Source organism: Pleuronectes platessa, chromosome 8, assembly GCF_947347685.1.
Source record: "Pleuronectes platessa chromosome 8, fPlePla1.1, whole genome shotgun sequence".
Lineage (NCBI taxonomy): Eukaryota > Metazoa > Chordata > Actinopteri > Pleuronectiformes > Pleuronectidae > Pleuronectes > Pleuronectes platessa.
The window spans coordinates 12,078,736-12,366,489 of record NC_070633.1 but is presented as its reverse complement, the minus strand read 5'-3'; the positions used below and the strand labels follow the sequence as shown (position 1 = coordinate 12,366,489).

Below are 287,754 nucleotides of genomic sequence, written 5' to 3'. Positions count from 1 at the left end.
CATTTTGTTTGAATAATGCAGCTCGCCTTCAGGAGAGGTGGAAAAGTCTGTATCCGACCTGTGGGGTGTACAAGGCCAGATGTGCAGCAGGGAGGACGGGGCTGCAGCTGTACGAGCAGCCCAGTCCGTAGAGCGCTGCTGAACCGGCCTGCATGTTAACACTGAGGGGGAAGGTTAAAGACGAGAAGCCTGGGTGCAGCACAGTCTTGTGTCCAACACCAGCTGCCATTTTGAGTTTCTCCACCTCGGCCTCCTGAAGCCTCTTGGCCTTCGCTCGTCGGTTCTGGAACCAGATCTTGACCTGGGTCTCAGACAACGATAGTGAGGAGGAAAACTCGGCCCGCTCTGCGATGGACAGGTACTGCTTCTGACGAAACTTCCTCTCCAGTGCCAGGAGCTGCGTGGTGGTGAAGGGAGTGCGAGGCTTGCGGTTGGTTTTGTGCTTCCTCAAGGAGCAAACTGGTGGACTGAGCTGCCCTGAAGGACATGAGAAAACAGTGAGGCCATAACTTGGTTGGACGAATAGAAAAGTTGATGGGTTTAATATCCAAGTAGCTGAATAAGGCCTGCACCGATTAGTTAATTATTAGGTTATTCATTACTAACCCCAAAAATGAACTATCAACACATTTGTTGTTAGTATTGATTGATTTATCGGGAAAAAAAATCTTAGTTTGCTGCTTCACAAAATGTTTGTCTGCTACTGTTTTCCAATATATAGTGGAGCAAATTGATGGTATATGGGTTAGGGACAGTTAATGGAAAGATGGAATGATATTTTCATTTAAAATAATCTGGTTTAAAAATATGTCTAGTTACAATTTCCAAATACTATTGGCACAGCCACAAACAGAAGAAAACGAAAAAGTAGTGAAGGCATTTTAAAGTGTATTTAAATTATACTATATTATTATTTGTTCTGCATGTCTTATGTGTGTCCTTTTCCTTGACTAAAACATTAGCTGAGCATCGATACATTTGACCTATATGGATATCTCCTTAATTTATTTATCAGTTATAATCTCAGAACCAGCTGTGAACAGATTCCTTGCGTTCTTTGCTATTACCTTGATATCTCAAACGTGAAGTATAGCCCCCAAAGAAATAACCATAATAAAACCCATTATTTAATAGCAAATCCATTCTGATGAATAATTCAAGACAAACACTTACGGGGTGGCGAGGACATCTTCATGGAGCTGGAAATCCAAGACGCACCGTCCCCTGCCTCCGAGGGTTCGCTTTTGACAGATACTAGGTGCTGGCGGAACTCAGGCCCGATCTCCTGATGTTCACTCAAAGCGTCATGTCTCTTGGCTCTGTCCGACGGCTTCCTGTCCGACATGAGCGCCTCCACGCTGAAGGGCAGACGCGACACCTGCGCCCCGCACCTCCTCAGTCGCGGTGGCTGTTCAGCCTCGACTGTGGGAAACCCGTCTCTCCAGTCCTCCGGCGAAGACATGGCTTTTCTTCTTTTCACAAAAACGATATCCGATCCCAATCCAGGAAACACAGGCGGCGCTCACACGGAGAGAAACCCGGCCGTTACTTATCCCTAGTTGTCACAAAGTTGACAAAAGTTGGAGCTGGGAAAACTTTGGGAGGTACTAGAGACTTCGAGCCAGTGATGCGTCCTGATCCAGGGGTTTTGGGGGGGCGGACTCGTGATAGGACGCCGTGTTTGGGACGCTCTCAACGGGATTCCTGTGGGGCCACACCCCCAGGCAGACAGCAGGTCAGCCAGACATCACATCCATTTAGTGACAATTAGGAAACACAGTGAGACTGGTTCGTGAAGAAGGCTCACGAGGCTTTGTCATAATTACAGACGTCCACAGACTGAATGCAAACAAAATGTTTCACACTAAAAGCACAGGAAAACAGATTTGAAGTTGTGGATTAATGCATGAGAAAAGTTGACAAGACTCAGGCCTTGTATAGTGGGGGGGAAAGAATCCACTTATATATGCTTAACTCTTTCCCATCCTTCAATTAGGCTGGTGGATGAAAGGCATCAGTGGGACATCTGAACAGCTGTGGTTCCACTTAACAAAAGCTGACAGAGCTCCTGATTCAAGCCCCGACTCGCTCGACCTGACACACCAATTGTGGGAGAATCACAATGGTGATCAATGAGCATTACGGTGCTCTTAAAATTCAGACCTCACCGTACGGCAAGCACACACTGAAATGTGAGAGTCAGTCGGGAGATGGATTATGGTTTGGGGCAGGCCTTAAAATGACTGTCATTACATTGTTATTATTAACACCTTGTAATTAGGTCTGCGGAATCCGGTTCTTTTAAGCAGGATTTAACGGTGATGAAGGAAAATTGCTACCTTCCTGAGGTGTGTGGCGCCCGCTGCGATTAGTCCTAGTCTCTGCTCTGCCGGTGGAGACAGAGGCGTCTCGTGCCTGTTTGAAGCTCATACCTGTAGGGCTCGAGAGAATTAGTACACATCATGAGAAGTGGAAAAAGCAGCTCTGCCCTTCCTAAACACTGCCTCCAACCACACACTGATGGGATTCATCACTGGAGCTAATGGCATGTCCTACACACCAGAGAAAAAAGGTGCATGCATGTCAAAGCTCACGTTAAAAGATGAACAGTGAAAGATGTAATGTCGTCCTGAGTCAGAGTTCATTCAGGCAAAGAGAGACATGCACAGCTGCTGATGCAAACTTAAAGTGCTTATTGCATGCTATGTCCTATAGTCCAAGTTGGCTTCATAAGCTACACTCTCCTGTCTGCTTCCTTTACTATGTGTGTGTCACATTTAACAACAGATGCCCACACACACAAAGGCCACCTGTGAATTGACTGTCCAGAGCTCTGTGATCAGCCCCCGAGAGACTGTGTGCTCTCTGTAATCAGAAGGATTACACTGGCATCATGGGCTCAACTCCCCAGTGCCTCAACATCGTTTGTCTTCACAAAGAAACCAAAGTGTGTTCACGCACACGCACACACGCAAATTAAGGCTCCAATTTTTTTACTGCACTGTGATACAGCATGCACAGTTACATGGGTTTTACTTTTACAAGATAAACTTCTTGGCAACGTCAAGCAGATGAAAATGACTAAATATCTGTAGAGTTACTAGACAATTACCTAGAACATATAGGAGGCTGTGAGTGCATGATGGTGGTAGCTGGAGGTTACCATATAGACGACGGATGGACGATGAATCTCCACTTCCTCCCATTGTACAAAAATTAGCCAAAATATCTGCTATCAGATATTTTAGCATTTTCTGAAGCCAGAGACTGCACAGTAGAGGTCGTGGTGTGAGCCAGAGTATCTACAGTTATTTGATGTTTTAGTTATCAAATAACAAAAAAAAGTAGCCGAAAATAAAGACTTGATCATACATCAGTGTGATAAGAACTCCCTAAAATGACAGAAACCATCAAGGTATTTATTTGATGTGTACTTTTACTTTAATTTGGTTCATGTCCTATCCACTGACATGGAGGAGATGGGCTTTATACTGTAGCCAGCCACTACAGGGCGATCGGGATGTGTACATTACACTTTTGGGGAGCTGTCATGTCCACTTTCTATATTTACAGTCTTAGTAATTTACTTTATAAATCACATTTATTAAAAATAACAACGGTACGCATTTCACTCACTTCTAAGTAGGATTCAAGACCATATCATCATGCATGCGTGCATATACTGTTCTAATTATACATGCTTTGCTCAGTAACTAGAAAATAGGTATTAAATTATGAATCTAAAGTAGAACATACGCTGTCAAGCTTTTTGGGATAGGATATGAGAAATACTATAAAAACTATATGTTCTGAAAAACATTGCTTTGCTTAAATTTGAATGTTATTCAAACTAGGTTACAGCAGTCTTTAATCATTATTGTAGAATAATATTCTTATTAAAATATAGAATAAAAGTATTGACAAGTTTGAGCATTAGCTATTTTAATAACCCAAAATAGTCAGATTTGGGGTTATTTTATGGGAATAACGCTGTGCAAAGTCAGCCCCCTATAATCTGCCACCAATGTAACATGTCTTTGTAATCAACTGCGTAACTGGTCCAACTAGCTCCCTGCTGTCCACCATCATGAGCTCTGAGACCGTGTCTGCTTGGTCTCTGGAGGAAGACCCACAGGGAAAGTTAAATACAGAGCTGGTGCAAACTGACCATCCCATCAAAGGTTAGACATAACGTCCTCAGCTCACACTGATTGCCCCAAACACCAATTAGCACTCCTCTCTCTTCTGCTTCACTTCACCTGCATGTATTAACTACATAATATGATATAATGTCTAGTTTTACTTTTGTTTACACTAATATGGAGGAGGTGGGATTCATGACCGATACTGCAGCCAGCCACCGGGTCGGAATTGAGATGCCTTGCCTGAGCTTTCATGTCATTCATCTTTATATACAGTCTGGGGTGTCTTATACCCCAAGTGAGTGAGGTTTGCATCTTTGACATGCAGCAACATGTTCAAGCCAGAGTCAAACACACAACTACACACATCGCCCCACAAACGCACTGTAGCCATCACAGGGCAATCAAGACTGAATCAATTCTTCATCTGGAGACAGTCAAAATAAACTACTCGTTTAAAAAATAAAACTATTGTTTAATGTCATTGTAAGTACAGGGTAGGATGGATTACAGCAAAAAGTCAAATGAGCTCTTAAGATGTTAGTCCCAATACGGAGGGGAGCTTGTTTGGGGTTAATCCTGGCCTTGATGCCTTCAAATGAGTCCTATGTTGTAAAGCTGACACCCACCACTCCCAAAACTGCTTATTTACTGAATCACTGTTTTTAGAGTGAGCTTTCTTATACAGCAGTCCTGCTGTTTTACGTTGTATTAACATATACCATACCTGTCGACTCCAAGGCACAAAAGAAATGCCATGATGTATCTTTGAGTTAATTCAATGTCACAGTTGGATCTCTGTCAGGGATTCACTTTGGGAACTGATGACGCTTAATGTGAATATAGTTTTCATATAAATGAAAATTGAGAAGTAAGGTTTTAGCACAATTAAGATTAAAATGTGGCACACAAAAAAATGCATAAGTACCCTAATTACATAGATATGTATTTTAGTTTAATAAAAAAGAATAAGTTATTCAGCAAAACATGGTAATTACAACAGTAATGAATACAAATTACATTTTGTATTGTGCCTTGTGATAACAAGAGTGGATAATTATTTTCTGGGATGCTATAATCAGATATGTTTTCTTATTACTGCTACTTCAGGTCCTTTCGTCAAAGCAATTATTGCGTCATGGTTCGTTGAGGGATCTTCCAGCACCTTTGTCCACTGTTGTTGTAGCGAGTGACAATAACAAAAAATGCCAAAAGAAATTGTATTAAATCACTAACTGATGAAAGCACAGCATTAACATCCCAATGTTACTAAAACAAATCAATGATGCTAATGTACATGTGCTGCAGATTGTCTGGTGGCAAGTTAAACTTTTTAACTTTGACCCACATTTGCTCTGCAAACAAACCATAAAATATAATATTCTCTTACAAGCGTATCATTAAACAATCCACCTCAAAATGAGCTGCGGTCTCATAAAGTCCCACAGTGCATCTTTAGACCACATGAACAATTGTGAAATATTAGTCAGCACCATCTACAGGGAGTGGGATTGACGTGTTTGTGGTCTCCTCCAGGCAGAGTGATTACACTGTTCATCCACAGGTAAAACATCACCTTCACAAAATTATACTGCCACTCTTATCATGGCCTCTGAAGATGATTTGATGAATTGCAGAGGTCATTCAAAGCTAGAAAATGTTCAAATATCAATCGAAAAATAACTAAAATTACAACTATATGTGCCCCAGTCAGTAAAAGATTTGTTGGAGGTTTCCAGTCAATTTAATTATAGGTTGTTTATGTAAAGGTACATGCTGCTACACAACAATAAACATGTTGATTCATAAGAGAGACCTTTATGGCAAGGACAGATTACAGATTAGCGAGATCAAGAGTCTACAGTCGTGTTTTCGGCTCTGGGCGATTTAGGCACAACGGCTTTGAGCTTAAGTCTAACATAACCATGCTATAATATCCTCACATAAATAATGAAAGGTAAATCCAGGTGTAGCTTGTTTATGATTTGTTCTGTGTGTTTTGCTCTGTGGTTAGACTCGTGTAGAGATTGTTGTTCTGAAAATTTGTACAAAAAATTAAACAGGATTTTAAGTCCTGGATCATCAGTGTATCTGTGAACCAGGACCTAAAATTTAGCTGAGGTTAGAGTAAAAAACCTCGAAAGTTATCAATATCTTAGCTTATTTTGATCTCAGCTGAAAGTTGTTGAGCATTCTACCAAAAATCCTTCCAGAGTGCATTGTCAGCTCGGAAATCTTCTGACATTACCGAGTCAGGAAGTGGTAAAGTAGGTGTTAAAATATAAAAACGAAAGACAAACGCACAAGCACCACCAAACGCTTGTCAAGGATGCCAACATTTTACTAAACCAAACATGCATCTAACCTGAGAAAGCTGCTCAGCGTCCACACAGAGGATTTGCATTATTGAGTTGCAACAACATCCCTGACATTATGTAAACATGAATTCGAAAAGCTCAGCCCAAACAATATTTAATCTGCAACTTATATTTGCCTCAATCTCATTTTAAAGCTTAACCTCTTTTATTCATTTCTCCAACACGTCTACCATTTCTGCTGACTGTGCTACTCCCTGAAGTGGTTCAGAACAAAAAAACAGCTGTTTTTAAACTGCCTAACATCCCGAGGCCTCCTCCGCCACGTAAACAATGCAGCAAACCGCCGCTCTAAAGGCTCAGCAGTCTGGAGGTACAGTCACCACAGTCTCCCTTCAGACCACAGCTCTGATTAAAAGACCTGTTTAACTGCTAATCACCACGACAACAGTCATTTATCCTCAACGCTATAAAAACACTCACAATAAATCGCCTGTTTACATGTTCAAAACAACCAGATCTATTTGCTGCAGAGTAAATCAACCCATGAACTTGATGATTTGATTCTGATGCAGAGTTAAAGCGTTTCTGAAACGCTGAATATAATTACATTACTCAGTACATCCAAGCCGCTAGTTATATTACTCAAAGGGAACTGATGATGACCAAATCACTTTTTAAACGATGTTGTTTAAATCAGCAAGTTTTTTGCTGCAGACACTTTCAGAAAGTAATTCATTTGAGTGTAACTCAAAAAGATAGGCCCCAGTTGATAATGAAACGACGGCGGCTTAAGGTCAAGAGAAAGCTACTCACATTAGTGACCACATGTACCCAAGGATTACACCAACTCAAATTTAGACATACATCTGACAATCCCTATCAAAAAAGCTACAAGAAGCATCTTTTTAATGTAATAAAATACTTGCAGCTGTGGTACATATGGGTGGCACTCTATCTAACGGCATCTGTATTATAGCACATACTGTACTTCAAGAGGAAACCCATGAACTGTAATGAGAACTCTGTTAACGCTGCCATGTTGTGTTCAGGGTAGAAAAAGGGCTAAAACAACTGGCCTCTAAACACAGAGGCAATGAGGCTCATCAATCAAAACATTGAGAAACTGCAGAACAATTTCAAGTTAATTGTCCATGGTTTAACAACAATCATTTTACAGTTTAAATAATCACAGCCATATGCTGCTCTCAAGTGGATTTACTGATATAAATCCTGATAACAAGCAGGAACCTGAAACCTCGTGTGGCAGATTCACCACTGAAACCTTCGCTAAACGAGGTCAGGTCAGTGCCGTTACTCAAAGTTGTTAACCACTTTTTTATTCATGCTATAAATATCAATAACCATGACATAAACACTTTATCATGAATGTATCCTGCATTATAGGATAATATTATATTATATGTTTATAAATGATAGACGCAAATCTACAGGCCGCTATTTGAACTGTGACATTTTTCATTTCTGCAACAGATATTTGTTACCTGATGCTAAAATAGCTTGGTGCCCTTTCTGTTGGAAGGTAGTAAAATGACTTCACTCTAAGAGGATATTGTGTAGTGTTTTGTGACCAGGAACTGAAAGTACAGCAGCCATTGATGCAAGAGTAAGTGGTGCCCTCTGGTGGATAAGAAAGAGAGTTTTACCTGAGATAATGTAGTAGTAAATACTGTATTGTGGATGGACTCAATATCATATTTTATTGAACTTTCTACTTTTGATGAAGTTGTTTGTAGAGTAAATTATATTTTGCTCACTTGTTATTGTTCTGAGGGGAAAACATTTAAGTATTCATAGTAACGTGAATTAAAACCAAAAGATTTGAAAAAATAACCTTTTAATAAATACAACACTGTCCATTGAACCTTAGTGTAAAATATTCTTGCTCCTATTGTTGATGGTCTCACAGCAAAATACTAGTAAGCACTTAAACCACCAAACTCTGCCTCTTTGTAACACTGGCTTTCAACAAAATATGTTTAAGGAAGTAAATGCATCCGAACAGGGGAGAAAAACCCAGACATCTTTTAGATAGAGTAATGGTGTCCAGCTATTTCAGCACAGCATCTGTGTGAGCCTTGGTGAGGGCGGCGAGTCTCTGCCTGATAAGCTTGTTCTCCTCCATCATCCTGGCGGTGGTTTTAAGAACTGCTAGCTTGGCCTATCCAGGACAGGAGTCACATCGCCAGCAGGAGAGAGAGGAAGGAATAAAAAGTTTAGTTCCTGGGTCCAGTGAACACATTGTACATGAGTGGTTGTGTGGTTTTGAGAAGAAGATCACACTGGTTCTGGTATTAAAGACCAAATTCAATGAATATTTACTGAAACATTCTCTGCACAAAAATGTAACAAGCAACAAGTAAGCAAACAGTTGGCTTTAGATAATATTTGACTGTTGCTTGACGTGGAAATGATTGTGGCCCGTTAGTAACTGTTTACATCCAAGATGCTACAAGATAACTAAAAGCCAAACAGGGAGTGGCCACAGTCACAATCATGTTTTTTCCTGAGCAGTGTGACTCAAAGTCCACCCTTCTGCTTTTTGTTACCAATGCAGTTACTATACCCACTGCGATAGAGGATTGGGGGGAGACTAGTCATATTCAAATGTTATGAAAATGTCAATTATGTATACAGTGATATACATTTCTGGATATGTTTGGTTCAGTGGTTTCTGCCTACCTCTTTCTTTTTATTTGTGGCTTTGTTAGTGGATCTTTTGGAGAAGAAAACACCTCCAACGTCAGAGTCAGCATCTGTGATTAAAATTGTTTGAATATGAGGTTTCTTCTGCTAACATTGCAGTCTACCTTTACAGAGAGCAGATTTAGAGCTCATTCATGCTTTGCCATCTTTCTATAAAGCAGATCCATGTTAACTTCGAGGGTGGACACCATCACAATCTTGTCCACAACAAAACAAAAAAAAATGAAGAGCCTCTCAGGTTACTCAAAATGTATTTAAAAAAAAGAGTTGAATATCGGTATGGTAATTAACTGTAGTTAGCTGCAGCAATTTTGAACAGGATTTCTTTATGACAGTGGTTCACAGCATGTTTAGCTTGTGACCCCACACAACCTTTTAATAACATAGCAATTTATGTACAGTTCAAACACAGAGACATGTTTCCTTCTCAGGTAGTTTTCTGTTGGTGGCCCAAAGAGTTGCATAGTCAGTATTACACTAAAAAACAAAGAAATCACATAAATATAAAGTTTGATATTTACTTATTTTTAGGGACAGTGACAGTGAATCGAAGATTACCATATTTTAAATTTAACATTAATAACCTTTTTCTGCACCCCCACGATAAACAGTCTTAAACTATAAATTGTTATTCTTGTCCTAAAACAGGAGCTACACAACTAGCACCAGCTAAAATGACAAGATAACTTCTTAGAAAACATTAGCAGCTAAGAACGTAGCTAGCAACAGCTATCAGCACTAGCTACCTTCCTAGCCATCATTAGCAGCTAAGGAGCTAGCTAGCAACAGCAAACGGGTCTAGCTACTTTCTTAACTAACATTAGCAGCTAAGGAGCTAGCTAGCAACAGCTAACGGGACTAGCTACCATTTAGCTATCATTAGCAGCCACATTACCCTGGCTCCCTCTTGTGGTCACAGAGGTCCTGTTCTCGGCGGGCTTCGACGTCCATCCTCCAGGTGTTTCGTCCTCCTGTGTTACCTTCTTCTTGGATAACCTGTTACTGCTGAATTCTGGTAATTTGACTTTTAAAATAAACCGAGGTTTTCCACCTCTCTCCCTCTTGTTCCTGCACTTGTCCACCTTATGGCCGGACTTGGGCGGGCCCATGGTGGTGTCAAGCTGTGGTTCTTCTGTTTGACTGGGGCCCGGCTGAGAACCAAACCTGGGGACATACGCAGTCTTAGCTTGAGACATCTCTTCCTGCCGGGTCCAGAGACTGTTTCAGTTTGAGAGAGACACACAGACTGGCTGGTTTTAGAGAGACAGAATGAGATACTGAGCAGGAAATATTTCACCTTTGCAACTGTCTAAGTCAAGACATCAGTTATTCCTTTGATCTATGACAACTGACAATCAATCGGCTCCCATTGACGAAAGTTTTAGAAAAGTCGCACGTTCTGAAATATTTTTTGTGCATGTGCAGTATATGTGCATGCATTGCATTACTGCACACATAATTATGTACAGCATATAATACAATAACAATACAGTTACAAAGTATTCTAAAAAATTATATTAAATGAACAGAAATTAAATAAATCAAAGATAAAATCAAAGAGACTTCCTGGTCTGTGTAAAAACAGTAATTGAAAAATACCTCAAGAAAGGCCCGCTGGTAGAAGTACATTTTTAGGCATTTCTATCAGTGCCTGTGTAGATAAAATAATTTAAAAAAAGCAAATCATTCAGACCACGTTGATTTAAAACATGGTACAACCGCAGCCAGCATCTCTAGACCTTCAAATTGTGTTTATGTTTGGCAGCATTAGTGAGAAGATCAATACATGATTGGACAAGCTTTGTGACATGTTGCTCAGGAAAAACAAATGGCTATCAAACAGAACTTTAAGCTTCAGTTGGTGTGACAGACAAGCACGTGTGGCAGTATTTCTGTAGCAATAGGCAGAGTAATAGTCCAAAAATAAGTTTTACAATAATGGAAATGTATTTCACACATTCAGCTTTTTAAAATCAGAAAGGCAGTCGTGTAATGAATCCAGCATGATAAGAGCCATGTGCATGACAGTGAAAGGAGATACCAGGTCTACGGAGGACCTCACCAGTTTTCTGTACAATATGATCCAATGTGCAGCTTGCATTTGAGAGATTCTGTTATACAGTAATTAAAATTATGTTTTTAAGTGTAATCTATAAGCCCATCTAATGAGCCTCGGGTAAATGTATGCCCTGACAAACCATTGCGATGCATTCATATTCAAGGAGCATCTTGGAGATCATTATAGTTGTTGGACAATGAGACAATTTAAATCAGTTGTACTGCCACTAATCGAGAACAATGAATCACATTCTATAGGCCCATCGTTGTTTTTTCTTGACGTCAAATCTTAATTTGTAGCATAATTAGCAACTATAGATACAAATTCTACCTGTAGATTGAGTGGAAATGTTTCTCTGCAATTATTTCAGTATTAGGTGGAAATATTGCAGTACAGCTTCCAAAATGTAGTTAAGTATATATTTCTTGAGTAGATATATATTCCATCAATGTTAAGAACTAATTCAAATCACGACTGGACAAAAATAAATAACCTCATTCACAACATTTTGTTGCATGCATTCATTCATTCATTTCACTTGATACAGGCTTTTATTAGACAAGGCAATGGTTTGCTGAGACACAGGAGAGCAGGTTTAGGTAAGCGGAACAGCACCCACTAAGGCCTGAAATAAGCCTCAGCCTATAAATACCTCTGACCTGATTTAACTTAGCTCACCAGATGTGCATAAAGCGTGCTCTCACACAACAATGGCATCCCAGCAACCCTCTGTTTTACGCAAAAACCTTTAGGGGGTTAACAGATCAACATAAGGCCTCTAAATAACTGCAGTGAATCAACATTAGGCAAAGAACTCTTCCTCACAGCTGTTTTATTCATTCAACATCTCACATTACAAATACTTCAAATGTATGCATACAGTTACAAACAGTTGGCAGCAAATTAATATATGACATTAGATCTTTGTTTTACTTCAATACTACAAACCAACTATAAAAACTGACGTCTGTATTGTAGCGTAAATTAATCAGGAAGAAAATATAAAAATTGGAACTTACGTATAAATGTCAAATGACTGAATAAAAATCCAAATATCAGGTAAAAAAAAAGTTAATAAATATAACCTTCCCAGCATACAATTAAAAACTTGAAATTTTGAAATCAAGTAATACTAACAGACATAATATTCTTTTCATCTGAAAATGTGGAGCACAATACAGCAATTAGAAAAACTAGACACACGAGTTTTAACACATCACCCCAAAAAATATAACAAAAATCTGATCAAAATGATAGTTAAACATTTCAATTGAAAATATAGCAAATACTAAATACATTATCGACCTAGTATATACAATGTTTTCAATCACAGTAGCATGGTTGTAGCAAAATAAGTAAATAAGCACAAAACTAATGTTTAAAAATAAATTCATGTATAAATTACTTTTTTTTTTTATCTTGCAGACATCAGCATGAACAATAGGAAACAAATGATGTGTAAATGACTGCATGGTCTATATGGATTAAATGACTTGCACTGCAGAGACTTGTTTCTGGAAAGAATAAGTATTGCACATAATGGCTCAAAGTTAACTTGCAACATTAAATCACATTCAGGTTATGTCCCAAAGCATGCCACATCACAAGGGGGGAGGGGAGGGGGGGGGGCGGCAAGTGATCAACTCTCCTCACCTATGTCCTACTGAGTGTCCTCTACATTACAAAACGCATCCAAAGTGTTGTCACTGTGTAGATTGCATAAACATCACGTCTGTGTAAGGAAGGCAGACTCCACCATGTAAAGAGAGGCTACAAGAGAGGTGATCTCAAAGAGAGAAGGAAAAGAAAGTCAAAAAGAGATCTAGTGCATTACATTAGGTCCTGCATTAACACTAGCCATTGTATTTCTGTATTACATTATGCATGCCAAGAATAAGTAGAACTTACAGGCAGTTCCAGAAAGAGGATCTAAATATTCAAACAGCTGATATCCACTCCGGTGATAGAAGGGAAGAGATCACGTTGACCAAAGCCAAAACATTTACCCTAGTGATAATCTTACTGAGTGCACCTAAGAGCGAAATATCAGAATATATTTTCAAGACTATCAAAATCCGTTTAGAAAGGTCTTGTCATGCCTTAGGATCCTGTTATGTTTATTTAGGACAGAGGAGAATCCATATATGAATAGCTAATGATAGCCTTGTTTTTTTTCTTTTTTATCTACAGAATCACACCAATGCACCAGACAATTTTCAGATTTACCAGCACTTAAATATATAAAAGCTAATTGAAAATTATATTAATATCATTCATTTTCTTTTTAAATTAAGTTTACCATAAATGCAGATCTCTTAGTAACAAAGGTACAAAATTATTTTTCACCAAGTGAAAAAAATGAGGTATTGCAAAAGGAGTTCTCCCATCTGTGAAAAATGTGCCTAAAATGACTATTGAAAAAAATATTTAGAAAAGTAGTGCATAATAAATGTTTATATGTTCATGACAAAATAATCAGCTATAAAACACTGTACAAAAATCAGCAGGCCATGTATAAAATAATATCTTTATCTCTGTGACAGCAAATTCTAGCTACTACCATATCCAACCACAACACTTGTGATAGAGGCTCCAGTCATGGTAGAGCGTGCAGTGGTACACCATGAGGACAGCTCAGGGAGACTGGACTGTGCATTCCCATTAGTTAGTACTACATTAGCATGTTAGCTTCCAGTGCTAATATCCCTGACAATATAAAGTGAGCAAATACTACTGCCAATACCTGAGCCCTGAGGGCTGTGTCTTTATTCGCTGAAACCCAGAAACCAAAACTCCACACAACTCCAGCCTCTCCCATGTCACACGACGAGAGGGCACAACATTATCCTGAAAACCCTCAGATCAATGTTTGCTCTCGATGATGTGTTTTAGGCCAATCTTTGGTTTGCCCTTTCTGGTTACAAAGTGTCAACTTTTAAACCAAGACCTAAAAACCCATGCCAGCAACCTAAAGAGATTTTCTTGTTTTATTTTTTTTCCGAAGTGGCCAGATGCTATACAATGAGCTGCTTGAAAAACACAAGTCGTCCAACCGTTTGAAACGGTGTCATTCCTCGGTTCAACCCAACGTTTTGCACTCAACCTTTGGTAAATGGTACAGTTGTTTTCTAATCCTGTAAGCGCAAAGTAAGAAAATGCACCCTTCTTCAACTCAACTTCCAGTTAGTATACTGATTTAGGTATGATGAACCTCACTTAAATTTTATGTTACTCTTGACAACAAATGTAAGCAGCTTTGCCAGCTAACACGAAAAGAAAGTACAGTCAAGTCAGAAAACGTCTAAATCCAAATCTAATGCATCCATATGCTCATGCACACGTTAAGTCAAAACATAAATGGGATTTCACTCTCTTCTTAGCATTTACTTCTGTTAGAGGGCCCAATTAAAAAAATAAAAAAAATAAATTATGTTTTGTTTTTTTTAACTTAAAAGAAAAGTGCATTTATTTTTCATATCATAGCCCGTACCCCTTACCCAGCTTCCCCTTTCTCAGTCCCTCCCCGAACCTCTGTTTTCACCCTCCCTTGCCCTCTCGCCTCAGTTCCAGCGGAAAGAGATGTGTCGTGGCCGATCCCCTCCCTCCTTCACCAGCGGCTTGTGGAACTCGCGGCCGGCCCGGGAGTGGATGGCTGCCCAGCAGTACTCACAGTAGTACTGCAGACAGGTCACGTTGGCGCAGAAGAAAGGAGCAAACTTCCCCCCACAGCGGGTGCCCTGGCACTCGTCACACAGCTGGTCATCCAGGACATATGGCTTCACTTCCACCTGAGAGGCAGAGGGTGGATAAAAGGAAAACTGTTAAAATGGAGGGTGAGGAAAATCTGACTGCGTGGACAGCAGCGTGTTAGATTGACGGGAATATTTGATCAACATTGACTTTTCATTTACACCTGAAAGGAAGCTGCCAACCTCATACGGACTTACCCGTTTATCAATCTCCCCGTGCTGCAGTTGAACAAATCGGGCACTAATGGCTGCAATGTAGCTTTGCTGATTGGAGAAGGCCACTCTTCCCGCCCCTTTTGGATACTTGAGTTCAGGGTCTGTGTCGATACCAGCGTAACACACTCCCCCATACAGACGGTCCATAATCATGGCAAGCTCCACTGAAACAGCAACACAGAATGTAAGTTAATGAAATCTAAATCAGTAATGGGAATGAAACACAGTTAGGGGTCTTCACACATGTACCTGCACGAAGGGGACGAGGGACACCTCCTACAAAGATGGTCTTCCTCGGGTCCAATGGCTGAGAGCCATCCATTACAAAATCACTGTCATTTAGGTTCCAGGGTCGGATCTGGACCTGCAACAATCAATGTGACAAAAAATTATTTCTGCGATTTACTGATATTGCGAAATGTTGTTGGTGGTGGTGGCTGTGGCCTTTAACATCAAACTCTTGAGATCACATTCAAATGGTTTAGATGCACTAATTGTCATCATCAACTCTGCCAAAATGGTCAAGTTTTTGCCAATGTCTGTTTGATTGTCCAGAAGAATACACAAAAACTACTAGGACATGGGCCAAGAAAGAACTCATTACACTTTGGTGCGGATCCAGGAGTTTTTCACTTTAAGCGTGAGATGTTTGTTTTGTTTTTTTACATTTTGACAGATTTCTCAGGGAATAATTAATGTATCTCTAAATTCTCAATTTGGTATCACTGCAAAGCCCCAATTGTACTCAAAGCACACCTGTACTGAAGTTTTTTGGCATACGAGGATCAGAAAATAAAGCAACGGCAATTTGTCTTATGTAAACATATAATTTAGTTTTGTACTTGTTGGACAAGATTGAGCAGTTTAAGAGACTCACAGGCTTGTCTTTGATGGTGGGGCTAGAGACACACAGGTACAGTTTACTATCCTCCTGAATGCAGGCATCAATCAGAGCCTGAACAGAGCTCTCGTCTTGGAACAGCAAAAATGCATATCCTGAAAAAGCAATGAGAGCGCACACACACACACACAAAATGAGAAAAATACTCGTGCTGTTAACTCAAAACACTTAAACCAATTTACTGTTTAACAGGTTTGACTCACCTTTTGGTGGGAAATAGGACTTGCTCTCTGCCTTGTGAGGCCAGTCTACAAACAAATGACCAAACCGACGGAAACTTGCAGTGATCTCATCTAAAAAAAAAAAAAGGAAAAAAAAAAATCAGCAATAATATTATCACCATCAAAACTTACTTAAGTAACACTTATTACATGCCATACAATCTAATGAATATACATTAATTCATTATGGCCACCAAAGTGAATTCATCAATATTATTCAATTGTTTTAGCCTATGATCTACAGCAATGTAAATGATAAAAAAACCATGAGCTTAGTGACACACCCATTATGGCCGTAACAAAACTTTACCTTCATCTATGTCTGGGGGCAGACCTCCTACAAACACCTTGCGAGAATATCGTTCCACACGTTCACCATTGAGGTGGGGGAAACAGTGAGCTGAGCCAAGGCCAGGAAGCCCCTGGTCACCTGACTCGTCCTCTCCAAAAGAGCGCTCATCCTCCATGGGGAACAGAGAGGAATGACCTAGTGGAGAGAATGACCGGGATTACACATATGGCCTCAGCACTGGTTAAGCTGAACCAATGTTCAAATGTAATATTGCAATGAGCAGAGAGTTTGATTGGTGGTAAACGCATACATACAAAAGCAGCCATGATTACCATTTTGTAAAGACAAAGTAAAAGCATGAGCATTATCATTACTAGTTGTTGCCCGGGGAATCCTGCACGATTTTTACTCCCAACATAAAAAAGGGGCTTTGACACCGACAACAATCAAGACAAAATAATCAATAACAACAACAAGATCAAGCAGACAAACACAGAAGCTACACAGAGAAACTCAGGGATCATTACAGCTTGACAATGGACAAATTAAGACAGTCACAAACTTTACCTCGTCTTCTTCCATAACTTCTTGCTGCATGTAAAACAACACAAAACACCATTTGAAATGGCTTTTTTGGAAAAAGGCCCATCATAAAAAGATGTATAACAGACTGACTGGAAATGAATTTGTTGATCACCAGACAAAATGGCTGCCGTAACAGCCATTCTGAGTTACCATTGGCCAAAATTGTCTTAATAAAAATGCCAGGTTATCCATTTAAAGGCTCCAACAGATATAGCGCTGGTATACATTTTGACAGTATAAACTAGACTGTAATGTAATCATTCAATATAATATAGCTCTCATAACACCAATGGAAAATTGAAATACACCAATTGGTGAAGGGATTTTAATAACGCTACAAATAAATTGAATTCAAGTCTTTGCTTTTCATCTTATTTTTTCTCTTTACTATCTCTGTGCAACATTATTTTTCTATTTGACCTCCCTTTTGTCAGCTTATTCCTATGCCTACCACAGCAGTTCAAATAGCAATAAAACAAATCATGTGACAAATAATTTTATGTTTTTACAACTTGTTATTCAGAACATCTCAGCGTGGTTATGATATACATAAGCTAAACATTTTATTTTATGAGCTCACCAAAAGAAAATCCCTATGACCTACTTTTAAAGAGATCAGCTAAGTATTGACTTGCAATAAAATGGCTAGCATTACTTTTGACATGCATTGATTTCAAGCGCTGGCCTCTGCTACAGCACTGCATATATGCATGCATGTCATTTACGTACCATTCATAGGTAGAGGCCCGTCTCCACCCTGGTGAGAGAAGTTGTAACGTCCTAAGTGACAAAAACAGAAGAGACCACAGAATGCTGTCATGAATCTTTCATATAAATAGCTTCTGAAACAAAGGAATATGTTGACACACATTTCAGGACAGTATGAAGTTTAGTAGACAGGAAAAATCTCAAATATAGTTCAGGTTATTCTCCCATTTTAGAGTGATATCACATTCGATGAGAATACTGAAATAAGTAAAGATATAAACCATCACTAGATTATTGAGGAAGCAGTGTATAGTGTATGAATGATCAAAGAGAAGTTTCGGAGTATCATCCGGCGAAAATGAGTGTCAGTAGCGTTCGCAGCCGTGATGGGAAAAGGCTTCTTTTACATTAGACGGCAACAAAACTGAAGTGCAATGATTTATTAATGAGAGCATTAGCGGACATTATAGAGTCTACACTGCAAAAATGCTGCAGGTGATGGTTGTCATGAGGATGAGACTGAGACGTCATGTAATACTGAGCTCCTCTGAATTTTCTCCGGAGACGGTTGAATGTGTGAACACAAAAGTCAGAGTGAGAGGCTTAGGGTTATCTGCGGACTTTCTCCGCCTGGCCCCCCTAGTATAAAGTCTGTCGAAAGTCAGGAGAATCTGATGTGGGGACACAACGGGGAATCCCCCCCACTGCATGTTCAGCCTAAACTGCTGCTTTCACCACTATCAGTTGCCAGCATTTTTGAATAAAAACCAAAATTCTCCTTGCTCATCATTGTTTAGTTTTGGAACCAACCTTTCAAGGAATCCTGCTCAGCCCTCATAATGTCAATCAGCGAATTCTCCAGAGAGTGCATACTGAAACCATCAAAAGACCGTGTTCTCTCCTGCTGAAAGAGAGGAAGACAACAATTAGCCAACTCACTTCCCCAATCACATCTAAAGCATCACAAGATGTAAGAGCCCCGGCATAGTTTGCTACATTACTAATAAAAATCAACTGTAGAGAATATCCCATTCTAGGCCTTGTGAGGAAAGCACTGTAAACATAAAATGGAACCCAGAGCATGACACAAAAATTATCACCTGCTTATTTCTGCTATGAAATTCATATATTATGTTATATTATAAAAATGTAACGAATACAGCCTAAGGTGAAAAGATAAATTGGCATTTTAAACGAATCCAGGAACAAAAGAGCCATGATGAGTCATTCATAACGCATTGTATCTAAATGGGCTTGGAGCATGCAAAGCTGCAGTCGAGCACAAGACTTCTCAAATCAGGACAGGAGGAAGACCATGTGATCCGAGCAGATGATAAGAGAGCTCTCCTTCACCCATATGACCTAGATAAGTGCTCATACACAAGCAAACACAATAAGTTTCTATTCATCCATTTGATCATGTTTTTCTCAATGGCTCATTTGTTGGAATTTGATACAGATGAGCATGTTAAACGGGTTAATATCATTGGCCTGTGGTGGGCAGATAAACATATTCACATATCGCGGCCATGTAAGGCCACAGTCCAAGTCCACTTTTGTGTGATATACTTACTTGGAAAGGGTAGATGCTGTCATTGCGGCCCATGCTATCCTCCACCCAGCCCTTGTGATTGAAGCCAGAACTATTTCTGGGGAACTTCTGAGAGGGAACCTGTGTGGACAGATAGATGAGTTTCCTACTAGTTACCAAACCAAATGTATTGCATGGGATCATATACTGTACTAAATCAGAGATTAAGATGAGTTGTGACAATCTCATCTACCTGGTTGTTAGGGAAGGACTTCTTCAGCGGGGAGATGGAGTTAAGGCCCGACATGCCTCCACCTACCCCCCGGCGATACTCTCGCACCCCCTGTGTGCCTCCCCAGCTACCATACCCACCAGGGCTCCAGGAGGTGGATGTGGGAGTGGAGGGAGTCTGGTAGCTTCCCCAAGGAGAGGGGGGTTTATTCTGGGCAGTAGTGAGGTGGGGGAGCTGGGTGAAGGGTCCGGTGCGGTGGGGGTGCGGAGGGAAAGACTGCTGCGGTGGATGAGGGCTAGCTGGGGAGCGCCTGTGCTGCTGTGGGACCCCCTGACCGTGGGGGTGGTAGTGTTGGGGGTGAGGTGTGGGTGCGTGGTGCTGAGAGACTGGCCCGATCTGTGGGGAGAAACTCCCCCCCCCACCAAAGCCAGGACCTGCGTGGTGGGAGAAGTTCTGGAACAGCATGGGAGGTCCGTTGGCGTTGGAGCCAGCCGGGCCAAAGAACCCTCCTACATCTTCTCCGACCACTGGAGACTGGGTGGATGGGACAGCAGGGGACCAGTTGTTAAAGCTGGTCAGCGAAGATGAGGAGGTGGACTGTGCAATGCTCGTACCCATTCCCAGGCTGTCCTGGTAGTCAAACCCACTAAGCACTGGGGACTCCATCCTCAGCTTCTCTTTGCCACTGCTGCTCTCCAAAGAACCCTTCTCCAGCGAACCGTCGTCAGGGAGTGAACCCTCAAGCTCTCCTAGGCCTCCCCCGACCTCCTGCTGGCCAGGAGATAAGGCCTGGGGCTGGGACTGGACCTGAGACTTCTCCTGCATGTCCTGGAGGTCCAAGGCCTTGGACTTGTCTGACTCCAGAATCTCATCTTGCATGTTACTGTGCGGGGCTACGGCGGGGAACAGCCAAGCGCTGCCCCCATTGGTGGAGCAGGTGTTGTTTATGAAGGAGGGGGGGCTGGGGGGGTTGGAGGGGTGGTGTGGGTGCTGGGGTTGGAGGTGAGGAGGGATCCGCAAGGGGAAGGCAGATTTGTTACCACTGCTGTTCTTCACCAGAACTCCAAACCCGTAGTCCCCCATTTAGGACACCCAGTGATCTTCAGTTGACTTTTGGCTTTCACCGTCTTTTTTTTTATCCTAAAATGTAGATGAAGGGAGGACAAGAAAGGAAAGGGAGGGAGGACAAAAAAGCATGAGACAGTTAATCATTAAGTTGATAAGCTCTCTTCAAAAATAAAAGACAAGCCTGACCAAACGCAGTGAACGTGCCTGGGCTGCACCCTGCCTTGTCTTGTGATGCAATCAATGAGATTAAGTCATTGACTCGCCTAGCCATTGAAGGCCTACATGAAATATAACACTCGGATATAGCACAGGCAGCCTGGAAACCAGCGCAGGCAGCTAACAGGCTGACGTCTCCAAAGGTCGTTCAGGCAGCTAGCAGCAAAGCTAACAGCTGCTCCGCCACCTTCCATGTGCCCTATTAATCATGCAGGTCGCAGCAGTCATTTTTAAAGTGCGTCTTTGCATCGCAGCGGAGCCATGAACGCTCGGCCGCCGCGGTGCCTCACACCTACCGAGTGATCGTCGTTCGTTTCCAGCGATGACCTCCTCGTACGCGACCATTTAAATACAGGGAAATGTTGATGACGTCTGCTCTGGATCTGGGGTAGCTCCCTGCACCGAGCCGCTAGGCTAAGATAATAGCTTGGTAACCGCAGCAGCGACCGTGTAGCATATTTCTTGCTTCGTGCCGGGGTGAAAGACAAACGCACCCGGCAGCTACCACATCCCCCGAAATGTCGCTAACGTTCACGGCCGCGTCAACTCACGACAGCACGACGGATCAAATTCACAGGACGTGACAAGTTGTTCACGGTGCGTGGCTCTTTAAACGACCTCGTCTGTTTCGTGTCCTGTATGTTCAATGTCACACAGCCTACCGATCCCTGTCATCGGTTTTTAGACAGAATGCTGCAGCGCGGCCTCCTTCCATCGATCGGCGTGCGTGTTTAGTGACACGTCGGGCATAGCTACCTTCAGTTCGGCGACATGACCTTATCGTTTTGATGATGCCATATTTTAGCGTTTTTCCTTTTTCAGCATTTCCTATGCGGCCGGTGTAAATGGTCTCCTCTCTTCTGGATGACAGCTGGGCCAGTCCGGAGACACTTCCGTCTACAAGCCCCGCCCCCGCCCTCAGCCAGCAGCCATTGGGCGACAGGATTTCCCGCAGAAGCCCTGCCTTCGGTAGCTAAAATCTAACAGCTGATTGGATGGTTGAGACGAGATCACGCCCACAGCACGCCTCCTCAATGAATGGCACATGCACGCGAGACGTTCTCCTCCCAAATAAGGATGCCTTCAAATCAGGGGGAGGAGCTAGTGCAGGGAGAAGAAAATACAAATTTAAAAGGAAATTTAATCAAAACCTTCCCCCTATATATACTCTATATATAGTGTACATATATATAAGATATACATATATCCTATATATATATATATATATACGTCAGTGAAAAAAAGGGGCTAAATCTAAGGTGCAGCCCTGGCAACCATTTCCTTCAAATGTAAATAAGTAAATTTGTTTAAACAAATGTGTTTTCTCCTCACCTCAGAAAATTGGTGGCAGAGAGAGCTCAACATACTTAAGAAATTAAGAAAACACAAATGCGAAGTTCCATCACCACTGACGAGTAGCAGACTTCACTATTTTTGACCTACGGCGTTGACCTACAGTCAGGAACTACATTTCCGCGGTTGTAGGCTCTATTTTCAACGCATTTTTATATTTGACTGGTTGTGAGTTTGGGAGCCAATCACAAGCCTGCATGTTGAGCCTTATCCACTGCTGTCACCACAATAAGTTGCCAGCATTATGAAATAATAACCACATTTTTGCATCGCATGTGTTGTCAAATTAATGGAAAGAAGATAGACAGACAGACAGACAGACAGATAGACAGATAGATAGATAGATAGATAGATAGATAGATAGATAGATAGATGCAACACACACCTTCAAAAACAATACCTCATAGCAATCTCATTAAAATAAGCTGCTGCTATAATTTCACTTTAGTCAGATCTGTGCTGTGCAATAATCACACCATCATATCACATCTTCATTGAATAGACTACAGATAGTAATATTCAAATGGTAATGTGGTCTCCCTCATCAGATGGCTAGTTGCAGGCCAGAGCCTCACGTAGGTGTGCATTTCTCTTAACTGAAGCTGACTCATTAAAACTGTAATGATCATTCAGCAAGAGGGGAAAGAGTATCCTGTTCAGATGAAGTACTCCTGCCAGGCCGGCAGTATACATTTACACAAGTGGGAGTAAGATTACTTGTGCTAATGCAGCTGAAGCAAAAGTAATATATAAACGATGCTAGCAACAATCCCTCTGTTTGTGGTCACTATATAAGGGCGTTATTTATTAGGTAATCTGACTAGTTCTGTGTTGATATCAATACTCCAACAACTAGAATGTCACTCAGAACAAATACCTCTGCTGAGGCTTAACAGTCCCCTTATAAAACCTAATTTAAATCCATTTACAAACAAACAAACCAACCTGCAACAATAGGACAGGGGTGAAAATAACCTCCCTGTCAGAGGTAACAGATTCCTGTGCAGTTCTGCAAGGCTGATGTGACCATTAGGTCATTTCGTCTCAGAAAAGGTAAACTAAAATATAATACATTCTTTAATGGTTTTGTTTGGTTCTATAAGGAAGTAGAGTCCAACTCTCAAATTAACTTATCTTTACTGGTTTAAGAATATACTACAAAAAGCAAAAGTATCTGAGAATACAAGTTCATTTAGTGACTTTCTCCCTCACTCTTTTTAAAGTATAAGTCATGGCCTGCTTGTTGAGTTGGTCTTGTTATACAGTTCTACTTCCCCAAGGCAGACCCAACCTTTGTTTGTATTCTGTAGTAGCTGCACATACATAACCCCACCCGCTCCCATGTGCTGCAGGGCCTGTTGGGGTGGTTTAACAGCACAGCACTGTTTGGCTTGAGCTTCTGGTTTCTTTTTAGAGAAAGTAGAACACTGCTGGTCCAGGTGTTACTGGTTTGAATTGTCAAGTCAGTATTCATCATCTGAGTGAGGCAACTTTGGCACGGGCATGTTTGAACCCCCGTCTCCTGTATGCTTCTGTCTACTACAGGCCTTTTGAGGCTGGCACTCATTCAAGCACAGTGAGTTGTGTCAGCATTTTCCTCCCTGAGTGCAACATGCTCTGTATTCCCCAGTGAAACTGAGCTGTGCTGCAGAGGTTCCACTAATTTTTATTTCATTTTTATTCAGGGCGGTGTGAATTAAATACTTCATCTACCAACTTAAGCCTCATCCATCACTCTGAGACCAACAGGAGACAGAAGTGGGGTGCACCCGTCAACCCCTGCTTAAATGATTCAGCAATGGAACTCAGGCACCCAGTCATTAATTCATTAGTTCACACTGGAGCACAGGACACGTTCACAAAGCACCCAGGGCCGACAGTCTCAGGTTTCTCTGCTCGCAAGCATAGTGTCTCTGTGCTGCTCAGCTTCCTCTCAGATGTGAGCTCTGCTGCCTCGGTATTGATAGAGCTGCAGCGTTGCCATACCAACCGCACAAGCTGGGAGATTTCTGGTTCGGCCAGTGGCCCTATTGTTTGCCCAGGAGGTCAGCCATTCTCAGACTCCATGTTCAGGATGAGTGTGACGCAGCATAATTTCCCCCAACACTATGTCGTCTCAGAGAATGCACCACCCCAGGCTCTGTGGCCTTGCTCCTGACTGTAGCGTGACACCAACAGTGTGGAGGTCACAGTGTTCACACTGCCCTTTTTAACTGTGCACAGAGAAAATATAACCAATATATTCATTTGGAAATAATTGGTCACTCTACACTGCAAAGGCTGATTTATTACAGTAATTTAAATGGGTCTCATCTGTCTAAACAAGCAAGTCTCTACACATTATTAAGGGAATCAAATGACCCTCCAGCAATTCAGAACGCATTTTAGTAACTAGAATGATACCTCCGCCCAAGGCCTAACAGTTCTATTGAATTAAATCAAGCTGTCAGTCCACTAAATATCCCTCATTTATTTTTTTATTCAGAACATGAATTATTCCATGGGATATTAGTGAAAAAAGGAGAAAAAAACTAGCATAGTAAACTAATTCAAATCAATTTTGGATCCAGCCAAAACTGTAATGAGTTCTTCCATGGCCCAAATCCATCCACAAGGTTTAAATGAAATCGGTTGAGTTGTTTTTGCATAATCCATCTAACAAACAGACAGCAGTGAAAACATAATGTCTTTGGCGGAGGTCAATATAAGGCGGTCCCAAAAGACACAAAACCTTCAAAACTGAAGAAGCAAAGTACGAGACATCCTAATGCACTTTGAATGAACTCCCATTATGCAATGTGACAGCGCCTTTCTTGACAGCACACACCCAGTTTGCAGCACAGGCTCGAGTCTCAAACCCAAACTGAGATAACCCTGATCACACCATGAGGGTATTTTACTCCCCCCACAACCACATGCCCCTTTATAAGCCTGTATATTGTTTAATTTCTTTGTCAGTGAGTTAGATTGAACATAAACTACTGGATGGCTTATCAGGAAACTTGCCCAATGGCTTAAGGAAGATCTCATCAGATTTTTGTGCAGATAGGATATTTTATTATTCACATTGTTAATGATTTACCAGGAAGTAATCCATGGATCGTGATGAAACAAATCAGGAACATTAAGGGGACTGATATCTATGATTGTATGTAATTTTGTGCAGCTTGATTGAATTGAAGGAGACTATTTGGTCTTGGTGGAAGTATCCGCTCAACTGAATGAATTCTAATTCCCTATCACCTTGTTCAGAGATGAAGTGTTCTTGCATGATTGCCGTAATCAATGAGTAGCGATCCATACAATAGGAAGTTAATACACATTAGATTGTCGTCTCAAATGAGAATATGAGACAACTGATGCTGTACCTAACTCTTAATTGTGAAGCTTCATTTGGTAACTGAAACTATCTCTCTTTTACTCTAATTTTCTCCTGGGTTTTCAGTGTCTTTAAGTTGGTTTTATTCGTATCATAGCATATCATTTAATTTTATTCATTTTATAAAATGTTATCCTCATCTTTCATTTTATTATTTTCTTGCATTTCACAGTGTCTTAATGACACAACTGTAGTAATTGCTTGAAAATATCTTATATCAATAAACTTGATTTGACCTAATACTTTCAGCTTCAATGAAGTAATTGAACCTTAGACTGGAGTTGAAATCATCTCTTTTATAAACCAATGAGATGTCTCCATCTAGTGGTCACTTAGCATCACTACACACGCTGAGATGATTTGCTCACTGATGATTTGTGGGGCAACGTGTAGAGTTGTGCGTGTGTGTGTGTGTGTGTGTGTGTGTGTGTGTGTGTGTGTGTGCGTGTGTGTGTGTGTGTGTCATGATTACCTCGGCCACGGAGGTTATGTTTTCATGGGTGTTTGCTTATTAAGACAGACGAGATTCAGCTATCTCGCACCCCGTTGCATCTCTCAGTAGTTTTCCATCTTCCCTAACAGAATGCCATGTGCAGCGCCTACAAATGTGCATCAGTCCACTTAACATGGCTCTATAACTTGAAGCACCAACAACACAACACCCCATACATTTCATACGATCCAGAGGCTCTGACGTAAATGTTTAGGCCTTTAAATAGGGAGGATATTTCCAGTACTTGAAACTTTAAACATGGCCTGTATTTCACTGTCAGAAAGGAGGTGGAGAGAATAGGGTGTCTGTTAACCTGTGGGAACCTGAGACACTTCTCTGCGTGAATGTTTCACATCGGAAACTTTTGTCTGTACCATAAGACTTTCTATATACCTTCAGGATTTAGATAAAAGTACATTGAAAGAAACAAGATGTACAAAATACAGACAAAAATAGTTTAATGATAACAAGATACAGCTGATTTCATGAGTCCAAAGATATTTATCGGATCATATGCCCGTTGTGTTACAGGTGAGTTACAAACTTCTAGACCATGTTCTGTATTTTCAACAGTGAAAGCAGAGTCCCTGTGCTTGACAGAGGGAAACACGTGATGTGGCGACTGAGCTCTAACAATACAGGAAACGTAGTTAGTTTTATTTTCCTCTGAACACATGAAGAACAGCCATTCAAGCTACTACATCATTTTAAAAAAGCCATATCAAACCTAATGACAAAAGAGCTAAACAGATTGTCACTTTACACACATACAGTACATTCTCAATAGGATTAGCTTATGTCTCGTGCTGGGATGTCACAGGAATCCCAACTTCCACAACAGAAAAAAATAAAAAAGCCTGAAAGTCTCACTGATGATTCAAATCCTCTGAGCTGAAAGGATTGGGGGTAAAAACATTACCTTACTGTACTTACATCAGGGTGCGTTTGTGTGTGTGTGGGGGGGGGGGCACCTTAACTGAGCCACAAAATCTCTTTTACTGTATTTTTTGCACCAAGCACTCCCCAAGATGTGGTGTCATGTGCTCACAAACAACACCTCCACAGCTACAGCACTCGACTGGCCTTAAATAGGGAAGTTTTAGTTAAGATGGTGTCACCTCTCGCATAAAAAAAGTTTGTCTCTGTCCTTCTCGCTCCACTCCTCTCTGCCTCGCTGTTGCTGGCTCTTGGCTGTGGCCCAGAGGAATTCTCTGGTGGCCTTGGTAAATATAACATTTAGAATAACAGCACCAGAGCCTCCTCCTGTGGACTTAACCCAGTTCCTTGGTCCTCACTGCGTTGCCGGCAGCTTGAACGGGTAGAATAACAGGCCTTCATGTCTCTCCTGACCTAGGTAACGGACCAGAGAGGAATAAGGGCTAATTTAGAGGAGCCGGAGAGCCGGAGATCCGGAGGGTTTTTGTCAAGCCTCTTTCCTGGCCACGGCGACAAAGTGGAAGCATGGCTCTTTTAAAGAATGGGGCTCAATCTGAACCTAAGGAGCATGTGGGGGATACAGGGCTCGGTGCTGTAAGTTGATGAGAAAGACCAGGATTACTCAAGCACAACTTCCCTGGTCTAATTTCTCAACCTGCAGGAGTCCAACACACACCGACAATCATCCAAAGTGCAATATCCAAGACTTTTGTGGCTCAACATCATTGTAAAATACAGCTCCATTCACTTAGCACTTATCATCCATTCACTTAAATCACAGAGAAGCGGTCACTGTGGACAATAACAAGTTTAGGCACCTTGATGTGTGTGATTTCTACATTTAAAATGTGATCTGACATCCTCTCTTTGCTGCGGTTGATAGCTGAACAGAAAACCAAAGAGAATGTAGAACGTGAGAACAGTTCAGTTGTTATTCGTGAACAGGAACAACGATGTCCTGAAGCTACACTAGTCTGTAACGTCACAGAGACACCAGTTCTCAAACTCCATCAACAGTGAATGGGACACGTTTCGCACTTTCTGCAGCAATACTGAAACAGAGAAACTCCCATTCATTGCCGCCCACACAGCCATGCATGAAGTCATCAGAGATCAGTCCTGGCTCTCATTGACTCAATAGCTTTATGATCAATAAGTACAAAGGGTGAAATAACTGTCCATATTCATAGTATTACACTTGCATCCTCTTTAGAGTGGATTTTCACTTTAACAATGCACACGTTTGTTGGCTTCGTGGCCATCATGCACTACAATTCATATGTGCCAGAACTGGACTTTGAAACCTGTACAATTTGTATTTAATCATCAAGTATCTATAATTATAATACAAATTCCCAGTTTGAAACAAGTAAAAGGTGTATGTTACATATCTACAGACCAACGTGTGATGGGTGCAATACTGCGGAGAGGACAACAGACAGCACACCATATACTATGTCATCTATAGTAGATCAGTATTGCATATTGTAACTATATTTATACATGTTTATATAAATATAGATAAGTATATTTCTATGTACATTTTGATATTCCAACATTGCATAAAGAATAAAATAAATAATACAAATATATTCAAATCTTACCGGCAGTAGGATTTGAGAAAATGCTATATTAGAGCCAAAATAGACCTAACAGTTGAAATCATCATGATAATAACAATTATTGTTGAAATTAAAATTAAAGAACAAATTGTTGCCTACAGTCTGGCATAACATTACAAGCTTCACCACAATTACCCTGCAAGTTTAACACGTGGGACTGCTGGAATGACTGGAGAGAGCGGAATAAGGACAGGGAAGGTCGGGGCTTGTTTCCCTTTGCTCAGTCTGTCTGGGAATTTGTGTGTGTGCATGTGTGTGTGAGTGAGAGAGAGAGAGAGAGAGAGAGAGAGAGAGAGAGAGAGAGAGAGAGAGAGAGAGAGAGAGACTTTGACTGTGTGTGTGTGTATGTGTGAAAAAGAGAGAGTGTGTGTGCATTTGTGTGGGGGGCAGGGGGGGGGGTGCATAAGTCTGCAAGTTTGTATTTTTAAATGGTCTAGGGGGTCAAAGTCGGGACAGCCCCCCTGCACTTTCACCTCCGGATGTCGGTGGCCTCGGGGTCTTGCTGGTCAGCCATCACTCCAGCTTCTGGACTCTGGCGGCGTGGTCCCTGACTGCGATTGCGCGGGTGAGCGTTGAAGCCCGCCTTGCCGGCTTTGTCTTTGTCGCCTTGCCTCGGGGGCCGAGGGTGCTCTGGCTCTGGGTGGGAGGGCAGAGGGCGGCGGTGGTGGTGCTCCACGGGGGAGGTAGCGGGAGACGGCGCGAGGGAGGAGCACAGGCTCAGGCTGTCGCACAGAGCCCCCCAGTTCTGCTCGCACTGTAGCCGGACGCTCCGTGTCAGTGCCTCCTTCACCTCCTCGCCGCAGCTCAGGAGAATATTCACCAGCTCCACATATGGACTGGGCAGAGAGAGGCAGATTACTCACATGACGGCTGGGATTTAATGTTTGCTAGCACGATACATCATGGTCGGGCAAATAACAGGAATAAATAGGGTTGTGCTCTTACTATATATGGAAGAAGAGACGAGTTCAGGGGAGGTAAACAAACCGAGATGAAGCTCGAGAGAAAATCTAGTCCACCATGCAGCCCAATTCCGAACCGGCCACTCACCCTTTAGGGAAGAGATCTTGGAAGTGGATCATCTCCACCATGACGGCCACATTCTCCTTGGCGGCAGAGCACAGGTTGTGTTTGATGTAGCATTCTCTCTGGAGCTGGAACACCATCTCCTTAATGGACACACACTTCCTGCTGATACAGCTGAACTTGTGCCGTAGACCGTGGGCCATACACTTCAGAGCATCCTTGATGAAGGACTTCCCCTGCTCACAGACACACACACAGACACACACCTGTTGATTGAAGGCTCAAGACAAAGACCCTTGCGGATGCTGTTCAATCTTAAGTTCTACATTATAGCTTTGTTAGGTGTCGTGCACCTGCTCCAGCAGTGTTGGAGTGTATGTGTGGCCATGTTGGAGGGAACTTTCTATGATTGTGCAGCTATAGAATCCACACTTTGAATGCAGGGAAGAACTCTGCATGAATGACAATACAAATCTCTGTGTCACTGCTGAGATATCCTGGTATTTTCTGCCAAAGATGTAAGTTCCTATTCAGTGACCCTATAGACACATTAAGACCCCAGTCAGGCTTGGCAGGGCTTCAGCCTCTGCTATGTATGAAAAGGGAGCTAACTGGGCATATAGCCAGCTGGCTCGTGACCCATGGTTCTGACTGTACATGTGTCAGACCACTGAGAGTGAAGTGAGCTTTCCAAGAGATTATACACTCCTTGAAATACTGACATGTTGTGAGGTAAAGGTGTGATGAAAAAAATGCTGTTCTGTTCAAATCTGTTCATGGACGAAGAGTGTGAAGCAGCGAACCAGTGAGAAGGCAAAAAGGAATGTTGCCTCAGGTTATACAATTTTTTTTTTTTTGCAGACACACAGAGAGACTGGTTTAGTACCTGAGAGTCAAATTTGCCAGCGTTGTGCAGGAACGTCATGCAGATTTCCTGTAGCCCTCGTATCTCGCAGGAGTTATTCTCAAAGCACTCAAACACACCACAGCCGACATCCCCTGCACTCACCAGGCAGTGCTGGATCTCAGCTGGAAAGAAGAGAACAGGTTAGCGGGAGGGACCTTATCATCCGTTCACAGCAGACAGAGTGGCAGATTGTTGCAGGTGTGCCGGCAATGAAAACCATGTGGCACGAAGGCACAACTCCACTCTGAGTGCCGAACCAATCACAAAGCTGATGGGGTGTGTAACCATATCCATGGCCAAGAGTCTGTTTCAGATACGCTTTGCCTCAGAGAGATGAAGGGCAGGGGCAGTGGGGGAGGGAAGTCTGTCCCACACATGGGGGTCTTCCTGCGGAGGAACACTTGGTGACAGAGATATTACTGTGTCATTCTGCACCAGCATCCGTCTGCACTGCTCATGGCATTGAGATGGGATGGTGCATTGCAGATACAGCCTTGACTGCTTATGGAGGAAGCAGAACCGCAGTGATTTCTATTTGGGTGTTGACCAAATGTGCATCAACAAGTCTCTCATGAATGCCTCCATGGATAGATTAAGATTAGAGGTTGCATCACTTGTCACCAAGAGGGGGCACAACAACAGCAATACAGGAGAAAAAAAACTTTACATATATGGATGTACAAGTAATAACAGCTCCTACACAGTACTGGCTGACCCTCAAAGCCGTTTCTCCTCACTATAGGCATTAAAGACAGGAGTAAAACAGAGGATTGAAGGAAAGAAAGTTATGCTCTTTTATTTTAACCCTAAGAGTGCATGCATTGTGACATGATGTTTTACCATCAGCAGGGAATCTTTCACACAAACTACCCCTCAGCTCAATGTGACATTATCTGGAGTGTTTTACGTTTGTCAACTTGCAGAGTATCTGGATGGAGTTAAAACAATTCACTCGGGCCATGAAAACCCCGACACTGGTGAGTACAAACACAATTACACGCATGGTTTATCTTGGAGCTGATAAAGGAGCGTGAGAAATTATGTCTTCGGTGGCGCCTTCTGCTTTTGCGCACTGCCTGCGCGCAAAAGAAAGGCGCCTCTTGCATCTCGGGCGCAGCCAATACAAAGCATTTAAAGTAAACTTTTTTTTATTAGAAATCAACGCTTGACAACAAAAGAGCCTCTGTTATTTATTTATTTTGGGGGGTGGTAGTAGGCAGGCACTGAGTTGAACTTTAGTGCGCTTGCAGGAAAAGTGAGCCGCTGACAGCAGCAGCTTGTTTTGGCATCACGGGAATGTGCTTGGATCGTACGAGCTTCGGCCGCAGCGTGCATTGAATTACACAGTGGTGTAAGCAGGTCTCTCCCTGTGTGTGTGTGTATGTGTGTGTGTGTTTGTTGTGTGTGTGTGTGTGGGGGGGGGGGGGGGACCATTTGTCGGGAGTTGTTAACCCCAAAAATGATACCGTGGTAGCAAGAGAACATTACGCACCAATATTCGGACACTTACGCGTGGTGTGTTAAGTCGGTACATGGTACATGGTACAAAAGGTGAACTAACAGAGAATGGGAAGTTTTATGGTGTTAGTACTTCTTATTAATATACAATCAAATGAGTGTATACATGGCAGTATTCCCCTCGATAGAAAACAGTTACCTATGACGCGCGCACACACGCAAGCAGCACCAGCGCGCACGCACGTACACCTAGATGCGCCGCCGTATACATTACCTATTACCTTGTGCCTTCTATTAATAGTTTACTAACATATTGGGTTTCTGTCTGAGAGTATTTACAGGATCTCGTCTTTCTGCGTAATCGAAAAAAAGGGTCAATCGTGCAGCAGCAGAGCGCCGGGATTTAAGTTATAATAATAATCATAATAATCATAATAAACAGCAGTTTGATTTATGCAGCCGATTGCGTCACCTGCGTGGTTTAATCTGCAGCCACGGGAAACACGTGTCCGGACAAACCCCGCACGAAGGATGAGTGGAGCAGTTGCGCCAAACCGAGAAATCACACACATTCTTTATTTCCCCACACTGGCACCTCTTTTTCTTACCTGTGTTCTGCAGGGAGAGTCGTCCTTTCTGGCTCACAGGCTTCTCCGGGAGACTGTCGTGTATATCAGTATTATCCAATCCCACCACTTGCTCCAACACTGACAGAACCAGCAGAGCCACGGCCAGTTTCACCAACATCGTGTCTCCCGGCGGTGCGCTTCGATTCCCCCAGCAGCAATGATCCGGCAGCTTGTGTCTGTGTGTGTGTGTGTGTTTGTGTGTCTGCGTGTGAGTGTGAGGGGTTCACCTTGGATCAGCTCGGCGCAGCAGCGAGTCGGTGCGTTTTGGGGCAGCTGTGGGAACTGAATGCATGGAAGGGATGCTGCTGCCTATATTTCTCAGAGCCCCGGGTGTCAATTTGGATGAAGGAGTTAAGCAGGTGTTGTCGGTCGGGGCTCCACGACCAATCAGAGGCGCAGACATCAACGTCCAAGGTTTTAGGGGAGTGTCCTGTGAAAGTCCCCTTTTTTGCCATAAAACTGACGCTGGAAAGCAAATATTCACGAGTGAGCCGTCACAGCACCTACAATGTGTCCACAACTCATATCTGCAAAAGCAAATCATTTCATATCCAATACGACACACTTGAGCTTTATCATAATTTCTCTCCAACAGGTCAGATTTTCAGATTTGCATGTAAAATCACAAATGACAAATCAGCAGATGACAAATCAACAGATAAGGGTTTGTGTGTGTGTGCGTGTGTGTGTGTGTGTGTGTGTGTGTGTGTGTGTGTGTGTGTGTGTGTGTGTGTGCGTGTGTGTGTGTGTGTGTGTGCGTGTGCGTGCGTGTGTGTATGTGTGTGTGTGCGTGTGCGTGTGTCTGTGCGTGTGCGTGTGTGTGTGTCTGTGTGTGTGTTTGTTGCCATAAAAAAGTGGAGCACTTATTTGGGCTGCGAGGCAATAATGTATGAGGGCAGTGGGAGGAACGAGAAACACCAGGTGCTGCCAACAGGCTGGAGAAAATTGAGGCATATGATGTCCAAGTACTCTACATAAACTGGGCTTAGCTTGTGGGTCTAAGTCATTAATGCAGGGTAGTAATTAAATTAACTGCAGCTTCCAAGATGTCTGCGCGCCTTTCTCTCACAGAAAATAGGTGAAAAGTTATAGAAACGGTCAATGAAATGTATACAGTGTAATCCTAAAATGAGTGTTTTACTAGAGATGATGCAAAAAACCATGCAGGATAAGAGCTTCATTGTGTTTAAATTGATATTCTTGTGCCATAATAAGTGGGCTACAATTGAGATTTCCTATGAATAGAATTGCATTCAAACTTCTATGGGGGAGTGAGTATAAAGATGTTGGTTACACAATGCCCAGTGTAGTCTGTGACAATGAGGTCTGCTAACCACTACTACAGGGAGTGCCCTAAGACCAGAGGGCCAGCGTTGGCAGGGCGGCACATTTGGAGACGCTGCTGGGAGGAATATTTTTCAGAGAGCAAAACTTGAGGATGCCATGTGAAATAACTGCAAGCAGACATGCGCTCGCATGGAGGAACATAAAGTCAAAATGTTTCCAGTGACCTAATTCCATTGCCACGCTCAGGTTAAGGTCTCTGTAGGAGCTGCACGTCGCCCATGCCAGTCTTAACATGGAGAGGGGCTGCAGGTGGAGAGGAGATGGTGAGGTGATGGCAGGAAATTACTCTCAAGATGCAGGCTGGGCGACTGCACTTGTTCCCCAAGCCTCTAGGGGGCCCACTGATACTAATTGTTTCTTCATTTTCTTAATTGCAACCACAGCAACAGAGCAACCTCATCACAATAAACCCAGAATTACAAGCGTCTCAACCTCCAGACAGTCGTAGACCTAACACACACACACACGGACAAATACGTGCACATTCTACAACTACAGGCATTTTGTATTTACCTCTTCACTTAACCTACGTGCCTGAGGATTTGTGGGAGCACCTGGAGGAAACCCAGCGTGGAACAGAGATGACAGCTAAAACTGCCCCTGAACCACAACCAGCAGCTTTCCTTCTTATCGCCGGCGGTTTGCTGTTAAAATGCTCAGGTTGGGTGGCAGATTAATGAGGAACAAGGAGGTGGTCCGGTGTCTGCGTGTGATCAGGCGGGGGGGGGGGGGGGGGTAAAAGGGCCCAGCGAAAACCCGGAGCCCGAGACAAATACATTACGCCACTGCTCAGGCGCCCCATAAACGAACATGGGGAAACGATTGGCGGTTGTGTGTGCACGCGCATGTGTGTGTGTGTGTGTGTGTTTCTGTGTGTGTGTGTGTGAAAGACAGACAGAGGAAGAGACAGACAAACAGGCATCTGATTGTGGCCGGCTGCATTTCACAGAGCTGTGACTTTGAAATCTTTTCATAAAATCCTTTTTTTTTTTCAGGAAAGAAACTCTGGCTCTTTCTTCTGGAAAAAAAAACTTTACTTTAAAACCCAGGCTATATTTAGACCATCAGTGAAATTAGCCCAGAGCAGGAATTGGAATCACGCTCTAACCAAAATGACAATCACTTACAGCTAAATATAGATAATTATTATCTTCAGACTGCAGTATCTATCGTTTTAATTGAGGTTTACAGGCAGTGGAATGAATTTTGGAGAAGTCACCACAGCTGAGAAATGGGAGGTATTTTGACCAGGAGATGGTGCAGCGTAGAAAACCTCGGTATTCCAATATTCCCATTATATTCTCATGGTGGATGTGGTGGACTTTTCTTCTGCCATGAATTTATGATGATCTTAACAACCTTTTGTCTTTTGTGCCTATCTCATGACTTTAATGCAACATCTATATTCAATATTAGTCTGGTATGATCTAAATTTAACAAGCCATCACTACAGACCTTGTTCTCCTCATTTATATAAAACTTCTTCCAGTCAGTGGGCCACAAATTGGCTCACGAGCACAGAGCGGAAACTGCTATGCAGCAGTATTCTCAAAGTGCTCTGGGAGGCATGTCTAGCTGCGTGCACGATGTGGCACGCGCCTGGAGCCGTGCTCACTGTGTTTCCAGTTGTACCTATACCACAAACTGGAATCTCCTGCTCAATTCATGTCTGTTTAGAACTACCCATGCTGTGAACACACCCTCGATTTGGCCCAATCAGTGTGCGGCAGTGGTCCGCAGGCTTGTAATAGTATGTGTGTCACTGCTGTCGACTGGTGCTGCATTCAAAGTCATATGGGAAAAACCTGCAGGGAGCCTTCATACCAAGACCAACAATTGAGAAGTGTTCAAATACTGGGGTTATTTTGAGTATGTGAACACACTCATCATACATTGAGCATTTGTAGTATACAGGTTTGTGTGATTTAAAACCCAGAAATGGATGAAGACTGGGTATACAACTCGTTACTCACTATTTTGACGATAAAGGCTTTACTTAAAATTTATCTGCAGCTTTTAAGCGCATTTCTTCCAAGTGAAGCCTCATTAACATATCCAGGCGAACATGTCTATTTACATGACAATAAAGCAATCTCCATCCACCAAAGAAGACCTATATCCATTACGACGACCTTGAGATAAAGGGACCAAAAATGAAAATGTACTCATTATCTACTCACCACTATGCCGATGGAGGGTAAGGTAAAGTGTTTGAGTCCACAAACACTTTTGGAGTGTCAGGGGTAAACAGTGTTGCAGCCACATCCAATACAATTGAAGTAAACGGGGACAGATTTGTCCGTTTTGTGGACTCAAACACTTCAACCATCCCTCCATCGGCAAAGTGATGGGCAGATAATGAGTACATTTTCGTTTTTGGGTGAACCATCCCTTTAATGTCTTCTTTTTGTCAAAGAACTGTCTCCGTGATCAAGAATGACCAGTCCTGCTCTACAATCAGTGTATTTCACTTTTGTTTACAACATTTGATATTCAGCCGAGGTCTGGGGAAGAGTGGCTGCAATCCCAAACTATAAACCCCCTGTTAGGTTTTAGGAGCAGGTTAATGGTGCTTTTAAACCCATTTACCAAGAAGAGAGATGTAAATTACCCGAAAGGTGAAGAAAAGTGGTACTCTGAAGTGCCGCGAGAATTAACTACTTCACTTGAACCCCACACAAAATACCAAGAATTGGCACATACAACAAGAACATTCAGCGGTTTGACTGACGGTCAAATTGTTTGACCAAGTGAATAAAAGTCAAAATTCAAACCTTCATTTATGAGGTTAGAATAATCTATGAATTTACAATTTCCAGAGAAGCTTTTGATGGAGGAGCAGGGAGCAGCCAATTATTGCATATTTGAATACATACGAAATATAATTTAAATTTGACCAAACTTTGATCTAAACCTCCATTAAGGGGCTATTCTTGACCTTTTGATCATATCCCATGACTGCAGATGTTCACATTTTCCGTTTCTCATTGTTTGTACGATTAAGGAAACTCTCAAAGAGTCTTGTTCAACAGTTGTGTTTGAATAGTGTGTTTTGTATAGACGTGACAGGGATGTTGCCTCCACTCATTCACCACTTGTCTGTGTCTGTTTACAGTCATTTGATTGTTTGAACATGGTGCAGAGCGGTCACTGCCTGCTATGCCAAACACGTTGTAGCTCAAGTGGGAGGATTGTTGCAGTTATGGCTGCTGCAGTTAGGCTGCTACAGTTTGCTGCGTTATATCTTTTATGTTTAAATATATATCATTTGTAGTGTTTCAGCGGGATTTAAGAATCTATTTCAGCTCTGCGTTGTGTAACAGCATTGTCTCCTTTTGGTGACACTGTCCAGAAAATAGACAAGGACGCTTTGACAGCAATAACATTCATTCACTTTGAATGCTGTACTATAAACATACAGAAAGCAGACATGTGTTCTGAGTTGGGACCCCTGGGGCCCTGGCAAGTGATCGACCCATTAAACCATAACAGGGAGGCCCGGCTGGGGTGTGAGTGTGTGTGTGTGTGAGTGTGGGGGGTGGGGGCTGCTCTGCTGGGAGGGTGGCTTCTGTAACAGCAATTAATGTTCAGTTTACAGACTTCTTATAGTAGTTCATTTGAAGCACGTGGATGTAATTCAGCTATAAATTGAGACTGTGGTGGACAACATTCCATTTTTCTTTTTATCCATATAGCCCTGGTCCCTTTCCTTTAATATGTCACTGAAATCCCACATATGTGGTCTGTGCCGATTTATTATCTGTAATCCAATACATATTTCTTTAAGTGTTAACATGACAAGAGTCTGTATAGTCATGTGAGCATTCCTGCAGGGAGCGAAATTTCCAATTTCTACCCAATCAATGAAAGAAATTGAGTCCTACATTTTTTAGAAGCTGGCTGCTTTAGCTTCATATTTATCGTAGAGAAAAGACTGTTTAATCAACTTGAATCTGATGAACACAAAACTGTCGAGCTTGGTTTTACCTTGAGCCAAGACTGTGTTATTTTGCTATGAACATATCTACAAGCAACTGGAGCTGTGTGTTGACACATCGTCTCGAACCTGTCAGGAGTTTATCTTTTACAACAGTATTGCTATTTGGAATTAAAAGATCCGATTGGTTTTGGATCTGGCAGCAAAAATATAATGTGTAACGGTCTATCTGCAAAAGAGAAAATCTGAGCAGTAAATCAGAGCCGAGTACGAAGTCTCGCAGTGCAAACATTACTGACACAACCCCATGGAGGAGCAGGGAGCAGGAAAAGAGAGCAGCGTTGGGCTGTATGAAGAAGAGGCCATAGAATATCGAATACCAAAAGTCTTCGAGGAACTTGAAGATGATATCCCAGTTACTAAATTTGTCTCAGTTAATGTGTGTGCATTTCTGCGTATGTGATGGTGTCAGGCGATGAGATTGTATCTCCTGAGTGTTGACTTGGGAACAGGATTTAAGGAAAACATTTTTGTTTTAGCAGAGTGACAGTGCATTTTTGGGCTGATCCAGGAGAGTCCCTGGTGCTGACAAATTCCATGCCAGTAAGGAGGACTAGTGCAGTGCCTGGTCAGACATGCCTATTTGCGTGACCTGGGTTGATGCTGGTTGCAGCTTTCCTTCTTACTGTAAAAGTGACCTGCAGTAGTGGACATGTGGCAAGTGAAAAGTAACTGCAGGACTCAGTCCACGGAACCCTAACGCTTCCCAAAGAGCTGTTCACCTGTTTATTCTGTGACATTTGACTCTGTGCCATTGTGGTGAATGCGCCTTTTGTCATAAACACCCGTTGTTTTAAACGCGCTGTTGATGTGATCCACAACGTCACTTACGTTAATGAGTCCCAGCCGCCGCTGCCACGGAGCGCTGATCCTCTGTTTATTGAAATGTTCTTATTATTCAATGTATCTCGATTCCAAATGCTTCCACATTCGCCACTGCCCTTCCTTGGGCCCTTAACAGTGCGTGAGGGAAATAAGATGAACGGTTCTCGATATGTGGGACACACACAGTCGCAGTCAGTCAGAGGTTTCTGGCATTCGTGGATAGATGTAAGCTTCACTGTGTGCGTTGATACAAAAAAAAATAAAAAAGATACCATTTCTTTTGAAAGGGAGCTGCAAAGCATTTCTCTGTCTTCCCCAGTTCAGCACTCTTTGGTGTGTTAACTCACCTGACTCGTGAAAAGAGAGGTTTTACTGGCCCAGCGCAGCAGGCCAGCTCTGGGCTCTGATTCCAACCAGTGTGAGAGCACCACATTTCAAACCCTCATTTTAACTCCCCTCAAACAATGTGCTATTATAGAGTTTTTCTCTGTATGGTTTATATTTCTACAGCGCTGGCGGATGACAAAGTGCTCCGTCTCATTACTGTCCATATAAGCCCACAGGCCTCGCAGCACAAAGGAGTGATTGAGTGATAAGGGGAAAAGAGATGGGCCGTAGCTGCCTATGAGAGCCCTCCTCACCTTGGCCGCTACAGCCCCGATGAGGGCAGAGGTGATGTCATCATGGCTAGAGACACAGGGGTCGACCCCTCTGATAGGTGGGCATGCTCGTACAAAAGAGAGCAGCTGGGACACAAAGGCCCCATTTAATGAGGGTGAGACATGAGGCCAGCGCACACTACGTGGGTGGCACATGGTGTCATAGCTGCTGAAAAGACCGGTGAGCAATTAATCATCCGCTTCAAGCACTGGGCAAAGGGCTCATTATGTAAGGTCAGTTTGGACACCATCATTGAGGCAAATGGAGCCTTTCTGGGTTACACTTCCATTTCATCACACTGATCCCCCAAATTTGCCCCAATCCCATATTATTGGATCCAGGGATGCTATATTTATCCTGATGGACAGGTCCAACATTTGCGCAACATAGTATGACACACTTACCCCTCATTAGAGATGAAGGGTCCTTTGTAGCAGCCTGATAATCATTAAAACTTCTCCCCTGGCTTGGCTTGTTTACTCTCTGGTAATTACCAGGTGATTGTGTGGCCTGTGACCCACATTCAGAGTCATGTCAGCCAAGACATAGGGGATAATTGACAATATTCAGAGAAGTGCACGTAGAGGGAGAGTGTTAAGAGTGGATGGCCATTTGTTCCTGCCTCATTAGACTCTGTTAGAAGAGGAGCTGGCTCACAGTATTCTTGCTGCAGAACAATACATTGTTTCAGGGTAAGACCAAATGTTTGCTATGGCGTGTAACTTTGTTTGAGAATGCATATGGAAAACGTCATCCGTCTGTTTTCGCTACTCTTTATTCATTTGATCGCTGGTAGTATGGAAAACATACTAATAAATACGTCAACAAGGTGAGCTCATTGCGACCGAGTGTAGTTTGCGAAGCATTTTTGGACCTGTTAGCTCCTCAACTCCACCTGTTTCACCTGTTTCACCTTGTCAAAGTGAGTACACCACTGCTCCTGGCAGTGCTCCTCCCATGAAACCAGTGGCTCACTGCATCCCACACACACAAACGCGCAACCTTCACCATACATTGCGGTTGGCATGTGACGTCATCTTTCCAAAAGCTACCCCACAGCTCCTAGGGAGGGGTCTCCATTTAACGAGTTTATGAATATGGTGTTGCATTAATGCTGAAAATTGTATTATGCAATTCAGTGTATTTATTATGTGATTACCTCCACAGAGCAACACTGGCCTACATGTAGCAAATAAAAGCCAACGTGTGAAAGCGTAATGGGTTGCATGCCTCCAGCATCACTAAGGTTGGCACACCAAAATGAATTTGGCAGTTCTGTGAAATTTCTGTCGCCCACTTCACTGTGAGGTCTACGCTACTGGGTGTTAATCCTAGTCTGTTTGCTTAAAGGCGTCCACACAGCAGGAAGGTAGAACTTGTGAGGTAGGAACAGACAAAACTCTTTATTCCAACAACAGGAGGGAGCTTAAAGCTCTGGGCACATAGGACTTAATGTCATAAAATGCAACCACTTTGGGACACATTTTGACCAATTGCAGGTGAGAGCCTGTAGTGGTGAGACACGTTTGAGGGATCACAGCCAAATTTAACTCATGTTATGTTTGCAGGACTGAACTTTGTCCACTCTAGAGCTTTCTTCAACTTTGAGATAATGCCGTACTAGCATATCACAGTTGGAGATTTTCTAAATTCCTTCATCCATTATCTATACTCTATTATTTATTACCTATACATTCAGCTGACATTAGAAACTGACCCATTATGGTTCTTATATAAGTTAGAAGTAATAATGTTTACACAAAGAAACCCATTTGTATTCAGTTCCGAACTCCAAATTTCACAAATGTATGTGTGATGGACCGTGTCACATCAGAATGAAGGAAGAAATTGAGTTCAACTTGTGTTAACCACACGCATAATTTCCGGCTTTTAACCAAAGCCCCATTTTAATTTGCAGGGCAGATGCTAAAAATGGCAACAAAAAAAAAAGCTGACCCGTGGGTGGGGCTTAGTGCCAAAACCTAAAGTAACAATATTTAATTTTTTTCATTTCACCAACTTGTCAACTTGGTTTCATTTGGTTGTTAAGAGTTATTATTATTTAAGCAGTCAGATTGTGAAGGAGAAAAGTCCACAATTGTATTTTATTTGTGTCTGTATTTCTAGCCAGGGCTCCTTGGACCCTGCAGGCCTATGCATTGGTGAGCAACAATACCTCTGTTGGGTTGCTCATTAGAAAAGTGTTGTTTGACATGGCTTGATTGGAGTTGTTCTATACTGGCGCCTGTGATTACAGAAAACAGCATTGATCTTTTATGGTAATAACAGAAGAGCTTTATATAGGACTACCTGTCTGTAAAGAATAAAGCATTTTACTGCACTGTTGAAGAGTGCCACATGCATTTAACATTTTCTTGTTCGGAAGAAATGCCAAGGAAGAAATGATTTTAGGTTAATTAGCCAGCTCATGAATTAGTGGTCGGGTCCAGATCAAACCAACATGTCACAGATGCTTGTGAACCTCAGTGCAATGAGGTTAGAATTATAGGATGTTTTGGGATATTTGTTGTTAACGATGTGTGTTGTACAGTTAGCTGTAATTGATTGCTGTGATGGTGTGTGTTGGAACATGTTGTATTTTTCCGTAAGGCTGGGCCGCTGCAGCAGATGAAAAGCCCTCTAGGATCGTCCAACCTTCCCTGGAATTCTCAGAATTCCAGATCCTAATTATGACATCTGCGGAGCAGAGGCCCAACATTACACCCCCCCCCCCCCCTCCATCACCCCAACACCCATTACAAACACACACTTGCGTAAACACAAGCATGCACACGACACACGCACACATTCCAATTACCGCTCTACCAGCATCATCCCAGACCAGAGACTCAAAATGATGGAGAAATGGACGGAGATCATGCAGAGCCTCAGAGCAGAGAGAGGGGCATGAGGGTTATGGGTAAGAATGACAAATAGGTGGTAATCTGTGTGCCAAAGAATTACTTAAAGTCCGTAGTTCAGTCATTGTTATTTCCCTTTTTGTCTTTGCAGGCAATTTGAACGTATGGTGAGCTCGGCCCTGTCACAGAGGTCTCGAGGATCAAGTAACAGGTCTTATCAAAAGTAAGGCAATAGAAAATCATTGAACATGTTAGTTTTGCAGCTTCTGCCTTATGATGCAAATATTTTAGAAATTATATGAGGGTTGGGAGTGTTTTAAAAGGGCATAATCTGGTGTTTGAAACCGAAAATAAAATATACTACAACAAGCACTGACCTGATTGTATGTACTCCCTACCCAAGTAGAGCTACTAACTGTTTTAAATTGAGCTAAACTAGGCTTTTTCTTACATGGGTAAAACCTGCTACATTTCAGTTTTTTGACCATAGAATCAAGCTCCGAAAAACAACACTGAAATGTCATCTCTTCTTAACTTGGTATATTAAACAAACAGTTGCCTTTCTTGAGTGCTACTCTTGCTAAGTATTTCTATCTGAACCCGACTCTTGTCTGAGAGGGTAGTAACAGAGCCTGACCCCTTGCAGTCAGTCTGTATTCATGACCCAACCTAGCTCAAGCCCTTCACAGTTAATGTAAGCTGTTCGCAAAGAGTTTCCGTTAGCCTGTCGTACAGTCGTAACTGTGGTCACAGCTTGCTCATTGCCCTGATAATTTATGGTCAATAGGCATGTTTTTATATAAGCGATTGTCAGATTGTTTAAACACAGATTATGCAGTGTCATCTTCAGTTCGTCACACATCTGTAGGCAAATCAAACATCATAAACTATATGGTCAGATTGAAAAAAAAACGTAAAAACTAAAGACTAGAGAAATTGCTGGAACACTGGACCCAAGGTAGAAACTGTCACTGAGGAAAGGGAACACACACAGCAGTTGGAGGAAAAGTATCACATTCACTTCTTTTCCAACTATCAAGCCTCATGCTTCCACATTTCCCATTCAGATCAAACCGTTTAAAGCTGGTTAGCTCTGTTGTCAGTCTGGCTTTATGTACAGCCTATTCATTTAATGTCCTATAAATGTTTTGGGACAAACATTCCGTTGTGCGAGTCGTGGGAGGCATGGACCGAGCATGGATGTTTCTGTTTGCTCTTTGTTCCCCCGGGGGAAATCATACTGATTAAGTGCTACTATTTTGACGATATGTCAACTTACAGGGAGTGAAGATTAATTTACGTGCATGGCAGCTCTGTAAACAGCATTGCTGACCAACATGTTCCCAACCTCATCCCAGTGCTGTCTGAAAAATGTTAAACGTAAAGGGGGTCAAAAGCCGGCCTATCTTAGTGTCGCTGTCAGGCTGTAAAACTGCTATGAATGATTTGAATCAAAACCCAATTACTGAACCCTCTTTTTTTTTCTCTTTTAAATTCATCTTCTGAATAAATCTTTGGTCCAGCATCCGTCAGTGTGTATGATTTTCCTGAGGCCATAATATACCAATACCTAAAATGCATATGTGTGTTTATTTTTAGGATCGAGCCACTGGCCAGACCACTTTGTGGGAATACAAGAGGGCTTTATTAGAGATGGCACAAAGGGGACCTTCATAAGTCACCTAATAATGTCTGACATAAGCATTTGTGAGTGTAGTTACCAGTGCTTGTGGTTCCATCACTAACGCTGCGTGGCTGATAGAGACCAGTCTTATGGGGTTGGAATGCTCACTCTTATTCACTTTGTCTCCCTCTCCACTGCCCTCTATCCAAGAGAAAGAAAAAGGGAGAAAGAAACAGACAGGAGGAAGGGGTAAGGCAAAACTTAGTGATGCTGGACCAAATATACACAGAAGCAGTTCCACAAACATTAAACTTATTATGAAAGCTCAGAGGGAGTGTTGGTAAAACAAGAAGCTGCTATTGCTAGCCAATATTATATGAGACTGAATCAGAGGTGTTGACCGACTTTATGACTTTTTACATAAAACAACTCTCAGATAGTTCATATCGGTCGGATGGTCCTCAATCCTTTTTGATAGGATGGAATTAGTCAGTTCTTGAGACCATTGCAAAAATCAATCGTATCATGTTTGTTTTCTGACCTGACACCTGTATTGTCAAGATTGTAATAGGCTATCGTATTTTGCTTAAATGTTTGCTGTGTTCCACTCGTAAACGCGGCCCCAGAGGAGGAAATCAACAGACATTTAGGCAAATAACTTGGTGTAAATTACCTCGTGTTGAGTCAAATTTGAATGTTGGGCCGTGTCTTTACTTCCTCCCACTATCCAGAAATGAAACAAAAATACCGGGGATAAAAACACTGCCATCTTGCACATTTGGAGCCAGGCTCTCTGCAGAAGGGAACCTGAGGACAAACCCAACCTTACAGAATTGTAAATTTGTAGTAAGGAATAATAAACACTTGAACAAACATCAGTTTCAGAACTTAGAAGCCTAAAGTGACAGGAACCATCTTTGAGTAAATTTGATTCGACATTTGACTTTTTGAAGTAGACATGCATTAACATAGAAGAGGTGGGATTTGTGACCTGTACTGCAGCCAGCCACCAGGTGGCGATCGAGACACTTTGGCTTCACTTTGGGGGAATAGTCATGTCACCCATTATTATACACAGTCTATGTGGAAAACCAGAAATTTGAAACTAACTGAAACATCGACAAAAATGCCTGGAGATCACTCGAGTCACTAGGATTCATTCGATGGGAGCCATGAATGTATGAACCAAATTTTGCTCCAGGCCCTCAAACATATGTAGATATAAATTATCCTGAACATGACTGACTAAATGGCTGACATTTCCATCGTTAAAGCCCGGGCACTAACATGGTGGAATAATGGAGGTTAAAGACAAAAAAATGTGGTTTGCATTTAAAAACACAACTGGGGTTAATTTGAGGGGGAGATTATGGCGGTTAAAAAGAACAAAGTTAACAGCTGTGAATAAATAGGATGTAAACAGCCGGCGCTGGTATCAGTGCTACACAAACATCCACTGAGACCAATTCCCTTGGATGTTTTACAGTACTTTAACAACATCACACTGCTTCCACCTTTGGTTTCTGACAAACAACAGTTATAATTCACACATCCACACGAGATCCCTCTCTATAACCTCCAACATAGGTCATTTAAGGCATTTGAACAAAAAAAGCAGCGCTGTGACTTTTCTGGCATGCACCGGTCTCCAAATTTAGCCAATGTCTTCCAGGTCAGGAATGTGAGATAACCTGCTACCAGTTTTCAGGGCAGGCCTAAGTGTTTGTGTTTGTAACCGTATGTGTGAACATTCCTTGCATGACCAAGCATCGGAGCTGAGTGCACAGAGGGCAGTGGAGTGCTTGGAGATCAACTCAGTGAACTCTGGTAGGCCGCTCATTACCTTGTGCTGAAAGATTGCAGTAAGAAAGATGGAGCAGACAACCTTCAGTCGTTTGTGCACACACAGAACACGCTTTTATCCAGCGCACAATCCCTTATCTATCCCTCAAACCCTCACCTATCCATTGCCTATGAGCACCTTTTATTGACTCATGTAATAAATCTGTTCTTTGTTCGGCTGGTTGGATTTCAAGACAAGTTGTCTCTCCACCTCTCTGACCTGGTTTTCAGCTCCTCACATTGTGTATGTTATGACGGTTTTCAAGTGCTTAAAATGAATCACATTGGCATTTTGATGGATTTAATGTTGCCTTTTTCATCTGAATATATCCAACGTTCATGTATCAGTTTAACAAATCTCCTGTGACCCTGTTTGTGGTGCTATTAAGCAACCACAAATAGCATCTCAACCCCAAGGTTGAAAATTCTGGAGTAAACATTTGAAGCTCTGCTCCGCTTGTGCAACCAGTTGAAATAAACTGAACCTGGAAGTACTTGATGCAATGTTGATGTCTTCCTCCAGTGCAAACCTCTTGTTGGCTATGAACTCTCCATCGGGGTGGGGGGGGGGGCAGCGTATGGCAGAGCGAGACAGTTTCACGGTCCGAGGGGCTCCAGCACAGCGAGGTGCAGCTTAATTTTCATGACATTGCGATGGTGGGCGCCACTCATCTTCATGGCTGCAGATTCCAACCCCCAATCTGATGATTACGCTGTCTCGGCCATTCCAGCATGCGTGGTCATACCTGTGGGTTGGATGGGAGCTGCAGACAGCTAGTGAATTGAAGTTGAGTGTTTATGGTGTGAGAAGCAGCCCTGGGGTCTAAACGTTGGTCTTAGTGGAGTCGGTCACGGTAGGTTTGGTGAGGGAGGCAGACAATGGCTCCTCCGGTGCCTCTGTGGTTTCAGGCTTCTGTGGTAGGAACTGATCCCAGCTGCGGTATCACATGATTTGAGTTAGCTTAAACCTATACGTCTGTGGGTTAATGCTTATGGTTAACAGCTAGACAGTCTGTGTGTAGTGTGTGTGTGCGTGTGTGTGTGTGTGTGTGTGTGTGTGTGTGTTTGTGTGTGTGTGTGTGTGTGTGTGTGTGTTTGAGATTTAGCTGCTAATCCAAAACCAGGCTTGTGAGACCTAAGCTGTGTGGGCTCTTCGCTGGTTGAATGTGCGCCGTTGGTTTGGGTTAGAGGGAGTTGGCCTGAGTAGCTGAGGATGTAGCAGACATGCACAGTGGTGGGAAGTATGTGGTAATTATTGTGTTCAGGACTGCCATCTGTCAACTCTCCCCTTCTAGATATTTACTGGACCCGCATTCCTCCTGGGTTAGTGAATGGGATGCACTTTGTGCTGTGTATGTGGATGTCTATGTGTATGTGTGTGTGTGCGTGTGTGTGTGTGTGTTTGGTAAATGCATGCATATACAAAGTGTTGCATATGGTGTGTACACCAAATTCAATGCCCTGGGCCATCTTCCATTAAATAACTTATTCTGTCTCACGCTCTCTCGCTATTGCTGTTTTATTTTCTCATGGATTATATCCACTCAACAGATTCAGTTTGTCTTTTTGTGTTATTTACATTTTTCAGAGATGCAGTTATTCATTGAATATACAAATATAACTCAGTCTGTTTATGTGCTGTGTGTATGTTAGATTCCAAACATTCTCCCTGTAATACTGTGCAAAGCAGTGGGTGCATTAGCTAATCTTGTCTGCGGACAGAGGGTGGGTGAATCTTTTTTATTGGAAAACAAGAATTCTGCTAGGTTTGGTTTGTCCTCACATTTTTTTTTTGTGTACCTGCAATGGTATGACCACCACCACAGATACCAGATGACCAGAGCTTGGCTTTGCTGATGGAATTCTATCAAGAGATTATACAGTGCTCGTGGAATTGAGTTTTCTGGTTGTGCTCAGTGTCAGGAAGAAATCAATTAAAAGTTTGTCTTCGAACTGATTTGACTATGTAGGGAGTGATGAATTAATGAATGCAGATAAATAAAGACATGTGCTCTGCCTTTCCCCGCTGAATGAACAGCAGTCCTGATCTCAGGAGGGAGTAGCTTTAGTGGCATCGCCTGTGGAGCCAGAGCTGATTTGGGGGATTATTATAATCCAGTCAGCTCCCAAAGATATTCCTTTTATCAAAGAAGTCTGTAACACTGTGGCATTGCCAAAGAACACAATGCACAAGAGAGACACGTGGGACAGAAAGAAAGACAAACAGGGACAGGCTGATGGTTTTGAAAGACAGACAAATATCTGGCAAGTTTCAAAAAAACTTCTCTCCCTGGATGTTCTGCAACTCTAGAGACTGAAGATGATCATGCATGTGGAGCAGCTCTGGTCTGATGAGGGTCTCTTATAGCTTCACCTTCTACTCACAGACACACAGACTGACAGGGACGTGTGGTGATGTCAGACGAACAACTTAGGCTTGAGCGCTGCTCTTGGCAAACAGCCAGACAGGTTGGTCTGTAAACATGGCACAGGTCCCCTGTAGCGTGTTTGATGTTTGAAGTATGTGCAGCAGGCAGGGCCTGAGGAATAGTCTTGGCTGTCTTAGTGGGACCCTCGAAAGAGTCTGTGTTGTTATAGGAAGGGTCCCAAGCCACGGCATCAGCTCTTATTCCCCACAGCCACTCATGACAAACCAGCAGGCCTCAGATGTGGCTTTTCCACATACACAAGAGCTGAGTGGTTCAGACTAATATTTTATAGACCTGTAAAAACAGCACCATAAACAGAGGCTTCACTGAGTAGCACGTGGGGGTCTTGTCCTGTAAACCAACAACTCAATGAGGCAATGATTTTTGTATGTGTGTGCATGTGTTCGCAGACATCGTGAAGCTGAGTGTTTTATATTCCCATCTGTAAAGATATGTGTGGGATTCTATGTTTGTGAACCCAGCAGTTTATAAGACCTGCAGTAGGTGTTGCATATCCATAGCGTTCTGTGTGGCCACAGTCTCTTTAGCACCGTTTCAGCCGTGAGTTTACTGACATCTCAGAGTCTCCCCGACAGGGTCTGTTTCTCATGGCCATAAACTTTATTTGTTGGCTGGATCTCCCACTAGCTTGACTTGCAAAATCACACTTTCCTAAATCATAAATGAAGTGAAATATAGTTGTCTGACAAACTGTATGGTGGATTTTTCCCGGAATATGTTGTTCCTAGAAAACTGGGTGCTAAGTTTCAGGAATGCAACTGAAACCCAAACGTAGGCCAAATGGTTTCTAGGAAAGCCAAACTTGTAAACAGAGTCACCACCACTTTTTTGGCCTATCAATTGACAGCATTATGGTGGGAGATGGGATTGAGTGATGCACCGGGGATGGAGGAGTGGGGTATCTTTTAACGTTCACACTGCTCATAATTTGGAGTCGTAAAATGACTGATCCACTGAGCGAGCAGTCTTCCTCTGCAGACTGAATGGACTAGATGGTGGGCACTGAAGCCTGCATACTTTTCTGAGTCCCACACACATGCACGCACACACACACACACACACACACACACACTGCAGCACAAGGCAAAGCATGAGTGCCACCACATATGAATGGAGATAAATGCAGTGAGTGTCTGAGGTTTCCAACGTAGCTCTGTTATATGAGTAAATGATTAATCCGCATACTTGGACCCTGTCTCCTGTCCGCAGCAGCAGACTCCAAGGCCACACAGCTGGTACCAATTTGCGTGCCCCCGCCAGATCGTGATCCAACTGCATGTGTAGGAGTCATGGCTTATCGCAGCAGTAATTCACTCCTTCCTCTCATGCTGAGGCTATTCTTGGCTTTTCTGCCCCTTTATTTTTAGTCACGGCTGCTTGTCTGGTTCATTGATGTGCTTTTGATGTGGTGTGTCAGCTCAAAGCAAAGGACCGTGCCTGGGTACTCAACTGTCATGAATCACCTTCGGGATGCATGCTTTACTCACAAACACGACCTCTCCAACCAGCACAACACAACTGCTTTGCGTTTCTTTGTTCCCTCTTAAAAGCTGCAGATGTTACCAGTCACCTGGATGTGGTGGAGGCAAAAATGCCCCTGTGTTTTTTGACTGTTAATGTGTCAGTGTACGTCTACACATAAGAGTATGTTCGTGCTTGTCTGTGCCCCTCGGTGCATCAGGTTTAAATGGTATCTTGCACAAAATGATCTGGCCCCCATTAAGGCCTTGGCAAATGAAAACCCAACTAATAATAGAGCGGACAGTCTCTGATAATCTCCATGTGAGCGTGTCTTCTTTAAAGACATCAAAGTGGCCACTCACAGGACATGTGTTGCATTTCCAGACTGCGACAGACACTGAGGTGACCTCACAGGAGAGCGGAAGGCCCCCAGGCTCATCATGTGATGTCCTCATTCGCTGTTCGGCGGGAAATGAACTCGTCTCACAGTCCTCTGTGTCTTGGCTCGTCTCCGGGTTCAGGGGTAGACTGAAAGCCACAGGGAACATGGAGTACATCCCAGATTAACATAATGGAGTTAATTGATCAACTAAAGTTCAGTTGGGGGACAGTCCTTGAGTACACTCACTACTTTTCTGTGTGTTACACACTGAGCTCAGATTCATATCTGAATCTGAGCTCTCAGGCCACAGTGATAGTAATGACAGCTCCCTTTGTCTCTTTCTGTTGGCTTTTCTTTGTTCAGCTCTCTTATTTCTGTTGGGCTCAATTCGGACACAGAGAGCAGATGGACCGTTGGCTCCCGCTCTGGAGATGGAACTTTTCCATGGATAATGAGAGAAAATAGGTTGATACTTTGAGCCATACTCTTAATTTGCTTTTGTGCTTTTGTACTTTCAAGCTACAATTAGCAAACAGTTAGCAATGACTGAATATAAAGATGGTTGACGTGTCTACACTTCATCCCACTGAACAAAACTGAAGCCAAAATATCCCAACCATGGGTTCTTGCGCTAATGACATCATTTGGAAACAAAGTAGGTGCAGGGATGATTGCATGGCATACTTGTGTTGTTGGATTCCTGGCCATATACCCTTCTGCCGTCATAAGCCAATCTTGAGGGGGATGGGATTCATGGCCTATACTACAGCCAGCCACTAGAGGGGTATTGAGTTTTGGTTTCATTTTGGGAAGGTCTCCTGTTGCCCATCTTAATATATAGCTGTTGATGGTTAGCCTTGCTAAAAACCCCTTATTGTTGGTAGTTTTACATTTAAATCATGTTTTTTGAACTATTAAACAAGTTTTTATTCATGGTCAGTTAATGAGCCCCACTGTGGGCATAGCCAATGACACAATATGTGTCGTACATCCTTATATATGAACTATGTATATCGATGATATATGTATAGTTGGATTATAGTAACTGTAATTTTTTATTTGTTTCATAGTAGTGAAATAGTAGTAATAGTAAATTGACAGAAGTTATAAACTTATCTAGTCTTACCAACCCTCCAAAGTACACTACAGGCATATTCAACCATTCACACACATTTATTCAACGCTGCCGCATACAGCACTTTTTTAATCACATATCATTCATACGCTTACAGCCATCAGGGGCAATTTGTGGGTTCAGTAACTTGTCCAAGGACACAGCTGCCCCAAAAGATGTGGCCTAACTGACATATGGTCATGACAAGTTCTGAAAACTGATTTGAAACAAAGTTTCTCCTGTTTAAACATCTGTATTATTTCTCCATAATCACTTTCATTCAGTGATGAACAGAGATTGTATTGGGTTCACAAAAGAAAAGTCTAGCTTCTTCTCTGTGGAACTGTCCTGAGGTGTACTCTATTTTAACATCTTCTAACTCAAAACTACAGGAGCACTATTTAAAACGTAATGTCCAGTCAAAAGCCTTCTGTGTTCGAGCTTGGAATGGACTCTGTTCATCCTGGGAGCTGAAATCGTGTTTAAAAACCTCAAGTGACAACAGACAGTCAGAGAAACCAAAGTCTTGCTGATTCTTCATGTCTGCTGTCAGAACACTTTTGTTGCAAGATCTCCCCTCTGCGAACACACACACACACACACACACACACACACACACACACACACACACACACAAACACACACACACACACACACACACACACACACACACACACACTAACACAAATGGATATATGCATATTCACACACACAGACACACATGTTCCACCATGATACAATATATCAAACATCACTACAAACTTTAGCACCAGGGGAGTGAATCGCTTCAAAGAGACTGTGACTGTGATGCTGCTGTAAAGTTGGTGGTGAAAATTAGGTTACACTCTGGCCAGTCACAAACCATTAGCGGTAAGACTGATGTTGATGCTTGAGCTGACTCCAGAACTGTCATTGGGCTTGTTTTATATGGTCTGACGAAGTGCCCACAGGGGGTATTTAGCCAGCTGCCTCTCACGTGGATGAGCCAAGATGCTGTTCAACCTTAATTTTGTCTTTCTCCATCATCGATGCCGCTCTGACAGATGAAAGGTGGAACACAGGTTGAGGACAGAGATGAAAAGTGAGGGGAGGGATGGCGGACCAACAGCCAAAATCATGACTAGTTTTGACAGTGCAGCCAAAACGCTTTGACAAAGATTGAGGGAGAGAAAGAGAGTTACACGGCAGAAAAAGTGTGTGGGATGAACTGAGGTAATGTCTAATGCCCTCCTGCTTACTGGCTTATGTAGATCAGTGTTCCCTCATTAAAATATCTCCACAGGATGAACCTCGTCCTCAGCTGGGGGGAGCAGCTACAATCTCTTTAAAGGCTTGATACCGGCTTCAAATTAGCCTTATAATGTGTGTGCATGCATGCACGAGTGTGTGTTTGTGCAGCTGCGGGATATATGTTGTGAAAATGTGCGGGAGACAAGCTGAGAGAAGGTTACCTGAGGTAGCTCCTGTTGTGGCAGATAAGCTGCCACCGGCTATTCAGGATTTGCCAAGATGCCAATTGTATTATCACAGGTACTGTTAATTACTCCTGAGGAGAAAAATATTGGAATGTTAGATTAGGAAGGTTGATGCAGGTGACATGCTGACGGACATTTTATGAATGTGCAACCACTTATGAAGGAATATAGTTATAGTTATAAATAATGGCTTCGAAATTTATAAATAATATCTAAGTATAGATCAGTAATAAGCCATCCGTAAAAATCCATTTTGACAGATCCACCTTCAGCATGGTACGTACTAAACTGAATAAGACTATGTCAACTATTTTTTATTAAGCAATAACAAACTTTAAACATTGATACTTTCAGACAGTTGATGATTGTGATGGACTTTATTAGTAACTTATTACCAGCAGACTTTGATAAGTGACTCATTAAAACAGTTCATGAGTTTCTCATATTATGATAAGCAATCATAAGCTGCTTTCAGACATGCACATCTCCAGATGTTGTAAGTGTAAACGCAAATGTCCATGTAAGAGCGTTCAGAGTTTCTGCGAACTATCTCCACCTAGTCCCCTGGTATAAAGTCTGCAGAATTGCCGGAATTACCACAAGCATTATTATTATTATTATTATCATTATTATTATTATTGTTATTGACAACAACCATAATAATATTTAAATGAGAATGATTTAGTTTTTTAATGCCTAGAACCATGTTGTGACAACATAGCAATTTTTCACTAAGTAAGCCTTATTAGAAAGCAAAACCATGGAGGCTTTAAGTGTAAGAATGTGTGTGTGTGTGTCTGTGTGTGTCTGTGTGTGTCTGTGTGTGTGTTTTTGAACCAGCCTGGACGACCGCATCAGTCAGCAAATCATCCTTAAACAAGCTAAAACTGACAGAAGCCAAATTCAAACCTAATTTTGGTCTTAAATCATTGTACCTGAGGGTTATAGATTTGGGGCCCCTTAGGGCATTGTGAGCGCAAGTGTCTGCGTGTCGTGTGTGTGTGTGTGTGAGTGCATGTGTCTGAGTGTGTGTTTGAAGGTTGATGCCAACACCTCAGTTCTTCTAATGTCAGGCCAAGTACAACACTGGCATGATAGCAAAATGGCTGGGGCATCCATTGGGAGAAAGCCAAGCTGAGGCAGCAAGAATCAAGTCTATGCAGAAAAAGGTCACACCCTCACCTCTGCCCTACAAGCCAGGTTGCCACGACACAGGTCTAACTGACAGTTTGGCAACTCAGTGTATGTAGCCATTAACAAACCTCGATAGCAACTACTTATATCTAATGGCAATGCAGTTCATGCCCGTATTATCCAATATAGTCTAATTCTTCATAAGAAACCATATGCAGTGGTGGGACCATCTGCTAAAGGCAGTGAAATATAAATCAGGAGAAGCAGAGGTCTCAGACTGCTCGCTTTGACCTCTTGCTGAGCTATGGCACAGATATCGAATCATATTGCAGACTTTTAACATTATTCAAACAGAAGCACTCAAATCCTTCCTGTATGTTATAGAGACATTTATACATTTCTTCGGGTAACGATTTAACTGTTTTCTGGGAAAGAGCACTGACAGATATTATTTGTCAAATCCCGTTTTTCCACCATTCATCACATGGGTAGGGGTAATGGTGTAGTGTACGGCATATGGAACATTCGCTAGAGGCTGGAGCGACTGGTGCGGATGGATTCAGCATCTCTCCAGTACCAGGCCGGACTGGGCCATCGAACTGTCCTCCATTAAGGCATGTGTTCTGATGAGGGATTCAGTGTGTCTATATTGGGCAGGAACTCGAAACAGTGACATGAAAACGCTGTTGGCAGCAGCATCACAAATCCCACATCAGGCCCAGGGAAACCATAATCACCACTTTCATTTTTCAGCCTTGTTTATTTCAGAGGCTGGGGTTACAATTAAGACCATTTTCCTTGCAATTACTGTGTTAAAAATAATAAAACAATTTCAGCCTACCTAAAATACCTGCATTGGGTGTAATGATTCAGGGCGTGCAAATTGAAATTGCAATGTGTGGACATTGTCAGGGAGCTGTGCAAAGCTTCCAGAGTGATAGAACTATGTTTGTCTGGATGTTTGTCTGCTGCTGGATTGCTAGCACTTTGTCTGAACACAGCCAAACCCTGGTCACATTTCTGCCTGACCTTCACAGGATAATTTTAGCTGTGTGGATATATAATGTCATGATTTACTGCGAGGATTAGTTTTTCAACAGCCACAACGTAACTGAGGAACGTCTCCCGAGGGCCAGTAAGTAAATTATCCTGTCATTGACCCCTCCCCCTCCGCCCACATACTCCCCACCACAACACTTACCCTAATTTTCCCAATAAAGCCACGCAGCTCAGTCAATCTCTGCCCTCAGGCCAGCATCGAGCCAGCAACGTACACAAACACTCAGAGCGGCAGCGGCACGGTTAAAAAACGGACCCAAAAATGGACCCAAACACACACACACACACACACACAGACACACACCTCATTGTGCCGCCACCACTCCTCATCCTGCAGTGGGTTCACTTTTACATGAATATTGTCTAAAAAATCATTGACTTCTCGCAAAGTGCTGCTGGAGGACGACGTACTGCCACTTTTTTGCAGTTCATATAATCTGGTTGATATTCATACACAATGGGGCTTAGCGGATGTCCCATGAATGGAGGCTTGAGTCCTCCTGCAGCAGCACTTTGCTGCATGTCATCCCTCGCCAAGTCTTTCTCCTTCAGATAGTTTCTCTAATTCTCATCAAAGAAAATGCTGTCTGCAAGTAATCATTTTTCAGGTAAATTTGGTTTTAATTCATTATTATTAGATGTCATCAATTCGGGATGAAACATCATGATTGACAGCTGCAACCAACTTGTTTGAGCACATGTATCAGTAGAACCTCTCTACCATGTGTTGATCCCTCAATCACTACGTGGCAGACTCTGGCTCCAAGAGCTCAAGATGGCAGCATTTGTATCCAGGATAGTATGTCTTAATTTCTGGATAGTGGGAGGAAGTGGAGAATCTTCGTCCATCTTTACATACAGTCTTTCATGTCAGCAGACAAGGCGCCTCAACATTTTGGGAGCCTTGTACTTAAAAATAAATAAATTAATGAATGAATTATCATGAAACAGCTGTTAACACAACATTGCAATGTCAACCTGTTTTTTTTTTTATAGTTAACGAAGTGATGTGAGTTTGTTTAGAGACAGTTTGTGTCCACCTGATGGCCATAGACTCATTTTCCTTTTAACTCTGTTTTGGTCCTCATCTCATTTAGCTGTTCAAAACATCACTTTGTTCTTCAACAAGTTGCTGACATTGCAAAACTTTGGTTGCGGTTCTGGCCAGGTAATGACTTTATCAGAGCTGTAGTGCTGAAAACATCTGCCTGCTGCCTCTTCTCACGACATCACGACAGTGGTGTGCGAGTAAACCAAAACTTTAAAGTCATGGATCATAAAACAAAAATGTATAACAACAATATTACAACAGAGAACTGCAAGATGCTAAATAGATGGGTCATAGTTTCCAGGACCTTTGGCCATATGAGCAGTGCATCCAACTTCCCAGCGCACAGTCATGTTATCCATTACTGATGTAGAAATATTGATTTGTGCAACTTTCAAGATTCTCTTATAGTTCTAAAAAGCAAACTGGTCAAATAACTGTTGTTTAATTGAAAGCACCTTAACTTCTGATAAAACCGTCTTTATCATGGAGAACTCCTCTTGTCTTCTCTAACCCAAAGAAAGACGTCTATCACCTTTCTTCTCATTAGAAACCTTTTGTAATTTCCCTTCTGCAAGCTCATCATTTTATCACCACACATGCCCTTGAACTATACCCTCAGGCCTCTTGCCATGTTGCGTGATATGAACTTTCCTCTGCATCTTTCCTCCCCTCCAGCCCTGTGTTATCTTTTAAGGCTTAAATCCAAACCCTCTTGTCGGAGTTGTGAGACATTTGGCACTGGTGAGCATCTCGCCGTGTGTGCGGGGGCGATATGGATGTCTGTGTTTCCGATGTTTTTCGATCCAGTTGCTGTGGAATCTTATTCAGACTGTGACACATGTGCTGCTAAGATGAGAAACTGCGAGAACATAAAAGTTGTGCGTCACATCCCACGCAATGAAATGCCGTATACGCATTCAGGTCTGGCTGTGCCGTGCCGGGGACAGCTCACTATGCACGAGAAGCTCATGTCTTACACCGAGCTCTGCGCTGCAGGCCCACGTACACTAATTAGACCTGATATACAGTCTGATGTGTGCTGATTGAAAGCAGGCTCATGTAACTCAGGACAGGGTCCTGTTGCACTGATGTGGGACGCCGGAGGGTGTCATTTTGTTTCCAGGCACTGGCCTAAGGTCAGTTTCATGGTCTCCAAACAAACACCTTTGATCGTGATTTAGAGAGGGTAAACTGATGCAGATCTGTGGGCATTACGCACAGGCTCATTGACGGTGTGAAAGGATGTGGTGGTTTGCACTCTCGCAGGCCTCCGGAGCTCGCGAACCAGCTGTCTATGTGGCGACAGCCTCAGCTTCACACAGAAATGAGTGGCATTCACCAGGAAGCACAAACCACGGCACCGTGCCAACCATGCCAGGCACTCCCTCTGTGCCTCTTGCAGCATGTGCCCTGGGTTAGATGACTTTAGTGCCTGGTCTGAGAAAGATTAACAGAGAAACAATGAGTTTCAAACCCTGTTTTCCATCTTCATCTTTTCGTCTCATTCCCGAATTTGTCTGTCCGGGTCGGATCTGATCGAGACATTCTTTGACGAAGACAGACCAATTTACCCGATTATTTTTCCAGGCAACACTCTTCTCCTCTCCGCCTCCCTCTTGTGAAATGTATCAGTGGGGGGGGTAATAAGATGGCAGGACGATTAGTGTACTCAAGAGTTGTTTTCACTGGAACTGCAATCAAGCATCTGGAACACTCTGACATCCATAATCAGGCTTTTAGCTTAAGCTTTACTGTTTTCTAATAGGACAGTTTATGCATTCATTGTTCATTGTTTAGATGTGGACTGCAATGGGAGTGTTGGATGCACAGACTTGTTTATTTTCAATGTAGCAGAAATTCTTAACTAATGGATTTGCCTAGAGAAGGCTCTGAGTGGGTTTAACTTGACTTTTATTTATAAGAAGAAACCACTTTGACAGTTTTGCAGCTCTAACCAACAGCATGTAAAGAACAGCTTGTGATTTGACAGCTGGTTTGCAATTGCAGAGTAATTGTAGTTTAAGAAAACACGACTTGTGTCAATGAAATAATGGCAGCCCATTGATAAACATGCCTTTAGTAGCTGGTGAAAGGCTAATTGTTTAAAAACACTTTTCCAACATTTGTGTTAGTAATTAACTAGACTCTCTCTTTGGGACAGGGACGTTCCATTTGTACGAAGCTTAGTCAAAATATCACATTTCAGATTCTTCCATAAGGACTGTTTGTATAATCACAGAGTGTCCAGCAGAACTGTTGACTTGATTAATGGTGATCACAGCTTAATGACTGTGGTTTTAGTTTCTGCTAACACTGGCACAACTGATTTTCCAACACCACTGTATTAACACCGTGTGGTTACAGGTGGGATGGACGATCGCCATTACAAGGACAGACCTAAGAGCAATTGCTTGTCTTTTCTGGAAATGAACTTCTTGTTCTTGACGAGAGTTCGATAAATACATCAATATCATCATCATACATAATTAAAATGTAGCTGGAGTCAGCAGCTAGTTATCTTAGCTTAGCATAAAGACTGGAAACTGAGGCATGACTAGGCTTTGTCTGACTACCAGCACCTCTAAAGGCTTATTTATATTCGAAGTTAGCCACATGTATGTAAAACAGACGGAGCCTTCTGTTCATAATCTGCATTTATTTTGTCCGTATTTGATCACGTCTCTTGAAAGCTCACGGATACAGACTAAAGGAGGAGCAGTACCACCTGAAATCATGGGAGGCAGTGTGGCCACTAGTCCAAGTAAGAAAACTATGGGACACAAGGAAGAAATTTCAACAATCGCAGAACTCTTTGAGGAGTGACTTTGTGAGTTGGTGATAAACTAAAGGCATCTACAGCCTCACAGATCATCACCCTTATTTCTTTCATCAGGTCCATTATCACAACTTCCTTCACCGTCACCATGTCTGCTGTTATCTTACGCTCTTGACTCTGCACTGCCCACTAGTGGATAAAGTGCTCAACAACTATTGCCAATGTAAAAAGACGCATGGAAGTTATGTTCAACCTGAGATTTCCCTTTTTGTATGTAAAGGCAGCATAAATGAGCCTTAATGCCCACTGGTTATTAAATTATATCCAGTTAGATTAATTATTATGAATATATAAATTTAAAAACTATACGCTCTGGGAACAGGCTCTGGGAACTATATCTTGACTTGCTGCAGTGTACTCACTCGTGGTTAAGTAGTTCTATGTTTTGTGTGGATTAATGACATTCAAAGTTTCAGTGTGAAGGCGGATCCATCAGCAGAAATGGAATATGACATGATATTTTCACTAGTGTAAAATGACCTGGAAATACTAATTGCTGTGTGGTTGTTATATTAGATTGAGCCCCATTATATTCACTTAGGTCGCTGACCCTCTTTCATGGAGTCCGCCATGTTGCACCACTATGACTCTAAAGAGGGCATTTAGCATTTTTATGTTAACTGTAAAGGCCACGATAAGTTCTCCAGCAATGTTTGAAAGAGGCAGGTAATGGCAAGGGGTCTTCAGTTGGCCGCAATTTGCAAACTCACCACTAGATGCCACTAGAGTAAGGATGGCGAGAAACTATGAAGAAAAAAATGGCAAGCCAAAATCTAGGTGCCACACAATCCTACACACTGATCCTTTAGGGGTTCAGTGGGTATGATTTTATTACATCACATCATCTCCCCATCCAATCATGAAAGAACCTGTGGCAGCCTTCAGTTGTCATTCAAACTGTTTAGTTTGTCCAGTTTGGGCTACTGTAAAAAACATGTCTGCCGCCATAGAGAGGACTCGCTCCTGATGTAAATGTAAACTAATTCAATATAAAAGGCCCATTCTAAGGTCAAGAAAACACAATAGTGAAAACATTACAACGATTATTTTGCATTCAATTTCTGCCACTAGATCCTTTTCACCTAAATCTTACACAATAAATCTTTAAAGGGTTACAGAGCATCAAAGATGCTGGTGGGCAGCTTCTATAACTGCTAGTCACAGCCAGGCTAGCTGTTTTCTACCTTTATGCTAAGTAAAGCTAATTGGCTACCAGCTGTAGATTCATTTTTAAGAAACAGGCATGCGAGTCAGGTCTTTTTAGCAAACTCTTAACAAAGAAGTGACTTCCCCCAAATGTTGTATTAACTACCAAGTCCAGTCTTTTTAACAAAACGTTCACGTGAACTATGCAATTGAGGTGAGTGTGCACTGTTTGTGTGGTTGGTGGTGAGTACACAAAGAATTTGGAAAGATAGTTGGAAAAATATGTCTGGAATGATTTTTTATTTGAAGGTTTTTTTCTGAGTCCTGGTTTCAGTTTTGCAATTCATTGTGGGACTGTCTATCCACGCTGAGTGTAACGACTTCATTTATCCAGTTATGTTTGCAGTGTGAATGCACCACATGGTCACACAGAAAAACGGTATAGAAAAACGCCCCAGCCGCGTCTCATATATCACATGGAGACTGATAGCATGAACGACCCCACCACAAATTCAGTTTTCATGTCATTACCGCTGCCATTCAAATTGAAAAAGCTCTTTCTCTTTTCAAATACCAGACATCTTACAGAATGACATGCCAGGGAGCCAACTCAGAGACACAAGTCTGGCGTGAGAATATGCTGATTCAGCTCTAAGACTTTTACTGTTTTTGAAAAAGAGCAGGCTCTGTCACTGACGGGGGGATGAATGCAGGAGAGATGCATGATGGGAGACACTGGCTTGTCTTGCGATTCAGCACCCGGTTGGAACGTCTCACAGCGACACTGTTCCACTTATACAAGTCATTTATGTAGCACCGGCTGAGGGCTACCATAATGATGCCTTGCAGCTTGCCAACCACATGGTGGACACCAGCTCGCCAGCAGCCTCCTCAGACTGTCTGAGCAGAGCTACACCTTTCTGTTGGAGGGGTTGGCAAGAGAAGAGCGTGCCAGAAAATAGAGGGAAAAGTACCCAGTCGTTTTCATCCCCTAATCCTTGCATGGATATTGTCCATATGGCATATAGGAAGAGATGTGTTCAGACATGTGAAGAGTTACAATTTGTTACAGGTGATACGGTTTAAAAACTTGTTGGTCAATTGTTTTACTTTTTCTCAGTTCTCCTAATCCAAATCTCTTCTTCCCCCTCCTCCTCCATCGCTCCTCTGTCTCCCGATTGAAGCTGCTTCTCCTCTCTGTTGACAGCTTTGCTCAGCTGAAAAAAAAAGAAGTAGAATTACTGAGTAAAAGGGAAAAAGAGAGCAAATAACAGCTCTTAGAATGTTTGGATTTTGAAACCAGAACATTAGTACAAACCATAATAGCTGGCCGGAGAGCCCAGCGCCTCTCCAAAACTTCACTCTCACAGGCAATGATGTAACCCCAGCCATTTCACATGAAGCATTCGCTTGTTGCACTCCTTAAAGTCTATTTATACCTTCTTGGTCCACTCAAAATAAAGCGGCCTATGTTCGACTGATGCTCTTTAAATAGCTTGAGATAGTTTGTTCAAGCTGAGGGAATTCAAACACAACTTCACGTCTGGTGCTTAGAATAATTAAGGAAAACTTTAAATTGCTTAATGCCTGCAGAGTAGAGAGAGACGTGAGCTTTCTCACAGAAACGTGGTCCAAAGAAGAACTCTTTAAAGTCAGTAAATGTTGCCTGTTTCTGATGATGTCCTGCTCTCAGATATCCATAAATGACTAAATTAATGGACATAAAACTCAAGTGACTCATTCAACTGGCAGGTACAACCTGCTGCGCTTTCCAGGATAGATACTTTTACTACTACAAAGCAGAGAGTGTGTGTGTGTGTGTGTGTATGTAGATGTGGGTGGTGATGGTAGAGGGGGGGGGGGGGGACACACACGTGTGTTTGTGGTGCCAACCAGGCCTCAGTGTATACTACGCAGCAGAATAAACAAGTCTGTCTGTGTTCACAGTCTGTAATTAAAGCCGTATAAAATTGCACACGCATGCAGTAACAGCACACGTCATGGCCCTGAATGGCTCCATTTCCCTCAGCCCTCAGCATGGGCTTGACAACAGCTGACCTAAGCCACCTATGGCTAGCTTCTCTGCACAGACGCATATGAAACATAAAAACGTAGCATTAAAAAAAGAACTGCACAGGCGTGGGCGTTGTCTCGCTGCAGCGTACAGTAAATGCCGCGTAATGACATGTGGTCGTTCGCAACAACCGCCCTTCGCCGGCCCTGCTCCGTCAGACCTGGACGCACGGAGCAGCTCCACGCGCCGGCCATCACAGGGAGCCTCGGCTGCGTTGACTTGTTACGAAGGGTAATCTCACCTCCCAACGGCTCCACCGCCACCACCACCACCTCAGCCATAAAAATAACATGAGAAACAGCCGCATCATGCTGAATCCTGCCAGAGTTTTTGGCTCGAACCAAAACACACTCCAGCGGCTCATAATTAAGCATAAGGAGTCAGCGTGAAGACCTCACAGCTCACAGAGGGCAGCTACCTGAATGGTCAGTTCAGGGGCCAGTTCCTCACTGTTTAGCTGATATTTGATTAAACTCAGATGAGGCTTTAAGGGCCAATCATTGCAATTCAGTTGAGGGAGGTTATTCTGTGCTCAGTCAGCCTGCTATACACCCCGATCTATATGCTCTACAGAATGTGAAATATAAACTGTTCACGCTGTGAGCTGTATATACCACATGTTACCACGGGTGAAAGAATTTGAATGCTAACATAGTGGGGCCTTCGTGTGCCGAATAGTGGGGTGCAGGCACATGATTGTGTGTGTTTGTGTGCATGTGTGTCCGTGTGTCTGTGTGTACATGCACGTGAGCTTGAGAGGCCTTCCATTATAGTTTCTGACCAGATTTTGCCCTCTGCTGGTGCAATTTAGGCAGCACTGTTTTTTGCATCACCTCCTGGACAAGTGAAAAGCATCACAGAGAGAAATGCGGATGACAATCGAGATGCACAACAAATTGAAACCTTAATTTGAGCTCATGTTTGCAGATTTCACAGAAACATTTAGCAGGAAGTGCAGGTGAGTAGCTCAGATGGCGTGCTGCAGCCATAGGGCAAAGCCAAAGGGAAGGAATGGCTGTGTGTGCCCGTGCATATATGTACGTCTGTTCGTGCGTGTCAGTCACCAAACAGATCCCCTTGGAGCCGTGATGGTCCAGAGGTCCCACGCATTTCCCATGCTCACTCACACCAAGCAGCGAGCTCCACCACACTCCTCTCTCCTCTCCCTCTCATTTTCACCCTGCCATGTCCTCTCCTCCTCTCGCCCTCTCCGCTGCCATTATCATCCCACTTTGTTTTCAACTGATTTTCAGCCTGACCTCATCTCTGGAGGAGGATAATTGCTAAATGAGGACACTGTGTTTTAACAGTGAATTCGAGGTCAACAGCTCGCTCACGTTTGCCGGTCTTTTTTGTTCTCAGCTGTGAAACTTGCCAATGCCCCCCCCCCCCCCCCCCCCCCCCGACCCTCCAATCATCACCCTCTTTTCCTGACCCCCCGTGCATACATCGGTCCATAGTGAGATTGCTTTAGGAGTAATCACTGTAATCTCTCACTGTCGGAGGAGTTGGCAGGGCACCCCTCTGCGCATTGCGTCTTGGAACATTGTGTCCGCACAGTGCTAGATGTTAAAGAGTGGTGATTTCGGAGAATGTGGCATGGTTTTGCAGAATGCCAGCCTATTAAGTTCAGCCATGCCAAAGCTATATTTGTGTTCCAAATGCTCCGCTGCATCGCAAAGTGGAATGTACTGTACATTTCCTAAATGTGAAATCACAAGAAAACTCGATGACTTTCACAGAAAAAGAGTTTATTTAAAAAACTGGCTATATTTGCCCTCGTAATCTTGTGTGTTTTTATTTTGTGTGTGTGTGTGTGTACTGTCTGGGTGGCTGCTAAGTGGCCACATGCAGGTTTCATTAGTGTGACCTGGTTATGGGACTGCGTTGGAGCAGGTGGTCGGTGGTAGATAGGGCAGAGGAACGGGGACCCTGAGCAAGATGAGCATGGGGCCATCAGGAGCTGCGCTGGCATTCCACTCACCTTCAGCATGTAAAACACTATCCCTGTGGAAGCAGCATGAGGCTGGGGGAAGGGGTCGAGCTTTTCCTCCCCGCCTCGACACGGATCAGCATGGGACTGAGCCGGCCTCAGCTGCGGAGGGAACCTGCGAGAAACATTCAGGACAGTGTCAACTCGATGATGCAAGGGACTGAGACAAGGGCAAAGAAGTCACTGGACAAGTTCTGTGGCCTGACAGAGTTTGCCAAATCAGGATGATCCTCACAGCTACCATCCCATTTAAATTAAATCAGACACATGCCCTAATCCACACCCGTCACTAGACTATTCATTCCCCCGTAGCATCCATCACTGCCCCTTCGTGTCAGTTTTGAAGGAGCAGCATTCAGGGAATGTAACTCATGTTGTACGTGCCTCGAGGTTGCCACAGAAATTAAGCACATAGGTGTAAAGAAATGCCAGTCAGCCTCTCCATGGCTCCTTCAGTGCAGCTTCTGGCAGGGCACTGGCGAGGCCCGGGGCCCAGGAATGCTGTGCCCATCTGTCAACACAGAGCTGCCTTCCCTGGCAGATGCCACAGAGAGGATTTTTGTAACCTGGCCCTGGGTGGATTTCATAACCTGGCCTGGCAGTTCAGCAGAGGGCCTGAGGGCTGCAGGAAGATTATGTGCTCGGATAAAATGGAGCTGCATACCTGTGTGTGTGTGTGTGTGTGTATGTGCATGTGTGTGCTCTGAACAAAAGTGGGTCGATTAAGACACCAGAACGTCCTGTGGAATTTAATAAAATGTCACCTTGCAAATATCTAACATGTACCTGTGCTGCACTCCTCCACCTTCGCTCTCCGCTCATCTCTCTGTCCTGCCCCCTCCTCCTCCTCCTTCACCCCCTCCTCCCTCTGGAGTATCTCTTCCCACCGCTAGCACTCCACTCCTGTAGCTCTGATATTTATAATGAATGGTGTTCTCTATGTGGGGCCTGAATTTGTGTGGTGGAGCCAAGGGAACGCCACCTGAGTGATGATTCTGTCTGCCCAGGTCTCTGCACTCTCTCACTTACACGCACACACATGCGCACGCACGGACACACACAGACACACACACACGCCTGACCTGCTGGGAACACAGGGTCTTGCTGTATCAGGCCTCTGTGGCAGGGGCAATTAGAAAGGTCCAGACAGAGCACAAGCTCTCTTCTCATACCGTCCCCATTAGAGAGGGAGAGACAGGCCGTGAGGGAAGACAGGAAGAGGGCACACATTAACATACTGTCTCTCTCTCTCTCACACACACACACACACACACACACACACACACACACACACACACACACACAGAGTCCATGACTTCATAGGACATTACATTTATGTTTTTTCACATTGACTTTTTTGCTTAACCTAAACCTAACCCTTATCCTACCTTTTAAACTAAACCTAAAGTTAACCTGACCTTGACCTACACCTAATCCTTTGCCTAACTTTAACCTAAAACTTCAACCTACCTTTGAACTAAACCCAAACTTAACCTAACCTAAACCTAACCCTTACCCTAACTTACACGTGAACTTATACTTAACCTTAACATAAATTAAAACTCAATGGTTTACATTATGGGGACTTGATGTTTGTCCCAATAGGAAATACAAATCCCCATAATGTGACTATGGAAACATATATACGTCCCCACAACATGAGTAATACCTGGACCACACACACTGGCCATGCAGTGTACAGTATGCAGCCTTGTGTATGTCTCAGTGACTTGGGGGCGCAGGTCAGCGCAGAGAGAAGCACTTATAGAGCAGTTATGTTTTCACCTGCTCAACAGGCTTGGGTGTCCGAGACATCGGTCAAGCCATCATTCATGCTTATCTCCGCAAATCCATTGTCTAGCTAATGGCCTGGAGTTGGATGCAGCAGTGTCCCAACTGCCCAGCCAGGATCTCGATGCCAAGATGACGACACAATGATTGATGCTCTAAATGCTGCACAACTCACAACACAATGACAGTTACTGAAAATGGATTTGGAGTAACTGAATTACGAGTTTGTGTGTTGTCTGTGTCTGTGTGTACCAACAGAGTTTGTGCACACTAGCCACTCATAATGATGCCAAGGGGGTGGTGGGCTCCCTGGCAATATGCATATATGTACATCACAGCTGACAGTGTGTGTGTGTGTGTGTATGTGTGTGTGTGTGTGTGTGTGTGTGTGTGTGTGTGCGTGTGCGTGTGTGTTTTTGTGTGCCTGTCTGTCTGTCTGTCTGTTCGTCTGTGGGCCTGTCTGTGTCTGTCTGTCTGTCTGTCTGTCTGTCTGTGGGCCTGTCTGTCTGTCTGTCTCTGTGTGTCTGTTTGCGTGTGTGAGGTCAAGGTATCAATCTTGTTGTGGGGACCTATATCGATTTACATTATAGGGACTTATCTCCAGACAAAAAAATATTTCCCTTTAATGTAAATCATAAAATGTTAAGGTGAAGACATGTTATAAGGATTAGGTTAAGGTGGGCTTTAAGTTAAGGTTAGTTTTAGGTGAAGTGTTGGTTAAATTTAGGTTTAGGTTATGTTAGAATTAGGTTTAGGTTATGTTAGGATTAGGTTTAGGTTGGGTTGAGGTTTAGCTTTATGTTGGGTTTAGATTAAGGTTTGGTTAAGTTTAAGTATAGGTTAAGGCTAGAGTTAAGTTCAAGGTTAGACGAGTAGTAACTAAGGATATGGTTAAAGTAAGTCTACAGGAAATCAACGTCAGACAATGCAATGTCCTCTGAAGTGATGGAGACACAACTCAATGTGTGTGTCTGTGTGTGAGGGAGCGATGGAGGGAGAGAGAGAGAGAGAACCTGATGGGTGGCAGAGGGCTCATCCTCGAGCGGAGACGTGCAGAGACCAGTGCTCTTTCCACGTCACCTTTGTCTCCACATGAATTATCCATCGGGCCAACTGTGGTAATCAAGCTGCTCCGGCTTCGCCTTATTACAATGTTGGTCATTTAGCCTATTAGCAATGCTCTTACCTCATTTCTTGGTCAACTCCAATTGCATGGAAAACAGAGCAGTCAGCATGTTAAATGGGCTCGGGGAATGGCTGGCTGAATTAAGGGCCATAAAGCGACGGCAGCTGATACAGCACAAGCGGGCTCGCGGAGAGACGCTGCAAAACCTCAGGGCACATAGTCGGTGCTCGGTCACTGAAGCACTCTGGTATGATGAGCTCATGATCATGAAAACCAGTATTTAAAGAGGGGACAAAGGAGGACACAGAGTAAGACTACATATTTACAAATAGGCCGAGCATTAGGGAAATTATATATCTCCCAGTGCCCCAGTCAAGTATAATTTAGAGCTGAAGAGTTTAAACAGATCAGATAAACACACTTTCAGTCGATTGGAGATGAGTAGGTCGGTCTCATGTGTTCATGGTGTTCAAGACGACAAGGGTTGGCAGAGAAGCAGCAGAAACAATAAAACAATACATCTACAACTTAAATAGGATTTCATGGTGTGACAAAAATATTAAATTATGCTTTATACTTGTACTTTTATCCAAACACATGATTACTTTGGAGGGACAGCTAGTAAAGTATTGTATGACGCTGCCCCCCTGTGGCTGATTTGTATGCAATTACAAGAAAAGACATATACAGTAGATGCAGATAGAGTAGGTCACAGCACAATAGTGTTGTATTGCAATATAGGTGAAGAGTGTAACTATGCAAGGCAGCAGAGGAGAAGACGACTTGAGAAGACCCACAAAACTTTCAGCAGGGCTCAAGAAATATTTTTCAGGGGGGTGACATTTGTAGGTACACCCCAATTGTACAACATACAGAACTGTACAACAATCAGAACTGTACAATACAACAATAGAAAATACATTACTGTGTTGTGTTGTACAGTTGTGTTGTACAGTTGTGTTGTTTTGAACATTTGAACATTGACGATCAGTAAAATGAAACAGCAACCTGATAAGAGAGGAGCCTTGTGCATGCTGTGCAACCTATTCTAACTAGTTCTTGTCCAATCAAATGGTCTCAAAAGACACGGGACTGGTTCATGTAATTGAAAGGGGCATTCCACAGATTTTTCAGATAAAGTTTAGTTAATTATCACGGCTCTTACATCCAGGGGCCCCAGACAAAAGGGACCTAGGGGGTCCTACACTGAAACAAACCAAATACAATCAGCCATTCTGGGCTCAAGTCAATGCCCTGCACAGGAGCTGCCTTGGAGAGGTCTGCTGGCAAAAGACAATATCAAATGAGGACCTGTACAAGAAGACAGGCTGTAAGAAGTTGTCCTATAGAGATCAGAAGGAGAAGGCTCATGTGGCTCGGTCATGTCTCGAGGATGTCCAGTGATAGGAGAGAAAGAGAGGGGCAGGCCAAGAGACCACCTGATGGAGAATGGTGATGGCTGAACAAGAGGAGATGGCGCTTTCATGGGGCAACACATCATCATCATCATCTTCATCATACAAGGCACAAGATCATGACGTGTGGAAGAAGCTTATTGCAGCTTATTCTCATCCTAGCCTACTTCAATGCAATGCCTTTTGTATCACATGTTAGCTGTAAGCCAATGTATTTGTATTGTAATGTCTGCATATTAACCCATAATTTCAACAGAATATAGAGTTTTCAGTTTGTTTGGTATTTCACGCTTCTGTTATTTAACAGTATTAAACAGGAAGGATTCCAGAGCTGACTCTAAGTGCCTGCTAAGAACCTCTGTGGTCACTAGAGGGCGACAAACAGCACTTAAAATGTCCCACAAGATAACGTCTAAGATAAATGATTGTTTTTGTTTAGTTTAATCAAGAGTCAATCTAAAAAAGATAAATGAAATGTAAAAACATGTCTGTGAAACCAGAAATGGTTTATATTAAAACCACACCAAAATTTAACAAAAAGATGAAATACAAAATACACAAAGTTCTCCATTGAGGTTATACATTAGTATAAAAGATACAATTTAAAATATGATGCTATCCGGCCAGTTAACTAACACAATAATGTATCTATCCCCACTGCCTTTGCCGGAAACAACATGACTGCAAAACTGGTTGTGTTTGGATTTATAACAATCAAATATATCAGCAGCACAAAGTCGGTTGGGGCCATTAAATACAATTGTTCTTAAGGCCCTAACACAGGTCACAGACACAAATAATATGTGATATGTGATACTGTGTTGTGTACTCTCTCACCTGGGCTAAGAGGCTGACATGTTAACTATTAACAACTTTTTACGAAACTGTGGTGGCGTATGCAGTGATCAACACCATTGTCTGCTGTCTCTGAGAGGGAGAGGGAAAGAGGACCAGCTCGGTCTGAGACTCCGCTCTGGACCTCACTGAGGTTGTGGGTCTCAGGAGGATGTTAGTGAAGCTGAGGCTATGGGCAACACAACATAACATATACACTGCTCAAAAACCTGAAGGGAACACTTAATCGTCACAGTTTAACACCAAGTCAGTTAAACTTCAGGGATATCAATGTGTCCATTTAGAACCAAAAGTGATTGTGAATCAATTTCATCTGCTTCGGTGCAAATGAAGCTGACAACGGGAGCAATGAAGAGGTAGAAGCAAGACAACCCCCCAAAAGAGAGTGGTTTTACATGTGGTGGCCACAGACAGTTGCTCTCTCTCCTTATCCTTCCTGACTGATTCTTCTCTACTTTTGTGGTTTGCTCGTGTCCTTGTCACTGCTGGTAGCATGAGGGCAGTACTTGCAGCCCAATCAGGTTGCACAGGTAGTCCAGCTCCGTGCGGTCACAAGAAGCTTTGCTGTGTCTCCCAGCACAATCTCAAGACCGTGGAGGAGATACGAGGAGACCAGCCGGTACACAAGGAGAACTGGACAGCGCCGTAGAAGGGCATCAAACCACCAGCAGGACCGGAATCTGCTCCTTTGTGCGATGAAAAACAGGCGGAGCACTGTCAGAGCCCTACAAAATGACCTCCAGCAGGCTACTGGCATGCATGTTTCTGACCAAACTGACAGAGTTCTCCATCTTGATGGCCAGAGAGATGAAGCCTTTAGTGTCTCTGTGTTGGATTTGGCTACAGGGAATACAAAGCACAGTAACTTCTGGGGTGGTTCATAATCCGGCTGGGGATCTCTAATGCAGGACTTCTTACAATCACATGTTTTTTAAGGGGATTTTTGAAAGATGAAGTTTTACAGCTGGATAAAGTCTAATGAAAATATGCTGCTGAGTTGCATTATAGGAACGGTAGGATCCCTTTTGGGACCTCAACACCTTAACCCAGGCTAAGATTTCTGCTGAATCAATTTAAAAATGTGGATTTTCTCCTTTTCTAATCTGTATTTTCTTGCACATCCAGTCTGCATATGTCAACATAGCACAACCTGTCTCTTGAAATCCATTCATCAGCTCATGAGCCACAATACAGCAGGATCCAACCACTGAGCTCATACATCAGCTGCAGCGGGCTGTAGACAAAACTAAATCAGGAGCAGAGTATAGGTCCATCCTCTTCTGTCCCCTGGGGGCCCTAGCATCACCTTGAACTCAGCGGAGGACTGAGTGAAGCCTTGCCAAGCCTGTGAACATGACCTGGGCAGTGTGTGTGAGGGCTGAGAGAGGCAGGAGGGAGGAAGGGGAGAACAGTCCCTCCATCTCAGACAAGACAAATGATGCACGGACAGATGGCACTCGACATCGCTGCCACATTCATGTTAGTTTTCCAGTTGGACTGAATCTGACTCCGGATCAGTGGGTGCGTGTGGCCGCAGTCATGTCACGCAATGAGTTATGCTGACATGTGTGCTGACCAGTGAATGACCTCTGCGTCAACAGAACTTCAACCATGATCATTTTCCCAATGAAGATTTTGTAATTGAGAAAGTTAGTGGACAAAGTTGAAGTTGGGGTGCGTTCCTGCTGCAGCCACATGGTGGTGGTGTAACGCAAAGGGGAGTGGAAGAGAGGGGGAGAGGGGGAGAGGGGGAGAGGGGACTTAACTCATCTGTCAGTGAACCACATCAATCACAGTCCGGTTACTAATATTATATGAAACATCCAGAGATGGAGACACAGTTGCCAAGACCTGACCTTGGACCCGCAGCAAATTTGACTGTGTCGCCCATTAACTGATACATGTGAGGGACAAGGACGTACAGTGAGAAATAAAACACATAACAAACTCTTGACAAGAAAGGTGGAAAAACAGGTGGTGATATGAATTTCCACTGTATCAGGCTACAGATCTGCTGGGTCAACATGAGAGCTGTGCATATGCCTGTTGTTTTAATGTGACCATGATGGGAGTCAGCTCAAGGTTTAGCTGTAAATTAAAGGTAAAATAGATACAAATTTACTTTACTTCTGATAGAGGGTTTATTCAAAGTAGCAAACCGCTCTGTTTTAATTAGTTACATTTTGATTACTTTGAAATTAATGATGAAAAACTTTGATGAGACGTATGTTTTGTTTTCACCAAATTCTTCATAGAAATACAAAATCAAAACTTTAGAAATAGTCAGAGAATATTTTATGATTCACGGATGTATTTTAAAGTATTACGATATTTGATATTTTCTTCAGTGTGAATGCAATAGTTCACCACAGCTCTTATTTGGACCGTATGAGAAGTAGAAGATGTTTGGTCTGAAGAATTGTGTTGGTCCACAGTGTTACACTTTGTAAATTGCCGGGTTGTCCTGTATGTTTTATGTATGATTTGTATATGTCAGTTAAACTATTGTGGGATTATATTTCTTCTGTTTGTCTTGTTTTAATATAATTTAAAAAAAGACACACCATCTGATAAAAACTGTTAATTTCTAAAAATATTATGCACACTTCCAAAAAAAATTAACTAGGCTACAATTGTTTTGTCCACCAGTCTCCGCTGCATTTTTTTACTTTCTAGATTCACCTTAGATCGAAGAACAAAAAAACAGTGGCATTTTGTCTGATCTAGATTATTTATTCTTCCTTGAGAACCCCCCCCCCACACACACACACACACACTCATTTGATTGGCGCAGTCTACTGTTATTGCTTATTTCATTTTACCAAATTTTGTATGTCTATATGGAGCAGTGTGTTTTAAGTTCTCTCTCTCTCTCTGTGTGTGTGTGTGTGTGTGTGTGTGTGTGTTTTCAGATGTATACATTGATTGTATGTGCATGTATATATAAATGGACATTATTTAGACTTATGTTTACATTGGATTTTTCATAATTTACAAATGTTTATGTGCAACAGTTAAATAACTAATTACACACACAGAATCATGCAAACACGCACGCACACACATACACACCTACATTTCCAAGTGAATGTTTACCCTAATTTAACTTGAAATCTTACAGAAGTTATTCTCCAATTTAGAATTAAATATTATATATAAATGTAAGTATATACAACATATATTATTATGTAAGATATATAATATGGAGTAGTTAAGTTTAAAGAATCCCATAGCTAAAACTATTGATCCGCAGCTACACTGACTTTTTTTAACAGGACGAGGGAGTCTAACCCGAGGAGAAAGTGCAAAACGTTTGCTGTGTCATTCTTAAGAGGATTATCCGATCATATCTTATGAGCCTGTTTAGTCGCAATTGGTCCAATTATCAGCCGGTTAATGGATGTAAATCACCCACAGGGCTCCAGGGCAGAGACAGAGAATAACACCGGTTTAATGTGGCGTCCAGCTGGAGTTTAGACAAGACACAAAAATTCTATGTTGGCCTCTCTCTCAACACACGCGCGCGCGAACACACGACCACACGCACACCCACACACACGCACAAAGAGAGGCTCCCAACTCCGACACGCTAACCCTCAAAATACCCACACGTTCGTGCAGCGGAAGTTTTTAAGCAGCCTTATCTGGGGCTTTATCTGAGTTGGAGATGTGCTGCAGAAAGACAGGTCAAAGGGGAGTGCTGCTGCAGGACCCAGCATTAGGGATATGAAACACATGCCAGACGTGTCATGTTCAATTTACAGTTGACAGAGCTGTTAACTATCCCGTGGAGGTGGAGATGGGTTTAATTTGGCGGATAATTTATGAGGTAACGGTTTCAATTTGGAATTACTTTTTCTCCCCCAATCCACCTAAACCTTGCAGTCAGACTTCGCATGGCCGGTTGGAATGAATCATGATGATAACATCCCCCCATGTCTTGTGTTTCTCTCCCCAGTGCGTTTACTTTATTTCGTCAATTATTACAGCGAGAGTCGGGCTCGTGTTTGACTCTCAGCGCGCCCGGGGAAGATTTTACGGCCATTCATCAGCTGGCGACGCGCACAAATAGTCTTTAAAACTATAAACACCCTCGCTGGGTCGGAGACAAGGGGACCCATTTACCCCGTGGCTGCGCTAAACGCTGGAGATAAAACAAACGATAATACTGTCTGTCTCCTGTGACCGTCTCCACAGGCTTTAATAGCAGGTTGAGTGCCAACCGTGGCGGGGGGAAACGCGTGTCCGCGTCATTGCGCACGGTTGTCTCCGCTTTACTGCTGCGCGGTGCAATGATTTGTACATTGTTATTGTAATCTATAAACTGTATGCCGATCTAATGCTTTGTTTACATCATCTCATTAGGGTATATGCTAAGGCTCTGGTTCCCAAACTGGGGTCAGTGGACCTCCAGCGGCCGTGGCACACTGCCAGAGGGAAATATTTCCAGATTCGTCAGTTAAAAGGATCATGATATGATTCTGTGTTGGGTTGAGACAAAACACCTGATTTAGTCTGTGTCTTAGAAGTGTCAAAAAACAGGCATGTCAAATGACTGAGGGACATATCCTTACATGAGGGTGTCCCTGGAATATGTTTTGTTTTGGAGGGGGTCATTGGCTGAGGAAAGTAGTGAGGACCTCTGTGACAGGGGAGACGGTGGAGCCCATTGCTGGTTGCTCGTCTTGGAATTGACGAAAACTCATTAAGATGGTAAAATTAAAATGCGTAAAAGTAATCAAAATTCATTTTTTTATTGGTTAAAACTTGGGTGTCGTATATGACACTTTGTGCGGGATAACCTGCAGTGTGGGTGGGAGTGTGGGTGGGAGTGTGTGTGTGTGTGTGTGTGTGTGTGTGTGTGTGTGTGTGTGTGTGTGTGTGTTTGTGGTGCAGGTTTGTTGTCGTCTGTTATCACGTCCTGATAAGGCAGACAGTGGCTCCAGAATCTCGGAGGCAGACAGCAGAGTGTGTCGCTCTTTGGTTTCAGATTCTATGTGTTCACGGTTCCATCCTGTTGTCTGCTCAGCTTCCCCTCCGGTGCAGGGGGCACGCAGACACCCAAAACACACGCACACTCACACGCACGGTCAACCTCAGGGGTTTTGAGGCAGCGTGTATAAGATGCATTAAATCAGATAAATCATTGTCCTTGAAACGGGAGGACGTGCGTAAAAAATATTCACTCTGCTGGATTAACTGAAAGTGGGCAAAGACAAAGAACAAAGCTTAAAATTACCCTACCAACAGGGTATTTATGAAATAAATAATCAAATAATGTATGCTATCAACGTTAAACCAATGTGGAAGCATGCTGATTTATGATAAATACTTATAATTACATTTTCTCCAGTAAGAAATCATGTTTTTGCAGTGGATGAACACATATGGGCCTTGAAGTATACCACCAGGCCTTACATGTATAGCACACATTACTTCACGTCATGAACTGGGAGTGAGTACCAGTGGCTCCGAGGGTCCCACTGCCTCCCACCCACCCACCTCCTTGCGTCACCGGTAGGAGAGGGGGGCCAAGAAAAAAAGTTTGGAGACAAGAGTTGACATTCAAAATGCACACTTCACTCAAGATCGGTGTGGTGAACCAAACTAATACTTAAATCCAGTAAATATTACCAGCAGGGAGAGGAAGTTTGTTGACCTGCTGCGTCCACATGACAGGTTTATAGTTCTCTTCTTCTTACCTTTTTTTTTTTAACTTCTTGGCAATGTTTCCCTGTCCAAGCACGTCCACTCCCTTCTCTGTAAAGGATATATTAAACATGGAGCAGAGTCATGGCGTTATGGCGTCTTCTCTGGACGCCTCCTCACGTATGGACTGCTGCAGCCTGCCGACCTCCTCCTCCTCTTGCTCCTCTTCCTCCTGCATGCTGGCCCGGTTGAAGCAGGAACCTCTCCGGGACATGCCGTCTCCCGCCGCCGCCGCCTCGCTGTTTGGAGAGGACCTCCACGAGTCCCGGGCAGTCAGAGGCAGCAGCGCACTCAGCTTTGCCTCCAGCTTTTACGGGAAATCCCTCTTAGACGTGGACATAGTCAAGGATGAGAAATCAGACGGGTTTGAGGGGAAACGCAGAAAAGGTGAGTTGATGCAGAGGACAAGTGTGTTTGTTTCGTGGGCCTGTGATTAGGCCTACACACATGCTGTGTGTCATGATACAACTACTACTCAAAAACACCTCCGCAAATATGGTCTTAGAGTAGAAAAATATATGTGTATATTCAGTCTTTTAAATTGTATTTTAAAATATAAACAAAAATAAAAGTTGATTAACATTTTCTCCGGCCTGATGGACAATTTAACATTGAAAATGAATCATTGTCAGTAGTTGAAAGCTTGCTATGACATATTTATCATCGATCACATTAAGTTATTTGTTAATCATATGCAACATGTGTCTTTTTCCAAAGCTTAGACTGACTACATTATGGGTGGCTAAGGGAATTGAATCAGCAAACTTAGAGGCAATGGCACCACAGCCTCATTATGACCATGCAATGTCATACAATATAATGACCAGGCCTATATTATGTGGTGCCGTTAACATGTTTTTTCTTATTAGTATTGGTGTTTTTTATAACCTAGTGGCTAAAGGAATAAAATAGCCCTATTACATCTATAAGAAACCTCTAAAAAGTCAAACTTGTGGATTGTGCTCATGATTTTTTGTCTCTGTCTGGTTCCATCAGAAGAGTTCAGTCCTCCTCTCGAGCCCGTGGAGGACCTAAAACACGAGCATCCGGACCGAGCCAAGCCCCGCAGACGCAGGAAGCCGCGGGTGCTCTTCTCCCAGGCGCAGGTGTACGAGCTGGAGCGGCGCTTCAAGCAGCAGCGCTACCTGTCCGCCCCGGAGAGGGACCACCTGGCCGGGGTGCTCAAGCTGACCCCGACCCAGGTGAAGATCTGGTTCCAGAACAGGAGGTACAAGTGCAAGCGGCAGCGGCAGGACCAGAGCCTGGAGATGGTGTCCCTGCCGCCGCCCAGGAGGGTGTCGGTGCCGGTGCTGGTGCGGGACGGGAAGCCCTGTCTGGCGGCGGACACGGCCACATACAACCCCTCCTACAGCATGGGTCCCATCAACCATTTCACCTACAACAACTACCCGGCCTTCAGTAACTACACGGGGCCCGGCTGCAACACAAACTATGCGTGTAGTTATCCTGCTGCCACGATGCAAACTGTGCAAAGTTCCTCCGGCGGCGGGGGTTACATGAACTTTGGCGCCGGAGACTTGAATAATGTGCAGAACGGCTTCTCCTCCAGCACCGGGGTGTCCTCCCTACATGGCATCAGGACATGGTGAACACGTGTCTCACCCGTTATACTGACCACAGTTTAACAGGATGATGGTCCGACTGCATGCATCTGTAAATGTGTCAAGATTTTGCGGAGTTCATTTAACTTCTTATATTTAATGACTTATATTTGGTAGTTTTTGTCTGAATAGCGACCTTTCGTGTATTTTCGTGGCATTGGCGCACAGACCGGTAGCTTGAGAGAGAAAAAATGCATCTAAAATTATTTAAATGTTTTTGTAAAATGTTTCAATTTGTACCACCATTTAAAAGATGTTTTAATTCAATAAAACTCAGATACAGTTGCCCAAGTGGCGGTCCTATAAAATATTACCTAATTGTAGCAATTTAGACTATGGAAAATGATTAATTCAATATAGACTATATTATTATTATTATTATTACAATCCCCAAAAATTATAACTTTTTCGAAATGGGCTCTTAATTCTTGAAACATTAAAGACAACAATAGCCTATTAGAGAGCCATTAAGCCAACATTAAATAAATATAAATGTGAATGACAGTAATAATAAATTATAATTTTGACAATATATACATAATACCTGCATGTGGTTCTTCTAATGGATGAGTTGGTCATAGATCCACATAACGGATCCTACACCACTCATGTGGTTTGTGTCCGGTGCTCAAGTGGCAGTTAGAAAGCTTCCTTCAATATGCTCCAGAGGTTAAAAGGTTGTTAAAAGTTTACACTTTTTTACAACCCGCTGTCAGACACATGTGTTTAAAAGCCGCTGCAGGGACAGAGGGCTATGAGCCATGACCTTGACTTGTAATAAACGTGGAAAATCAGGATCTACTTGCGATAGTGTGTTACCTTACAAAGTATATACTAATTATTATTAACATGAATTTATCTTTGTAGGAGGAATTTATGCACAAATGTAATTGTCAAAAAAGAGTCAACAAGGGAAATCGAGATGTGACCTGATCTAAGATATTTATCTACTTTTGGACAATATGGATTATTAAAAGTTACCTTTTGGCAAAGTTGCTGAGTCAGTATTGTGTTTCATTTGAGAAATCTGAATAGTATACCTTGACTCGCGCTCAGCAGCAAATACACAAAGATAAATGTTAAATAGTAACTGAACAACGCTGTAAAATTAGCTCCATGTAAACATGTGGTCTGTAGTCGCTTCCTGGTCGATGTTTGCCTCCCGTCTTTGCTCCGTCAGTTTGCTGCCGTGTCCGCTCCCCTGAGATCCTCACCCACTTGTCCAGATACAAACCCACACACTTGACTGACACTATCACGGTGCTAAATGCAAGAATAGTCCAATTTGCTTGACAGAGAGCCAGAGGCCTCATCTAAGTGTGCAGCTATATGAACAGGCAAAGAAGCGGCTCTGCCCAACAGCCGCCACTTTACACGAGTAAGAGATGCTTGGGCGTCTCTCAGGACTCTCCACAATCACTCTGTAGTCTTCTATCTCATTTAGAACAATATTGGCCCCAAAACACACGCGACACACATTCAGATCACAAGCCAGAAGACTTTGGGTTTATTGATCATCAACACTGAAGAGCATTTACATATATTTAACATATGAGCAATGCAAGGAGATTTCACAAAGGGTGGCAAGGTCATGTAGCTCCTCTGGCCACCCTCTCCTCCGAGGTGTTGAAAAGGCAATGTCAGATAACAGCACCACACAACCCTAAAAATATCCCCCACCTCAACCTCCACCCACACTGGAAAGGGAGAGGGGAAACGGGTCGGAATAATCTGCTTTTCCGGGTCTTATCTGAAGAAAGGCAGGGACGCATGCTGCTCTATCTCTGCCTGCGTGATGACTGCCACTGCTACTCTGGGCCTTTCTGCCGTGCTGCAGAACAGAGACACGTGGGCAGAGAAGCTGGAGAGTGCTCGGACTCTTCCACCGAATAAAAAGGCTTTCTTTTTGGTTTGCATGCTAACCAAATAAATATAGGCACAGTTTGATTTGAAGTGCACATGCAAGGTACCATTCTGATAACTGGGCTTGTAAAACACATACAGGGAGTGAGTTGAGATAGGAATGTGTGAAAACGAAGTTGAAAAGCATTTCAATATTTCTATTTTCAAAAATAGCACTAGCTCATTACAGTGTAATAATAAATTAAACCATAAAGTGATTATACAGTTTATAAATATAAATACAAATTACACATAAAGTTAAAACATGATTTGCACAGTACATTAATGAGGTTAAATACAAATACAGTCCAAACTGTAATGGTTTGGTTAAAGCCCACGTTACTGAAGAATATATGAAAAAGGCAATTTTTTGTTACGCAAATATTTTCCTAAACCTACTCAAGCATTTTAACAATATTGTCTCGCCAGTAGCAGTAGGTTGAGCTGATATGAACAGTGGCAAATGTTTTTCTGATAATCAGATTTTACTGAAAAATTGTGGAACCCTTTAAAAGAAAATATTAGTTCTCCCATCCCTCCACGTCTGACTTACAGTAAGTAAAAGCAATGCACAGCATTACTGTGCCACTAATTAAAGACCTCTGACACATTTTGGGTCATCACATATACATCTGCCCTCACGAGTGATTCCCTTGGTTTGATGAAAAACAGTAGACCCAAACATTTTTGATAAATAAAACACTGCTTAGAGATATGAGTGCAGAGGTTTATCTTCCACTCTGTGGACAATATTTCCCACTCAGCACCGTCTCAGCTCAGCCGAGTGAGCAGACAGCATTCCAGTGAGCGGACACTAGTGAATAATGTGTGTAATGATACAATGCCTTCAGAATTATTGAAATAGTTTGATGCGACTGTGGAACGTAGTGTGTGTTGTTACGGGAGAGTGTCCTCGGAGTTACCTTGGTCTACAGGAAGGGGAATAGTCTCTTCTTGAGAATGTAGAGAACTGTGGCGAAGAAGAGAGCCAACGCCAGGAAGATCAGTAGTTTGTCAGTGAGCTCCCTTCGGTTGTATTTGGTGATGAGTTTTCTCCCGAGCTGGATGCTCCCCGTCATGGTCTTAAATTCCTCGTTGGTCTCTTGGATTGTCCTGGAGGAGGTCCCTTCAAGAGGAGGGAAAAAAGTGTCTTCATCACAAAGCATTCTCATAAAAAAAGGATGGGATTACACACATAATAAAATAAATGGATGTGCATTTTATTAGGTTCCCATCAAAAATACATGCATTGGTTTAAGATTAAGTTAAAAATTACTAAGTGAAGAATCTTATTTCAAGAAACTGAATAATTGCCTACATCATGAAGGTCATGTTGATGCCGATCTCTGTGGGTTTGATTGTTTGTAAGCAGAATTACAAAAAAAAAAAAAAAAAAGGATTTCTATGGGATTAGTGGAAGGATATGGTAAGGATCACAAAAAGACACATAATGGCGCTAATCTGGACCATGGGGCGGATCCAGGAATTATTTTTCAATTTCATTAACATTACAAATCAGGCCTTTTTTTCATTCATGGATCTAGATTTTTTTTAATCTGACATTTAGGGGGCTGATATCTATGAGTGTGTGAAATTTGGTTAAGCTTGATGAAATGTATTGGGACTGTCAGTGGTGTACACTCTACTGAATGCCCCTCTAGATAGGAATTGTTCCCTTCACTAACCTAGTGAGCTCATGGTCTCCTCGCTCTGCTGAACCTGCTGCGCCATCATCCGACTGATGCTCATAAGGTTTGCTGTAATGTCGCTGGTTGTCTGGGCCAGGCCATCTTTGGTCGTCTTCCTGTCAAATGAGAGACAAAAATAGATATTGTTTCAATACATGTCCTAATGCTAAAAAGCCAGAAGTAACCCATTGTGACCAAACATGTATTCTTCAAAAAGAAAAAAAAAGGAAAGAATTAAGCATGTCTCTCACCTCTCTCTCACAGCGCTATCTGATCTATCCAGAAGTGCCTGCTTTTCCATATTGTCTATGGACAGCTTGCTGGCCAGGTTGGCTTTCCTCCAAGCTGTCTGGTTGCTGCAAAATACACAAACGTGAAAAAACTCATTCTGATAAAAACAAAAGTTTTAGAAGGGATTTTTCACATGATTATCTGGCACCAGATATGCAGCACTAAAAACACAGATATGTGCAACATTTTCAAAAAATACTCACAACTCAGTAGCAACTGCAAGTTATTACCTCAGCATCTGTTTTCTGTGTCCCTCTACCTGGCTGATCAATGTTTGCTTGCCGGACTCTTTGTCTTGCTCCATCGCCATCTGTTCTAAATCCTGTCAAAGGAACAAGACACACAAATATTTTCCGAGCCATTTATCAGTATCTTACTTCTAATATTTATTACTAATTCTAAATCTATCAACTATCGAAATCTATCTAGCATCTATTACAAATGAGTGAGTTAAGTACGGCACAAAATTATAATGATATTAAAGTGTGATGGTTCTGCCCTGAACCAGAAAACAAAATGTTTAGTTTATACTTTGTAACTCTCAAAAATATAGTAATAGTGACACAATTCATTGGTAATTAATGCATCAACATTGGTTGAAAACAGCACTATGTTAGAACACCAAATATATCTCACTGGTAAAGAGAGACAGTTGAAATTGTTGGGCCTCAAAGGGAGTTACAGTCACATGCTTTTTGCTGCATCATTGTCATACACATGTCATCAGTGTCATGTTTGCAGAGGTTCTCACAAACGTCTTACCTGGATCCTCAGTCTGAGGTTGTGGAAGCTCTTCTTCATGTCTGCGTTCAGTTCTGTCAGCTGGTTCTGAGGCCCTGAGCACTCGTGAACATCCTGGTGACATGTTCAAACAACAATGGCAGATGTACATGAATGAGATGTATACACAACTCCTGCATCGATGTGAAATGAAGTTACTGTTTTCAACATGCTGCACAAATCATGCTGCTCGCACAGGATGAAGAATGACTAGAATAAGTGCTGTAAAGCTATTTAAAATTTGTTCAAGTTTAAAGTACATTTTAAGTTATTTTCAGATTGTAATAGCACCATCTCTGAGATTTGTTGAGTGATTTAACCCGAATATTAACTGATAAAGTGCAATTAAATAGAAGTATAACCATAGATCAGGCTAATGAAAAGTACTTCTAAAACAGATACTTATTTAGAAGATTGGTTCAGGTGACGATCAGTTTTATGATTCAGTTTAGCTTTACCATTTGAGAATACAAAATATAAACATCTATGTTTTGCTCTTAAACTGAAATGCAAAGAATCATCACATTTGAAAAACATAAAATGTTTGTAACCTTTACTTAATATAAGACTAACTTAAATAAATTCATATTCTGATCTATTTATTTCAGCACCAAGTATTACACATATATAACACTTGTACTTAGGGACCGTACCTAAACCATCACAACACGAACTTTTGAGCAAACAGACCTATGTATTCTTATCCAAGGATAAACATACATGTATAAATATTAAAAAGCAGAAAACGTGTTTCGGTTTCTCTCCTAAAGAATGAACAGGCTTTGGCTGTCTTTTTGGCCCGCTCACTACACTGGCACCGTGTTCACCGCTTCATGAAACGGCTGTAAATAGTCATTAACATGTCGGACACGTTGTTTCGCCCGGAGGAGAGGATGAGACCGGAGCACCGGGGGCTCCTGCTCCCTCACTGCGGCTCAGAGCGGCGGTGCAGCGGCTAACTGCAGCCGCTAGCCCTGGATGCTACCAGGCTGAGCCACGGCCCTGCGGACTGACAGGATGACACACTCACATGTCGTAACGCAGCACCAAGCCGTCTTACCAAATACACATTCGCACCTGGATGAGAGCTTTGATCTCCAAGTCATATTTCAGTATTTCTTGTTCACACATTCGGACGTGGACATCAATGGACGCCATGTTGCCAACGTAGCCGGCCCGAGCTACGGAAAGCAGGCGGTCGGTTTTGATCCGCAAACATTTCACCGATCATCCAAAATTCATATTCACCATTAAAAAAATATGCGAATCAAAAAACAATAAAGAAAAAAATGCATATATTGTCGTTTATACATGTCAATAAAAAGAGGCGACATGAGAAAAGTGGTTGATTGCATAAACAACACTCATAAATGAGACTAAACACAAATTATGCACCAATACAGGTGGTTATTACTTTATTAATTTACAACAATCACATATATTACAGCGATCAGCAATATGAACAGACACAGATCACAGCAGAGACTGCACATCAGCCATTTAAAGTTAATCTCATTTATATCAACAATCACACCAACACAACATACATCACACATAACCAAACAACAGCAAGTGAAGGCCACTTTGAATCCATTTAAAGTAAAGCACATTCAGTGAGATTTCTAAGGAGTTCTTCTGGAATTATATTTGTACAAGGCACTAGTGGAGGCACCACTAGATAATCACACAGGGATCTAAGTTTAAGGCGATTCAGAAGGAATTGGGCCTGCACAGATTGAGGAGCATTCAGGTCATCCCCTGAGGAGAAACATTACAGTAAACTGTTTTAGAAAAAAAAACACAAGCAATAAAATCAATTGATCAACTAGATACAGTATCTGGAAGCTGCATAGAGAGTGAGTGGAAGAGGTTTACCTGCATGGTCAGGAGTCTGTGTGATTTAAGGCCAGTGATACTTCAGGTACCAGATGGCATCCGTGGACAGAGAAGGTCCAAGCAGTGGGTTCAGCTGAGCCAGGATCGCTATTAACCAGCTTTTGGACAGAAAGGAGAGTAAGATCCCACATGTCATTACAAAAGAGAGCACTTCAAAACACATCCCTGACAGTTTAGTGACGGGGGTAATTTCCTATTCTCCTACAAAAAATATAAACATGTATTTAGGGCTATATTTATAATGCTGAACACCAGGCTGTTAGGATTACTCCACAGAGCCTCAAACTGAGGGACTTCACTTCACTTGGCTGCAACTCTTTGCTTTGTGTCTGCTGCCCTCTGTTGTCCACCTCATATGCAACACGATACCTTGGGCACCTAACCCATCATGAATATTTTATAACAGAACAGAAAAACTACACACAAAACAGTAGCAACTCAAATAACAAGGTTTGTTTCATTAACACTGCAATGCACAGTAGATAAAATAGAGTGACAGAATTAATATAGTCAGTTAATATAGACAGAAACAATGAATGACTGTAGAAATGCAGGAGCTATTCATGTCTTACTTGGGCTGCAGCTAAGAGTTAACAATAAATAATAAAATGAGGGAACATGTTGAGGAAAATTGCTTATGTTTCCTAGAGCCCAAAGATATGAATTCACGCATCTTGATCTGTCTGACAACAATTAAAAAACCCCAGTTAAAAAAAAAGTAGCAAATCCTCCAAACCGTAATTCTACTTAAATGATTAGTAGATAATTAAAATAGATGTCAATTAACTTTAATTTTGTAAAATCTGAGCAGTAGATGAACATACATATATATATATATATTAAAAAACACAGACTTGGAACCAGGATGATAACTTACAACAGGTAGCAGCAGACTGAAGTTAACACCAGCATTGTGACTATGACTCTGTGGGAATAAGAGAAGATAATAATAATTATTAAAGGTGTAAAACTTCACAGATGATATGATTTTCACATTCAACACAGGCCATGTTGATCTCGTGATAGTAACAAACTGGCAAAATAAGGAAGTTCCAGTATGAACACTTCCCAGAGTGGAAGTGTATTAACTCTTGAGATTAGTAACTTCACGTGGTGGCGGGTGAGAATAGATTTGTTGGGAGGACATGTCAGATTTCCTGGAATATAAACGTAACAGCAATATGGAGGAAGCAGAAGGAGGAACTGTCACATTAGCTAACATTAGCTAACCCAAACTTGTATCTACTGGCAAGTATCATATCGTATAAGGTTTAGATGAGGAAGTTGGTTATATAACGTTGGGAGACTTATATTAAAACCACCACTACTTTATGCACAGTGGGTGTAGGAAATAAGAGTTACGGTACAAACTACTATACAAAGTAAACACTGAGTTAGCTGAAAGCTAACGTGAAGCTAACTAACTTACCCTCGGTTTGGTCCTTTGGGTATAAACAGTGGCACTATTCCTCCAATAAGGGCCCAAAACAGAGTCACCACGGACATGGTGATCACGAAACTTAGTTCCGCCATGGTGCTGTTTGGTTTGAGGGATATAATGCGTCCAACAAACTTCTAACTTGTGCTAACTTCTCTGTGATCCAACTGCAGCCGAAGACAGAGGAGAGGCAGCACGTGTCACATGACCGTCCACCACAGAGGAGGCACCACCCTGCAGCGATCACTCCACTGTGAAGAAAGAGGATTTTATTTATATGTTACATATCTACTTTACTTGATTTATTTATTTACATTGCTTCATATCCACTTTATTTCATTTCTTTATTTACAATGTTCAATATCTAATGTATTTAAGTTCTTTATGTACAATGTCAAATATCTACTTTATTTACAGTATTGAATAGCTACTTTATTTTATTTCTGTATTTACTATGTTTAATATGTACCTTACTTTATATCTTATGTTAAATTTATTCTTTATTTTCAATATTGATTAAATTAAATATAAAAAAATTAAATTAAATTAAATGAAATTAAAATAAAAAACTGCGCGCGCACATCCTGCGCAAAGCCTACTGCGCATATTCTGCGCAGAAGCCCATTGCGCACATTCTGCGCAGACGCCCATTGCGCGGGAATTGCGCGCGCAGCTTTTCTTTTTTTTTAATAATTTAATTTAAACTTTTTTTCCTTCTGTTTTTTAAATTTATTTTATTTAAATTACCGACTTAATAATTTGCAATTACTTAATAATCACTTAATAATTTGCAATTATTAAGTGATTGTAATCACTGCCAATTGTAAGAGCTCAGTATATCGCCGGCATAAAGATAGGAGAGGGTGGGGATCGATTCCGGGACTTCTTTGACGGAGAGTTTCCATTTTACCGACTAGGCTAAATAGCCTGCTGATCCCAAGGAGGAACTAACCACATCAAGAAGATGGACAAATTATCGTGTGTGTCATTCTCTGTTGTTTTGATACACACTTCAGAGAAAATACTTTCTTCTTTTCTACCTATATTTGACACCCTTACTTAAAAGTTACTTTTATAACATGCTTTAAAAACCTATTGTTAGAGAATAACCCAATAGTTTCTTATGACGTCTTTCAAGAATCACAGTCTTCTTCTGCTTGTTTCTATGTGATGTCCTGAGGCTGCCCCCTGCTGGCTGCTGGGTTCCTCTGTACTCCAGCTGTTGTCCTGAATGAGCTTTGCTAATGAAAGAATACTGCATAGACACATACAGTATGCGTTGAGAGCAAAGCATCCTGGTTTAAATGTTACTATCAACACATCTCCTTTGTACTCTGTGTGCAACAAGCATACTGTGTCAGGGTGAAAATTTGTATTAATTCCACTGCATACAAGCGACACAAAAGTTTTGTACTAACAGGAGAAAACTTCCTTCAAAGTCGTACACAACACAATATGGATGATGGGTACACAGTTGTAGCGATGGTAGATACTTGTGTATTCAAAACACATGAGCTGTTAAAAGACCTACCTCTCAGTAACCTTCAAGTAGATAAACTACAGGTCTATTAGAAGAATTGGGATAAACCATTCATATTAGAAGAAGAGAATTTCCTTCTCAAACAGAGAAACTGTCTCTGTTTACACCTTAATCCTAATATAGCTTAAAAATCCAAAGCAAAGAATTAAATCATTTCAACATGCATCAGTAGAAATTCAATTATCTGAAATAGTTTTCCTATCACTTGTCTGTGCACATTAACTAACTTTCTGGAGGCCAAGTATGAATTATGAAATGTGAGAATGGATTTAAAAAAAAAGAACTGTACTGTTCTGAATTGGCCCTCAAATAAATTGGGTTCTTCTCTAACACACCATTTTGTTTGCACCCCATTGCACAGCATTCTTAAAAGCAAGACACCGCAGGGAATTGAACCCTGTCCTGACAAAGTCAGGAGAGCCACCACCGGGGTCTTTTGCTTTTTTGTTTTTGCTGTAATAAGGGCAAACGCAAAACCTTGAGGAACAAAACCAAGGCTTTGTTCCCCCAGTAAAAGAAAACCACTCAGCACCTGGCTGCTATATTATTCTGTCACCACATTGGGATTTATCTCGGTCAGGAGGCCCTGTGGCCAAGGAGAAATGCTAGTAAAGCATTATTGTTACTAATTATTTGAGGTTAACATAAAGCCAGTTCCAAGATGTAATTTTTCAACTACAACATTGCAGAAGTTCATTATGAAAAGTTAAGCCAGCACCTTACTACCTGCCCCAGGTTAGAGGACTTCACTCATTCTTGAGCCAGTCTCGCACTATTATTTCTGTGAAGAGAAGTGCAGGGATAAACCCATAAACCCAAACAAACCCAATAGCAATATAAACTACTGCAACACATTTGCACTGCATTTCAGACCAAATTGAAGCCGCATCGCGCAACAACCTTCCTCAGGTACAAAAAGCAACCTGAATCCCATTGTTCAAACTGCAGGTTGGTTGAGATAATTCCTGTGTTGTCTCACGTAGACCGCATTCTTCCTCCGGACTGTTCTGCAAGATCAAACAAGAGGTAGACAAGAAACCCCCGCTATGCCCCCCAAGGTAATCGTAGAACTGACCATTCATATCCTTGCCCATAAGTTTTACTGCAGATAATGTCAGAATCAATGAAGGTCCATCAGATCTTCCCCTGATGGACTAGAAATGTGAATACATTGAGTGACCTTACGTGATGCTTGATGCGCAAGTGAACCAGTACAAACAATGAGTTAGGAGTTCCTGGTGATCTTGGGTATTGGAAAGCGCACAGGACACAGCACACTGAAAAATGCAAAGGAAAAAGCCTCTCCCCACAAGCCTCTCTCCCCCCATAACAGGCCATAGTGTAACATACATGTATACACAGAAATAGATTCTTAACTGCATCTTTGGTTTTTCAAGGATAAAGTTGATTCCTTTGTTTGCAAAATGAAATATGGTTATACCTCGTTTTTACAGATTACCTTTACCAAGTGTGCATTTCACTGTTAAAATGTTGCTACTGTACTAGTTAATTCCCCAACCAAAGGACTTCTGCCAAAACTGTTCCATAAAATTAATAATCCAAACTCATTGGGGACAAATGTCTGAAGGCCCCTCGATCCAACACAATGTTATTATGACCCCAAAGTTATCACTGATGCCCAAATGTTTCTTTGTTGGCACTTTTATACTCCAAGCTGTCATGTTGCCAAAAGTCAGACTAATCACATCATTGATTTATGGCTATACTGACAAACAGAAAAGAAAAAAATAAATGAACAGGAGGTATTTATGTCCTCTTTCATTCACAGCTGTCATTGTGCTACGTGAGACATCTGCCATCATGTGCAGTTAACAGATTTAAAAAAAGTACTTTTACCCACGGTAAAATCTGTCATCTATGATTCACACAGTGAAATGCACTGGTGACGTTCAAAGCCTCGCGGTATTCGAAATATAAGGGGCAGCGAAACGCAATGGACCAAATTGGAATGGAAGATACATTTACAAAACCCACTAGTGGCACTTCATTCAGGACTTCTGCATTTTTCATTTAACCATGAGTATTTTTAATGACACTTCGTCACTACTATAGAAAACACCTGCATTTCTGGCTTCTCATTCCAGTCTCCACCATCTTTCAAGACTTGCATACCTCCATCGAAGACCGACAGTGCTCTTATGAGACCGCATTTAAATTCACCCCATCTGGATACATCTGACCCAAATTGCACATTCAAATATCCCTCCTCTAGATACAATTTCGCTTTAACATGATCCATTAATTAGTCCAGAATATCAATGCTGGAACTAAGCGCAAAAGTTATGTCATTTATTAGCTTTAGCTTATCATTTGAGGGTAGCTGAGGGTCTAGAGCCAATCACATCCAATATTGAGCAGGTGAGCAGTATCCAAAATACATTTCTCTAATCCAACACTGTGCTCTTGTGTTGTGGACCCTTTAAATTAGAAATATATAAAATATTAAGTCCTTTAAGTACATGACAAAAAAGCCTCCACAATAAAAACATGACAGACAGAGCGGGGTTCATTTTTTACAGTTTATTGATAGCAAAAGATCATTTTTACTCCTGCATTTTCTCAATGGTCTCCTCCTTGTATTTGCCCTTCTCCTTTCCATCGGCGCGAGACTTGGCCTTGCGCTCCAGGATCTTCTTGCGGTCCTTGTCCAGCTTTAACCTGGTGATGACCACCTGCAAACAGAACACTGGATTAATTAACAGGTCAAAACATATCCTGTTAACAGAGGGACCAATAACATAAAGAGATCGTATGGAAATTATCAATCTAATCTGCATTAGTTACATATTACAAAAACATAGGACATGTCCAATACATTTCAAATGACCAATGGACATTTATTGCCTTCATACTTAACATAAGGAAGTGATCGCTTAATCTACAGGAGCATTATATATTCTAGTCATGTGCCAACAGTCCAGAGAATTAACTGGAAAACCATTTAATATGAAAGAAATTTAATGCCCAAATTATTAGTAAAATGTTCCACCACAGCATTACAGTTTATGCCGTCAATGGGTAACAAAACTCTAAAACTATAGATATCAATATGGCACAGTTGGAGAGTACAGGTATGATTATCTAAAACCATTAAGTATGTCAGTTCCAGGCCCCCAGGTGTAAGTGCATGCTGCTTGAAAAGTAATGTAATATTTTAAGGTCACCTCCTAATTATGGACTCCTTCACATATACCTGTGCGAGCAAAACAATACAGTGCTGCCTTACTTTTCAATCATAGCTCGTTGACTGTCATTACAAGACACTCGTAGCCTGGTCTGAAGTACCAGGTATATGCTGCCCTACTGCTATATGCTTGTCATCTTTCACTATCGGAAAGAACCACCTCTGTGATAGTGACCTGCACACTGACAACCAACTATTGACTTAGACTTGAATCATCGTTAAGTTAGTCTCAGAAGCCTCTTGTCTCATGTTACTTTTAATCCATTTTAATGACAATCATTCCAGTGGCCACATGAAAAAACTATAAATTCCCGCCAAACAGCCTCTCGAAGTGGCAGAGTCTCTGTATGCTGGGCTTGATTAGCTGGACATCAAAGACAATTGTGATTAGATTCAAGATATTCAAACAAGCAGACCCTATAATAGGACAATCGAATCAAGGAGACCGTTCTACACGTCTGGGGAGAAAAAGCTGGCCATATGGAATAACTCACAGGCCAATATTCAATACAAGAAAATGTAACACAGCCAGACTTGGAAAAAAAAAGCACCTTGGAGGAAAGCCTTGCCAAATCAAGGACAGTGAGGTTTGCAGCAGTCAGTTGAACAATAAGTATGTCACCGGGGAATATTTCACTCAAAAGGCCGTTTTCACAGCAGACTTACTATAGTAAGAAAAAGCACTGGTGCTACAAGCAACCTGCTCTATTCAGGTTCTTGCTAAGTAGTGGCAGTGTGACTGAGGTCTGTGTACCAGACTCAGAAGAAGCAGCAGCTAAATGGAATTCAGCCAATGTTTTATTTATTTTAGGTCTGTGCTCGTTTCTGTGCGTCTCCATAACTTGTTACATCACTATCAGTACCAACTAGTTCAATATAGCCTTCATGTCAAAAAACGATTCAGTGTAAAGAAAAAAACAAACACTGACTTGTGCACAACTACAAGACCAATTGCTGAACAAGAGGGTTTGAGTCTGGATTATTTTAGGATCAATATAATTGCTGTTTAATAAACCTGCACTAAACTACACCCCAAGGGCCACACAGTTGAAGCAACACCACTGACATAAAAACCTAACAATGCTGCACACACTATTCTGATGGACTCAAATCTGGAAGCATTCACTCAGTTTAAACAATGAAATCAAGAAAGGCCACATTTTCATTATAGTGCTAAACACACCATTTCAAATGCAGCTCTCCTGCTTGCACCTTCATTATCTCAATGGGAAATTGTGTTACATTACCAAGTACACCCAACGGTATTGTCACATGATCTCAGTAACATGCCTAAAACATGCAAGTACAACTCTAATGTTAATATTGATGGTTTAACCAACATTCAGCTTCATCACATATCCACTGATGCAGACCCAACTCTGTCTCACCTTGCTGGGGTGGATGCCGACATGGACTGTGGTTCCATTGGCCTTTTCTCTCTGCACGCGCTCGATGTAGATGACGTACTTCTTCCTGTAGACCTGCACCACTTTGCCAATCTGCTGGCCTTTGTAGTGTCCGCGGACCACCTGTTGGTAAACACCACAACACAATTAGAACCAGGTACATCTCGCCCATACAAGATAAATCACAACCTACAGCCATCATGAGCACAGTACCTGGACTTCGTCGTCCTTGCGGATGGGCATGGACCTCACGTTGTACTTCTGACGGAGCTCCTTGGAGAGGGGAGAAGACATGATCTTCCTCCTGATGTGTGAGGGGGCATTGAAGTGCCTTTTGCGGTTCTTGCGGCGAGAGGAGGTGACAAACGGATTGAGCTTCATGATGCTGAGGAAACAAGGAGCACAAGTTATTACCCAAGCGACATGAGGAGGCCAGGAGAGCTGCATGTCTGACACATCTTCTCTCACCGAGCTGCTGAAAACGTGACCAACTGACGCAAGGGGAACGTGGTTTGAAATGTAAACGCTACGGTCAAAAGGTTAGCGTCAACACGGAGAGCAGTTGTATAAGTTTGGACATTTTCCTTAAACGAGTCTGCTTCTTCGGCGGTTTTAAGTTAAGCTAGCTTCTTAGCTGGCTGTTAAGCTAACAGAGTGTGGCTAGCGTGTTAGCATAATACAGCAAACGGACTGGAGGGAGTTTTCCAGTGTCAACATGAACTGAGTAATATCATCAATAACAATTAAAACTGCACAGCGACCCGTCGGTGTGTGAATGAAGCCGAGTATTAAGCTATAACACGGGGAACCGAGCCGCTTCACAGCCCGTAGCCGACATGAGGATACAGCCTGAGCGGACAGGGGCACCGAGACACGGAGGGCTTTTTATTTAGTCATCTATCGGCAACATGGCGTCAATACTGGCCGTACTGTGACGGTGACAATGTTCACATAGTGTTTAGGGTTTGAAAGGAGTGCACAGGGACATTCAAAGGAGGATGGATGATGATAACTTTAGTGAAGTGGTCTGATAAGAATCCTTACCCTAACCTTAGCTCCTCTATGGCCGGCGGAAAAGAGACTCGCAAACTACTTCCGCCGGCATTAGTTCACACTCAAGTCTCGCGAGATGTGCCAAGTAGCGTGGTAAAAACAGGACTGCATGGAAAATATGAAAAATGAACCACCACGTTTAATCTGATCTTCCACACAATAGCGATTAGGTATAACAGTTAAATAATACGCATGAGGTATTTATAAAATTGTGACTGTGTTTTTAGTGTCCCTGCATTGGTAAACAAAGTGTTAATGTTATGAGCCTACTTCCTATGTGTGTTTTAGAACTGATTTCACAATATTCAAGAAACTGCATGGTCTGGCATTGAGCTTCTGGGCTGAGCTTCTCCATTAGTTTTAGACCTGTTAGATATTCCTCAGTGAAGAGTGATGACCAAGGGCTTCAACGCTCTGGAATAGTTTACTATAAACTAGATAAATAACTCACACTTGAAACTTCACTGATTTTAAATCATCTCTTCAAACGGACTTTTGCTTAATGCCTTTTTCTATCTTTTGCCATTACTTTTAAGTGATGTTGTCTTATATAATTTGCTTTCTTTAATTTCAAATGGCATTGTATTCATGGTTTTGTTGTAATGCATGTTTTGTTTTACTTGATTTTACTTGTCCTCTTTGTGAAGCACTTTTTGAATCAACTGTTCTGAAAGGTGCTATTTGAATAAAGTTATTATTTGCATTATAACTACTTTTATAAACAGATCTCCACTCCAATTTTAAGGCCCTGTGTTTGTCTTTTGGGGATGTTGTAAATTTAAATGTGTTGTCTTGTAAATATATATATTTTTAAAATATATATATTTATATATATTTTTATTTAAAGTGCCAAAAGAGGGCGCAAATCTAATTCAATCATTACCCCTGGTAAGTTATATTTGTGATGTATTAAGTGTTGGCCTGTGTTCGTCACACACTATGTTAGGTGAAGATAATCACTGGAATATACGTCGAATCAGTATGAAAACAATGCGAAACAATTATACATTATTTGTGTTATTTTTAATGACATCATTAGGCCACTGATCAGCTGTAATGAATGTGCTCATTTCAGACCCAGGGCAGAGGTGGGTGGGTGTTTACACCTGTGTTGACCTCCCATAGGCGCAGAGGAGACCCCCTGTCCTGCTCTCACTCACAACTCCATCCTCAGAGTGATCCACCGCCTCACACGACGCTCTTTCACTGGAGCCTGCCTCCCTTGCCTGCGCTATCTGTCTGTCCGCCTCGCCTGCCTGCGAGAAAAAGTGATGCTGTCATAGCCCCTCTGCGCCGCGGACAGAGAGGAGCCTCTTTCCCCTCCCGCACAAACCCCACCACCCTCCCTCCGGTTCTCCTCTGGCCGGCTTGTCGCGGCGGCAGTGCGGATGTGGAGCCCGCAACGCAGCGCTCTTCACCCGTCGGCAAGCACCGGAGAAGAAGATGAAATGTTTTTCCCGTTACCTCCCGTACCTCTTCCGCCCGCCGAGCACCATCCTGTCCTCCACATGCCACACCGAAGGTAAGGGTGGGTGGGACGCCGAGGGATGCTGTCCGGGGGGGATGCGAGTTGCTGTGTACTTTGAGCGTGAGACATGGATGTTGACAGGCTGCAGTTAGTGGGCATGTGTGCAGAAGTTACACCTGCAGTTGTAGGGCCACACTGCAGATTTGTGCACGAAGTTGGAGCCATTCTCACTCACATCCAGATATGGGGCAGATGTAAAGGTCCCTGATGCAGATGACTTAAAGTGATTTGTATGTGTGTGATAGTGTGCCTGAGTGTGCCCGTGTCAACACACAGGCACACATGCATTCCAAGACACACTCAGTTTGTGGAGTTGCATGACAAGTATGCCCCTTGCTCTTGGTCCTCCGGTTCTTTTCACCCCTTTTATACTCTGCCTCCTCATCTTATACCAAACTCGAGGTTGGAGGGTCACATGATCATTTTTTGAAATAAAATAAAATTGAGAAACAATCCTCAATATCATATTTAGCCCTAATTGTCCCAAAAGCTTAAAAAATACTCACTAAATCAGATTACAAACCACAAAAGTGACAGCATAAACTAAAGTTGGTGGATTTACAGCACAGCAGGAAACACTGCGACTTGTGCATGTGGGGGAATTTGTTGTGAACTTGCACAAATCAATGTTGTAATGGACAATGGGGTTGTCAAGTCATTGGTTATTTTGGTGGGGTTGTTGGATGAGAGTTCGGGAACCGCCTTAGACAACATAGGAACAGGCCTGGGACAAAATCAGGCGGCAATCCGGTTAATACAGGATGAATATTACTGAGCGGACATAAACCTTTCTGTAGATGCACAAGGAGAGCATGTTGAATTGGCTGATCTGACCCTGGTCGCGATAGCAATAAATTAGTTCATAAGAGCGGGTCAATTCATCCTGCAGATTGCACTGTCAGACAGAGCAGCCCAGCAGGGTTCTGTGTGTTTGTATAACCAGCCATTTACTGGGTCATAATGTGGAGACTGAGCCTCTGCATTATTTAGCTTTGCATGGTCGCCCTCCTTCCTTTTTCGCGCTCTGCCCCTCAGTCCTCAGCCCTGTGGCACAGGCAGGAAGGAAGACAGAGCTCTGTGCGGTTCAGTATGAGCCGGTCAAAGCCAGGGCCCTTCAGTCTATAGAGCTGACCTATATATACTTTATATGCTCAGTCAGGAGGAGGAAGACATGACACTCACTTACTCACTCCCGATTTCTATTGGAGTTTGCTTACAATCTTTAAAAACTAAATTAGACCCTCCCTTGATACATCTAAAAGTCTATAATCTAGGATGGTGTCAATCTATAAAACATAAACACATTAATACATACCAGAAAAGACACAGGGAGACATGAACTAATTAGCTTTTTGAAGTATAATTTAATTGCTCTTGTTGGATAATTATGTTTCACAGTGAAAGTGTATTTATTGACTAAATATTGCACAAAAGGTTAAAAAGAGCCTCACATTACACAGAACAGACATTACAACAAACAGAAAAACTTAAAAATATAAAATAAGAATGTTTGACAATCATTTTTTCATGTAGTATTATTAATAGAAACAAAATTAACAAAAAAAGAATAGAGAAAAACTCATATTATGGGTTTATATGTATCAATTCCAGAGGCCTGACGTAAGAAGGTTCCTGGTTTGAATCTGAGGTTGGCCGGGTTCTTTCTGTGTGAAGCTTCCATGTTCACCAGCTTATCGAAAAGATACGGTGTAGGTTTTAATAATGGAGTTTAGAGGATGCAAGAAAACAAGCAGAAAACTCATGGATTTAAAACTTAACATGAAAACGCAAGAATATAAAACTTTCAGAATTACTTGGTAATTAAACAAGTCCATGTCTTAGAGTGTAACATATATGTGAAATGATGGTAGTATAATGTTAAATTCCTCTGTGAAGTTCAAACAAGTACTATCACATTCAAACATTCTCGCACACTTGGACATCTCTGGTATAGACGGTGCTTTTTATTTTAACAGCTGCTTATTGTTTAAAAGTAATATTGATGTGAGCAGTTGGGTCTCTCCCTCTCTTTCTGAAGCCTGTCAATCATAAACTGGTAAACACGATCTCCCAGATGTTGAGAGGTAAGGTCAAGAAACACTCTCCTCCTCTCCTCCGCTCTATCCCAGCCTCTTAACTCCCTCTCTGCCTCAGACAAGGGAGTGGTGGATAATAGAGGAAGTGATGGAGCAGTAAACATGGGAGTTGCAGAGCCCATCAGCCACAACAAATATGATATATGATCCTGCACCGCTGCTATCTCATTCTGTGTGTGTGTGTGTGTGTGTGTGTGTGTGTGTGTGTTTGTGTGAGAGTGGAGATAAAGGAAACAGTTGTTTACGCAGAGAGCGAGAGATGTTGAACCCCGTGTGCCGGAGGCCAGCAAGGTGTGATGACCCAGCAGATGACCTTGGAAATATGATGTGTATAAAAATGAAATGGGGAATCTCCTCTGCCTGCTACCTACACTGTAAACAGTGAGCTCTGTGTGTGTGTAAGATGCAGGAGGACGTGCACAAACCGCTGCAGGCGAGTGAGCTTGTGCTGCATGTAACTTATTGCGTCTGTGGTTGTTTCCGCCGGTGTTTGCACTTCCTGTTGTGACCTTGTCACCGCGATCTTCCATTAGACCTGCTTCTCTGGAGGAGGCTGCACAGCTCTCTTCCTCCCTGCTCCGCTCAAGGACCCCTCTACATCCCCCCTCTGCAACATCTCCCAGCATTCAAGTCTGCTCCAGCTGAGTGGAGTCCCCTCCAGGGAAGATGAGTGTGCAGTTACCATGTTAGTAGAAAATATATTATATAAGCGCTGTACTGGACCATAACGTGTTCCCTTTGTTTATCTGGGCCACTGTGGAGAGCCTCCCTTGGATTCACCTGGGTTCAGTCTCTGAGGGACACGGCCAGCTTTTGACTGCCAGTGTGTGTGTGCGTGTGTGTGTGTCTTTTATATATATATATATACACATATTGTTTTTGTTCTTTTCTCCCACTACCCATCAGCCTGTCAGTTCTGCTGTGATGGATTAAGTCTTAAAGGTTTCTGATGGCTGTGGCTTTGCATGAGCGTCTCCCCCTCTGATGTCTTTTGTTTGAGTCAGGGAAAAATGTGGGTCCCCAAACGACACCTCGCCACATCTCACGCTGCTATCAATCAACAGAGCCTGTCCTGCCTCAGCCTCCTCGTCTTCCTCCTCCTTCTTGTTGCTGTAAAGTGACTGAGGGAACACTCTGTGATACCTTCTTTTGTTTGAGTGGGAAAAGCTCAATAAAGCGGTGAATATTTCAGATCAGATCTCTGACTTTGTAATCATTGTAATTTAATGACTTTGGCTGACATTTGTGTGTCAATTTGTTTATGTGTGTCTGAGTGTTTTATTTATAAGAAGAGCTGTGAGCCTCTCGTGGCAGTGCCTGCGGGGAGACTTCCGTCTGCATTTTGACAAAGCGTGACACAGAGTTTGAGTTTTGCGGGAGAGGAACCCGGCCTGCGCTGGTGTGTGTGTTTGTGCGTGTGTGTGTGTTTGTTGCGTTATCATACATCCCACAGTGTTGTTGATACCCTGACTGACACCCACTTCACAGCTCAGAACACACTCCTGGTAGTCCTCCCGTCCTTGCATACTGCAAGAGACAAACACCCCTACATGCACACTTGCATAAGGCATCAGCACACTCATTCACGTGACTGCTCAGTATGGATTGGTCAGCTTTCCTGTGCAGAAGGTGGAGAGACTGGGCAAAAAAGGAGTGCTGAAAAGAAAATTACCCAACTGACCACCATGATGTCACCCTTTGGTCTTTGAAACAATGAGTTTAGCATTTTGTCCAGCGCCATCTTGGTATTTTGAAGAACTCCCCATATTTGGAGGAGAGGGGGTGTAGCCTGACTGAAAACTTGTGGACCTGCGACCTGCTCCTATTGCCCGTAACCAGCTTTCAATCACGTGGTATCCATGGCCCAATGCATACTATGCTATTTTAGTTAAAATCATTACGGTAGTTAAGTTAATCTCATTTTAGTTAAGCAATATTTCAGAAGTTGCTTTCCACAAACGTGGCTTGTTATTCTGAATGTATCATTATCTGCCATCTGAAGCTTTTTCCGTTTTGCATAACCATAGCTGCACCTTTGTCTTTAATTTTTTTTATTTTAACGACATCTGTACACATAGATAATTTGCTGGCCAACATGTTGGCTTATTCATACAGTTTACAGCACTAACACTGGGCATAGTAATCATCGCACAAATCGTTCCTAGTGATGTGACTCTAATAGGGACCAATGTTTTCAAGAAGAGCATCATGTTGTGTTGGGGACTTGACTTCTATAGAAACTGACTTCTGTTTACAACCAGTGGAGTTGCCCTCTGCTGGTCATTGGAGAGAATACACGTTTCAGGCGTTTGGATTTTTATATTCATTTTATATTCATTACATTATATCACAACAGAAAACAAAGTGGGATGAGTGGTAGTCCCACTTTGTAAAATCAGTGGAGTGCCCCTTTAAACTGGGAAAACAGGCACAAGCTCCTCTGACAACAAACAACATGCTCTGCTGAAGTGCCTGAGAGCAAAGCACATCTCTGCCTGCACTTGCTTCAGGTGTTACAGATCAACTTGTGGTGGAGTTGCAAGAAAAGAAAGATTTGGATTTCAGACGAAGAGATTGTGTCTGTTTTGAGAAAGGATTGATTGTGTTGTTGTGATATTTATTGATTCGTGACTTTTCTTCTCTTCTTTCGTAAATCATTTATTTTTATAGGAGAACAACAATAACAATGTCGAGGAGTTGAGGAAACTATACTGGTCATTCTGCATTATTGTAGCTGTTATGTGAATTCAACCATATTGACCTTGTAATGTAGTGAGATAAGATAGATAATATATTCCTTTAGTAGCCCCACAATGTGGAAATTTGCCATATTGAAGCAGCAAAGAGATGGTAAAATAGAAGCATTAGTAAAAGTAATAGATAAGTAAACGTGCATTATTAAGTATAAAAGAAACAGCAATAATACAAAAATACAATGTTAAAAATCGGGGAATCAGATGATCTGAAGTGGGGAATAACAAACAAAATGACATGTTTAGCATCATGGATTAGAATGTAAATGTGAAAATATTAGTTAAGGTCCCAGCATTTTGTCCCTTTCATTCATTTGACAAACTAGGAAAGGTGATAAAATATTTATGTTGATGAAGTTTGACCCTATAGACTTTTCATTAGTTTTCATTCTAAAATTAGACACAGGGAATGGGTGTAGCTCATTCCCTTTGCCTGTGAGAAGGGAAGTGCAGACAAAGGTTGACGGCATGCTTTGAAAAACGGTGAGCATTGAGAATTTATTCCATTTAAGTGATGTGTGGTGGGTTTCTGAATCCCACTGATCTTAGGAGCCTGTGGGAACTGAAAAGAACATGACTCCCTCAGTGAGAACACCATAACGTATCAGTGTCTCTCTCACACAGCGCTCATCGGCAGTCTCGCTTCAGCACAAACACTTCCTGCCAGGTCTCGACATGAAAACAAGTATCACTGAGACTCCCTTCACTCTTACAGCCTCACAAAAGGCAGCGTATCATTACAGCAAACACGAAAGCACTCGCTTTTTCTTTTATTTATGAACCATTGTAAACGTTCCACCTTTGGCCTGTAACGCAACGGTGAGCCTCAGTGTTTTGAACCAACCCCCTGTGTTGAACAGCATTGACTATCCCCTGTTGGGAGCTATAGATCCAGACAAAGGGGCTCCTTATCGAGCTGGACCGCCGGGCCTTTGCTCTGGCTGGCGGGCTGCGGCACAGAAACACGGCTACTATTGGAAATGTGGTATATATAGAACATCAGGATGGGCTTCCTCTTTCTCTCAGGCTCCCTCTTCACCCATCTGTCTCTTGGGTTGTATAAAAGGTCCTGATAGGTTGAGAGAAAGGTAGCTGGAAAAAAATAATTCAGAAACGCTGCAATAAAATGAAGTAATTTAACTCTGAAGTGTTGTAATACATCTTGCATTATCTGTTATTAAAATTGTGTGAAGTCTGTGTGTGGGGGCAAATATATTATTGAAATAAATAATAACTGAGAAACATTATTCCAATGGGATACTGTAGCTGATGATGTGGATATGAGCCAAGGAAAAACCTGATACATTTGACGCGGATCTGGATGAGAACAGATAGAGTAAATGCCTTACCTGACATTTTCACCAAAGCTACTTTCAGACATGCACTGACCTCCACATTTCCTCTGGAGGAGGAGCATATGTCCACGCAGATGACAGAATGAGAGAACTTTACTCCTATAGCACCTATCTAAACAAAGTCGCACAGGGCTTTACAAAACACATGGGAATTAAAAAATAACAGATCAAAACACAGACAAAAGCTAGGAAAGATAACAAAAAAAAGAATTCTGTTAAAACCTGTTAAAAATCCAGCATTAACATGCCTCGCTATATAAAGATAGATTTTAAGCACTGATTTGTGGTGGCAAGTCTTATTTCCTAAGGCTAGGAGTTCCAGAGCCTCAGGGCCCTGGTGGCAAAAGCCTGGTCACCTTTAGGATGTAAAGGAATGAAGAAGACCGAGAGGTGCATTGAGGAAGTCGTCCCGCCACAGTTGCTAATTATGTGTGGGTGTGAAAATGAAGGAGTAACACTTGTCTCCGTGAGTGAGAACTATGGTTGTACTCTGATGGTCCCCGATGGAGAACGTTTAAAGTTTCTCAATATCATGCAGCATGATTCTGAAAGAGAACACACACTCCGGTGACTTCCTGGATAGAGCAGGGAGCCCGGGATGTTGGTTCGTCCTCTGATTTCTCAGAGCTCTCCTGATCTGGCTGATGTTGATGTTCCTAGCAGATTACCCAGTAGTGCTGAGACAGAGCAAATGCCCACATTATCCTGACTTAAGCCCTGTAGAGGGAACCGATAATGGGGTATGAATTTAATTTCCTCTGCTGGTTTCACAGCCATTACAGCTTTGTAGGATAGTGAAAGGACGATTCATAGACAAGCGCACACAGTAATAATTACATACATACTACCAGGATGCTCCACAAAGTCAAGGGATGTGACTCGAAGTGGGAGATAGCAGCGCCATCTGCTCTCAGTATAGTGACAGACAGTTTTACAGTTACTGAGTCACCGCTGGAGTCTTTTTTTCCAGCTGCCCTGAGAAGCCCAACCGTGCCCACATGCAGAAACAATGGCTGTGATCCAAGCAGATCTTTCTTTAGATGCCCCTTTATAGCTTTCCAAGCATCGTTTTTCAATATCTCTCTGAAAATAGCCATCGGTTTGTTGCAGAGTCATCACAGCCCTGTTTGTACAGAATAACCCGAGTAATGCGGTCGATACGGAGCAGGGATCCAAACCAAAACTTTGTCTGAAGCAGAGATGGGTATGGAAAGCTGCCGTTAGTTGTGTTTTCTTGTCTGTCAGGACCACGGACAGAGTATAGTGGTGTGTGTTCGTGTGAGGGAGAGAGACCCACAGACAGATAGTTACCTCATCCACCCTCATGCCATACTGTAGTGAAGGCTTTTACTGTTCTGTCTGAATGGTACCCTACACTCAAGACATGGCCCTGGATAAATAATGTAGCCTTATGCTTCTGTCTGAGGCAGCAGACAGCAGCAGTACATGAAGTACCAGCTCGTCTCTCCTTCCTGTCTCTTTGTCACTCGCTCTCCCACCCCACAGCCTCCACCCCTGAATGGATAGATGGCACACGACGTCTCACCATGAGTCTTACATCAGCGAACCACTTCTCTATCCTTCTGTCTGTTTAGGCTTATGATATTTTGTGATAAACAGTAGCTACATGCCGACTCACACAGAAGGACACAACTTATTTATAACTGTTCTTGTTTTAATGCTGGAAATTAATATGGTGGTGTACCCCTGTGTGAATCATCATCTTTCAAAGCCAGTATTGTACGCTATAAACTACTTGTAACAGGGAGTAGTACCTAGACAAAAAACAATAGTCTTTAAACACACTGGTGTACCATGAAATATTGCACAAATTGTAGATCAGCTTTTAATTCTTCCTAGCTGCAAAAACAAACCAAACAAACAATCACACGTGACATTATGTGCAAAGAGAGTCTTTGTTTGTTCTGTTCATGCCTTGTTGTAGTCTGCAAAACAGATCAAACAGAACCATTTCATATCTGCAGTTAAATTTAGTAACATTGGAAATTAATTACAATTTTTATAATTTGTTAGATCTCTGGTTTAAGATAATTAAATGCTCCACCAGACTAAACTAGTATCTCAATGAGAGGATATATTGCGATGAGTTATGGTACAGACAATGATGTCTCCCATGTTTGTGTAAACGTGATGATCCATTTACTTCCTCTATTTATCTCAGTCATGTCAGAACTTCAATGATCAATACTTGCCAAATTGCAAATGTTTCCGTGTGAACTTATTAAATCAAAAAGAACATGTTAAACATGAGTATCGGTAATGCTAGCATTTAGCTCAAAGCACGACTGAATATTGTCTTGTCTTGTCTGCCCATAGATGCATTCTATGAATCTCTGTGTGAATGGGTGAATGGCAAGAACACTGTACTGTAATGTGCTTTGAGTGGTCATCAAGAAAAGAAAAGCTCTATATACATATAGACCATTTACCATCCATGTTGTTGTTGTTGTTTTATCTGTTTGAGTGAGTTCAGCTGTAAATGCTTTCTCTGATATAGAATTAGCTCTATTTGCAAATAGTTGTTGAACATTTTTGTTTTATTAGAACCTAAACCAATTTAAAACCTTGTTACAATATTGTACTTTCACTTGTCCCTCTCCTTCAGTGGGATTATGCAGACGTGACTGAATCCGGCTCAGTGGGATCAGCACTCGTCATCTCATTTGCTCGACATATTCGTTTGAAGCCTAAAGAGAGGAAGGATCACGCAATGATTTCGGTCAGAGGACAAGGACTCCAACATGAAAAAAACCTGCTGTCAGAGCTGGTGCTGGTGTGGATCCAGTTGAGAGGTCTTTCATTTTGACAGGTTTTACAGCTGAAGGTTACACAGTCCACACTCCAAATCAGTGAAGACAAAAGAGGTTGACAGAACGCCACTGACTTGATAGCTTTTTATAAATTTACTTTTAAAGTCATTACATAAAAAATGTGGTTACTCATTTCTCTCAAAATGGTGCAGTTATTTGGCAAAGCGTTGGCATATTTCATTAAAATGTACTACTGCTCATTTAATGTAAGCTGTACAAAGAGGAAAACAGTTTATCTGAATTATTATTTAAATTATTCATGAAGGGTGATATAAAATGTATGTCAATATAAAGGACGAACAATATTAAAAGCTGACAATGTGGTTGCTCTGTACAATAAACAATACTTTTTCAGTTTTTAACCTGACATCAATAACTTTCAGACATACAAGTCTGAATATTTTCCTTAGAATTTCCAAAGGGGCTGTCTGTGAGAACACAAATGTCAGAGTCAATCCGACAGACACAAAACTGAAAAAATATAAAGAATAAATAAGTTAAACATTTCCCGGATGTTTTCCAGAGTTCGTGTCTGAAAACTGTGTGGATTTTACTAGTTTAACTGTGTTGACTGGCAGACAAGGTTTGTCCCCACACTTGTTATATATGAGCTTTGTTCAGTCCTCAAACTTGGCCTTCAGTGATTAGCTCTCATTGATCTGACCAAATTGCTCTGTGACCCACCTACAATGAAATGTGTTTGGAGGCCTGCTGTGGAACAAGGTGCAATACTGAGCCTAAAGGAAATTTCCCACCAGCTGCCGATTACGCTTGGAAATGATTTACAGTAAATCTTTGTGAGGGCCAAGGCATTAACTTTTATTTTCTTTGGGATTTAATCACCTACGTCTCACAACAGACCTGCTTGATGTGACATCCTGCTAAGCCAGTTTTGTAGCAGCCACTTTGGCAAAACTGTGCTTTGGAATAAAGCAGCTCAGGAGAGCGGTTACATCAGGGTGATTCAGATGGTCGCGTACAGCTGGTTGTATTTCATTGAACCCATCTGGCCTGTTTGGAAGTGTTGCTGAGTCTTGAGAGAGGCGGTCAGGCGGTGGAATACAGCAAGTGATGGATGAGGTGATGGATGCAGGGGGAGGGGAGAAGATGAGAGTGCAGATTTGGGGGGGAAAAGGAGCTCTTTTCCAGCTGAGTCTCAGGCTTGGCTGCAGCACACTGCTCTGCCTGTTTTCATCCCAAGCACTCAGCTCTGGCTCTTCACCAGCTTCAACTCAACCCAGTGTCTCTGCACCCCCCTCCCACAGCCCACCCGCTCTCTCCCTTGCTGATATTTTGGCTCACCCCTCTTTTCTCCCCCCATCTCTACATCTTACTGACTCTCACTCACTTCCTCCTTCCTTTGGCTCTCTCCTTTCGGTTTCTCTACCTTCACTCTAGTCTTTCTCTTCCCCTGTCGGACCTTTTTCTTTCCAGCCTTCCGGTGCTACACAGGGGTGTGGGCTATGGCCTCCAGGTTTCCATAGTGATACTTTGTGTCCTGATGTCATTAGTATTGACGGTGGGCAGCTAGGCCAAGCTGTCCTGGCACAGGGGCTGTTTACCGCTTACCCCAAACTTAAAACCAGTGTGTGTGCACGTGTGTCTTTTTTTGTGTGTGTAATTGTTTTTGTCTAATTTTGAGGTCATTATATATGAACCAATGCCTGATGTCCTGATCATATACTGTGGTCCTGATGAGGCAAAATGTAAGGATTCCTGTCTGAGGTCCTTTTTAAGGGTAGGAGGAAGATGTGAATTGTGGTTTGGTTAGGCATGAAGTAGTCATGGTTAAGTTAAGGGTAAGGTTTTTGTCTCCACAATGATTTGAAGTCAAGGCAAATCCTAATATGCATAGCTGAGCAAATCTCTGTGTGTGTGCCGGGTATTACTCATGATGTGGGGACCGACATTTGTTTACATATAGTCACATTATGGACTTAAGGGAACAAAATAAATTCCCCATAACTAAAAACATTAAACCTTAAAGTGAAGACATTTCAAGGTAAAGGTTAGGTTTGGGTTAAGATGCTAAGCGAGTGCTAGGAGGTACACGGGCACAGGGGGATTGAGTTTGTTAAAAACACCTTAAATGTTCCCTGTTGAAACAATAATTGGTTAATTAAAATTCCTACTGAAAAGAAAACGTAGTCAAAAAAGGTTTAAAGGAACCGACAACACAGGCAGGGCAGGAGTCAGTGCTTATTTAAAATTCTCCAGGCCTCCATGGTCTCTTCCCAAGTTACGAAGTAAAATCAGATCAAATAGATGAATGTTAATATGAACATTTATAAGTAATAGCCATTAAAACAATAACAATGATAATTGATTGAAATAATATATATTTGAGAAAGTGCCAGTAGACTTAAATGTGGCATGTTATAATGTATACATATAAACATCTTTAAAGGTTAGTAGAAGTACTTAGAAAAGGAGAAAGTTTATGGGATAGACCTATTATCAAAGTTAGAGTAACTGTAATGCATTATAGTACGTGTGTGTGTGTGTGTGTGTGTGTGTGTGTGTGTTCCACAGTTAGGCTACATCTGGCCTTTTGCAGACAAAAGTTGTGAACCTAATTAGAAAAAAAGCTGATTTGGTTTTTTGAGGGTCAGTGGTTAAGGTTAGGGTGAGATTCATGTTGGTTATGGTGGGCGTGTGTGTGTGAGAGTGTTTGTGTGTGTGTGCATCTGTGACTGTATCTATGTCCGTGTGACATCACTATTCCGATTGTTCCTCCTTTACATTCAGATAGTGATAACAATGAATAAAGTGTTTAATTTGTCATTGTCTGATTCCAGGAGCTGGATCTGCACCAGGGGGCAGCTTGGCACGGGTGGGGGGGTTCACATAGAAACCTCTTCTCACCATCCTCGCTCACCACTTGATTACTGAAGTGTGTCTGTAGAAACCAACTCCCAGCTGGACTCCCCTCCTCCTTGCTCCTCGCTCCTCTGGTTGTTTCAGTTGCTCGTCTGTCTGAGGAGATGGACGTACGTGTTTTATTGTGTGACCCCCCCCCCGGTTGACCTCATACATTTATGCTGAATACTTGAGTCACAGGGCTGCTCCCATGTCTCCCCCCCCCCCCTTACAGATTGTTCATCTCAGAGCCCTGAGCAGGCAGGCCGCGGTGTCCGTGTTGGCAGAGTAATTAGTTAAGCTCTGTGTCATAAGCCAAGGGTTGACAAAATATGGATCCAATATTGATTCTGTCTCATCAAATGCAAGGGGAGCATGTCCACCGTGCAGCTGCCGACACATGCACCACCACGAGTTTGTTTCAAAATCGTCCGCTTATGATCCTTAGGTTTAGAAAATAGTGATAGAAGATGGTCCTAGGATCCAGAAAGAGATTTCCTGTATTGATTGAAATGTGAACTGAGCGTGAGTCCACTCACACACACATACGCAGCCACGTGCGCACACATACACACACTTACCATAACCACTATGAATCTGATGAATCTAACCCTAAGCCTAACCCTACCTTAACCACTGACCCCCCAAACAACAAATCAGCTTTTTATCCTAATTAGGTTCACAGCTTGTGTCTGCAAAAGGCCAAATGTAGCCTATCCGTGGAACACATACACACACAGGCTATTTTGAGAGCCATTCCATCAATGTCTAACCAACAGCATATTGATCTTGTATTACAGCTGATATTTATTAATCTCAGATAAATCAGTTTGGTGGATATGTAAAAGGACACTGACGTAGGTAAGTGTTTTCAAGTCTGCATTTAATTTTTTATATATATATATATATAGCCCTCCGATCTATTTGTTTTGTGGGATTTTAATTTGTTTATTTGTGAGTCAACAGTAGAGTGGAAAGGAAATGAGGAGAGAGAAATAGAAAGACACTCAATAAATGTTCCCAAGGGTTGTTGCTGTATTTCCATACTGACCGCAGAGAGAATCATTTCTAAAGTGATGTCTAAGTGAGGGGGTCAAATTCAAAACTAGCTCTTAAAGAGCAGGCATAGGCGACATCAGACATGTTAGACAACTCCAGGAGTATGTACCAAAGTTTTTCATTGTGCTTCTGTGTTTACCTGCTGAACCACTGTAGAGGGATAGAAACACAAAGATGTAACTTTTGAAGGATAGACACTTGATTTGGATAACTCAGACTGCTGAAGCCTCATATCATCACCAGCTGTACAAGGACTGTAGATCAATTTACAAGAAGCTGAGAACAAGATCACATCACAACTATTTCCCCCTCAATAGACTGGTAACCCGAAGTTTTTCGAATTGATTTTACATTCATTCAATTCATTCAATTCTAAATCTAAAATCATTGAATGAACTGAGCAGACCTTTTAAGATCCCAGCCCCTGCATGTAATCTTGCTGTTAACCAGCTACTCTGTACCAGGTTAAGACTTGAGGAGGGTAGAGTGTTCTTTGTTTGGCCGCCACAGCTGTGTAACAACCTCCCCCTGTCGATCAGACAAGCTACCTCAATATCCTCTTTTAAAAATGCAATTTTATAAAATGGCATTTAATTTGTGTTTATTTTATTGTTGTATTTCATTATTTTGTATGATTATGTAGGATTGCTTTGGGACAAGCTTAAAAAATATATATTTGTCTTCTTAGGTAAAATGATTTATTAGTCAACAAACCCAGCCCCCTGTATAAACAGAATTTTTGACCCAACACACTCACAAAACATTAAAGGAGGGATCCTACATGTTTTTTATTTTTGTTATTGATCTCCACAGTCTATTGACTTTATCTTGAGGGATTTACCAGGGAAAGCTTTACTCCATTTTATAATTGGATTGGGTGCCATATTTCCTTTTGCCAGATGGTGGTGCTCTAAGATTGGCTCTTGATACTACATGCAGAAGTCACTAAAGCTTTATTTGACCTCTTTGTTCACATCCGTTGTAAAGTATATATAAACATGTGATAGTTTGATAGACCGACAGACAGCCATACATAGATAGATAAATAGATAGATAATGTGTATATATAGTGATTTATAGCACTGTACCATTTGGTTTCGGCAGAAGAAAGTGTGTTGACAGACAGCCAGCATTAGATTAGATTAGATTAGATTTTCTTTATTTATCCACACAATGGGGAAATTCACTTGTTACAGCAATAAAGGAAAACAGAATTAAAGTAACAGTGCCGAAGCACAAATAAAAAAGATCACAATATGTACACTACTCAAACTACACATAATAAGAGTACAGATAACAAACAGATAACAAACAACCTGCAAAACAGACACTGTGCAAAAGCAGGTGCTGGGGATAAAGTGGAATGATGTAAGTGTTATTGTAATGAAAACAAAAATATTATAAGTAATATTTCAACAGTAGTGACCATGATACAGAAAAATAATTAAAAAGTAAGTGACCATAATATAAATAATACTACAACATAGCATACTGGAAATATAAATAATGCAATGTAACCATTTTAAGTGACCATGATATAAATATAGATGTAAAGTGTTGTAAATAAATATTGTGCATGGTAGTGGACTGAGTAAAACAAAAATACAAACATAAATAAGAAAAATAAAAATACAAATACAGCTATGGTGAGAGGTTGAGTGGAGATGGAGATAATCGACAGGGACTACAACATTATCAGGTGGTGCTGGTGTTGTAGAGCCTGACTGCGGCCGGGATGAAGGACCTGCGGAACCTCTCCTTCTTACACCGTGGGTGTAACAGTCTGCTGCTGAAGGAGCTGCTCAGGGACCCCACAATGTCATGTAGGGGGTGAGAGGTGTTGCCCATGACGGACGCCAGCTTGGCTAACATCCTTCTGTCCCCCACTTCCTCAATGGAGTCCAGAGGACAGTCCAGGACAGAGCTCGCTCTTCTTATCAGTCTGTTGAGCCTGCTCCTGTCTCTGTCCGTGCTACCCCCCCTCCAGCAGACCACCGCGTAGAAGATGGCTGAGGCCACCACAGAGTCATAAAAAGTCCTGAGGAGAGCCCTGCACACTCCGAAGGACCTCAGCCTCCTCAGCAGATGGAGGCGGCTCTGGCCCTTCTTATAGAGGGCATGTGTGTTGTCCAACCAGTCCAGTTTGTTGTTGAGGTGAACACCCAGGAATTTGTAGCTCTCCACCACCTCTATGTCCAATCCCTGGATGTTCACTGGTGTTAAGTAGGATGCTTTTTTCCGGAAGTTCACGATCATCTCCTTCGTCTTGCTGGTGTTCAGCTGAAGCTGGTTCAGCTCACTCCAGCTGACGAAGTCTGTGATGACCGCCCTGTACTCCAGGTCATTCCCCTCCGGAACACATCCAACGATGGCTGTGTCATCAGAGAACTTCTGGATGTGGCAGTGTGTGGTGTTGTGGGTGAAGTCGGAGGTGTAGAGGGTGAAGAGGAAAGGGGAGAGCACCGTACCCTGAGGGGCACCTGTGCTGCAGAGCACCACGTCAGACACACAGTGATGGAGCCTCACATACTGTGGTCTCTTTGTGAGGTAGTCCGTTGTCCATGCAGCCAGGTGTTGGTCCACTCCCACGTTCTCCATCTTCACTTTGAGCAGTGAAGGCTGGATGGAGTTGAATGCACTTGAGAAGTCAAAAAACATGACCCTCACAGTGTTCCTGCTGTCCTCCAGGTGTAGCAGGGATCTGTGCAGCAGGTAGGTAACTGAGTCGTCCACCCCAATCCCAGGCTGGTAAGCAAACTGCAGGGGGTCCAGCTGTGTGCCCACCAGCAGTCGTAGGTGTCTCAGGATAATCCTCTCCATCGTCTTCATCAGGTGAGAAGTCAAGGCAACTGGCCTGAAGTGGTTTGGCTCCTTGGGGCGCGGCGTCTTCGGCACCGGGACCACACAGGAGGTCTTCCACAGGGCTGGGACTTTCTCCAGGCTCAGGCTTAGATTGAACAAATGCCTGATCACACCACAGAGCTGGTCAGCACAGTCCTTGAGCAGTCTTGGGCTGATACCATCCGGGCCCGGGGCCTTCCTAGCCTTGATCTTCTTGAGTTGGCTTCTCACCTGATCATCTGTTATAGAGAGGGGGGTGGAGGATGATTGGGGTGGGGGTGTGGGGGTGAGGAGTGGTGAGAGTATCAAGGGGGGATGATGATCTGGAGATGGGGTGGGGGTGGGCTGGTGGGGGTCAGGTGTCGAAGGTGGCAGGCTGAGGAGGGGGGGGGGGGGCTGGCCAGGAGAGGTGTGAAGAGGGGGCGGGGGGAGGGGAATCAAATCTATTGAAGAACAGATTCAGTTCGTCTGCCCAGTCCTTGTCCCCGCTGGGTTGTTGTCTTCCCACACCTTTTCCGTGGCCTGCGATGGTCTGCAGCCCTCTCCAGACGTCCCTGGCGTTGTTCTGCTCCAGCCGCTTCTCCAGTTTCTTCCTGTAGCTGTCCTTCCCCTTCCTGATCATCAGCCGGAGTTCCTTCTGGACTCTGCGCAGCTCCTCTTTGTCCCCCGAACTGAAGACCCTCTTCTTCTCGTTCAGCAGGGTCTTTATCTCGGGGGTCACCCAGGGTTTGTTGTTGGGAAAACACCGTACCAGCTTGGAGGGCACAGTGTTCTCCTCGCAGAAGTTAATATAATCAGTGATACAGTGGGTCATGCTGTCAATATCAGTGCCGTGGGGGCTGCAGAGTGCATCCCAGTCTGTAGTCTCGAAGCAGTCTCTGAGCCTAGCACTGGTCTCCTCAGACCACTCCTTAACAAGCCTCTTCACAGGTCGTTGTTTATTCACCACAGGGGTGTAGTCCGTGACGAGGTGAACGAGGTTGTGATCCGAGCGACCAAGCGGGGGGAGGGGGGATGAGGTGTATGCATCCTTGATGTTTGCATACAGTAGGTCCAAAGTTTTATTTTCTCTAGTGTGGCAGTTCACGTACTGGGTGAAGGTGGGAAGAGCAGAGGACAGAGGGGCATGGTTGAAGTCACCGGAGATGAGGAGGAGGGCTTGGGGGTGCTGGCTTTGAAGATGCGAGATAACTGTGTGGATACGATCTGAAGCTACAGCAGCGACCGCCGAGGGGGGGATGTACACAGTCACAACAATAACATGTGAAAACTCCCTCGGGAGATAGTATGGCCGCATGCTGACCGCTAACAGCTCCAAATCTCTGGTGCAGAGTATCTCCTTCACGCTGATGTGTCCCGGGTGGCACCATCTATCGTTAACCAACACAGCGATCCCCCCTCCTTTCTTCTTACCGCACTCCGTTGCTTTTCGGTCCGCTCGTACGAGTTGGAAGCCTTCCAGATTTACGTGTGAGTCCGGAGAAAGTTCAGTCAGCCACGTCTCTGTGAAGCACATGAGGCTGCATACCCTGTATTCCCTCTGCAGTCGGGTCAGCGCCGTCAACTCTTCCATCTTGTTTGGGAGAGATCTTACATTCCCCATGATGACAGACGGTAAACATGGTTTAAACCGTCTTTTCCGCTCCCTGCGCTTCACTCCCGCTCTGCATCCTCTTTTCCTCCTCCGTAACTCCTCGAGGATCTCCGGCCGCTCCGCGCAGAGAAGGGGTGTGTGGCGCAGGCCCAACAGCTGATCACGGGTGTAAACAATGGAGCCTTGGTTGAATGGGTTCCCCACAGCCACACCAAAAAGTGCCGAAAACAGCAAGGAGCAAACTACGAATGTTAAAATGTGAACATCCATAGCTGCGCACTTGCTTAAAGTGTCAATGAGGTAAAAAAAAACAACAAGAAAAATACACTAAAAACACTATTTACACACTAAAAAGAGGTACGGAAAGTGAGAGCTGCTGTAACAGGCTGCCACTCACGCAGCGCCATCTTGGATTCTTGATGATAAACAGACAGATGGACAGTCCACTTTTGCCAGCCAGTCCCTTCGTCACACTGTGCCATGTCAGAGACTGTGAGCCCCTGAGGCTGCTTTACATCATAACTGATCCCTCTCACCAGATCGATTGCTCGAGCAATAAAAATGGAGCCCGGCTGAAATGAGAAAGTGGCTGGGTGAGCCCATCGACGTGTTTCTATTAAAACAAGTGGGGAATTTATTGTTGCAGTTGTAGAGGCTGAGCACACCTTAAGCTTGTCTTCAAACGTGTGTGTGTGTGGGTGTCAGTGTTTGTGTCGTTGATAGAAAAGTGTGGATGGACAGCTTGCCACCCTGTGGGTACCACGACTACAGTCTATCTGTGATCCACGCTGGCAGCTGCTCTGCCAAATGGGATTTTCCTGGAGATTACAGCCTCTAAGTGTGACACGCTCGCATGTGTTTGTCTTTGTTGTTGACGGAGTGCGAGTGCCGACTATTTTAATAAAGCTGTGTGGTGTTTTTTGTGTGTGCATTGAATTGTGTGTGTGTCAGTGTGTGTGTGTGTGGGGGGGGGGATGGATGGGTGTGGGTGGGTGGGGGTGTTTTGAGCCAAGGTGCACAGAGAACATGTTCTGTTGTCACATGGGGCTGGTTGAGACATGACTGGATGGCTGCAGGGGACCCTCTCTGGCAAGCTGCACTCACAGGAAGGGAGGGGACTTGTTCGGATTTTGGGGTCAGGCTTTTCCACCCGGCTGCTGCTTATTAGCAACATTCAGTCCTGCTGCAAAGACTTTGGCTTCAGGGGGTTTCAACTGTCTCTCTCTGGTTCATGTTAAAGGTTCATATCGATTGAAGACCCATATATTGTATAACTATTTTGGATCAATATGAATACCAAGGCAGCGTATTATTATTTTCCGTCATTGATTATGAATACATCTTTTTGATTAATTCTCTTAAGCAAAAATGTCAAGGATTCCCCAGTTCCAGCAGTAAAGGGGATTTTCTTTTTTGATAGTAAAATAGATCATTTTTGGCACTTTGACCATTATCTGATAAATACATTTATCTTGACATTCTAACATTGGCATTCACTGTTTGTCAATCAAAAGATGAAATGATTATTTGAGTTATTGAGAAAATAATCCGCCATGATTAATCACAGTGATAACCTGAATGTCACCCCTGTCTTATTTCTTGAGAAAAATCACAAAAATGTTAAAAAAAAAGAAATATCTCTAAATGTTAAGGAAAGTAAAAAAAAAGGGGATCCACATCCTTACCTAAATTAATCAGTTCATTTATTTAATATAATACAAGAAATTAGTGGCTAATGCTTAATCACATTTGCCCGGAAGAGCCCAAACAATTTCAAATTACTATCACTAGAAACTAAGAAAACCAGCAGCCATTCAGTGTGTAATTTATCTAAATTAGTTTTCAGTGGAAGAATAACTCGTAAACTAATCATTTCAGCTGTATGGGAAATACCTAGAAGGCCATACTGACTCTATTCCTGAGGTAGAATTATACTTCAAGAGAAATATCTCACTAAGCTTCATATGTGATTTGAGAATGTGACTTTTAGAGCTGGTACATTAAAACTGATACTGGCACTTAATGACTGACCAACTCTTTCCTTATTTAAATGCCTTCTAAAATGAAAAATGTTCCTTTAATAGTGGATAATATGATCATATACTGTACTGATATAATGTCCTCAAAGTTGTTTCATTTTTTATACACTGTGCTGCTGCCCTAGGCGTGGTTTTTAAATCACATCATTACACTGAGCTGCATGTGCAATATAATAAACTGCCACATACAGTATGAATTCCAGTTTTTAAGGTGGATTTTCCCTTTAACCCATTTAAGAGTCATTTTTAGTTTGCCTCAGCGTCTGCTCCTCTGTGCACGGCCCCTGAACATATAAGCTGTGCATGGATCCCTGGTCATTTATAGGGAGGTAGCTTTGTAGTCTCTCACTAACCTGCTTAACCTACTTTCCACATGCCGCTCTTTCATCTGTCCACAGAGAGGAAAGTGCCGTCGGATAAATATAGCATATACTTAACAACAAGCACGCGGTCCTTCCGAGCTTCCTGAGCTGTACACAAATGGGTCCACGCTTTGTTGTAACCTTTTCTCTTGATGCATCACTGATCATTCCACTAATGAAACCCAGCCCCGCTCGGAACATGATACTCCCCATGTTTGGCCCATTAACCCAACTGGTAGGGAACGTGTTGGGCTGCGCTTCAATCTTTATTGAGATGAATATGACCAAAATAATGACATTTTAAGATCCTAATTGTCCAATTGTGCTGACAGATGTTGTGCTGCATTGCGATGCCAGTGCAATTGCAGTTTCCTAGCAACCGGAGAGGCACAATGCAACGATTTTCTGTTAAGTGGAAATCATTTTCTCTCAGCAAGGCGAGGCTGTATATTCACACAACAAATATGAATCCCACAACGTGTGCTTGCTTCTTCACATTTAGGCTCGTGTTCGTGTGAGCTTCGCTGCTTCGAACAACGCAACAGAAAAACGCTAGCACGCATGTTTCTGGGTGTGTATGTATTGACGTGTGTTTTGTGACAGGATGCCAGTGCAGGTTAACATCCACAAGGGTCCTGTGTGCCTCTCTATACTCTAGAGGTGTGGCGGAGCTTATGAAAGAGCCGCGCTGCCGCAGACAGAGTCATCTCAGTTGATTAATTTTCAACCAAAATGCTCCGTCTTGTGCTAATCATTGTACATGCATTCTTTTCAATTAATTCACTATCAGGGGAGGCAGGGAGTGGGGGGAGGTTGGGGGAGGGGGAGAGGAGAGTCTGGGGGAAACAGAAAATCCAATCGTGCCGGTCTGAAGTCGCCGCGCAATGGAGCATTAGTCTCATCCTGATGTAATTGGAATGACACCAAGAGTAAAGCCTGCTGATTTAGGGACAGCCCCTAGGCTTGATTTAATGCCCTCTACCAAAACTATACATCCATCTTTTTATCTTCCTGCGCTCCCCTCTCCCGGGCCCTCCATTCTCCTCCGTACATCCCTCCCCCACCCTGTGTTGCCGCACTCCTGCTTGTTCACTAGCTACAGCGCCATGCATCTCCATCTGTACTCAATTAAAAAAAGAAGAGTAGCCACATTTTGTAATTTCTTTTTTAAAGCCCTTAAGGTTATAAACTCCCAGCCGAGTGTGTATTTCCCGGCATCGTACCTACTCCTAATGGCATTTACGCACTCGAATGGCTGTGTTTTACTCTCACGGAGGTTATGTTTTAATAGCGAGTAAATATCTCCAGAGAAGAGTGCAAGAAGAGGGCAGACTGAGCAGGTGTATCCAGGCCAGGGTGCTGCATCCCCAGGGTTCACTGCTGCTCCGTCCCCTGACAGATGGACTGCCAGGGCAATCCTATTACCCCCATGTGTTTAGCTGCTCTTAATGCCAGGGTGGGCTGCATGGCTGATGGTAGGCAATGAATGTTTGGAGACAGAACCTCATGCTACTGAATGGGGATCATACTGATTTGTTTGATAACAATATCTGAAAGCAGCGGACAGTCAGTGAAAATTACAACCATGAAGACTTTGTGGCCCAGCTGGTGAAATCAGATACGGCTCGTCTCACTGAGGGATGTCAAGTTAATTCGGCTCAAGTGCTCATTAGGCTTTTTTCTGTATATTTCACACACTGGGTTTACCCTTTTAAAATTGGGTCTATATTTTTTACTATGTATTCTCATCACCTTCACCATTCTGAACTCAGGTTGCTTCAAATGCCTTTTTTATGAAAAGTATCTTAACACATGTATTGTACCATTCACATACCAAACTAGAATCAATAGAGCATATACCTCCATCAAGGCCCAACAGTCCCCTTATGAAATCCTGTTTAAATTCACTAGATATTTATGTAGATCTCCACCTACACTCATAAATATCAGTCCTCCAGACATGTCAGATTTTTTGCATCAATATCCATGAACTAATCCCTTGGAAATTGGTGAAAATGCAACCAACCAACCCACTCACAACCCATTGACCACACAACCATATAAACAACTGGACAGGTGTGAAATCTAAACCTCCTTGGTGGAGGTAATTTAGGAATTTTAAAAACCTTTGACCTGTCCTGAAAAAAGCCATGAAAGTCGTGCCTGAAACATTTGGTGACTTTACAATAATCCTTTACATACACGTAGCGATTGGCTTGAATATTAATTCAGGTTTTCCTACTACTGTAACTAAAACCACTATGTTCATTTAGTTTCACATTTTAATCATCATTATTGTTCATTTGACAGAGTTTGTCACAATATTGTACCTATATTGTTTTGACCATCATTAAACCATTGTTGGCAATACTGTAAATCAGTAAATGCTTCATGACAGTATAAATCCATCCTCGCAGCATGAATCTATCGATCGCTGTGTCGTTGAGTCGGTTCAACACTTTGGCTCAAACTGAAAAATCTCCTTGTGAACCCTTGTGACTTTGGTGGTTCCCTCAGTTAGGAATGAAATACGTCTACTACAGTCACGTTCCCCTGAGGACGTTAGGATTTAGACAACTAGCCTAGCTGTAGACTCTAAAACACCATTTCGTCCAAAAGTACCCAGAACCTTTAATCCGATGGAATGTTTTTCCAGCAACTACAAGTCTTTTGGTTTGACTTTGGTCTCAATGAAATTGTTTGATATTGTCCAGTATTTAAAAACAGATTATGTGGACCTTGTATCCACTGCACAGAAATGTATTTTTCTTCCAACAATACACATGGATTTTATCCATATTTTTTTAATAATATTCTTCTACTTGTTATTGTAGTATACGCCTTTACGTCTATGTGTGTGAAAATATATTGTTTTAATCTATTCTTGGGGATCTTGTAACAGGGGCTCTTTACACAGCAATCACTACCGCACAGACTCTGCCTCCAAAACTCAAGATGGCGTCCCCTTTATATGAGATATTTAGCTTCATTTCTGTACAGTGGGAAGTGGAGATGCATCATCCATCTTTATTTTCAAATCTATGTTCCAGAAACTATTTCAGATTTCTAATTGCACTGAAGTACTTGATTTTGATTAAGTTTATCAGCATTTATGGGGAAAAAACGTTATTTTCATTTTGCAAGACCTATGTGTGGCATATATTTGTGTTTCAACCTGATCACAATTTAAAACTTCAGGGTATTAGGGTATGATCAAACTTTTGTGAACAGCTTACAGTTGAATCATTACAAGTCAAATTACTATTAGTCATTCCATTCATTATTCCATTATTTGTTTAAATATATTAAATAACAATACATAAGACGTATTTCTTGTATCCATTTTGGATTGATCTGCCGAAAACCCTCAATCTTGTTGGATTAACTGGAGGAAAATAATCAATATCTATCCTATTTAACCCAGACATTATCCAGTGGTCAATACTTAGTATTGATTGCAATCCATGAGATTCTGAGATATGAGGGAATTCCAGGGAAGGTGGGTAATAACTCAAATATCTATACTTTGTGTGTGAGCATGTGCTGTGTATGTTGTTTGGTATGCAGACAGCGTCTGTGCCGCCTGTGGCCCCTTCACCAGCATCTGCAGGTCAAGCAATTACCACACATCAAGGAAAGCAATTGGGCATGACTAAAATATCATTGCCATGTGATTGTGTCCCTATGTTTGGTGCTGCTCGAGCCTAATTTAACCCACTTTGTCCATACGATCGAGGAGAATTGAGGACACGCTCTCCAATTCCGGGGCCTCCCCCGAGCATTTCCTGCAAGTCTGACACACAGCAGCTGGGTTGTATAGATGCCCTGTCACTGGTCTCCCACCCCAGCGGAGTGGGAGACGAGGTGTAATGAACATGAGAAGTCGGGTACCAGAGGAGAACAAGTAGCTGGAGGTGTGGGGGAGGGAAGATTAAATGAGCCATGGGTTGCAGAAAGTTCAAAGCTCTGAGAATGTAACCCCTTTTCCACGGGTCCAAAAACCCATACTACCTCTTTTACACCAATATTGGAAGACATACATACAGATACATACATTCAGGTTTTTCTCCTCAATGCATCAGGTTCAACCTCATGAACGCACTGAAAACTGAGATGCTCTCTCACCTTGCTGTCTTGCCAAATTAGCGTGTTTCCATTAATTCCGATCTGAAGTATTTCTGAAAATCTGTTTTGTACAAATTTGACAGGACACAATTAATTCATATGTATTCTAACCCCATGTTCCACCATTTTCATAGCAGAACAACAAAACATTACATAACAATGATAAAACCAGTGTCTATCGCAAGGTAATCTGGCCTGAGAGTGAAGGTCGATGGCCAGATGTTAAGCCCCTCTTCCCCTGGTCAAAAAACCCCCACGAAATCTGGAACACCCGAGTGAAAGCGCAAATGTTCTCTTCTTTATTTTGGCAGTCTAGACGCTGACACTGCACTTATTCTGCGCGACATTATGATGCACTTTGCATTGTAAAAAATGCAACAATGGCAAAATAGTGAGACTCACTGGTGAAGAAAACAGAAAGGCAAACACTTCTACCGGCGACGGGATAGGAGTCAATCTTCTTTTACCACATTCGTTTCCGTATATTCGCTACTTTTGGTGTAAACTGACCCGGGGGTCACCTGTAAATGGTAAATGGCTTTGGATTTATATAGCGCTTTTCTAGTCTTGATGACCACTCAAAGCGCTTTACAGTACAGTTCTACATTCACCCATTCACACGCACATTCATACAGTGCATCTATTCGCAGTACTTAGTTATTCTATGGGGGGCCATTCGGGGTTCAGCATCTTGCCCAAGGACACTTCGGCATGCAGATGGCTCAGACTGGGGATCGAACTGCCGACCTTCAGGTTGGAGGACAGCCACAGCCGCCCGTGTGTGGTCGTGGAATTATAAAAAGCCCAACTGGTTTCCAATCAGTAGGTACAGCATGAAGGCTGACATGGTTGAGGGAGGGGGGAGTGAAAATAAAAGGGTTGAAGTGGAAAGGAGATTGGCATGTGTGCAGAGGGAGCGGGACAGAGGCAGACAGAGAGACAGTAAATGTCATTAGGGAGGCAGCATTGATCCCAGGCCCTGGCTCCGAGAGGCATCCTCCACTTATTCCTTCATTATACAGTCAAATATGTCTGTACCTTTAACTGCAGCCCCCTGCCCTCCATCAGACTGTCTCACTGCCTCATAATCCCCCTCCTCACCTCCCGACAGAATCTGACAAAACTCGGCCTCTAATCCATGTGGCTTCATTCCCCTTAAAATCCATTGTTTCCATTTCGATTTCATTCAGTCTCACTGCTCAGCTGTAACTTAGCCGAAGTGTAAGTTACAGCCGAGCAGGGAGGGGTTTCCCTGCGTGTTTCCTTTTGTCCTCACAGACCCCTGTTTAAATATTGATGGAGATGTGAAACGCTGCTGACCGCTCAGTCAGATCTCAGAGGGTCAAGGATGGCAGAGCTTCTCTGCAGATTTCATTAGGGGAGCACAAGACTGTAAATATGGAATCATGCGAATCCCGGGCCCTCGCCAACGCTCCAGCAGGCTTCATTATCTCCCTGCATGGATAATGCCCCGTAATGTATTCCGGTGGAGATGGAGGTGTGATGGGGTGTAAAATAGCATGTGTAGGAAGGCCCTGTTTCTTTCTTTTTTATTGTTTTTATGTACAAGCAGGCCGCCTCTCTCACAGCAAGATCCCCATTAGTGCAGAAGCAGAGGATTGGATGTGCAAATGGTCGCGTGGATTAGAGAGCTATAATGCATTTAGGAGAGGGGGCTCTGCAATCTCTTTATTGCTGCTGCTGATGTGTGTTGAGGCTCGCACAGGGGAGATACCCAGGGTCCCTTTGTGGAACCAGGGAGATTTAGGGTAAAGTGAGTAGATAAGGGGAGGAGGGATTCACTGCCAGCACGCACACGCACACACACACGCACACACACATCAAAGATTATAGTTTGAGGAGAAGACTCGTTGTGTGTGGTGTTATTAAACCCAGCATGGAAATGAGATCTTCCCAGAAAGAGGCGCAGACGGTGGCCCTGCTAATCTAATTAATCAGCGTCTGGTTCTTTTTTTTTTGGTCATCTCTCTGTCGCTCTCGCCTCTCCAGTTTTCTTCTTTACTCGGCTCATCCCTCCCTTTCTCCCTTGTGCCTTCCTGATATCTATGTCTAAAGTCCATGCTCACATAAGTGTATGGACAGAAAGGTGCCCAGTCACGTGCCTCATATAAAGCATCTCTTGTCTTCCCCTGGCAAGAATAGCTGCGGTTGAGAGGGAACTGGATCTGGGAGCATGGAAAGTAGAGGCTTATCCGTGTCTCTGCATGCAGCAGGGTGTAGGGGTGGTGGGGATGCAGGATCTACCAGGCTTTAGAGGCAACCTGCTACCAGGCCGTGGGGTAGCTTTCGGCTTTAACACGTACAGACCTGGTTGATGGTGATCAGGATGTGGGTGAACAGACCCTGAACCAGGGCCGGGTCTAGACAGGCATGTATGAGGGGGCAGCCACAAATCTTGAGGGGGCATTGTGCCTAACCCTAACCCTAACCCTATTTAGTTTGAGGGGGCACAACATTTATTTGAGGGGGCCAGGCCCCCTCTTGCCCCTGCCTAGACCCGGCCCTGCCCTGAACTCTTCTTTAACTGGTGGTGGTGGTGCTCTGATGGTGGTGGTGGTTCGACTGAGAATCCAATTTGCTGCTTGTGGATATTTTTTTTTAAAGAGCCAGCCGCCAGGCAGCATGGGAGGGGCCGCCCACTGCTGAAGCGCAGCAGCAGCAGCAGCACAGTGCGCTATCCGTTGCAGTGAGTCAGCTGAGCTGCCGGTATCCAAGGCGCGCGGAGAGGGAGAGAGAGAGGAGTCTTTGCAGGATCTGGAGACAGAAAGGCCGCTGTGTAACTTTGGAGAGTCTGACAGGGAAATACTGAAGTGATAGGAGCAAGCTTGTTGACGCATAATCCCGCCCGCCCCGCTGGCACTGGTGCAGGCACAGGGAGGGGGGCAAATCAAGCCTCACACAAACTCAAATCCTCCAGAAGAGACTCGCGGAGTGCGCTGCTGCTGCTGAGACGGAATCAGCCACCTCCATGCAGGGAGACGCAACCTTTTTTTGACGTTTTTTTATTGACGCACCGTGGTGATGATGTGTGTCCTTTACGTGCAGATGAATGATCTGAAGCAGAGGACGTAATGCGCTTTAATAATTAGGCTCTAAATCCACTGCTGGATTCGGCACAGTCCCTGCGTCGCGGACAGTGCGCGCTGTTGGATGCGCCCTGAGGTGTGGACAAGACCTGCCCGTGCATCATCATCATCACCACTATCCTCAGCAGCAGCGACATCACAGGCATTTATTTGATCGCGATTGTGTTTATTACACGGGGAGATCTGGAGCCATGACAGCCCCCCCGCTGGTCTCAGCACTGCCCGCCACCTGCTGACGGTACCGGGCAGGATGGTGAGCAGGTCTGCCGCGTTCAGGATCCCGAACCAGCCGATTTATCAATGGAGGAGGAGAGTGACACCCGGAAAATCAACAACAGCTTCCTGCGCGACCACAACTATGCAACCGAAGGTATTTAAAAAGTGACGATGTTGAGGGGAGAGAGAGAGAGAGAGAAAAAAAATCCCTATCCTATCCTGAGCTGTTACTCTGCAGATCACCTGAGGCTGTAGCTGGAGGGAGGCTGATATCACAGCGAATGCACCAGCCATTGCACGGGATCATTACAATAATTATCAGGCAAATAGCCCAGTGAAGAGACATCACTGTGCAGTTGTTTACATGGATGCCTTTTGGCTTGCATTAGGTCGTTTAGAGGGAATTTAATCGCACTGTAATCTTCTGTGAGGGTATTAAAGAAGGCGTTGTTTCATGTTAATGTTCCCAGTGGAGGTTAGTGGTGTCACTGGCAGGAAATGATGAGGTGGCTTCCCATCATACACGCTATTTCAGGATCCTTTAATCTGCACGGACGTGGAATAAAGCTGCTTTTGGAGTCTCATGTGATGCAGTTGGAATAACTGATCAAGAAATGTATTTTCCTCACCCTGTGTTGAGAGAATGAGACGGAGGAGACAGGGAGGGTGGCCTGATTTAAGGAAGCAGCATCTCCCTCACACACACACACTTTTTCTTACAGTACATCTACATAAGCATGCATTGAACAATAGCTGTGACTTGCAGAGCTTTTAAATCCTGCTCCCTGCTGCACGTGAGCGAGTGTCCCCCCTTCACTGACCAAACATCGGCCTATTAACCATTTGATACTTAATAGTTCCCTTGTGTTCCACCAATCAGCTCCATCTGTCCTCCGCAAGCTGCTTAGATTGGTGATCAACATAAAAACACTGATTTACAGGTAGAGGTTATCGCTGATCTCATTACCACCTCCATTCTCGTATATAAGATTGTGCAGATTGGTTATGGACATTAACTTCAGTTATCAGTATGATCATAAAAAGCAGCGGGGACTGAGAGCTTTTCATTACACAGACAACATTAACATAAGGTCAACTTCATCAGCCCGTGTTTACAAAGTATTCTAGGGCGGAAGCTAATGATTCACTCATTTGCAGTATATTGATCAGCAAATTGTTTTGTCCATTAAATGTGGAAAAATTACCAAATTTCATTTTAACCGACAAAAGGAGATTGCATTCAAATTGCTGCTTTTATTCAACGAATAGTCTTAAAAGCAAATATAATCAGCTTAACGTCGTATGTGACAAATAAAAGCATCAAATCTTGACACGTGAAGCTAAACCCCGCGAGTGGGAGGCCATTGTTGCTTGAAAATGACTAAAATGAGGAATTATTCTAATGATTTTACGCCGAATGACTAATTGATCAATGAACTAATTGTTGCTGCTTCATTACCTTGGTACTGTAAGTTTTTTTGTCTCTAAATTCAGTGCGCCTTGTTTTATTTGCACATTTGTAATGGTTTCTGCAGCAGTGGGGGAAGCCTTCAATCCATATCTCACCATTTTTGCCTCCCACGTACCACGAGGTTTAAAATCAGACAATAAAGGAACAGATAAAATATGATGGGATATACCACAATCAAGCATCTATCCCGTAGGTTGTAAGGAAAGAAAAGTGGTGTAGAATAGAGGTTGTTGGAGGGTGTATGTGGCTGCAGGGTGGGTCAGAGCCACAATGGCTCCTTGGGTTTGCCAGTAGCTCAGGTTACTGATGCCACTGCAGGTTGGAGGAGAGACAAAGTCACAGCTCAGGAGGAAGATGGTCTCTTTCTCCTGATGCTTTTTGTATTTTTTCTTTCAAATTTAAACACAAGTGAGCAGCATCATGATTTGTTCTGCTCCCCGGCTCTTTCAGATGAATCCCTGTCATTGCTAAACACACAGTCACTGGTTCAGAGGGAGCGGAAGTGAAGTGGGGGTGGGAGTGGTGTGATGGATATCTTTGTGTGATGTGTGCGCTGAGATGAAAAAAAAATGGGAGGGGAGCTTCTTCCAGCTTCTCCCCGTCTCTCTGTCTCCCTCCTTCACTCTGTCTCATCCTTTTGATGGAGAGAGAGTGCATTAGAGTTGTACAGGTTGTAAAACGTGTCTCCTTAAAGCAAAGCACTGTCTAGTCTCTGGCCCATCTGTGCTTTTCAAACAATGAGACTCGACTTTTGTTATTTTCTTTATAGTGACAATTTATGGTGGAGCGTCACATCTCATATATCATGAATGTGCATGTGTGTGCGTGTGCTATCACTGTCCCTCCTTGTCCCTAAAAGGTATAGAGTCAGTCTACAGCCAAAGATCACACTAGCTGGTGTCTGGGTCCATCGCCCCTCAGCAATAAATTCACCAAAGTGCACATGTTCCATCAGGCCTGGTCCATTCAGACCACACACACACTTACACATGCACACACAGGTCTCTCAGTGGTGGCGAGCTGGTGAGGATTTCCCCCCAGGCCCTGCCAGAGCGGCAGGGCACTTTAATGATGTCACATTTTAATGTCACTCAGGCTGACCTTTGCCACGCACCAATCCCACACCTCACTGGGCCCCTGGGCGGATACATTGACGCGGTGTGTGTCCACACTGATGTGAGCAAAGCTGTGCTGGTCATCTATGGCTGGGTGTGAAATCTCAACGTCCCCTCGACTATAAAAGCAAAGTTTCCAGAAGCTTCATTGTTGTCGAGCTGAGAGAAAATTACATTGCGGGCTCATTTGCATTCACCCGCCGCCTGCAGATGACACGCAGCTAATGGTGAAAGGATGGATGGTGCTGGGAGTTGTGTATAAGTGTGTGTTTAGTCAATGGACTGTTACACTCCCACAACACGGCTCCTAGTTAATTCCACCTGAATGTGTTGTGTGATGAAACAGTCAATCAGAACCCAACGCTGGACGTAAAAAGATGCAGATTGCTTCCTCGCTGTGAGGCAGCACCTAACCTGACGTCTGCTTTGCTATTGATTTCTGGTCCTTTACAATTTAGCCACCGGAACAATGACCCGAAGATCTATTGGTAGGAGGTGTAATCCCTTCCTCCTTCTCTCCCCCCCTCTCGTCTCTCCCTCTCTCTTGCCTTCGCCGCTTACACTGTACGTCTGTCTGATGCAAGTACAAGCCTGTGAGTGTGATGTGACCCCTGTAGCCCCCTCTGAATACTGATGCAGTGCTGTAACAGAGAGCTCACAGCCTTTATTGCTGCTGCAGATGAGAGCGAGGGGGGGGCAGCGAGCCTAGTTGTTTGTGCCAAGGCAAACGGCCTGGGGCCACACTTTAGGACCCCGGCATAAAAAAAAAAGCTTAGCCCACCATACCCTCAGGTCCCATCCATTATTCACTATATGAAACACTCAAAACGCAGGAGCCCCGCCGCAGCACGAAGCGCAAGAGGGATAATGTCTATGGGGGTGTGTGTGTATGGGGGTGCATGGTGTGGGGGGTGGCGGGGGCTTAATGGCAAGCTGTGAAGTTGGGGAGAGTCACACTCCTTATTCAGCAGCTGCTTTCATCCCCTGATTAGCTTCTTATTAAGTCTGCAGCTCCATGAAATTTTAATGAGAATTTATTAAAGAATACCCTTAGTGTTGCTACTGTGGGATGATTGCAAAAAAAAATTCAAAAAAATTATAATATCCTGGTTTTCAACGGCAAACGAGCTTCCTGGTGAGTGGATTTGAGGGGCTGCAGTGATGGATGTACTGAGTGCGAGTCATTCGGAGGGCCGCTAGCCTGCAGGCTGAGCAGTGTTTGACCTTTCTGGACTTTATAATGGAGTACAGTTGTAAGTTTTGATAGCTAATTCCTGTGTCCTGCGTGTCGTCACTCCCCACGCTTCGTGTTCTGGTGATAAGGTCATCGCGGAATGATGCAGGTTTTGTGCAGCAACGTTCTCGTCTTTGATTCATTCCTCCCTCAAACACAAGGGAGATGAAAGGGAGTGCACCAAAGCAGCTCAGACAGACAGATAGAGAGGGAGTGCGTTTTTTTGTTGTTTTGGTGCTGAATTATAATTCTGTCTGCTCCAGTTTCCCCACCATCCCCCCCCTACATCTTCAGTTTCTAAGAGAATACCAAATAACAAGCATTCTGAATGATTCCTTTTGGTATTCAGCTTGGTGCTGGCGGGGATCGATCACTTATTTCACTCCTTTTCACCACCCCGTGTTTCGCCCTGTCCTGTATTGTGTCTGTGGTGTGATGTGTTCCAACGTCGATGTGTTAATGAAGTGTGAGGAGTGAAGCAGGAACACGTCTCGCCCATTTCCCCCACTACTCCCTGTGGGGGGAAGAGTGGGGACATAGAAAAGCAAACGCACACACAATATTCACACACTTGAGCACAAACACACACATGCAGACAAAACGCACACACACACCCACACACACACTGTGTGTCAATCTCAAGGGGCTGATCTGGGAGAAACCAGGTTAATTAGCTTGTTCACTCCACATCTTACAAAGAGTCATGCTCCTCAGATGAAGAGAGCTGTGTTGTCCTCTGTTGCTTTGTGTGCAGCTAATAAAGCTTAATAAACCCTTAATCATATGGCTGGCTACCAGACCAGTAGGTAACGAGGCATATTCAAACATTTAGTCTGATCTCCATTGTTGCTAGTGTGAAATGAAGCTGTGATCAGCTGCTAATTCAAAACAGAAATAGGCCTTTACATGTGCAGAATGTGTAGTTTGGCGTCCATGTTGCAGGAAGAAAAGATGTGCTGACCGATACATATTGTTGATTATCACAGAAGGAACATAGAGCGGCGGGTGAAAGAGAGTGCGAGAATGGACCAGAACCCCCCCCCCCCCTGCCTGATCCTTTGACGCAGGCAGCTCAGCACAAGTGCTGTAATCCTACCCTCACCACGTCTGACACTAACAAAGCATTTACACAACACTATGTTGCTCACACGTCCCTCCCTCTACCTGGAATTACTGCGCGCCACTTACACAACTGTATTTCCTTGCATGAACTCAACCCGTTTTGGGTCTGTGTGTCTTACACAACCCTCCCAATGCCAGCGGATCAAGACCCGCTTCGTTTTCTGGGATTTATTTCACCCCTGACAGGATTATGTGCTGTCTAGAGGTTAGCTAGGGTGCTCCTATTTTGGTCTTTGCTTGCGTCTGTGCCGGTGAGACTCACTGGACGATCTTTTTGTTGACCCACTTAGAGAAACAAACCTCTGTCCCCAGACTCCCCCCTCACTCACAATCATTTATTTTAGTGGCCCCTTCTGTTATGTGATATAGATGTTGCGAGCTCAGGCATCTATAAATACATTCAATATCCTCCCTCGCCCGCCCTGTGTCCGTGGCTCCTCGTGCACAGTTTTCATTCCAGAATCAATGCATATCTATGTTTCCACCCAATTGATCTGACGTCCAATTCTATATTGCATGCTGAAGGGTGTTATTGCAGTTCAGGTTGGCGAGCAGGAACAGATAAGAGCGGTGCCATGCCCGTTTTATTTCACTGGTACAGACACGCATCACAGCAGCAGGCTCACAGGCTTGTCTGCGTTATTACTGGTGATGGATGTGTGTTATCTCGAGCATCACTCTGATGCATCAAGAAGCGCTGACCTGTCCGTGTCAGACCTGGCTGGCCATGGGATTTATGGGCTTCATCTGGTTATGGTCTGCTGATGAGGCTGTGCGTGTGTATGGGTGTGTGTGGGTGTGTGTGTTTGTGTGTGTGTGTGTGTGTGTGAGAGAGAGAGAGAGAGAGAGAGAGAGACAGAATGTGTGAGAACACATTTGATCAGTTGAATCACCGGCCAGCTGCTAATCCTACTCCACCTTGAAGATGAGGCTCACATAATAAAATTCTGATCTGATGCAAGCGGGAAATATTCAGGGGACACGCCCACCTGCAGCTCTGCTGTTAATCAATTTGTTCCCTGGAGTGAAATTTCCTCTGAAAAAAAACCAGCACGCTGCCATTCAAACACAATTCCATCAGTGGCCGAGGTTGTCTGGAGAGAATACATTTGCATGAGGAAAAACTCATTTAGGGAAGCGTTCCATCACGTTGGGAGTCTCAGCTCACTGGCTCTTGCCGATTCTTCATTTACTGAGATGATTGAAGGATGTATGCGTCTGTAAACTCGTTAAACGGCATCCATCAATTACTGTTTCTCTTCAGTGACTTAATGTGTTGATGATGAGGGATGGAGAGAGGGAGTGGGGGAAATTGGGAAAAAGAGGAGGATGAAGGACAAAAAGGGAGAAAGAGAGACAAGCTTGGATTCAAGAATGCTGGCTGTTAAGCCGATTCCATTCGATTCACACCACTGGCTTTGGCTTGATGGTGCTGGGAGAAGACACTATTGTGTGTGCCTCTGTGTCTGTGTTTGTGCGTGTGTGTGTGTGTGTGTGTGTGTGTGTGTGTGTGTGTGTGTGTGTGTGTGTGTGTGTGTGTGTGTGTGTGTGTGTGTGTGTGTGTGTGTGTGTGTGTGTGTGTGTGTGTGCTGCACATGCAAGTCTCTGTGCACCCAGGGGGTCAATATAGTTTTTTGCGTGCGTGTGTGTATGCAAGCACTCTATATGTGTCAGTGGGGTTCTCCAGGGTTGTAATTAGGTCAGAGTGTGTCTTCTCTGTGAAAAAGTCATTAGTTTAAAATATGATTAGGATTTCCCACCTGCATGGCCACAAGAATCCCTCTGGTCTCACCTTTGAATGTGGCTTCCTTTTCAACAATTAAATCAAACAAGGGGAAGAGGCACAGGACCAACACACACGTTAAGACTTTTGCATTTCCACCATGCACAGCAGCTTTATGTGAGGAGATGAGCCAGTCTGCAGGGACTCTATTGTCTGAAGTTGGGCACTGCATTGAACTAGACACACTCCCCCAGATGCAGTACCAGGTTTTTCACTCTATTGCAGCACTCGCTCTGTCTGCTGAATTACAGCAAGCATCAGCAACTAAGTCTGAGAGCTTTTGGCACACACACTCACAGACACACATTCACCCCTCCGACTGCTGCTAGAGATGGAAACGGTCTCCATAGCAACATTCCCCTCTCCTGTTCAGCACTCTGCCAGTAGCAGGTCCACAGAGGGCGTGGGGGGTACAAAACAACAAGCTCACTCTCTCTTTCTCTCTTTTTCTCTGTCTAATATTATTGTCACTGTTAAGCAAAGGGCTAGCCTCCACTGTACGTGTATGTCTGTGTAAGTGTGTGTGTGTGTGGGTGTGTGTGAGACAGACATTATGCTATGTCCTTTTAGCCCAAGGCTGTATAATAATTACAGTCACCATTAGCCTCTCCTAAATACGAGCAGATGTATGTCTTTGAGAAGGAGAGGAGAAGCTACCTTAAGGGTAGGTGTCTGTTATTTACTTTTTGTTAGAATTAAACTGGAGCTATGCAGAGACACAGAGAAACGTCAGGGGTGTAGACAAAAGAAGGCAATTATATCTTACAAGCGTTATATTTCTTTTGTCCAGATAGTGCACTGCACAGATTGGAAGTTAAAAAGTAGGCGTAACATATGTCATCCGCAAAGGAGAACCTATTTTAAAGGTTTATGACCTTTTTTAACGAAGGAGCAGTAGAGTCTTGGAGCAGCACAGGGTCTTGCAGCCAACAGGAGACTGAGGAATGGCATTATTATAGTGGTGGAAGAGCCCTATAAAAAGCAGAAGTGCAATTAAATGACAACGATTGGCTCACTTCAATGAGACACGGTGTACATTAGTTGATATCATGCAGTGACTCATCCTGTGGTTTGTCCTAACCCATATTTCTGCAAAAGTAGGGTAACAGTGCCACAGAGTCCTCTATGGGTTTGTCACGAGATTCCCCTCCCCTTCCCCTCTTGTGTTTTCTGGAAATCCCTGCACCGCATCGGACTTGAAAGCTCTTTCTTTTTGTCTGACGTCTACCTTGACAGCTTTTGTCCACACTGACATTTTCTCCCCCTCCTCTCCCTTTCTGCTTCCTCTGCTGCAGCTGACATTATCTCAACGGTGGAGTTTAACCCATCGGGGGAGCTGTTGGCCACCGGGGATAAAGGAGGCAGAGTTGTCGTCTTCCAGCGGGAGCAGGAGGTAGGAAATGCCAACAATGCTACGCTAATTACGCTGCCCTTATGCTGAGAGGATTTCACAGCCTTGAAACATTAAAGTTGCCTTTAAATAACAAGGGAAGGTGTATTTTGAAAAGGACTGATGGTTGGAAATCTAAATGTCACCACAAATGATAACATTTTCTGTAACCACTATCATTACATCATGTTTTATGCAGAAGCATAGTTTTTAACCACTCCATTCGGAATAACAGTTAAGATCCCAATGATCCTAGCATTTGAAACACATTTAGAATTGTTATTTAATACAATGGAGAAGCCATAGAAATAGCATTTTGAATTCAATGCTCATTCAGTATAAATACGACATATTTGTTATCCTTTTAAATCTTAAATCTTTATGTGAAGCTATGGTAACTGGCTGCTGGAGAGAGTAAGTATATTTCCTAAACAACTAAAGGAATGAATCTCTCCATAACACATTTGATGTAAACAACAGGCCGACTTTGACGCCCGTCTCTCTGGCATAATTCAAAAGTCTCTCTCTCTTGCGTCCGACTAGTTCAGAACGCAGCAGCTTGGCCTCTTACTGATTTAAATATAAGACATCACACCAATCCCGGCTTCTCTCCGTTGGCTCCCTGTTTGCTTTAGAATGGATTTTAGGGTTTTACAGATCACTTTTAAAGCTTGCCTTATTCTGGCCCCAAACAACACAGTAGAAATGTTGGCCCTATACGATCCAGCTCAGAGCCTTAGATCTTCAGCTGGGGCCTTCTGGTCATTGCAAAGTTGAAGTCTAATGCTGCTTGGGGAGATAAGGCTTTTAGATCCAGTGACTTCTTTTAAATTACTTCTTAAAACCCATTTTTACAGACTTGCCTTTATGTGATTTTAGCTTTTCATCTGTCTTTAAGTTTTATTGCTTTTATTAGTTCTTACTGCCTTTACATGATGCTGTCTTTTTTGTAAACCCTGTTTTATAGGTTGCAATATAAGTAAAGTTACTTTTATTATTTATCATGTAATCTTTCTGTAACCTTATCTCTGTCGCCTCTTCCTCCTTCAGAGTAAGAGCCAGCCCCAGCGCAGAGGGGAGTACAATGTTTACAGCACATTCCAGAGCCACGAGCCGGAGTTTGACTACCTGAAGAGTTTGGAGATCGAGGAGAAGATCAACAAGATCAAATGGCTTCCTCAGCAGAACGCCGCCTACTTCTTGCTCTCCACCAATGGTCAGTCACTCAGCTGAGTGTTTGCTGAAGGCGTGATTCATTCCTCACTCCACAGAATAGTCAGAATTACAGCTGAGATAAAAGGAGACGTTATTAATATCAATTCAGAATCACTATCTCTGTGAGCATATTGGTGTTTCGCTTGACGGAGCAGGTGCCACCAGCCGGGGCCGTTCAGATTGAGTACTTCATGCATGGCTGCCACAGCAGGCAACACACTCACACACATATATATATCAAATCATCGCACCCCATACATGTACGCTTGCCTTAGAAGACACATACACATCAGCAGAGAGACATCTTGCAGATTGTGGTGCTTCATGCATGACTGCTCCAGGAGTGCTAGCGGTGGCTGGGGCAGATGGTGCAGGTTCCTGTGGCGATGGCCTCGCTGCTCTGACACCAATACTCACTGTGGAAATTAAAAGGGGAAAAAAAGCAACAACCTGACTGCTGCTGACAACCACTTTCACTAGACCGAGACACCGGGATGTAACTGGTGTCTACGTGATGCAGAATTGAAAAGCCGGACAGATGGCTTTTTTCAGAGGGAGCGTATACTGGAGCAGAGAAATGCAGTCAACATGTAGAATGATATCAGTACATCAGTATCTACACAGCAGCAACCATTCATCATCCTTGCTGGCTCTTGCCCAGCTACATGCCAGATTGGCTGCCCAGCCCCCGCATCCATCTTGTAACTGAGTTTTACCGTGGTGAGCCAGTTTCTGTGTGTGATTTTTGTGTGTGGTTTGTGTGATGTATCCATCTCAGACAAGACGGTGAAGCTGTGGAAGATCAGTGAGAGAGACAAGCGTCCAGAGGGCTACAACCTGAAGGATGAAGACGGACGGATCCGAGACCCGTCGACCATCACCTCGCTACGGGTAAGGACAGGTCACACAACACCATCAGGTCTAACACCAGCCAACGTCATATGCACTCTAGTACACACTTCTACTCTGTCTTGCTGGTGTGTTCAAATGTAACTGTTTGGCTCAGAGTAAAACTGCAGGTCACGATCTGACAACAGGAAAAACATCAATCTTCTATGGAAACAAAATCAAATCATTTCAAGCTACCACCTAAGCCACCTTATAGGCTTCCTTTAGAAGGAATGGAAACCCACAAGATCCATTAAGTTTAATCCATCCATCATCCATACTGTTTATCTCTTGAGGGTCACAGGAACAAATCCCAGCGGATATTGGGCGAGAGGCAGGATATACTCTACTGAAGTTGGCAGCGTATCAAGGCTGATTTAAAGCAGCAAACAACCATGAACAGTCATATTCACACCTATATTTGTATATAGTTAACCTAAGCTGCATGTGTTTGGACTGAATGTTGGAGAACTAGGAGAAAACCATGCACACACATGCATAACTCAAAGGGTCCTCGGAGAGGGCATACCTCTGTTCCCTTATTAACCATATTTAAATTCACTAGATTTGTTTTTTGGATCTGCACCAAATTGTAGAATCTCATAAATCAGTCCTCTAAAACCAAGTTTAGTGGTAATCCCTCCAGTAGTTCTTGCATAAGCAAGCTAATTATCAAACAGGATTAGTGGATGAAAAAATAAACTCCTTGGCGGAGGTAAACATTGCTGACTGACCACTATGATACCGTGCAGTCTCATGAAGTGTCAATATTATTTAAAGTTATGATACATAAAGTGTTAGTTATTGAGCTTTAGAGGTGCTGATAGGTGAACTATGTTGACCTTAGTCAGAGCAAGGCTAGCTGTTTCTCCTAGTGTCCACGCTAAGCTAAGCTACTATCTATACACACACACACGAGAATGGTATAAGTAAATCATTCATCATCACCTTACTCTTGGTAGGAAAGTGACCAAGTGTATTTCTCAAAATGTAAAAAATATAGTAAGAAATATATTTTTTTTATCATTTGCACACATTTCGAACGGACAAAAGCCTATCCTCAGTTTGCACAAAGAATGGTCTGAGGTCTGAATAAGAAAAGTACAGATAAGCTGATTAAATCGACATTTAGCATTCAGTCGTTATCGCCTTTAATCCTGCACGAACATCTTAGCAACACATGCTGTTGTGTATATGTATATGTATTTCATATCTCAAAGTCGACAGCGTTTCTCTTTTAAATAGCAGCTGATGATCATATGGTGTGTTTCAGTGCTGGTCAGATAGACACCATCCAACATCCATGTTTGGGCAAATTTGAACTCAGACTGGCAGAAGAAAGTGAGAATGAGTGATCGATATGTGCAATGAGGTGAAAATTATTTTTTCTCTCGCTCTGAGTCTCATTCTTATCACTCTGCAAAACACTTTTCACACAAAGAAGGCGGGCACTGTGTGTGTGTGTGTGATTGTGTGTGTGTGTGTCTGTGTGTGTGTGTCTGCCACAGTAGATTAGTGCTGTGTTCAGCGTGTCTGTCCCTCTTTGTCTGGCTGGCCAGGGGATCATAGCAACCTGGAGGACAGGCCGGGACTGTGGCAATCCTGTTTAGAGGCTGTGAAATCTGCTCAGGGCGAGAAAGAGCAGAGGGTGCAACTCGGAAACATTAATTCAAAAATGTAGCCAGATAATGAGGTCATCATTTATAATCTCCCTCAAACACAAAAATTGATCAAAATTTCTATATTTTCGCTTTTGTCTTGTTCTGCTTTAAGAGTAAAAAATGTCTGTTGTAGATAGTTAAGTGTAAAAGAAGGAAACATATGATAAATTATTCAATTTTTTTTAAATATTCTTTAAATGATGTAAGGATGAGGATGCATTAGGGTGTTGTGAAGGTGCAGGGGCCAAGCGGAGCAGTGTAGCTGTCAGTGTTTGGGGGTTATGGGTTAATACAGTCCACGTCTCTCTGGACGGCCATTGAAAGACATGGAAATGAAGTGACACCCATGGAGATACAGCAGCCTGCTGGGCTGCCATGTCTCTCTGTCGGTGCCAGCGACGATGGAGAGAAAGAGAAAAGACGCAGCCGATTTGTTCGCCTCTCTCCCTCCCCTCCCTCCTCTCTTTGTCTGGGTTTTATCTGGCCAACGGGGGGCTGCATGCAGACTGGTACTGGGGGTCTTTGATATGGAGCAGCAGTGTGAAACTCTGTGTGTGTATATATATGTGTGTGTGCATATGTGTGAGTGTGTATGTGCAAGAGAGAGGGAGAGAAAGAAAGAGCTTGCCTTAATTTTGCAGAGTTCAGTTATCATTCCTCAGCAGGGCCTAGCGATGCCCTCGGGCCATCTCTCTTTCCACCTCCTCTACTTTCTCTTGTCTCTCCTTCTCGCTCTTGCTTGCTCACACACACACACAAACCCACATTGATTCTCTCTGTCTCTCTTTCTCTCCAAAACACAGAAACCATAGAACAGGACTTGAACATGAGACATATGGAGACATATAGAGACACAGAGAGAGAGAGAGAGAGAGAGAGAGAGAGAGAGAGAGAGTGAGATAGACAGTGAGAGGGAGAGAGAAACTGAGGAGAAGTATGTGCGGTGAGATAACTGAGTAACAGTGTAGCAAACAGATATTCACAGTCTGATTGAACCAGCTCATCAAACAGCCCGCAGCTCCTCAGCCCCACCGACTCTGTTACATTAAGATTTGTGGAGTAAATGTCATATGAATCCCTGGGGTTGTGCACAAACACAAACACACACACACACACACACACACACACACACACACACACAGAGAATATTCCAAACACACAAACTTCTATACAAGCAAGAAGCCACATGCATGACAGATAAACCTCTAAGAGAGCTTTTCAGAAACCAGTTTTTGAACAACACCAAATAATGTATCAGTCAATTTTTCACATAGTCCCGTTTTCCTTTTCAGTAGTACTTCACATTTCTTCTTCACCTGTTTCTAACTGAACCGCCTTCTCCAATAGGTGCCGGTGCTGCAGCCCATGGACCTGATGGTTGAGGCTACAGCGAAGCGTGTGTTCAGCAATGCCCACACCTACCACATCAACTCCATCTCCGTCAACTCCGACTTCCAGACGTACATCTCCACTGACGACCTCAGGGTCAACCTGTGGAACCTGGAGATCACTGATCGCAGCTTCAGTATCCTCATAATAGTGTAAATAACGTAATGTTTATGTTTAGGAGCTACATTGTCAAAGGGGCGGACACTAACCCATGAGTTTGAGTTGTAAGTAACTTGAGTTTTATGTTCGCTGTCCACAAGTCGGACATTGTCCTTAAAGCCTGTCTCTCAGACATTGTGGACATCAAACCAGCCAACATGGAGGAGCTGACGGAGGTGATCACCTCAGCCGAGTTTCATCCCCAGCACTGTCACACCTTTGCCTACAGCAGCAGCAAGGGCTCAATACGCCTCTGTGACATGAGACAGGCTGCACTCTGCGACACGCACTGCAAATGTGAGTATCCATGCGGTGCATGATGGGACAAATTAAAAAGGAGCAAGCAAATAAGCCTACCAAAGTTTGGTGGAGGACCTTTCTGAATATGGTTTCTTTCCTGTGATGCCTGTTTTTTTTCCATTATGTGGAACTAATAAATAATATGTATATATATCAAATACTGATCCGGATCTGCACCAAAACTCAAAAGGTTCATTCCTGACACATTCTGCATCCTTTCACCAAGTTTTGTGAAATGCCGCTCAGTGTTTTGTGTAATCTTACTTGCACACAGTCAAACATACAAACCATCTAACAAACAAACTGATTGGGTTGAATACCTAACCTCCTTGGTGGAAGTGAGGAGAGGTAATAGAACTGTAAAGACATAAAATCATATATATATGCTACATGGTAACACCAACGTTGCTAATTCACGCTCAGTTTTTCTGCTTCAGCTCCACCTTTGTGTAGCATGGACATGTATCCTCCCCCCATCATATCAACATACCAGGATTGATAACCTGTCAATAAATCTGTCTGTATGTGTGTCTCAAACAATGAATGGCCTTCTTTAAAGCTCAACATCACATGCATACTCTTTGGTCGAATGAATAATGAATACATTGACATTTTCTCTGAAAAATCAATGGCTTAAAAGCAATCGCATTAGTCCCCCATGGACACACCTTGTTGTTCAATAATGTCAGTCGTTTCCTCAGACATATTGACGTGTTCACTGGACCAGGCACCAACATGGACAGTTTGATTCCACCTGAGCGTTTGAGCGACAAATAAGATATTGGGATGAAGACAATTTGGGAGTAAATTTCAAGCTGTGTTATTCAAAGATGGCCAAACACACACACACACACATGCACCCACGCAGAGCAAACACGCAGAGCAGGCAGGTGCTAACATTAGCCTCAGGCAGGTCAGTTACACACCTACTGTTTCACTGCATGAACGTGTATGGCTCAGAGCAATGTGTAATGCCCTACGTTCTTCCAACACACACACACACACCTCTTACATAAACAACAATACTCATACTGTACCCCTTCCCTATATATCCGGGAGGCTGTTGCTATCAATCAGAATTAGAGCGAAGATGGATGGATAGATGAGGGATAGATGGAAGGAGGATGGAGGGATAGGTGAGGATTGCCAAAGCGCTGAGCTCCGGGACTGTGAGAGGGGGACCACAAAGCTCCCCTGCCCACTCCCCAGGGACCCTATTATACACCCCTGGAGTGAGAGGGGAGGAGAGGGCAGCTAGGGATGCACACACATGCATATATACATACACACACTGCACACACCTATTTATACACAACCACTCATTCAATGACACACACACACAATCCAGCAGGTCTCAAGTGGGTCCAGGACTTTGACATTGATTTGTTTTTCTTATCCCTCCCTCATCCCCCTATTTTTTCATCTCTCACGCCGCATCCCTTGTTAGACTCCCCACTGACACATCGCAGAGCTATTCTCCTGGCTTCGGCTGAGGAGGAGGGAGGGGATTGAAGGAGGGTGGGGAGAATAGCGGGGGCATTTTTGGAGAGATGGAGAAGAGCAAGAGAGGGGGGGAGGAAATGAGGAGGAGGGACAATAACTTGACAGCTAACGATGGAATGCCTGGCTCTTATCCCCAGCGTGCTGGCCTGCACACAGATGAGCAGCTGCCAAAATCAATATGAATCATAACCAATATTTACCCAGCATGCTGACCCACGACTGGCTCCCTAAACACACGCAGAAATAATCCTTTGAAGACATGCAGCTGCTGCGGAAAAAACTCTGCATCCAGGCATTGTTGTGTCTGTCATTGTTCGCTAATGAAGGCCCCCCCCCCACCCAAACAGAATCTGCTTTGTGTTCTCTCCCTGTGAATGATTAGAAGACGTGCAGGAGGGAAAACACCTCTTTAAAGTGGCGACCTCCTACCGTGTTAAAATGTGTTTTCCCTGTCAGAAGATAACTGATTTTCGCTCTTTTCGCTCCCAGACTTTGAGGAGCCGGAGGATCCTTCCACTCGCTCCTTTTTCTCTGAAATCATCTCGTCCATCTCGGATGTGAAGTTCAGCCACAACGGGCGCTATCTGATGACAAGGGACTACCTCACTGTCAAGGTGTGGGACCTTCAGATGGAGAACAAGCCACTGGAGACGTACCAGGTGAGGATTTATCATGCCTGCCAGACAGCTAGAAAGCCTCAGAAAAAAACTCTCAGCTAGTGAAGTTGGTAAATAACAGTTAGGCCACGGATCAAATTAAATCGTATTGATTTCAGACTAATCACTCAGCATAATCCTGTTGCAGTGTCAGCGATTACCCCAGGAGGGCTTATAAGAGGGGACCGCCCATAAGATAAGACAGATAGTGTCTGTGCTGATGCAACCAGAAGGACAGAACCTCCCACTGTGCGGTCACCGGGGTCACATCCACGCTGTCTGATCAGGGGAAGCCATCTTAGGGCAGGTCATGATTGATAAGGCCTCAAGCTGGGCTCAGGGGATTCTCTTTTCAATTCCAGCTCCGCCTCCACCTGCCTTATATCTTAGCGAAGGTCACCAGGTCCTGAAGGATTATTGAAAGTGGAGCATATGCTCGTGCAGCTTATGGCTGGAAGTGGAAAGGCAAACTTAAGATGTCTAAAAACAATGATCATATCCCACCAATCGGATAATTTTCTTTCTTTTTTTCAGGTTCACGACTATTTACGGGGCAAACTTTGTTCTCTGTATGAGAATGACTGCATCTTTGACAAGTTTGAGTGTGTCTGGAATGGAACAGACAGGTAAGACTCCTCATCCATGCATCCATCCATCCATCTATCCATCCCTCCATCCATTCATCCGTCCATCCAGCCATTTAAATAATCATCTACTCTCCTCTCTATCTCCACAGTGTCATAATGACGGGTTCCTACAACAATTTCTTTAGAATGTTTGACCGGAACACCAAACGTGACGTCACACTGGAAGCGTCCAGAGAAAACAGCAAACCCAGAGCCATTCTCAAGCCTCGCAAGGTACAGTGATTCATATAACATAAACAAATTAACCTACATCGAGTCAAACACAAGTGAATATACTGTTACAAAGCAAGAGATCCAACCAGACAACTTGATCCTTGGTTTATTTTAACAAAAATATTCCAAAAATGAAATGGTTGTGCTATTGGATGTGGCTCAGAATGAAGAGCGGTTGGTCCACTAACCAGATAGGTCATTGGCTCGATTCCAGGCTTCTTCACTCTGCATGGCGAATTGTCCTTGGGGAAGATACTGAACCTAAAATCGCCCCTGATGGTCATTCCTTCAGTGTGTGGAGGATGTGTGATAGAATAATTCATGTATAGAGGTTTCTGTATGAATGTGTGTGTGAACGGGTGAATGTGACCTGCACTGTGAAGCACTATGAGTGGTCGATTAGACTTGAAAAGCACTATGTAAATGTATTCCATTTACTAATGCAGTCCATTTCAAATTTGAATATTAGCTGATTTCAAATATTGAATAGTAAATATCAACATGTAAGGTTTCGCATTGTCATTCAATCAAAATGCACAAGGAGACATTTATCTACTAATCAAGAAGCTGCAACATTATCCCAATCTCTTCCAAGTCTATTTCAGGATGTCAGTGGTTCAGTGTGTTACGCTACTGGCAACACTGGGATCAAATATTAAGAGAAAAAACTCAAATTATTTGGACTGCCTTTGACAGATGTAAAAAAAAAGCCAGCAAATTGTATAAATACAACTCAACATTACTGAAAACCTTTTTAATTTTCACTTTTCAATCTCATCTTAATGCCTCTGTAACCCCACTGTTGTCCTCCAGGTATGTGTGGGTGGGAAACGTCGTAAGGATGAGATCAGCGTGGACAGCTTAGACTTCAGCAAGAAGATCCTTCACACCACGTGGCACCCGCACGAGAACATCATCGCTGTAGCCGCCACAAACAACCTCTACATCTTCCAAGACAAGGTGAACTAAAGGGCGACCTGCCCCTCTGACCCCTGGCCGCCGCACACGTGAGGAAGGGGGGCTGCAGGGAGAGGTTGGGCTGGAGAAGGAGACATGAAACCCTTCTCTACATCCTTCTCCTCCTCTCCCTATACGTCTTGTTGCTGCTGGTCTTTTAATTCTTGCCACTCGGCTGAGGACGTGCAGAATTGAGTATCCAGTGAGAAAGTGGACAGAATGGATTATGGGAAGTGGAACAAATTGATATGACCTGGATAAAACTAGTGGAAAAAGATTCCTTCAAATCGAGAATGGACTTTTCATTCTTCAAACTGAACTGTAATTTTATTTATTTAGCCATTCGGACACCCGGGGGAGTGAATCCTGTGTATTTATGCAACAAGAGGATGGCTGCATGAATAACAAGATGTAGCAGCCCTCTGGACCCTGGAGAAAGGGGCTGATGTGGTCACACTCAACGGAAAATAGAGCACATGGACAGAAACCAAGCTTACATGATGGTGGCTAACTCTCATGTAGCAACAGTGCCCCCTCTCTTTCGGTCTGCTCCAGCTGCAGTGCAAGGTGTCGGACAGTGCAACCTGCTGCAGCTCCGACAGATGAGGTAGAGACTGAGTTTTCCTCTGCCTGTGACACAACACAGTCTTTCGGGCACCGATTCTGTGTCTCCCTGCTGAGACTGCTGTAGTCTGTAATGTGAATGAAGCCTTTCCAGGCCGTGTCAATCGTTTTATTTAATGCTGTTGTTTTATTTCGAGTCCCTCTCTCAGTCAGTGAGTCTGTTTAGAAGCTGTGGTGCCTTCTTTTGGTATGTGGGGGTTCAATGTCGAGGGCGCGGGAGGGGAGGGAGGGGAGGGAACTGAGTACAAGGCAGGAGTGTGAATGTTTCAAATGAAATGTTAACTTAGAGATGTTTCTTTTGTTTTTTCTTTTCTTTTCTCTCTCATTCTATCTCTCTTTACGAATAAAAATGAAAAAAAAGAAGAAGCTCCACTGAGGTCCCAAAGTGAAAAAAAGTGCTTGATCGGCTTTGTGCTTGTGAGTTCATAGGTGGACGCTGTGATGTATAGAAAGTCATGTTGCTCTCACCACACAGCCGTCAGTCAGATGTCCGTTATCAGTTTGCAAGAAACGGGACAACTATAAAATTCCTGCTTGAGAAAGAGAAAAGAGTCGCCCATCTAGTTTATGTCGATGGTGCATAAAATGATCTGTAGATGGTAAAACTATAAACTTCTCACGTTACAATATTATTGAAGGTTAACTTGTGATTTCTTTGCAGAACATAATCCTGAAGGCCAACTCTTGATCTTGTTTTTGCATGTGTAACATCTGAATCCGATGATGCTGACAGCCTGCGTTTAGATATTAGAACATCTACAGATCATCTGAGGCACTATCAATATATCCCTCGCTTTCTCAAGCCAATTAAGTTTGTGGCCTTGCTTGTCCACAAGGACGTGAAACAGCAGCAGGTTGTGTTCCAGCAGTCGGTCCTCACTTGTCTCCAATTTTGTGTTTACGAGCCAGATCCCATCGCAGGAAAGCAGTCAAAGGTCTAACTGAACTCTGTGAAATCAGGGAATTATTAAGTGTGATTCCTTTAAACAGTGATGTCCTCTAGACAACCTCCTTTGTGACACTTCTAATTGAAAACAAAAAAAAAACTTTTATAGCTCAGAATGTATTGAAATGCAATTAATTACCATGCAGTCTTTATGCTTACTGGACTTTCTTTGAATAAAAAAAGAATAAAGATGTGCAAGTTCAAATGCTGTGTTGTTGTACCTCTCCTCTGTTAACTGTGTGGACGATGTGATTTGCTGCTTACGGTACAAGGGTGTCCTCATGTGGACAAAGAGTGTAAAGGCAGTCTGGCGGTGGCAAAGACGGATGGTGACAGGAGGTGGATGATTTCCAATTAATAGAAATTGTCACGATTTTCTTAATTTTTTGATTATTCGTGTAACACCCGTGTATCACTTAAAAAACAACCAAAAAAACACTTTTTAAATGAAGGTTGCTAACCCATTCAAATAACTCATACAATCAACAAATTACATAATTTATCTGAATTTCAGATGAGTCTTCCAATGATTTTCTAGATTGTTTGTAACCCATTTTTAAAAAGCTGCAGCTGCAACGTTACTGAATTTTACCACAAAATCTTTAATCAATAGTTTAACCGATATCTAATAACTCTATGAGGAAAACCCAGACAAATTCACAAACATTTAATCTAATTAGAAATCCAACACATTCATATGTCGTACTGTGCACATTATCCAGAGTTCTCCTAATTGGCCCCGCGAGGCAGTGGGTTAACGCACATTTTGTCAGCTGGGGACAGCAGCTGTCAATCACACGGCATCTTTAAAACCAGCGGCAGAGGCTGCATCATTGTGTGTGACGGTAGCCTCGGAGACAGACAGGAGCTTGACTGTGATGACTGATAGACAATCGATACGTTGTCTGATACGATTATTTGAACAGGTTTAGACTCAGGAGACATTTTTAGATACGTATTTTGTAAAAGCAATCTTAAGACCTTCTCTTCTCTTTGCTGCCTTTTACATTTTGCATATTTTCCTCCTGTATCAGATCACCATCTCTCTGGAGAGGATGGATAAGTTGAGTGGGAACAATGCGACTGCTCTGAACAGCTCCATAGACAAGTGGTCTTTCATCGGACAGGGCTCGTTCCAACACCTGAAACCCGGGGAGCTGAGGGTCCTGGTGCCGGCCATCCTTGGAGTCATCTGCTTCCTGGGTGTGGCTTGTAATCTCACGGCGATGGTCATCTTGTTCTCAAATGCACGTCGGGGGAAACTGTCTCTCATCAACTCCCTCATCTTCAACTTGATATTAGCGGACGGGTTGGTGCTCGCGTTTGCGATGCCTTTCAGGGCTGCTTTCTACTCCAAGGCGAGCTGGGATCTGGGCTGGGTGGTGTGCAAGACGACTGACTGGTTCCTCCAGTCCTGCATGGCTGCAAAGAGCTTGACCGTGGCGGTCATGGCCAAAGCCTGCTACCACTACGTGTCCAACCCCACCAAGCAGGTGAGCCTCCACCTGGGCTCCATCCTGGTGGTGCTCTTCTTCATCTGGCTGTCTGCCTGCTCTGTCACCATCCCGCACTGGCTGTTCGCTACACTGCATAGAGGAATCCGCAGGGTTGTGTGTGTGCTGATGGTTCCTCCTGGAGCCCAGGATTTCATGGCCGTGTATGTCAAAGCGTACCCCCTGGGGGTGTACTGTGCACCTCTCAGCTTTGCACTGATTTATTTCTGGAGGGCTTACAGCCATTGCCAGCGCCGCTCCAGTAAAAGTCAGAATCTGCGTACACAGATCAGGTCCAGAAAGCTCACCTTGATGTTATTCAGCCTAACTGTGGCTATGGCTATTCTCTGGCTTCCACAGTGGGTGGTGTGGGTTTGGGAGCGACATATTGCAGAAAAAGAAATGGAAGGAGCTCAGCCACTCGTCCCCTCGCCCCCCCTTCTTCTAACCGTCTCCGCTCTGCTTCTCACCTTCTCTCTGTCGCTAGTGAACCCTCTAATTGTCCTCTCCCTCTCCGAGGAGTTCAGAGAGGGCTACAAGGGGCTGTGGAGGCGCCTCACCCTGCGCAAACAACTTCCGTTCAAGCCTAAGCCCGGACCGCACAACCCTACCTCTCTCCAGTCACCTTGCCCTAGACCAGAGACCTCAGTCCAGCTGAGAGGAGAGAGGAGCTTTCAGTCAAGCTACAGCCAGGGTTCCGGCAGAGACACTCAACCCCAGCCAGAACAAGTGGAAGGACGAGGAGGAGGCAGAGACGCGGACAGAGTGAGCCTCAAAGATGGAATAGTGTTGCCTGATTTGGAGCACTTCTGGCACGAGAGGGAGACGGGGGCGCACACAGACGAAAATGATCCTGTGCCGTGGGAGCATGAGGGCAAATAGGGCAAAAAAGAACTACCACCTTTCAACTTGATCAACCTTCACAACTATCCTGAGCAGCAGCTTCATTAACAGACCTCTGCACAGTAAATCAGTGGTATTCTGTCAACTTTGTGTATGATGTGATACAAAAGGTAAGAAGGCATCAGTAAGGAAACAAGTTTGGACTGTGAATAGAGCAGTTTCATCTGCATATAAGATAGACCTTGCAATCAGTTGTTGTTTAATGTGTAAGAACTAGACTATAATGTAAGTGTGACTTGGTGGCTGTACGTTAAAGCTTTTGGTAAGGATTATGTAAATGCAATGCACATACACATCATATAAAGTATTTACAATTGATGTATTTGTATATATACTTCCAATAAATAATATACTAAATGTACGTTGTATGACATTTTGTAGATTTGATCATTTAAAAAAAAGCATCTTAATTGGATATTAAATGTTGATGCATAAAATTTGCATGGAACCTTTCTCTGTTATTGTGTACATCTTTGTAATAGAAGTTTTTATGTGAAAGAACTTGTGTCCTCTTTCCTTGACAGAGAATATTTTGTAACTATTGTGTTTAATGACCAGTGTTCAGAAGACAAAAATAAAAATATAAATAAATAAATAAATAGCTTGTGTGTCATAATAATGTCTTATGTTGTCAAACATTGTTCAGATGGGAGGAAAAATATTGAAAAGCAACTTAGTTGTTTGTGTTTAACAATTCCTGTTTAGGCTCATGATTGATTTAGATTGATTTAATCAATGACACACACCCACGTTGAGTCTTAATGAGATGGATCAGACACCAGTTGAAGGTCTCCCGCTGACATCAAGTCATTAAACATATTTTCATAAGGGCATCCATTAGAATTTTAATTAGAGGTAAAGAGCTTAAGTCATAACTTTGAATCGTTTCAATGGACTCTGTGGGAGACTCATAAAGAATTCTCTCTTCATTGATCTGAAAATACGCAATAGGGCAAAATCTCACAGTTTAAAAGGATAAACAACATGAGAGGAAACTGATCCAGGATCGATCCGTCTGTCTGCTGTAACAGATACCATGCAGTGCTGAACACTAAGGCTACATGTAAATATCCCTCTATTTCAAATTGTACTGACATCACCTACATGGGTGAGGTCTGTTTTATAAAAAGCCAAATGGAAGGAGAGCAGAGGAGAAGTTAGGGTGTAGGAGTCACCCCCAGGGTTACCTAACACCTCTTTTTACAGCCTACCTTCCCTTATGACATTTTCCTCTTGTTAATTATTTATGATGACCTTTTATTGCCAGAGGCGAGAACCTCAATCATAGCAACACTTAACAATACAACCCACCGTCAGTCCCTGGAGAAGTGACCAGGCCAAAAACACCGGGGGCAAAGAAAGCTATTCACTCATTGTTGTGCTGAAATGTTAGCCATCACGGTATAAACAGAGAAATGATTAAAAGTTAAGAGTACAACAATGAAAAAATTTGAACACTGATGTCACGGTATCTTTAATGAATACCTCCTGCATTCAACACAGTTTGACACCTCTGGCATTTACTCTGCTAAATGAGCCAGGAAATGGGCAACTGCAGAAAGCAGCAAAGCTGCTGGTGGGCAACTGGTTCAATCCAGGTCATCACACATCAGAGACAATATGATGGTTTTCAAAGCTGCTACACATGGTGGTAAATCAACCCAGATATTTTCACTTGTTCTGCCTAATTACACCAATAAATGTGATGGAGCTTGACTGACATCTCCCTGATCAGTAGCCACCAACCCAGGTGTTTAGAGACTGTCTGTCACTCACAATCACTCAGCCGCTCAACAAATATTCATCAAATATTACAAGAATTCATTAAATACAATCAACATAATGCATCCATCTATCCATCATATATATCTATTACATTATACAAGTATATATACAGTGCCTTGCATAAGTATTCACCCCCCTTGGACTTTTTCCCATTATGTACTGTTACTAACTGGAATTCAAATAGACTTAAATAAACTTTTTCCCGTTTGATCAACAAAACATGCATAGTACTTTGGAGGTGCAAAATAAATTTTATTGTGACTCAAACAATAATGACAACAAAAAAGTTGACATCTGTTGGGTGCATAAGTATTCACCCCCCTGTGTCAATACTTGGTAGAACCCCCTTTCGCTGCAATTACAGCTGCAAGTCTTTTGGGGTATGTCTCTACCAGCTTTGCACATCTAGAGATGGAAAGGTTTGTCCATTCTTCTTGGCAAAAAAGATGAAGCTCAGTCAGATTGGATGGAGACCGTCTGTGAACCGCAATCTTCAAGTCTTGCCATAGATTCTCTATTGGATTGAGGTCTGGGCTTTGACTGGGCCATTTTAAGACATTAACATTCTTTAATCCAAACCATTCCTTTGTAGCTCTGGCTGTATGTTTAGGGTCATTGTCCTGCTGGAAGATGAACCTCCGCCCCAGTCTCAAGTCTTTTGCAGACTGCATCAGATTTTCTTCAAGGATTTCCCTGTATTTGGCTCCATCCATCTTTCCCTCTATTCTGACCAGTTTCCCTGTACCTGCTGAAGAGAAGCATCCCCACAGCATGATGCTACCACCACCATGTTTCACTGTTGGGATGGTGTGCTCAGGGTGATGGGCAGTGTTGGGTTTTCGCCACACATAGCGTTTTGCATTGAGGCCAAAAAGTTCAATTTTGGTCTCATCTGACCAGAGCACCTTCTTCCACATGTTTGCTGTGTCTCCCACATGGCTTCTGGCAAACTCCCAACGGGATTTTTTATGGATCCCTTTCAACAATGGCTTTCTTCTTGCCACTCTTCCATAAAGGCCAGATTTGTGGAGTAGACGACTAATAGTTGTCCTGTTGACAGATTCTCCCACCTCAGCTTTGGATCTCTGCAACTCCTCCAGAGTAACCATGGGCCTCCTGGTTGCTTCTCTGATTAATTTTCTCCTTGTCCGACTCTTCAGTTTGGGTGGACGGCCTCCTCTTGGTAGGTTTGCGGTTGTGCCATATTCTTTCCATTTTCTTATGATGGATTTTATGGTGCTCAGAGAGATGTTCAAAGCTCTGGATATTTTTTTATAACCTAACCCTGCTTCATATTTCTCCACAACTTTATCCCTGACCTGTTTGGTGAGCTCCTTGGTCTTCATGATGCTGTTTGTTCAGTAATGATCTCCAACAAACTCTGAGTCCGTCACAGAACAGGTGTATTTATACTGAGATTAAATTGCAGACAGGTGGACCCTATTTACTAATTATGTGACTTGCAAATGTGACTTGTGAATGCAATTGGTCGCACCAGATCTTTGTTAGGGGTTTCACAGTAAAGGGGGTGAATACATATGCACTCAACACTTTTCAGATTTTTATTTGTAAATAATTGTGAAATCCATGTAATATTTCCCCCCACTTCCAAATGATGCACTATTTTGTGTTGGACCATTACATAAACTCACGATGAAATACATTTTAATCTGTAGTAATACCATGACAAAATGTAGAAAAGTCCAAAGGGGGTGAATACTTATGCAAGGCACTGTATATATATATATATATTCTTACAAAGACCACTCTCCAAAGTCCAAATTTACAATTCCAGTCTCCAATTCCACACATAAAAGGGCTGCTGGCCAAAATATGTGTTTGAACTAAGAACTATCTTGATGGGAGGTAATCGCTCTACCCACTGTACCACCGTCCCAACTCTCAATGTGTCACAACAGAGTGAGAAGTCACAACCGTTAGCCATTTACACAAGACCAGTAGTGTTGTATTATGAGAATAATTGAGACAATATTAAATACAAATATTTTACACTTTGATTTAAGACACTTTAAGACAATAATGGAAAGTAAATGTTGTGCAGTAAATATTAAAGCGAATGTAATTTAGAGGTTTATTAGCAGAGCTCTGCCTAAACAACTAATTAGCAGTTAATTGTTAAACATTGTGCGGCCTGCCTGATGCAGAATATTTTAATATAAAACTAGGAAGCAAAAAAATTACTTAAATCCAGCAATGAAGGTTGAGTGTGATGTTGAGTTGTTGAGTAACATAAGAGACTTAACTAGATAATAAAAAAAGCAGCAGAATCTGCAACATTGGGCAGAGAATGACTGAGAGAAGGAGAAGAGATAATTGTCAGCCTCTGTGTTGCTTGTGTGAGAAAGTACAGAAAATTAAAGCTCATCGATTATTTATGAAGATTGAGGACATGAAAAGCTCCCCGAGGTGTCTTGATCGCCCCCTGGTGGCTTCTGTTAGTCATTTTGCAAGCATTCATTTTGGTTTTACTTTCTTATTTGATGCTATAAAAAAAAAAAACATAGTGAAACGTATTGATTGAAAGCTGAGACTGACTCACGATTAGTTGAGCGTGTGTGTTGGTGGGACCTGGAAACCACGGCTCCTCCCCTCGATTGTTTATGCACAGACTATGGCTCGAAATGATGTCATCGGCTCAGGATGGCAAAGTTCTGATCCTGGATGTTTGGGTTTCATGTCTGGAGAGTGAGAGGAAGTGGAGATGTGCCATCAATCCTTATTTACAACCTATGTTAAAGCTGAATAGCTGCAGACTGTTAGAAATCTCCAGATATACTGCATTGCACAAGTTATGTGTCGAGGAGACCTACCTCTCTTATTTAAGTCTCTGGCTCTGTGAGGCAATAATAATCTAATCATCTAAGAATCTTAATAATCTATTTTAATACGTTACAGTCTTTCTCACCACTGCTGAATTTCACACGACTTAAACTGCACCGGAACAGTGTCTACAGTTTAAACTGTGAGGAAACACTTCATCACCAAATGTCCATCCGTGGAGCCAGCTCCTATTAGGGTTGCCATAGTGATGGCACCAGCTTCCTCCCTAATGCACCTCCTTAAATCCTGCTGCTCAGTCAAAACCCACAACACAAAACACTCCTATAACTATGAGTGCTACATGACATTGCAGCACACATTTGTGGCGTGTATTGTTCTTGTTGGTCAATTTGTCCTTTTTTAGGCTGTCCTGTTATAAAGGTCTTCATTTCCAATTTCCACAAGATTTTGTTTGTATTGTTTTGTATTTGTCAATCACCTTATTTATGGAATTATTTGAAAGTGAACTACTTATTTTTAGTTCCTCAGAGACACATCTATTTCTTCTACATTTGTCCTCTCAATCAAATTCTGAATACAGTGTGGGGGTAACTTATGATATGCTACATTATTTGGTAGGGTGTATAACTTAAGACTTAAATAAGTTAAAAATATGCAAAACAGCGTGATTCAATTAAAAGGGTTTGATTTGTTTGTGTCTATGATGCAGCTGGATGGTTCTGCTGTGACTCAGAGGCTCACAGAGCCAAAGTCTCTCCGTTAAGTTAGTTACATTGTGTGAAAGAGGAGAAATTTGCATTCGTTATGACCAAACAAGAAGATATAAAACATCTGGACTTTCAGGGTCATGAAGTGGGTCTGCTTGCTCAGCTATCCCACCAATTACAACTGGAACAACAACCCAGGTTTAATGAGGTCATTATACAAGGCAGGGGAGTTTTCAGCAGGGGAGATCCTCTCTTCACCGCTCTCCTGGCTTTGCCCTCCCCCTGCTGAGAGGGGGACGCGGGGGTGTCACCCCTGCGTTTTATCCCTCAGCCAATCATCATCTCTAATAAATGATACTCCGCAGGAAGTGACACGCCAGCCAACACTAATTATGCTCAGCAGGAGAGGCTGGCTGCAATTATGCCACATGCTAAAACGTCTGCCTGCCACTGCTTCATCTCCCTCTGGGCCACAGCCGCCTTCTCCTCCCTCTGGTCCTGTGGAAGATCACCTGACTGGAGAGTCCACAGAGGAGTGGGTGTAATTGTTTTTGTGTTGGGGGGGGGTTCAGGAGGTCTGGCCACAGTATTTAATAGTCTTGATTAGAATAGATCAGTGAGCTTTCATCTCATGTGGAGATTTAAAGGGCAGGAACCTTTCAGCATTTACAGCAGGACTGAGAGTGGGAACCATCTAAACCCATCCACTACGGATTAGAGCCTCACCGATAAGGAGGTCGATGCCAAAACAGTTATTGGGGAGGAAATTGTCTCCAATAGATGGCAGTGAATCCTACAACGGCAATTTTAACTATAAATGAAAATTAAACACAAGCCCAATGAAAATATACAGAACTTGTTATGGAAAAATACTCATATTTTAAACATAAATGCATATCTTGTCTGCATTGTTTATTCTGCTAAATAGATATGTTCATATAGGCGCTTTTCTGGGAAAACATTAATGCAGGTAAAATGATATGAAAAGCTCATATCGGCCGATAAATTTGGATCTCTACCGTCCTTAAATAAATGTTTAAAACACAGAGAAGAACATGTTAATGCATAAAATAGCAGTTAATTAACTTTACCACACTAACACACACACACACTGGAGACTTAAAATCAGAGCTACTACTTACCTAACACTTCCAAACTAAACCTTACCTAATCCTAACCTTAAACGAATCCTTACCTTACCTTAAACTAAACTAAACTTTACCTAATCCTAACCTTAAACTAATTCTAACCTTAAATTTATCCTAACCTTAAACTAACCTTAAACATGTCTTTACATAAACTAGAATTGTTTTGGGGAATAGTTGTGAATGTTGGAAATCAAACAGTTCAAATGCTGGAGAAAAACCCTTAATCTTAAAGTGCTGTTTACTTTATAATCAGAAAGTTCAGTAATATAATAACAGCTGGTAGGCCTATAGCAGATATGGTGAGGTTCATTTACAGTTACTCCAATATTACTTTAATAATACATTAGATTATTTCACAACACAGATTCAACCAGATCGCTGTGACCTGCAGAGATGAACTCACAGAGAAGTTTCACCCATCTCCAGACTTGTAGAGTTTTGACTCAGTGTTTGGTTTTACTCAGCTGCTGTTTTCAGTGACAAAGCCACAGGTTCCAGTTCATATCCAGCACCAAACCACAGCCAGTGGTTAGTCTCGGATTAGCCGGTGAACACAGGGTCGTTCAGCTGCTAGATTTACTCCTCAGTTTAGGCTGGCCACAGAAAAATGATAGAAAATAACAGACTTACCTTCTTCAAGTGGACTCCATGAAATATGCTAATGTAGCCACCGTTTGCTAACACCTGCTCCACATCAACTGGTTGCTTACTAAATGTTCCACTGCCCCCAAGTGGTCAACGTGTGAATCGACTGATAATCAAAAGTTCTTCTCCCCAAACATCAAGAAGCAAATCTGTACAATTCTTATGTTTCTTTAGAGATGACTGTTGTCAAAGTGCAGATGTAGATGAACAAGATGAAAACATTAAATACCGAGCTTTAAAGCAAAGATATAGTGCATGGATAGAATTATTGTTCCCTTATTTCCTCTCCTCTCCTCTCCGTTCCTATCTTTTCCAAGCATTCTAGCATTAAATATCTCAGCAATGAAATTATTATTGAATTCTTATGTAAAATCACACAAATTCAACGAAACACAACCAAACATGTAACATTATATTTTTTATTGTTTTTTGTTCATGTAAATTCCAGTTGAAGACACAATGTTGCCTGAGTTTGCATAGGTGTGATAAGAAGGTAAAACATGGCAGCTGACAGAATTCTCTCCAGCAGACTAATGAACCGCTGTACCTTAAAATAATGCCAGAGTTAACATTGTACGTTGGATTGGATTGTCACATTACATAGTCTTCCTCAGTAAAGGAGTCTACATAATGTTTTGGTCATGAGGAAACTCCCATCAAAAGGTTTAAAAAAGATCTTTGGGCACAAGGGTTGAAATCATTTAAATTTACGGTGCAATTTTGGTTAGTTTACATGTATGTAAAACTATATGGCTCATTTTTGTTCCTAATATGTAATAAATTGTAACTTCTTTTTTCGTCTCTGGGGTCTCTACTGCAGGAGACCTTGAAAAAAAGTGAGGATAATGTCAGAATAAGCACATGTGAGAATGCAGCAGGAGACTGTCTGCGTTCTTCATATAAACTCTGGATAAAGTCGGGACCAAATTGTCAAGACATTTTTTACAGAGTTCATGTCTGAAAACAGTTTGACAGTGACAGAAGAAAGAAATAAAACGTCAATGAGAATACCCATAGTCACATTAGTGATTCTTCCCCACAAATCTTTATGGTATCAAACTCTCACGTCCTGTCGGCTTAAAAAGTGACTGTTACCGGTTTGTGGAAGGAGATTTTGAACGGCCTTCAGGGGGTTTGATCCTAAAGAGACTGCTAAAAGTGCACAATAATATAAAATCTTTCAAACGAATCTCTAACATTTCCTGCTACACATTCATATCTCTCAGCATAAGCATATACATACAGCATGCATGTAGGGCTTTTTACTGGTCCCCGTTAGTCCAGTTCCAATCACATTATTTTTTCACACATACAAAGCGTAAGCACTTCACTATTGGCATCTTTTCTTAATATAAGATATCCCCTTATAGCTGATGCTCTTTAAGAGACACCATGTTTAATACATAGGCTACATTGTAAACATTAGTTTTTCTTCACTTTGAGAATAGATCCTTCTTGAGCAGTGTTTTAACGCTGCTGACAAACGGGGAGCGATTTCACATTTCCAGTGACGTCTGGGAGAATAAAACACCTTCCAAAATGGTTGTTTCAAGTGGACACAGATTACATTGTAAAACATACTCATTTTGATATGTTCCATAATAGTTTTTTCCCTCATTATACATCATATAAATAAACTGTAATCCACAGAAGTGTGTTAAGTATTCATCTTAATCCACATGTTCTTGGTCAGTGGCTAAAAATACAGTTTGAGGCAGATCCATTACTGGATGCAAGTGGTGGTCCCCGATGTCTCCCTGAGATCTTAGATTAGGTTCTAAAAAGAAAAGAAAAAACAAGTTCAGAAGAGGTTTGAATCAGTGGTGGGATCAAACAAAGTACATTTACTATATTACAACATTATTTATGAATCTGTACTCGTCACGGTTTAATGGCGTAATGGTTGACCTTGAAGTCAAAAGCTGATGATTTTTTAAGATACAAGAGCTCATGTGATGCCATTCATTTTTAAGGTTATCTTTTTGATTTTTACTTTGTGCAATGACATGCTGCACTTCATTCAAAATTCAGGTCTAATATCTCAGCTGTGGATCAGGAGATGGAGCAAGTCATCCTCTCGCCAGAGGGTCGGCGGTTCGATCCCCGTCTCCCTCATGGGCAAGATACTGAACCCAAGTTGCCCCTGACAGCAGTGCATGAGTGATGTGCGATAGAGAAGCTGCTGCACTGTATGAATTTGCGATTGAAAAAACTGTCGAGAGATTTGAGTTGTCATCAAAACTAGAAAAGTGCTTGAGATATGTAGAGATATGTAACATTAGACCCCGCCTCCTTCAATAAGGAGCAAAGTGCACCTGTAGCATCATTGATGGAGAAACATCTACAACGGATTAATCCATAATGATGTTGTATTAGGGAATAAACTACACTCTACATGTACTTTTACTTTTGATACTTTAAGTATATTTAAAAGCAACTACTTACTTAGTAGAACAGTTGCAGAAAGTAGAAAAGTTTGTGTATTACTTTTACTTTAACTCATAATACGTTTTTGTCTGTTTATTTGTACTTTTACTTGGTAAAATGTTTGAGTACTTCCTCCTCCACTGATCTGTATTGATTGACAAAAAAATGTAAATGCCCGATGATTCACCTGTTTGGCTTTTTCTGTCCAGCAGATGGAACCAAAGCAGCTTTAGCGGCCAGCAGGACTTTCACTTGATCCTGCATTAAAATGAGAAGTGAGACAAGACATGTTAAGTTCACTGATGAAATGTTTGCACATGTCTTTAACAAATGAATAAAATGTGTCATAAATAAGTAGATAACTCACCACTGATGATCTGTTGACAGGAAGTGGAGGTGGAGGTCTGTTGGGAGGGTCCGGTCGGTGTTTAGCTGCCGCAGAAGGCGTTAAGTGACCTTTAGGAATCTGGGAAGGTACAAATGGAGGTCCTGAAGGTAACGGAGGAGCCCAGGTTTTTCTCTGCTTGGTCGGCGGTGCAGATTTAAGAGGAGGGGGGGTGTAAGCCTGAGGAGAGATTTGTCTCTGAGGAGACGACACAGGCTGGTGCTGAGGCTCCGGCGTCCTCTCTTTCTGATCTGCAGCATATACAGGTACAGGAGGAGGCTTCACTGCTGGACGCACAATAGCCTGTCTGGACCGAGTCGAGGAAGACGGGCTTGGACAGGCAGGGGCCTTCACCTGTGGGAGAATGTGTCTTCTAATTATCAAAAAGGACAGAGACATACAGCTCGATATGAGTCATCAGAGGCTACTTTACCAGGCGGTCCGACGGCTGCTTCTTTAGTAAGAACGTCGGGTTGGCGTGTCCGTTCAAATGACAGTCGGCTTGCAAAGGCTTGGCCTCCACTGGGACGGAACAACTGTTAGAAACAGAAGTAGAGATCCATCATTCAAACTGTCAATACACACAACATGGAGAAATTCATTAGTATTCATAGTAAAGTAAATTATTAAACTAACTGAGGCCGTTTTTCAACAGGGGCTTTTTGATAATGTCCAGACAACAAGGTGTAGACAGTTTACAGCACATTAGCACTGGGTCGGCCCTTATTGCAGAAATCTCTCAAATCTCTTTGTTTTTCGAAGTTGTCATCATCGTCAGCATTTTTCTACGTGTCTGGCAACTCTTTTTCATCCTGAGATATTTGTTGTCTTTTGTTCTTCTGGTTATTCATCTGTCCCATGTTAGAAACTCCCTGTGAATTCTCCCCGGACAATATCCTGTTGTGTTCTCACATGGATTCACCCGGACACTCAAGCAGGAGAAACTCAACTGACTCAGTATTTTACATTTTCACACACAGCCCAGTTCCTGACTATGTGAAAAAGCCTGCATACAACCAATCGGATCCAGACTCAACTAATTAAAGGAACTATAGAACAATTTCTAAGCGGTCCGATGCAGCTAAACTCCTTGAGAAGGTGTGGTTTCACATCTCATTGTAGCTCTGACTGGTAATTACATGAATGAATTCTTTCCAGTTTGCTTCTTTCTGAGAGACTACGCTTGTTTCGAGTAACAAGTTATTAATAGCAGTTCTCCTTTGATAAGACTTCTAAGAAGAATTGAAGAATTACATCACAACTTCCTCATCGGTACATTGCAACAAACCACTGTTGCAATGTACCGATGAGAACCAGCCTCAATGTTGAGATTCATGTAAATAAGATGTCTTATCTTATTTTTACCATTTAAGGAATGACAATCTGTTCATGTCCGAGCTTCAGACAGAGAAACAATCATAGGTGCTCTCATTTCCACATATTTAGATTACTGTAATCTGTCAGAATCTAGTTATGATGGGTCATATTTGTTTGGACTAAAGAGGACAGAGCTGTTGCTGTTACGGGACAATAAGTTTGGGTCAATCTTCCTGACACTCCAACTTAGAAAGACAGTATTGTCTTTTAGAATCCCCTCTGAGATATCTCCTCTATGAACAATCTTTTTTAAATATCAAACATATTTTTACATTTCTTACTCATGTTTCATTTTTGATTGCTTTGCTGCATGGCTAAATTTAGAGGAATTGTTTCTTGTGTTTCTTCATGAGACACACTTTGTAATCTCTGCCTATGATAAGTGCTATATAAATAAACATAATTAATGATTAAATAAAAACAATAATATTTATAAAAATAGTAATCAAAAACACATCTGCAGCACATACCTTGGTACTGGGGGTGGCGCTGCTGTTTTCAGTGGGTGGAGTTTATGTCTGTAGCAGCACCAGAGTCCAACCGCAGCCAGAACCACAAAGAGAACCAGAGGGAGGACGAGCAGGACTGGAAGGAGACCGCCTGATGGAAGATGTCATAGAGTCAGGAAGTAGAACAATGTCACTTTATGCATATCAACCAAATAAAACGATGCAATGTCTTACTGTGGCTGATGACCGGTCCACTGTTGACACTCCCACCTGAGCCCTTCTGGTCACACAGAGGAGGAGCCCAGCCACGGTCACAGTGGCAGTTATGGTTGTTGTTACACAACTGGTGAGAACACGTGTCACCCATTCAAATTACAACATAAACAATAACATTCATTACAGTGACATGCAGGTATTCGGATTGATGATATTTTTGGACAATAGAAGCACTTTGAAATCACTATTATATGACATACTGTATAAATAACAGGTTTGATAGAGGAATGTAACAAAGTACTGTACTAAAGACCACTTTGAAGCACTTGTACTTTACTTTCTTGTTCAAATATTACATTTAAGAACATCTTAAAGAAATAACAATTAATCAGTATGAACTTATTGAGCTATGTTGGCTATTGATAAATGAAAGCTTGATTTGTTATGTGGTTTGTGCAAAGAAAGGAAATCAAACAGAAAAATGGCCATCTGTATTTTAGTGTGTTTTTATGTGCAAGGGGCAGATTAATAAAGAGTTTTCTTCTTTCTGATCTTTTATTGGTTCATGGAATGTGTATGTGTATAAGTGTGTTATTTTGTTTTGTAATATAGTTTGGATTACCTGGAAAATTCATGAAATAAATTGAACTAGAAAGGCTAACATTTAAGAGGAAATATTGTTTTTTTCATTTCACCACATTTATTTGACAGCTAAATTGACTTTGTAGATTAAGGCTTAACAGAGAAAGGGGGCATCCTGCTGTGGGATGACAACTACTCTGAGTCGGCTGATAACACTTGACAGTGCTGTGATTCTACTTTTTAGTTAAGTAAAGTATCTTAAAGTTGTACCAATGCCAAGGATCTCATTTCATAAATAGCGGGCTGACAGCCAAACCTCCCCCCAACACTCCAGAGGAAATCCACCTCACACTCATTGAAACTCACCCCGTGTCCGTGGCACTTGGCATTGCACTCATCAGCCCGCAGAAATGATGCATTGCGGCACTCTCCATTAAAGCAAATCTGTCGACAGGAGGAGGGTGAGAGGGAGAAAATCAAAGAAGTTTACTTCATGAAAAGCACTTGAGCCACTATGTCAGCAGGTTAAATATGGCTATCGGACAAATTAAAGAAATACTGAGATCAAGAGCGTCCTCTCTGCCGCCATACGAGTCTCACCGAGTCGTCTCCACACTTGGTGCCCGTCATGACCAGGCCTGGGTCCAGAGTGTCTCCCTGATCCTCCTCTGCCCCGGGCTTGTACACATGTGTTCCCATACACCGGATTCTCTTGTTGTCCACAGTGACGCTGGTCTCAATGCGAACGGCGTTGGTCTCAATGGGCTTTGAAGCTGATGTTAAACACTGGATTTTCCCACATTTTGCATCTCTGACAGAAATAATAATAGATTGTTGATGTTGATCAACGTTCGACATAGAAAATATTCCAGTGTTTCAATAGAACGATAAAGGAGTATATCAACCAAAGAGTTAGTTTGAATGAGCTGTTGAATATTTTGTTCTTCACCTGTCCTTGCAGCTCCTGTATTTCCCGAGCTGATCTTTGCCACAGTTCCCGTACATGTCCCCGGCTTCGTTCACCCGTTTAAAACACAGGTCGGGGGCCGAGCGGCCATCTGTGGTGGGGAGAAAGAGAATGCATAGAACCATATTAATACTGCTGCGGACACGCAAACCCAGTAACCAAACAAATTCATGCACAGTGTGTTGCATGCGACCACCTGATGGAGACCAGATGGCTCCTGTGGTACAACAAAGCCTCCCCAGGGAGTGGACATCGTACAATAACAATAACCTGATCTCGCACCCACAGCGGGCTCAGCTCGGACCCCGTCCAGTCTCCCTGACTTAGTGTGCACAGCAGGTTTACTTTCTTTAGTGATATATTTCATCTTATCTCCAGTGAGAATATTTGAAGATCTAACATTTGCATATATTCATTATTGATCTGCAGAGTCAGGCTTAATTTTTCTCATTAATATAATCCCATCATGCCTCTGAGTCCTGGGCTATTTTAGCCATTTGATATTAGATGTCATCAAAATAAAGTAGTTACAGCTTTTCCTTTCCTGCTATATATATATATATATATATATATAGATACTTAATAAAGCTATACGAACAACAGACAATGCAAACAATGTTGCAAACAAAAAGCCTATTCTGTTTGACAACAAACACAGTATATCAACATATATACATATAACATATATATAAAGAAATAGCGTATAGTGTATAAAATACAAATAAGCACACCACTGAGACCGCTCCTGAAGAGCTGTGCAAATTAAAATAATGTAAACAGAAGAGGCCATGAAAATATACAGCTTCACAATATATATATATATATATATAAATATATATAAGGCAATTGTAATGTAAATGGAGGATATATCTAATTTAGAAAAAGATGAACAGGTTATAATCGGTTTACTGACCTCGTCCCCACAGTGACAGACACTGCTGCTCCAGCGTCAGACACATGCCTGTGTAACAGTAGGCCTGACCGCCCGAGCACGACGTTCCATCCACCAAAAAGAAGTTAGCAGGACAAGACTCAGCTTTGCCATCGCAGTACTCGGCCAGGTCACATGGTCCTGAGGGATCACGGCACAGCACGCCTGGGTTCTTCAACTAGATGGAGAGACACAATACGAAGAAACACAAGAACTAAGAGTCAAGGAGAAGAAATGAATTGTAATTGTCTCTCTAGAGGTAAGAATCAGCTCGAGGGGTGACGGACTCTTTGTGCGAGACATGACTTTTTGTTTCTCTTTCAAAGATTCTCGTATTAGTACCTTGCAGTTATCACAGCAGATGCCATGGGCACACTCGGCCCCAGCTTTCAGAGTGCAGTTGTTGGCGTTACAGCAGGGACTGGTGCACTCCTACACAAAAGAGTCATGAGTCCTGGCAAAAACATACAAGATGAATAAAAGCTCCTACACACACACACACACACACACTGACCTCTTCCTCGCCACAGTCACATTCCTCCCCCTCCTCCAGGTAACCATTGCCGCAGCGCTGCCCTCCGTACATGGACCTGGTGTTGGGCAGGTTGAAGAGGCACTTCCCTCCTCCGGAGCTCAGGTAGCTCTCCAGCTCCCTCTCATTACAACCATTAAACACTCGTGGAAACGGGTGCCTGGGCCATGGAAGAAGCACAAATACAGAGCATAAATACTCACAATATACTGGATAATTCAAATTTCAAATCCCATGTTTTTCCTTCTTTGTTATAACTATACCCAGTAGCGGCGGCCATGATGCAGCCCCCGTCCTCTGCCCTGGCCTGACAGCAGCCCGTGCTGTCATGACTCATGCCGAAGTTGTGACCCATCTCGTGCGCCATGGTGGCGGCAACGCCGAAGGCAAATTCTGAGTGGTCCTTTTGAGGAGAAGAGGCGAAGGCAAATTTTATTATAATAACAATAATAATCATGATGCATCCTGGCGTTCAGTCATACCAACATAAAATAATTCCAACCTGAACAAAAGAGCTTTATTCATTTGTTTGTTACCACAGAGACAAACATTCACTCAATTGTATTTGGTTTGTTGACTCTTGTGTCTCACCGTGTTCACTCCACCAGACTGGTAGTCGGAGCACATGGCTTTGAGAGGAGCCAGCCCAATGATGGTGCCATGAAATGACTTCCCCCTGGAGACAGAAACATTCGGTTGATCAGTTTCACCTGGACTACAGCCCACTGGGACGCAACTGCAGATGGTTATCATCGCCTGTAGGCACCCGCCCCCTCCTCATCATGTATGCTGTACTATTGTTATTAAAGCAGGAAACGGATATGGAACCTCACACCCGATTGGACACCGCCTGGAGGTGTGATTGCTGAACTTCCTACTTCCTGTTTTAGACTGCGCTGTGTGAAGAGCGGATCGACACATCATTCGTAGCAGTGGATCTCAGCGGCTCGCTAGCATGCTTTGTTAGAGGACTGATGTTGATCCATTTGTCATAACACCGTTGAGTGAATGTTGAGATTGTAAAGAATTTTGACAAACTCCCTGGAGACTAGGACAGGTTTAGATTTAGATACTGATACTCTGCTATCATATTGTAGAAAGATTTCTATATACGTAGACACAGTAGGACCATGGTTGCAGTTATGGATTTGTTTTTGCAGAATAACGTGTCAGGTTCTCATTCTGTCATTGCTTTTGGACATTAGGTAGATTTGTAATTCTGCCTTCAAAGAGTCCTCTTTTTGTTCTATTTATTTCTTTGTTTAAAACAGCATCCACTCGCCGTCATAAAGTTAAATCCCTACTTCAATAAGAATCACTACTAGAATACTTCATATATACATTTATTTACCCCTATATCTGGTTTTATGTTATATATTTTTTGTTATATTTTATAACATTGGGGGGGTAACATTGCACGCAACACAATGAGCACAAAAATCAACTTAGAGCTGTGCCCTGACGGACAGGGGACTTAGTGGGAGACATCAGTGTGTGTGTGGGGGGGGCTGATAAATGGGAAGACTGGAGAGACAGAGTGAGAGGCACTGACGTGATGAGCTGAGCGTTGTCATTGGGGAGCACGCGGAGCTGCTTGCGTCTCCAGGACAGGAACTCTGCCAGAGTGCTGTGTGGGTTGTCCGACACTCTGATCATGTCCTGGCTGGACCACACCTCCAGACCGATTAATGCCACACGGATGTTTAAAGCCTTGTAGTACTGAAGGAGTAGAGAGACACACAGGAACAGTGACAGTTTAACTCATCATTACTAAACATAGGTGTGGTTTTCACGCTTCTCATCAGCCGTTACCTTGTCAACCAAGTTAGCCGTTTCCAGCAGTTTCAGTTTGGTCTTCTCGAGATTACTGCCGTGCTTCTCAAACTGCAAAAGATATTAACCACAAGGTTCATTGAAACAGACGCACCCACACACACCCACCAACACCCACACACACCCTAACGTATTTTTACATGTTCACAAACCTCAAAAGGGACTTTTCACATCTCCAATACCAGACAGGAAATGAATCACAGCTTTATTTTTACTTGATCTATTCATCATCTTTACCACTGAATACATTTTTATATTTCAAATTGACCACATTTGTGTTCTCACCTCAGCCCTGTCTGCCACCATCAGCAGCTCCACGTACTTCATGTTTTGACTCAAGTCCCTTTTCTCCTGGAAATTCAATTCAGAACATGAGCCGCACACCTATTTCGGGATTTGTGAGAAATTTGTTATAGTAGGCGTATGATCGCTGCCCGTCCTGTCCGAACTCACCCTCTTGCTCCGTGGTGACATCATTCCATGGATGAAGTCATTAAGCCGCTCCTCTGGCTGGTCCTTGTCGCCATGGTGATGCAGGCAGCTTCCTTTAGGCAGATGGAGACTCTCGGCTCTGATCACGGCGTGCTGCCGAGCGTCCGTGGAAACAGGAAGAGGCTCTATCAGGTAGCTGACGCTGGTGTTCAGAGAAATAAGTCCCCTGGGGTAAAAAAAAAAGGCACATCGTTGATGGCTCCATCCAATCACCTTGAGAAAATCAATGTGATTAATGGTATTGCTGCTTTTCCATTAGCATTTTATGGCTAAAAACACAGTTCCTCTCTAATAACCCCAGTGCTTTTAAATGCTGAAACACACAATTACATAATAAGATTCATGGTTGCAAGAAAGGTCTGTTTTTATTTTTATTTGGCTGTGGTGGTTTTATGAATGGGGGCATGGTGGAGCAGAGAATCACGTGTCTCAAGTGATTTACTTGTGTATAAAAATAAGATCCGCTGGGACATACAGAGCGATACACAATCCCTTTTGACTAAATCACTCGTGAGTGCAGACGCTTAACACACAAGCACACAAGCAGCAGGTCAGACAGCTGTAAGAAACATCTGGAGAGGTCAGACGCCCACATGTCAATGTCCCTCTTCGCTGTGTTTGCATTCCTCCAAAGAAGACATATTAATCCACTTGTCCTCCAGATGCAGAGCGATGAACCCAAAGAAAAACACAAACATATGGCTGCGATTTCTCTCTGCGCTTGCCAGTTCCTCCTCCTCCTCTCTGAGTGCGTCTCCAGCAGGAAGCATCAGCTGCTCTGGAGCGACACCAGGAGAAAACACAGGATCACCACACTGAGCTGGACTCAGTGAACCAGCTCTGCAGCCAATGACCTACTGACCCACTTGACTTCACAAGACACTGCACACAACTGCTTCCTGGCTGTCACCTTATCAAACCAAGGTCTGACAACAGGTTCTGTAACCGCTGGATACAAGTTCTCATCTTTACTAGTCTCTGAAATCATGTACAAAAACATGATTTCAGCACTTATGATTTAGAAATACTTCAAAACTGTATCAAATTTGATTAGTGCGAATGTGTGGTTTACCTCATTGCTGATATGCTGTTGGATCTACACTCATTTCAAAGCATGATGCTATGATATAATGAAATGACGCTGAAGCATGCCATAATTTATATGGACCTTAATCTGACTTTTCTATCAATCAGTACTTATTATATGTTATTTGGCTACGTGGCAAAATTAGTGGAACTAGGGTAATAGCTGGGCAGTAAAGGTCAAGTACATGCTAAAGACATTTGTCACGAGGGTGGTTTCTGACATTTTAGGTAGTTCTTATTAGAGCTCGACTGACTTATGGATTGACTGATACACATCAGCTGATATGAGCCTTTCTCTGACAAATCAGTTTGCGTGTATTTGCTGGTTTGTGCGAAAATGTAAACTTTGTGTTGTTGATTTGGGGATGCATAATCCCTCTTTATTACAGGGTGCACAAAAACTCAACACAAACCCTTCCCTGCACAATTCAGTCACCCAACTTCCTTTTATTAGTACAGCCTTCTCCTGCCTTCACTTTCTGCAGCTTTTTACTTCTTTCCTAAAGAAACTGGGGCCTCTTGCCTGCCCTTAACTGAGGGAGCTGTCTTCATGAAATTCCTTTTATCTAAGGAGGGATTTCGTCTTCTTAGAATCTAGGAAATGTCTTTTACCACTGGGGACAACTCTAAATATTATTAGACGTTGCTGGTGTTTTACTTACCTTAGTCCTGAGCATGTGCTAACAGCAACACTGGATCCTTCAAAGCCCTGAACCACCCCGTGATAGAAGCAGTGTCCCTGGGAGACAGAAACAATCACAGCTCAACACACAGCGCTCTTTGTGGAGAGATAAAGTGACACAGTTAAGAGGGCAGAGGGCCTGGTTATGTGAGCTAAAATGGTAACAATTTATGTTCATACACCATTTTATTTGATCAGCTGCACTGATGTTTATCTCCCTCCTGTGATTTTCAACTCCCGGCTGCAGTTTGAGAACCTCAAACTGTCTGACAGACTTACAGCGTTGGCAGGAGAGGAGGACTTGCGGGCTCCGTCAGGGGTGTACCATATTTCCTGATATCCAGGGGCCAACAGCTGCCTGGTGAAAGACGACACACAAACCAATGGGCAATTTGCAAGAGAAAAAAGATGTAGTGTCAGACATTCAATCTCCTGAAACAGCTACAATATGAAGTAATGGTGAAACATAGTGTATAAAGGTGCAGGACACAGAGGAGGTAGAGGGGGACTGATTTTCTCCGGCAGCCCACAGCTCATAAAACATTCATTCTGACGGAGACGCTGTAGAAAACCAGACGGCTTTAAAGATTTAGATCCTCTCAGAGATACGCATTAAAAAGATTGTGGGAAAAGTGTTTTGGCTCCAACTAAATCCATATATACCTTTCCCAAGTGACCCTTTCTTGCTCTCTGAAGAGCTGAAGGGGGAGATGGTCACAGACCTACACTGAGAGGCTGGATTTGTTTGAAAGAGCGATTGAGTAATATCCTCCTTTTCTCTATAATTCAGAGATTTAACCATTAGTATACAAAACAGGCTATAATGGGGTTTGTGGTAATCAGTTACCCATGCACATGTCATGATGAGAAACTTGAATTCCTTGTGTGTTTGTGACTGAGTGGGTGTCTCTGGACTCTCAGTCTGTTTCTGTCAGACCTACCGGTCCAATATTTACATCTCAAACAGATGCTTGTTTTCCTGTCTCTCTCTCTCCTTCCCATTCTGCTTCAATCCATTCATCCTGTTTTCATTCATAAACTCTGTCTGCCCCACAGCTGGTTTCCTTTTGCTCCGCGTCTCTAAATCTCCCCTCATCTGTCCTTCCACCATCTGACCTGAGATCGGTCAAACAGACCGTGTCTGCAGCGAATTCAAGCCGCAGGGAAACGTACCTGCTAAAGCTGATCAAAAGAGGGGATCTGATTAAGGATCTCAAACAATAACACATCAAACGTATAACCCCACTCCAGGGAAGAGAATTAGGGCCAAGCTTGAGAAAAAAAAATGACAGGATGTTTTTTATTTCCATTTTGCATTTCGAGAATGGTCAACATGAAGTCTAAATGTTGAGAAAAAATGCTAAAATGTCGAAAATGACTTTGTATGGTCAAGAAAAAGTCAGAATGTTGAGAATAAATTTGAAATGTTGGGGAAAAAGCCAAAACATCAAGAATAGACTCGAAATTTCAGGATTAATGTATACAAATATATCAAACTACTCATATTTGATATTTTGTACCAATATACAGAATGCCTGTGTCAATGAATTGGTGAAATTGTTCCTCAGAATCAATTTTAGAACATAGTACATTCTCTTCTAACACATAAACACTGTGGTGGTCAGGTAAAAGTCTTTGAAGAGATTCTGTTCAGAGGGAGAAAACACACAAGCTTGAAAGATAAAAACTGGTGGCTCACACACTCATCAGTTGTTCCTTTAACAGATCTGATGAAGAAGACGAAGAAACTTGATCCTCAACATTTTGACTTTATCCTCAAAATAGAAACGAAAAAAATGTTCATCTATAATTTTTTGGTCTTATGACCCTAATTCTCTTTCATACCACAATGATTAGTCCAACTAGTGTTTTTATTATTTATCATGTGCTTTCATTTATTTTTCATCCTTACCATCTTGTGGGTAATAGGTCTCAGAATTAACAATAAATACATTTTCGACCTTGTCAATGCACTGGATAGAGTTAGATAAGAACAATGATACCCTTCTCATGCCTTCACAGAAAAATATTCATAACCAAACCAATAAGTTCAGTTTTTTGCCGGGAGTCATAAATGACTGACTTCCTGTTGAACAAAGATGAACAAAGATCAGTTCATGAGATTTACCAGTGCTGGTAAATGTGGTAGATGTATTCTGTCATTAAGACTTGTCAACTATAACTGCAGGCTATGGCTTCACATTCAGACTTGAAAGTGTTATCAATTCTCATCTGACTCGCAACAAGAAAGTGATTAAGTGCGTTTCGGGAAAATGTCAGACCGCTTCTTTAAAAGGATGATGAAGACGAGTTAAGGGAAGATGGGGGATTTTTCTTTTGTCCTCCCAGACGCCCTGAAGGAGACTAGCCTCTTGAGACAATGAATGCCTGTTGATGCAATCACTGACAAAGCAAGTCAAAGACAGAGAACGGCTGCTTCATCCTTTAACAGATTACCACTCTGAGGGTCTGAGATCGGGGGGGGGGACTTAAAAATGATTGCTCAGTGATAATGTATCTGGCTGATGTCACCCTTAACGGGGTAACTAGCGCGGTGTGGAGATTTGACCCTTTGACCTCATTTATATCTGGACGTCGTCTAGGTTTCCTGCCTCGTATTCCCATCATGTCCTCCTGTCGTCTCTGTGACCGGCTCTGTCGTCACATGTCGTTATAAAAAACGATCACTTCTTCCTCGAGGAAACACACACTTCTCCCCTCCATCCTCCACTTTGCTCACATGCCAGCCAGCAGCTTCATTTCTTAGTTAAGCTATTAGTATTAGTCCTCAGGGATAGCATAGTGTGCCTGTACTAGTGAATGGTGGTTACATGACCTTTAGAAGTATAACATGTCCTGATGTTTCTACCTCTTAATGTTGTATTCTGCAATTAGGAGCCCACAAAGACAGCTCAGCACAGTCTCATCGACAAAATGAAATAGTTCACATAAAATAATAATTTAAAGTGGTTTACAAGAGCCTGACATCTCAGATAGCTCTTATACCTTTCCCAGGCATCAAAGTACATATTGGCTTATATGAACTAATATGATCATTTTTATATTGCAGAATAAACAATGCAGAAAAAATCTGCATTTTTGTTTGTATTCATAAACCCCATAGTTCGAGTTCTATAAATTGTTTTTGTGTACTGTTACAAATTCATGCGTGCGTTTCTGAATGCAGGATGAGAAAGCCCAATATTGGATTGGACTAGAGCAGGGGTCTTCAACGTTTTTCAGGCCAAGGACCCCCAAACTGGGCAAGAGATGGAGCAGGGACCCCCTACTATATATGTATATATACTAGAGCTGTGAAAAATAACGCGTTAACGCGTTATGATTAAATTACAGGATTCATTCGTTTGTTTTTTTTAACGCATTTAACGCATGCGCAGAAGGACCTTCCAATTCCGCCGCCTCTGCACTAGTCGCCGCTCTAATGCAGTCAGACGGCAGCTGCCATTCAAACAAACAAACAACATGGATAATTCTGATGAACCTGAGGACCTTCTGGACGGGAAGATCGTGTTCCAAAAAAACAAAGATCGAACATTCAGTAAAACCAAGGTGATATGCACACTCTGCGAGAAGACGTTATCGTTTCACCGTAGCAATACCCGCCTAACCACCGCAACGCGAAGCATGTGTTGGTCGGCGAGGGGCGTTCAAGTGGAATGCGCCAAACCAGACTCACTCGCCGGACACATTGTGCAAAAGAAGCGGTCAGCTTTACTGTCAGAGAATTTGAACAAGTTAGTTTGCCTCACCAACTGGCTAAAGACCGAGTAGCTAAGAGGGCCTTTAGAGGCATTAGATTGTATCATGGTGTGGTTAATGGTTGTGTGACAAAAAATATAAAAAATGTCAACCATCCTATGGCTAAGAAGCTCAAATAATTTCTGTTTAATTTAAAAAAAAAAAGTTTTATTCAACCACACAATGGCTAAGGAGCCCGAATTCTGTTTAGGATGAAGATTATATTAATGTTCCATATGGAAAAGCAATGATAACTGCTGAAGAACTGCTGAGTTGCAGCACAAAAGAAAAGTTAAATGTCATAAATCTTGTTTTCACAAAAATATTCCGAAAAAATCGGTAATGTGATTAATCATGATTAATCCATAGAAACCTGTGATTAATTTGATTAAAAATTGTAATCATTTCACAGCCCTAATATATACAGTAGGGGAGAGAGGGGTAATGTGGGAATTTTTTTACATTTGCTCCCCTCTAGGTGAGATAAAATGATATATCAGTAAAATTTACACATTTCCCATGAATTCAAGATGTTTTCTAGCAATGGAAATGATCAGAATGTCTTCAGGACAAAGGGCAGTGACAATATGATTGTTTAAAAAAAAAGTGGTATTGTGTCCCACTTTACCCCAGCTACGGGGTAAAGTGGTCCACTTACTTTTTCCACTTTAAAACTACCATAACAACACATGTTGTAATAGTTAAAATCCCGACAGCTAGATGGACAACCACTAATATAGGACTAGTAACAGAATCATGGGGATTGGTCAATTAAGCACAATTATGATTATTATGATTCATGTGATCTCTTGCAGACCCTAGCTTACCTGCACATTGTTTCTCTGTCCAATTGGCAGGGACAGGGATATTGTTTTTCTCTGCGTATTCAAATGCCAGTTCACGGCACTTAACTGGAGCAAGGCCATGGAACTGGTCAGCTAGTTGTTTCAAGTGTTTGGCTCCTCCTCCATCTCATCTGTGAATATTCTCTTTACCTCAGCTACTGCACCCCAGGCTACTGATTTTACTTTCCCTTTCTCTTTTTTCTTTATGAATCTTTTGAGGGTTGTCTTATCAATATTTCTATCCCTTCCAGCTTTTCTTAAGGACTTCTTTCTTTGCATGACCTCAGCGGCTGCACTCTCCATCTCTGCGAGGGGTGTTTGGCCCCAGGTTGTCTTCCTGGTGTATTGTTTCTTGGCATGATGGATTTTGTACAATGTTTATGACATGAAAAATAAAACATATATAATGTAATATAACACTAGAATATGTTTAAGACTAAACTTAACTTGTGCTTAATGGTGGGGTAAAGTGAGACACTGTCCCACTTTACCCCACAGCATTTGTCCCACTTTACCCCACAGACACCGTTTTAGAAAAACAACATCTCTTAGCAATTCAGGCTAATCTTCAGCTAGCATCAATCACATGGTTTTATATGTTGGAAGTTCATCAACATGTATGATATAAGTTTTTCTACCTGAATCAATTTGTTTTGACACAACAGTTGATTAAGTTCAAAGCAAGAAAATTTACTTTTACATGCAAAAAACATTTTTTTGTGAAAAAACATACTTTCCATAGCACCAGCACCAACTTCTCCTTCATGGCAAGGGGGGAATGGGAGGGGCTTGAAAACATAATAGTCGCATGACCACAAATGTGTTCCGTTGCCTAGATACAGGGGGTTTCTCACATTACCTGATGTCCCACATTACCCCGCTCTCCCCTATAAAATTGTGCTTTATATTAAACTGGGCCTAGTGCCCTGTATAAACATAGCTACCCTGTTATTGTGCAATCAATACTAAGCAAATATCACAAGGGTTCATTTATTCATGTTTTTAATTTAAACATATGCTAGCTACAGGGTGGCCATGCCATTTTTAAACATACATCTTGAATACAACACTGAGCTATTAAAGTAATTCACAGATTCATGTTTTATTTTAAACATGAATCCTCAAGCCATATTTAAAATAATAATTAAAAAATAAAAATTATAAAAAATTAAAAAAATTGTGGTCTTCAACGGATCCCCTGTTGAAGACCTCTGGACTAGAGGAACAATTTGGAAGAGAATGACGCTTTATTGTAGAAGCTGCTGTTTACAATAAAAAGGTTGGGTATTATTAAATATTAAAAAAAATCTGTTTTCAGAACTCAAAGATATTCAGTTTTCTGTACATTAAATAGTCAAGCAGCAAATCTTCACATTTCAGGGTTTTTGTTTGAAAAATGAAATCGGTTTATCTTTTATTGTTTGAGCTGCTCATTTCTACATTTGTCTCTGATTTCCAAAAGACGCTGAACAACCAGTTGCATGAACCCTAGCAGCGGTAGGCTAACTTCGTTGCCAGGCTTTGAATCAACCAGTATAAAACTCTTGGAATACCCCGACCCCTATTCGACTAATTGTATTGTTCTAGGTGCCGTCACTGCTTTCAAATCAAGACTGTATAAACCTCTATGTGATGTCGGGAGCCCTCCACAGAGCTTGGATGTCCTCCAGCGTCCAGACACATGCTTTGATTGAGCAGCAGAATAGTGGCTGAATCACGACTATCTGGCAACAAGGCTGAGACAAAGGCCTGGTTCAGCCTTGGGAGCAGAAAGACGGGGTGGGGGAGTAATGCTAATGTACTTGGGGGAGATAGAGAAGCGGGGAGCGAGGCGATGTGGGGTAATGCATTATAGGGTCAGTGGGTCGCATTCTCTCATGGTATCAGATGACATCACTGCACATGAGCGGAGGGAGGGTGAAGGCTGATGCAAAGTCAAAGTAGCACTCAGCAGTGGATGATTAAGAGGCTTTTATTGCACAGGGAGGACAATGTTCTGTTGTGTGAAGGCCTTTGTGTGAGACTGTTTCCCCATCATGCACACACACACACACACACACTTGAGGTCTTGATTTAGATATCTGAGTAGACAGGGCCGCACCACCGTGAGACTAAACACAGACACAAGGGAAACAAGGACAAATGAAGGCATCCCTTGCTCTGCTCTGCCTTGACCTGCAATCCATCAGGTCTGAGCTTCCAGGCGTGTTTGTGTTCTTTTGGGGTGCTGTGTGTGTACACGTGTCGTGTGTGTGTTTGTGTCTGTGTGTGTGGCCCCAGTCTCCCACACCCTGACCTGCAGGGAGCGCGTGGGAGATGTATATTTGAGCTATAGAGCCCTGGGGAATATCAGATGAGGTGAGGGGAGGTAAAGAAAAGAGAAAAGTAATAGGGTGCTCGTTTTTAGGAGAGGAGAGGAGAGGAGAGGAGAGGAGAGGAGAGGAGAGGAGAGGAGGAACAATGATGTGTTCATCTCCCAAGGGAATGCTTCAATTTGGGTTTGTGCTCTCACGGGAGTGCAGGAAGGGCGTGAAAGAGAGGAACAGAGAAAGTCACGCAGAGGAGGAAGCGAGAACATCCACACTATTCATATCTCACACCAAAATTCAACCCGAGTGTCACCGACTTTCCGGCCCTCAACCCTTCTCCTCCGCTCCTTCATTAATTTTCTTCCACAGTTTCTTCCTTTCGCTGTATTTTTCCAATCTCCGCTTCCTGCTCCCTGAGTCAGCACGACTATAGCCTGTCCCTGGCTCTTAACCAAATCAGCCCCACTGCTGGGCGCCTCACGGCCTCTCATCAAGATAAAAGCTCAGGCACACACACACAGACACCCGCACTGATACCATCCATGTGCACACTCAGAAATGCACATTTACAAGCATGACAGGGGGAGGACATGAATGGACGGGACTCGAGCCGCCGCACGCTCAGATAGCCACATAAATTCACAGCTATGTCTTCCTCCGTGCTCTGATGAAGTGATATATTTAGTGAAGAGCAGATGAGGTGGAAGAGAAAGATAGAGAGTGGAAAAAAATGGATGAAAATGCTGCAGAGGGATAAACAGACAGATGAGATCAAGAGCATCTCACAGCTCATTTGGGTTCTCTCTTATCTGCTGACTGTCAGAGTGTAGCTGCGACAGGGGCAATGAGGACACCAGGAAGTAGCCAGGGCACAGGGATGGACACTGGCAGCATTTTCTCTGGCTTCCCTCCAAACTCAGACATTGATCTTCACAGACATCAACTGCTTTCTTGACTTGTCTCCAAATCAGGGCAACAGAGGACAGAGCAAAACACAGTATGGGAATCTCTGCTTAGGTCTGGAGAGAGGGGGGAACACAGGGCGGAGGGGACAAACCTCGGACTAATTACAAACACTGTAAATTAGTTTTCTGCAGAAACTATTAGTGGGATGAAGGCTGAACCTAATGGTCGAGATCTATAATGTTTCTTCATCAACAACTCACAAGCTGGTACTACATGAAAAACGTAAATATTTCATCATAAAACTGAAAGTGCATAAAAAGAATGCTGTTGTGCCCATTTTTGTTTTTAATAAAAGAGTTTAATTAGGGGAGCTATATTCTTTTTGATTTCATTTCCAAGTAATTTTCTCCGTTTTTTCTTATTACAATTACAAGTTGGTTAAACATTAAAATGTTAACAACTGGGTCAGGATACTTAAAGTGGATACAGAAATGATTTATTTTTAATACAAATATTAGGCAACCTATATTTTCTCATTAAATCAATTCCTTGAATTGATTTTATTGTTGCTTTTGTTATCTGATATTTGACTTAGACTTACTTAAATTTAGTCGTAAATTAATAATATTAACATTTTAAACTTTGTATGTTTATGGAGCAATATTTAGAATAGAATGACAAGCTTAAAACAAACTCATACCACTTGTCAACACAAACTCTCTTGAGATCTTCGTCTGTGTCTTCTATGTCTGTGTCACCACTTCTTCACTCTCTTTTTGTTTTGTTAGTTTTTGCATCTGTTGCCCGTTTTGTAGCGTCCTCAACAAAAATAAATAAGATAAAAACAAATGACCAATCCCACCTTCACATGAACTGTGGCTTGTATGAACACAAAAGAGAATTTACAATGCATGTGAAAGTTCCAGGTCAATAAAGCTCTCAGACAAGGTACATTAATGAATCAATACTTGTTGGAATGTGGGATGTGTTTCAAAGTCTGTTTTTACCCTGAAATGCTTTACTTTCTTCCACATGCTTTATTAGCAAAAATAATCCTGAATCCATTTTTTCACATTAGCAATGATTCTATTTTTTGTAACAGCGCACTGCAATTCATGACGTGTGAAGAAATGTTCACAGCTTCCATGTCACAGGAAACAGTTGAGAAGTTGCACAAAACGTATTTCAAAATGTTCTCAGTGAAGATATTCAGTTGTTTTCTGCTGCAGTTCCTCTTTCTTTGTGTCATCATCCATGGTTATTGTCTTGAACACATTTACACATCTCTATCTAAGTTTGAACGACTGTAGGTTTGATCAAGTCCTTCATGTCTCCTCTCCGTCCCCCTCTTAACCCCCGTACGGAGAAAAACATGTGTGATTGATGAAGATTCCTGAGCCAGGAGGGAATCTAACAGTGTGACCACCTGCTGGGGAGGGAGAGCAGCGGGGGGTTAAATCCCTGAGGGGACGTCCGCTCAGACACAGCGGAGTCATGGTCTGTTAATGTGTGTGCCTGTGAATGACTGACAGATGCCGAATACGTCTGATGGTAAAAACGTTATATATCTAGAGCTTCATAAAAGCTTCCCTTTCCACTTGAGCTCTGGCTCAGATCCAGACGTGATAAACCGGAGCTCTGTGTCGTCACCTCTGACATCTCCAGAGCTGCGGCCCTCCCCGCTCTCCCACCGGCGCAGCGATCACACTCTACATTACAAACTCAGACACTCTGCTCACTTCCTATCACCATCCCCATTGTTACTGGACAGGAACCGCTCCATCAGATTATAGGACGTAAGAGGCAGAGGTGCAATCTTACTTCCTGTTTGCCCAAGGCGCACAGATCGGGTGTCAAGCCTCTGTCGTCTAAAACCATCATGCTCCTTTTCCTCCCTTGTTCCCCATCGCTGCACCCACAGGGGTATTGACCTTATAAATGTGTATGTGACGACTAGCATCTGTTCAAATCAATGCTGGGGCGTCTTGTGGATGTCTGATGATGAAGAAGATACAAATACTGATGCTATATCTTGATTTAATGGTAATAATTTGCAGCGCAGCTTTGTAGTGTATAGTCGGAGGAAAAAAAACATCGCAACATTACAACACCTAATGGACAAAATCAAACTGAAATCACTCACTGGTTTTTCTCCAGGTGTAGCCTGAGCTCCTGGCCCTCAGCGGAGATCAGAACCTGCGTCTCTTCGGGATGCTGGAATAATAATAATCATAATATTAAGCTTCAATTGCATAGCACTTCTTTTACAAAGGTACAAAGGGCTTCACAAAAGGATAAAACAACAATAACTATTCAAGGTACAACAAATAAAATAAGTTAAAATTCACCCAGAGATGAAATACTTTCAGAAGAGATTTAAAAGCAGGAACATTTATAGCATTTCTGATCCCAGCTCCAGAGTTTGTGGAACTTTAGTCAACAATCCGAAGACGATCAGCTGATATAAAGTAGCGTAAAGGCCCACAGCGAGGTAATGAAATCCTTGATTACACTGGAGCTTTTAAAGTCATGAACAAAATCTAAAAATCAATGCGATAATAAACAGGAAAGCAAATACAGCGAGGCTACAACCAGTGTTACGGTGTCACATTTCCATGATCCACCAGCATTTGGTGCCAATAAAAGGCAGGGAGGCCTAAATGAAACCCATATTGAGGGCTGGTAAAATCTAAAGGCAAGTCCTCTAAAGGTAAGAAGGCTTGAATCTTTGAAAAATGAACTTGATTCTGAATTTTTCTTTTTTTTAAACTGACCCAGGAAGTTTAAGTAAAGCTTTAAGTAAATAAGGTGTATCAGCCCACATGACTCATGGGCGCCCCCTAGAAAATTTCAAGGAAATGTGCGTTTCACCTTCGTGCATAAAATTTGAGAACTACAAATAGTTTCTGAGAACTATCACCTATCCCAACAGGAAGTCTGCCATTTAGATTTTAATGTGGAAGCTTTCTCAAATTGTTGCCATTTGGAAGGGTGGTACTTAAACAAACTCCTCCTAGAGAATAAATCAGGTTGACTTCATACTTGTTCAGTCTGATCCTACGACCTTTGTGATGCTAAATTGTGAGGCCTTTCCGACTTTTGTCAGACATTGCGCTTGTGGCAACATTTTCATGCCTCGCCATCAAAAAGGAAGTTCACTTTCATATGACTTGTCAAATCTGCCCCAACTTTCACATACGTGATAAACGTCCTGGCCTGAAGACATCAACATACCAGTATTTCAGTTAAAGATATAACGCAACCCACTTGCAACCGGAAATTACATATTTTCTTTCTTTAGATTTAAATGAGCTTCTGTTTATTTAATCATTTTACAAGTGAAATGGACAGAGAGTGATGTCTTACCTGATTGTTGGCAGAGCTGCTGTGTGAGTGAGGATGCAGCCATTTAGGAGAAGTAATCTCATAACTCTGTACATGCTGGAGGAGCCTCTCCTGTGAATCCTGCTCATTCAACCCTGATGGTAAACAAAAAAAACATGAAGAATGACCAAGACCCAGTTCACTGACCTTATAATACAATTGAGTTTGATCTCCAGTTGTGCATTTGATGCATTTAGGCAAATTAAAGCAAAATTAAATCAACACTTGCGTTTGTAGTTTCGTTACAAACAAACACGTGGAGGTGGATTGAATTTAACGTGGAAACACATTCCGGTGCAATGCGATCATGTGCGTATTGTTGCACGACATGTTTACAGATATAACATTTCGGTCTTATGGCTCAGACAAACACTCACCATCATAGACAGCTGCTGCACATGCAGCTGCACAGTGGAGGAGAACTGCGAGCAACAGACACAGACAGGACCGAACAGCACCGACAGCCGCGGGACTCATTGTCAACACACACCTCGGATCCAGCCCGAGACATTCGTGTTCGCAGGAGAATAATAATAATGACAAAAAGAAGAAGAATGAGAAGAAGACTGAGAGGTTTCACATCAGAGGGAGGAGACGCTGCCCGGGAGACATGGAGATCATCGTCTGAATGAGATGCTGCTGCTGCTGCTGCTGATCACACACACACACCTCTCTGTCTCAACCCCTCCCCTTCACCAAACACACACACCCACGGACACACACACGCACACACAGATAGGATGACACGACGCACGAGCGAGCAGCATAACACTAAATACCATCCTGTTAGAGATGAGATGAGATAGAGGGGGCGCTGTTTAGCTCTCCATGGTGACTTCGCCAAATCAAATTTTTTTAAATAAACTAAAATTGCCCAGGTTCAATAAAGTATCTATCTAAAAACATTTGTTTTCGTCTTAAATGAGTTGTTAGCTTCATTTCATTGAAACATTTATCCATACAGTATCTCAGTATTCAGCTCTTCCACCATATAGTTTTGACTAAATCTGTTCTATTATATGTATTTATTTGTATTCTGTCCTTTTATTGATTTAATGTCTTTCTTGTTCCAACGCATACAATTTTTTTAAATATATAAATAAAGTTTATTTCTTCTTTTTCTTTTTCTTCTTCTTCTTCTTCTTCTTCTTCTTCTTCTTCTTCTTCTTCTTCTTCTTCTTCTTCTTCTTCTTATCATGATCACAGTGTTAATGAAATTCAGTATGACACTTTTATCAAGTTGGGGAATTAAAAAGCCACAGATTGAAGAAACAGATTGATAGAAACAGCAAATATATGTAACAGCAGGGATTCTATGTAAATATGGAGGACATGACAAAAGCCAACGCGTCTCAATCGCCACCTGGTGGCTGACTGCAGTATAAGTCATAAATCTTCCTCCATGTTAGTGGAAGGGACTTGGACCAAACGAAAAAGTGTAGTCTAAGCAGTAGCGATCAGTTGGAGCACTGGTTGCGAGGTCTGGTTGATACAGTATCAAGAAAATCATCCATTTTATATACACTCCATTGTTTGAAGGCGTTATATGAAAGCTTGCGGTTTCTTGCTGGGAGCAGGTGGTGGTTGGGGTCTCAAGTTTGCAATAAGAGAAACCTGCCCTCAGAGCAGCGCTACTTCTTCAGGACTGGACACCAGCGTGATGAGAAGGGCTGGTAGGGCCAAGGCAAGCAATGCTAACTTCAATAGAAGCTAAGAAGTAATGGATCATAAGCCAAACAAAGGGCCTTAATTAGCTACTCTTTATTTAGAAAAACATTTTACATGACCAGTTTTATGACTCAGTTGCTCGTAAAAGCAGTCTGAACAATACGATGTGCTTGCATTTATATATACAGCTGCACAACCAATCAGAAGCGACAGATCATGTTTTTTAAGCAGCCAATAAAGTGGGTTTATTTGTGAAGTCATGTGAATTATTTCTTCTATGCTTTCCAGGCAGTAGCTCAGACGGCTTACAGACAGGGCCCTGCATGTAAACACATGCTGTCTTTAAATAACTGCACAACCTGCCACACGCTCAGGTTTCTTGTATTTCTTCTATTATATAAAGCTGCATGTTGAATCACTGCAAGTGTTGAGTTGAACCAAGAGATTGGATCTGAGCACAAAGCTGGTTTATGTCATCAGGAATAGATCCACTTGTTATTGTAAGTGTTTTGTAAATTTTAATGAGCGGAGAGTATAACAAACCCTTCTTCTTAAAGCAGACAGAACTCTATGAATGACTTTGATTCCAAATGATTAAACATGAGTTACATAAAGTACAGTAGCATCATGATTCTAACAAGGTCAGAGAACCAAAAATACAGTTCTAATACCTGCCAGTAACTGAGCCTACTACAGTAACAAAATACAGTACCACTTCAGGTCTCCAGTAGCCATTCATACTGAGTGAGTGCCACGATAAATATGCCACCAAGCACATGTCAGAGGGATAGAGTGTACGCAGGGTGTGTGAGGTATTCTTAGCGCAGATGAGAGTGCAGGCTTATGAATCCATTCACATCTCCAAATGGCGTCCTGGCTGCAAGACAAGGCCACTTGTTTCTGCCGTGGCACAGGTTTCTGCTTTGCTCCGTTTATTTCTACCTCAGATTTGCTCCTGATTACCATAAAGTTGAAGTTATATTGAAAACTGTCCAGATGGGCTTCCTGAATCATTAAAATCCAAACACCGGGAACAAAACAGGGAGTGCCGAAACTCCAAACGCCCACAGGGAGGAAAAAGACCTCAGTAGAAGAAACAGTGGGCCAAAAGGAATCATATAAACTTTCCAGAGCAAGTTATGGTAGTATTCTAAATGCCATTCATGAGATCAAATAAGGATGTATTTATAGAAAGTGACCTTAGAGGATACACTAGACTAGGCCTGAGAGAGGCAGATGTGATGTGCTGGTCATGTCCCCAATACCCTCTGCAAAAGATTTTGAAATCATCCGTTTCCCTTTGAACCCGAGAGACACGGTGCAATTTAGGCCGAAAGTCTTTTTTTACATGAGGATTTTGACAGAAGTTTAATTTACTTTTAATAGCAACTGTACTTAGTTTGTCATCAAAGCTTTCAAGTTCAAAAAACATTCTTTTATGGGTAACATCACATGGGTCCACTTCAACCATTCTGGCCGAGCTGAGCTCAGAGTCGTTCTCCTGCAGCAGGAGAGGAGCGGTTAGCTGTCGTTTTCCAGGACGTCTGGGTGCTCCTCCCAGAACTGGTCTCCTATAATGTCGCAGTGGTAGGCCTGCACCTTCCTCTTGATGCTGGTCACAGGCACGTCCTTCTCCTCTTCACCTGGGGGCTTCATGCGTTTAATGACAGTTTCTTCTCGCTGCAAAAATAAGGAATAAGATTAGTTTTAAAAAAAAAGGTAACAAAAAGGAATAGATTGACATTTAAGAGGATTTGCCATATAGCCCTTGAAAGCCAGCTATGTTGTGTGTCCCGTGCAAGAAGCTGTGATTGATTTTGTTATGTCGATTGCGCCTGCATGAAGCGTCAAAGCAGCGCACTTGTGCGAGTCCAGCATGAGACAAAACTCTGCAATGGCCAACGCATACTTCCATGATGTAACAAAATTGACTCCTTCTGCGTCAATTTCGGTACAGATATATAATGCATGGTTATTTGACCTTCACAGATGCTGGTAATTGTCGGTGCAGTAATGTGCTGATTTTGTTTAAAAGGAGCCAAAGTTATGACAAGGACATGTATCACACTTTACTCTAAATCTTACATGTTCCGCCACAAAACACGTGTCAGGAACATGTATGACAGCACTAACCTGAGTAGAATCAAAACCAAAGATGTCTATCTACAGCAGTAATATTCCAAGTCAATTTCTCTGTAATAATTGAGCTGCAGACTCAAACTCTTTTAAATAGCAAACCTTTTCCCAGATGAGAGTGGTGCCTTTCCTGTGGACGGCGGATTCATTGTTGTAGTTGATGTCAAACTCTGAAAACAGGATCTCATTTTTATCTGCAGCTAATGTTCCCTAAGAGGGGGGAAACACACAGAACATAAATATTAGAAAAGGGTATATACAAATTTCAGAAGAGAAATTAATCACTGTGCATTTATTGATTTGTTATTTGAATAATGAATCCCATTGATGCTGGGATCTGTAAAGATCTCATATTTGCCTTCTTTGATTTGTGCATTTGTTCTTCCAAAGTCATATTTTGACAGGATAAGGGAACCAGGAATAACAAAAGGTTTGCTGTAAATGACTCATGGTGACCAGCGTAGTCAGAACCAACATTTCCACAACTCGTCACCTGTCAACACATCATTTGAGTTCCCCTAAAAGTGGACACTGGGGAACAGAGGGACTTCCAGTGAACAGCTGTGTCAGTCCGTGGCAGCTGACATAGACAATGTTAGACCTGATGAAATTCTACAGAAACATGTTCCACGTCTGTTGAATTAGTTTAAATCATTTCCCTAACTTTGGATCAGCACATTAAGAATTGACAAGAAGCGATTAACTGAGTTGGGGTGTTTCAAAGAGTAACTTTTCATCTCAGCTGAGAGTAAAAAGAAGCAAACAATGAAAAGTATTCTCGTCTTGGCAGTAGAAATGCTTGTGCGAAAAATACTTTTCAAACATAATGATTCATAGAGGCAGTTGAACTGTGTCGTACAAATTTAACTTGAAAAAGTTTATTAGCAGATTTTCTATTAGTCGACATCCAAAAAATTATCGATAACAGAAATTAGTTAGTGTGCAGACATACTCAATCACATCTGTAGCACAAATGAAACATTCACTAGAATGTGATTGCTAAGTGAATACCTTTTATTGTTTGTATTTATGTTGTTATCAGACTCATGTCTTAATTCATCCAACTATAGTTTCCTAATAACATCGTTATTACTAAATAAACACACATACATTTGTGTAAATCTACACAGACCTTTCAGATTGTGTTGCCCTCTCACCTTTAAACGATCCTCTGCCTGAACTGTGTTGAGCCCTCCCCTCTGTATTAATGTCCAAAACGCGGTGTTGTACAAATTATTTATGTGACCTGAAAAACACACAACAAACATAAGTACAGTCTAACATAGTTCAGCCTCATTCGCTTAAAGACCTATTTCATCTACTTGTCAAATGTGTGATTTTCCAATAGGCTCAGGAGCTGTGGTACTCACAGTCTGCTTGCCTCCAGCTGAGGTAGTCTCTGAGGTTATGGTTGGTAGGATACAGGACCACACGTCCGTCAAAGCTTGGGGGATACAGCAGGGGCTGATCCTCGAAAAATTCCTTCCAGTAAAACACATAGGAGGAGGAGAACTGGGAGGAAATGTGGGTCATGAGCTTACTGCGAGAAGAGAGAGCAGGAGAAATTAAGTCAGACAAATTTCAACAATATGCGAACAGAATGCATAAGAGTGACATAACACTTCTGCTACCTGGCTCTCCTCTTAAACCAGTTGGAGGTCCTCTTAAAAACGAAGCTGAACTCATCACTTTGACCGTAAGCTATGGTGATATCCTCTAGTTCCTCCATCACAGAGTGTGCACTCCTGCTCATCAAGCCCAAGGCTCGGTTATCATTGGGCTTTGTGAAGTTGTGCTGCGCAGCAAACCTGCCACAGAATACAAGAAGTAACAGCATGGTGTCAACATCAGTCTGTCCACAGATATGATACATGTGCACCTTGAAAAGGAAACTCACCTGTGGAAGTTTCGACCATCCAGTCTCACGACTATGTAGCAGTTCCGGAGACAAGTGTCATCCGTCTCAAAGTTGCGGACATACTCGAATTTGCTCTTTGCCATGTTGCTGGAGGTGAAAAGATGGGCTGAGTGTCTGACAACGCCGATCCTTGGACATCCAAGAAATCTGCAGGTAATTCCAATCACCATGAGGCTGCACCTGTAAAAGAAACATTTACAAACACCATGGTGTGGAGATCATAACATTAAAAATCGTCTTACATACAAGGCAAATTGGATTGCTTAAACTTAATATATAATCAGATATGAATAACAGAAATACCTACAATTGTAGGGAAAGGTTAATAAGTAAATAGATTAATATAATATAAAATAAAATGATAATGAGTTATCCTGAATGCTGTAGACGTCATTGATTTGTCATCAAATACTTTCAGTTGTGAGATTTATCATGTTCCCCTTTCTATTATTCAATAAGCTGATTGTCGTCCAGCTCCTTTTTGATAAAAAATAAGTCAGAGGGTCTTTTTCCTCTATTTGGATATGTCGATGATGGATTTAGCCAGGATCAAGTCACTCTCAGTGTTATATTGTTATATTATTATGTCAATACCAAACAAAATGCTCTCTCTTGAGCAGACAGTAGGTTTTTCGTTGAGAGCCAGTCCTGCAAATCCTCCCCAAATGTAGCAGTACACAGACAGTGGAAGATGATCAGCGGTCTCAAAGTCAGTGTCAGTGAAGCTGCAGTTATCAGCATCAACATCAAACCTCAGTCGTAAAGCAGTGGTGGTGATACTTTAAAATGACACTGCTTTGATTGGACAACAACACACATTGATCATCCTGGGAGAATCAAAGTTAGTACTCACACTTGGTTGTCATGTGGTGTTGGTCCTCTTCACCTTCAGTAAACACACAGTTAGCTGCGTCTAGGAAACCAGTTAGGTTCATGCGCTAATGTTTGACTATTTACTCAACTACAAACACAACTTTGTAAATATGTAAATTTGCAAATAGTCCAACAAAGATGTCACATCACACCACACACATTGTGTACAGTCCGGCAGCGAACTGTGTCGTAGTGGTACAACGAACGAATCGAACAAAGTTCCGGATATTAAAACCAACTAACGTAAAACAAACAGCTGATTGTTTCCCCTCTTACCTGCTCTCTTTTTAAAAACACCAAAAGCGCCACGTGTCAGTTTATTGTTGTCCTGCCTAGTGGGTTCATTTGTTAAAACAAAAACACATTTGTAAAATAAGCTGTCAAACATCTTCTGTGTTCCAGCGCCATCTTGCTGTGGAGAGGCAAGCGTACAACCAAAGATCGTCTACGAGTCACAGCACAGAAAGGCCACTTCAGGAATTTGTAGTTTGAAGCGAAACTCTATCCTGGGGGATATTGTTGTGTTTATTTCTGCGTTGTGTTTATATTTTCTGTTTGATCCATTCAGAAAACACACAACTTATAACACAACTGAAACGTATTTCACTATTCGACTTGTGGACTCTGCTCTTATCACAAGATTATGACGTGTATCGCCCCCCGGAAGCAGGTACAGAGTGATACCTCAACTCAACCCACAACCCTAAACCTTCCCATAATTCCCCGCTTCAGCGTGTGCTGTGCTCCTCTGTGGTGGTTTCAAACATGGAGGAGAGGGAAAGAGACAGAGCAGTGAAAACACCGGGAAGCTGCTCCCGTACCGACGCAGCAGCACCGGGGCATGGACCGGAGGAGGACAGGAGAACCGGGGACGATGACGCCGATAAAGTCGACGTGTGCTCGGAGAGGTTTGACCCTCTGCTCGCTCTCTACTCTCCGACTGTGTCACTTCCTTTCCCCAACGTCAAGTGTTTCAACAACGTGGCGGCGTACGAGAGCTTCCTGAAGGGCGGCCGCGGCCGAGCCAAGCCGGAGAACGTGGAGAAGAAGCGGCTGAAGGCGCTGAAGGGGGTGGCGGACCCGGAGCGCATCGACAGGCTGAAGAAGCTGATGGTGAACAATCCGGTGCCGGAGGGGGAGGAGGGGGAGAGCAGCGGCAGCGCCCCGCGGAGCAGGAAGAGGAACAAGCCGCAGAAGAACGTCCTGACGAGGATGCCCCGTAGGTTCAGTCCACAGCAACACTGCTCCCTCACCACGTTGTGTAGATGGGTTTCAGCAGAGGACACGTCGATGTGTCACAGGTCCAAACAAAGACGTGTATCTCTGATCCAAGACACAAGATGTCTACACAAGCTGTTCACACAAAGCGGCCCTTTTACACGTCCTGGTTGAAGCCATTCCCTGTTTACTGTTTACTCTGTAGCTTTGAGAAACAGCACTGATTCTAGTTGAAGAATTGACCCCTGTTCAAGCTCAGTGTTTAAATATGTATTCTTAACAAATTTCGAGTAAGTTACTTTTAAGTGGATTATTTAAAGAAAAGACAACTGACAGAGCAGGGGTACTCAGATTAGCCCTGGGCCCAGTCCTGCCCCTGTATTATACAAGTGTAATAATTATAAACTTTTATTTTCAAATAATAGTTTTGCATTGAAGCTTATGAATAGCATCGTTACAATTTATAAGTAGATAGAGCAATAAGAAGAATTAAGAAGATGTAATATTAATAAATATTAAATATATAACTTCTTTAGGACCTTTTCCTTCAAAAGCAATATTATTTTGTTGGAGTTTATTTTGGTTTGTCTGATAACTTGATCGCACTTGGACAACCCACATACAAGTTGTACTCTCATCATATTTTGTTATTTATTTCTTCAGGACAGTTTCCTGCTCTAAAAATAAAAAAGTAGATCCATGAAGACATTATAAACGTATGAAGTTATTTGCTGACTACTATTGGCCCTGCCCTTGTTCTTCTAGCTCATAGTGTCAAAGTATCACCCCAAAACACAACTTCTCACAAGAAAAGTCCTAAAAAGTACTTGATTCATCAGCAGATATCAGGTATTACAGATGTAGTGAATATCAGTCTGAGTCGAGATGAAACACTGACAGGTGTCTAGCGTGTCGGTCCAAAATTTCCCATGAATGCTATATTGAGATGAAATATAGTGAATGCGATTGATTAACATAATTATTATACTCATCAGCCCTGAATATAACCTGCTATATACTGCATTCCTTCTTCCTCTCCCTCTTTACTTCAATTCACCAGTTTGTAGACTGACCTGAAAAGACAACCGGACTTTACACATCCAGAATCTAATACATGTGTGTTTAGCCTCTTATTCCTGTCCTCTTCTTTTTATGTGTACAAGATGAATTCCTTCCATGATTTATCAGTGGTAGAAACAGAGGTGTGACCTGTGTGCCCTGTGTGTCTCCAGTGTGGAAAGGCGGTCCTTTGGGTGAGCTGTACCGCTGCGTCGAGGAGAGGGTGAGGGTCAAAGTTCACATCAGGACCTTTAAGGGACTGAGGGGCGTGTGCTCGGGCTTCGTCGTGGCCTTTGACAAGTTCTGGAACATGGTGAGTGTACAAGTTGAGTGACGGCTGCTTGTGCTGAACCTGAAATGATCGACAATGTACTTGTGAATGTGATGGGTTCATATTGTCTTCACCCATTGTGTTTGGTTTTTCAGGCAATGGTAGACGTGGATGAGACTTACAGGGAGCCTCTGCTGGGAGAGGCATTCCACCATGAGAAAGCCCTCACCATTACACGGGTATGTGTTGGTTTTCATTGTCTCTTATTTCCCATTCAGTCCTAGTTTAATTAACAATCCTCTCCAATGTCTCCATGATACGATGGCTGCTCCTTTTTCTTCCATTACTCCCTCCTTTCTTTAAAAGGGCTCCACTGACAGTGAGACAGTGTTTCCTGTGCTTATCAATAAAAGCCACCCTGCATTTCCCATTGTTGAATTTGATCTGCATGTCCTTTACAACAGCTCTGATATGGTTTTATGTGAGGGAACAATAAACAGTGAGGCTGACATCACTGGGTTCAATTATAACCTGTAAATCTTGATGAGATACATAAATCACTTCCTCATGTGTAAACGGGTGATTGTTGAATCCAGCACAGGAATGAAGCACCCTGACAGTAACAGTGATAGGTTCTATATGAGGAGATATTATAAAATAAAACATGTATCATTAACATTAGAACTGTTGTATCCGTGTGTTAACACGTCTTAAATCTTTGTGCAGCTCTTTGAGAAGCTGAAACTTCAGGAAAGCTCAGGAGGTGACGATCCACCGTCGAAACACAAAACCCAGAGACGAGCTGGTGAGCGTCAGCCTGTTAATCCTAAAGCTTCTCACCCCAGCGGCAGGACAGAGTCCAACGTTCAACCCAAACAGGATAAAGACAAAGCCTCACTGAAGGCCCCGGGCCCCGGAGCCTGTCAGAAGACCGGCTCCCAGAAGTACGGCAAGGTCCACACACGCCACATCAACCAGCTCTTCATCCGGGGGGAGAGCGTTGTCCTGGTGAACCCACAGCCACTCTGACTTTTCTCTTCTGGACTTAACATTCGATCAACTGTGTTGGAACTTAAGGCCCCGTACACACCTGGTATTAACAGCCGTCCTAAGAGAGCCTATCAAAAGTGGCCAGCGCTAAGTACGTGTTCATACCTGGTATTTAAATATGTCCTGTATGTGTCTCCTGTCACTTCCCTGTTCTACATGCAAATGAAAACGTACGTTATTTATGTTAGATAAGTTTACAGATGTGTCCGATGTCACTGTGTGTGTGTGTCGGCACATGCGATCGAAAGAATGGTAGAGAGACAAGTTTGTTTTATTTGAAGAAAGTGAAACTGTAGGGGGTCAGAGGACATCAGCTGAGTAAGCGGCCCAGGATTGATTTGCGTTCACACTGTGAAAAGAATGTGGTGACGTGTGGCCCAGACCTCCTCCCAATGTGGTCTGGTGTGATCGGATCGCTATCCGGTCTGTGTCGGTCCCACGTGTATCTAGAGCTGTCCACTTGTGATCGGATCACATAAACCACATGTTGTTACCTGGTGTGTACGGGGCCCGAGTTTCACTTCACACCATGACGATAAAGTGCCAGAGACGTGTCTATGATTTAATTAGATTCAGAAGAATCCATATTACTGTTATATCATATTGATATGGAGGTTTTTCTCTGCCTACTGGAGAAAACATCTTGATTTGGGGAAATAAAAGCTTCTCACTTCTAATTATAGTCTCTCCTTATTGTGTCTTCTTTTGTCTGTCACCCGCTAAAAACATTTCCGACATCTCCTCTGCCACGGCATTCATAACTGGGTCGGTGTCCTTACCCAGCAGGTGGCAGCATAAACACGGTAGTGGAATGTTCCGGGCCATTGTCTCAAAGAGCCTGTCCCTTTATGTTGCTTTTCCCCGTTAGTTTGAACAGGGATGACAGCGCAGTCTCAGCGGACTTCATAAATGCATTATGAATAATTGAGTTTGAGAAGCTAGAGATTGCAGATGGCACTCAAAAGCTGTCATTTGTCCTGACGTCTCAGATTGCTTTTACTCTTTAATGGGCACATTACCCATAAAAGCACAATTTACTGCATCTCATGGAAGTTGTAAAGATGTTGCTCTTTTTTTTAAATGGCAGGGATTTATTTGGGGGGGGGGGGGGTGGGTGACGAGTGGCACAGAACAATCGTGTGTTGTGAAAATGCTCCTGTGCTCGTAGAGTTATACCTCTTTTTAATTTGTCTTCATTTGACTTCGGAGAGCTTAATTGACCCTTTCATATATTTTATACAATAAATAGGACAAACTCTTATTAGTGGCTGAACTGTTGTTGGTCCGTATAATGTATTAAGAGTATTATTAGTGTAGCCCATTTACCAGTCGTCTCCAGAGAGGGGAAATGGGGTCAATTGCTTAATGTACATTGTGTTGTAGTCGTGTTTGTCGCACCAGTGTGTTCTATCAAACCTGCATACAACATGAGAAGGGCAGAGAACTGGAGCCACAATTAAATCGACCTTCTTTTACTTGACTTCCAGTGAAGTGAGCAGATCATGAACTTCATTAGCTGAATTAACATTGAAGCATTAAAGAGTCAAAGTATCAAGTTCTTCAAATGCAACAATAGTTGCATGAAATACAATGGCACTCAGTAGAGGTCATACCTCCACCGAGGCCCAACAGTCCCCGGCTTCAGTCAAGCTGCACCAAATTGCACACACTCATATCAGTTCCCTGAATGTGCCATATGTTTTATCCATAATTTTTTTCCTCAGAAACCAGTGAAAATGTCAACAAGCATAAATCCCTGATCTCACAATGTTAAAGGTTTAAAAAGATTTCTGGTACCACCCTCTGCTCTGGATCCAAAATTCGAATTAAGTGGTTTCTTCAAGTGTTGTGGTTATCTGTCCAGTTGTTTCAAGGGTGAAAATTAGGGCTGTGAAATGATTAAAATTTTTAATCAAATTAATCACAGGTTTCTATGGATTAATCATGATTAATCACATTACCGATTTTCTCGTAATATTTTTGTGAAAACAAGATTTATGACATTTAACTTTTCTTTTGTGCTGCAACTCAGCAGTTCTTCAGCAGTTATCATTGCTTTTCCATATGGAACATTAATATAATCTTCATCCTAAACAATATTCGGGCTCCTTAGCCATTGTGTGGTTGAATAAAACTTTTTTTTTTAAAATCAAACAGAAATTATTTGAGCTTCTTAGCCATAGGATGGTTGACATTTTTTATATTTTTTGTCACACAACCATTAACCACACCATGATACAATCTAATGCCTCTAAAGGCCCTCTTAGCTACTCGTTCTTTAGCCAGTTGGTGAGGCAAACTAACTTGTTCAAATTCTCTGACAGTAAAGCTGACCGCTTCTTTTGCACAATGTGTCCGGCGAGTGAGTCTGGTTTGGCGCATTCCACTTGAACGCCCCTCGCCGACCAACACATGCTTCGCGTTGCGGTGGTTAGGCGGGTATTGCTACGGTGAAACGATAACGTCTTCTCGCAGAGTGTGCATATCACCTTGGTTTTACTGAATGTTCGATCTTTGTTTTTTTGGAACACGATCTTCCCGTCCAGAAGGTCCTCAGGTTCATCAGAATTATCCATGTTGTTTGTTTGTTTGAATGGCAGCTGCCGTCTGACTGCATTAGAGCGGCGACTAGTGCAGAGGCGGCGGAATTGGAAGGTCCTTCTGCGCATGCGTTAAATGCGTTAAAAAAAAACAACGAATTAATCCTGTAATTTAATCATAACGCGTTAACGCGTTATTTTTCACAGCTCTATAACCTCCTTAGGAAAGGGAACAGAGAGATGAGATGTATTTGTTGCATCCAGATGCTGCAAGTCACTAACAATTCGATTATTCTGTATTTCAGTTATGCTTCTTCAGTTCAAGTGTTTGCTGCGACCCCTGTCCGTTAGTTTGATTGACAGCAGGATGACACAGAAACTATTGAACAGATTTCCACAAAACCTGCTGGAAGGATGGGACATGGGCCAAGAAAGAACCCATTACATTTTGCGGCAGATCCACAATTTTTTTTTTATATTTATGACTGTGTGAGATCAGGTGCAGATCCATATGAAAATGTGGATTTAGTGAATTTAAATGTGGTTTCATAAGGGGACTGTTGGGCCTTGACGGAAGTATTTTCTCCCCTGAGGCTGGGCGATAAAACCATTTAAATAATTTGGCCATAATAATTTCAAATACATATATCCACATAATGCTAAAGCAACGTGCACACACAGTAGGGAGGTGTAACTGATGGACCTCAGACTTTCAATCTGGAGAAATTATCTGTCTATCAACTCAACAGAAATAATGAGACATTTTGACTGATATGAACATTGTGTTGATATCATTTTTGGCCATGATGTCCAGCCCTGCATTCTAGTCTTATCATGTCTGCTCCGTTACCTGTATTGTCATGCACTCAGTAAGTTTATGTGTGAGTTAACATTCCCTGCAGTTGCTCTGCTGCCCCCGAGATTTATTAAAATATAATCTATAATTACACATATTAATCAATGGCCTGTCTTTATTACAGCAACGTCATTTCAAAGTTCAGCGCAGTGGCTTCACTTTTGCTGCTTGAAGCTCTTTTGAATGAGGCTAATGACACAGCACAACAAATAACACACACCATTAACGAATTTCAATCAACTGTTTAATGTTGTAGATAAAGAATCTCGATGTGTAAATCAAATCAAAATGGGAATGATCCAAAATCTATTTTCTCTAAAACGATTTTCAATCTTTTTTGTACATTTGCATATACTATTGTCTCAGTAACAATCCCATTTTAGACAAGATCAAAAGGATTTAATGTAAAAAAAAAAAAAAAATGCATAAAACAATCTACTGAAATAGTTGAATAAAACAACAAACAGATTTTGGTCATTTTAATTCTTCAGACTCCAATGCAAGGCTACTCTGTGTTAGTGTGCTCAGCTTGTCGAGCCCTTGGAGACTAGGGAAGCACAACTTCTATTCTCCTGGGGCAACAGACTCCACCGCCTGCTCCTCTGGCTGGTGAATTATTCAGCTCATCGTTGACATACCAAATATGTCAGGCAGCCGAGAGTTACTTATTATCAATCGCTCATTACAAGGGTCAGGAGGCAACTGTCGGCAGGCACTTGAATCTCACAGATCATGTAGCTGCTCTACAGCTGAACAAGTTGCTTCATTGTCTGTTACACAACACATCCTCATCCAACCACAATTAACCTACTGCAACTCACTCTCTTTCCTTTCACAGTTCTCCGTACCTGATGAGTCGCAACACACATAGACTTGGACTAAGGACAATGTTTTCAAAATTGCTGTGTTTAATGTGTAATATTAATAAAGATGGAAAGTGAGGAGGCAGCATTATCCAAGATGCACCGTTGGAACATTTAAATAGACGACAGAGAGATGTGTGGAACCATCTCTCTGTCTGCATCAACACTGGAGGTGCCACTTCCCTCGACAACTGAAGTAATCACTGGCCCGAACAATACAGATATGCATTGGACAGAACAAATGAAACGCTCACACAGCTGCATCTGATATCTGTACAGATGTTTTCTACTATCTTTATAGTGTGGTTTTTCAGTTTGAAAGCTAGACTTGTTGATCTCACATTCAGATTATGTAATGCTTTCACTCAAAACCATGCACTTGCACTCAAATAGCCCCTGCTCGTGCTCACATTTGCTCTGCTTGGGCTCAAATTGTGCACTTAACCTCAGAGTCCCGATACTCCAGCTTCAAGCACAGGGTTTTGAGTGAAAAGATTGCAATATCTGAATGAGGAATCAGTAAGTCCTGCTCTCCAACTTAAAGAACATGCACTTGAATAAAGATATGGGGAAAAAAAAAAATCTACAGACAGCAAACTTGGCTTGAGGTGCAAGTACAAACACATGTTTGTACATCGTACAGAATCTCGGTTCTGGTCAACGTCCTCAACACTGAACACTCGCATTGTCTCCTCCAGAGAGGGGAACTGAAGAGAAAAGGCAAAGGTCTCTCAGGCACTCTGTGCTGTAATAATGAACCCACACCCCACTGTATGAGGCTCTTTCTACCTACTGATTATCTCATTTGGATGCAAACTGATTATAATATTTCTCTTAGATAAAATATATAGATATATATTTAAGTATATCAAAATGAAAGGCCACAAAACTAAGGGCTGTTCAAGGACAAACTCCTACATATTAATCAACAGCATTCACTCCAAACAGTCATGACGTTACTGCTGCGCTGCCGACAGAGGAATATAACAGCCACATCCGGAGTGTGTGGACACTTATGTACAAACAGAAGGTGTCAATGTGCTTTGTTATAGGTCTTAAGTCAGATCACGTTTGGTCTTTAGGATACAACCCTTCACATTGTCACTGCTTCTTCTATTAGGAACTTCATAACTTATTTTTCAGGGCTCCGGACTTATATTTACAGGTCAAAGGAAGAACGGGGACAAAAAAGAGGTAACTTGTAAATCTGAAATTGTACTACATTAGAAAGTTAAAATGGAGGATCATGTTATCCAAAGTCACAATACAGTGAAGTAAAAAAATTATTCAGCTATGGATATTTTTTTTTTTTGCTATTCCGGTGATTTCATTTGATTGAGGTTATAAAGCAAATACCTCTGACATTCTCATGCTGGCACACACCTTCTTCTTCTGACCAATTCATCACTAACTCAAGGCACACTATCAGTGTGTGTGTTTGACCACCAGCCCAGACCTGGTCCATCATTGGTTCAAACAGCCCTCATTACCGCATTACTTTCAAAAGAAGGAGATTGCAGGGTGTTGGTATTATAATAGTTGACATTATTCAAGTACTCTTTGTTTGCAGCTCATAACAATCCTTCACCAATGGACGGAGATAGAGAGGGAGAAATAGATAGAAAGAAAGAAACCCACACTGCTCCTCCTGACAATCTTTGCTCTCCAGATCCATCACTTTCCAAAGTTGCCGAAGTCAGCAAAGGCATCATGTTTGGGCTGTTGGACCATTGTAGGATTCATCCCCATCGTCATACCTCCCTGTGGCATCCCCATGTTCATGCCCATAGCCATCATACTCTGGTTGGGGGTCATAGCCATTCCCATGCCCATCCCCATGCCCATTCCAGCACCAGGGTGCATCATGGGATTTACGGGCGGTCTGACTGCTGTAGTTCCAAGACTCATGCTAGAAACTCCTTGAGAGAGTATGTTGCCCTGGTTACCTGGACACAACAGAAATAAATCAATGAATTAGAGAGAGAAAGAGACAGAATGCTTTGATGAAGTGGGAAAAGCATGGATAAAGCACCGTGCACACTAATGCAGATATTTAGCGAGAATTTTTTTTATGTTTGTTTCAGTCTCTCATCCACACACTAACAATGTTTTAAGCCACTAAAACAGATTTTTACAAATGTAGATTTTCAAAAACTCTGCTGTCTGTGTACCCATGTGTACGTGTACAACTCAGCATTTAGGAAACAATGAAGGCACAGTTTACTTCACACATGCCCACTGTGTAATGAGCACTAATTTCTCTATGTTGGTTAGCACGGTTAGGTCTATTTACAAATTTACAGCTCAAGTTAGCCGTTACTGCAACTCATTATCTGCATTTACAGGCATCTGCCTCACCCACTATTAGTTGGACCACAGTGTATTTGATGGATCATTGATGTACTGTAGACTTATCGTCATCTACAGGCCCGGCTTGCTTCTTTGAGCTTCTGTAGTTGTTTTGTGTGTTCTTGTCAGACAGAGATATTTTGTAAAACGGAGGGGGAATTATCCGTTAAAAAAAACAACCTTATCTGCAGTAGCGTAGACAAGGCATGAGGCCCCTTCAGATCGAGAGCAATCTGTGCTGTGCTGGCTACTGGGTTCAGAGCCAAGTTGGCGGAGTGACAGAGGTGGCATTAGCGCTACTGGTGGGAAAACATGTCCCCAAATTAGAAGAAAACCTATGTCCAAAAAATTATTGCATGAAGATTCCAGGTCCAGGCCCTCAAAGTGGTTTGAAAACTATAAATGGCCTTTATTTCAAAGGGCTTGAAGCTATAAAATAAACAAACACATGTATCGGCTTATGCCTTCATGCCATTATTTTTGGACATTGGTTTTCCCTAAAAAATTTTGACAAGTTGGCGGACTGTTTTTCTTTTGTTTATAAATTTTCCCTAACTACAACAATCTTAGTAGAAAGACACCTGACATGACTACTGGACTAGAAATTGATGATTTCCTTTCCAGGTCGGCATATACCTCTCCTTTCACTTCTATTGGACGTGCGTGTACGAGCGTACGTCACAGCACGCCGTGGTCTAAGTTCTACTGTGCTGCGTGGCACAGGCACCAATGAAAGAGTCACTATTCTTCTCACCTTGTTGGAGAGTGTTCAGACTGGGCTGGTTCGGCTTGGAGGGATGAATTCCTGGACCCAAGAAATCCAGGCTGATGTTAACAGAGTGGTCCGACCAGGTGGAGGGGAGGGACGCTATGGCTCCAGCACCTTGAGAGGCCATTCCCTGCTGCACAGATTGGAAGGGCTGGAGAGGCTGCAGATGTAGTGAACCCCCCATGTTCTGTAGGGGCTGAGGAAGACAAAGAGGAACACAAGCACAAATTCAGTGTGATGGAGACAAGTAATCCATACCTAAATATAAATATACAGCGATAAGATACAGAAAAACTCCAACACTGAAATGCACGATGAAGAGACATAGTTTCTGTAATAATTCAAGGCCTTAAACCTTAAGCCTGACCCACTTAAACCTGATAGTGTAAGAATAGTGTCGTTGTGAACTCATTAAAAACCTACCATACCAAGTCACGGGGGTAAAAGGGATTGGTGTGTGTGTCTTCCCAGAGAATCAAAGAATGAGTTTTTGTTTTAAGTAGGTCGACAACCTCTTAACATCGACATATGCAGGCTTTTGTTTGGGTTTTATTGTTTTTTTTTGTAACTCAAACCTCATTTTTCTCATTCTATGTGTCAGTAACAGGAGGAGTGGGTGGTTAGTGGGTGGTCTCTAGGGGAAGAGAGCATCTGGTGAGGCTGCATGTTAACCCTCTACCATCATGCTTGTCCTCCATCTTTCAATCACGCGAGTTATGCACGTCTTTATCACAAGCAGACTGACTGATGTGGTCAACAAGCAGTGAGAACAGTGAGTACATGTGTGGAAAATGAAAGCTTTTGTGCTGGAGTCACAGGTTGGTTGTGATTTCTCACATCTGTTAGGCTCTACACTCCAGAAAATTACTAAAAGCACTCATAGTGAAATTATAGGGAAATTACTGACTCAAATGAGAAATTAACCCTGTGGTTGTAGAAATACAGTTGGCTAAATATCACAAACACGCACGCACCATTTCCCAATTGTGTGTGTTGGTAAAATAAATAATTCCTTGAATTATTAAAAGCAGAGTGTGTGTATGAGTTTAATCATGCATACCTGTGATGTAGACTGGGGCAGGATTGTGCTGCTCATGCTCTGTGTGCTGCTCATGCTAAAGTTGAGGCTCTGGGAGGAGTTGAGGGTCTGAGTTGGACCCATCAAGTCAAACAGGTCTGCTGAGGCGGGAGCTGAGACTGGGACGGGTGCCATGACAGTGGCAGGAACTGCTGTAATGGTGCCAAAGAGGTCATTTTTGCTGGTGTCGGCAGTCTGACCGGATACTGGCATCTGACCTCCGGGGAAGGCATTCCACTCTCCAAAATCTCCATTACTGTTAGAGGCTGGTGTTGCTGCAACGAGATAAAAGACTGTTGTGTCAATGTTTGAATTTGTAATTTTCAAACAGTTGTTTGTACTGTGAGCTGTGTAATTGTAATCTGCAAATCAAAGTCACGCAAGCAAATCTGTGGCTGTCACATTGATTAAGAATTAACGGTGTCTTCAGTGAGGCCAGTTCAGCTTTATTCTGGCCATTCTCAGTGACCACCAGTGCCATATTTTCAATTTTCATTGAACTCGCCCTGTTGTGTCTCTCCCTCACTGGCTCACTCTGCTTTCTCCACCCCCACCAACTTCTTCCTCTGTCCCTGTCTCCTTGTCATCCATAACAGGAGTTGATGTGTGTCTGTTCTTGTTATGCAGAGCAGGTAGCAGGCTCCATATGGCCAGGGCTCCCTCCCAGCATCCCTGTGAATATTCTAGCAGTATGGCTGCAACAGCACAGCACACACATGCACTTCTAACAAAAAAAAAACCTTACTTAAAACCTACCAGATCCTGAGGGGAGGCATACGGAAGCAGCAGGTGAAGAGAAGTCAGCAAATCCCCCGAAAAGGTCTGCATTGAGAAACAGAGGTAAACACGTCAATTTTACACAAGCAAGCTCCAGGTGTCATTCTGCCATACTTAGCATTCCTTCAGTGTCACAAATGTAGGAGGAAGGGAGGGGCAGTGGCAGTAGATAGGTGGAGGAGGCCAAACATCTGTTCGGCGCTCCCACCCTCACCATTCACCAGGGACTGCTCCAAAAACATCTGGTGCACTTAGTTCCTATACATCAACTCCCTCCCCCTGCTGTCCCCAAATTCTGAAGCTCGCATCAGCAGCTGGGCCCTGTCACTGCAAACAAGAGTCTCGTCCTGTAGTCGCTGTGGAGTTCCCTGGATTTACTGGTATCTCTCGTGTTTGCTAAGAATATAAAACGAGTAGAACATATTTTCCCTTTTGGGAAGATACTTGCTGTTTCCCTGAGGTTCCAGTCCTCGTGCTAAGCTGCACTGAACATGTTTTGGAGCAATGTTCCTGCTAAAACCAGAAATGCAACTCGTATGATTCCACTTGGCAAACTCCTGGTAAGACAAACAAGTGCCTTTTAATAATACATCAGGGTATTTAACGACATTGTACCTGTGGCAGTGGGCTGGCTCGGTGTTGGGTCAACCATTAGTAGGTCAGCTAGGCTGCTACTGGAAGGCTGAGGGGCAGCTGCTGCAGCTGCTGCTGCTGGCTGGGGCTAAAATACAGAACATTTAGGAAAAGATCAGCACACAACACAAACATAACTACATATTACTTATACGCTTGTTTGTGTGCTCTTGATACCTGTTTGGTGGGGGTGCTCGGGCTTCCGTCTCCTGTGTAGTGGGCTGCGGCCCCCAAGTCTACTTTCTTGGAGGGGCCCCCTCTTTTGCGTGTTGCTGTTGTCTCTGTTGCTTGAACTATCTGTACGCTCTTGGTGGTAACAGTCTCTTCATCTTTGAACTCTTTTCCAGACTGGCCGTTTTGAGATGAACGACCCCGCTCCTCTTCGTGGTCACTGTAGAGAGAATAGAAGGTCAGATAAGAAGACCAGTTATGTGAGGACATAATAAATATGTATCTAGCGTCAAAGAACAAAATCAATCATTATTTTAACCCTTGTGGATGAGGATCAGGATGTCCCGATCAATCATTTTTTGACCATTTATTTCAATGGCAAAGACAAAAATGAAAGATGATGAATCAAAAAGGATGAGAAAGTCGCCACTCATTGGACACAAGGCAGAGATTTTGGACTGACATGTTACACAGCACTGTCCACCATCGTCATCAAAACAACAAATACAGAAATATATTTTAGACGATTGGTGTTCATCCCTGTAGTAGAGTTCTAAGACTTGTGGAATTAGTAACAAAGTGCATTGAAACTCTTTTAAATCTTGTATTTACAAGGAAAACTGATAAGGAAAAGGAAACCTTTAACAGCATCAGAAATTTTACTTTTGTTTATCCTTTCTTTAAAAAAAAACTTTTGGTGGTTGGAACTTCCTTTTCTGGAAAATGATTATGCCTTTAAGTTCTATATGGAGTCAAATATCATATTCTAACTCGTCCATCGCCTACCTAAATCGATCTGGTGAGTCGTCTCTCTCCTTCTTTCTAAATCTGCTGATGGTGTCATCTATGGTGCTGCCAATTTTGTCGCTTATCTCTCCAAACTTCTCGCTGAAGGGGAACGGCCCCTTACTCCTATCCCAGTCGTCATCCCACTTTCCTTGGTTATCGCTCGAGTCGTACCTGTCTCCTGCTGTAAAGAGGGAATTCAAGTAGGAGGGAGAAGAGATGGGAGCAAGGGAAAAAGATAATTTGATTGAATTAAAACACTGATGTTTTTATCAATTATCAATTTATATTACTCACTCAACTGAGGACTTACAGTAACCTCTGTATCCCATACTGTCTGAGGATACCCCGATGTATTTGTCTTTATTCTTCTTTGCTTTTTTCCGTTCTTCCCTCAGCCTCTCATCGTCCTGGACAAAGTCCACCAGCTCCTTCACCTTCTGACGCACGTTCACACCCTGGTCCTTCCCATTCTCATCTAGGGACCGAGATGTAGACACAGAAATTCAAATGATGAAGAAATTAGCAACTTTTTGTTTTAACTTAAATATGTACTGAAGCAATTAAAATGTGTAATTAACATCTCTGCACAAGAAAGTTGGATGTTTTTGTTTGTTCAAGGCATTTTCTACATACACGTTGTTGGGAAGAGTGAAAGCAGCTTTAAAGCAGTGTGTGTGTGTGGTTTAACGGTTTGTGGAATAAGTAGGTTCTTAGCAGCTTCATCCATTAATTACAGCCCACACTGAAACTATTGTTATTAACCTTGTACAATGCTGAGGTGTAGAAAGCCTCGTCCAATCAATTTGAAACTAGAATTACCGCCTTGTTGTCATTAGCCTCCCCCAACCAATTAAGCTGCATGAAATAAGGTGACAATCTCCTCTTCTGTTCCTGAGTTATAGTGTTGAATTACAGCCAGAACATTATGATATCACAGTGAAGCTGACCTTTGACCATTTGAATATGCAATGTCATCACGTCATCATTTTATCCTATTAGACATTTGTGTTAAATGGTTTTGGAATGTTTTAATTCTTTTGAGAGGTCACATTGACCTTTGACCACCAACTTCTAATCAGTTCATCCCCGAGTTTGTACCAAATGTTGCACCAAATACAATGGAATTCCTTGAAGTTGTCTTGAGATATCTCCACAACGCAGACACATAAAGCCTCCGGCCATTGCTCTCACTCACAGATGCACAAAACAACTCAACAGTGTATAAAGAGTTTTGTCTAGCAATTTTGTGTATATACAACACTGTCAGCATGTGAGGAAAGAGATGGCATGAAGGAGAGAAAATACCAGAATAATACCTTACCTACAAAGTGGTAGCTTTGTAATGATTTCAGGTCATACAGATGTTCTCTGGTACTAGTTACAACCCTCTCTGATCCATTCCTGATGAGATGGGCCAGCAGCAGCAGAGACTGAGGAAAGGACAGAAGTTGAAGCAAAACTTACTTGAGCTTTCATTCCTAAACCTGGATATTGTTGGTGTCAGTCTGACTCTTTCAAGCTGCAATTTTGCCTCTTTCTTTGGAAGGTCCGAGGGGGAAGCAATATTATTCTGGACAAAGTGTCTAAGTTGGAGATATTTAAAATATTTTACATTGGTAGATCGAAGGGTTTAGAAAGCTGTTCCAACCCTCCCTCTATATATAAATCAGAGATAGATTTGATGCCCTTTGAGGACCAAGCTTTAAAGGTAGAATCAGCGAGAGAAGGTTGGAAGTTATGAATATTCTTGATGGGAGAGAGCACAGAAGTTGCCTGCAACCTGAAATACCTACTTAATTGCAACCAAAGTTTGACTAAGTGAACGATCATATGGTTGGAGCAAAATTGGCTTTGAGGAAGAGAGTGATGGGGCCCATAGCACAGAACCTAGATTAAGCTGGCTTTTGGCAATTTCTATTTGAGCCCTGGCCTCTCGTTTATCGGGTTGTTCTCGTTCAGTCCAATGTAATATAGACTTTATATGACAAACCCAAAAGTAATAAATGAAATTGGAAAGGATGGGCCGGCAAGTTTTTTTGGGCCATTGAAAGGCACTTCTTTGAATTCTGTGTGGTCTACCATTCTGGATGAATGATGATGTGCAAATCTTGGTAATATGATCATTTTAACAAGAATAATTTGGCCAGCGATAGACAAAGGAAGGTTCAGCCGTGTAGCCATATCTTTATTTTACATTTTTAAATAAAATTACTGTAGAGGAAGTATAAAGCAGGTGTGATCTCAATGCTAAGATTCTTGAAGCCCTTACTGGCAGGGATTAGGGTGGCTGCTTGATTAAGAGGAAACATTAAGCTTTTCTCAAAGTTTATTTTATATCCTTAGTTTTTCCCATATTGAGTCAGGGCGTCGATGATGGAAGGAATGGACTTTAATGGGTGTGAAATAACATACAAGGACGTTTTTGCAAAAGTTAACTGAAGTTAAGAACGCACTTTTAATTCAGATTTAGTCAGGATTTCAACAGAGCTCTCCCAGTGTAAGACCTACTCCGCCATTCGCCAAACCGGAACATCAAACTCTTTTTTAATAAGGGCCAAACGTAAAAGTTTGTTGTTGATATCTTATACTTGCCTGTATGTAACAGAAGATTTATTGTTAACATTAACATAAGATTTACTTGGTTTTAAACAGGCTTTAATCTGGGTTTGTTTTAAACCAAATCCAACTTGGATCAACTTTGGTCTGGTGCCATATTTTTAACATAATCAAAACTCTTCTATGTTCCAGCGTCAATTCCGCATTTCATAAATAAGCATGTGTGTTTTGTCAGATGTTTTAACAGTACAACAGGAAACAACAGTAGTGAGTCACACCTTGTAGATTCTCCTCCAGTTCTTCTTGCTGTCTCTCAACATGCGGGTCCACAGCATGTTCATCACCTCTGGAAATTGCTCATACATGAAAGTGGACCTGATCAAACAAGACAAAGAGGGAAACGTTGTCTTTCCAATAACTACAGAGCCCCATGAACTGAACTAAGGATGCATTTCAGGAAATACAGGTTCCTTGAGCGTATTTGTGTTTGTGTTTCCCACACAGGCCTAGAATCATTAGACCAATAAAGGATTAAAGGTGATAGCCATGTATATGTTACTTTGGTCATTGTATTTTTAATTTACAGCTGTGAAACAACAATCTCTGATTAAAATAAAAGAGACATGCAGAAGACAGTCTGGAAAAACACCTGAAGGTCAGGAAAGGTTTAAAAAAGATCCTCTTATTATTTTATCTGCTTCCCTAGTTTTACTGTGTACCCATAATAATGACTAATGACAATGTTACCATGGTATATGTAAGTAATCTATGTTTAGTTTCTGTCAACCTCTCTGGTCGGCTGCATAATAAATGTTTAACTGCTAATAAGAACAGAACAATAAAAAGTTCTATCTCTGCCTGAATACTGATAATAAATCCAGTGCTTATGTTGTAACATGTGAGGCCTATTTTTATCCATGCCAGTGGCACAGTAGTGTCTGGCAAGCAAAAAAGCACAACCTTGAAAACTGGGATTTTTGTGGTCAGGGCCCATGAACCAACACTTAAAATAGGCTCATATAGTTTAGACGTACTGTAGGTTTCCTTCCAGAGCTCTCCTGGAAAAGTTGCTGCAGTTGTAAAGGGCTTTGATATAACCTTTCGGCGGATTTATTTTATTTGCAATTGACCTTGGTTATTTTTAGCATGACATGTTGTACAACACACAGTGTGCTTTCCTTACCTTGAAATTTCAGTCATCAGCTGTCCGGATGGTCCCCAGGGGTCGTCATTGGTGGCCTCTCTGACTTTAGATTCTAACTCTGAGTAGTTCATCACCACGTTGGTTCTGTACAGTTGAATAAAAACATGATATTTTAGATTTCGGTTCAAAGTAAGTGTTGTTCAGTGAGATCTGCAATATGCGTGATGATAGATTACAAGTTCTCTCATCTAGCCATGTCCATTTACATGTCCATTTAGAGGGTGAGAGGACAAAAGAGAGTACTTGTGTGCGTGGTTGTGTGCTTTGAATATACTCCTCAAAAACAAAGTATATATAAACATAAATGGCTCTCATTGGGATCTGCTCGCTGTGGGTTCTGAGAAACAAAAAAAGAAAACCTCCAATGAGAAGAAACTATCAATACCAATTGTCTAATAATCTCAGGTTTGACAAATAACTGGTTTTCTAAAACACTAAGCCTCCATATTTCATGAAGGTTTTTGGAAGAAAAAAGAGAAGAAGAATACACTGCCATGTATACACCATGTGATTAACATATGCAATTGCAAATGTGACAGCATTTGTGAGGATGTACTTATTTCAAGCTTTAACAAGCTTTGCCACGAAAAGGGTGCAGAAAACTAAAGTATTTTCTAGGTAGAGAACATTTTTAAAATATAAAGGATGTATAGTCATTTCAGATGCATTGTGGTCTGTTTAAAACAATTAATTCACTTGAACTTACAGAGGAAATTCTGAATTTAAGTTTTATTTATTTTATAAATATGTCATGTATCATACCAATGACTTAATAAACTGGTTATCTAGCCCATTGTGTACAGTGTCAGGAGTTGGACAGACCAGTGTATCCACTTTAGCTCAAATACATTGCTTTAAGAATAAAGCCATTTTTACCTTGGCAAGAGGCACAGAAGCATTTTATTTTTTGTTTAATAGCCTGAATATGAATTGTGTCTCAAAGGACTATTGGGGTTTTATCTAGAGCCCACATCTTTAGCCAAAACAAGGCAAGGAAAAATATGTAAAAGATGCATTTCCTCATCCTTCCTTGACTACTGCCACATCAGCAATAAAATGTACAGGGCCTGGAGGAACAGCATTGATTCGATGGTAGCGTTAACAGAGGTACACCCTCTTTGTGGTTATGGAGAATGGGCTGTACTACTACAGCAAGCTGCAGGGTATATCCAGCCATCTGACAACACTCTAGTTTTGTAAAATTCGCAAGTGGAACCAAAGGTTAGAGTCACTTCATGTCTCTTCTGATGAGAGTGTTCTTCATATCACACTCAGTTCAGACCTGGATCAGCATTTTTTAAAGTCAGGTTTCATTTATATTCATTACTTTGTGTATGCTCTGTTACTAACTGTGTATAACCTCTGGCAATGTAAGGACTACTACACAGTGTTTGCGTGACTGACAAGCCTTTAGCAGAGGATATGATGTGGTGATGCAATAGTTTAACTCTTCTCAGTAGTCGCGCCTATCGTAGTTATCAGCCAGATAAAAACGGAAGCTGTGAGACGCTCTCACAGTGACACACTATCACTGAGATTTCCATACAGATACAGCACTTCAACAGTCTTACAAAACATTTCCCTTCAGAGTTCAGCTCCTGAACCCAAGTGTATTTTATTCTTCACTTGTAGAGTGTCATTTGGCATCTTAAAAATCACTTACTAATAAAAATGTATTATTATTAAACATTCTATTTAACACAGGATAAAACATTAACTTGCATCACCCCACCTCAGCAAAAGCCTGGGTTTAAATCATACAAAACTGAGTACAAATGACTCACACACTGTTTGTTAGGTGACATTTAGTGCACTTTCATCATGGGCAATTTCTAAGAAGCCCAGAGGAAAACAAATATTGAGACTCCCTTCCCTTTAATCTCTGAAATTCACACCATTCCTTTATCTTTCTAGGTCTGCGCCCCCCCCCCCCCCCCCCCCCCCTCCCTCTCTGGGTCTCCTATGTCCCCGGAGGTCACACTCCAGGGAGACAAGTGTTTTTTCAGCAGGAATGCAGTTTTGGACCAGCTTAAGAACACGCTATTGTTTGGCATGGAATAATTAGCCGTTGAACCTTAGAAGGGAGGAGAAATTGTACAAAAGCCATACCGCAGCTTTACAGTACAGGACATCAGGCTCAAGTTAAGTCAGCAGCTAAAATTTAACCAGGGCGTAGAGCAGAACAATAGACGCACGGGCCCAGAGGTGTTGCACAAGTTCAGTGCTGGCTGGTAAATAATTTCAGGTACTATATTACTGCAGTCGTTCAAGCAGGCTTGTACGGACACTGCCCTCAGAGACTACGCAAACACTCATGAGTGTACAAGTACCAATGACTCACAATGTACATGTGATATGCTTAATGACTTAATCACAAATTAATCAAAACCTGTGTTTGACAAGTTTAACTGAGAAACTTAAAGCTTAAATTAAAGATCGTTCTTGAACCAATAAGCAGAAACAAACACAGGATCACTGGTCATAGGGCTGGGTAATATGGTCAAAAATATATAAAGATAATATAATATCATGATACATGTCATATTATCAATTATTTTAAGTTTGAGCTCCTGCGTGAAGGTTGTGGTTTAAAACTCTGATAAACAGAAAAAAAATGTACACATCTGAGGTATATCAATTTTGTGTTATACCTCCTCACTTTGCTCACACAATGCATAAGGAATAAATCATTATATATTGGACTTTGGCTATTTTGTTATTGATAAAAGTCATTGTTATATTCATTGATATTGTTTTAGTGACCAGCCCTCACTGGTCACTGATAGACAGTCCCAATGCAGTGACAGTTTACCATATGCTCTGATATATCTGATAGGACTGCTGCCTATGTACAGTACATATATAGTCGACTGGACGAACGTGTTTGTTGTTCAAATATGTCTATAAAATAGGCTTTTTTTTGTCCTGGTGTATCATTATGGAATAACATCTGCGGTCCTATTTTACTTTATCAGACTGAGATCTGGTTGCTTCCACTTGACAAGCAGCCATGACATAGGATTAACATGATGAAAGTATTGAAAAGTTGATAAACAGTAAACCAGCCATGTGGTGTTAAACAACACAACTTACAGTACAGCTGTTGTAACTCTGGGTGAAACTTAGTTACAAGTGTCCTGGCAGAGCAACACATTTGTATTCTCTGGATGAATAAAACCAGACGGTGTGGAGGCAGGTTAGAAGGAGAGAGCTTTAAGGTAGAAACGTTTTCACTCCCTGGCGTCTCGGTCCAGGAGCTGTCAAACTAGCTTAGCTGGCTAGCCTGGTCGGCTAAAGCTATGTAGCCAGCGGGCTACATAATTAGCTTGTTAGCTAAGTGAGTTAGCTTGCACTGTCGGAGAAAACGCACAAACAACGCGCTCGGTGATCGAACAACACTGCAAATGATATATTACCCCAGCCAAACGACCGAGTAAAGTAAGCGTGACAAATAAACTGGTACTTATCGCTAACCTAATCAGTATTTGTCAAAGTCAGCTTAGTAGCATTCATGCTAGCTAACTTGTTGGAGTGACGTGACGTCAAAGTTTTGGGTACGTGTCTCTTTCAAACAGGTAGAGTACTCGCACAAACAACACGGGGCGAAGTGAACTTCGCTCGGGGATACTCACGCTTTGTCCACCATCTCCCTGACCTTCCACATGTTCAGCATCTTGGCTCCGTGTACAGGGGCTTCGTGCCTGGCCACAAACAACCGCTTTACTCCAGACGGACACCGACACCAGACCTTAAACTCCAGTAAAGTGAACTCTTCTCCACCTCTCGCTCTCTCCAGGCAGGAGGCGCAAACGCACCAGCGGACAGACCGGAAAGGTTACTACGGGAAATGTGCGTCATCATACCTGCGTCAGGCAGCACTGGAGTTGTAGTTTCTTCGTACTGTCGAGGAAAAAGTATTACTACTCCAAGTACTTTAGCATTTTATACATAAGTTCACTTTTTACAACGACTGAGGGGGAACAACAAGGGAGAAACATGGAAGAAATGTTAGTAAAATAAGTTCCACTGCAGTTATTTGTGTCTCGGCAAAGATACAGTTAATTTAGATTTTTTTTTTTAAGCTTGTAACTAGTTGAAACCGGTTTGAAAGATCAGTCATTGGTGACTGTGGAGATAAAAAAAAAACTCCCATGACGTGACAATCAACCCAGTGTGACTGACACATATTGGTTGGGGCTTTTTTGGCTTATCATGGTATTTTGTTATTGGTGTAAATGTTGGCCAATAAGCAAAAGATTGCAGAATAGATCTGAAAAAACATAAATTAGAGCAGGGGTGCATCAAGGTTGTTTTTTAGTTTAGGGCACATGGGGGAACCACACTTAAACTGGTTCCTGACATTTGCCAGAGAATGAGAATGCAAGTATCAATTGCTATGGACTGATACTTGTCGTCGCCCCCCCCCCCCCTGTTAAATGTCTGGAAACCCGACAAGCAGCAAAGAAGAACCACGCAGAGGAGGGCGGAGAAGATGTAAACTCTGAAAGACAATGTGATTCAAGAGCTTTTGGAGATAAGAGCCGAGCTGGTGTCAATGTGCTGTAAAGAACAACATGTGATTACCAGAGCGGAATTATATATCAAGTATATCTGTTCAGGCGCCACCTCTCATCCGAATGTCATCGACATGTTCCTGTTGTTGTGATCTGGACAATCTCCTGCTGCGTTCTTCATATGGAAAGGGCAAACTCTTGAAAATGTCCCGGACCCATGTCCACAAAGACAGCTTTGGACCACAAACTGTACAATTAGAAAAAGGTGTATGTCTTTGTGACATAGAGCACTGACAAGATTATCGGTTAAAGATTCCTACTTAAGAAAAAAAAAAAAAGAAATAAGAAATTAATTTTTTTAACAGATAAATAATCTGTTAAATATTAAATAATGAATGCATAATGAAAATGTGTGCTTTACGTTCATATACAAATAAGATTTTATTCTAAGATGTTTTTCAACTGTGAGATACCCGATTCTTGTATCTGCAGTGAAAAACAGCTGGGCCCTGTTCTCCAGCACAGACATTTCCCCCCAACTCTGCGGCCTCCACCACAGTCAGCAGGTCACCACCCTGTGTGTTTTCCATCCCTCCTCATCTGGCATTCAGGCATGCTACAATGACCCAGTGATGCTGTGTGACAGGCCAGGCAGGGCACTGGCTGTTTGTGTCAATCCAGATCAATCACTCCCTCTTCTGGACAGACAACGTCATCAACGCGCACAAAGGTCACAGGGTGTACTCAAGCCAGGCCTGATGTGTTGAGCAGGAGAGGTCAGTGTATAGCAAGCGAAACACCCTTGACTGACTGGGCCTCATCTGAAATATAGACACAGTCGTCTCAGGAATAAGACTAACTGGTTGATTTTAAAAAGAGAAGAATTAAATGACAAGTCAAAAGCAATTTTGTCTGCCTGGAAACATGCCTTGGACTCTCCTGTGACTGGGCGTAGACAAAGAAGTATTAAGACACTTTGTCGTATTGATTGATATTCCAGTGGGCGAGATGAGCCCTCGGATGCCCTACATCTGACAGGCTTCTCTATTCTCTAATGATACGTGTAAATATGGCCCACTGCTTACACTTTTATAGGAGAGCAGGAGGAAACAACACAATAGCCAAAATACAACCCATTTGAGAAAAAAACAACAAGAAACAGCACTTAACAGCCCAGAATGCACTGCACCCGAGGGAGCAACCTCAATTACTGTTACACGTCCAAAGAGGAGAACTCTGGGAGAAGTGATTGCTGAGATGGAAATGGCTGTGTATGTGTGTGTGTGTGTGTGAGAGAGAGGGAGAGGGAGAGAGAGAGAGAGAGTGTGTGGGTCGGAAGAGGATGGATAGAAAAGCACTCAGTAAAAAGATCTTTCAGAAACACTTTACCTCGGTGACGTTGACGCGATCTGTTGATTGACGGGCACTTCTCGACAGAAACCAGAGCTATCAACCTATCTGCCACGCATTAAGAATGGGACGGTCCTCGGGGAGGGGCCTAAGTGGTAAATGATGTTGCCCAAGACACTCTCTGTCAACAATGTGTGCGTGTATTTTATGAGTGTGCGAGTGCTGAGGATGGCAAAGTATTCAATCAAAGCTTTGATTGAAAACCCTGGTGTCCTTAAATATCAGAAGTCTGTTCGCTGATGAATAAGACGGATGTGTGTGTGCAGGAGTGAGCTTGTGTGTGTGTGTGTGTGTGTGTTTGTGTGTTTAAATAAGGTATGATGGGGAAATAACTGGGCTGGTAGAAGTAGGATCTCAAACAATATTTATTAAGTTTAATTGTGCTGTCAACGCGGCCTTTGAAATGTTTAGAGGCAAACACATTCTCTGTAAGAAATCGTGTAGAACCATATTCTCTCGTTGGATTCATAAGGAAGTGTCAGCCTCTGCTTGATACTTCATATTTTATAACCACGCTCCATTCATCATCATGCTGGTCGGTTGATCATCAATTTGGTCTACCGAGACCAAGTTGTCACTAACAACTTTTGAGTTGCAGGAGATGAAAAAACTAAGCCGGATAAACATGATGCATCTGTAACCCAAGCATCACTAGGGGGCACTCTGACTGTTCTGGTGCTGGAGAGGCTGCTGATTGTTTTACACACAGTGAGTGGGTTCACCTTCTATGCACATGTGTGTGTGTGTGTGTGTGTGTGTGTGTGTGTGTGTGTGTGTGTGTGTGTGTGTGTGTGTGAGTGTGTGTGTGTGTGTGTGTGTGTGTGAGTGTCAGCCAGTGCAACCACTGGGGGTCCAGGCTGTGTGTTTACATGGCTGAAGTTCCCATGACAAATGTGGTCAGAACATCATCTCGAGTTGGGAATGTGCACAAAGAAGACACCGCTTCTACAACTGCGCTATTATTCTCTGTTGCACTCCAAACATGTGCTTCCAATCTCTCCAAAAAACACACAGTGCTCTGTTTTTCTCTCCTTTTTCAGTTTAACAATGTCATTAGAAAACAATGTTCTTTGTTTTGCACATTAGCTATGAATTAACGAACCCGCCCGTCTTTGTGCCAGGAGAAGAGGTTCTGATCTGTGGAGTCGCTCGCTGGGGCCCAGCTTCCCTCCTGTCACTGTGAGGGTTCTTTGGCTGCTGTTATATTTCAGGCTGTTATTGTTGGCCCTCTCGCAGCCCCGGTAAGATCTTTAGTCCTTTTCCCAAGCGATATAACCCCCACACACATCACACAGTATCTGACCCCTGTCTCCATGACATATGACAGGTCCACTGCGGTGCGAGTGTGTGTGGGCATGTCGGCGAGGGCTGGCCTGTTTGTGTGTGTCGGTTCGCTTTCATGTAAATATGTGTGCACCGCGTAGAGATGTGTGTGTGTGTCTGCAACAGTACAGAGCGTATCTGGTACAGTGTGTATGTTCTGAATATGCTAAAACAATGAGGCCACTTGTCACATGTTCAAAGACCCTCAGACAACCCGCTGTGATCTCAAAACCACACACACAGATGTTCCTAATGGGACTAAAGTAGTATTCACATTCCTGTGGATAACCAGTCTGTTTATTTTTCTCTCTAAACTGGACTGGACTGCCACTTTCCCTGGTGAGAAAAAGGATGGAAGATGATGAAAAAAAGAGAAAATGTGAGGAGGCTGATGAGAGAGGCTCCCACCACAAGTTTAAACCTCCAAAGCCAACTGTGAGTACAGCTAAACCAGCAAATCTCAGCGGTGCGGTGATTTAAAGGTGACAATAACTCTAAAGTGTGTAATGGAAGCTGATGCCGCTCTGCGATTCTATGCTAAGTTAAAAACTGCCATTGTCTCATTCGCCTCACGCAAGGAAATGAGCTCGGTGTAATTGTGAAGGATTATGTTTATGAGTCAGGGTGTTACAGTAAATCCTGTTGCTTTGTACATGAGCTGTGCACATACACACCGAGGAAACCGCACAGGTATATGTACGCTGAAGTCCTGAGAGCATCTGCTCCTTTACAACCAGATTGAATTAGCAATTACAGAGAGTAAAAAAACCAGAACAAAACATCTGGAGCTGTAAGCAGCTGAGGTTATAAATCTGAGAGGTAGGTGGGAGGCAGGGTATGAAAATGAGCCAAAGTGAGATTCTCAAGGACAGTGTCCCTGATTGGTCCATTAACATTCCAGGGGTGTCAAAAAGGACCTGAGGCAATGGGAGAAATGGGACAGAGCAGAGGGCTTCAGAGGGCGTATGGGAAACCAGTGAATGGAGAGGTATAGAGCTCACAGGGGCAAGGTGTTGGGAAATGCAGAAAGAGAAAAGAAGATTATATGGCTGAAGAGATACATGGATATTGTTTGTGTCTTGGACCTCCTCACAGGAAATCACCCTGTTAAGTAGAGAGAGAGAGAGAGAGAGAGAGAGAGAGAGAGAGAGAGAGAGAGAGAGAGAGAGAGAGAGAGAGAGAGAGAGAGAGAGAGAGAGAGAGAGAGAGCTTTGGAAAATGCTCAGGGGAAGTGGGTGAAAAAAATACCTTGAGCCATGTGGGTACAAGACTTAATAAAGAGAGGCTGAAGATCACCACTTTGCCAAACCCTAATAAAAAACCAGCCTCAAGTAAACGTGACCGGTTGTTCATGAATGTATCTTTAACAATTTGTTATCCTGCTCGGTTTAAGTCCACATGAATATGAGGCTGGAAAGCCACAGCGCCATTACCACATCTGTTTCTGCTATTATTGGCACAATAAATTACGTAGGCAATTTGTTTGCACTGTTGTTAGAGTAATAGAATCAAATTATCCCATGTTAGGGAAATGATTATGTTCGAAGCACAACCCATCAGGGATTCACAAAGGCAATCAGTGGAGTAAGGCAGAGCTGAAATGTTGGCGTCGTGCACATCGGCAGTTCCAGGTCCGCTACGTCATTTAAAAGAACTTCCTCAACTCTGGATTGGAGAAAACAGCACCTGGTGGACTGTTTCACCCACTCGGTGCAGAAGCACAACGGCGTATGTGGTAGATCCCATGCATCCAGATGAGCTGATGAATAAGCACAGAGAGAGAGGAGGACAGTCGTAATTGAAAGGGCCTGACACGAGCGAAATGAGAAGTGTTAGCGACGAAGGACAATATCAAATGAGCCTTATCAATTAAAAGACAGGGAGCAGTGTTTACATTCCCTCTCCAAGGCTAGACACCGGGCGGATGTTTCAAATAGGTCAAGGTTGAAGGGAAAACAAAAGTTGTTCGATTAGCAGTCGAGGTGCAACATTCCTAATTTGTATGCTAATCTGGCAGATCAGCATATCATGTGGGCACTGCTGCGATTCTACATCTGCACGCACTCATTTAATTATCCAAACACAATTCACAAAAGTCACTGGAAACAAACCAAACCAAAATAAAATAATTTGCATATATTTAAAAGAGCAGATAAAGTCCCCCGGGGTTGGTTAATATTTCAGAGGCATAATAATAATATGCTAAATCATTCACATTTTATCCCGCACCAAAACAAAGTGGCTTTGTCGATGTAATTAGGGTGTTTTAGAGTTGAATCACCCTGGCAAATGACCATGTTTTTCTCTCTGGGAGACCAGTGTGTGAATGTATCTACACTCCTCTCTCTCTCTCCCCATACGTGTGTGTGTGTGTGAGTGTGTGTCTGTTTGTGCGCGCTTGTGTTGTATTGTCACCGTTTCTCCATGTGCGCTCAGTCTTAGAAAAGGATTGATTAAAGAGAGAGTGTCTGTCTCAGAGCAGTTAATGAGGTTTAGTCCCATGAGCTGCGAGCTTTGGGTGTGTGTGCGTGCATGCACATGTGTGTTTGCGAGTGTGCATGCAGACCTAGTGGAAGACATTGTTAATTGGCTAAGACTTACTTTCAGCAGGGGGATAGTCAAGGGCACAGTGCCTCCACATTTGTGGAGTGCTGTTTCTATAACACAGTGTTACACTCACTTTCTATTTTCAATATTATTTTGAGGGAATGATGAGTCAGTCGCACGCTGACAGAAAGAAATATGGTTGTAATTAAATTTGCGATTTTGCTCGTTTTTTTTACACAATTTAAATGCATAGATGAGACATTTGGATATTTTTCCTTCTGTTTGCATGAAGGATAGAAAACACGTTAAAGGCTAAATGGAGACATGTTGTTTTGCTGTTTTGTGTTACCTCAGTGGATCTGAAGATGTGAATGAAACTCATGTGAATAAAGCTTCCCTTTTTTCCTCTGGGGACAAGGAGAAGAAGAAAAGAAGATAGAAGGAAGGAAAAGAGGAGGAAAAAGAAATAAAAAAGACAGAAAAGAAAGACTCACGCTCCCGCACACACACTCAGAGGATGAGAGAGAGAGGGAATGAGGTGGAGGGGCAGAGAGATGGAGGTAAAAAGAGAGATATTCCACAAAGGCCAAAGTAGTGTAGATGGATGCAATCTCACCTGCTCTGGTCTCCACACAGACCTGTGTCAGACCTGTCCATGTATATACAGACACTTGTGTTCTCCTGCAGCGCAACACACAGCTCGTCTCAAACAGTAGGAAGCATCGGCGCTTTCATGTGGAGCACAGCCCAAAGTAGAGCAAGATCACAATGTGTGTGTGTGTGTGTGTGTGTGTGTGTGTGTGTGTGTGCGTGTGTGCGTGCGTGCGTGTGTGAAACCCAGGCTTTTCCCCCCTTGGGACCTGCACAAACACGCTTCCCATCTTTCCTTTGAGTTTCACATTCAAAGGTTCCACTCGTTCAGCTGTCAGTCATTCTCTCAGCCAATCAAGGCGCCTCATTCTCAGTCTGTTTATAGATCAAGGGTAGTTTAAGCGTATGTATGTGATGTGACTGGAATTTTTACCATGACTAATACTAATACTGTAAATATTCATATTTTTTTTACACATCACCAGCAGTGTCAATCAAAATCAAGACTATTGTGACATATACGGTGAGTGCACTGGAAGTCTGAAACAATGTAGGTGTACACTCACACACTGCTCCTCCTGGAAGCTCACTGTTGGTACTGGAAGGATGCTGGGAAATGCAGAAAATTAATTTGGACCGAGGGGAGAAAAAAGGTCTCAAATGTGGCTGAACGGAATGAAGTTAGTTTATGGGGTCTGTGAAAAGCTAGAGTCGCAGATGGAGGTTATACAAGGAGGTAGCTCTGTGTGTGAGATAGGCCTAGTGTGTGTGTGTGTGTGTGTGTGTGTGTGTGTGTGTGTGTGTGTGTGTGTGTGTGTGTGTGTGTGTGCGAGTGTGTGTGTGTGTGTGTGCGAGTGTGTGTGTGTGTGTGTGTGTGTGTGTGTGTGCATAATATGTGTGCTATCAAAAGAGATTCAGCACCGTATAGAAGCATTAACTATCGTGTTATCGGGCTATCGCAACCCAGATATGTCAAGCTTAATTTAGCAGCTAAGAGTACAAGAGAAAGAAAAAAACAAAGTTACAAATTATGGTGAAATGCACAATATGTCTGTAAGTAACTGTAAGTGCACCACACAGCGACTGTATTAATGAATAAGAAAACTGAGAAGGGAATAGAGATAAAGTGATAGAGGAAGACAGGGGGGGGGTTGAACAGACGGAGCATCAGGTGACAGCAGGCGTTATCAGACCTCACCTCTGATTGCCGTGTATTATCGTGGAACAATAGTTTCCTGTGGGCCATGCTAACGACCTGTGTGTTTGTGTGTGTCGGAGCAACGGGGGAAATTAACCCAAGCCGCACTTTGTCTGCTGTTTAATGCCAGGAGGGGAGATTGACAAAAGAAGACGAACAGAGTGGGAGAAGGAAGAATCACCCACACACCTGTTATTTGGTGATAGACAGCTGCCATATGTCCACGTACCTGCAGCGCGTGGGAACAACTGGGTGGGACTCGGCTACCGACAGAGGGCAGCAGAGAGCTTCAGAGCTGACAGGTCCCCTCAGAGGCCCCGCTCACAGAAAAGCTCAGGCTGGGACTCGCAGAGGATTCGTGCTGTTAAGATCTACATGTCACCTCACAGACGACCACTCAACATTCACATTATATACATATATGATATCAAATATCTTCAGGGAGATGCTGAACTAATGACGGCCTCACCTTGGAGCTGCCGCGTCGAGATACTTTGTTTGTTTTTCTCAACTTTACCTATTTTTCTCTGCTGGAATAAGGTGGGAGTGTGGTTTGAACTGCAGGGCACTGGTAATGGCGGAGCGAGTGTTCTACAGCACGTCTCGGTGAGAAACTAGCTCGATCTATTCACACTACATGCAGAGCCGTGGCCCCCAGGCTCGAGTTCCTGCTTCAGTAATGACTCTGTTCCCCTGTGGAATGTAGAACATTGTCTCTCCTCAAATGAGGGAAGCACACAATCACATGCACACACACACAATTACACACACTCAAACTCACACACACACACACTTACACACAAGCATGCACTCCAATATGCATGAAACACACAAGAGTTGTAAACATATACAGGCAAAATAGTGCACAATTTCATGTAAGTACACTCACACACACACACACACACACACACACACACACACACACACACACACACACACACACACACACACACACACACTCACAGACACACACACAGAGGCATTGATTGGGCCTCCCTCTCAGGTTCGCCCTGCCTCCACCATGATCAATCAGTAAGTTTATAGACCACAATGTGTGGCAGCCTGTATTGCTCTTTCTCCCTCTTCGTTACCGATCAGAGAAAATCCCCACTCTAAGCAGGCGCAATGCACATTCATGCAATTTTAATGACTCTTAAATTAACCATCATATTTTTGCTCCACTCCTTCACCGACTAAATCGCTTAATATGCATCAACACCGGCCTCACTTGTGGGTTCGCCGTGACATTTTTATAATTCCTCTGCACGGGCATTGTGTTTATTTATGAGCGTGTAGGCTTTTTTGGCTGATAAATGGCACAATTAAACAGTGCTCAGACACTCGAGCAGGCGCTTCAGTCTGCTGACAGATTTTTAGTGTCCTCTTCCCTGGCTAACGATGAAAGTAAATAATGTCTTAACGAGGTTGCTGGAGCAGTTGTTTGAGGATTCATTTTTATCTTTCCTTTTTTTTACGTTTGCTTTGAGCAGCCGTGGTTGAAAACAACACAAAAGTAAGGTTCACAGCCCAGATTTAACGCTTTGAACATGATTTAGTAGCTTGTTAACAAATTCCTTTACAATTATTAGCAAGGTTACAAATGAAATTTGATTTTGGAATTTTTTAGCAGTGAGCAGACTAATGGCAGTATCAATTAAACATTTTCTTCCTTGTTTTTGCAGTATTTTTAGACTTGAGGAGTCTATTTTTATTTTATATGTGTACAACATGACGGGAGAGCAGGGTCAAAGCAGACAGATACAGCCCGTGTTAAGCTGCAGTTTGCAGGCGGCCACGGAACTGGAATCCTCCGACTTCCTGTATGCATTATTCAAGCACCCCTATTGGCTGCTGTGGGTTTAGTGATGAAAGCAGCCTGACGCAATACTCGGCAACAGTGTTTTACAGTATTGTTTTACAAACTATTGTAAGGCTGGGCTAGAACAAGAGAGAGTATTAGCCAGGCCCTGGGAGGAGGGTAGCTTTATGAGCCCTCTGAGGCTGGCTACAGAGCGCCTGGGCTCCTGTGCAGTTAAGCAGTGGGCTCCGGCGCTACAAGCTGCCCCTACATTTACAGAATGCCCTTGGACGGAGGATGTGTGTGCGAGAGAAAGTGTTGGGCATGCATGCTCATGGGCTAATGAGTGCATGTGTTAATGCCCGTGTGTGTTTGTGTGCACATGCGAGTGTGCGTGGACGAGATGTTGTTGGGTTGAGTCAGTCTCCAGAGGGAAGGAGAAGGACAAATGCTCCTTAAAAATAGCCCCTGGGCAGCTGGTGTACACAGTCTATCAGCAGTCCGTCCCTGGGGCCAAGGAAGGGAGGGAGGGAGGGGAGGAGGGGAGGAGAGATGGAGATGGAGAGAAAGAGAGAGAGACAGAGGATGGATGTAGAGAGAGTGAGAGAAATGTGGAAAAAAAACAGAGTAGAATATGGGCGGAATGAAATGAGAGAATGGGGGAAAAAAACATTATATATGTATATAGTTAAAAAAAGATAACCCTCTTTTCAAGACAGAAGAGAGAAGATGGTAAGAGAAGAAAAAAAAACAGAAGTCAAAGAGAAACGGAGAACAAACTGACACAGTCAGCGTAACAGGGGAAGAAAGAGAGAAGGCAAAAGATTGCGGGTGCCTCCCGGTTCCAGTTGTGAATGCTCTGGAGGTCACAGTGGAGCGATGGGGTTTTGGAGAGAGCAGTTTTGTCCCCAGACGTCTTCAGTTACTAATATACCAGTGTGTGCTGCACTAAATCGCTCCCAGTCGGCGGGAGTAGAGATCCTTGAGACCCACTGAGACCCTTTATGGAAATAACTCTACCCCATTTGCTCTCAATAACTTGCTGTAACATTCTGTCTGTCGGTGTGTGTGTGTGTGTGTGTGTGTGCATATTTGAATTGAAGGTGCTCACTGAGCATTTGTGTGCGCAGTCTTAATGGACATGCACATGATGGATAGATGGTTTTTACAACTGCTCAATCTACTGGGAGCAACAAAGCCATCGGGCGATTAGATATTTATGGCTCGGGAAATGCTCTGATTTTTTGAAGACTGCACGAGGTGATGTGTGATTTTTGAGATGGTGTAGTGATCTCAGGTATGTCGCATTACCACATGCTAGAAATAATTAGATTAAACCCAGACATGAGAGGAGAATCTCAAAAGGAATATCAGGTGGTGTACAGTGTGCGGCAGCCACGGGAAGGGTTTTTGTGGGTGTATTTCAACTTTAAATGAGAAATAAAGAGCTGGAAGACACATTCTATGGTTGCCTGAAGGATCCCACACTCTCACAGTATCATCAACACACCAATTAGAGCCACAGACTGGGGAAGGATCAATGCGCTTCTGAGTGTGTGTGGGTGGTGTGTGTATCTGTGTGTGTGTGTGTGTATGTATAGATGTATTTCGTCAGTTCCTCCACTGGGCTAATTGAGCTGTTTTTCCTCAACAGTTGGGAGCTCTTAGGCTGCGGACAGATGCCCTTGGGCACAAGGTGTGTGTGCGCATGCATGTTTGTGTGTGTATGTGTGTATCAGTTTGTGTGCATCTGTGTGTTTGCCGCTGCAAGCATGTGTTCCACACTGCTATAGTGATTGCAAGAGTTTGTCAGTGCATGCCAAAATGAAAACTTGTGTATGATGTGTGTATGCGCGGCATGCCGGCCGTTGGTCTGTCAGTGGCGTATTTAGCGGTCTCCAGGCGTCATTAGTAACCTGACTGTCACATCGAGCCGTCTAACTTGAGCTCTTTATAAAGCTTTGTTTGGAATACTCCAGCCACATGTGCTCCACTGCGACTGATGAGTCCTGAGCGGGTGGTGATGGAGTGGGTGCGTGTGTGTGCATGTGTGTGTGTGTGTATTTGTGTGTGCATGGAGGCGGGGTGGTGACGGAGCAGAGCCGTCCTGACAAAGATGTTACCCAGAAGCAGGATCCTGTGACCCCCAACACACACACACACACACACACACACACACACACACACACACACACACACACACACAAACACACCAGCATCACCTACCCAAATGACCTGGCTCTCAATGTCATCGTTAGAGTCGTGTTTAACTTGAGAGAAGAGGATATACTTTGTTTATTCCAGGGAAAGGACAGATGACCATTCCTCACATTCAGGAAATACAGCAGTGCATGACCCTGATGGTCCCACTACACTGCAGCACTGCGGAGAGTAATCCAGTATCTTATACTCCTATACTCCTACCTGAAATATAATTTGTTTTATTTATCTACTTTTTTTTGACAGCTGTAGTTAGAATTACTTTGCATATCAAGATTCACACACACACACACACACATATATAAACACATTTATATGCATAAAACATAACATATCATTTTATTAGCTATTAAACTAGCTACTTAAGTTCTTGCAGGATCATCATTTACAACAGCAGTTCTTAAACTTTTCAGCCCCCGACCCCCTAATCTCAAAAGCTGATTTTACATGTGTATATGCAGAGTCTGGAGGTGAGGGACAGGATTCTGGGACTGGAAGTCTTCTGGTTTCTGTTTCCAGTTTTACTAATCATGTTTGAGAGGCTTTGGTTGCCTGCAGGTAAACACACTGTGTGGAGGGGAAAAGAGGCAGAATACATTGACCGAAATGCACCAGGTTTTTGATTTATATGCTTTCGTAAGCAGATAACTTTTAATAGAGATTAGCCAAACTGTCGAGTTGACGTAAAACACCTACAAAAGGTATCACCGTGTTTTGTGAGGAGAAATGTTCAATACGTGATAAAAGAAATTTGGCCTGGGGTCTTGGCCCGGATATTCACTGGAAGCCCCAAAATATTGGCCGTTGCCTCCAAAAACTAATTCTTCTTCAGACAATAGCAGATGGGCTCCAATTGCCAACCCCCAAACTAAGAGTGTTACAGACTTGGGACCCCAGTTATCCCCCAAAAATATTCATTGGAGCTCACTCCCAAAAAAAGAAATTTCGTTCATGCACATATCACAATGTTTTCTTCTTGTTTTGTAAATTGACTTCCTGCAACTGAATCACCTCAGGTGAAAATGCTTTTGTTAGGATCATTTATTTTATGACTACCTTTTTTTAAATGTTTGTAATGATTATGTGCACGTAACACAGCAACATGGCCAGTTATGCAAAGGCATGATTACAAAGGAAAGGTTTAAACCTCTGCTTCTCTTCTCTTCTTCTTCTTGCCCTTTTTTCTTCTCATTCTTCGTTGAATAACTTGTATCACTTCTCCTGCTCAGCTGAGTGCAGCACCATGAATGGCTTCCAGGAGAAAGTGTGTCCGCCCTTATCCCCATTTTTACGACTCACTGTCGAGACCACAAAGACTCACTGGAGACACAAGATCAGGGAGGCAGAGGGACACAGCCAGGAGGAGGCTCTCCTTCAAGTGTGTCCGTTTTCCTCTTTACACGCTCTGATGACATGTGGCACGAACTAGTTGGCTGCCAGATCTCCTGAAGTGGCTGTTATTTATTTATTCATCATTGTCAACAAACAAAAGAAAACCACACGACTAAACTCATTCTTTTTTTACTGAAGTGGCACATTGTCAAATTACAAGCTTATAAATATACTTAAAGTTAATAGTTTTATTTACAAAGAATGCTCATTAATTTCCTGCTGGGCGCTGTTCTTCTTAAACAAATAAATGTAAATTGTGATCATTTCAGGGACCATTTTCAGCATCATAGTTTTTTTTTCCAAATGTTATCCCAATGTTTATAAGTTAGCAGGTCATTATGTGTAGGATCGACAAAAAAAGAACTAGTGTCCATATTTTAAGTAATTAAAAAAATGTCATAGAGTGTCACAGTGTGGCTAACAGATTATTAAGGGGAAACAACTGCAGTATATCAGGCGTTTGCTATAGACCGTATTTGTATCAACAGGTTTGATTCATTACTTTGGCAAGGAGGTTATATTTAAAAAAAACTCCAGGACAGATTTCCACAAAACCTGGTGGAAGGATGTGGTAGGACAGGAAATAACCTTGTAAAGTTTGGTTTGGATCCGAATCAGGGGGCGGATAGAGGAATATTTTTTTCACTTTCTTTAACATTTTCAACTTTATCCCAGGGATTCATTTGGATGTCTGGCAGATTTAGGGCAGTGATATCTATTAGAGTGTGAAATTGTGTGCATCTTAATTTGATTTAAGGAGACTACTGAGAGCCATTCTAGTTGGTTGTTTCAAGAGATTTGTTGGCAATAAGAAAAATGTTGAATTTTTTCAACCTTCCCCATCAAGATTTTGCTTTCATGTTAATGCAGCTGGAATTTTTGTATTAGTAATAAATACATAAATCATCATTTCTAAATGCAGCATGATAAATGTGAATTTTCTTTTCTGCTTCTTTTACTTCCGGATGTGATGTGAATGAAATGCTGTCTGGGATTAAGGCCCTCACACAATTTTTGATGGACTTGCACATTAATATGTAATATATGTTTGCGTGCATGGATTCAACAAGTAGTCAATGTTGTTTTCAAGAAAACTTCCCTCCAGCATCTAGCTGGTGCTAGTCGTCTCTCTTCACCACGGCAGCTGCCTGTGATGGTTATCTCTCATTCATTTTCAAAAACACACACACACACACACACACACACCAGACCCACGCACATTTGCCCGCCCACTTCTGCAACACACACACACACACACACTTCCACATTTGCAAATGCTTGTTCTTTTTCCTCTCTCCCTTTTTTTTTAAGCAACACAACTTCCTGTTCAACTTCCAGCAGAAGTGCGCCACTCTCAGTCCTTCAGCGGGAGTCGTTACTTTGAGCTGCTCAGGAAATACAGTCTAACTTTCTAGTACAAGACTAGTCACTGAGTCTCTCTCCAGGGACCCCCTGCTATATAACTTACACTCACTTTAGGAGACTTCCATATCAGTGGAAGGTATATCTCTCTCTCGCTAACTCTCTAACTCTCTGAAAGCACTGAGATAGCAATCGGGATAAAGTTATTTGATGTTTTGTGGTGAACGTATCTGAGGTAATGGATACTGTGTGAAAGGCTACGGCAGCGGGAGTGAAGTGACAAAGTTAGTTTGGGCCTTACAGATCTTTAAATCCCACTGGATCGCTCAAAATGCCCTCTTCTACACTTATCCCTCCACTGATTGTGTGTGTCTGTGTGTGTGTGTGTGTCAGATGATTGGTACCTGGGCTAACAGAGCTGAGTCCCTCAGGTCCTTCTGTGGAGGTTCTCAGGTCTGGTCAGTTAACCTCCATCTCTCTCTTTGATCGCTGCGGCTCAGACGACCCTCAGGGAAAACACAACACAGTCAAACCTCAGTCAGATCTATTTTGGCACGCACACGCACACACACACACACACATACACACACACACCCACGCACACACACACACACACACTAAGCAGACAAAACAGATTGATACAAGAAAAACTTGCACATAATGCCAATGCATACACCCCCCTCTCATCCACACATCTAAGTTGCCACACAGTGAGACCACGGGGTAATGCTATACAGCCAGTGTCAGTGAGAGCAGGGTACTTAAGGTGCTATTACACTCCCATTACCTCTACTCTCATGTGCAATCAGAGAGAGGTGATGGCCTGCGCTCTGGCAACACACACCCGGTTTCCCCCCTCTGACAGCACCGTGGACAGAAGCCCAGGGCAGCGAGCTCCGGGATGGTGAGGTAGGTAAGGCAAGAAGATTTAATCTGAAGGGTGCGTGTGTATGGTATCTGGAAGCCAAGCACCGTGACAGCGGCAGGGCTAACACAGATATCGCTCATATTCCCTATTTGCAAGATGATGATGAAGATGTGTTTGTGAATCTTTTTTAATGAAACATATCAAAAGAAAACATATTTCCCCCACAACCCCCATTTTTTAACTTTGCTTTTTGTGCCCTCTCTCCCTCCCTCTCTTACACACACACACCAGCACACACACACTCTCTCTCACTCTCTCTCACTCTCTCTCAGCTGGCCCTAGATAGTTTTGCTCTTCCCCCAGCTCCTCTGGGACCCCTTCTCTGTGTCGTTAATCAGAGCTCCTCAGCTCAGCTTCTCTCTCTCCTTCTCTCTCCCTTTTTCTCTCCTCTCCAACCAACACATGCACTTTGCTCGTTCACACACACACACACACACACACACACACACACACACACACACGCACACACACGCACAGTCTTGTAGTCTCTCTCTCTCCCCTCCTCCCACATGCATTCTCAGCCCCATCCATCATAAAATGGCAGTGGGAAGGTGGGGTTGTGTGTAAGTGTAACTGCGAGTGTGTATGTAAGTGTAACTGCGAGTGTGTGTGAAAGCGTGTGCGCCACTCTTCTGTGCGTGTGCGTTTGGTGCATGTGTCGGCTCATGTATGTGCACGCTGTTGGCACGCATCTCTGTGTCTCCTCAGCAAAAACGAATTGAGACTTTACAAGAAGAAAGCAATTAGGCCAGGGCTTTGCCCTATCATTCATTGGCTAATGTATCAGAGGCAGAGTGAATATTATTAACGGACGGGGAGGGTACAGCTCTGTGGGTTTTACAGCCAGAAGGTAGGACAGGAAAAGACTAATGATTGTGATGAAGAAACCCTGAGTTGAAGGGTCTTAATCACTTGTATGCTTTGTGGCCTCGCAGTTGACACGCTCTTTATGATAACTGCATGGCTTCCGGCTCTCAATCTCCGCCATTCAACGGAACACTGATAGGAAGGAATCAATTGAGCCATTATTGAACATGGACACGGATGGCTGGGTACAATGCAACAAGATTACTCATTCATCAGGGTGTGTGAGCGAGGCCCGCGGAGCCGAGGCAGCGGAAGAGCAAACATATCATGAGTCAGAAAAATGGAAACTATGACGAACAAGGGGAGAAATAGACAAATCACAGCTGAGGGAGAGGGCGCAGTGACAGAAGTGCAAAGGAGAGCGGGGTGACAGGGGTGGAGCGTTGATGGACGGAGTCAAGGAGCAGACAGAGAAGAGAGGAGGTGAAGGAACAGTGTTGGGGCAGTGATGCGTAGAGGCAAACCATTTGCACCTCGGGAGCAACTGAGCAGAGTGCTCTTGACTTCTGTGTGTGAGATAGAGAGTGTGACATGTGAAACGGTCGAGGGGGAACTGGGTGCAGATTGAGGAGAGGTCGCACTGTAATGGCGGGTTATTTTAACGACAATTTTCCTCTGCGCTCTTAAATGTCATGCGTTTTAAAAAGTCAGGTCTCTGCGGGTCGAGCTGACACTGATGTGTGCGCTCTCTGCAAACAGGAACCTTCCTCTATGGGATTTAAAGCAACATTCCATGCGCTCCAGTTACATTTGTTGACATCGCTCAGCTCTTAACAGCAAATGTGATATGATAACTCAATCAGGCAAGACGCTAAATATTGAGATAAGTCCGTAGTGACCCTGAAGAAAAATATGAGGCCAATCTGTTCCAGCCTGTTTCTGTGTTACAGTCACAATTACTGGAGATTACAGCCAAATCACTTCCACATGGGCTCAATGAAAACTTTACAATCTCTCCCACAATACACGATGAGGTGACTCTGTTTGGACTCGAACCAACAGAGGAAAGAGGAGGAGGTGAAGGAAGTGAAGGAGATTTCAGGGATAGGTGGAGGATTTTATGTAGAGAGCTTACTTTTGAACCATCATGCAACCGTCATTTTCTCTCCCAAGAATTTCTTTTCCAAAATCTGTCAAATTGGAAACAAATGTTGTGGGTGAGACCGCACGAGAATAAAAAACATTCTTGTTGTTTCACAATCCACCACCAGAAAAGAGCTGGCTCAGGGGAGGAGTAAAAGAATGAGCAAGCAAAGAAAAAATCAAAATCAGCTTCAACATCACAGAGCGCAGAGGAACGCTTTAAGGCAACGACATTAAAATATATTTGTATTTTGATGCAAAGATGATAAGGGGAAAGTGGAGAGTTATGTCTTTTTTTCCTCTTACTAAAAATAGGGTAGTAATATGTTTTTGTAATGTGCAGGTGGTCAGTGTGACTTTTTTGAGACATTTTTTGTACCAGATTTATATTTTATTTAATATGTTTTCTTGAAAAAATGTATTATAAATTTGAAAAAAAAAGTTACATAAAGAATGTAAAGCTTTTCTGCCAAAAGTCCTTAATTTATGGCTGGGTATACACACAGGACAACTGTCATAATTTGGTTCATGGTTGCTTCATGAAAATTATAATTTGTTTAAAAGATTTATTCACCATTGTAGTTTTGCAATCCTATGATACGGTTAGACCAGAGTCCTTCAGAGTCCAGGCAAGTTTCATCACTCAGACGTTATCTTGGCACACCCATGAGCAGTTATTTCAACATTGTTATGTGTAACACAAGAGCTGGACCTGAACAGTAAGCTCAGACACGGAGACAGAGTCAGAGTTAAACAGAAATGTAATAAATCTGAGTGTGCAACAGAAGAATCCAGATTATCCAACAGTTAAATGGGTTGAGAGCAGACAAGCAGGTGATGAAGATAATCCAGGAAAAACACAAAGTGAAATGTCTTATATGAGGTCACTGTGACCTTTGACCACTGACATCTAATCAGTTGTAATCATGAAGACTTGAGATATCGTGTACAAGAAACCAAAAACATGTTTTATGAGGCCACTGTGACCTTGACCTTTGACCCTTGACCACCCAAATTGAACTAGCTCATCTTTCAGGCCAAGTGAACGTTTTTCCCAAATCTGAAGAAGGTATTCCTGACATGTTGAGATCACAAGACCGAAACTTGTTCTCTGGAAACCCGAAATCCTAAGGCCTCAAGCCACTCTCTGTCGCCAGCATGGAGGCATGAAAAGAGACTTACACAAGGAGCAGCTGAATCAGACGGAGGGTATGAGCCTGATAAATAGAAATAGGCAGGATGGCAGGTAAGCAGGCGAAAACATGATTTCAAAGGAATCAACAGGAGTTTCAGGAATTACTCCTGGGACGATTCGACCAGCTCTGGATGCACAGCCGCGATTTAAATATGGTGGAAGCAGGTGAGTCTTCATTGGCGGATGATAGGCAACATGCGGGATCAGGTGAGGAGGAGGAGGAGGAGGAGGAGGGATGGAGCAGACCTGTGGCAGTGGCCTGTATCAGCACATTCACACTCACAGACACAGGACACACAGAGGGAAGGGAGAGATTCTAAATGGATAGAAGAGATAGAGAGACATTACTACAGTTTCAATGGTCACCAGTCAACACTGATTGAAACTGCTTAAAAAGTCACAGGTTATAGTTCCGTGATGCATGCACAAAGACGAGAGGGGTGAGAGAGGGATGATATGGATACAATAACAAATGATATTCTTCTCTATGTGCTTGTTTGAAGACTCGTTGCTGCTCCTTCCTGCCACCACATCAGTTGGAACTGTCATGAACCTCAACTATGCGCTCGTGTCAGTGCAACGACAGAATGAACTTCACATGTTTCCCAGTTGTTATAAAGCAGACAGTTGTTCTAATGGGTGAAGAGGCAGGAAATGTGTCACACAACTGTCATCTTTGGAATGACAGACTTTTTTTTCAAGATTGTTAAAGGGATCAATCTCTCTCTTATGCCGTTACGGTCGGACTCACAATGGATGGGTTAAACATATTTAAACGGATGCTGTGGATTTAAACATAGCATCTTATTTTATCCCACACATTCTTCCTTCTTGTTAAAATGTCAAGAGCTTCTGGTGGGCTCAACGCTAATGCTAATGCAGCTTCAAGCAGGAATGAGGCTCACGAGGAAAAACGAAGCCAAAATATCTCAGATACAGGTGCTGCCATCCTGTCCATTACAGTCTGTGCAGTAGTGATTGTGGTGTAGAGCCACATTTCACTTTGTTTTTATAGCATTAAGTAACAAAAAAACAAACTTAGCAGAAAACTAACTCCTCATCAGTGTGATGAAACTACAGAGAATGACAGCAACCATCTTTTGGGAAAACTTATTTAACCTCCTGTGGACCCCCATCCTCATATGAGGACATAACATTTAAGGTTTTCTGCAGCTTATAATCTATTCTACTAAACTGCTATCCCGACACCCTCTGTGCCATCACGGGGTAACAAAAGCACATTACGCTCATCCGTTTAACAAGATGGCCGCAATCTCAGTCAAGTTGTCCTACAGCCAATCTCAACACAACTGGACAAGGTACAAAACCTTTTCAATGTTTGTATAAATTGACTTTTTAGTCCGGTCAATGTCCCACCTGCTACCACAGGATTTATGACCTACACTGCAGCCAATCACCAAGGGGCCTTTTTGGGGCGCTGTCATGCAGTTCGTCTTCACATACGTCTGTGGGCGTGTTAAAGAGGTGTGGTCACGTCCTCCAGATGATTTTCATTCTCAAGCTTACCCTCAACTGACTCAGGTGACATCACTTGAGACAATTTATCAGATTTCTGGCAGTTTCCCTTTAATGTGATTTTAGTGAATCAGTCGCTCTGTTACATTTTTCTCACACACATTTTTCTCTGTCACTCAGTGGGAGGGTTAAAAAACTCCATTCATTTAGTACAGTGCTCAAGTCAGTGAGAGGAAGGGGTTGATTGTTGCACAAAAGTAATTTCTAGTTTTTCCCCCTTTTCCTCCATAAAGTCAACTTGTTGAAATGTCCTCTTTGTCCACCGCAGCTCCTAAAGGTAAAACAATCCAGGGTAAAGTCAGAGCATGTGGTCGTTAACTCGGCCTGGCATACCTGTCTTGCTTTTATAGGTGGCAAAAGCTACTAATCCTTCAGTCCAATATTTACTTAGTCCAAGTTATGCTTTCCTGGACCATAGCTATGCATCTCTGCTCCCTGCTTATATATTCTTGGCCCTTGATGTATTCCTGGCTCAGGAAACAACTTTTAGTGGCCCGCAAGGGCTGAGTGAGAATTGACAGTGTGTGCCAGAGAGAGCGCGCGAGGTAGGGGCCCTGTTTTAGTTCCACTGTGTTTGTAAGGTCACTCAGAGTACATCTGTATGGAGTGGGAACTCACTCGCTTTCACTGTCACAACCACTCACAACAGCCATCTGTAACGCTGTTATGTGGAGCACTGTGTCCCTTTGTCCCTTACACACACACATACAGAGGCAACCACACAGTCACTCACACACCCTCACACGTATATAAGCACATACGTGAGCGCGCACTCGCTCACACACGCTCTCTCACGGCGGCGTCACCGTTCACAGGACAACAAATGAACCAGCGCAAACATACATTAACATAATGCCGGGTTCTAATTGCGAAAGCATGTGTTTCTAATGGAAAAGTTGTTTTAGGGTTCTATTCCGCTCGGCTGTCAAACAATTCGCTCATGTTTTGAAATATAATTGTGGGGACTGTAAGAGTTTCGAAAACCAAACCAAAACATTGCCGTGATTCCTGGTTTCTAATGTTTCTAATTTGTTAAAATATGCTGAGTGAATGACAAAAGTAGAAGCGGGACCTGCCAAGAAAAACATATCGGAGGCCGGGCCGTGTGGAAATACAGAGTCTCTTTTAGAAACATGATCAATGTAACCTTTGTTACAGGAAGGAGAGAGGGGGGGAAAGAGGGAGAGAGGGGGAGAGAGAGAGAGAGAAGGGGGGAGGCAGGGATAAGGAGACAACGTAGCAAAGACAGTAGGTTCATGTCTGTGCATGTGTTTATTTATCACTATATTCGCAGCGTGCACAGTAAAAACAAGGCGGGAATTCAAGTGGACAGTCTCATTGTGCAGATGTGTGCAGCACACATCTGACACAGCCGACGTGCATTGTTGTGGTGGAGCTAAAGATTCCTCTGTGCCGGGTGAATACGTTACAGAGTCATTTTCTCAAACTGTCAAACACGGAGGAGGAGAATAAGAGGAGGAGAAGGATTTAATCAGTTACAGATGGAAAGTAGATCTTTTACTTCTCGTTTATGCTCTTTCTCTCTCAGGACGTGCACCCCCTCGCCCCCTTCATCCCACACAGTCCCAACCCAAAACTAACATACAGCCTGGAAGTGGGCTGAGGTGTGTGTGTGTGTGTGTGTGTGTGTGTGTGTGTGTGTGTGTGTGTGTGTGTGTGTGTGTGTGTGTGGATGTACATGTGTGTGTGTGTGTTAGAGAGGGAGAGCCAAATTCATATGGTTGCAGAGCATCTCGTTTTTTCCCCTCTCCTCCTCCTCCTCCTCCTCCTGCTGCTCTCTGCTTCTCGTTCTGTCTGTCTCCCCCTTCCCTCGCCACATATCTGTTTCTCCGAAGAATAACATACAAACCCTCTGTGAAAGGATTCAAGGTTTATTAAACCAGAGGTCCTTTTCCTGTTTCAACACTGAGACGAAACAAAATAAATACCCTGGTTTGTTTTCTCTCCCTCATAGCTTCGTCCTCTATCTGTCTCTCTATCTATTTTCATAAATTTTTTCCTCCTTTTATTTTTTTTCTATCACACTGGGTGTGTCGGTCAATCCTTCAACTTTCCCACCCAAACCTTTTTTACCCTTGAACTTCCAATACTGGTTTTGCCTCGTGCTTGTTTCAAGTCTTATTTTTTATTTTCATCTCTTGGACACCAATCAGTCTCACGGGCCATTAAAGCAGAGTGTGTGACCAGTGAATGGAACCCATTAGTTTACACCCCGTGTCTGCTCGGCCAGTGAGAATGTGTGTCTGTATTAGAGGAGGGCAGACTAGGATAACTCAGGGTAATGTATTGTCCTGGGCGTGCACCCTGACAGTTCCCCCAGCCGGTGCCTGGTCATTCATTAATGCTAATTTGACATGTTTACGGACCCCCCTCCTAACATTACATACTTAAGGCGATCGACTGACCTTAAATGGAAACACCTACAGCAGCCCGACATGTCAATATCAGATGAGGATGTTTGTGTGTGTGTGTGTGTGTGTATGTGTGCGCGCTCTCATGTGCGTACCTGTAAAGCAGTGCATCAATACTGAGTTAGTGGTTAATCTGGAGGAGCAGGTGAGTTATGTCTGCCGAGAAGGCTCCCCGCATTATCTGAGTAAGTGTGTGTAATGCAGCTAAGAGGGGAACAATTCAGAATAATGCATGGAGTGTGTGATTGTTTGTGTGTGTGTGTGTGTACTCATGTTGTTACCTCTTTAGAACCTTTTCCAGCATAAACAAGGACCACTAGACCACCCGTGGACCAATGGCTGGTCATAATTAAGCACAATGCCATTTCTGAGGTCCTTGTTAAGGTTAACTGTTATGTATGAGTGTTTGCGCTCATGTGCGTAACTGTGACGCAGTGCATCAATACTGAGCTAGTGCTTAAACTGGAGGAGCAGGTTAGACTCACAAAGGGTATGTTATCCAACTAATAGGTGAACAGTTCACAATAATAAAGTGTGTGTGTACGTGTATGTGTGTGTGCGTGTGTGTGTGTGTGTGTGTGTGTGGTTACGTGTGAATGTGTGTGTGTGTGTGTGTGGTTACGTGTGAGTGTGCGTGTGTGTGTGTTTGTGTGTGTGTGTGTGAAGAGGTACGAGTAGGAGATTAGACCTTTAAGAACCTGATATCTGTTCTGATTTCAATCCCGACTTCTACTAATTCCACCCCCCCCCCCCCCTCCTCTCTGTTTGTGTTTTTACACATTCAGCACTTAAATACAGTGTTGTGCCATTAAATGGCCAATCTTGCGTTGTCTCTCACTGATACACAACATTAATCACCAATTAGCTTGTCCTGCGACCGGCCACCTCTCTCATTAGAATATGATAGAATATAATGGTACTTAATGATGCTTGGAAAACATAATTAAATGAGTGAGCTGTAGAACATGTGGAGGAACCATGGTGCATCAATCAAAGACGACCCCGTCAATCCAAGACTGCGCAGCGAGGTAGAGTGTGTGTATATACAAACACAGGGTGTGTGCGTGTGTGAGCTTGTGTGTGTGTGTGTGTGTGTGTGTGTGTGTGTGTGTGTGTGCGTTCAGCAACCACTGGCCTCTATAGTGACCTCATTAGGGAGAAATGAAGGGTGGACGTGTCCCCATCACAAGATACCGTTGGTGCTTCAAAGTGTGAATGACATTAATATGTGACTGTCTCAATGTCAGTCGGTCTGTCTGCTCGCACTGGAACAGATGATGAGGGGGGGGGGGGGGGGAATAATAAAATCTCTCTGAGGTATCTGCTTCCTGGCTCTAATTAGCATGTGAATAAATGGAATAAATAATCCATATTATTTATGGATTTGCTTTTACCATTAATCAACATAACAAAAAGGTTGTCTAATGCGCCCGATGCAGTCGCCACTGTAACATCAGCTGAGGGGAGGAGGACGGGGGGGGGGGGGGGACAGTGAGAGAGAAAGAGAGAGAAAGAGAGAGGGAGGGGGGAGAGGAGGAGGAGAAGGAGGGGCAAATAGCGTATCTTTTGTTTTTTCTTTTTTTCATTTTAGTAGAACAATAAAGATAAGTGTTCTACATGCTTGCTTAACACACACAGTTCACCGGCCTCCTCCCCTCTCTCTCTCTCTCTCTCTCTCTCTCTCTCTCTCTCTCTCTCTCTCTCTCTCTCTCTCTCTCTCTCTCTCTCTCTCTCTCTCTCTCTCTCAGTGGTGAAATCCATCTCTCTATCCCTATCTCCCTAACATCCATTACATACCCCAGCCCCTCACCTCCCTACTCATTAGGCCAGCGCACACAGTAAATTAGCGGCAGCAATTACAGGGGAATATAAAGCACGGGCTCTGCCGGGCCGCCTCTGACAGGTATACCACACAGATCATAGACAGACACCCACAGTCACCGGGATAATTACTGTGGGAAACGACCCACACAGCCGCCGTACGAGCGCCAGCGTGCAGCCTGGGATGTTAGTGCACACTCATACACTGCCTGCACTCAGATATGCTCTGTCTTCTACCGGCAGGCGTGTTCGTGCACACGCAGATGCGGAACATGCAGCTCGTGTGCATCTGGAAACACACATTCATTACAGTAGGGCCAGGAACTTGCTTCCCGTTGCCTCTCTACGTCTCTTCATGATGTCCATTGTGACTATTTTCCTGCACTGAATATTATTAATATTCATTCCTCTTTCTCCTCGTCTTTTGTTCACTGTCTAGGTCTGCCTCCATTCTGAATACCCCCCCCCCCCCCCCCTCCCAAACTCACTCACACTCAGCATTCCTCTCCTCTTTCTATTTCTTTCCTTCTCTTTCTTTATCCGGGATCCCCATGGGGACTCCTGTTTTTCTTTCAAACACGCCTCTCCGCTCTTCCTCCCTTCATGTGTCCAACGTGAGGGAGGAAGGGAGAACGACGAAGAGGAGTGGGAGAGCAAGGAATACAGCGTGCACATTAATATATTTCATTAGGCAACTAGTAGCACAGAAGCTCCTGAACAGCACCTCTCTTGATGTGCGAAGGCTCTGCCGCCTCTATCTGGAGGAGCGGTTCTCCAGGAATAGCGTCTTTAATGTTATGTCTCCAGAGGGCTGAGGTCCGCCAGCTCCGCGCTGCCCTCGGCCTTTCCACTCCTATTGTCCTCCTCCCACACTGACCAGTCTATCTGGGCCTGAAAAGCTGCTGGAAATAAAGAGCAAAATGGCTTCACCTTTTGTCTATGTGTATTTATGATTTATGAGTGTGTGCATGTGTGTTAAAAGTACAAACTGCGTTTGGGGTTGTGGGGGGGGGGTTGCGAATCCCTGCAGCTGTGCACTGCAACACTGTTTGGCTCGCTAATCAAAAACATTAGGCTCCAGGACTCGTTCTCCCCTGCACTGAGAGTGTAACCTCCATAATTCAATATCCCACCTCTTACTGCTAAATTGTGCACGCCCCAACCCTCTTTACTGTTTGTCAGCAACTATCAGCTCCGTTATTAGATATATGGGAGGAAAAAAATAAAAAATAAACAGCCCTCTGCAGTTGTGAACCTTTGGGCAATTAAGCAGGCAAACACACGCACACACGCACACACACACACACACACACACACACACACACACACACACACACACACACACACACACACACACAAGCCTGCACGGTGTTTACGAGCCCTTAACTCATCAGTGCTTCCAGGTCGTCTCTCTCTCTCCCCCCCCCCCCCCCCGGCGTTACGGAAGCCTCCAGTCACCGTGGAGACCCTGGAACACGTCGAGGTCAGCAGAAACCCGGGATCCGCTGTTGTCTCCTGCTAATCCAATCGCGGCCCCTCCAAATTAGATATGCAAAAAAATAAAAAATAAATTAATTTTCTGCTGATGACCGGGTATGCAAATGATGACTCAATTATTGGTGGGCTGGTGCGTTCGCAATTAATAACCTTGGAATCATCATTAACTAATATGTTTAGGAGGAAACTTGTCAGGCTAACCATGTTCACCATGCCATCAGTAATGCATTAATGAATTAGATTCATTAGAGGAAGGAGCCTGGGGGGGGGGGGGGTGGGGGGTAACGCAGGCCTGTGTCTCTGACCTGTGGAATTACTCTCAGCCAGGCCTCCTCTTATTCTCAGTCAGCAGCCCGTCAGCTATATGAGCCAGTGACATTTTCAGTCAAGCAAGAGAATAAACACCACAAATCCTCACTGGTCTCCGCACAGCGGCTTCAGAAATATATTCAGACCCCCTGTTGCCCTTTGTACATTTTATCGCGTTGTAGATTTCATTTTAAAGGATGAAATTCCGATATTTGCCCATGAAGGTTGCACTTAATGACCTGTTCTGACAAACTGTTCTGACCAACTCACAAAATAATTCATTCCCATAATTCAAAGACTTTGTAGAAGCTCCTTCAGCAGCAGATACAGCTTCAAGTCCTCTTGGCTAAAGTCTCAACGGGCTTTGCACACCTGGATTTGGGCGGCTTACCCTATTCTTCATGGCAAATCCTCTCGAGCTCCTTCAGATTGGATGAGAAATGTTGGTGAGCTGCCATCTTCACGTCTCCCTGCAGATGTTCTCCGGGGTTTAAATTTGACCTTTGACTGTATCATTCGGGGACAGTGAGAGACGGAGCAACTCCACCATTGTCTCGGCTGTATTCTTCTTAAGGTGAACAATTGCAGTCTGCATGATTTTTTCAAGGACCTCTCTATTTGTGGCTGCATTCATCCTTCCCTCAGTTCTGACCGGTCTCCCTGCAGCTGAAACCCCCCTCATATGACGATGCTGCCTCCATGCTTTACAGTGCACATCATATTAGCCAGGTGATGTAGTACCTGGCATGTTTGCAGTTTTTTTTTGTTTTGAATCATTTTCCTTCATCCTTTCAAAATCATTTCATTTCTGTCAGGAAGACTACAAGTGTCCTGTCAACTGCCTTTTACTCAGTGTGGCTTCCGTCCAGCCGCTCTACCATAAAGTCCTGATTGATGGAGCGCTGCTGAGACTATTGTCCTTTCGGCAAGTTGTCCAGTCGCTGCAGAGGACGTCTCTGTTAGAGTGACAGCTGGTTTGTTGGTCACCTCTCTATTACCTTTATCCATTTCAGTGGGACAGTTAACTTTAAGAAGACTCCCGGTTTGAAAATCCTTCAGTTTGGGTTATTGAGGCCACTGTTGAAACACTCAGAGCTTTAAACATGGTTTTACACCTTTGTCCTGATCTATGTCTTGTTCCTTGCACTTCATAGCTTCATTGCTTATGGATAATTAAAGCAAACATGATGTAGGTGACGACAATGTGGAGCACCATAGTAAAGGGTCTGAATGTTTTTTTTTTATAAATATGAGCTTTTAAGTTTCTATATGTTGGTAATATGTCTTTTCATGTTGAGATTATAGATTATTGAGTTTAGACTGACTGGAAGAAATGTCAATGTTCAAAATTAAATCTACAATGCATTAAAGTATAGTAAATACTATATAAGCAAATAATGAAGTTGCTGTAACTCAAATCAGAAACGTATGTTAATAATATTTTAAAATAACAAAATAACAACATAGGTCACAGACAAGAGGTAACTTTAATTCAACATTGTGAGTCCAAAAGTTATCTTACAGCTCATTTTTCATCAAAAACAATAACAATCTATACAGTAGATTTTTTTCTTCCCTTATATCATAGAGCTGTTCAGTGTATTTGCAGTCAAAGACAAAACAGAGGAAAAAATAGACACCAGCTATTTGGTTTGCATCTTTTTTGTTTGTTTGTTACCTAAATACAAAACTTTGTCACCCATTACCAATATTTATAATCGGGATGGAACTTTGCTTACAAAGCAACCATTGTATACAACAGACCTCTGTCGTTCATTTGAAACAGATATGGTGCGGCCCCTCCTGCCCCGGCCCAGGCCAGCGCAGGCACCCAAGTGCCTGAAAAACACTCGTCTGTCAGCAGGCGCCTCTGTTAAAACGCTCCTCTCTACCCACTTAACAAAACCAGACTCTAGAAAAGAAAAGCAGAGTGAAAAGCCCTATTCTCTGTCCAGCAACAGCTTGAAGACACACAAAGAAAAAGACTACAGAAATGGCCGAGGGGCCAAAGAGCTCCGTTTCATGCCTCCTCACTCGTTCTTGTTCTGTTTGGCTTGTAATGAAGCTGTATTGTCCAAAAGGCTGAAACAGGGAGAGGAGAGGACCGGGGGGATCGACTGTCAGATACTGGAGTCGGACCTGTACGACTCCATGTGTGAGAGTAAAATTGTGCTGTGACAGTGCTCGTCTTCACTGTGCGCCCCTTTGTACTACAATAAAACAGCTCAGTGTCGTCGCTCGGTCGTGATCCTGTGGTTAACTAGAAATATCACCACCATGCTGTTTAACTTATTTCATTAATCGAAAAAGAAATGATATATTTAATCGCTACAACAAAAAGATAAAGTGTTTGTGTGAACACTTCAGTGCAATGAGCACAGCTGAGAGAGGCCTCTCAGCGCTGACTGTCCTTCAAAGCATGCCATCGCTGTAGTATTATAGTACATCAGGGTGTGTGTGATTGTTGAATTATGGCTCTTTGTATTCTAGTCTGGCTTCACCACCAAACGGAGTGGGTTTGTGCTTTGTCCCCAAGTTCCCATGAATTCCTCTGTGGCAATAGACAATTGTGGTGAGGGTAGAAAACTGTACACGTGATTGAATGAAGAATGGGTTTGCATTGTTAAGGCATCTAGACTGCTGGTAAAGATTACAGTGACAGAAAAGAAAAGAAAGAGTATATAGATACAGTATGTAAGCAGGCATAAATAACATAGGAAAAGAAAGAACAGAGGAGGGAGAAAAGAAGAGGAAAAACAAAGAAAGAAAAAACACAGAGCAATTTCTTCCTTCTCTTGGTTTTTCCACGCACAGAAAACGAAAGTGTCACTCAAGAGAAGAACCCATGCATATTATCAGTTCAAGAACAGTATCAATCTGAAAGCCTCAAACAAAAAAGATATAGATTTACAGTATATATTAATGTGTGTATATATTCTTAAAAAATCTACTTCAACCAAATACTCTGAATAAGATGCTACTTTGTTGCCGTACAATAAACATTTTCAAAAGGAAAAAAATGAAATTGTTTTTTATTAACTTACAAATAATACAAAAATAGACAATGGCATGTTTTAAATCAACAAATGAAAGCATGGTATACCGATGCAAAACAACATACAAAACGAAAACAAGAAAAAAAAGAATAAAAAAAAAAAGTCACATTTAAATAGTGGGGGACAACAGTAATAATGAAACAAAACACTGTGAAATATGTTCACTTACTGTATTAAACTTACACAACACAACTAAACAGAGGGGGGTGAGAGGCAATGTACAAATACAAGGGATAAATACATTATTTATAGGATATTTTACAGGAATCCCCTTTTTTGTATCCAAATCCATGTTTCTCATGTTTCGCAGATGAGATATTGACAACACACAGTAAATCTATCTTCTGCATTGAGAAGCTGCCTTAAGACATTTAATGTTTACATTTCAAACTATACCTATCGCAAAAACAAAAAAGAAAACTCAATGTCAAATGAAAAATTCAACATTGGTTTTTTTTTTATGTACAAAAATATATCACATATAATCACGCATTTATTCTAATCTGATATTTGCTAGACTCCTTCAGTACAGTGCTGGCTGGACTCACACATCCTCTGGCTTTTCAAGTCTTTCGCTAAAACCTCCGACAAAACGTCAATTTTGGCTAAATCTTCACACGCCAAGCAGAAAAAGCATATTGCAAACAGCTCAATCCTCACAGTTTTTTTTTTAATTAAAAGTCAAACAAACAAACTAAATGAGAAAAAAAGAAAAGAGAGAAAGAGAGGCATGGTTTCTGATCTTAAAATATAGCACAGGGAGATTTTGATACACCACTTTTAGTTGTGTGGGAAAATTAGCAGCAAAATTAAGGGGTTTATGATTTTGCTCGTGTTTGTATTTCTTTGCCTTTTTTCTGTGTTCTCGACCTTTGCTCCATTTGGCCGGCGGGCTGCTTGGTGGTTTTCAGAAAAGCCAGCTGAGCTAAGGAAAGCATCTTCTATTGTGACAGAGGTTAGGTAAACTCCACGGCCAAACCGACACTTTGTTGTTGTTTGTGCGAGCTATGGATTGCGAGACGTTGGTGTGTGTGTGTGTGGGGGGGGGGCCTCCGCTAATCGAAGCCAAACCTTACAGGCATAAACATAAAGATAAATAAATGCTCTTTTCATGAGGTCAGTGTCACACTGTGGGCAAACTATCAGTCTCTACACACTCCACGAGAGGCCATGTCAGAGAAGCTACACTAATTCAACCAAGAGGAAAATAACATCACAAAGGTTCGGACTGTTCCTTCTTTTTTCCCCCTTATCCCTTCAGATGAAATCCCAATGGAAAGGCCTGAGTTTAACAGAGTCCTGGCGTCTTATCTTGACTTCCTTCAGTTCAGCTCCGGAGCATGGCAGAGACTCGCCAGACTCTGCTACTGTGTCTTTTCCTCTTTAAAAAAAAAAAAATCCCAAATCTCCAGCCATCCCAGATTCCTCTACATGGGTGGAACGATCATCCCGGGAATCGCTGCTTTGTGGGAAAAGAGGGGGGGGGAGGAAGAGAAATGGGAGGAAAAAACGAAACAGAGAGAGAGAGAGAGAGAGAGAGAGAGAGAGAGAGAGGGGTCAGTCATGTGATTGCTGGGTTTCATCTGTCATCACAACAGTCACATAACAGCAATGTGCTCCAGCATCTGGCGAACAAAGACGACTCTCCCTCATTATCTCTTCATTCGGTGGCCCCCGAAAATCAAAACATTTTCCCTTGGCCGCGCCACAAACTTGACTCGCGCCGACGACATGATTCAACTCTTCGCGGGGCTTTCTGAATGAGCTTCATGCGAGAGCTCCCTCTGTTAATTGTTAGCAGTTACAGCGTGAGAGGCCGTCGTGCAATCGCCGGCCGTAAATCAGACACGAGGGAGAGAGCATGGCGGTGACGTGGAATGACCGAGGTGATGAAATCCCGCTCGATGCTCGGAGATGGAAATGGAATCTGCGGGCCTTTCGCGGGGAGCTTTATTAACATTCCTGACTTCTTATATCGTGCTCCGCCGTGCCAATATAGCTCCTACTCTCACCTCCTCACTGCCGCCTCCCCCTCTCCCTTCCCCCCATTTTTACACCGAAGCCATCACAGGGAGGAATTTTTCATATAACATATTGGCTGCCTATTGATCCCTCCCTCTCTTCAATCCACTAATTCCCTGGTTATTTCCTAAGTGTCTCCGGTTTGCTGGGATTAACAGAATAGTGTGTGTGTGTGTGTGTGTGTGTGTGTGTGTCAGTGTGTTAGCGTGATCAGCACACAGTGGCCACTAGCCCCTGGGTCACCATGGTCAGCGCTCATCAACGCCGACAGAGGAAGTGAGGAAGTGCTTAGCTTGGGGCTCTGATAAAGATTCCCATCCATCATTTCTCTCTCTCAGGATCTCAACACCATACAACATCCTGCCTAGACGAACAGACCCCGCGCTGCATTCGAATGGAAATGGGAGAAAACAGAATGACCTGTGGTGGCGCAACAGGCCCCAACCCTCCCCCGGCACCACCACCTCCTCCTCATAGAGACACCCACTGAAAGCGCAGGCAGGAAGCAGGAAGCGAAAACAGGAAATGGAACACATATGGTGTGGCATGCTGTCCCTCTCTGACGAGTCGAGAGCGACAAATAAAAACAGAAAAGAGAAGGAAGGGTAGGGCAGGATGAGCTGGTGTTCGCAAAAAGAAACGAGCGGTGGGATAGTGTGCGGTGGAAAGAACGGGAGAAAAAAGAGAAGAGCCAGAGCGAGGGATAACATACTTCAGGAGAAGGCCAGGCCCTGCAGAGAGCTGGCTGATGAGTACTTGCTAGAGTCCACAAAAGACTGATCTACAATGAGGAAGGAGAATGGAGGGTTCAAGGAGGGGAAAGAAAAGGAAAAAGAGGGAGTGAAGAGGAGGGAGAAAAGGAGGATCGGAGAAAGAAGTGGGGGGGGGGGGGTAAAAGTGAGTTATTATTATCATAAGGAGGAGAAAAGCAGGATTAAAGCAGGAGAGTGAAAGTTTCTGAGTAACTAGCCTGACTTTTTCAGTACATATACTACAATCTCTTCCACATAAGCAGCTAAAATTGTATTAAATATGTAAATAAATGCCTGGTGGCTTTTTGTTTTTGACATCTTACCTTGCAGGCCGTTAGCATTAGAGCTATTGCACGTGGGCGGGGGGGAGTTCTGGGGTCGAACGACAGGGGCGAAGGCGCTCTTCTGCTTGACGGCTGCAGACACCATGTTGGCCGGGGAGAAGGAGAAGATGCCGGAGGAGCTACTGCAGTTGGAGGGCAGGCTCGTCGATGAGGCCATGGTGGGGCTTGATGGGACGACTGAGAGAAGAGAGAGACGGGTGGCAATGGGGGGGTAGGGGATTAAGGGGGGGTCAGAGGGAGCATGTCAGGGAAGGACAGGCAGGAAGGGTGAAGACGGAGAGGGGGTAAGACGGGGTTAGAGAGAGGACCGTGGGCAGAGGACAGGAAGACGGGATGAACAGAAAGGGACTGGTCAATGGACAATGGTAGGAGGGATAATATTTTGGACTCAGATCATTAAACTGGGACTTTTTTCTTTTTGAGTTAATAAGTAAAATCACCTGGCAGGGAGATATTCCATAGCTAAGACAAAAATGTGTTTAGCTAGCACTGAAAACAGCTCGGAGCATTTTCTTTCCCTTTGATCAGTCGGTTTTGATGACTCATCCTCGGCTCAGGGGTTACTACAACTTGATAAACATCTCCACGCAAACTCAGGGGGCTGTACCCATAATGTGTTTCCAGAACCAGTTATAAACAGTAAATACAACAAATGTGCTGATAGTACATGGTGTCTGCTGCCTGGTCACTAGATGCTTCTCTGTGTTCATATTGGACTGTGTGAATGTATATATTGTTTCATATTATGCTCTATTGTTTATTTTGTTGTGTTGCAAATACAATGAGCTTTTAACTGCAATGTTTTCCATAAATTGGAAGTTGCTTTATGTTCCACCACATAAGATGGCTGAATGGACGAAGTTTGCGTGTGAGAAGTCTGACACAAAACCATGGACAGGCTCCCACAATAGACTCAACAACCACTAATCTCTCTTTCCACCAAGAATCATGTCGAATGATACCGAGACGGTCGACGGCTTTAAACAAACTCTAAACTCAGACGTGGTAAGAGGCTTTTGTCTGCGGATACAAGATATTGGTCATATGGCTGAGCCCTTCATCTGTTGTTTTAGGAGCATATTTTGTTGTAGAAGCTGACAGGGTTTCTAGGGCTTGATTAGTTGGTGAATTATTAGCTAGCGAGTTAACTGCTAAAGGTTAAGCTCAATATACTACAAATAATTACAGTACCTCTGTCAAATTAAGGAGCCTTCTCCTTCAGTGGATGCAATTGAAGAGCAATTGCATCACAGCAGCCCGACATGGCTTTCCCAATTATGAAAGCTTGTTCAAACGTGACCGACAAATGAATCCTTTAATCGCCAAGCAATAAAGGCTTCAACATGTGGATCTTTCTCACGCCCACCTATCCCATCATTTATCGCGCGTTGTTGACGAACATTTTTTTTTAAAGAAATTTATGCGGGAAACAATGTGACTAATACACCTAAAGAGTAAACTTTTAAATGTTATTATCAGGTTTCAATACGATGCAATCCTTGGTAGACATGACTTTCACTAGGGTTTGGCGTGTGCCTATGTGGGCTGTGTAGACTATGCCTTTCCTGACCTAGGACACAGCGTGTATATCTGAGAGTCTTTGAATTTTCTCTGAGCTGAGATATTTCATCACTGCTGACACTTTATTCTCCGGTTTGGATCGAATTTCATTCTAATCAGCTTTGAAAGATAAAAGGAAGAAGCTTTATGCTAATGTGATTGCGAATTGCAAGCTAACTGTCATTTAGCTTAAGAAACCTCATTAGCTTTGTTGCTAGCAGGAAGGTAAGACCGGGTACAGAACAATTACATGATTTTCTGTAACCCCTGTGTTTGTAGAGAAGTAACGCTAACAAGGAGGTTGAATTTAACTGGATGGCAACACTCAGCTAATAACCTCCTCCATTTAGGACTCTCCAGTGACACTGTCAAGACCAATTGCTATTGGTCAACGGCTTAATCCTTTGTCTTAAAGTTCACCAGAGATGAACTCTGCGGGTCACCACACACTTTTAGTGTTTTCAAGCTGGTGTGTCCAGGAATTAAATCTTTGAAATGATCAGATTAATTTCATTACTAGAGCTCTGGATTAAATGATGTGAGATTACACACCAAAACAGCATTTAATATAAACGTTTATTTCATTAAATATTTGGATTCTTATGATTAATATTAATATACAATAGCTGTGAGCTGGATTTCCTTTCTAAGTTGCAAAAATGAGACTCGACCACAGGTTATCTTCACAGCCCAAACCCCTTCTCCTCCTGACAGCCTCCCGACCATTCCCTCCCGGGTTTGTCTTTTGTCTGCTAATACACTAAGAGCATTTTCCCCCTCAGTGATTTTACAATCAGCCGAGTCGTATTTCACCTGCCCTCTGATATCTGCTTCTGCCTTTATTGTTGTTATTATCCAACACTTAGCCTTTATGGCTCTTCCTGACAAATCCTCGCAATAAAGTCATAATCCATTTATGAAGGGGCCTAACTAATCAATTAATGAAAATTGGACCTACAAAGGCAGGCCGAGGGGCCATTGATTGAAAGTGTCTGTGTGGGGCCGATGAGCCTGTTAAAATACTTGTTAACACCCAGGAATCAAAGAGCTGAAATGGAATTGCTTCTCTAGCAATTAGTTTATTGATTTAATCAAGGGTCTTTAATGTAGAGGTGTGTGTGTGTGTGTGTGTGTGTGTGTGTGTGTGTGTGTGTGTGTGTGTCAGGGGGGGTGCTCGGTGGTCTGCTCCCCTGGCCAATAAAGTGAGGATTTGCGTTTGACTCTGTTCTTAAAGAAACAGATGAGCCAGCTGAACTGAAAGACTCTCCCTGCGTGCTGTCTTCTCGTTTCCACCTCCCTGTGTCAATAACCATCAGACTTTCTTCTTCTTTCATGTACAAAAGCCTCTCATTCATTCATGTCTAACTTGCCTGCCTCGATTTGTGGCTACACCCATTCCACAAATCCATTCTATTATGGACAGAATGGCATCTTCACTATTCCAAAGTTTTAGAGATGCTAAATGATTGGGTATTTTTCGGTTTTGACCTAGCCTTTGCTGATAAGTCAGGCTCCTATATCACGACCCCCTTCCAACAAACATCACTGGGACATGCATGGGACATATATGTCCAGCGTACGTGAGTTGCATGTCACGTTATATGTGTTTTCAGGCATGTCAATATGGATAGGGATTAAAACTGATACTGAGCCAAAACGTTTGTGTGGACAGATTGTTTTAGTTCCAATCCATGATTTAAAACGTAGTGGTATGGATGTAGCCTTTGTCAACCCCTACCTAGTTTTCAGAGCTACGATGTGGTGTATGTACTCACTAGCATAGGGCGAGTTGCCGGCAGATCCATTGAGGAAGTTGGGCGAGGTGCCCAAGGTTGCCATGCCAGAGTTAGCGTAGCCATTCATGCTATTGGAGACAGAGCTGTAGCTATTCTGCTGGGGGGTGGAGCCGGGGACATAACCGTGAGGGGACACACTGCTTGTATTCCTACTGAAACCTATGGACAGGGAAAGAGAGAGAGAGAGAGAGAGAGAGAGAGAGAGAGAGAGAGAGAGAGAGAGAGAGAGAGAGAGAGAGAGAGAGAGAGAGAGAGAGAAAGAATAGGTGTTAGGGGCATAGCAGATGGCAGTCAAAACAAAAAACCAGAAAGCCTACATGCAACGCTGCCAGATACTCGTTTCCTTACATGGCTAATGGACTCATAAGCCAAAAGAAGAAAAAAAAACAGCATATGGCAGAGTGAGAAAGCAATGAACAGAGCGGAGGAAGAATGATATGAGAGGGGTCGGTCGACAATCCAGCCCCTTAAAAAAAGTGGCCTTTAACCTTAGTGGCTCCTCACCAAAATTACATATATTGATAAGGCAATTAACACTAAAAGGCCTCTGCAGCCCTCTTGTAATTTATAAAGAATGAAGCCAGTATTTCTGACAGAACATTTGTCTCCCTCCCGCTTTACATACAGGGGCGGCGAACAGAAGGAGGACACGATGAAACGATGACTATAAATACATATCTCAGGTCAAACACGCTGACACTGGAGAAAAAATAACCACAGCTGGAATTAAACATCAGGAATTTGTACTCTCTGGTGCAAACAAGGGCCGCACTTCACTACCTGTATTAGCCTCCACTTCTATAATTAGGTACCACCAATTCCCTGTTCTCATCTGCTATGGGATGGAGATCAGAATAGGCCACAAGTCAAAAAGCTGATATCTGTTGTTTTCTTCACATCTGAGGAAATGTCCAGATGGATGAAGGGCAGAGGAAGAGGAGAGGAAGCTCATTGTGAGTATTGAGACGCATCCAGAGGCAGGTCTTCCTCTTCATCCCCTGATACATGTGATGAATCACCACTGACTGCACCCACATCTCTCTTTGTCAGACAGGGGCCTACCCCTGTCTAATATACACACCCCTAGGACCCACTCATATTTCTCCATCGCACTCCATCCATGACTCTCTTTTTCACCATTCTTCACTCCCTTCGTCTTCTTTCGTTCCCCCTCTCAAGTTTTCCCTGTTTCTTGCTGCCATCTCCAACCCTCCTCCCCCTCTTCCTCTCCTCTATTTTTTTCAAGCTCTTTCTTATTTTCTACGGGCTCTTAAATCACCCTCTCTGTATTTCCCACGTGAAAAATAAAATTTCCCTATCGCACTACTCATATTTACAATCTATCCCAAAAAAGAAAAAAACAACACATAAATCAGCACCGCATTTCCCATGATGATAGACTTCTCCCGTTTCCCGTTGAGCTTGCTCACCCTGATTGCCCGTTTGCGCGACCTCCGACCCAGTGAAGGAGTTTACAGACATCATGCCAGCATGGACGGAGCCGCTGCCAAGACTGGAGAGCTGGTTGTGCCCTCTTGGCACCGTTGTGTACAGGGCCTCTGCGATATCGGCCGCTCGTTTCAGAATCATCTCCTGGTAATGCGGGATAAAGAAAGAGAGAGATGTGGTCAGCAACAGAGCCAGGAGGGAGGGGAGGGGATGGGATGGGAGGAGAGGTTTTCTTGGACCATTGCAGGGAAAAGAGAAGTCACTCTAAACCATCACTCAAAAGCAAAAAAAGTTAAACAAATATAAACAAAGCAACAAAACTGATCAATCAATTGATTTCTCTAATTAATCAGCAGCTGTCTCCCCCCCCGTCCCCGTCCCCCCAGAATATAAAATACCCCCAATAGTCCATCTGTGACTAAAGGCCTGTACACTGTTCACCATCTTGTAATATAAGTATTTCACTCTGAGTCGGGCCTTCAACAGTCCCTTCAAAGAAAAAAGGAGAGAGGAGGAGAGGGGAAAAGAAGAGGGGCGAGACGAGAGGACCAGAGAAGAGAAGGGACAAGTAGAGAAGAAGGAAAAAGGAAGGGAAGAGATGAAAAGGAAAGAAGAGAAAAGAGAGGAAAAACTAAAGAGAGAGGAGGAGAAGAGACAGACAACAGAAGAAAAGAGGAGCGAAGTGAAGCCCAGAGTAGAGAGAGGAGGAGGAGAGAAGATAAGAAGAGAAGAGGACAGAGAAGAAGAGAAGAACATGCCCTTGATGGAGGCGTAATGCTCTCATGAGAATGTTTGATCCCTGCTCCAGATATTGCTCATGTAAACTCGCAGCAGGCTGAGTGGTTTTTATCAGTGGTCACAGGGAGTGGTGGGATTGGTTCCAGTAAATGGAGGAAAGGCTCATTAACAGTCTCATCAAATCTACAGCCTGCCTCTTCCTCTCTTCCTCCTTCATTTTTGTTTCCTCTCCTCCTCTGGAGCCCCACCTCTACCTTCCCTGCTCTCCTCCTCGCCTCCCTCTGCATTTAGTTTTTCACTGCACTTCTCCTCCCTTCCTCCTCAGAATATCAGCTGATAAAAGAACCGACAAATTCCCATGTGTGTGTTTGTGGTTCCCAGATCTTGTGTGAAAACACAGCGGGGAGCTGCGGGGCCGGCGGAGACACCGCTTTTGAAGCTGCCAGTGGTCCTAACCACAAACATAATTTAATCTGAGAAAACACATCGAGGCTCGTCTACATGCTTGGCTTTAATTTGTGTGTGTGTGTGTGTGTGCCTTTACCTGGTTATTGTGAGGCATGCCGTACAAGGCCTCCACCAGGTCCGCTGCTCTCTTTAGGATCACCTCCTACAATCAAGCAAAGGAAGACAAAGGAGATTGATCACGCGTGTGACAGCTCAAAGAGTTCAGTCACTTTTATTACATTTCCCTTCTTGCATTATGCTGTGAATGCAGAACAGAGTGTGATAGGGAGGATGGAGGCAACCAGAGGAAGGAGAGAGAGAGAGAGAGAGAGAGAGAGGAAGAGAAATGGGCCTGTCCCGGCACTTTGTTACTCGCTGGGGCAGTTTGGGAGAGCAGAGGGAAGATACGCTTATCTGTGAATAAAACATGAGCCTATATCTCTCTATCAGTCAACCATCTTCTACGTCTTCCCCTCCCACCTGTCAGCGCCGGATCATGAATCCAACGCACATGATCACGCATCAATCTCATTTAACACAACATATCATCAGGTTGACGGCTATACAACTCCCCTCGTCAGCCGGGACACACCCGTCTCCTGCCCCGTATTAACCCCGGTAATGATCCGAGTGAATAGTCCTGCATCCACTTTGTGTGATAAATGTAGAACATCATTGCTCGGATGAAAACCGCCAAGTGGAATTTCCCACATCAAACATTTATCCTAACACGGTGTTGCTGCTCCTCGGCGCTCATTTTCTACCGCTTACCCTCTTTTCTCTCCCCGCGCTGTCTCTATTCTTTTCCTCTCTCCCTGAGTGTATGAGTGTGTGACTCCAGGCAGTCGTTATATGTGCGCGTGTGATGTAGACACCTACAGCCCTACGAAACCCTTTTTAAAAGTTAATGTGCCGGGGCCAGGATATATGCTGGAGGCGCGACAACCAGAAAATTGCAGCCCCCTCTCCCCCCCCCCAGCCTTCCCCATCGTTTCTTTCTCTCCCTCCTTCCCCTTCCACTCGCGCACGCGCACACACACACACACGCTGTGCGCTGTAACCTCCTGAGTGTATCCCTCGCTGTGAACAAGCCCTGGAGCATGTGTGCTCTCTGTTCCGTGACACACCGCCTTTCAATCAGACCTCATATCATACACACACGCGCCCGCACACACAGCCGTGCACATGTGGAGCCTGTCGAGCACAGCCAGGACATGACGAGAGGGTCAGCAAAGCAATAAAGATTGCAGAGCGCTGTCCGAGGTGCTAAATTCACTCAATAATGGGAGCGCTGCCTCTGTGTTAACCTCCCATTACTAGCACTATCTGGGGGAAGCAGGAGAGGGGGTGGCAGGAACGGGGAAGGGGGGGACGGAAAGGGGGGAGAGCAGAGAGGAGGCCCGCTCGAGGTGATTGAGAGATGTAGAGGCCCTAGGTAGGTAAGTGGTTCTTTAGTATGTATGCTCTGCTCCTCGCTTCCTCCTCTCTTGCTTTTTCCTCGACGTCCCATGCCTCCCAGGGATTGCTAGATAGATGGATGGATGGATGAGGGGAGGGTGGGGAGGGAAGGAGCAGGGGGGAGGAGGATGAGAGAGAGGAGGAGTTGGAAATGAGGAACGTGTGAGGCGACGGGACACAAACAGATCCCCAGCTGGGGTGGAACGGTGTTCAGGGAGGACACGAGGAGCATCAGTTACCTCATCTAAAAAACAAATTGTCCTCAGGGCCTACACTGTCTGTGCACCTCCTCCTCTTCACCTGCGCCTCCGCACTTCTTTCTCTCATCTCCCTCTTCTTCTTCTCCTCTTCTATCCTCTTTGCTCTCTATTAATCACTCTCTAGTGGTCCCTGTGCCCTGTCTGTACCTATCAGCCTCTCGTTAGCGAAGGGATCTGTCCAGTAGCTAAACACGATTAGGAATTGCTCCAGAGTCGTTCTGATAAACAGATAAATGTGGTTAGCGCCGCACTGCCTCCCTGGCTCTGTTGCTGTTAGGGGAGACCATTTCCTGGGCGCAGGGTCTCTTCCCGTAAAAGTCAGGCCCACAGAGACGTCAACAGGAAAGGGAACCTGATCCAGAGCAGCGCCTGGCCTCGTCTGGCAGGGCGGTCACTCATTAGCTGGCCCCAGACCCCCAGCTTCACCGCAGCCTCGGCTAAACACCCTGCGAGTCTGGCTGCCCAGCACTCCCTCCTCACTGTGACTATCAGCTAGAGCACAGTATGGGGCTGTTTTCAGCTGGACACCGGATCATTACCGTAACATACAGAGATAGAACAGGCCCTTGCAGATATCCTGCTTGTTTCCTGCTGTGGGTTCATTAAGAATCCCCTTGCAAAAGGTGCCACTGGACGTGAATACATTATATTCCCAATCAATCCCATCTCGATTAAAAATTGACTGAAGAGCAGCCAGCCGGCCACAAAGGGACTTTGCCAAGGTAGCCGTGAACGGACGCTTTTTTTTCTTGAGAAGTTGCCAGTGTGTGCCCCTCTCTGTAATGATTGAGGCCAACGGTTGAGAGAAGTGTGGTCAACAAACTGTTATTACCTCAATAAAGGCACAAATCAATAGAGCTGAAATGAACAACTGGGCCTGCCAGCTACCGCTGTTCATTTAGAAGAGACAGAGACACCGGCGAGGAAAGGGAGGAAGAGGAGGAGAGAGGAGATGGATAGATACAAAGATATTTAGAGAGATACAGGGGGTTGATAGGCTAAAGACCAGAACTCACCAGGACAAGTCTTGTGTCCACCAGGCATGACACACAGAGAGGACAAGTGATTTCTCTATCTTCCTTCTGCATCTACCTGGGCTCTCCATCTCTGCCTCATGGTGACTTCAGAGCACTGTGTGTGTGTGTGTGCACGCAGAGGCATGGAGGAGTGTGTATGTGCCTTTCTGTGTATGTGTGTGCATATGTGTGTGTGTGTGTGTGTGCTGGAAGTAATAAAGTCCACCCGGGGTTGACTTCGATCCACTGACCCAGCAGGAGGTAAGACTGGACAGCTATGATGGATCACCTAACCTGCTTCTGCCTCTCTCTTCCTCTCTCCCCTCAACCTCCTTTCCTTTCCTCCCCCTCTCCCTCCCTCTTTTTCCTCCCTCCATCTATCCCTTTCCTCTCTCCCACTTTGCCAGTCTAAATGACCTTATACTCAGTGGAAGGATGAATAGAGTTGTTTGTGCGTTCGCTGCTCAAATACAGTGTTTGTTTGAGCAGAAAATGACCATGAACATATGATAAAATGTTTATGTGCACGCTGCATAGTGTCATGTATAGCCCACTGTCCGTAACACACAATCATCCCTCTGTACGTGAGGTCATACTGCCCTTGTGCCATGTGTATCCATATATGCTATGAAACCCTAGAAGTTGTCAATATGTCTCTGCACCAGTGTTACCAAGACAAATTCCTATAAAATGAGTGCATGTGGCAACTAGCACGGCTACTGACACATGAGGAGGAGCGGCGGCACTGTACCTTGGGTAATCTCTCTTGGTCTCCGGGGTGTCTGGGGATGACCTTCTGTAACCTCTGGAAGCCGTAGTCTATAGTTGGCTCGTTCAGCGCTAAGCACGATCCGGATGGTGAGGGGGGAAAAGAGACGGGGAAAAAACGTGTTTAATGCTTGATTCTTAATAATGAAAAGACCTAATGTTCAAGAGCAACCGAGAGATAAAGCAGGAGAATCGACTGACGGCAGAAAATGACTGAATTAAGCGCGGTTTTACACGCTGCAAATGTGGGTGTTCTCTATTAAGTCTGGTGTGTGTCTTTGTTTGCCTGTGATGTAATGAATCTCTCTCTGTCGCCTGCTTTGGTGGTTAATAAAAAGACTGTCAGGGAATCGGGCGTGCATGTGTGTGTGTGTGTGTGTGTCTTGTGGTCTTGCGTTGATCAGCGACTAATATAAGCAATTACAGAGCCTGGTTCCAATATAACAAAGGCTTGATCGCTCCGGGGAACAAGCTAAACACACACACACGTAGAGAGAGTTGCACTCGCACACACACGCACACACACACACACACACACACACACACACACACACACACACACACACACACACACACACACACACACAGAGTCAGATAATGCAGGCAGCAGGGAGAAAGCACTCTCTCTGCATGCTGGTCGTGCTACGGTAATTGAATATGAGAAGATTTACCATGAATATTTAAACATTAGAATAAATACAATGAAGATCTGAGGCTCATAGTACAAACACTTCAGAGGAGGATTGTTGGATAAGTGCTCTCTACACATAATTCATTTCTAGTGTACTATCTCTCTCTCTCTCTCTCTCTCTCTCTGTCTTTTACCCCCCTTCAGTTTCTTTGTATTTTGCCGGGGGAGTCAGTACACATACATGGAAGGCAGTCATGACAACTTTACTGGGCTGCAGCCCGTAAGACTTTAGTTCTGTTAAGACTTTGCGGAACGGTGCATGTGGCTACGACTTGGATTTTTTACATGTACACGTGTGTAAAAAACAGTGAGAGAAAAGGAGCCATGAAGCATGAGGATCGCATGTATGTGTCTGTTCCCTCCGTCTGTTTCCCCTGTGGGTCGCAGCTTGGACGTTTCCTGAGGGCTGATGCCCCGCTCGCCTCACATCTGAGCAGCCAGGCTGACTAGGCGGCCCTCAGAAAAAGGGCCCCCAGAGGCTATGAGTACAAGCTGTCCTGCTGGACCTCTGGTGACTTCACCCTGGCGCCTCCTGAGCCACTCGCTCCAACACACCAACGACAAAGGGAGCAAAGGGAGCAGGCATTGGTGATGCCCTGTTTTGGCAACACAAAGGTATTTGGACATGCTCTCCCAGCGGGCTGTTCCAGTAATCCATAAGAGTGAAAGAAAGGAAAGGTGAAAAGCTCGAGGAACAGACAGAGCAGAGGGGAGAGAGTAGGAGCGGAGATGCCAGAAGGAGGCTCAACTTCTGAAGAACGACACACATTATATGGCAGCTGGTCCACTGATAAAATAAGCCAAAACAATGAGATGATCACATGCAACAAATAAAGTATGAATTATTTCTGAGGACAAATATTTGACATTACTTCCCTATTGTCTGATCTCTCTAAAGCCTTAAGGAGGATTTGCCCTGGATTAGGCCTGCAGTCTGAGGAGGGGATTGTTCCGACAACATCCTCCCTTTTCGTCTCAACGGCTTTTGTTTTCATGATGAATTTTTTATCAGTTCTCCACAATGTGCCAAATGAGCCTCGAGTGAACAATAGCATGAAAACCCGGAGACATACACAGATACCAATATTACAAATAAAGAGACAATTTTGGTAATTGAGAGAGGAAGTGATATTGTCTCTGCTCATTTTCAAGGACCATAAACCAGGGGGAGGTGTACGCGGGGGACAAGGCACACCGCTAACTACCTGGCTCTGTCTCTTTGGGGATTATCTTGGCATTTTATGCTCTTATATTTATGCTCGATATCTCACAAGGCGCCATAGGAATTATTGTTGGAAGGAGAAGAAGAGGGGAAAAAAAGAAAAAGAGAACGCTCCCGCCTGGAACGAGGAGTGGTGTGCAGGTACACTCCAGGATTCAAAGCACACTCTCCTATACAGGTATATTTATAATCCTTAGCTGTCGCTCTCCAGAAGAGCAAATCAAAGCCAGTAAAACATAACTGCCATAAATAAATGAATAGATGAGCAACAGCCCTGGACTGGAGGGATTCACCTAGCAATCACCCACATCAGATCAGATCAATGCTCATGGAAATTTCATGAAGCCCAGAATCCACACCGCTTCATATTTCACTATAATAACCCACAGAGCCGCAGGGGGAGTGTGTATGAACGGGTGAGGGGGGGTGGCTATAGGGTGGAGGGGTGCTCGAGGTATGAGCTTCAGGGGAGGAGTAAAAGGGGTGTGTGTGTGTGTGTGTGTGTGTGGGGGGGGGGGTGTTTGGGGGGGTAAAGAGTCGAGGGTGATGGTGATGGTGGGGGGGGATAATTGAGAGGTCAGAGTGGTGGAGTCGTCCTGGAAACACAGGAAAGGAGGAGAAGCTATGGTGGAGAAAGAGGAGGAGGAGGAGGAGGAGGAGGAGGGGAAACTACAGCGAGTGTCCAGTAACGCCGACTCTCCTTCTCCTCCTATGTCACAACACCGAGCCTGTTTGTGTGGGAGTGGAGTTGCAGGGTTAGGTAATTGGCTCTGAGGCTTGATGTTCACACCTTAACAGGCCCTCAGACAGTGGGTAAGGAGCTGATCATATCACAACCCTCTGTTTCTCTCAGTCTTCCTCTCGCTCTCTCTCCTTCGTCTCCCCTCTCCCTCCTCACATCCCTCCCTTTCGCCCCCCCCCCCTCTCCCCTCCCCTCTGCAGTCTCCAGTGCTCAGGTGTGATCTCATAAGCGCTGCCTGGCGATCGATGCCGCCAGTGGCAGGGGGTTCAATAGCCCTGAATTACGGCTTCACCCCCCCTCCTCCCTTCACACAGATGAGAGCTGCCCCCCCCACCCCCCCTCCTCATAACCACCATACACACACACACACACACACACACACAAACGCACCAACTACTCACAATCTGGATCAATACCATACAATCTAATTTTTATCCATTTTTCCATAAACCCCGAGATTGCGTTTATTTGCAGAATCCGACAAGCTAAATAAAGCATCGCTTGAACATGTCAGGGAGACTAATGCACGGCTGGAAATTCATATACAGAAAACAGATGAGTAGAGCTTTTTGCTCCTAAAGGAGGCTGAGGTTGTGAGAGGAGGAGAAAGAGGATGGAGGATGGAGGATGGAGGGGGGGGGGGGGGGGGGGGGGGGGGGTCACAAAGAGATTCTACAAATCAATGGAGGTGTGGATGCTACTACAATCTAAGCTCTAATTATCTCTTGCGAAAAAAGTGCGTGTCGACAGTTAACAATACCTGACAGCGTGGATACTAAACGGGAAAAATGCAAATTCTTTTAAAATAATGGATGAAAAGTGTACGCTTGGATTAAGATATAAGAAAACACACTGAAATCATTCCCGCTGGTGAACACTGCTCATTTCAGCGGGGGTATAAAATAATCTACATTCGAAATCCATTTACATCATCATCATGGAGCAGATGCTGCTGTAATAAGAAGGGAGGATGCTAAAGAGGGGAGACAAGCCACATGGTGCAGAAAATTAATCTCAATCTCAAATAGAGGTGTGGATTTCCTCATGTTTAAGGCTGTGTGCAGTAAACGTGTGCAGCTATCTGAGCCGGGCCCTGTCTCCAGCTGGAGACCGGCCGTTTTAATCAACTGCAGGCCTCCACCCAAGCTCAATAAAAACCAGCATTCACAAATAGGAGCAGGACGAGTAATTGACCAGCTCTCGGCTGCACCCCGATTTTATTGCCAGATGACTACACGCTGCATTTGCGTGCCTGAGTGTAGGTGTATCACTTGTGCACGTGATTGTAGGACATGTCTGTAAATTTAAGGTTAACAATTGTTATCGTTTCAAATCTGTAGCAAAGCAGGCGACAGATTTTCTCGCTGATTATCACACAAATTGCACTTGAGTCATTATATCAACAAAATTGTCCTCAAAGTGCTCAGGATCAGAGTGTGTGTTAGTGTGTGTGTGTCAAGCTGACTCATCACTCCATTAGAGCCAAATCAAATAAATCCTAACTTTATTGAGCATGTTCATGCTTACAACACTTACTGTGGCTTTATCTGTGTTTCACCCCAGGGTCTGTGGTATATAAAATGACAGGCAAGTGACTGACAGTCCTTCCTCTGCTCCTAAAACTAATTTGAGCCTTAGACACAGAGAGGGAGGGAGAGAGATATCAGCTTCTTCCCTGACTGGTTTAAATTCTGTTCTTGACTTTTGTCTTTTTCCCTCCCCGCCACTCCTGCTTCTCCTCAGCCACAACTGAGTGATGTTTCCTACACACCTAATCTGCACTCAGGGCTGAAAAACTACCCCTAATGTTTGTGCGTGCGCGCGTGCGGATGCTCGTCGGCGTGCGCAGTGCCGGCCTTAATGTGAGCCAGCAGAGCCTTTTAATATCAGCAGAGGCTGTGGCGGAAGCACTAAGGAGACAAGGCTGCATACTGAGGAGGGAGGGATTGCCTTTTGAACGACAAGGGCGATTCATCAGCAGCCCCCCAATCTATGGCCAGTATCCCCCGTGTCACACACACACGGGTCCTAGTGACAGAGAGTATTATCACTCTATATTGCATGGAGAAAAGAAAAGGGAGAGCTTCTCTGATGAATGCTACAAAGACAGCAATCCAGTAAACGGTGATACACAACCAAACATCGAGATGCATCTGGGGGAGGAGGTGGGGGGGTGATAATGAGACACAGAGAAAGAGCAAGAGAGAGCGAGCGAGAGAGAGAGAGAGAGAGAGAGAGAGAGAGAGAGAGGGGGGAGATTAGGGAGAGTTGTAAGCCCCCAGAGGTGGGTATAAGGCAGAGGGCAGAGAGAGGAACAGAAGGGGGATAAGGGGATAAAAAAGATAGAGGAAGAGCAGTGAATGAAAAAAAACAACATTCTTTTATTCTTATCAGTGGAGAGCTTAATTGCCTTTGATGAGTCTAATTGGAGCTTTCTGAAGTCTAATAGCAGAGGAGTCCTCAGAGACGACAGAGGACACATTACTGTAATAGCTCCTCTCCGAAATCTCCTCTGCACCCAAAGTCGCCTGCTCGTCTCCTCTGTCCTCAACTATACAGCAGATTTTTTTTCTCCATTCAACAATGGCTGGTTGTGGAGTATCAATGATCACATGGGGGGAGGGAGAGTTAACCTATAGATGGGTGTTGTGTATGTGTGTGTGTGTTTATGTGTGTCTGTGTGTGTGTCGGGTATGTTTGCAAAGTAGCAGTAGCAGCAGTATTGGGTATGTGTTGACTTAATTAGGTCTGTGAGCTGCTCGCTTTCCTCTCCTCAGCAGAAGTTGATTAGCAATGCCAGCTGTCCCCAATGCAATTGAGTGTGCGCATGTGTGTGTGTGTATGATGCTGTGTGCACATGTAATGTAGGAGCGCATGCGCGCGTATGTGTGTGAGCGTGGGGCTGTGTCGATGTGTGTGTGTGTGTGTTTGTGTGCGAGCTGCCAGCTGCCACGCGGCGCTGCCAATCCTCCATGATTAGTACCCACTGGCAACTGGGCGCAAACTGGTGCCAAACAGACCCAGGAGGGCAACATGGCCCATGGTAATCCTCCATCCCTCCATCTTTCTCCGCTCCCCTCTTTCTCGTCTACCTCTTCGTCTCTACCACTCTCGTCAATTGCATTTCCCGTCCAAACGCTCTGCTCGTGCTCACGTTGCTTTCTGCCTCAGCGTTCATGACGCCAAATATGAGGAGGTAATATTTTTAAAAAGAGCTGATAAGGAAGCTCCATGTAGGAGAGGTACAAATACCCGCTGAGGGTGCAGAGCAGTGGCTGGAGTGAGGTGTGTGAAGGGTAAAACTGGGATCTATGCCTCGACACGGTTGACTGTGTCACTGTGAGGGTGCCAGGGCTTGGCAAGCAGCATCACAGTGCGTTCAGCCCCCAGTGGATGACCTCTTGCTACTTCTCACCTGTTGAGATTCTTCTATGAGCCTCCACAGGAGCCGGAGAGAGAGGACGGGATGAATTCGTTCAAAGAACCAAGTTTTGAATAAGTGGATGTGACAAGGTGAAAGAGTGGAAGGGGCTGAGAAGAGATAGGGCCATTATGCATACGGTTCCCACATGTCTGGCACATTTAGAGCGCGGCACACACACTAAAACACACACAGCTCTACGAGTTTGGCAGAGCGCTGGCTGTCGGACAGCTCTGGCATGGCAAAGGCTGCCCACCCATCTGCCCTCTGCCTCAGTAATGCAGTTACTTGTCAACATGCAGGAGTGGGCTCATGGGTAAATTTACGCATATGTAAAGAACAAACACAGGCAGCCTATCACAGGCTTTCCCATAAGTGCACAAACACAGAGTCATAATTGTGACGCATGGACATGGAGTTTGTCCATGCACAGTAATTAGGACACACACAACATGCAAAAAAAAAAAAACATGTCGGTGATACAAGCGCACACACACTCTCTCTCTCAATTGTGATTTTGTCAAATGTTGGCAATTCCATCCGGAGCTTATAGCCTAAGTCTATCAGTGGTTGAGATTACAGACAGATTTATGTGATTCACAGTCTCCCCTGGGACCTGTGGCCTCGCACTGGTTAATCACCGCTTCACATTCACTCTCCCTGCCGCTCTTTCCGTGGCATGGCTATAACTCTGCGCCGATATGGTCTGATGTAACACTGGAGCTATTCGTGCCACTGCGCTCCAGAAAAATATCGGACTCTCTCCGCGCGGACCTCTTCCTTTCTGAATCACGTCTTTGACAGGGTTAAATCTCAATAATCCCACTAATCAAAAGGTTAAACCGCCCTCTGACCTTCACCTGCTTCATAAAAGAGAGCAAACACTTTTCCTCCCCTCATCAGTGGTCGTTGTTTCACTGAATTATCGAGTCCAGTTATTGCTTAGCATGTACATTTTTCTCCAGAAACAGTGAAGAAAATTACGATGTACCTTCTTTTGGCATGATGTTGCAAATATTGCACGCACTTACATTTTTTTAGCTCTTTGATGTCACCCTTTTATGCTGGTTTTAAAGTCACATGTAATCATGCCAAATCTACACACACACACACACACACACACGCATACACACACACAGGCAAACACACGTAAAACTTCTACTTCATATAAAATTTCTGTTAGAAAGTGTGTGTGCTGCTACTGGAGTTGTACAGCTCATAGCCAGACAAGGTAGATAACAATGATAACTACCACGTTAATCGGTCATGTGTGTGTGTGTGTGTGTGTGTGTGTTAATAACTAGGCATGTATTTTTTTTTTATTCATCCAAAACTTAGGGGGAAGTTACACTTCAAAGCCACTAGTTGCAGGGTTTGCTTGTGATTGCAGCTTTTCTTTAAACTATTCAAAATGTATATGTTGTCGTTTTTATAATCCAGGATTTCATTGGTAAAGATGGATTATTGTCAGATGGCAAATTGGTAGATATGGGTTTCGTAACAGCTTTTGATAACATGATTACACATTGCAAAGTAGAGTTCAGAGTATACGTTAGAGTATACAGAATAGAACATACCTGTGTAGATGAAGCGTCCAGGTGTGCCTTTGCAGAACTGTTTGGATTTGTAGGACAGCGTGACCTCCACCACCCCGGGGATGTGTCTGGGTGGAGTCTGCACACGAATGGCATGGGGGGTGATCAGCTATACGGAGAAAGAGAGAGAGAGGGAGAGAGAGAGAGAGAGGCAGAGAGGGCACAGAGATTAATGCAATGAAACTCCACATCTAAACACAGGCTCTAGGGACTGTTATCGGCTCGCCCCGGACCTTTCCTCCGCTGCTTTTTGACTTTCTTTCTTTGTATAATCAGCCTGAAAAGGGTGCGTTAGCGCCAAAGCCCTCAGGTGGCTGCATAGCCCAAGGCAATGTCACTGTGAGGCTCGGGATGGTTATCAATGCTGACACGGAGTCGGTAGGAGGGGGTTCAAAAGCAGTTATGTGTTTATGAATAAAACACACACCTTCCTCTGCATACGTCTGTTACAAAGTATAAGTAAACGTATAATAGGCCCCGACTCTGCCCCTGTCTCTGTCTCTGTCAGCTGAGGCTGTCCCGCCGCCGTTAGCCACATTAAAGCGCCACTGTGTCTGAAACACGCTCACTTAGTGTGGTTGATGAGCCCACTCACCACGCATGCATGTGTGTTTGTGCACGCTGAAGGGTCTTTGAAGGAAAACGGTAACAAGACAAAACAGAGATGAGACCTCAACGAGTGCTCGCTTTCAGCACGCTACAGTGAACTAGCACTCAAAGCTAGCAGCGCTCAAAAGCTATCAATGCTGCTGCCAGTAACGTGTGTGTGTGTGTGTGCATGTGCACGCGTGTGTGTGTAGATCTAACTGTCCCTTTCATTGCTCACTTAGCCAGGCTTTCATTCTGCTATTGTTTGGCCCCGCTCACCTCTCAGCGAGATAATATAGGAGCTTTTTATAGAATTATTTCTTTACTAAAGAGAAAGCTGTTTAGCTGCGCCGCACGCTGACCTTCAATTTCACACATACACTGCATTTACATTTTAGTCATGTGGCAGATGCTCCGTACAAAGAGATTCATACTGTAGGGTGTGCACATACTCCAATGAGGCAGATAGGAACATAATAAAAGACAGGAAGAGAGCTGAGCAGAGATATGACAGGGAGAGGAATGAGAACCCAGGCTGCTGCTCTTATTGTAAAACTGTTCTCACATTGGCTCATGTAGATGTTATTCATTTTTGATTAATTAATTCATTTATTGATTATCATTTGAGTTGCCACATTGCAATATTAGTTTGTAAAATGTTAACAGATAGAGTATAACAGCATCTCTTATCTCTCTTATCTAATCTCTTATTTTTGTCTTTTGAGATTTGGGGAATCTGGAGTTTACAATGATGCACAATCCAGGTTACATTGTTCTCACAGTTGAGCAGCTGTGTTTAGCATTCACACTTGACTTGAAATAATAAACTTTGATAAACCCTGAATAAAAATCTCTAAATGATCTGTTGGACGGCTCATTTAGATACTTGCTTTACAGCTGTATAGCTACAAACCTGAGGGATTGCTTTAGCGTTTTCTTATCTCTTGGAGAAACAAGCTGTTTTCAGATAGGACTGATAGGTCCTGACATTGTCACACGTCGACATGCTTTTCCTGCTCTTTTCTCACATGGGCTCACACAAACACAGGTTGGGGTGGCAGGAAGCTGAAAGTGTCTGAAGCAGCTGACATGGATACTTGCTTTCTCACATACTCTGGATCATTCCAGGAAAAATGTTTGGTCTGAAAGCAGCTATACTTTCACCAGGTATTCAAATCATTCCAATCAAAATCTGAGGAGGAGAAAAAAAAACTCTTTGTTTTGCCCACACCAGTGCTCCTTTGCAAGTGGAGATTGCTTCATAATAAACTGGCCCATAGCCACAAAACCATTGGGAACCATTGCTTTGCAGTGCAGCGGAAGGCCTTTTTAATATTTCAAAATGTGTTGAGGGTGCACACATATGCACACGGTCTCTCCAGGTGACCAGATGGTGACTGACCTCGCTCCAGACCAGCATGGTTCCGAAGATGACCTGCAGGCCGTCGAAGAAGTTGTCCCCGATGATGATGACTGTGGCGCCCCCTGTGGTCCAGCCTTCACTGGGGCTGATGGCTTTGATGCTGGGGGTTGCTGAGGGATTCACAGACAAAATAGATTAGACGTTAACAACCCTAATGACAGCCTATAAAGGTCTTCGCTATCGGCAGCATGTACAGTCCCCACCTCTTCGTTCCATCTCTATCTCTCTCACACACACACACTGACACACACAGATCACCTCTCTCCTCCCTCCCAGGGGTCGGGGGCCGGGCGAGGAATACTAATCAGAGTGATTATACGCACCCCGTTATTAAACATCACCCCTGCCCTGTATGTGAGGGCGGCGGCGCTGCGCTTGTTTTATGACACGTGGCAAAGCGTGCGGGCGTGTAAATGTCAGGTGTGCTGAGTGTCTGATCAAAGGCCACGCGACCGGGGAGCAGAGCCCAGCCAACAGTCGCTCTGCCCTCTGAATACTCCGCCTTCATTAAGCAAACACTTAGCTCCTGCTCAGCTGTCTGCTCCATATATATATCCGTGTAGCTCTATCGGGCGCCACGGCCACTGACGACGTGACCACACCAGGCCATGTGTTCGCCTCCTGCCTGGTATACTTGTAATGCGTTTTGTAAGCTTTCAGTGTTTTCTCTTGGAGCATATTCTTCATATCTTATCGGACAAAGTACATGGAACAACAACAATAAACCCCGCATTTTCAATAACGAGCATTCAATGTGCTTTTTGTCCTTATCTGCTGGTATTATGGACTTGAAGATTACGGTTGTGATTGAAGAAAAGAGCAGCATTGGGGAAAATACATGTTTATACAAGCTAAAGCTCCTCTCCTTAACAGATATGCAGCTTGTCAGACATGCTGTAATTCTGTAAAGCGGCATAATCCACTTTAGACTAGGCTGACTTTTTTCCCCCTGCAGCCTCGCCTTTGCTCTTTGCCTGACTCCCTGTTCTGTTGATCCTCCCCAACAAGCTGGAATGATATTTAGCCCCCCGATACGCCTGCAGAGATCAACGTTCACCGAGCAGCAATCTGTGGCCGTAATCATGGCCTAAGATGCCTCCTTTTCACAGCCGCTGATATTATGTGCGCTCCATGTGCATGTGTGGATGTGTGTGTTTATGCGTGTGTGTGTGTGTGTGTGGATTAACCAGATGGTGGAACGTGAATCCATGTGATAGGATTATACTTTGGGGTGTTCCTCACCGCCATCTGTTCAGATCTATGCGCCGCTCATCTATTACCGCCTGAAATGGGCCCCCAAAGTTTTGTATCCCACACACAAACTCAACACACACCAGAGAGAGAAGGGAATGGAAGAGGGGGGGGAGAAAAAAACAAAAAAAGAAACTTCTGTCATCTTTCCGGTCATTTCGTCTTCTCTTTGTGCACTTTCACCCCGTCCTCTCATCTCCACCCACTGCGTCTCGTTCTCTTGCTCCTGTTGTTCCTCTGTCTAACCCCCCCAACCCCCCGTCATCAGGAGAATAGAAAATCAGAGAAGAGGAAATTCCCCAACAAATCTCTCCGACACAGGGAACATCTGTTAGTGTACTGCGAGCACTCCTCTCTCGGTGTAAAGATCCAAGTCTCGCTGACGTCTCCAATATGTCTCGTCTTTGTGAACTTTCCTAATCGTCTGCGAGACCAGTCGCAGGGACAATTGGTCCACCTACCTCTGGAGGATAGTCATTAGAAAGACTTAACCATAACATTCAATCTTAATGCAATCTACTGTAGGCCATCATGTAAATCCCTTCTTAGTTTTTTTGTCATTATCATCCCTGAGGTTGACTCTCCTCAAAGAGAAAAAAATATGTTTCTCTTATTCAATGTCTGGGAAATCGAAATGAGAAAATAACTGGATTAGGGACTTGGGAATCAGTGCGGGCTCCTAAATCATGTGCACATGTCATTATGAAGTATTAAAGGTTTGGGTCTGACTGTGCGTGCAGAGGGGTGTGCATGTGTGTGTGTGCATGGACATTTTTATGTGTGTGTGTGCATGGGTGTGTTTGAAAACCTGAGGGATGGGGAGTGACGGAGGGCTGGGGGATAAAAGCAGGTCTCCGAGGAAATAAAGCCAGTGTTGGCTTTAAGCAGAACAGACCTCATAAGACACATAGTGCTTATGCGAGGCAGAGTAGAGGGCCCAGAGGCAGGGACCTGAGGGGAGCAAGCCACAAGGGAGAGACGAGAGACTCGCTCGCTACCACTCTCTCCTCTCTAAGCACGAGTCAGAAACCCTACAAGAGAGGGGAAAGTGAGAATCCGGGAGAGGAAGCAGGGGGGAGAGATAAGAAAGAAAGCAGGAGGGCAGCTTTGAGAAGGGTAGTGGAGACAGAGGGGTTGAGTCGGGAGCCAGACAGAAAGGGGGTGAGGGGGGTAAGGGGGGGGGGGGGGGGGTGAACAGAGAGAAAGAGAAAGTGATGGAAGACAAAGAAAAGCTGCACGGTTGGGAGACTTGAGAGCCTGGGTGTTTTGCTCTTGTTTTTTTAATACCATGCTCCAGGTAGGACGGCGTTCCTTCCGACGGGTCCAGTCTCCGGGCCCGGCGGCCGTGTTTGGAGTTGTTGTGCACAAACATGTTGTCGGAGACGGCCAGGACGTGACCCTCCACGCTCACCGTAGTCGACACGACCACCTGAGGAAAGAGGGAAAACACAGAAATGAGAGCCAGACAATTCAAAAACAATAATTCTCACAGGGGTATGGGAGTTTGTATCTTGTTCTGAATTGTTGTGCTAAATAATCCACATATCCTCTTTGGCTTCATCGCTACGGGTTCACCCTTTCACATTTGATATTGTCATTTGATCCAGTGTTGTTATAATTATTTATATATCTTATATTATCTTACTTGTTTTTAATCCTGTATTATATCTTGTCTTATTGACAGATTTCATCGCCTGTCATATTTTATCACATTTTTAATTTATAAAGCACTTTGTTTTGAGAAGTGCCGCATAAATAATGTTATTTGTTGTTATTATTATTATTATTATTAGAGTTATGGGAACTGTGGCAGCATTTGATCTACTTAGATGTTAAAGGTGCATCCAGATGATTGATACAGTGAGTGAGTGAGTGAGTGGGTGATGAATACAAATCATTGGTGGATGTTCTCTGTTGAAAATAAGTGGGCATCAAGACTTTCTATTTTGGGGGCGTTAACAGGTCGTGTTTTAAATTTAGCATCATTGTTTCTAGATTTTGTAACTTTTCAGATCCCTTTAGCTACTTAAATCTTTCATTACAGCACCTTGCAACTAATGCAGAAACTTTTTGGACAAACTGAAGGTACTTTCTGCAGTAGAGACTTGTCAGTGTGGCCCTGCAAGCTGGAGGTTGAGCTCAGCCCCTCTGTACAGTATGTGTCTTATACAGCAGATCCAATTCATTTTCCACTATATGTTCCACTGTGGGCCCATTATGCACTGTGTGCGCACAGACGGTTGCCTCGCACCTGAAAACGCCTCATGTCCCGAGGGTTCCCTGCATTCTTCAGGCAGTTCTGGTTACACTTCAGGAAGAACTTGAGGAAGAACCTGCACACACACACACACACACACACAAAGAGAAAGAGAGAAACAGATGAGCAACTGAACAGAGCATTTGTCTACCAGTGAAAGTACAGTGTGAGCCGCCACAATAAAACACAAATAAAACAAATAAATAAAGCAGCCGTGGCAGACGAGGCTCGTACGCAACACCGTCCTCATCCATCAGTGGTTTATGACGAAGGCGGTTTTCTGTGTAAAAACAGCTCCGGGGATATTGAGTGAGATGCTACCTTGTACATATCCATCTCCTGAGCTGCTGTCACAGCTGGACCATAAACTCGCGCAGGGTTAGACGCAGGACCCCCCCACCACCACCCAACCCCACCCTCCTGCGAGCTACAGAGCCGCGTGCGACGGAGGTTGCGCTTTACAGCGACCACGCAGCAGCAGCAGCAGCGCGGCGTTGCCATCCCCTGCCTCCCTCAATCTCAGTGCGAGAGACCACATCAACAGCACCTGCCATGCATTATTAATAGGCTGAGATGGCAAGTATGGCTACCCGCATCAATACTTAATGAGGGAGGGAGGGAGGGTCAGGGGAGTAATGGTGGGGGAGTGTGTGTGTGCGTGGTGGGGGTATAGGGCGGTGGTGGTGGGGTGCACCGGAGGCCTGAAAAGCAGCAAAAAAGGGTTACGGCTGACAATCTATTCCCTGGCCCCGCCCCGAGGCTCGGAGCCCGACAAGTTCTTCTCTGAGTGAAACCGCTGTAACCAGGGTAGTGTACATCTCTTCAAACCACCTCACCAACCCCTGCACTGTCTGGAAAAAAAAGAAGAAAATAAACTAAATCAAATAAACCGCGAAAATAAACAGGGCCGTGTACAAATAAACAGGAACCCTCAAAAAGAAAAAGGAAAGAAAAAATGGGGGGGGGGGGGGGGTAAAACTACAACATTTCCTGCCCCCCCCTCCCTCTTCCCTCTCCCCCCTCCTCCTCCCCCTCTTTGAGGTAGCTCAAAGAAGTGCTGACAGCTGAAACTGCTTACAATACAGATCTCCGGCAGCCACAGAGAGAATCACCCCTTTGCTCAGCTTTTCTTTCATATGTCTTATTTTTCTCCCCCCTCTGTTCATTTGTTATGGCTGCGATTCTTGCACTGGCCAGCGCGTTTCAGAGCCAACTGCCTCAGATATAATCATGCACGAGCGGACGCATCTCACACACACACACACACACACACACACACACACACACACACACACAGAGAGATGTCAAGAGAAACACAGTAAGCAGGACAATTGGACAATTGCTTCATCCAGGGGGTTGAAAAAAGAAAGAGAGAAGATAAATGGACGGACCAGGAGTTGTGTCTCATTTCAAGGGCCGGCCCACTGCTGAGCGCATTACAAGCATCTGATGTAACACAAGAACTCGTGAATTTATCCCTGACAACTTTTAAATGCATGACAGCTGGTTAGTGGTAGACGCTCCTCTCCGACTAGGAGAAGAAAAAGCCTCTTATGATGTGAATAACAAACTGTCTTTCTCTGGTGCTTTCTTTTTCTTTTTTCTTCACTCAGCTTTGTTTGTGTTCTGATTTACGATCTCGCTGGCGCAAGAGGCTCAATCTGAGGGAGGGAGGGTGAAAAGAGGGAAGGAAAGCGATAGGAGAAAGTGATAGAAAGATAGACAGAAGGTGGAGAGCATGTGAAATCGGAAAGCAGAGACAGACCATCCTCCTGTATATTTTAGAAGCTGTAGGCCAATATCTCAATAATTCATGAAGCAGAGAGATGGAGTTTTTTCTCCTTTTTTCTTTTCTTTTTTCTTTTTTTCCAGGGGCTGTCGGACCCCACAGGCTGAGGGTCTCCCAACTTTCTTATCTCCTCGAGGTCAGGGAGCAGCCTCGCAGACAGCTGTGGACTACATCCACTTGTCCGACATACACTCCACCTTCCTCGCTGAGCCTCCTGTTTAATTCATCGACTCTGCTCTTTCCCCCAGCTGTCCCTCTCCTTCTCCTCTGAGGTATCCATGATGGATGTATGATGGATAAGTGGAGGGAGGAAAGTTGGGGTCGCCGGAGTCAGGGGTGACCAAATCAGGAGGTTAAATATTAGAGTTTGGAGAGGCAGAAAGGAGGAGGTGATGGTAAGGGGGACAAGTGAGATATTGAGGAGAGGAAAAAGAGGAGGAAGAAGAGAGAAAGTCAGCACATCTCCTCCACTGTGCCATATGTCAGCGTGTCCCCTCGATCTCCTGCATGCGTGGATCATCTGATTCATTATTTACACGACTTAAAGGTGTCTGGAGTCAGCCGCACGGAAACGTTACAAAACTGCGGCATGTTGATTCTTCGGTGTCCTGTCTCATCTCCCCAGGAGCGAGGACTGGAGTCATTTCCTACATTAACATGGCTCGACAGAGCGTGGTGGTGGTGGCGGTGGTGGTTTTGGGGGAGTGGGGGGGGGGCGGCTTGTGCGGGTGTGCGTGTTGATGTGCAAGTGCAGAGAGATTACCATGGGGATTTATGGATAATCGGATTGACAGCTGACCAGTAAATATGGACAGAAAGATGACAATCGCCTGTAATTCTCTTCATCAGCTCCCTATTATCATGTTTTTTAATCAATCAAAAAGCTAATCTAATCTGTTTTCGTCACATATACCCTCATCTCCCTGTGACACGAGCTGTTTCTACTAACTATCCATTAGCTTTATATGAACATTCATATTGTTTAACCTTCACTATTCCATATTTCTATACTTCCTGGCTCACTTCCTTCATGGAAATCTCTGGACTGATTCTAGCTTTTAGCTTAAAGGATATTGTGATTTGAAGAAAATAATCAAAAGAGCTGCAACACACCACTTTGTAATCCTATGTGTGGATGTTAATCATGATCCTGGACATAATTTCTTCTTTATTATTCTCCTAAACACATCTTTTTGCATATATTAACAACTACCCCACACTCTTTTCATGTGCCCCCTGGCCACTGCAGCTGCAGTTGAGGTGCCCACTGCTCTGTATAACTGCACAGATATTCCCTTCAATCCAGTTTTTTAAAGAAACTGGAAATAATTTCAGTTGCCAATGCCATAATTCATTAATTTCTATAATGAATTATTTACTGTATGATCATCAATGAGGTCAGGTCCGTATATACGCTGAAGATTCTGGGATTCTTCAGCAATTTTACGACCTCAGGAGCAACTGTTTACTTTCTAGAAATCACACAAATATTATAAATCAAGCAATCAATATAGATATTGATTGTGACATCTTGTTTTTAGAGCCACTGTCTTTAAATTAGACATGTAGATCATTATGTCGTGAGATGTATTCAAACAAACCTCAGTTTTTCAAACATCTTGGCTCAACTCTGCATATGACGCTTCAAAACATCCACTTTCAGTCTATCGACAACACTGTCCCCGGATTGATTCTCACATTGATTCTCCGCTGCCTCCTCTGCCTTCTTTTCCTTGTATATGCGACTCTTGCCGGTTTCCAGCTGTTTTACGGAGCAAACTCCACAGCTACAAATATTATACCAACGCAAATTGCAGCAGCGACCGGATTAAATGAAATAAAACCATTTTGCTCTCACGTAATTACCCCCCCCCCCCCCCCCCCCCCCCCCCCAAATCCGGGAATGGCTGTGGAAGTGAATTTGTGTAAATAACTGCTTGGCCTCTCGCAGCCTCGTGGCGTACATTTGTAATGGGCGAGAAAAAAAAAAGGCGAGCGAATAAAAACATGCAGCCGGTCGCCGTGGTAATTTAATGATCTCACACTTTCATCATATCGTAACGGGCATTATTTGTCACTTCGGAGCAATTAAACACAAAATCACCCCCTGTCCATAAAAAAAAAACAAAACAAGGAAAGCAATTATAACACAACTTTTAAGTAATCCCTGTAGCATCTAAATATTATTACTGCAGTGATAAAGATTGTCTATGTGATTAGCAAACAGCAAGGAAGCCTCCGAGGGACAATTCTCTTATATTTTCTAATAATTTCCCTGCATTAGCCACAAATGAGGTAAAGAGTAGTTTCCTTGTACAATCCAACATGGTTAACTTTAACGCTCTGTGCTTTTGTCTTCCTCCGTCGCTCTATTTTATTTATCATTTCAGCCTTTTCGTTTCACGTTGTGCTTTACATCGCCTCATTTCTTTGCTCTCCGCCCCTCCTCTCCCCACCGCACGCTGTAAAAATGGCAGTGGTTGACGATGCCATAACTCAGCCTTCTCCTCTTCCTCGCCCTCCATCCATTTCTGCCGCACAGATCATCTCCCCAAGAAAAGCTCTGTGTCTGGCTCCTAATATGCTTCATGAGGTGTGTAATTCACTGTGCTCCAGAGGGGAGCCATTTGTCTCGGGGGTTAACTAAGTGACACAACAGCACTTCCCCGCGCCTGCTACCACCGTGGGACATGTTGAACTAATCCAGACAGGTATAGAGGAATGGAAGACCCCGGCACTTTCTGCAGTTAAGCGTTAAGATTTGTTCCGTAAATCGATCCTCATCAAGTCGGAGGCAGGTTCAAATGAAGTGTAAATATTTGTACGCAAATATAATGTTACGACGGGAAGGAAAGGAGTGATGAATAGGAGACAAACCTAGAGGCGAAGTCTGGCTCTGACGGAAAATCAAATATATTTCCCAACCCCTGTTTTGTGTATTTTCTTTTCTTCCCCTTGTGATTCCTCTCTCATTTTCTTTCTTTTTCTCTCTAACTCTTTCTTTCGCCCTTTCCGCCATGCATCACTGACACTTCAACCAGGAGCCTGACTGGCTTGTTTTCATGGTAACCTGTCTCCCTGCCTGTAGTATATGTTTAAGCGTGGACACACACACATGCACACACACACACACACACACACACACATGCACACACACACACACTAATTTAGGGAGATTTATGAGGGGGGCCTTGCACCAGGAGCCACGCAGGCTGACCCCAGGGGTGTAAGGGGGCACTGGGAGGGGGAGGGGCCTGGCTCCACAGGGGGGGACATTAATAATCCACAACCAGGTCTGTCTCTGGGACTGGCCCTGGGCCTCGGACACCAGGCAGTAACAGGCTGCAGTGGCCCACTTTAGATATACTGCGAGAGAGACATCCAGTTTCTCGTGCCATATAATACAAGATGGATGGCTGGATTTGGAGAGAAAGAAACCTCGACTAAAAAAAAAGATAGAACATAGAAGAAAACATGCAGAAACACACAGGAACACGGGGGCAGACGACAAAGAGAAACACACACAAACACACACTTCCCTCCATTCCTTTGGAGTGGTACATCTGAAAGTAACAGGGAGCACCTCTTTATTGCCCCCATGTCTATCTTAAGTGTCATGATTTATTCAAATAGAACATCTCAGTGCACTGAAAAATTCATCTCCGGCTCGCTCCACGCATCGTCCCATCCTCCTCGTCAGGATCCGCTCGTTGTGTGTGCATGTCATATCAGCCATATTTGCCCCGTCGTTAAATATTTCTCAGAACAAATGGACCCTGGAGGAGGGAGATGGTGGGTCAGGGGGAATCCGCGCTGTGCCTTCGCCGCTCGGGGAGAGGTCCCACTTGGGAGAGATCGCTCCTCGTTTCCCCCGGAGCCGGAGCTCCAAGTCTCAGCTTGGGGACAGAAGTCCCAGAGACACTTAACCAATTGTGTTTCATCCATTTCATCCGAAAAGGATCATTCAAAATTCAACCAGGGAATCACGCAGGGAGCATTGAAAGACAGGCGATGAGATCTGTGCAGCGCTGGAGAATGGAGTAGTGGGTTCGACAACCTGTAGCCTGATAACATGTGGACCTGTGGCCTGGCTTTGCACCAGAGCACCGGGGAGGGACATACAAATAAACATATGTGTATGTGTGTCTATGTGTGTGTGTGTGTGTATCAAAGCAATGATGAATAAGAGGCTGTCTGGGTGATGGACAAGCTTGGCAGGCAGTGCTGATTGAAACACTTCCTCTGTCGGGCCTGGCCCATTAATCTGATGAAGACAAAGAGAGTGAGAGAGAGAGGTGGAGGGGGGAGGGCTCCGGGCGCTCAAACCATAGGAGTAATGAAGGGTCCTGGTCCCTCTCACCTCTGCGCTGTCCTGCCACGCTGGGACACTCTGCTACCCTGTCCAGTCCAAGCCCTGCCCTCGTGGGACTGACCAGTGAATAATGGCCCTGTCACCAGCCTGGGTAGACGCCGCCACACAGCCGAAGGGTGTGTGTGACCGTGTATGTGTGTGTGACCGTGTGTGTGTGTGTGTGTGTGTGTGTGTGTGTGTGTGTGTGTGTGACCGCTTGCTTATGCCTGCATGCCTCCCCACGCAGTCATTTACCCTAACTGTTCTCCCCTCTACCTCAGCTGAAGACTGATGTATTCATATTGAACAGTGTTGATTTAAGCACATGTTAAACTTAATGCATAATGCATCCACTATATATAGCTTGATAAAGAGCATTGTGTCAACCCGGGACCGGCCCCATACATTGTGGCGATGAATGTGCCGCTTGCAAAAGTTCTTTCTTTTTGTTCCATTTAAGCACCGTATTAAATCATAACTGTGACTGTGACTGTACACAGGCTCAAGGTTATGTTTCTAAATGCAGCAGGATCAGAAATCAGAAACTTAATTAGTGTGCCGTGTTTGTTCTCGGGTAAAGAAGTTGTTCCTTCCAATGGGTCTTGAGGGAGGAATATGAAACCAGAGAATGAGAGAGAGTTTGAAAATATGAGACAGAGAGTGTTGTATGTGTGACAGGGGAGAGACAGAGGGAGACTGATACTGAACAGAGACGTATGGCTCTCTGCACTGTGTGTTTGTGTGTGTGGATGTGCACGTGTGTTTTGGCCTTGCTTCCCTCTGTGTTTATCAAACATATTACAGCTCCTTCTAGATTCCTCACCTGCACACCCCCAGCCTGCTACATATGGCCCACCAATCACAAAATAAGGAATCATGCATACATTAGCATAGCTAATGGCCTACCCTCTCCATTTAATATGCAAATTTCCTGAAACATTACTGAATGCCGTCTGTTCTAAATGAATAAATTTGAATCGCAATTAGAATAATCCTTTATAATTAATGAAAACTGTCAATTTTGGTTCATAAGTAATTTGATTAAAGTGGTGATGGGACACTTATGAAGTTCATCGGGCTGCAAGGAGTGTGAACGCACACTTGCATGCATGCATGCAAACACACACACACACAACCCACATGACGACCAACAGCAGGACCGGGGGCTGCATTATTGATGAAGATGATTAATAAACTTATGAAAGTGGTTGTCACACATGCCAGACCTTTTAATTTCTTTAAACCCAACACAACTTCTTTCCCACTCCTTTAACGCGGCGGAGAAACAACAGATCAATCACGGCTTTCTGCCACCTGACAGAGAGGGAAAACTGAGTAAGTGATTGAAAAGGTTTCTCGGCCTCGTGGTGCTGTGTCAGTGGCCTGTCTGTCCAGAGCGAGACACTGATGGACTGTCGAGGCAGCGAGAGCGCCACACACACACACACACACACACACACACACACACACACACATACACACACACATGCCAAGTCATCACAGGGGGGCTGAACCGCTCCTCTGTTGTTCCTCACAGGAGGACGAGGCCTCTCGCTGCCGTTTGTACATAATAACACTGCACGAGGAGCATGCATTTGAAGAAGAGGGAGGCCGATACAGTGCAACTGTTCATCAACATCCCCTTCTTCACCATTAACTCTCTCATGCTGGGCTATGCTGCTGCTGAAGCGCATAATGGTGTCACTTAAATTAGGGTCACTCAACTGTGGGAAATTGTGTGCTGCATGTGTATCACTTCCACCTTGTATGGTATGTATATGAACGTGAGTGCGCTGGTGTTTGTGCATCAGCCTGAACACGTGTGTGTGTGTGTATGTGTGTGTGTGTGTGTGTGTGTGTGTGTACATGAGCGCGTTTGCATGGCTTCAACCCAATAATAATGGTCCAGATAGTGTAGAGCCTCGCAGACTAATTAGCCAAATCACTGAGAAAATAGCAGCTTGCTAATTAATGGGTATTATGGCATTTCAGAAGTCACTGCTCTAATTGGGAGGGAACTGAGTCTCCCCATTTCCATACTGCAGTAATACCGGCTTTATCCGTTCGTCTATCAGTCCGTCTGTCTGCCTACTTGACATGCCTGCTTTTAAACACAATCCTCCGCAGGCACGCGGGGGAACACAATTATCCTGCACAATCTCATATTTTCAAACATGCATGTACAGGATGCATATATACAGGACCAAGTTTGGCACACAAACAAAAAGCCCTTTAACCAACAGGGAGGATCCCTCGGCAAAACATTCCCCTCACCTCTGACCCATTGTCTTCTCTATTTATTCTAATTGAATAGCTTTTTATTGCTGCAAGAGGGAAATAGTCATGATCCAAGTGAATTGGTGAGTAATACAATCCATCTGAATAATTCCCCCACTTTATTTTGTATGTGTGCGTGTGTTTGTTTCTCCGACCAGCCGTCTGATACACAATGCATACATGCATATCCCCTATAGGTTCCTCTTAACCCTATCAGACGGCAGGGACAATCAAAATAGATTTGCATTCAAATGCCACATGCTCGCTATCAAATATCAAATCAAGCCGGAGTCGCTGAGACAGACGGACAGTCGCCTCCTCCGCCTCCCCCCCTCGCACCTCCCTCCTTCCCCCTTTTCTCCTCAGGGTCCCAGGGACTCCCATTCTCACCGGGACAAGCTCTATCGAGGAGTGACAGGCCGCGGCCGGTGGCTTGATTGACAGCCTGTTGATGCTTCTCTCCCCACCCCGCCCGCACACACACACACACATACACAATCCTCTCCTAAACTAAACATTTACCCCCCCCCACCCCCCCACCACCACCACCACCACCACCTCCCCCTGCCCTTGCGCTGGTCTGGGTGTCTGTGATAGCCGCTGGGTTAGTGCCCCGCAGGCTGCACAGCACTCTACATACAAATCACAGTGTGTCAGTCTTGTGAATGGGCCCATTTTGACTTTGTCGTTGTAAAGTCAGGCCCCCCTTGAAGCGGGCTGCGTCTGTATCCTGCCTCCTTTTTGTGTTTTTTTAACTCACTCGTAGATGCACGCAGGGAGATGCATGACGGAAGTTATACAAAGGGACAATTGGTTTAAGTATGGACGCGCGTAGACACACATGCATAAAAAAACACTGGGAAAAATGACCAACTTAAATGTGGTGCTAATGGGCAGCACCTCACAGGAGCAGGGTATAAATACATCAACAACAACACAGCCGCGTAGACGCTGCACACACTCACACACGCGCACGCACACACACACACACGCACGCACACCACAACAACCAAGACCTGGGGCCTAATCTCACACACTCAGCTCGTACACCTGGTTAATGTTAAGAGGGCAGTTATAGTCAATTACATTCCCATATAACGCATAAACCTCCACCCTGCCTCTGCCGGGAGAGTAATTGAAAACAGGCGCAGAACAGCAACCGGGGTCCAGGCAAAAAGTCAACTTCCCAACCCTTGACTTTCCCATTCACTGCATACGCGCCGTCTTCCCGTTCAATATTCTGGTGTCCTCGGGGTAAACGTGTAGGGGGGGAGGAGGGGAGGGGGTGAGGTTGCCATTTGGATATAAGGCCGCGGAAAGAGCAGGGAGGATATGCAGTCCTATATGAGGAAGACAAAAGGAGTGGGACGAGGGGGACGGCGAGGGGCTTTGTCTCCCACAGGTGAGGTCCAGGGATGGAGGAGCGGTTTAGGGTCGGGGGTGAGAGGGGCGGCAGACTGTGGCGCTGTTGCGTGTGGGGGAGTTAAGGAGGGTGGGGGGGGGGGGGGACAGCGGTTGTAAGTAGGAGTTGGAGACTGACAGGTGACATTACCCTGCGTCATGGCTGGAGGGACAGAGGGACAGAGGGCGCGATGGTTATCCAGGCAGAGAAATGTCAGCGTCCAGACACCGCTGTGACACACACACACACAACCACACACACACACACACACACACACACACACACGCACACACACACGCACAAAGATCTGGGACAAAGGAGTCTGGAGTCTTTGAGAGTGAAGAAGGCTGGCTACAGTGGGCAGATGAGGAGATTACATGCTCTCCATTTAAAAAAGGAGGGGATGTGAATAAAAAAGAGTGAAAGCAGAAGAAAAGGCAAAGAGAGACTGACCATACTATTACGAGTCAACAACCTTGCATTTATTCATATTGTCTGCTTTCTAAACATGAGCCCCCCCCCCCCCACTCGTCCTGTCACCCAGTTCCTTCTCCACATTTGTCCCTTTTTCCGATCTGCTCTCTGGCGTTTTTCATTACAGCCTATATAACCTCATTTTTTTGGCAAAGCTTACAAAATGTCCATATTGCTGCTCATTCAACCTCATTGATTTAGTGTTTGGTTAAATATTCACGACTGTGGATGCAATTAACATGCTGTTAATGAATAATTGATCGCATCTAAAGCGGCCATAAAACTCATGCATATTAATTATTGAAACAGGAAATATATAGAAAAAAAAACAACCTTCCTTGTTTTGCCTCAATCAACCTTCTTTCATTTTTGGTTCTTAAATCAGGAAAGGCACGCTGAGTGTGTGTGTGAGAGAGAGGGAGAGAGAGTGTGTGTGTAAGTGCTATGAACACTATGCAAATGCCTCCCATAAACACCGCTTTAACAGCTCTTATATGCATTTAGCCGCCTTTTGAGTACATCCATTTTGCTCGTACGTACACCGGGTGCGTGTGTCTGTGTGTCGAGCGGCTCGGCGCGATGATGTGCGCCTGAGCGTTGTTTTGACAGCCTCCGCGTGACAGTGGCAGTCGCTGCCTGTTTTGAGAGGCAAGTGTTTACCAGGAGTGAACGCAACAACAAAACAAATCCAGCGAACACGGGGAGGCTTGTCAGTGCGAGACTGGAGATCAGTCAGCCAACAATAAGCCTCCCCCTCCCACTGTGCCTCTGCTGGTGTATGGTTATAGGCTGATGTCGCCCCTGGCACCTCCCTGGGCCCTGGCGTGTGGAGAACACTGGTGTAGAGAGCGAGTTGGGGAGGGGGGGCGGGAGTCGGCCTCAGTGTGCCTGGCTTTAAAGCTGTGGTGCACCTGTGGTCAGGTGTGTGTGCATGACAGCAAAACTGTGTGTTTGTGCACCGTTTGGGTTGTGGGGGTTACTTCATTATCCCTACATCCTGCACTCCTAAACCACTCTAAAATGTCTTGATATGAAAAATACATCCCAGGAGCAGCCTCACGCTCCAGGAAAACACCAATTCACATCGTCGCTTGTTATTTATTTAGCACACGAAAAGCTCTTGGAGGTGTGTGTGTGTGTGTGTGTGTGTGTATGTGTGTGCATGCCTTCCCCCCCCTTTATACCTCCCTCTCCGGAACCTAACTAACTACTTGGCGATGTCGGTGCCTCGGAGCTAAAAGTGACAAGCCGTCAATTGTGTTCCAATATTAACCCCCTCTCAATGTCTGCCTGCCCGTCTTCTCCTCTGTGATGTTAGCTTGATCAAAGACGCGGCACTTTGGTAAAAATAACCAAGGGAGAGTGAGATGGAGGACACCATGCTGCTTACAGACGGATGAACGACGGACAGAGTTTCAGAAAAACACTGTCCCCCTCTTCTTTCCCTTTCTTTGTCTCTCCTTCTTCACTCTTTCTCATTATCGTCCTCTCTAGAGAAGGCAACTCCAGGCATTGGCTGAGCATGATTCAGTGTCTTCCATATGGAGCCAGGTGGTAAGTAGTAGTTCATGGAGTGTGTAAGGATACTGTTTTATGGGGAGGGGGAATGTATGGTATATGCTGAAGCTTTTAATATGGAGATGAAGACGGGGCTTGCCAACACTTCTTTTTCTCCCTGTATTTTGTCCGTACTCCTCTAAAGAGAGATGAGATAAGCAACGGGCGGGGGATAAAAAGAGAAGAGCCGACCACCACGAGAGACAGAATATGATAGGAAGATGCCCCGTGTCTGCGTTTCATCTTATCTTAACAGGTTCACCTAGCGGTGAAATTCCTCAAACGCACCTTCAGTCATCAGGGGGGGGGGGGCGGAGAGTAAAAGAGAGGACAGTAGGAAGGTATACACACACACACACACACACACACACACACACACACATATTCAGTATATGAAGAGAGAGAGGGAGAGATGTGAGGTGGATCTCTGTGGCTAATTCTCTGGGTGTGGGAAAGCAGAGCACCTAACACAGGTTGGCCTGGTTTCAGTAATGAGTTTGATTCTTCTCGCTGCCTCCTGAGTCTCACTGGGGACCAAGACTGCATAATAACATCCTCCCCACACACACACACACACATACACACACACACAGACAGACATACACACACACACACACCATACATACGCACAAACAGGTCTATGGGGAGCTAATTATTCTCACCTGTGTTAATTATTGCTGTAAGCCAATCAGCGGACTCTGTGCTAATTAGGCAGTGTTAGGTCTGATTAGTGTTTTGCAGCAGGCCCACTCAAACTGTTATCTACCATACTAGTCCCCTCAGGCGAGAGAGGAGAACAGGTGGATGCTTGCCCGGTGTGTGTGTGTGTGTGTGTGTGTGTGTGTGTGTGTGTGTGTGTGTGTGTGTGTGTGTGTGTGTGTGTGTGTGTGTGCACTCATGCTTAATAATAAATAACTGAAGGACAGCCGCCTGAATTCATAATTAAACAAAGTCTCAAATCAGTTTCTTTGCGAAATAAAACTTAAACATAACAACACATGCCATTAATTCAACTGGTCTCCGAGTTGAATTGGCTCTGGTTAGGGGGTTATTTCTTTTATCTGGACAAACAGCCCCTGTGCCCTTTTAGTTAATGAGGGCTGATCCCGGATCAGTTATGTCACTAATGGCTCCTTTTTGCCAGGATAACCCTTCGGATTGATCTGCACATCACACATGCAACCCCTGTCCTGACCCGTGAGTGCTATCTCTGTGTTCAGCAGAGAAACTGAGATGCTCCAAAAAAAATGAAAAGGAAGGCAGGGAAGAAGGGAGTGGTTAAAGAGTAAATGGAGGGTTTGTGGGGAATCTCCCAACTGAAAAGAATGAAGGGAAAAAAGAGGAAAAAGGTGGGGGGGGGGGGGGAAGAGGAGCAAGGATGAGAGGAAGAAGAAGGGGGAAGAGAAAACGAGTGGGGGGAGGCTGGAGGAAACCTTCCTCTTATGACACGATTGATTTTCTTTCAGAGGCTTGAGCCTGTCACTACTGAACACTTGGTCCCCCCACACTGCTACACACACACACACACACACACACACACACACACACACACACACACACACACACACACACACACACACACACACACACACACACACACACACACACACACACACACAAACACAAACTTCATGCCCTGACCTCCACGTGTGCCTGCTGGTCCATACTGGGTCTAATGACACCAGGGCCTCCCACAGATCAATACTAAGCTGTCACTCAGCTGGCAAGCACACACACACACACACACACACACACACACACACACACACACATTCACACACAAAAGCAGCCGGACAGATGCAGACACACACACACACACGCAAAGCAGGGTATGCGTCTGCACATTTGTGTATGCTAGAAGCGATGTTTTCTACAACCTCAGCAGATGCCCCAACACCCCCAACCCACTACCCCACCCCACACACACACACATCCACACACACACACACACACACACACACACACACACACACACACACACACACTGGACCAAAGCCATATTTTCGCTCCTCAGCCGTTTTCCCACCATCCTGCTCCCTGCAGAGTCTGGGACCTGATGTAATATTGATGAGCCAGGATGGAGGCTCTATAAAAAGTGATAGGTCCTTGTGATTTTAAATTATAAATTGTTATTGATTTAATGTCCATGTCTCCACACACACAGATGCACACACACATAAAAAACACAGGAGAGGAGTCATTTTATTTCCTCCTCTTGACTAAGTTACTCCACGTCATTCACCGCCATCTCTTCCCAGTTCTTTTCTTCTCTCCACCCCCCCCCCCCCTCCCTCCTCCCTTTTCCCTCTCCTCCTCAACGGTCTCAAGCACCCATCCGCCTCTCTCCACACACATCTCAAGTGCCACTTAGAAAACCAGACTCGAGCTCGAGCCAGAACACTGGACCGCTCTCAGTGGTTCAGTGTTATGTGTGTGTGAATTTTTGGGGCCTTAGAGTCAAGATCACAAAAAAACAAACAATGGAAAAAAAGAAAGGGAAAAAAATTCCTCGCCACACGCTCTCTGTTAATTCTGGACAAACACGATAATTTACGTCCAACTGGAAATCCGTCGCTTTATTGTGAAAAAAGCTGGAGCTAAAAAACATTTGTTTGTCTCTGTTAAATCACTAATTATAGCCTGGCACAACACAGGGCAGATGCAGGCTAATTCACCATTAGGCCGTTTGGTGTTTATTAAACTTTTATAATGTGATCACTCTGATAACGGCACAATTGTTTCCCTGGGCGTGTGTGATTACACTGTTGTACCCCTCTGTCCCCTTGTAATGGCTCCCACTGTGTGCATGTGTGCGTTAATCCATATATGTGTGTGTGTGTCTTGCGGAGTCGTGTTTTCCATTTCTCATTAGAGTGGCACAGACTCCTGCTGCAGGGTCAATGGAGGGGGGAGACGCTGTGTGTGTGTGTGTGTGTATCTGTTTGAAGGGGAGTGGGGTGGTAATGAGCGCAGGAACATAATACTACGGCGTCCATTAATGCTCTGAGGCAGTGACATTAGGCATACTTAACTAATAGAGCCAGTCTCTGCAATTACCCACTGTTATCTCTGCAGCTTTCGAGGGGAACCGGCTTTAATAAATGTTTGTAGTAATGTGATAAATGCCAGGTTTGCTCATTTGTAATCTACACTGCGGGACAAGGGGGGGAAGCGGGCGCATCTAATTGTTTTCCTCTGGATTTGAGAATGTGGTCGAGTTCAGAGAAGTCCTCTGTAGACAGAAGAGAAATGATTTCCTTTTCAGAACATTTTTCCTCCAGGTACATCTCTCTGTATCTCTCTGTTGTCTGTCTGCCCATCTCTCCGAGTCTTCTCTCTCGGCTCTCAGTGGGGTACTGTTACAACTCTCCTCCTGTCAAACCGAGAGAAGCAGTCCATACCCGACGCTCGCCGTCGCCGCTTTGCCTCCTATTTTTTTTTTTCTCCCTCTCTCCTCTCATGTCTCTTTCATCCCGGCCCACATCAGAGGCGCGGGCGTGATTTTGTGTGTAAACATCTTGTCATGCTAACACAGGCGTCATGACAGAACAGAGATGCGCTTCATTAACGGCGCGCTTGTAAGTTTGTCTTTGTGTTTGAACACGTGCGTGTGTGGGCTATATGTCGTACTGTGTGTGTGTGTGTGTGTGTGTGTGTGTAAGAGAGTGAATTTTCTAGGGTCAGTGGCAGATAAACTGGAGGAGATGGAAAAACAGTTTAAGATCAGGTACAATCCTGCAAAAGCAAAGTTTATACTGTCTCCACGTTATTCGTTCTTGCAAACTCCTCTGAAAATCCAGCAAAAAGAAAAACTGTCAGTTAACAAGCAAGTAATCACTTGCTACAGCGTGTGCACTAACAATTTCTCCTCGTCGCACACCCTCACTCTTTTTTGGCAGTAAATCTTCCCTGTTTGTGTGAAGACAATAGCCAAGAGGAAGAGGGAGAGGGAGTAGTGTGTAGCGAGAGAGAGAGAGAGAGAGAGAGAGAGAGAGAGAGAGAGAGAGAGAGAGAGAGAGAGAGAGAGAAGAAAGAGGGTACAGGAGGGAGGCAGAGGAGAAAGCTGCGCTGTTAATTGTTTTCCAGAAAAAGGTTGCGAAGGTCTACGCATTTGAACTGAATGTCACCTCATGTAAATCGCAGCTACCATGTTGGAGAAGCCAATAACCGGGATAATTAGCGTGACTCTCCCCGCGCCGCATACGCAGAGTTCGAGGGAGAACGCGCTGCCAAGGAAAGAGCGTTCAAACGTGGGGGGGGAGATTCCAAGTGTGATTAACCGAAAAAAACCTCCAGAGTTAAATCTGGAGTTTTGAGTGGGAGGACCAAAAGAGAAAAAAAGACACATAGACAGAGGGGCAGAGAGAGGAGAAGGAGAAAAAGAAGAGGAGGAGGAGGAGGAAGAAGAGGAGGAGGAGGAGGAAGAAGGAGAAGAGAGACAGATGGATGGAGAAAATCAGAGAGGCAAACACGGGAGGGAAAGGAAACGAGCGAACATTCTTCTCAGCGAGGTCAAGCCGCTCTGCAAACAAACAAACAACGTGAGCCGCACACACACAAAGGGGGTGAGGCGGTGTAAAACAACAAAGTGTCTCCGTCGATTGCCTACGCCTTACTTTGTCTCCCCTCGTCACTTACATAAACACAAACACGGGCCTTTAAATCCAGCTCGGCTTTTTGAAGTGGAACGGTGACATGTGCTTGGGTCTCGTGTGCTGATGATTAATGCAAAGTAAAAAAGAATATATTAGGAGTGTGAGAATATAATGTCCCTTTGATCGAACAATGCTGTTGACCATAATTGTCTGCGTGTTGACGTCCCTGCTTTACTTTTTAAGTACGGCAGAGATGCTTCCCTTGAAGATCTGCTTTCGTCTCTTAATGCTACAGCTCAAATTAGTCAAGCTCAATGTCACAATATTCATATATAGGAAAAAAGTTCACCTTGGAAATGGTGATGTACTTACTGATGGTACTAACTAGCTGCTAGGGGTTTCACAGACTACTCGACAAGCGATCAAACCACTAGTCGACACTGTGAATTGCTGAAGAACGGTCTTTCATCTGCGGTTTTAGCACAAAGCATTAGGGGCAGTGGCAATGCACGTACAGCAGATTTGCAGCAGGGGTTGATGCTGAAGTAGTTGACAAGTCATAGGCCCGGTTGTCCGTTATGGTCGGATACATACATACATCCTGCGTCCGTTTGCAGCTTCGGTTTGGCACATCCTCGGGAATTAACGCAACGATTCCACGAGATGCAGTACGTACAGGGAACGGTAGGGGGCGATGTAAGGGCAGTGTAAGACCTCTACAAAATGCAAATTCGTTAACTCTACACGGTCTGAGTTCTGTGATGTGCACCCAAGATGCAGCCGGTTGTCTACGCAAACTACAATTCTGTAGTTGGCATATAACCCTATGTGTGTGTTTTCTTGTGGTTTTAAGGTAACCTAAACCTGATGTAAAGTTCATTACCCTATTCAGAACTTCTTAAAAAGGATCACTTCTGTGTCGCAGAGACCCACCGCTACAATCGCACTCCATATCTCTCCCTCCCTGTCTCCTCTCTATGGCGAGCAGGTTTTCCTTCCATTGTGGCGTGTGAAACTGAGAACGCCGCTCAGAGCGCCCGGCCAGCGATCCATTCTTCCTGGACAGATTGATGGAAAACAATCAACAGACTATACACCTCGCTCGGGCCCAGCGGGTCACCGGCACTCATCCTGGACACCTGGACTTAACATCCTGGGCCACGGCGCTGAGGTAAAGTGCCAGAGGAGGAGGCTGGGGAGGGAAACGGGATGGGAGGAAGTGAGACGCCGGCTATTGGGCTGGGGGGGGGTACATATGGAGCGGGCAAGACGCGTACAGTCTGCGATCTCACTTAGCGGAAGATAATCAGTAAACAATGAATAATCAGTGAGGTCTGAGAAAGCGATACTGCTGGATGACACAGTGGCTCGGCGGCCTGCTGGGAGAGGACGCCTGAGTATCCTTCAGCGGAGAGCGTGCTGCTGGTGTGTCTATTCAATTACAAGCAGCAGCACAGGCAGCCGCGTAGCACATTGGCTATGAGAGAGCACTTAGTGGACCCTGCGCAAGACTGTCCACACACATCAGAGCATCGAGAAAACAAAGCCCTGCTCCTGCTTAACACACACACACACACACACACACACATAACCATGCATGTCCAAATGTATAGCATCACACAGAGAGGCGCACACACTCGTGCTCTTCACGCCTCATTTGAAAAGCAAATTGAGCGCATCTTCTGGGGCGAGTCACGGACTAAATCCTGGAAAACGTCGCTCCTTTTCTCACTCGCAGCACCGCACATGTTCACACGTCACACATGAGAGCTTTCATATGGTAAATATGTCTTCACTCTATTTAACTCCTCTTCCATCTCTATCTCTCGCTCCTTGTCCTGCAATTTTCCAACGCCGAGAAATGTCTTAAATAGCTCTCAGAGAAGTAGGACGCTACTCATTTGGGTCAGCTCTGGTCGGCCGAAACCCTTCATTCTGGGACAGAGCAAACACTGACACAAAGGCAGAGGGGACGGCCAAGGAGAGCGGCCATGCAGGTCAAGCGGGGAATGTTGAGCAGTAATGACAAAGCAGTTTACAGAGAAAATAGAGCTACAACCGGGCTATTTTCAGTAGCCGCAGCCAAAAAACTCCCCATGCCGTGAAAGTCAGAACTTTCCCCTATAACGACATTTGCAAATTACATTTTATACGTCCTAATAAACTGACTGCTACCTGCATTCAGCTGGTGAGCGTGAGTAAGTACCTATAAAGTGTGATGGCAGCTCTTTTTCAGTTTAATGGGGGAAAGAATTAAACAATGCAACACGCAGACAAACTTGAGCATTTAAAAAAAAAAAATGCTTATTTCCAGTGTGTTTCTCATTGTTTCCTCCACCGCAAAACAAAAACAGCTTGTGTTAATTTGATATTTCATACTGGGATAAACAAACTCAGGTATATACAGCGCTTTTTTTTTTTTTGTATTGTGGGGTGTTCACAAATGAAAGCGAGCCAGTTGTCGGTGGGGGTGAGAGCGCTGAAGGTCTGGATGAGAGAGAAAGAGGGAGCGCTGTTTTAGAGGCTCCTCGACCTCCAAACTCCCTGCTGTCAATCAGCACAGCAGTCCATCCCCTGGGGCCGAGCTTTCCTCCAGCCCTGGGGGTGGGTGGGGGGTCCCACCGCAGGGGGGAAAAAAGAACACAACCAAACAGATGCAGAGTGTTGCAGGTCAATGTGTGAGGGTGTGTATTATATTTGTGCGCGCCTGTGGAGTGTCAGGCCTGCGCATGCGTGCATCTGCATACGTATTTGTGTACGAGTTTATCTGGGGGTGAGACCTGCATCCGTGTGTGTGTATGTGCATGTGCATGTGCAGATTTGTGAGGCAGCCAGCACCTGAGGGAGGGGAGTTCTGCCTGCATATCGATGAGCCAGCAACTCTGCCTCTTTGCCCCTGAGCCCTGCACAAACCCCACAACCAGCTCAGGGCCTGGTCCTTTTCAAAAGCCTCTCGTAACATCTAATATAGCCGTCCCTCCTAAGACTGCACAAAAAGAAACAGCCCATCAAGAAGATAACACAAGGCGTGAAGAGGAGGGGGAAATCACGGCACATTTTCTCCTCCCCAAACGAGCTGAGGTTAGATGATATAAGTTGATAAAACAACATTATAGAGCTCAACAGTGAACGCAAGTTTTAGTGCAGCTCTGGATCCGTAAGTTAATTTCCCTTTAATTTTCTCCATTGACGTTTCAAAAAATGTAAATATAGAAAGAGCGTAAACCCAGAAGACCAACTACGAAATGAGGCATGTCTATAAAATATTTGAGGTGGAGCAAAAAAAGGGCAAATGTACAAGTCTGTGCACATAATTATGTTAAGAAAGAGGAACTAAGCATTCAATAAACAATTGTGAACGACATCCAGCGTGCTTCTTCTTGAATATAGCATTTCATGTGTATAACATTGGTAATATAGTATAGTAATGCAGAACACTCTGATTACAGCCAAATGTACCCGATCATAGCCGAAAAGATTTTTGCAGTTGTGGTAAACATTTCCACGGTAACATGAAGCTCCACTAATCAGAGATGTTGCTATTACACCTGAGGATTGTGGGTAGTAAATACTAAAGCTCAATCGATATCCTACTTGTGGCTTCTACAGGAGCATTTAACATTGTTTCACAATCTCGCAGATCGTGGTTGGTCTACCTAGGATGGTTAAAATATTGTGGCTGACAGTGGAAATCTCTGTGCAGAACATGAAGGGGGTTTCTAATTTTGGAACCACGCTGATGAGCTCCATCCTTCTCAGGATCTCGTGACTCAGTGTCTAGCTTCTCTTTGTCTTAGAGGGAAATCTCAAGCTAGTGCTTGGCGAAACAACAGGAAATTCAACTGCTAAAAAAAGGTAAATAGAGGAGGGAGGGTGAGTCCTGCGTATAATAAAACATAAGCAAGATAAGCAAATAATGAAGACCTCAGTGGGTAGGAACCAGTAGATCAGAGCTGATTACAGTCAGAGAGATGAAGGATAACTGCGCTGCAAGTGTGCTTTCACCTTGTCACCATAACACAGTCATGGATATGAAAGTGAAACTGCAGTGAGGGGACGGAAGGCACTGCCAGTAAACCACATTAGCATCAAATGCAAATGAGAAGGGAGGCTAATGGCTGGACAGGTGCAGACTGGGCCTCTAAATGGCACACACATATACATGTTTGCTCTCTCTCTCTCTCTCTCTCTCTCTCTCTCACACACACAAACACATGTGCATATACACAAGCGCACACACAAATGAGATGGATGAATTAAACATGGGTGGGCTCGGCTTGGGGGGCTGGCAGCACTGACATAAAGTCAATGACATACATTATTCACTAGCCCACGTTAGCCAAGCCAAGACAACACATGACCTCTCACCCCAGGAAGTGCATCTAAACGCAACTACCAAAACAATAATGGGGTTCCCCACTAGAAACAGAGACAAAGAGGCGGAGCGTGACCAGCAAGAAATACTTTGGCTTGAAAAATGCAACAATCCTCAAAACACGGGGTGAGAAGTTTATTTCTTTCTGTCCAGATGTATCGGGTGATGACCCAGGTGCAGACCAGAAGCAGCTGAGACGTAAACCAAAAACCATGAAGCGTGCTTCTGGTCCACAAGTGCTAACTACCCACCATGAAGCTGAGACCTCGTTCCACTCTGCTCGCAGAACAGGAAGCCATCGGCCATGACATCATCCTCCCCGGGAGGAGCACTTCCTGCCCGACATTCTTCACTCAAGACACACACACACTCGCCAGGAAGTGGCCTCTATCAACACACACACACTCCTGGGGAAATAACCAACATCGACGCGGATACACAAGCACAGACACGGCATGCGAGGAAATGGGCCACATCAACAGCGGGCTGCGAGGAGTGTGTGCAAACACAAACACACACTCAAAAACAGCAATAAACCTGAAACAACATTGTGTGCATGTAAATTCAACCCCACCGCCGCGCCGCTCCCCTCGCTGTGACTGGAAATGGGGATCATGGGATATGCAGGGCGAACCCAGCGGATCCTTATCTCTGGTAACACAGAGTCTCTCTCCCCCTCCTCCAGAGAGGCTCTCCCTGCCGGCGGGGACACCCTGCGGCAGGCCTGGGGGAGCTGGACGGGCAGGAAAGGGACACAGGACACAGGTGGTGGTAGGACACACGGGGCCGCAGGGACAGTCATACCCCCAAAGCGAGCAAGGCCGAGAGATTAGTCCACAATTACATGGATGAAAATTAACAACAGCAGTTCCGTGTCAGAGGGCGCAGATTTAAGAGGGGCTATGTGGAGAGATAGCAAAGGTGTAACATGGGTGAGAGGGAAACGTGTTTGTGATTTGAGGCCCATCTAGGCACGTGATAGGCTGACTGGCAGTGGCTGCATATGATTAACCCCACGCTCACCAGGACTGCGAAGAGAGGTGGAAGTGGAGGTGGGGGGGTTAAGGGCTCCCCTCATATTATCCTGCCGCTGTAAGAGGCTAAAGTGGACCACACATGCTTCCCTTGGGGATGACATGGAGAGGCACACGGGAGCCTCTCACCTCTCAGCTGCACCCCCCCACCCTCCACCCTGCACAGTGTCGAGCACAGACGCAACATGTCCCGACAGGGTCCCTCTGAAGTTCCCAAAACACTCACCACCTCCGAGATTCTATACATAAAATATGGCAAGAGCTGTCTTCATCTCCGGCACGAGCTGATTCACATCAGATGGGCTTTGAAACTCATCTGAGACGGTCGGAGATGACAACAGTTCTTGTGAAACACAAGCGCTGCCTCGGCCGCTAACAGGCCTCAACCAAAACAGCCGGGGAGCACGACATTACGCGGAGGGATGTTTCTTTCAACTCGAGTAAAAATCTAAGTGCTTTTCCTCTCATCGTGGGCCTAAACAAACGCTTCATAATTAAAATCGGAATCACGTCGCTCCTCATCGGTGCTTTCAAGCCCAAACAAATTCTCTTTTCAACAGGAGGCGAGATGCACACAGCGGTGAGAGAGTGAGATCCTCCCGGAGAGCCGGTACAGTACCCAGAGCGCCGCTGATTCCACACCCTACCAGATTTGTTCTCCTAACAATCAAATAAGTTTCTCATTAGCTGACTTTATTTTTTTTCCCTCGTTCCTGCGGTTCTGCTGCAGTGGCCTGTTTCTCCCGTCTTTAACGAGAGGGAGCTAATTAGGCAATCAGACCCATTACTCTTCCAGAAGAGTTAGAGCTAGCCCGGCTAATTAGGGCTGTAAAATCTAATCATCTCTGTGAAACAGCGGAGGGCTAACGAGCCCTTATTTAACGAACTAAATAACTTCAAGGGTGGAAAGGGGGCCGAGCGCTGATGATATTTCTTTATGAATCTGAAGGAGGGAAACTCGCGGTAATTGAGTCAGTTTCAGCCTCACAGTTGTTTGTTTGTGTATGAATCTCTGATTATTACAACTGCCAAGAATATAGTGGTACTAAACGAGCGAACGCCTAAACCCTCCTCTCCTTATACCTCTTCACCCCCCCCCCCCCCCCATCCCCCAACCCACACTCTTTAAAACAAGCTACCTACCCCCACAACCACTCTCCTCTCACCTGACCTATTTTCGTGTCCAGAAGAGAGCGCTCGCTGGAGAGGAAAAGGGAGATATGTTCCTGTTGTTTTTCCTCCCCCCCCCTGTTCTAATTTGTTGTTCGTTAATGCTGCCCTCACACCTGAGCCACGAGGGCGCCGGGGGAATACCGCCAGCGAGCGTCCAACAACACATGCTCGGTGTGGGGGAAAGAAAAGCTGTTTGCGGCAGCCTGTTTCACCAAGGTGGCTCCGCTCTAAAAGTGCGGGACAACTGCGAGGGAGAAAGTTTACCCAGTAACCCCCCCCCCCGAAAAAGACTGAGCGATGGAGGGGGCACAGATGAGAAATTCAACAAGTATGCACACGGGGAAACAGAAATCAGAAAGATGGCACAGAGTGATGGGCAGGCGTGTTGTCTGAGGCCATGTGGTGGGGTGCAGCTGTCTCAGGGAGCACTGAGGTGAGGCCTTCCGCTTCACTGGAGCGGAACAAGGGTGGCGCCCGTACACACACACAAACACACACACACACACACACACACACACACACACACAAGACTTACACGCACACATACATACACAGGTAAAGAGTATTTGACAGAGCAGCAGCGAGGAACAGGACAGCTGTGTTCATCAGATAGCACAGGTCACCGCCTCATTAACACAAACAGACGTGAATGTGACAAATTCAAATCCGAGCATCAAACCAGAATCACCCACAATTCCTACTTATTCACCTGATAACACAAAAGCACAGAGACGGTGACTTTTCTGTGGAAGATCACCTCAGCTCATCTTCCCGTCTCGAGCGGAGCCGCCTTAAATCTGCACGCTTCAGCAAACGCTCAAGTGTAAACAAATAATCTCCTCTCACCCCGTTTGTCCACACGTGTGCCACACACATGCACACACAGCGCAGCCACACTGTAAATCTACAGGGCTGCTCTTTTCTTTTTTTTTTTCGACCGGCCATAAATCATGTGAGCGGCTGCAGATCAGTCAGAGGTAGTTTATGATGGAAGGGGAAAGGTGTGTGCTCAAAGAAAAAAGTGTGTTAGTGTCAACCGTCAATAAACTAACCCAGTCCCACAGTGAGATTTAAACACACACACATACACACACACACACACACACACACACCAGGCTGCAGCCAATAACGCTCATCAACGGAGTCATCAGCACGACCGCACAAACACTGTCAGACCTCACTTGAAGCTCAACAGCTCAGTGATTGCTCCTCCAAACACACACACACACACACACACTCACACACACTAACACAACCCTGGATTATTATTTACTGCTGTTTCAAACATTTTGCTCGCACATGATTATGGCTGCAAAAAATGGGAACATCCCTTGGCCTGTTTTATTAGGCCCGCAGGTTACATGTCCTCCGCCAAATCACACGTGGGAAAATAACCTATATGTGCTGACTTCACTGGAAATGTAAATAAAATGTTGTTGTGATAGTGGACTTAGAGTGTTTCTGCAAAAGTTTCCGCCGATGTATTCATCACACTCACTCCCCTTGTTCAGAAACAGCCACACGTGCTGCCATGATAGCGCAGCGTCATGTCAGCCGAGGTCAAAGGGCAGAGTTTGCTTACCTGTCGATGATGACGGGGTCTGACGGGGTCTCGTTCCTGTTGCCACAACTCTTCTTATCGCAGCATCGGCTGCACAGGGGGGTGAAAGAATGGGAAGAGGAGGAGGGTGGGGGTGGTAGAGACAAAGCAGAGTTAGATGCCATGATGTTAACAACACGGGGAGCAAGACAAGGTACAACTCAGGCAACAGAGAGAGGAGCTAAAGGGCGTGAGACTCTTGAAGGAGCAGCATGAGTTGGATCTCTGCGGGGCTTGTGGAGGTAAGACCGGGGCTCTGGTGCTACAGCGGGGGAGATCAGCCGGGGAGATCAGCCCGGAGATTTTAGGCAAAGTTTAGAAGGGAAGAGCAAAAACAGCCCGTTTGTATGGGAGCTGGATACAAACTTGAATTAGCCTCCAGGGCTCAGGTTAGCTCCATTTCTGTCAGACATCACACAACCAGACATCTTATGTTCTCTATTTTTCCTCAGCTCTGGTCCCCTCCCTCTATCCTGCCTCCCTCTTTCTCTCTCTCTCGCTCTCAGAAGTGGGTCACAGAGTGGTCCCACTGGACCCGGGGAGTAGTGCATTCTGGGTAGAAGGGGGCTGCATACTGATGTGACGAGTCCTTTTTTTTTTTTTTTTTTTTTTAAATCATTTGACTGCAGCACAATTTAACAATGTGTTGTGAGACGTCTCCCCCACACACCCACCCAAAAGTGTGGGTACGGTTTACGCGTGTCTGTGTGTACCTGTGTCTGACAGCACGTGTGTATCTACTGGATGTGTATGGGAGGAGACACACACAAAAGTGAGTGAGAGATGTGGGGGGAGAGATTGACCCCCCCTCTCTGTGCTTTCTTGGGTCCCTCAGGACAGGAGGCTTGGAGAGCCAGATCAGATTTCTGATCTCTACCGTTTCCTGCAGCATATGAAAACAAGTGGTCTAAATTGCCTTGTGTGATAACCAGGAAGTGGCTACACTTTTGCCACCGGCCATTTCTCTACATGCACCTCTACATGTATTTCTACATGGCGGCTTTGTGAGGGACGGTCACTGGGAGCTGTGCGATGCACTTACGGACGCTTTTCATTGATTCTAAATGCTTCCTACTTTTCAGTGAGTGCCTGCGTGTGTGCGAGTGTGGGTGAATGTGTGTGTCTGTATTTTATGTGTAATTCGAGTCTGCACATAAGTCACTGTCAGGACACAGCAAACTGCATGTATTACACAGAGTAAGGAGGATGGGTTTGAGTAATGAGCTTTTCCTTGTCCTAATTAGCTGAACATGAGAAGGATACACACACACACACACAGACAAAAAAATAGGCCAGGGCACATCTCCCCAACCCACTTTGAGGAGAATGATAAGATTCCTATTGTAATTTAGTCCTGCTCCTCATGTCTTTGCCCCCTCTTTACACCAGCAGAGACAGTCCCAACGTGAGTAAAACATTCATCTTCATTTACACTCGGGGAAATAAAGAGCGCGTCGTAAGCTGGTTTTCTGTCTTACCTGCACATGATCTCGTGGGTCAACAGAACCCGACACATCTCTGGATTTTTGTCCTGGCCCTCATAGATAATCGCCTAAAGAGGGAAGAGAATTACAGAAAAATTCAAATGAAAATGATTTATATTTATGTGGCACGCTGAAAGAAAAAAAGGCAAGCACAACGCAGACCCAAATAAAAAACAGAGGAGAAAGTGAGTGTGTATGTGAGTGTGTGTGTGTGTGAGTGTGTGTGTATTTGTGTGTGTGTGTGTCTTTCATCTGGGAGTAGTGTTGTCAATCTGGCAAATGTGTGTATCGTGGGAATCCAGTCCCCCTGAACAGGAACGCTCAGTTCTGACAGAGACAGTAACAGAGAAATTATTTGTGTGTGTGTGTGAGTGTGCCCGTGCATGTGTGTTTATTCTTGCGTGTGCATTTGTGCTTGTGTGTGTAGGCCCAAGTGTTTATGTGCGGCGTACAGTGAGCAGTTGGACTGCCAGACTGGAGTATAGTTCACCATCTGGTCCATGCAGCACAGCGTCCAAAAATCTAGTCTGGTTACCCCTCCAACCCCACTCAACATGCTCTCCAGGGCTCTGATCACCCTGCACACACACACACACACACGGACACACACACACAAACACACACACACGCACACACACACGCACACACACACAGTGATAAACATGCAAATGCACACATCCATGTGCACACACAAACAACATCCCCTCCTACTCCTTTCATTCTAAGGCAAACTCTCTTCAAGCCTAATGGCACTAGAGGCAGAATTGGCAAAACAAAAAGACCTGATATCAAAACAGAGCTGAAGAGGCTTTATTTTTCTTCGTTATCGAATTCCTCCTCCTGCAGTTTTCCCTCAGTGTGCGCCACCCTACACATGTGCTGCTCTGTGTTTCTTTTGTGTGATTGAATTGGCCATAACACGACTGTGGGATAGTTTGTTCTGCTTCACATTGAGGAAATGAGGGTCAAGGTCCTCAAAGAGTGAGCTGGCATGCATCACTGTCTCCCTCACAACACTAACACAACTGCCTCTGCACCTCGCTGAGATATTCACACACTGCATGTGCACAATCACGCAGTCACACCACACAAACATACACACACACACATACTGCCGGGGTGCTTGTACAAACACACACACACACACACACACACCGTCCCCACTTACTGGCTGCTGTGCACAGCAGAGTATGAGGACACATGTCCTCTACTTTTCTAGGCCTCTGTAAATGTATTCCACAGGTAAGACAGGTCGTTTATCAAGGCGGCTGTGCTGTGCGGAAGTTGAGGGTCTCAGACACAGGCATGCAGCGGGCAAGGGGGGGGGGGGTAGCAAGAGGAGGAGAGGGCGGCTGGAGGTGGGGGCCAACATTCAGACCAACAAAACCAGTGAGCTGATGGCAGGGTTTTCATTCTGGGAAGTATCGTAGTTAAGCAGAACATCTTACCTGTTTAGTCATGGAGTCAATGAGACGAACATACAAGTCCTGCTCTGTCCTGATCCCTGCGCGCGCACACACAAACACACACACACACACACACACAAACACACACCGTACACACACACACAGAAAAAGAGGGAGAGGGAGAGAGGAACGGTTAAAATGCAACTGGCAGATCTCATGTCACATCTAAAGGCGACGCTTCAGATCACAAGTTTTATTCATCCTGACTTCCCCCTGTGAGCCACTTCAGGAAAACTCAATGAGCACAAACTGGTCCTAATGACTCCCACTGTGTGTTGCTCGCTGTCACACTTTGCTTGGAACTATAGCACATTTAATTTACCTTCTTTATCTTGCTGATTCTTATCTCTAAAACTGCTTAATGAGAACTTAATTGTGGAAATGTGGAACAACAGGAAGAACAAAAACAACACAGCCCCCCCCCCCCCCCCACACACACACACACTCTATATTCTAATCAATATAATTTAATTATTCAATCAAGGCAACAAAGCTAAAAATAAAAATGTTAAAAAAGAGGATGTTAAGAATTATATTTTGCTGCCTTGGGCTGTTGACCAGAGAAGATATAGTTCCACAGAAAGTAAAACATTTCAATAAAACGTAACTGTAATATTAATAATAATAAAGTGTAAATAATAACATCTAAAGCATTTTATTAAACGTATAAATCACCTATCCTTCATGAAAACAGTTCAGTTAAATAAATAAAACGGCAAGATAAACGATCTGACCTCGTAAAACATTTGTTTCCTGAGTTTCCTCACTTTGCTTTGTCGCATCTGCCTCTCTGCTTTTGTTTCTGCTCCATAAAATAACGGTGGAACCCAAACTCACCGTTACTGTAGAGGAGCTGGAGTCTATAATGGATCCCATTGTTGGTCTTTTCCCCCGTCGTTTCCTATGAAAATCAAACCAAACACATTCGCTCAGAGTCAGCGCGAACCAGCTCCTCCTGGGACGATCACGGTGCGCGGCCGCAGCCTCTCATTATTATTACTATAATTATTATTTTATCGTTTTCTCATGACAAACATGTTAGATTAATCTAACTGAAAATATACTCATATTTAATCAATTTACAACCGGAAAGAAAGAATGAAAAAAATCGGTGCACAACTTAAAAACCCTTTCTGTATTTTACATTCGACAAAATATATTCTGTAAAGTTTAAAACTTCTTAAGCTTTAAATAACCTACTTCTCTTAAAACGTGATTAACGTTTACTTAAAAAATACAAATAATTTTTAATGATGTCAGACATTTAAGAAGACTAAAAACACAAAATAAATAATTAAAACGTTTGTTATTTGCAGTGAATTACAGCGCAGTGATGGATGTGTCATAAATATTGACCGACAGTAAAAGGACATTTTGAAAGTGCTAAATAGTAAACAAGGCGATGAATAAAACAAGCGTCTAAAAGTTGAACCATCAGTATTAACGCCTCTCGCAAACAGATCAATAAAACACTGCAAACGCTGAGATTGATGAGTGTTTAAAAAGAGCTTATTAAATATATTGACTGACAGCACCTTCAGGAATATGGGTTCAAACTCTGAGTCAGTATCATTAGTGGGACACAAGTTTCTGTTCATGCACTTGATGGTGTAAATGCGTCTGAATTAGATTATATTTGAGGGTTTTTGTGATTATGATTAGAAAGGAAAGTAAAAAACAATAACGTCTCCGCGAGACTTTGAGGAAACCACATGTTAAAATCACATCAGAGCAGATTTCAGTTCAGTGCGTCTGCTCATTTATCACAGTGACTCTAACAGGCCACAGCGCTGTCAGTCATCAGTCACTAACACCATTTACACCACAGGACTATTTATTATGCACTCGCAAATAAAGACTGTCTCTTTTTTATTATTTATGGTGAAATCATGTATGAACTCACCTTGTCCTTCTCCACGAAGTCGATGTAGGTGGTCCTCTCTATCTCCACCGGCTGACCCTGTCGGTCGTACAGAGCCAGGACGAAGTGGAAGAAGTTGGACTTGCGCAGGTTGGAGGGCGGCTGCTTCTCGAAGTGTGCCCGAGCGAGACCCACTCCGCTGCGGACACAAGCACAGCGCAGCGGCGCCCACCACGTCACCAATTAAAATCACATTAATTCAATTTGATAATAAATACACAACCATGTAGGAGAAATACGCTTTTCAAATCCAGTTTTTGTTCGACTACATGTTCTCAGAAAATCCGCGGCTACGTGTCATTTAATTAAAAACTGCTCCCAGTGTGTAAAAACGCACTTAAACAACAATTAAACAAATAAAATAAAATATTTATTTTGAGGTTTCAAGGCGCTAAAGGCCGCGAAAGGCATAATTTTGACTGCTTTCATTATGGCATTATTTTAAATTTCAAAGCTCACCAACTTAATTACGTGTTTTTATTTTATTTGTTAATAAAAAAGCACCTATAAATATGGATAAATATGTCAGCATGCAGTGAGTGAGAAGTAACACACTCAAAGCCTAACTGAAGTGAGCTGAAAACCATGATCACAAACTCTTTCCACGCAGCAAAGTTACATTTAAATCTTTTAAAAAGTGCTTTGAGGAAAAAGTGTTTCTCTTCCACAAACGTGCTAAATCACTTAGAGCCTCACACAGCTTTAAAACATGTTGGACTTTGGGCTACAAAACTTATAAAGCCAGCGGGATAGGAGGTTATCAAACAAACGCGTCCTCTGGGGACGCACGCACGCTGCCCCCGGAGTGATGCAGCCGCTCCGCAGAGATCCACACCGCACATCTCCCTCTCTCCCTTCCTCCCCCCTCTCCCGGTCCTCCTAGCAAGCCCCGGTGTCAGCGCAGCGCCACGGCGGCTTCATGGCTCACCTCTGCGCGGCGGTGTTGGCGTCCAGCACCCCGGCGCCCTGCATCCATGTCCGAACGGCGTTCATCCCGGCCACCATGGGCTCCTCTTTCATACTACTCCCACTCCTCTGGATGCTCTCGTGGATGCCAAACATCAAAACGCACCTTCAACGCTGTCGCTGTCCCTCTCTCACTCACTCTCTCTCTCTCTCCCTCACTCTCTCTATCCTCCTCTCCTTGGCGCCCTCCTTCTTCGTCTTTCTCCTCTGCCTCCCCTCCTGCTCGCGTCTGTCTGATCACGCTGTCACAGGAGCAAAGTGGCGTGGTCTGTTACACTTGGCGTCTAGTTGCGCGTGTGTTTCTGAAAGTAAACACAAGATGCGACACGCGGAGGGAAGAGGGGAGCTGTCTGTCAGCATCCAGGGTTAGCGGCACCTCATGCGACTCCAGGAGGAAAAATAAGAGGCGGAGGAGTGAGGCAGCAGCAGCAGCTCTGAAGATGAGGAGCGATGAAAGGGGGAGCGCAGGATGAGAGGCTGCGCCGAGTTGGCGACGGTCCCCCGGATCAAGGTGCTGCCGCTGACAGGAACACAAGCGAAATGTCAGGTTTTTAAAACTAACAGTCAACGCTTTCCCCTCCGGTTCTTTTTATTTACAAAGTCCTGTCCTCGGCTCAGATGGATGAGACGGAAGATTACGCGCAATTAAAAAAAGGCAGTCCCGGCGCTGCGCTCCTTGTCAGCTCCCTGCTCCGGTGATTTGCGCTCCTTCTCTTCCCTGAGGAATCACTTTGGACCATCTCTGGGATGCCAAACAGGAGGAGAACTAGTAGGTGTTGGAGGCGGAGTCTGTGCGAGGCCGAGCAGGAACGCCCCCCAACGCCCCCTCCTCTCCAAACACAGTTAATAACACGGGCAATCAGCTGTCCACCAACCCGACCAGCACGCTGCCCGCCCGCCCGCCTGCCTGCTGTCCCCGCCTCGTCCCACGCATGGGTCCCGCCCCGGCCACTTAGTCAGAAGCTGTGCCTGTGCGCGGTGTGTTCTTGTCTCTCTCAGTGTGTGCCTGTGTGTGTGTGTGTGTGTGTGTGTGTGCGTGTGTGTGCGTGTGTGTGTGTGTGTGTGTGTGTGTGTGTGTGTGTGTGTGTGTGTGTGTGCGTGTGTGTGTGTGTGTGTGTGTGTGTGTGTGTGAGTGTA

At 43.5% G+C, this 287,754-nt stretch overlaps 14 protein-coding genes across 26 annotated transcripts in view; 4 read left to right on the top strand and 10 right to left on the bottom strand.

The window, feature by feature from the left end:
* Positions 1 to 1,659, bottom strand: part of LOC128446201 (homeobox protein MSX-2) — a 2,204-nt gene extending 545 nt beyond the window's left edge. The window contains exons 1-2 of the mRNA XM_053429190.1: positions 1,174 to 1,659; positions 1 to 477 (exon numbers count right to left, since the gene is read on the bottom strand). The exon at positions 1 to 477 is cut by the window's left edge and continues 545 nt beyond it. Of these exons, the coding sequence (XP_053285165.1) occupies positions 29 to 477; positions 1,174 to 1,462 (738 nt within the window). The 5' untranslated portion in view covers positions 1,463 to 1,659 and the 3' untranslated portion in view covers positions 1 to 28. The remainder of the gene's footprint in view (positions 478 to 1,173) is intronic.
* A 10,399-nt stretch (positions 1,660 to 12,058) lies between these two features.
* LOC128445938 (cytoplasmic polyadenylation element-binding protein 4) lies at positions 12,059 to 21,849 on the bottom strand. Of its 4 annotated transcripts, none has more exons than XM_053428859.1 (12): positions 21,719 to 21,849; positions 19,700 to 20,818; positions 19,489 to 19,587; positions 18,726 to 18,819; positions 17,937 to 17,987; positions 17,190 to 17,213; positions 16,641 to 16,817; positions 16,313 to 16,402; positions 16,086 to 16,204; positions 15,458 to 15,572; positions 15,191 to 15,372; positions 12,059 to 15,031 (listed from the first exon to the last, which is right to left on the bottom strand). In XM_053428859.1, exons 2-12 carry the CDS (start codon positions 20,759 to 20,761, stop codon positions 14,804 to 14,806), a joined length of 2,241 nt encoding a protein of 746 aa, XP_053284834.1. In that variant the 5' UTR covers positions 20,762 to 20,818; positions 21,719 to 21,849; the 3' UTR covers positions 12,059 to 14,803. The 4 variants fall into 4 exon arrangements, with proteins under 4 accessions (XP_053284834.1, XP_053284836.1, XP_053284835.1 ...); XM_053428861.1 differs by having other exon boundaries at positions 18,726 to 18,816; XM_053428860.1 differs by having other exon boundaries at positions 21,259 to 21,842.
* Positions 21,850 to 26,628: 4,779 nt separating this feature from the next.
* Positions 26,629 to 33,172, bottom strand: stc2a (stanniocalcin 2a). Its single transcript, XM_053428870.1, has 4 exons — positions 32,745 to 33,172; positions 30,658 to 30,800; positions 29,796 to 30,007; positions 26,629 to 29,581 (listed from the first exon to the last, which is right to left on the bottom strand). Exons 1-4 carry the CDS (start codon positions 32,881 to 32,883, stop codon positions 29,215 to 29,217), a joined length of 861 nt encoding a protein of 286 aa, XP_053284845.1. The 5' UTR covers positions 32,884 to 33,172; the 3' UTR covers positions 26,629 to 29,214.
* A 41,837-nt stretch (positions 33,173 to 75,009) lies between these two features.
* nkx2.5 (NK2 homeobox 5) lies at positions 75,010 to 77,395 on the top strand. Its single transcript, XM_053428520.1, has 2 exons — positions 75,010 to 75,379; positions 75,989 to 77,395. The coding sequence occupies exons 1-2, from the start codon at positions 75,010 to 75,012 to the stop codon at positions 76,600 to 76,602; spliced, it is 984 nt and encodes a 327-aa protein (XP_053284495.1). The 3' UTR covers positions 76,603 to 77,395.
* A 697-nt stretch (positions 77,396 to 78,092) lies between these two features.
* Positions 78,093 to 82,453, bottom strand: bnip1a (BCL2 interacting protein 1a). Of its 3 annotated transcripts, none has more exons than XM_053428523.1 (6): positions 82,336 to 82,453; positions 81,258 to 81,350; positions 80,726 to 80,817; positions 80,456 to 80,560; positions 80,202 to 80,320; positions 78,093 to 79,642 (listed from the first exon to the last, which is right to left on the bottom strand). In XM_053428523.1, the coding sequence occupies exons 2-6, from the start codon at positions 81,294 to 81,296 to the stop codon at positions 79,446 to 79,448; spliced, it is 552 nt and encodes a 183-aa protein (XP_053284498.1). In that variant the 5' UTR covers positions 81,297 to 81,350; positions 82,336 to 82,453; the 3' UTR covers positions 78,093 to 79,445. The 3 variants fall into 3 exon arrangements, with proteins under 3 accessions (XP_053284498.1, XP_053284496.1, XP_053284497.1); XM_053428521.1 differs by having other exon boundaries at positions 82,353 to 82,452; XM_053428522.1 differs by having other exon boundaries at positions 82,306 to 82,442.
* Positions 82,454 to 82,662: 209 nt separating this feature from the next.
* Positions 82,663 to 84,825, bottom strand: atp6v0e1 (ATPase H+ transporting V0 subunit e1). 2 transcript variants are annotated; one of them, XM_053428528.1, is made up of 4 exons: positions 84,601 to 84,825; positions 84,049 to 84,096; positions 83,151 to 83,269; positions 82,663 to 83,056 (listed from the first exon to the last, which is right to left on the bottom strand). In XM_053428528.1, exons 1-3 carry the CDS (start codon positions 84,702 to 84,704, stop codon positions 83,176 to 83,178), a joined length of 246 nt encoding a protein of 81 aa, XP_053284503.1. In that variant the 5' UTR covers positions 84,705 to 84,825; the 3' UTR covers positions 82,663 to 83,056; positions 83,151 to 83,175. The 2 variants fall into 2 exon arrangements, with proteins under 2 accessions (XP_053284503.1, XP_053284502.1); XM_053428527.1 differs by having other exon boundaries at positions 82,663 to 83,033.
* A 3,850-nt stretch (positions 84,826 to 88,675) lies between these two features.
* On the bottom strand, positions 88,676 to 91,891 carry rpl26 (ribosomal protein L26). 2 transcript variants are annotated; one of them, XM_053428524.1, is made up of 4 exons: positions 91,805 to 91,891; positions 90,974 to 91,145; positions 90,743 to 90,883; positions 88,676 to 88,842 (listed from the first exon to the last, which is right to left on the bottom strand). In XM_053428524.1, exons 2-4 carry the CDS (start codon positions 91,139 to 91,141, stop codon positions 88,714 to 88,716), a joined length of 438 nt encoding a protein of 145 aa, XP_053284499.1. In that variant the 5' UTR covers positions 91,142 to 91,145; positions 91,805 to 91,891; the 3' UTR covers positions 88,676 to 88,713. The 2 variants fall into 2 exon arrangements, with proteins under 2 accessions (XP_053284499.1, XP_053284500.1); XM_053428525.1 differs by having other exon boundaries at positions 91,811 to 91,864.
* A 1,057-nt stretch (positions 91,892 to 92,948) lies between these two features.
* LOC128445718 (serine/threonine-protein phosphatase 2A 55 kDa regulatory subunit B beta isoform) lies at positions 92,949 to 140,056 on the top strand. Of its 3 annotated transcripts, none has more exons than XM_053428517.1 (10): positions 92,949 to 93,335; positions 128,599 to 128,696; positions 129,744 to 129,909; positions 130,687 to 130,799; positions 133,805 to 133,982; positions 134,138 to 134,302; positions 136,298 to 136,467; positions 136,999 to 137,090; positions 137,201 to 137,324; positions 138,138 to 140,056. In XM_053428517.1, exons 1-10 carry the CDS (start codon positions 93,257 to 93,259, stop codon positions 138,291 to 138,293), a joined length of 1,341 nt encoding a protein of 446 aa, XP_053284492.1. In that variant the 5' UTR covers positions 92,949 to 93,256; the 3' UTR covers positions 138,294 to 140,056. The 3 variants fall into 3 exon arrangements, with proteins under 3 accessions (XP_053284492.1, XP_053284494.1, XP_053284493.1); XM_053428519.1 differs by lacking the exon at positions 92,949 to 93,335 and adding an exon at positions 95,992 to 96,122; XM_053428518.1 differs by lacking the exon at positions 92,949 to 93,335 and adding an exon at positions 120,663 to 120,732.
* An 850-nt stretch (positions 140,057 to 140,906) lies between these two features.
* gpr151 (G protein-coupled receptor 151) lies at positions 140,907 to 142,226 on the top strand. The gene has a single exon (XM_053428516.1). It carries the CDS (start codon positions 140,907 to 140,909, stop codon positions 142,224 to 142,226), a length of 1,320 nt encoding a protein of 439 aa, XP_053284491.1.
* Positions 142,227 to 149,739: 7,513 nt separating this feature from the next.
* On the bottom strand, positions 149,740 to 173,206 carry adam19b (ADAM metallopeptidase domain 19b). 2 transcript variants are annotated; one of them, XM_053429103.1, is made up of 23 exons: positions 172,874 to 173,206; positions 172,479 to 172,591; positions 171,256 to 171,326; positions 161,573 to 161,651; positions 161,274 to 161,350; positions 159,487 to 159,691; positions 159,319 to 159,384; positions 159,013 to 159,084; positions 158,753 to 158,919; positions 157,792 to 157,876; positions 157,464 to 157,603; positions 157,183 to 157,360; positions 157,011 to 157,100; positions 156,651 to 156,846; positions 155,720 to 155,828; positions 155,371 to 155,581; positions 155,137 to 155,214; positions 154,207 to 154,315; positions 153,994 to 154,123; positions 152,580 to 152,685; positions 152,129 to 152,500; positions 151,949 to 152,019; positions 149,740 to 151,111 (listed from the first exon to the last, which is right to left on the bottom strand). In XM_053429103.1, exons 1-23 carry the CDS (start codon positions 172,971 to 172,973, stop codon positions 151,105 to 151,107), a joined length of 2,832 nt encoding a protein of 943 aa, XP_053285078.1. In that variant the 5' UTR covers positions 172,974 to 173,206; the 3' UTR covers positions 149,740 to 151,104. The 2 variants fall into 2 exon arrangements, with proteins under 2 accessions (XP_053285078.1, XP_053285079.1); XM_053429104.1 differs by having other exon boundaries at positions 152,580 to 152,682.
* Positions 173,207 to 174,242: 1,036 nt separating this feature from the next.
* Positions 174,243 to 179,523, bottom strand: thg1l (tRNA-histidine guanylyltransferase 1-like). Of its 2 annotated transcripts, none has more exons than XM_053429415.1 (7): positions 179,368 to 179,523; positions 178,198 to 178,398; positions 177,932 to 178,108; positions 177,671 to 177,840; positions 177,458 to 177,546; positions 176,403 to 176,510; positions 174,243 to 175,844 (listed from the first exon to the last, which is right to left on the bottom strand). In XM_053429415.1, the coding sequence occupies exons 2-7, from the start codon at positions 178,386 to 178,388 to the stop codon at positions 175,686 to 175,688; spliced, it is 894 nt and encodes a 297-aa protein (XP_053285390.1). In that variant the 5' UTR covers positions 178,389 to 178,398; positions 179,368 to 179,523; the 3' UTR covers positions 174,243 to 175,685. The 2 variants fall into 2 exon arrangements, with proteins under 2 accessions (XP_053285390.1, XP_053285389.1); XM_053429414.1 differs by lacking the exon at positions 179,368 to 179,523 and adding an exon at positions 179,072 to 179,274.
* Positions 179,524 to 179,776: 253 nt separating this feature from the next.
* On the top strand, positions 179,777 to 183,366 carry lsm11 (LSM11, U7 small nuclear RNA associated). The gene is made up of 4 exons (XM_053429413.1): positions 179,777 to 180,310; positions 181,542 to 181,681; positions 181,795 to 181,878; positions 182,366 to 183,366. Exons 1-4 carry the CDS (start codon positions 179,857 to 179,859, stop codon positions 182,666 to 182,668), a joined length of 981 nt encoding a protein of 326 aa, XP_053285388.1. The 5' UTR covers positions 179,777 to 179,856; the 3' UTR covers positions 182,669 to 183,366.
* Positions 183,367 to 186,312: 2,946 nt separating this feature from the next.
* clint1a (clathrin interactor 1a) lies at positions 186,313 to 201,268 on the bottom strand. The gene is made up of 12 exons (XM_053428541.1): positions 200,907 to 201,268; positions 197,254 to 197,358; positions 196,349 to 196,445; positions 194,836 to 194,944; positions 193,825 to 193,989; positions 193,512 to 193,695; positions 192,732 to 192,945; positions 192,537 to 192,642; positions 191,901 to 191,966; positions 191,127 to 191,419; positions 190,052 to 190,262; positions 186,313 to 188,894 (listed from the first exon to the last, which is right to left on the bottom strand). The coding sequence occupies exons 1-12, from the start codon at positions 200,945 to 200,947 to the stop codon at positions 188,623 to 188,625; spliced, it is 1,863 nt and encodes a 620-aa protein (XP_053284516.1). The 5' UTR covers positions 200,948 to 201,268; the 3' UTR covers positions 186,313 to 188,622.
* A 27,497-nt stretch (positions 201,269 to 228,765) lies between these two features.
* ebf1a (EBF transcription factor 1a) lies at positions 228,766 to 287,482 on the bottom strand. Of its 2 annotated transcripts, XM_053428781.1 has the most exons (17): positions 286,580 to 287,482; positions 285,634 to 285,790; positions 284,568 to 284,631; positions 283,713 to 283,768; positions 282,259 to 282,332; positions 280,763 to 280,831; positions 256,148 to 256,229; positions 255,184 to 255,325; positions 252,625 to 252,755; positions 250,617 to 250,743; positions 242,947 to 243,035; positions 239,559 to 239,624; positions 238,258 to 238,420; positions 236,807 to 236,986; positions 233,451 to 233,648; positions 233,088 to 233,156; positions 228,766 to 231,812 (listed from the first exon to the last, which is right to left on the bottom strand). In XM_053428781.1, exons 1-16 carry the CDS (start codon positions 286,711 to 286,713, stop codon positions 233,089 to 233,091), a joined length of 1,800 nt encoding a protein of 599 aa, XP_053284756.1. In that variant the 5' UTR covers positions 286,714 to 287,482; the 3' UTR covers positions 228,766 to 231,812; position 233,088. The 2 variants fall into 2 exon arrangements, with proteins under 2 accessions (XP_053284756.1, XP_053284757.1); XM_053428782.1 differs by lacking the exon at positions 233,088 to 233,156.
* Positions 287,483 to 287,754: the final 272 nt, after the last annotated feature.

Bases quoted from the DNA above. Each gene is read 5' to 3' on its own strand.
- LOC128445938 (XM_053428859.1), bottom strand. From the start codon at position 20,761: ATGGGGGACTACGGGTTTGGAGTTCTGGTGAAGAACAGCAGTGGTAAC. The intron at 18,820-19,488 runs GTAAGTATATCA...CCTCTCTTTCAG, and splicing joins ACAGCATCTACCCTTTCCAA to CAGGAGAGAACACGGTCTTT. The intron at 16,403-16,640 runs GTAAAGTTTTGT...TTTTTTTTTTAG, and splicing joins GCCCCCAGACATAGATGAAG to ATGAGATCACTGCAAGTTTC.
- stc2a (XM_053428870.1), bottom strand. From the start codon at position 32,883: ATGTTGGTGAAACTGGCCGTGGCTCTGCTGGTTCTGTCAGTGTTGGAG. The intron at 30,801-32,744 runs GTAAGAAAAAGA...TCTTCTTTCCAG, and splicing joins ACTCTCCCTGCAGAACACAG to CTGAGATCCAGCACTGCCTG. The intron at 30,008-30,657 runs GTACTAAACCAG...GTCTGTGAGCAG, and splicing joins CTGGCAAATTTGACTCTCAG to GGGAAGTCCTTCATCAAGGA.
- nkx2.5 (XM_053428520.1), top strand. From the start codon at position 75,010: ATGTTTCCCTGTCCAAGCACGTCCACTCCCTTCTCTGTAAAGGATATA. The intron at 75,380-75,988 runs GTGAGTTGATGC...TGGTTCCATCAG, and splicing joins TGAGGGGAAACGCAGAAAAG to AAGAGTTCAGTCCTCCTCTC.
- bnip1a (XM_053428521.1), bottom strand. From the start codon at position 82,433: ATGGCGTCCATTGATGTCCACGTCCGAATGTGTGAACAAGAAATACTG. The intron at 81,351-82,352 runs GTGCGAATGTGT...ACATGTCACCAG, and splicing joins AGATCAAAGCTCTCATCCAG to GATGTTCACGAGTGCTCAGG. The intron at 80,818-81,257 runs GTAAGACGTTTG...TTCCTTTGACAG, and splicing joins ACCTCAGACTGAGGATCCAG to GATTTAGAACAGATGGCGAT.
- atp6v0e1 (XM_053428528.1), bottom strand. From the start codon at position 84,704: ATGGCGGAACTAAGTTTCGTGATCACCATGTCCGTGGTGACTCTGTTT. The intron at 84,097-84,600 runs GTAAGTTAGTTA...TTATTCCCACAG, and splicing joins CCCAAAGGACCAAACCGAGG to AGTCATAGTCACAATGCTGG. The intron at 83,270-84,048 runs GTAAGTTATCAT...TCTGTCCAAAAG, and splicing joins TCAGTCTGCTGCTACCTGTT to CTGGTTAATAGCGATCCTGG.
- rpl26 (XM_053428524.1), bottom strand. From the start codon at position 91,141: ATGAAGCTCAATCCGTTTGTCACCTCCTCTCGCCGCAAGAACCGCAAA. The intron at 90,884-90,973 runs GTACTGTGCTCA...GTTTACCAACAG, and splicing joins GCAAGGACGACGAAGTCCAG to GTGGTCCGCGGACACTACAA. The intron at 88,843-90,742 runs GTGAGACAGAGT...TTCTGTTTGCAG, and splicing joins TCGGCATCCACCCCAGCAAG to GTGGTCATCACCAGGTTAAA.
- LOC128445718 (XM_053428517.1), top strand. From the start codon at position 93,257: ATGAAATGTTTTTCCCGTTACCTCCCGTACCTCTTCCGCCCGCCGAGC. The intron at 128,697-129,743 runs GTAGGAAATGCC...TTCCTCCTTCAG, and splicing joins TCTTCCAGCGGGAGCAGGAG to AGTAAGAGCCAGCCCCAGCG. The intron at 129,910-130,686 runs GTCAGTCACTCA...TATCCATCTCAG, and splicing joins CTTCTTGCTCTCCACCAATG to ACAAGACGGTGAAGCTGTGG.
- gpr151 (XM_053428516.1), top strand. From the start codon at position 140,907: ATGGATAAGTTGAGTGGGAACAATGCGACTGCTCTGAACAGCTCCATA.
- adam19b (XM_053429103.1), bottom strand. From the start codon at position 172,973: ATGAGTCCCGCGGCTGTCGGTGCTGTTCGGTCCTGTCTGTGTCTGTTG. The intron at 159,085-159,318 runs GTGAGAACACAA...TATCTTTTGCAG, and splicing joins TGGTGGCAGACAGGGCTGAG to TTTGAGAAGCACGGCAGTAA. The intron at 157,604-157,791 runs GTGAGACACAAG...TCTCCTCAAAAG, and splicing joins AGTCTGGTGGAGTGAACACG to GACCACTCAGAATTTGCCTT.
- thg1l (XM_053429415.1), bottom strand. From the start codon at position 178,388: ATGGTGATTGGAATTACCTGCAGATTTCTTGGATGTCCAAGGATCGGC. The intron at 178,109-178,197 runs GTGAGTTTCCTT...ATTCTGTGGCAG, and splicing joins GATGGTCGAAACTTCCACAG to GTTTGCTGCGCAGCACAACT. The intron at 176,511-177,457 runs GTGAGAGGGCAA...CCCCCCTCTTAG, and splicing joins AGGCAGAGGATCGTTTAAAG to GGAACATTAGCTGCAGATAA.
- lsm11 (XM_053429413.1), top strand. From the start codon at position 179,857: ATGGAGGAGAGGGAAAGAGACAGAGCAGTGAAAACACCGGGAAGCTGC. The intron at 180,311-181,541 runs GTAGGTTCAGTC...GTGTGTCTCCAG, and splicing joins CGTCCTGACGAGGATGCCCC to TGTGGAAAGGCGGTCCTTTG. The intron at 181,682-181,794 runs GTGAGTGTACAA...TTGGTTTTTCAG, and splicing joins TTGACAAGTTCTGGAACATG to GCAATGGTAGACGTGGATGA.
- clint1a (XM_053428541.1), bottom strand. From the start codon at position 200,947: ATGCTGAACATGTGGAAGGTCAGGGAGATGGTGGACAAAGC. The intron at 192,946-193,511 runs GTAGGCGATGGA...TTCTCTCTACAG, and splicing joins GACTCACCAGATCGATTTAG to TGACCACGAAGAGGAGCGGG. The intron at 191,967-192,536 runs GTACAATGTCGT...TTCTCAATGCAG, and splicing joins GAGCCAGCCCACTGCCACAG to ACCTTTTCGGGGGATTTGCT.
- ebf1a (XM_053428781.1), bottom strand. From the start codon at position 286,713: ATGTTTGGCATCCACGAGAGCATCCAGAGGAGTGGGAGTAGTATGAAA. The intron at 285,791-286,579 runs GTGAGCCATGAA...TTGTGTCCGCAG, and splicing joins GCCAACACCGCCGCGCAGAG to CGGAGTGGGTCTCGCTCGGG. The intron at 283,769-284,567 runs GTGAGTTTGGGT...GTGCGCGCGCAG, and splicing joins CCAGCTCCTCTACAGTAACG to GGATCAGGACAGAGCAGGAC.